Here is a 288,358-nt window from a genome sequence, read left to right as displayed (position 1 = left end):
GGCTGTGTGTATGAGGTTGCGATGTAAAATGTATTTCTTAATGCTGAGGACAGTCAAAATTACATGAGGAAACCCTGTGTCAAATGCGGCCTTCCTGAACAGCCTGGGTGTGCTACCCAACTCCGTGTTCAATGTCACGGGCCAGGGAAAGGCTGGGTCTCCTTTAGCGGCCTCACGAGCCTGTGTGGTGGACCAGGGAGACTGGGGCGCACTGACAGCCTCCTTCTTCCCTCCTTACCAGGGGTCTTCCCCTCATCAAGATGACGCTGGCACTTGGGGGACCAGAAACCTCACGCCCTGTATTAGATTCTCAGGGCTGCCATAACAAAGTACCAGAAACTGGAGGCCCTAACATAAGAGAAATTGATTCTCTCACTTGTAGGAAGCCAGAAGTTCAAGGTTGAAGTGTCCTCAGGACCGGTTCCTTCCAGAGGCTCTGAGGGAGAGTCTGTGCTATGCTTCTCTCCTAGTCACTGTGGCTGCTGGAAATCCTAGGCATCCTTGGGCTTGTGGGCGATGTCTGCCTCTGCTTCACATGACATTCATCTCTCTATGTCCCTAGGTGTCTCTGTTCCCAAATTTTCTTCTTATAAGGCTACCCTAGTCCAGTATGACCCTGTCTTAACTTGATTATAACTCCAAAGACCCTATTTTCTGTTTTCCTTCCTTCCTTCCTTCCTTCCTTCCTTCCCTCCCTCCTTTTGAGAGAGAGAGAGAGAGAGAGCATGAGCAGGGGGAAGAAGGGAATGGGGAGAAGCAGAGAGAGAGGGAGCATCTCGAGCAGGTTCCACACCCAGCACAGAGCATGACACGGCGGCGCTCACTCACTCTCACAACCCTGAGATCAGAACCTGAGCCAAAACCAAGAGTCAGGTGCTCAACCAACTGAGCCACCCAGGGGCGTCCCTCCAAAGACCCTATTTTCAAGTAAGTTTGCATTCACAGGTTTTGATGGGTATGAGTGGTTTTCATTTGTTTTTCTCTTTTGGAGGAGGCAAACCATAGCCAACCCAGTGTCTCCAGTTCCAGAGAGCGAGGGAGGAACCACATTGGTGCTTCAGTCGGAGGAATGACGATGGTGTTAATAGCGTGTTTCTTCTCTGGTCCCCGTGCTGTGAGCTTCAGCTCGAGACTCTAGAACTCAAGACCCTTGGACTGGAAGGGACAAGCTCCAGTCTGCTGAACCTGTGTCCACATTTCTGGAACAGCCAGAGTGGCTTACCCAGCTGGCAATAAGACCTGGGCCATTACTACAGACACTGAAGTGTTTTGCTTGAAAGACAGAAATGGAACCCACTATCTTCTCAGTTTATGATGAAAAAAAAACGAAGTCAAATTATTTTCCTTAAAGCCAACAGTTGGAATTGGCCGAGTCAGTCCCAGAGTCCAGCACTGGACTCTGTTCAATGTTCTTTGTGCATGGCCTTTGTCTTAAATACCCAATTCTAGTAGTACTGGTGGTGCCTATGGGCAGCTCCCAGGAGTGGGGGAGATTCCCATTCCTCTATAATCTTCATCAGCATCCCCTCAAAGGCACTTCAAATTTAACAAAAAATAATGTTATTATGGGGCGCCTGGGTGGCTCAGTGGGTTAAGCCTCTACCTTCGGCTCAGGTCATGGTCTCGGGGTCCTGGGATCGAGCCCCGCATCGGGCTCTCTGCTCAGCAAAGAGCTTGCTTCTCCCACCTCTCTCTGCCTGCCTCTCTGCCTACTTGTGATCTCTCTCTCTCTCTCTCTCTCTGTCAAATAAATAAATAAAATCTTTTAATAAAATAACAAAATAATGTTATTGTTTCATATGGACATTTCCTCAACCTTATGAAAGTGTGAACACGAGCATCTTTAGAAAACTGCAGATATCTCAATAAAGCTGAGGCAGTAGGCTCGTCAAGCAAATGTTACAGCTTTGGTACATGCCCCTTAGTCAGCCCCTCCCTTTCCAAGCAGATTGTCCCCCCCACACCACACCACCCTTTCCAGCCTGGAATTCTAGACTCTAATGGAATAGTGGCAATGCCCACTGCTTCCTCCTCAGCACCTGGGACACGCCAGGCCCCGTGCTAAGCGCAAACCACAAATGACTTCATTTTTCCTTCCAGCAGCCTTTTAACGGGGGAGCTTCTATCTCTTCTAGCAAATGGGGAAGCCGAGGTCAAGTCTGGCCCCCAGACATGTTTTGGGTTTCTGCAACCTGAATGTCTCTCTCAGGGCAAGGACTCGCCTGCCGTCAGAGGCACCACTGATTGTTATAAGCACACTTGCTCAAACCCAGAAGAGAGGTTTCCTATGCTCAGCAGCATTATCGAGATAGAAGTCACACACCATATAATTCACTTATTTAAGGCGTACAATTCAATGGTTTTCAGTATATTCGCAGTTACGGGCAACCATCACCACAGTCTGCTTTAGAACATTTTCAGCACCTCATAAAGAAACCCTGAACACTTAATTATCACATCTCTACCTTTCTATCCGCCACCACGCAGACCCTCGCCACTGACCAGCCGGAGGCACTCATGAGTCTACTTCCGATCTCTAAAGATTTGCCTCTTCTGGACATTTCCTATCAGAGGAACCATGCCATGCATGGCCTTTGTGTCCGACTTCTTTCACTCGGCATGACGTGTTCCAGGTCCATCCCCACAGTTGCACGTATCAATGCTACCTTTCTTTTTAGGAGTGAATACTATTCCATTGGATGCATGGATATACCACATATTATCCGTCCATTCACCGCTGTGACAGATACCATGCAGTCAGTCCCTGTCACAAGTGCTTCATCTTCCTTAATCCTCGCAACAACCTTATGAACTAAGTGCTATTATTACCTTTATTTTATGAAGAAAGGAACTAATGTGGAGAGAGATTACCCGGTTTGCCCAAAGTCACACATGTAGTGATCCCTGCTTGGCCACTGAGTTTGTTTGGAATTCCCAGTGGTACCTCATCCCTCTTTTTTTTTAGGGTCTTCAGAGGCAACTCATACATACCTCAGCCCGCTCACTTAGCCCTTCTTGGAATCCAAAATGGTGCACCAAGTGCCTCCCCTCCTCACTGCCCGCCTCCCTACTCTTCACCCCCACCTCTACTCTGACCCCCACCCAAACTTGGCTCCTTCTCCAGCCTGTTCAGTCATTCCCTCAGTCAAGAATGTTCCAGAAAACTACCTTGCAATACAGACAAACATCTTTATTCAACAAATGATGTTTGGTCAACAAACCCCTTCAAGGGCTGTCATTTGAGCCCTGTAAAATCCTCATTATTTGGGACTCTACTAATTCAATATTTGTGATCTTTTCAAGAGGCTCTGCTGGGCTAGAGTATGATTCAGTTAGCAAACTTTTCTTCAGTATGAATCACAAATTCATAGTGTAAACAAGATGGTAGGAGGCATGTTTAAACAAAGTGTTTTCAAACCTTTTCAAAAATTGCAGAAACACCCAAGAGCCATACAATAGGTGAGATGCAAGTCACATACAACTGTTACCCATTCTTTAAGCAGGTCCCCTACAGATCCAACAAGGAACCTTGCTGAATGGAATAGTGGTGAGACTCTCAGCGTTCAACACACCATGACTGCCTCCCTTTAAAATACATGGTGTATCAGACTCACTCTGATTCTCTGAACCCGTCCTTGTTCTCAGCCTCGCTCCTTCGATGGAAAATCAGACTCAGCAGAACAAGGTAGTGAGCCCCAAATTCCCTCTTGGGCCCCACTGGGCTGAGAAACATTTAAGATGGGTCTGGAATGGGGCGCCTGGGTGGCTCAGTGGGTTAAAGCTCTGCCTTCGGCTCAGGTCATGATCTCAGGGTCCTGGGATCGAGCCCCATGTCATGCTCTCTGCTCAGCAGGGAGCCTGCTTCCCCATCTCTCTCTGCCTGCTTGTGATCTCTGTCTGTCAAATAAATAAATAAAATCTTTAAAAAAAAAAAAAAAAAGATGGGTCTGGGAAAGGACCAGCAGGAAAGGGGTTTGGGAGAGAACTTCCAAACTTGGAGATGCCTCCTCCCCTTCACAGAATTGTTATTCTTCCCACAGAGAAATTCCACTTAGCTGAAAAGTCTGAAGAAGGTGTGACCATCACCTGGGACAAGCACCCTCTGCCTCCAGCCTACTGAGTGCTGGTTGCCTTTGATGTAGTCATTTTCTGTGGTCCAGCAAGCAGGGAGAAGTGGGAAAGGCCGGCAGTGGGGGGATGTCCTCTGACCCTAGCGTTTCCAGAATGAAACCTTGTACTTCTTTCTCGGGACTATAAAATATTTTGGGTTCAGGTTACCCCACTACCCCAGGTTAGGAATTAACTATTTTATTTATTTATACTTTTTAAATATTTTATTTATTTATTTGGCAGAGAGAGAGCAGAAGCAGGGGAGCAGTAGGCAGAGGGAGAGGAAGAAGCAGGCTTCCTGTTGAGCAGGGAGCCCGGGGGTGGGGGAGGCTTGATCCCAGGACCCTGGGATCAATACCTGAGCTGAAGGCAGATGCTTAACCAAATGAGCCACCCAGGCACCCCAGAGTAAACTATTTTAAAGTATCGGAGAGATTTCAATCTTCTGCCACCTTCTAGGGGACGCCTTTAAGCCTGTCTGCAGAGCAGTGTCAGTGACGTTCTTTGGGGGTGGCCGGGTAGGGGGGTGAAAGCTTCCCCAGCAAAACACAGGTTTATGACTCACTGTGCCTTGGCTTCCAGCAGCCCCACTGGTGTGGACTCAAGGACTAGTGGGCAGGGAAGTCAGGGAGCTCTCTCCCGAAATGGTTTTGTAGCTGATTTTTCTCTGGGCCCCTGTCCCTTCTGCTGCAAAGTGGAACATTTGGCTGGAAGGGACTGCAAAACAGCTTTCAACTCCTTTCCTAAGTCTGATCTTTCAGTAGAGACAGCCTAGAGAACTGTGCTCAGAAGGATTTTGAGGGTATGGGGGAGAGCAAGAACTGGGATTAATTAGCAAAGTCTGCTGCCACCATAGGAATGAGGGTAGTGGCACCATTTCCTTGCTATACATTTGCCACTCCTGACATTGACAGAATTAGTCTTCTTTGGTTACAAACTTGTAGGATTTTTATGATTCTTCTTGACTGTGCTATCTTCTTTGCCTTCTCCAAGGACCTGTGTCAAGGGCTGTGCCCACCCCGTGGGCAATGACAGTGGTCTTCCGACAGGCCATGCAAGGTGAGGACAACTAAGGCCAGCTTTCTGAGACTAGAAATAAGCCCCCCAAAGGGTCTTTCTCTGTCAACACTGAACTGGATCCCCCAGGGCATGGAGCACAGCCAAAGCGGATGACCACTTCTAAGATTATACACTTTGCAACGAATGTAGATTTGTAGCCTCTATCCGCACATTTAGGCATGGAGGACGAAGAAAGCCAAATACCATCTGAAAAAAAGAGAACGTCCTTTTGAACAAGGACTGCTAGGAAGGGGGTATCTCCCCGTCTGCAAAGCAGAGGGGTCCTTGCAACCGAGCAATGAGGTCATGCGTGCCAAGCGCTCAGCACGGAGCCTGATACCAGTAATCAATACCTGATAAAAGCGATCCAGGGTCACGGGATTATTCTCTAAGATCGCTCTTTGGTGACGCTGGGCCCAAGGATATGAAATCTGTTCTGAAACCAGCCCTCCCATCGGCAGGGCGGGAGCCTGCTATCTCTGCGCCGGGGCCCCGCGTTGGCCAGTTCCAATAACACGATTAGTCATTTTTCATTCCTGAGATGTCTGCCCATGGGTGGGTGCGTGTGAGCATGTGTGAGTGCGTATGCGCCTTTCAGAGCAGGGGAAAATCCATATTCTCTCTCTTCTGACCGAATTAATCAAATAAATCTTCTGTAAGGAGCTGCTAAATGAATCACAGATGGCTCTGCCCTTTACAGGTTGCAGAAAGCACCCGTTACAGTTCTTTTAATTTATCAGAGGAAAAAAGATGCCCTCGTGTGCCCCTTCCCACTTGCGATAATAATCAGAACCAGTCCATTTTCCGAGGGTCCGAGACTCATTTTCCAAAAATGTGTATCAATAGATGTAACAGCGGGAAGATTATTTTGCCAAGTTCCAGCCTCCAGCACAGCAAAGGTGCCCTGGCTGGGGAGAGCGTTTATAAAACCACATTTAATAAAAGAGAGTGTTATATTAAGTATGTTTGCTAGTGTATTTAAGCATATGGTTTCCATATCAGGCGTAAAGATGGCAAACACATGCTTTACCTTCTTTCTAACCTTTCCTGGAGACGTCTTTTCCAGGGGGTAGTGGGATGGGAGGATTTGGGATGGATGTGAGTGTGTGTTTTGTTTTGCTTTTGACAACACAGGCTCACATGGAAAAGCACCAAGGAATGTTCGAAAACATGTGAAGACTCTGCCTTTTCTATTTATGTAATTAGCCCAAGAAACTTGTTCTGCGTCCTTTCTTCAACTGCCTCAACATTCTCCCAGCGCTACGTTGCCTCTTCCAAGGCACCGGGGCTGGCTGACTTAGAAGCGCGAATCAGTTTCAGCTGCAAAGAACTTGAGCTCCTGGATTTTCAGCGTGAACTCCTTGGTACAGCAGGGGCCTCCAGGGATGGCTGCCCGGTTTTGTGTCCACACATACCAGTCCACCAGCCAGCCGTCCGACGCCAGGGTTTGTCTGCCCAGAGATCCCCTCTTGGTACTTGGGTTGGGTAGTGGGGATTTTATCTCTTTCCTTTCCATCAGAGGCAGTAGGCAGTGGCCTGGGGTCCCCGGAAAAGCAGCTGGGGAAGGCTTCCACGGCCCACCACCCTAAAACACTCTAAACAATCCCCTGATTCAGAGACAATCCCAGAAGCCCACATGCCACACTAGGGAGGGGATTTGGGTGGGGGGCATCTGCAGTGGGGCCGCCATGCCTCCCCCCGCTCCAGGCCCGAACAGATTTGCCTGAGCGAGTTATAAATCTACTAGTACCATTTCTTTTTCGTCACTTGCCTAATCCTGTGCCCTTCGTTTCATGTGCTGTAATTATTAACATCTGCTTTCTGAGCCCGGGCCGCGTGGAGTTTGCAAAGGCAGTTTTCAGTCTAGAACAATGGTGACAGCTGTTTCATTTAGCCTAGGGCTAGCACTTCCTGTTCAGTCTACATCTGCCCTCCTGTGTCCAATTTCTGTTTCGGGGTTTTGTGTTTTGTTTTCTGGGTTGTTTCTTTTTTTTTCCCCCTTCATCTGACCTTACTATACGTTTAAGAAGCATTTCTAACTTAGCACTCCAGCTAGTATTTCTAGCACATATGCTTATTAGATCAGCAAAAGCCAGAGAAAGATAGGGGAAAGCCAGGATCGTGTCCAGCAGCTCACACGGTAGAAGGCAGAGGCAGAGAGGAGGGCTGACCAGGGACCCAGGGAGCCAGACGCTAAGGAATTCCTGGGCCTTAAGGCTGTGAAAGGGGCTGACCCCACTGGAGCTTAGACACAGGAAAAATGGGCTCAGCTCCTCTGTCCCCTGGCCTGGTGTGATCTCTAGGTAAGGGGTTACCCAAATATCCTCCTGAAGGAACCATATTTCTGGTGGCCACCAAGGCTCAGAGGCCCTTGCCTTTGGGAACTGAGCACACTCATGGGATGAGGCACCATTCAGAGGCCCTGGATTCACTTTTTCCCACTGAGTCACCAGCTGTGCAATAAAAATCCTTTCTGATTTGCACGGGAGGTCCGTGGGGTGGGGAAAGGATGGGCCGTGGATAAGAGAATGAAGGAGCCCAGCTTCGGACGATCTGCCTGGGCCCTCTGAGCAGAGGTGGCTGCGTGTGACTAAAGGGAGTGGAGAATGAGCTCTGCTCCTGCCCTCCCATCCACCCCACCTCTCCTATCTCCCTCTGATGCAACGCTGGGGTCCCCAGCTCTGCTGGCATGCAGATGTCAAGTTATTATCTGAGACCCCACCGGAAGCGCTCAAGAGAGCTCAAGCTTGGCGACAGCCTTCCTTGGGCATTGCTGGATACTGATCGCCAAATCAGGCGGAAACCAGTCTCTGCGCGGGTAAGAACTTGGGAGGGATGAGTCACTGTCCTGGGGGGCCAGGCCACCGGTGTGACCCCTCTGATCAGGACTTGCTGAGTGGGCCCGGGCTCCCACCCCACTCAGGGCATCAGGCCTGGCAAAGCCCCTGGAGATCTGCCGCTCACACCCTCGTCTTTATTTCTTTCAACAGAGGAAGAAATTGAGCGTCAGAGAGAGACGAAGGGGCTCCTACGGGCGCAGCTTGGCCACGCCCACCTCTGGCAACAGAGAAGCAAAGGAAGGTAAATCCGTGTTGCTTCTGGAAGCTTGCGGCATTTTCACCATTTTACGTACGAAATGTCTCCTTAAATCCCAGACCGTCTGTGCCCTTCCAAGTGGCTCACGTGGAAATAACCAGAGGCCGACTCCCAGGCGGGAGCCGCGCCCCCACTCCGGCACCGGGCTTCTGGCTGCCTGGGGAGAGCTGACCCCGCGGTTCAGGAAGTTCGTGCAGACGGTGGGTCATGGAGGTTCCTGGCATGCAGTCGAGGGCCCCATGTCTTCGCAGGGCTAAGCGGACAGAAGGAAGAGCTCATGTGTGGAAGAGATGCTGCTGAGAGAGGGTCCACCCCCCCACCATCCCCACCAGGTGTTTGGGGTGCAGAGGGGAGGGGGCTCAGGCCGAGGACACCCACCACTCCCAACCCTTGACCTGAGCCTGGAGTGGCTAGGGTCACAGGGGACTTTTTCTCCAGCTCTGGAATCCAAAATGGTGGATGGTCCAGATGGGGCTGGGCCCGGGCCCCTTGGCCCGGCAGGAGAGCCTCCTTGCTGCACCCATTCTTTCTGCCCGCCAGCCTGGCCCCTTCCCTGCCCCCTTCCTTTCTCACTCACTCCTTTTCTTCTTAAAGTTAATTGCAACTTTTTTCTCAGCGCTCTGATCTGGATAAGCCACATCTCATTAGAAAAAGATTTAGCTGGAGCCAAAGCAGGCTGGAGAAGGAATCCCTAATCAACAGAGAAAAGATTTGGGTGTAATTGCTCTCTCCCGCCATTCTCTGGCCCCCCCGCTCCCCGATCTTTCTCTGCTCATTAATCTGAAAAGAAAGTCGCAGCCCAACGTCTTGGTGTTCAAGTATCCGCTGCTTCGGCAAACAAATCAAAGTGCTCTGGGGTTTTCTTTGGCAGGGGGAGGGGGGTGTCTGCGCCGAGAGCGTGGGTTGTTGGGGTATGTGAGCAGAGCCTTTTGCTTGTGGGGTGCAGTGTGTGATGCCCCTTGGTTGGGAGAGTAGAACTTCTTTGATAATGTGTGTGTGTGTGTGTGTGTGTGTGTGTGCGCACGCACACGTGCACAAAATGCTCTGGTTGTGGGGGAAGGTGTGAGTGGGTGTGTGAACCCTTTGGTTGTGGGGGTGTGTGTGGGTCTGAAGCCCTTCGGTTACTGGTGTGTGCATATGCTTTGATGTTGGGGGACCGTGTGTGTGTGTGTGTGTGTGTGTGTGTGTGTGTGTGGTTGTGAAGCACACTGGCTGCTGGGTTCGTGTGTTTGCGAGTGTGAAGTGCTTTGGGGGTTGGGACACGGTCGGCCAGCCTGAAGGGAGACCCTTCAGTTGTTTGCATGGGAGTGTGCGTGGTCTGGGCTGTTGAGCGGACGTGTGTAGCGGCCTTCGGTGTGTGTAGGTGTGTGTGCCGTGCACAGGAGTTGTCTCATTCAGTCCTCAGGAGACTCCAGGAGGGAGTGCTCACACCATGTGTAGAGGACAGCGCTCTTGCTGAAGTCACACTGTAGGAGGCAGAGGCAGTAGGGAGGCAGGGCTCTGGCCCTCAACCTTTGGCTTCCAGAAGAAAGTGAGGAGCTGTCTGGGAGCGGGAGGTAAAGGGAGAGTGGGAGAGTACCCCCAGGCCCTCTGGGAACCCAAGGCCCTCGTGTCTAAGCTCTCCCACCTACTTTTCTCACTTTGGCCCAGCCCAGGCCTCTGGCCCTCCTCCTGAACCCCAGAGACCACTGCTGTTGGGAGAACCCAGGCATCCTCCCATCTCAGCCCCCTGTGGGTGAACCCGGGCTGTTTCTCAGAGCACAGTCCCTTGCACACTTGTACCCCAGACCCCGAAGAATGATCAAATGTGGCTACCGGCCCCAGAGACGGAGCTCCCTTGTAAAGACCATGTCTCAGTCCAGGCCACAGAGTCGAGCCAGCTGCAGTGAAGGCATGTTCTACACTGGGAAGAAAGGACAGCGTCCAGGTGCCATAGTGACCAGAGAGCTCAAGGCCTCAGGTCACCCAGGGAAGGGAGGGCACTCTTCCTCCAGCTTTGCTGTCGTCTTGCCTCCTCTCCACTCTTGGTTCTGATTGGACTTTGGCTATTATGAATGAGGAACACTCCTAATCCACTCATAACATTGTGAGTTAGGAACACTCCTGCCACGACAAGGACAAAATGGTCACAGATACTTGCAGAGCAGGCTGAAGCTCTGTGTGTGACCCTAGAGGAAATGACTCTGGGGACGGAGAGTTTTCAAAGGCACCCAGTGACCGGTTTAGAGCAGGGAAGAACTGGGGATTTGTCACCTTCCCTGCTGAGCCCGAAGGCAGACCCTCCACGCCCATCGGGCCCGCAGCAGATTATCTTCCAGCTACACGAAGAGGGTCTTAAGTCCCCAGATCAGGTGTAAACACACAGACTTAAAACATAGAGCCATGTGCACAGAACGCTTAGCACGGCCTAGAACAGTGCCGTCCAATGCAACAGCCACTTGCCACATGTGGCCTTTGAGTGCTTGAAATGTGGCTAGTCCACACCAAGATATGCCTTAAGTGGTAAACCCCCCCCCAAGATTTTTGAAGACTTGAAGTGAAAATCAAACGTCCAAGTATCTTATTAACAGCTGTATATTGATTAGGTATTTAAATGATAATATTCCGAATATATTAGGTTAAATGAAACAAATTATAAAAATTAAAAATGGCGCACGCACGTCAAGTACTTGGGTTCACCTGATTCCTCTACCTTTTTAAAAAGTGGCTCCTAAGAAAATTTCAGATGACATAGGTGACTCGCATTTGCCGCCCCTCTTATATTTGTGTTAGCCCTAGCCTGTAATATAACCCTTTCATGAATATTGTTATTCCCATTTTACTGATGAACCAACGTGCTCAGCGTTTGAGGGACTGGGCCAAGAACACCAGCTAACGAGGCAATGAAGCCAGAATTCACATCAGGAGAGGCCAGTGGTCCTGGCGGGGGAGTCTCCTCTTTGATGAGACCCCTAAAATGAGATGTACTGTTGTTTTGACAAGATCTTCTGGAGACGTGTCTCGTGCCAGTGAGGACTGATGGAAATTTGGAATCTAGGAATCTGTGACTTGGCTGTGAGGGGGAGCATGGCACTAGCAGGGAAAGGTGAGGTGCAGGGTAATTTTTGGCACCTGGTGCCTGGGGGCGGGGGGGAGTGCCTCAGTTCTCCAAGGGAGCTTGGGCTGGTCCCTTCCCCTCTCTGGGCCTCAGCGCCTCCATCTGTGAATAGAAGCAGCTGGATGGAATGTTCTCTGAAGTTCTGGAGATTGTCAGGATCCGGGGTGCATCTCAGCAAATTCCTTCCTCTCCGGAGTTGAGAGGAAGCTTGAGTGCAACTTGCTGGTCCTTGGGCAAGCAACCCCTCTTGGGCCATCTGTGAGATGGGGACGGGAACGGTGTGACATCAGAGGGCTTCCCTGAGGACCAGTAAGTTCATGTAGGCGGTGCCCTCTGTGCATGCCTAGCGCACAGTTGGCTCCGGGTAAAGTCTGCTCTCTTTGCGGTTGTCGCTGTGGCCGTATCCAGGCTGACCGGCTGGCTTGGAGGGTTCTGGGTCGGAAGACTCAGATACACAAGCAGTATCTGCCTTGGAGCCTCCCCCTAACCTGACTCCCTCAAGTGCTGAATTCGATCAAAGAAGGCAGGCTCCCCCAGACTTGGCTTCTGAAGGCTTGGTTACGGCTGCAATTCAATTCCCTGACTCTGGGAGTAACAGAAACACCCAGAAAGAGGGCAGCTTGGCAGGGGCCCAGAGGACCGTGTTGCAGAGGGAGACTCAAGGTTCTTGTAATAGAGCATCTTCTGGCATGTTCTGGGGAAGATAGGAAACCTACACACACACACACACACACACACACACCTGCCCCCCAGGTGACGTATTAATTTGTAGTGTTACTTCTTTCTCTGAGTTGTAGTCTTCCCATGGGAAGACTCTGACCTTGGTTTTTCTCAGACAGCTGTTTTCATTTTTTTCCCCCTGAATTGTGTGGGTAAACAGCCTCCTTTATTAGATAAAAGCTTTATCAGCTCAGCCTCTCACCTTCTACATATAACTTCTTTCTCACAAATACAAGTCTGCGTTAAGAGTGAGGCGAACCCAATTTTGTCTCCTGGATCATTACCTTGGATTTAATCAGGCAGAACCTTGAGTTCTGGAGCGTTGGCTCACACCTGTCTCTGGCGTTCATCGGCTGCCACCTGCTGGGCAATGCTGGTATGACACCGTGTCCCTGGCTGGGTGGGCCATTTCACCAGGGGTGAAGAGGTTCATCCGTTCAATTGAAAAATATTTATTTATTTATTTTTAAAGATTTTATTTATTCATTTGACACAGAGAGAGATCACAAGTAGGCAAAGAGGTAGGCAGAGAGAGGGGGAAGCAGGCTCCCAGCTGAGCAGAAAGCTCGATGTGGGGCTCGATCCCAGGATCCTGGGATCATGACCTGAGCTGAAGGCAAAGGCTTTAACCCACTGAGTTACCCAAGCGTCCCTGAAAAATATTTATTGAGGGGAAACTGTGACAGGCATCGTTCTAGACGGTTGGGTTCATCGGTGAACAAAACTGACAAGTATCTCTGTTTTTCTAGAGCTTATCTTCTTGTAGGGGGTGACAAGCAGTGGACGACAAACCATAAAGAATTCCATAAAGTAGGAGGTGATCAGTGCATGGAAAAAAATTACAAAGTAGAAGATGTAAGGGGGATGGGAAGTGCTGGGTGGGGGAGGCGAGTGGCCATTTTAACCAGTTTCTCAGGTCAGCCTCATTGAGAAGGTGACTTGAATAAAGGATTGAAGCAAAGAAAGGCCTTTGCCATGGAAGACAAGCTCAGCAGGCAGAATGGCCAGGAGTACAAAGGCCCTGGGGTAGGACTGTGCTCCGTGCATTCAGGGAGTAGCCAGGAGGCCAGCATAGCTGAGTGGGGTGAGCCAGGGAAGAGGAGTCAAAGAGGTGATCAGAATGAGGGAGAAGGCCCAGATAGTGCAGGGTCCTGTGGGCCTGGCCATCTTGATTGGCAGCCGTAAGAGTGTATCATGGTGGTTTACACAACAGATATTTACTTCCTACAGTTCTAGAGGCTGGAGGGTCCAAGATCAAGGTGATAGCCAATTCAGTTTCTGGTGAGGGTCTCCTTCTGGGCTATGAAGGACACGACTTGCTCACTTTGCTCACGTGGCCTTTCCTCGGTTCCTTGCTGTCTTCTTCCTATAAGGCCACTGACCCCAGCAGGAGGGCCCCATCCTCATGACCCAGATTAACCCTAATGGCCGCCCAAAGGCTCCACAGGCCATCACAGTGGGGATGAGGGCTTCCACGTGTGAACTGTGGGTGGGGAAACATTCAATCCCTAATATTGGCTTTTACTTCAGAGATGCCATGGCTGGTGGCGGGCTGGGGGGTGTGGGGAGAAGCCCCATAATGCCAAGACGAGTGGAAAATGCTCTCAAAAACACAAGCCACTCTGCTAATTCTCTTTATTCATTCAGTACGTGAGATGGGGATACTAAAGTCCAACCGTGTGTGTGGAGGTGATGTGGGTGTCTGTGTAGCCTGTGAGTGTGTGCCTGGGAGTGCGTGTGTGAGGCTGTGTTTGGTGTGTGTGTGTGTGTGTGTGTATGTGTGTGCAATATGGAGCAGCTACTCACAGAGTCATTAAATGCTTCATTCTTTCATGGTGGTGTCCCCTCCAAAAGAACCAGTTTGTACCAAAAGCTTGCTTCCTTTTTTCAAATTATTTTAAAGATGATATTTATTTATTTATTTATTTATTTAGAGTGAGCACAGGCAAGGGAGGGGCAGAGAGAGAGACTGAATCTCCAGCAGACTCCAAGCTGAGCAGGAGGGGCTCGATCCCACAACCCCGAGATCGTGACCCAAGCCCGAATCAAGAGTTGGATACTTAGCCTTCTGAGCCACCCACGTGTCCCCAAGCATGCTTTCTAGGTACCTGTTTGCTGAGATCAATGAGGCTTTCATCAGGGGCCCCTCGCTTTCCTTCCCCACCAGCTCTGCCTCAGACCCTATAAGCCGGAAGGCTGATGTCCTCCTGACATACTTACATACAGCAGGCTGACTTTCTCGTCCCTCGCTCTGGCAAACAGACCTGGATATCTTTTGTTCCGCAACTTTTGCAGCTCGCCCCTCTTCTTGGGAGTGGAGTGCACCCTTTCCCTGGCTTCCTGTGGAGGGTGCAGAATGGGGTCACTACTCTGCCCAAAGGAGATGACCATTTCCTGGAACCCCAAAGTCATGACTGAACTCAATTTCCTAGTGTAGAGAGGTTACGAGTATCGGAGCTTCGGGGGCCGATTGTCCGTTCATCCCTTCCCAACTCGGGGATTGGAGGTGAATTCTTTAATGTCTCCCAGATGCTGCTCCAATGGAAAGATCAATACCCATCTCATGGAGTGGTTGAGGAGATTAAAGGGATCTGTCATCAGGTCCCTGGTGTTTACTGTGCACTTACTATGTGCCAGGTGCTGGTCTAAGTGCTAGGCACACAATAATGAACTCTCATGGGGTGTACATTCTAGCAGGATTTAATGTTAACTAGCATAAGATGTCAAACTTTCAAAAGCCGGTGTCAGTACCCTCCCAGGTGTTAACTGTGCGTGTGCGTGTGCACATAGGAAGGATACCAAGGGATAGACGCTGGAGATACTGTGTAACACCATTTATAATTATGTAAAAATACAAATCATGCTGTATAAATTTTTTTTCTTAAAGATTCTATTTACTTATTGGACAGAGAGAAATCACAAGTATGCAGAGAGGTAGGCAGAGAGGGGGAAGCAGGCTCCCTGCCGAGTGGAGAGCCCCATGTGGGGCTCAATCCCAGGACCCTGAGATTGTGACCTGAGCCGAAGGCAGGGGCTTAACCCACTGAGCCACCCAGGGGCCCCTGTATAAATATTTTTAACACATAACTGAATAGTAACGTTATTAAAACATTTAGCAGGAATATAAACACAAACAACTTCAGGATAACGTGCCCTGGTGAGGGAGGGAATGAGAGAGAGAGAATGAGAGAGACAGGAGAATGGGATTTGGAAGCACATGTTTAGCTACATCTGTAATATTTTATTTCTCTGTAAGAAAAACCCTGAAGCAAATATGGCAAAATAATATACTTCCATGGAATATTTTTAGATTTATCATTTCATCTCCTAAATCCAATTATGAACAAAGCTGCCATAAACAACTGTGTGCAAGTTTTTGTGTGGGTGTAAGTTTTCAGTTCATTTGGGAACCGAATACCAAGAAGCACAATGGCTAAGCTTGTGTGGGAAGGGTCTGTTTAGTTTTGGAAAGAACCAACTCTCTTCTCTTCCAAAGAGCCGGCGCCATTTTGCATTCCCACCAGTGGTGCATGAGAGTTCCTGTTGCTTCTCATCTTTGCCAGCATTTGGTGTTGGCCGTGTTCTGGATTTGGGTTGTTCCAGTAGGTACATCATGGTATCTTGTTTTAATTTGTTTTTGTGTGGTAATATATAATGTGGAGGATAGTTTCATAAGCTTTTTTTTTGCCATCTATGTACCTTCTTTGGGAAGGTCCATCCAGATCTTTTGCCAATGTTTAAAATCAGGTTGTTTGTTTTCTTATGGTTGAGTGTTAGAGTTCTTTGTATATGTTGGGTAGTAGTCCCTTATCAAATGTGTCTCATGCAGATATGTTCTCCCAGTCAGTAGTTTGTCTTCTTATCCTCTTGACATTGTCATTTGCAGAGCAGAAGTTTTTAATTTTAATGAAGTCTAGGTTACCAATTCCTTCTTTTCATGAATGGTGTCTTTAGTGTTGTATCTATAATGTCATTTCCATACCCAAGATCACCTAGGTGTTCTCTTATGTTAATTTGCTCTTCTCTTTCTAGTTTCCTAATATGGAGGCTTAAATTATTGATTTTAGATATGTCTTTTTTCCTAATATATGTATTTAATATTATAAATTTTCTTCTAAGCACTGTGCTTTCACTGCAGCCCATTGATTTGTGTAAGTCACATTTTCATTTTCATTTAGTTCAAAATATTTTAAAATTTCTCTGGAGATTTCCCACTTGACCCATGTGTTATTTACAAGTGTGTTGTTTAATCTCCCAGTGTTTGGGGATTTTCCAGCGATCTGGTCTGTTATTGATTTCTAGCTTAATTCCATTGTGGTCTGAAAGCAGACATTGTATGATTTCTTTTCTTTTAAATTTGTTAAAGTGTATTTTATGAATATGGTCTATCTTAGTGAATGTTCTTTGTGAGCTTAAGAAGAATGTATTTGGCTGTTGTTGGAAGAACATCTATTAAAGCCCTTAGTGTATTACTTATAGTTTTTTTTTTTTAATTCCTTGTCTGATAATTCGAACATTCCTTCTATATCTGACTCTGGTTCTGATGTTTGTTCAGTCTCTTCAAACTGTGTTTTGCCTTTTAGTATGCCTTATAATTAAAAATAAAATCCAAAGATGGTGTACGAGGTAAGAGGAACCGCTATAAATAGGCCTTTAAAGATATAGTAATAAGCTGGGGTTGCAGTGGGAGGTGTGGGGAAACATTCCTTTGTCCTACGATTAGGTCTCAGTCTTTATTTAAGATTTATTTATTTATTTGAGAGAGAGAAAGAGAGGAGAACGAGCACTGAGGCGGAGGGGCAGAAGGAGAGAGACATTGAGAAAGATAGTCTTAAGCAGACTCTGTGCTGAGCATGGGGTCCGACCTGGGCTCAATCTCATCATCCTGAGATCACTACCTGAGCCAAAACCAAGAGTCAGAAGCTTAACCGACAGTGCCACCCAGGTGCCCCTAGGTCTCAGTCCTTTGGTGAACCTGTGCCCCTGGACTGTGAACTTCAGGGGTACATCTGTCCCCACCCAGCCCTCAACTTAGGTGAGGAAGGACGGCTGAACGGGGCTGGAGTTGGTATTTCCCTTCCTTCCTGTGAAAGACTGAGGCAGCCTGGAGCCGAGTATCCCGCCTCACCCAGGTCGATCAGGCTCTGATAAAACCCTAATAGGTTAGTCTCGAGGAAATAGCTTCTCTTGAAGGCAAGCAGTGTCAAGAGGAGAATTATCTTTAGAATGTTCCTTTCTCCATCCCACCTGCTGGAAGCGCAAGGGGATTTTTCTTGGGTGTTCACTGTGAGAACCTAGTGGAGTTCCTGGAGATAAAACTTCCAAAAATGTGGGGGCCCCCCCATGACTGGGCCGCCGGGGGATTTCAGTCCCAGACCTGCGCCCCCCCCCCCCCCCCCCGCCAACTGATTTCCGCAGAGGTTTCTGTCAAAAGGTTTCTGTTCTGGCAAATTGGGATTCTTTGTATCCTCCTCTCTGTTTCTCCAACGTCACTTCTCGGATGAATCTAAGAGGAGTTGGGGATTTTTCAGTTTGTTCAGCTTTTTATTTGTTTGGAAGATTTGGCCCCTTCTAAATTCCTTAGTTATCAGATTGGAAACCAAAAATCTCTTTGTCTTCTTGTCTTCGCCTGGTTTGGGTACCCCAGGAGAGCAGTAACTTCACAGAGTGAGTTGAGAAGTGTCCCTTCCTCTTCTGCTTTCTGGAAATGATGACATAAAATTGATGTTACTTCTTTAAATGTTGGAAGAATTCTCCAACGAAATCATCTGAGACTGAAGATGTCTTTTTCCGAAGCTTTTTGAATTACAAACTCAATTTCCTTAATGGTTGTATGGCTACTCAAATGTCTATTTCTATCTTGGTTGAGTTTTCATAGTTTCGGGTATTGGAAGGAGTCCTCCATTTCTTTTAAGTGGCTGCATTTATGATTATCTGTGTTGTCTTTTTGTCTTTGTCAGTCTTGCTGGAAGTTTCTCAATTTTATTGATGTTTTTAAAGAACCAATTTTCATTTGATCTCTATTGTTTCTCTGTTTGCGATTTCAATGATTTCTGCTCCTACCTTTTTTATTTCCTTCCTTCCGCTTACTTTGGGCTTAGGTTTGGTCTTCTTTCTCTAGTTTCTTGGAGTAAGAACTTAGATTGTTAATTTAAGACATTTTCTCTTTTCTACCGTACGAATTTAGGGTTATAAATTCCCACCGTTCTGCATTAGCTGCACCCTACATATCTCAATGCTATATTTTAACTTTCTCTTAAGTTCTATGATTTTTACGTTTCCTTAGACATTTCTCTTTGACCCATGGGTTATTTAGAAGCATATCACTTGATTTCCAAGTATTTGAAGATTTTCTTATTGGCTTTCCACTCATTGAATTTTAACAATTGTCTCGGATATTATTTTATCTTCACAATAAAGATACGTTTTTATCTATTTGTTCAATTTTTTTATTTGTTCTATTGCTATATTACAAATGCTGAGAACAGGATGATATTATGTGCTCAAAAAATAAGGATGAAGGAAGGATGGAAATATTTAACTTAAAAATCAATAAAGAAAACACTAATTGGAAAAAACATATGCACCCCATGTCCATCACAGCATTAGTTACGGTAGCCAAGCTGTGGAAACAACCTAAGTGTCCACTGATCAGCAAGTAGATAAAGATATATAAATATATGTACACACACACACACACACACTGGAATATTACTCAACCACAAAAAAGAATGAAACCTTGCCATTTGTGACAACATGGAGGGACCTAGTGGGTATTATGCTAAGTGAAATAAATCGGACAGAGAAAGACAAGTATTACATGATTTTACATATACGTGGACTCTAAAAAAAAACAGAAAAATAAAAAAACAAATAGAAACAGTCTCTTAGATGAAGAGAACAAACTGACAGTAGCAAGAGGGGAAAGGGTTGGAGGGATGGACAAAATAGATGAAGGGGATTAAGAGGTACAGTCTTCCAGTTAGAAATAAGACACGGGGATATAACGTACAGTATAGGGAATAGTGTAGATAATATGGTAACAATTTTGTATGGTGACAGATGGTAACTAGACTTATTCTGGTGACTATTCCATAATAGTATTTATACAATATAACATGAAGAGATATATACAATATAAAATATTATATATTTATATTTATATAATATATTTATACAATATAAATATTTATACAATATAAGATATTTATATATACAATATAAAATACAATATTTATACAAATATTCCATTTGTATAAACAGCAAAACACTATGTTGGACACCTGAAAACTAATGCAATGTTGTATGTCAATTACTCTTCAATTAAAGAAAAAACAATAAAGAGAAAACTAAAAGCTAGAAAGAGAGAGAGAATGGTATCAGAATATTGATGGTGATTCTCACTGGCGGGGGAAATATGGTTTTCTTTATTTTCTTTTTCTATCTTTCATATTTTTCAAATTCTCTGCAGGGAACATGTACTACTTTTATAATCAGGTGGAAGAATTATCAAAGTGGGAGCTACTATTTCTGATCATTTTCACTCCCTCCCCAGCAGGCTATAGCAGAATTTGAATTGCTGAAAAAGCTGAAGATGAGAGGCAGGGCTAGAAAGATCCTCAGGAAGGTCCCAGAGCCGACCTGAGCCAGACTCCCTCGGGCACAGAGGTAAGGACCCTGCCAGCCGTTGCTCTCGCTGGCTGCTGAGATTCCTGCTACAATCCCTCCATCCTGTGCATGTCATGTGATGAGGGTCAATTTCACCCTTCTCACTGCTCAGAGGCCCCTAGAGAGCTCTGAATTAATGTTCATTCCAGGAGATCTGGTTTGCTCTTGGAAATAAAACATCCATCTGCCTAAATCCAGCCATAAAAACTCCTTTAACAATGTAACAATTGTTAAACAATTTACTTTGAGGAAGCACTGTTTGTGTTTGCTTTCAGAGCTCATAGTGTGCAAAAGAATTGGAGGGAGCTGAGAAGAGACGCTACAGCCGCTACAACATTAGTTTTTGGTTCTCGGTTGTTTTGTTGTTGTTGTTGTTTTTTAATGTAACCATCTTTTACACCTTTGGTCACAGTCTCTTCATGTGTTTTCAAGGCAGGCTCTTTGGACAGGTGACTAGATGAGACACTGATGGTAACCTCAGCCGCTGAGGGTCAGCACGCTCACTGTTCTTAGGTGTGGACAATTTCCTAAGATGATTAAATATGCTTCTCTACATTTGAAAATAATGCTGAGGACCTGGTTTAAAATTATAAAAACATGTTCATTCAACAGAGAGATTGCCCAGATCTGGAAATTTGTATTCATCCTTTCCTAGTTTTGAGGTGAAGTGGCTTGCTGGAAGGTTCAGGCATTTCCTGGGGGCCCACGATCGGGCAAGTACGGAACCTGAGTCCCAGGGACGGCACAGAGCACTCAGGGGACACGTCACCCGCATTGGGAAGGGAGTGTAGCAACAGATGCCTTCTCCTGGGAGTGGATCCAAAGAAACCATCAAGATCGATAAGCCTCGCCTTAGTGATTTGGGAGGGTCTTAAAGAATAGACAAGGATGTGAGAATCTGGAAAATAATGACATAACTGGTGGGGGGAAATGCAGAATCCACATCTCAGGAACAGTTCATATCAAACAAAACAGCTTCTGCCCAAACCGGCCAGAAACAGAACACTGTAATATAAGCCTTTCTGCCCATTTCAAAATCATTTGAATCCTATAATTCCTAGGCACCTGATTTGTTTATCCATTTAATTTTTATTGACATCTACTACTCAATTCAAGAAAAAAAACCCACCATGAATTGCTCCTCCATGGCTCCCCGGTGGGACCGCCCTTGCCCACCGTGGGGACTGCTCACCAGCTATCTCTGGCTCTCGCTTTCTGAAAATGTAAGGATTTTGCTTTCCCCGCCTGTAAATGTCAGGCATGGCCATGACACTTGGTCTGGCCAATGGAATTTGTGCAGAGTGACCCTTTGGGCAGAAACTTCAGCCAGTACATAATCCACTCCATCTTCTTCCCTCTTCTGTTGTGATTGTGGACCTGTGTGCCAAGAGAAAGTGAGCCTGGGTCCCACAGTATCCAGAACGTCCCTTGCGCACCTGCATGGCACAGGTGACATGAACAAGAGAGAGCATTTATTGTGCGAAGCTGCCAAGATCTAGACAGCCAAGGTCATTAAATCTAGACAGTCCTTGCCGGTGTGCCCGTGTGCACACACACATGCACACACACGTGAGTTCCTTTGTGTGCAAGAGAGGGACCCCGGCTGAGGTGGTAGGAATGGGAGGTAAGACATAATCTTTATCTCCAAAGTTTACAGGCTGGTTTGGGAGATAAGATATCTAGATAACGAATAATGATAAGGACACAAGAGTGGATGGGTCGAGAGCAAAATGACAAGGTGTTTGTGTCGCTGTAGCCCACCGACTGAAACCCATCCTGATTCCAGGATGAATGCCACGTATCTCTTCCTTTCCCTCCCCAGATACGCTCATTACCCTCTGTGCTCGCTCTCTGCCCGGTGACACGGCCTGCCTCCGTTAACAGGCTCCTTTCCCTCTGGCATCTGACCTGGTTGGGTGAGTGCGGGGGAAGACAGGGTGAAGGTACAGGAGAAGGGCCTGGGATGGAGGAGACCGAGGCTGGAATATTTATTCCTCTGGCTTCCTTCTTGTGGGGTCACTCAGGCTGGCTGCACGCCTAGCTGATGGGCCCAGCTCCTCTCAAAATGATTCTCTCCTCTTGATCGTCTCTTTCCAGATTCTCATAATGCCCTCTCCCCTCACCCATTCAGACCCAGGGGTGAAGACCCCCACAGTCAGATATTACCCCATAGCCTGTACTATCCCATTTGGTGTCCCTTATACCTTTTGTAAATAGTTCTCTCTCTCTCTATTTTTTTTGTAAGGACTTGTTAAATTATGCTACTTTGAGCATGCCATCTGTTTCCTGATAGACCCTGACTAATAGATCTTGCTTTGGAGAGCCAGCAGGAAATGATCATGCTTGGTCTAATTATAAGGTCAGCTGGTGAAAGTGGCAGAAAGCTTTAAAAAATGATTAACTCTTCATTAAGAAATGAATTATTAAATGGCTTTGCTTCTCCCACCCAAACTGGAAGATTCTGCTCTAAAGAATGAAAGGACTGGAGGCAAAGCACTGGCCTCTTTGCACCTCTGACGAGTACAAGGGGGGCACCGCAGAACCTTCATGGTACAAAGCCCTTTGCAAGTCCCTGGTCCACAGGAACTAACTAGGAACCGTGTCATCCCCAAAGCGCTTCCCCAGTACCCCCTTCTCTGGCAAATTAACACCAGAATTCCAACCACTGTTTTCAACTTGAATCGGAGGACAGAAACCTCATTTCTGGGTGTCCAGGGAAAATTCTAGATCTTTCTTTCAAGTTCCCACATATCGCGCAGAACTGTTTGGAATAGAGCTACCAGCTCTTTGCCACAACCCTACTGACTGGGAGTTCTTCTTTATCTGCCCTGGGATTCCAGTGGCAAATTCACTGGGCCTGTTTATTGGTTGTTTGGTTGGCTGGTTGGCTGGCTGGTTGGTTTTCCCTGTGGGAAGCCAAAGAAGTCTTGGAAAAGGTTGGCTTTGAGAGAGTCCTGGGCTCCTTCTCTGTTCTCCACCCCCAGGGACCCCGCTTCTTAGCTGCATCCCACTCTGAGAAAAGATCGGAAGAGGTGGGTCTCTGGTGTCCCAGCAATTCTCAAAGCATCTGGAAAGAGCAGACGATTGCAGCTGCTGGGGCTGGGCCCAGAGGGGCAGGCTTGCTTAGGCATGCAGGGGTATAAAGTTAGAGGAAGTATAGCCAGCAATTTGGAAAATTTAGGAGTTCTTGGGCTGTCACTGGGTTTTTCCGTTTGTCGTTGACTTGCATATGTATTCTTTCCAGAGCAGGTAGGAGACGGGGAGGATGAAGGGAGGGCATTTCTGGGCGCCAGGTCGGCACATCTGAGCAGCTGAAGACAGAGTGGAGGAGGAGGGCAGGGACTGTCTGGAAGTCCAAGGATCCTGTTTGCTCCTGAGTGCCAGAGGGTGCATGCCAGGGCCTGGAGCCCTACCCACCAGGAGCAGAGCACAGCCAGAGAGCCCGCATTAATAATTCCTTTGAAATAAAAACATGCTCTTCAGGGCAACAGAGACTGATTCAATCGGCAAATAGCAGAGGGCTCTCATTACAATCATAAAGAAAGGCGGGGCTGCTGATGGGTGTCAGTGTTCCAGAATAGAAGAGGGGAGATAAGAAAACAGGGAGGGCAGGCCTGGGACAACCTCATGCTATGGCTTGGACCCTAGGATGCACATATTGGAGGGGGCGAGAAGATGCTAGATTTTCTTCCAGAGATGATCAGAGAGATCGTAGGTTCTCCACGGAAGTTGGCCAGGAGCCTGGAGCAGCACACACACACACACACACACACGATCATGCACCATCACAAAAGCTCACATACACACATGTTCACTCACCCACTCACATACACGCACACAGAATCATGCACAGTCACACGAGCTCACACACACACATGCACACACACACACTCACTTCTGATGACCACATTCTCTCTTAGGTATGTCGATACTGTGAATCCAGTGAAACGAGGTCTTTGCTCCACTGCTCTGACCTATCTTGTTTGTTTTACAGTTTAATTCTCACAAGATTGCTTTATTTCTCAGCATCCAGCTTCCGTGGGGGCCCCTCCTATGGCCCAGAATCCTTTTCATTTCCAAAGCTCCCAAGTGGTTCTGCACGGTTCCTTCCCTTGACATCCAAAACAGAGAGGAGTCTTAGATGGCCCAGGGTGTTGATGGCTACTTTTTAAAAAAAAACCTGCACTCTCAGCGGGAGGTCAGACAACTTCACATCCAGTTTTCATTCATCTTGGGTGTAAGGGTTGCTGTTGCTTTTTACATGGCAGAATCTCTCTTAGCCAAATTCTGTTTCACCAATGCAGTGGCTAACCTCTGCCTTCTATTCCTCCGTAAAGCCGCTGCCCCCTGCACCCTGGGCCAGTGCTGCTAGCAAGCCTTCCGCTGGCGTTCCTTTTCGCTTTTCAATTTACCTCCTCACCCCCCATCGTAAAAACATCAGATAAGAGGGTTTCTGCTGTGCTGTGCTTGTTTTCAAAAACTGAAAATGTTATCAAGCGGGAGTCCAGTCCAGCCTTAGACAGAATATAAACACCCAGGAGGCCAGACATACCCAAGGCCACAGAGCTCCTCCCACACTATGTGCTGCAGGAGGTCCAGAGAAGGGGCCTTGCCTGACCCTGCGTGTGTGCAGAAGGCCTCCTGGAGGAGGTGAGATATCCCACGAGCCCTTGAGCCTTCGTGATGGACTAAATACTGTCCTCTCCCAAAATCATGTTGAAATCCTGGCCCCTGGTCCCTTAGAATGGGACCCTACTTAGAAGCTGAGTTATTACAGATGTCCCTGGTCATGCTGGAGTAGAGTGGGCCCCTCGTCAATAGAGCCGATGCCCTTACACAGATGGCAAATCTGAAGACAGAGGCTCACAGGAAAATGCCGTGTGACATGGGAACGAAGACCAGGGTGGTAAGTCTCTGAGCCAGGGAAAGCCGAAGACACCAACAAACTGGCCCAGAGCAGGAGACAGGCCTGCAGCAGAGTGTCCCTCACAGCAAGAAGGAAGGAGGGACGGACCCTGCGAACGGCTTCATCTCCGACTTCTAGCTTCCAGAGCTGCGAGACCACGCACTTCCAGCGGGGAAGCCCCGTAGTTCATGTTCTCTTCCCATGGCAGCTGGGCAAGCTAACACAGCCGGAGGGTCAGGTAGGAATCTGTGATGTGCAGAGGAAGTAACCCGGCCAGCAGTTATTTCAAATAATAAACCCGAGCAAGCCCCCACCCCACGCCCCGCCACCCGCCCTGTTCCCCCTATCCCTTGCTGGGCTGTTAAACATGATGTAGTGGTGTGGGGGGGGCGGGGAGGGAAAGCTCTCGGAGCCTGATGACACGTCCCTAGAAACCTCCAAAACTGAAAAGCAAAGGGAACAGATACTGTAAAAACCAGAACAGAACATGTCGGGATTGTAGGACAACCACGGAGCAGTAACGTATGTGTCATGGGAGCCCCAGAGCAGAAGGGAGAGCTTCTGGGCTTCAATTCCTGACCCTAGAATGGGACGAGGTGGCCTCGAGGTGTGCCGTGGGGTTTCACCCCTAACAGGGACCTTTCCAGCTAGCCCCAGGTTGTTCTGCAGGGGGCTGTGGAGGCTGAGGGCTGTGGGAACAGGAGTCCCCACCCCCCGCCGCTGGTCCTCAGCCCGACCACCTGTCCCTGGGACTCCAGGTGCAGTGTCCCCTGGGCTGGAGTGGCTAATGGGCTTTGTGTTCTTCCTACACACGTTGAGCTCTGCCAAGATACCCAGGCATTTTAGAACAGTCCAGCCCTCTCTTGTAACCCCGGTACCTCCCACCCCCATCTCACACATACACAAGACATATTTTTGAATGTTTTGATGGCAGTAAACTTGGCCCATTGCCCAAACCTCCAAGGGGGAGGTCATAGGTAAAGCTCCCACCCAGCCGCCAGCACCCAGGGGAGCCCCCTCCCATCCGAGGACACATGTGGGGGCAGCCACACTGATAACAGCATCTGGGGGGCAAACGGAGGTACCTGCTTCGCCAGCATTCAGCTTTGTCCTCACTGCTGGACAGGGTTCCTCTGGGGGGACTCCAAGGCCCAGGTGTTGTGACACCTGAAGAAGAATCAGGTCAGGATCAGACCCCTGGTCAAGGAGCCAAGCCCAGCCTTTGGACCTAGTGAGGATGGAGAGACCTAGAGTCAGGTGGCTGAGGTCCACCATGCAGTGGGAGTCACAGTCTGGATGGCCTCCAGCTTGCAATCTGATGAACCCTCAAGTGTCCTAAACCCCTTGGTCTGTGCATGAGGCTTGGTTCTCTGGGCTCAGCCTGCAGAGATGGGAGCAGGTGAGCACTCTCCAGGGGTAAGTGGCACTGGGGTAGGGGTTAGATTCCCAAAGACAAGCTTACCAGGGCCCGGGAAGTCATGCCTGGCCAGCAAGGGGAGACACTGTGGTTAGAGCCAGCTGGGATGCAGTGGACCAACCATGTCCAAGCCTCCAGTTCTCCAGCTTGAAACTGGAGAGAACCTCCCCAGGGCTACCACCAAGAGAGTGGGCTAACAGGAGAACGTGTTCACTACCAGCAGAGCACGTGCGCGTTGGTATAGCAACGCCGCCTCCTGCTCGGCACCGGGCATCTGTGTGCCCAAGTTCTGGGCTCAGAGGGACCTGTGCTCTGCTCTCGGCCCCGACAGTCACAAGCTTGGGCAAGTCTGTCCTTCTTTGAGCCTGTTTCCTCATCTGTACAATGGGCATAATGCCAGTGCCTACGCCACAGAACTGGCAGCCTTGCACCATTGTCTCTTTCCCCTTCCTGCCTCTCTTTGCCGGGCTGCTGTTTACTGAACAGACCTGGTAAGCCATGCATAGTGGGGGATGAGGACCAGTGTCCTTACAAAGATGCACTCCTAGCTGGACCCCATGTCCACACAGAGAGGGGCAGATAACACACCACAGAGCAGCCAGGCTTCTCTTCAACAGACGCAGCAGAACTCCCCAGCTGCTGTCAGCGTCAGGAGCCGGGGATACAGAAATGAGTAGGACACGGTACCCATCCTCAAAACGTCCAGTAGTGTCTGATAATGTAATTCCCATCACCTGTTAACTGAGTGCTTCCTGGGTCTTTGCATGCCGCACTTCATGAGTGGTCCTCCTCCCACCCCACCCAGGAAGTCCTCTTAGCCCCATTTTACAGGCTCTGAAAGATTCACGTGGCCAGGATCTGAGTGGCCGCCACCCAGGGTCCGGAGTGCTCTAACCAGAGCCTGCCCACACTGTCGCAGGAGTTTGGGAATGATTTTTCAGAGCTGTGCAGGTTGTGATGAAGGAAGAACAGTATCAGAGCTGCTTCTTGAAGGACACAGAGAATCTCCAGCAGGCAAAGCCAAGGGGAAAGAAGTTCCTGGACTCAAAACAGCATATACAAATAGCATCTAGGTATGAAAGAGTACAGTTACCGGGTGTGTGTGTCATGTGTTTATTCTGGAATCTAAGACTTTCAAGGCAGTAGCACCTTTAGCTGTAAAGGGAGGTGGGGTGAGATCATAAGGAACTTTGAATAGCAAACTAAAAAGTGGAATTTGGGGGAGCAATAGGGAGCCATTGAAGGTTGCTAAGCAGGGGGAGAGAGCATCTAAAAGATCACAGGCCAAGAGAAGTGAGTCATGCTGTCAGCATCCTGAGTGATCAGGGAGTAGAGCATGGGTGGGGTGCCCTGAGTAGGTTCGTGGAGGTAGGGCACTCTGTTGGTAAGGAGGATCCAACTAGGTCCAACACCCCAGGGAAGGCAGTAGGTTGAGGGAGAAAATTAAGCCATGAACAGAAAACATGAAACCTGAAGCATGTTAGATTCAGCCCAGATTTTCCCTGCACCCACTTCAGTACAGGGAGCTGAAAGAGAAACAGCTAAGCAGCATATGATTTATTGAGCTGAGTTCCTATCTCTCTCAGGCTCTCTAGCTCTGACTTTTGCTCTATATTTAGATGTTCCAGAATTCTCCTCTCCCCAGGCATTCTCCACGTACCCACCCTCACAAGAATGAGCCCGTTTCCTGCCCCACATCCACTGCCAACCCCCCTCAGCTGCCTGTCCCACCCCAAGGCTCAGGTTCCAACAGGAGTCTGAGGGACTCCAGGTGTCACCGCCCCCTCTTCTCCCTAGGTCTTGATTCCACAAAGAACCATCCAGAGCCCGGTGTTATTCTCCTATTGAAGAAAGGAAAAGCCTAAATTCTTTCTTTGGCTGGGTTTTTCACCATGACTGGTTTTCATTATCTTCTCAAGTGGAAAATGAATTCTACCCAGTGGAAAGTTGCCACTTATGTGCAGGGAGTCAATGTTCACTGAATATGTTTTATGGCAAATGACCCAAGCCCCCAGTCTGCCGGGGCTGGGCCAGGGCCCTGAGGGAGTATGCTTTGGAAACCTTCGTGGCAGTCCTTGTTGGAGGAGCCAGTGGCTGGTCACCTCTTGTTAAACCTTCTGGGTTGAGGAAGTCTGAGAAACTTGGGCATCTGCTGTGCACTGCCCGCCCAGTCTGCCCAGCTTGGACCCCCTCCTCAGCCTCTTGCTTTCAGCCCAAGTCGTAGATGACCTGGCGGAGAAGCTTCTCAAAGCCTCCTCTGCCTCCCAGCTTCTCCTCACCCCAGAGCTAAGAACTGGGGGAAAAGAGGAAACTAAACCAGGAAAGGAGCCCAGGCCATGCAACTCCAAACCATGCAGCTTTTTGGGCCTGAGGGGGCCCTCCTGGGCACAGTTCTCCATGTAAGGGCCAACGCCATAGGGGCTGAGACCAAGAGCCACCTGAGCTCTCAGGCCAGTCCCAGGGCATTGAGTGGCAGTCTCAGACACAGGTAAGAAGAATATAGGCAGGAAGTGGAGACTGAGAAAGGAAGTGGGGAGACCAGAAATGGTGAGAGAGCGGGGTAAAGAGAGACCAGAAGTGGAGGGACTTGGCCAGCGGAAGTGGCTGTGGCCAGCAGGGGCCAATGTTGTTCAACATTCCTTTGCTAGCTGGGTTCCCCATGCAAGGGGACAGAGAGGATTCAAGTCTGTACCAGGAAAAATTCAAGCCTGGAGATAATTTAAGCTTCCCTGGGACTCTGCCAGCCATCTCCAGGGTTTTGTCAAATTTTCCACCTACTCCCTTCGCATGTGGAAGCTTAGCCTCCATCTTAGAAATTCCGTCCTCAACGCGGTCCTTTTTCCACTGTCTTGGTTATTCAGGAGGGTTTTTGGATGAAGATGGGTGGGATAAAGGGTTTATAGGAACTGGCTAGAGCTAAGCCCTCTCCCCTCCCTGCCATCCACCCTCCACATACACACGCTTCTGTGCAGGAGGCACTTCTTGGGATGGAGGCAGAGAATCAGGGATTGGAATGTCCGGCTTTGACCCCCAGAAAAACACCAGGCATCCAGAGAGGACACAAACTCCACTGCTAGGATTTTTTTCCCTACTTTATTGGGTAAATACAGAACCAAATTACATAATATATAAAGTACTATAGGTAAAGATATACTTAAATTCTCTCATTCCAATCCCTCTCTTCTGAGGATTACTATTTAGATGTGTATCATTGATTTTTTTTAATGCCTTTATTGATCTACTAACTTTTTTCTCCCCAGGCAAAACTAGGACACATATTTCTAAACTTGCTTTTTAAAAAAATTTAGCTCTCCATCCGGGGTATTGTTCCAGCTCATGGGATAGGGCCCTGACTCGTTCGTTTTTAACAGCTGCGTTGCAGCCCATTGTGCGGGTGTACCATTGTCTTAATCCATTCAAGCTGCTATCACAAAAATAGCATAGACTGGTGGCTTTTAAACAATAGGAATTTATTTCTCACAGTTCTGGAGGCTGGGAAGTCCAAGATCAAGGTGCTGGCAGGTTCAGTATCTGGCAAACCCCTTCTTCCGTGTTCAGAGATGTCTGTCTTCTCGCTGTCACCTCACATGGTAAGGGGCAGTGCAGCTCTGTGTGGTCTTTTTATGAGCACTAACACCGTTAGTATGATACTAATACAGGGGGCCGCCATATTACTGTTAATTACGTCATGGTGTCATTGGTGGGACAGGCCCCACCGTCCTGATGTAGTCACCTCTCAAAACTCCCACTCCATCATATCACTACATTAGAGGTTTGTTTTCAACAGATGAGTTTTGGGGATACAACAGTTCGTCCCTTAAGGATGAATGATTAACCGTGATTTTATTAACCAGTCTCCTGGTGATGGACATTTAGATTGTAATTGTTGGTTTGGTTTGGTTTGGTTTGGTTTTGCTGTCATTAGGAATAACAGTGTGATGAGCAAGGTGCTCTCGCCTGGGGTCTGACTGCCCCCTGGGGTCCAGGGGTGGCTTGCTGAGCCAGAGGAAATGCGTATTTAAGTTAGAGGCGCCCTGCCAGAGAGCGTCTCAAAAAGATCTTGCAATTCACACTCCTTCAGAATCATCTTCAACCCCAAAACCAAAGGGTGATCATTTCTCAGGGAAAGCCTTTTTTTCGATTTTGTTTCACTTTTAGGTAAAACATCTGAAACTGCTTAGTAAGCTCTATGGTACTTACAGTCAGATACCAGCCAGGGATGACTTGCCCCCCATATTCTCGGTAATAGGGTTTCCCATCCCCATTCTGCAGATTTTCCCAAGTCAGGGCCCGGCCAGGCTTTCGGAGAGTTCTTGGAGGGAGGGGGAAGGGATGGCAGTTTTAGGGTCACCTCCAATTCCTCACTCTGAGCAACCCTGAAATCATTTTATTTGGGATTATTTTGTAATCTCATGCATGCTCTTCTGTTCCATGCCTCATTTAGTCACATTGGGACTGAGCCATTTCTGTAGCACGCATGCACACGCGCGTGGACACACATGCACACACACAGACACACCCCTCACACACACCCCTCACACATCCTTATTCGTATGTGTACAGACTACCGAAATCTTGGGAGAACCAGAAGCATTTACATCTTAGGATACACAGAAATGCCATTTCAAAGTTTAATATGCTTACTGTTGAAACTTAGCCCAAACATTTTTGAAATGAGGGCTCTGATCCTCTGAATTTTACTTGACTCATCCCTTTCTCCCCACATTTCTGCTTGCTCTCAGAAAAACAACTGCCCCCAAATAATAATAAAACCACCCTTTCTAATACACCAAAATTCAGTTCTTCCCAGTCTCTGCTCCCCTGTTTTGCAGCCGTAGGACAAGAGAGGGGCCTTTCAGACAATGGGATCCACCCTCCTTAGAAAGGGGACGTGGTGAGTAGTAACATGTTCAGCCTTTGCCACACTAAACAGTTTCACTCTTTTAATCTACCCTCTACCCTGGGCAGAGTGTTCCTTAAAAAACATAAATCAGATTATAGCACAGCCCTGCTCCATCCCTGCTAGCTTGCCAGTGCCATTAGAATGGAATCCAGGGGGGGTGGCGCCTGGGTGGCTCAGTGGGTTAAATCCTCTGCCTTCAGCTCAGGTCATGATCCCAGGGTCGTAGGATGGAGCCCCGCATCGGGGTCTCTGCTCAGCGGGGAGCATGCTCCCCCCTCTCTCTCTCTGCCTGCTCCTCTGCCTACTTGTGATCTCTGTCAAATAAATAAAATCTTTGAAAAAAAAAAAAAAGAATAGAATCCAGGGGCACCTGGGTGGCTCAGTTGGTGAAGTGAATACCTTTGGCTCAGGTCATGATCCCAGGGTCTTGGGATGGAACCCCACAGTGGGCTCCCTGCTCAGCAGGGAGCCTGCTTCTCCCTCTCTCTTGGCCTGCTTCTCCCCTTTCTTGTGTTCTCTCTCTGTAAAATAAATAAATAAAATCTTTTTTTTTTTTTTTTTTTTTTTTAAAAAAAAAAAAAAAACCCCTTTTTTTTTTTTTTTTTTTTTTTAAGAATAGAATCCAAACCCCTTTCCGGGAGCATACCTGCACCTTTTCCTGAGTCTTTCTCCTGCACACACAGCCAGTTCTGCTCTCAGCTCTCCAAGCTTATTTTAAGGTTCTGCGGTATCCCCTTCCCTCCCTCTCCCTGCTTATAACAGACATAGGATGTCAGTGTGGGTTAGGAGGAGCCCATGTAAGTAAGGCCACTTGGTCCCCTTCGGCCCCACTGCCCAGCCCTTGTCGGATATCCTCTCCTGGGGGAAGGGAACTGGCTTGGGTTGAGCCCAGTCTTCCAGATCTTTTGCTCCATACTCAAACCCTGGTTTTCAGACCCTGACCTCTTGTTCTGGGCATGGTGTTATGATGGTCCTTTCTCAGGGTGATGACGGTCCCATGGCCCAAAGTGGGGGAGGGGCACAGGACAACAGGAACCAGGAGACCAGAACATTGTAATGAAGATATCAGCTCATGTTCTCTTAGCAGAGATGCTCTCATAAGACAACGGCTTCTTTCCCGGGAATACTGTTCAGTTCTTGCATAGGGAGGGGTGGGGAGGAGGTGGGCACAAGGGGCATGCCTGAGGGGCGAGGGCAGTTTCTACCCAGCTCTACGCTCGGCTTACACTGAGAGGGATGTGGGTGTGGAGAGCAGATGTGGGACGGCTCAAGCTAAGGAAGATGTTCTTAGAGACTGTAGATTAGAGAAAAGAGGAAACATGAAGCAAGGAAGAGAAACTTCAAGGACAGGAGAAAGATGTTGCAAGGGGATTTCTATAGGATTTTGCTTTATCATGATATCTCAGCTTCTTTCTGGGCAACTGGGGCAGCGTCCTCTTGGCCTCCCACGGTGCCCCCACCCAAAGCATTCTCCACACACTGACAGTTACTGATCCAAAAGGCAACTTTGATTGTCCCCTTTCTGTCTAAAAGTTTCAGTGGCTCCCCATGGCCCTCAGAATATAGCCCAATCTTTCCAAGTAGCCATGAGACCCTTCATGGTGTGGCAACCTCTCTCCCTCTGCTCACCTTCCATTCTGCACTTGGAGAAGCAAGCAGTTACCCTTTCCACCTCCCCGGCCCTCCCTGTGCCAGGTGCTCTCTCACCACTGGGCCTTTGCACAACCACAGGCCCACTGAACTCCCTGCCTTTTCCTCCATGAGCTTTCCTAATCCTCACAGCCACCCCAGCAGGAGGGAATCTTTATCCTAGTTTCAGAGAGGAGACTGAGTCTTGGAGCACGGAAGTCCTGTACCAAGGTGACATGGTTTTAAAAGCAGCAGAGCCAGGTTTTGAAAGCAGGCCCATCTGCTGTCTGTGCTCTGTCCAACATATCACTGTTCGCAGAGCTGGCATTCTCAACATGCAGGATGTGAACAGATGATACGTCTTTATAGGACAGGTTCTTAGTTCAGTTCTTGAGCCACCGTACGGAAACCTGACACAGGTAGTTTTGCTGGTGGGAGGAATCAAGAAGGTTCTAGTGTGTGAATCCACTTATATGAGGTCCCTAGGGGAGTCAGATTCATAGAGACAGAAAGAATGGTTGTTCCTGGGGTCGGGGTTAGGGGGAGTAGGGGGGGTGCTAGTATCTCCTAGGTGAGAGCTTCAGTTTTGCAAAATGGAAGGAGTTCTGGAGACGTACAGTGGATTAAGGGCTGCCCAGCAGTGTGAATGCCACTGAACTGTACACTTAAAAATAATTAAGATGTTAAATTTTGTGATGTCCATTTATCACAATTTTAAAAACCTTTTTAAATCACATAATAAAAGTTACCAAGTTCATGGAAAAAGTGCTGGGAACTACCACTCAAAAGTTTGGTCAATTACACATTTAAAAGAGAAGAATCTATGAAAAATGGTAACATGGTCTCACATATCCATGGTTTAAAAATTCATAAATACTAAAGAAATAGAATACCTCACTTTGAAGGAGAAAAAGAAACATCCAGAATGGAGGTTCTCAAGCTTCTTGGTTTCCAGATCTCTTTACATTTTTAAAGCAGTCAGAACCCCCAAAGAACTTATACTTATGTTTTTTTTTTCTATCAATATTGTCCACATTCAAAATGAAAACTGAGAAACATTTAGCAAACTAGAACACACCAGCACACATTCCTCCAGCCATCAGTGATGATGTCATCACATGTCCTAGAGCTTCTGGAAAACTCCACGACACACTGGTGAGAGAATGAAAGGGGAAAAGACGAGTAATGTCATGATATTCTGGTATGAAAATGGTTTTGGCCTTGTGGATCTCCTGAAAGGGTCCGGTGGACTTGCAAACATTCCCAGAACACACTTGGAAGATTTATGATCTGTTCTAGTACTAAGGTAGGGTCTTTAGTGGGGCCAGTGGAGAGAATGGGAAAGGGGGAGGTGAGGTTATCCCTATGGGGAGTCAGGCACCGTGAGGAAGGACCCTTGAGGAGTTACAGGGAGGCTGACGGCTGCAGAGACCACCATGGGCTCCCCTCAGCCATGCCCACATGACCTGGGAACAGTGTTCCCCTGCCCTCAGCCGCTGGATGCCAGGCTGCCCACACTCAGCTGCTCCCTGGGAGTACACCTGGGACCTTCCCCCGGGATCCAGGCGGCCTCCAGCATCCCCGCCCCGCCCCCCCAGATATTCCCATATTTGCCGCAGGAAGGAGCCCTTGTCTGAAAGTAGCCTTGCCCCCCGCCAAGTCGCCAAGTCCGCAATGGCAAAGCCTTGCCCTCCGATGCTCCCGCAGATCCCACACCAGCGGCAGCCAGTTTAATAAGGCTTATTTAAAAACAAAAACAAATCAGCTTATTGTCCGTGTGAAATGAGTTGTGTTCGGGCTTAATCCCCTGTGGTCAGCCAGCACTCCGAGGCTACACCAGCTGTCCCGGTCCCCGCAGACCGCCTTAGGGAAGGTTACGTCCTCTTTTTAATGACGAGAAGCAGAAATCCAGTAATGCATTCAGTGCAGTGAAAACTTAATCCCAAATATCATTTTTACTCATATGAGGAAAGTTTACTCGCTGAAGATTCAATTGGACAAACACTGCCTCCGAATTGAGGTCATGCATTTACTTAATTGTCACATTGCTCCTTCTTGCGACGGCTTCTGACCAACACGCAGGTCAAGCTCTCCGCGGGGCTTTATTCCTATGATGTTCTGGTCCCCTCCTGGTAAGTGAAGCCTGGACAGGGAAGGGATTGGCAGTGTGCCCCCGCTGATGCCAAGTGGAGCGCCCTGCACATGCGGAAAGTTATGGGTCAGGAGGGGTCACAGGCACGGGGGCATCCAGTGGCATGCCCCTTCGGGAATGCTGGGATCCTGGAGGAGCCTCTTATGCAGGGGGCTCCTGGGGGAGCCTGGGAGAGGTGGTGACAGGGCTGTGGAGCATGACAGGAGGGGCCCTGCCCTGCATAGTGGGCACCGTATGAGGGTTCTCTAGAAACAGAACAAATAAGAAATACCTGAGGTTCATTATTATAAGAGAGGTTCATTATTATAAGAAGTTGGCTCACGGGATGATGGAGGCTGACAAGCCCCAAGATTTGCAGGTTGAGTGCGCAAGCTGGAGACCACAGAAGCCGAAGGTAGAGTTCCAGTCCAAGCTGGAAGGCCTGAGACCCAAGAGAACCCATGGTGTAAGTTTCAGTCTAGAGGCTGACGGGCTCAAGACCCAGGAAGAGTCAGTGTTTCAGTTTGAGTCTGAAGACAGGAAAATCAGCTATCCCAGTTTGATGGCAGTCATCCAGGAGGAATTCTCTCTTACTCAGGGGAGGGTCAACCTTTTTGTTCTATTCATGCCTTCAACTGATTGGGTAAGGCTCACCCACATGAAGGAGGACCATCCTTGCTTCACTTCAGCTACTGATTTAAATATATTAATCTCATCCAAATACATCCTCACAGAAACACCCAGAATGATGTTTGACCAAATATCTGGGCACCCTGTAGCCCAGTCTATTGGATACTTAAAATTAACTATCACAGGCACTCAAAGAAAAAGAGAAATAAAGGTTATCTCTGAATCAAGAGGGATATGGTGGTGCCCACTCTGAACTACAGGAGAGCTGAAAATCGGGTGCCCCATCTCAGACTGATGGTGTTTCTGAGGCTGGGGCTTTCCTGAGTCCTGCAGTCGTAGGGGTCATAGCATGAAGAGAAGCTAACTCTGTAGGGTCTCCAGGGCCTACACCATTAGAAGGCCAGACCTCTGGGCAGCCATCACTACACCCCGCCCTGGGATCAAGGAGGAGCTGCCCCAGCTGCCAGGCCTCTCAAAACCAGGCAACGTTTTAGAGCAAAGTGTCCCCACTCCTGGTTACATCTCTATGGCTTTATTGATTAGTGCTGAGTCTCCAGACAACCGTGAGAGCAAAGGACATTCACAAAGAAGAAAAGGAAGGAATGCGAATTCCGAGAACCTGCTTAGAACCAAGTACCAGGAAACACTTTGCAAGTCTCTCATTTAACAGCTGAAGAAGGTCGTGGAGTTCCCCACCCCCAGTAATTAACTATGATTAATGGTTAATCAGCATGACTGAGTACCTAGGGATAAGCCTGATCCTGTTCTCTGTAGTCTTAACACATTTAATCTGTTAATCACATTAATTAGAATAACCCCGAAGGTAGGAACCATTATCCTTCCCATTCTACAGATGAAGTAAGTGAGGCACACAGACATGAACTGACATGGGGTCATCCAGCTACTGAGGGGTAGAGCTGGGACTTGAATCCAGACAGTCCCTCCAGAATTATCCACTCCACTATACCCCCTCCTCCCATAAGTGGGGTCCCCACATGGGGTCCCTCAGGTTTGAATTATACACTGGGCTCCCAGGGAACGAATGGAGGAGCATGGCTGGGTGCTGGGCTGAGGGCACAGCTGAGTGGAGTGAAAAGGGGACTTCCAGAGGGATAAGGAGGAGCAGAGCAGCCCGCCAGCCTGGAGCCCTCTGGCTCCCACCTTCCTCCTGCTGTGGCCACAGGCAGCCTCTGGAAGAGGATCACTAGAAAATGAGGAGAAAACCAGACAGCCACTCAAGCTAGGCTAAGGGGGCGGTGGCAGCTCTGACTGAGGGCAGAGGCATGGGCACCCCTGCCTGCGGGGAGAGGAACAGGTGGTCAGGAAGATGTTTCCTGTCTGAGGGTCCACTAGCTTCCTGTGCTCCACTCCACTCTCCCCTGGTGCGTCTGTAAAGGCTGTGGTGCAGGGACTCTGTCTTCTTTCAACACACAGCAGACAGTCCCTCGGCCCAGCAGCCCCTCTGCTCCAGACGGCTACAATGACGCTTCTCAAGCCAGCTTTGTCCCTGAGGAAAACAGCTCAGTCCGCCCTTCAAGTCCAAAGCAAGTGCTGAATTTTAATTCTGGATTTAATTCCATATGGTTTGAGCCAGGAGCCATTCGGAGGCAGATTAGCACCCTGACGTGCAGCCTCTGGTCTTTGGGAAAAGTGACACAAGCCGCCCCCCACAAAGCCTGGCCCCTGTGGAGGTCTCCCTAGGACTCAGGTAGTGCTTTTAGGGAATGACCCCGCTGGGCCAGTTTAATGTATTTTGCAGATCACTCTGCCCACCCAGGAGCAGGACTCAGCAACATGAGGGGGAGGCAGCCAGAGAGGAAAGACACAGCAGAAATAAAAGGTAAAAGACCAATGGCCATGGCTTCCTAAAGAGAGAGGTTTTTCTCCTCAGGGCCCCTGCTGGGCACCAGCATGTGCCCAAAGTAGAAGAGCAGAAGGGGGTTGAGAAATTAAGTCTTGTGTTAGTCAGGGTTCTCTGGAAAAACAGAACCAACAGGAGATATAGATAGACAGATAGAATCCTGAAGATCTGAGAACCAGGAGAGTTGTTGGTGAAAGTTCCAGGCCACAAGCCAGTAGGCTCAAGACCCCAGAAGAGCCAATGTTTTGGTTTGGGTTAGGAAAATACAGGAGAAATTTTCTATTTCTTGCAGGAGGGTGAGCATTTTGTTCTCTTTGGACCTTCAACTGATTGGATGAGGCCCACCCACCTGAGGGAGGGAAATCTGCTTTACCCGATCCATAGATTCAGATGTTAATCTCATCCAAAACCATACTCACAGACACACCCAGAATAATGTTTGACCAAATACCTGAGCCAGTCAGGTAGACACATAAAATTAATATCAACATAGGGCTCAGGGTAAAAAAAGGAGAGGATACATGGCATGAAAACACCTAAGTGCTAAGCGAGAGAAGTCCCTTTGACCCAGGAAAAGGCCTAATTGTGTTATAGTTGCTCCAGCCTGAGGCCAGAGCAGGTGCAAAGCCAAATGGCACTGAGTGAAGAGGAGCCTGGGGAGGATCCTGAGGGAGGACAAAATATGTGCAACCTGCGCCATAATTAATCACCAAATTAATTAATATGTAAATTCAATTACCTTCTATTTTCTAAACAAAACTATGCTGGAACCTCTCTTTAGGGACAAACATGGTATGGCGAATCATTCATTCAACTCTTCTAAGAATTCCAACCCATTGGTGGGGTGATTTTTTTTTCCTTTTGTTTTGGTTGCCACCAGCTAGAAGGTGCCTGTCTGAGCCTCAGTTGCCTACAGGGTCTGCCTCACCTCTTCCAAGGCCAACCCCATTAGAATGATGCTCACTGGGTCCCTGGCCCCTGGGGTGCTGTCACAGTCTGGGCTGCATGGTGTCCTACCCACACATCATGGCCGGGAACACCCCACACTGACCACGTGGTCTGGACCAGATAGCCCTGCCCCTGGCTTCGTGGCGCTTACCAAAGCTGGCTGGTCTGGAGCGGTGGCAGGTGTGGCACTCACCCTTGCTGCCCCTATTTGCTCGATACCACCAAAGGCTTCCAGCACCTTCTGCGGCATCCCACTCTGTCATGGCAACCTCTTCTGGGCAGGCAGGGCCAGCGTCATTTGTTGGCATAGAGTCTCATCAGCTAACACATTTTGGCATCTTGTATGAGAGGATTTCAGTATTTTCATCGCAGTGAGACTTCCCCACTCTGTCCTCATCAAATCACAACCCTAAGTCAGAAAGACCTATGGGGCATAACGAAGAGGGTGTGATAGAAAGGGACCCCGTAGGAGGGGTTTCCCTACTGACTAGACAGGAGCCGCTGAGTGTGGGCAGTCCAGGAATCTAGAACAAAGGCCCCACCCCCAATGTCCACTGTCGAGATAAGGAATGAAATGGAAAGAGAAGCTAGAAGTACAGGTCTGCTTTGAAAATCTAGACTCCATGCACTTAACCACTGGGAAGAATTAAGGATAGAATGCTGGCCATACATACCATGTACCATGCACCATACCAGACTGGGCCCCATGGAAAGCATTCCTCTAATAGTTTCCTCTATAGTTCTCGAAACAAGCAAACAACTCTTTAAAGAACATATTATTAGCTCATATTTCACAAGAGGATGGTAAAGCTCAGAGAGTTTAAATTTATTTATTCATTTATCCCACAGATAAACATACCAAGTACTGTGCCAAGCACTAGGTAGTAACTGACCCCAACAGGCCCCAACAGCCTTCATGGAGTTTACAGTCTGATGGGCATTAAGGAAATGAGCCCACAAATAAATATATGATTACACCTGACCACAAAATATAATCAAGGAAGGGCCAAGAGGGCCATAAGAGAGAATGACATGGGAGACCCAATATAGACCGGCCATTCAGGGAAAGCTGCCTTCTGGGGGAGCCTACAACCGCCCAGCCAGTAGCAGAACCAGGATTCTAACCTAAAGCTTGTTCTCCCCAGCAGTTCCCATCACTCAGCAAATGGGACCAGAGGGACCCATCAAGTGCTCCTTCGACGGTCTACATGTCTTGGACGTATCTGGGGCCACGGGGCCTGAGGTTACCACTTCTGCATTCTTACATCTTATCTTCCCTCCCACCTTCAGTGCGCGGGATGGAGATAGGTCAAACACAGGAGGCCGTTGACAGGACCATCTAGAAAATACTGAGCAGTAGCAAGATGCCTTGAGGCCCAGATTCCATTCCTGGCTTTGCTGCCTGCCGAAGATGAGACTGATCTATTCTGTGTTAAGCCAACTATAAGGGGTCACGCAGTGACGATAGTTGTCATTTACCGAGCACCTACCACATGTCGGGAGCTGAATCGCTACTTTGAAGGAGCAGTGTCACCTGTGGTTGACTGAATGACCAGCCTGTTTCTCACTCCTCCCTGCTCCCACGCTCTTGCCACGGATTCACTGTGGGCAGACTGCTTCCCACCCCTGTCCCTGGGTTCAGCCTGGGACTTAATTTAGTCATGGGATGTTAGGAGGGAAGAGAGGCAAGCAAGGGCCTGAAACGTGCTCGAGCAGTCTTGTCTTGTGTCTCTACCATCATCACGAGAAGAGATGCCGCCCCCGCCCCGACCTGCCCCCAGGCAGCTGCTGTTATTTTGGCTGAGCCCACAGTGGCCTTCACGGAGTAGAGTCAGCCAGACCCAAAGCCAAGCTACCCAGTGCACCCAGTTACAACAACTGGCCTGGCTGGCCCTGGAAACATGAGAAATACATATGTTATTGTGCATGTCACTGAGATGTAGTGGTTGATTGTTACACAGCAGTAGCTAGCTGATACAAAATTTCTATGAAATAAGTATGATTCTCTACCATTTTACGAATGAAGACACTAACTTTGAGGCTTATACATTGGCCCGTGTCATAAAATCAACAAGTGGCAGAGTTGGGGTTTAAATCTTGGGCTTTCTGGGGCTAAATCCAAAATGTAGATATTGTTGCTGCTCCAGTAGAACCCTGCAGGGACGCACACCTGTGACAACACACAGATGAAATGTAACTGCCAATGGGCCCATGAAGCCTGGAATGGCCCAGTGCACAAGCTAATCCCGGTTGTTTTGTAAACTTATCCGTGATACTGCCCCGCATTTCATGTGTGTGAATTTTTTCTCCTTTAACAGCATTGCAGTGTTATAATTAGCTAGAGATCAAGAGCAATTTTGATTTTTTTAAATTTTACTTTTACTTTTAAAAAATTTTATTATTAGTTGTTTTTGGTTTTTTGTTGTTGTTGTTTTTTGCTTTTTTAAGAGAGAGAGAGCACATGAGCGGGAAGGTGAAAGAACAGAGGGAGATGGAGAGAGCATCTTAGTCAGGCTCCACACCCAGCGTAGAGCCCCACATGGGGCTCAAGCTCATGACCCTGAGATCACGTCCTGAGCCAAAACCAAGAGCCAGACACTTAACCGACTGAGCCACCCAAGCACCCAAGAGCAATTTTTAGACTAAAACTCCAGTGGATGTGTGGGAAAGAAAGAACAAGAAGTGGAGGACACAGATTATATTTAAGAAGATGAAAATCCCAGGGAGGAAAAGAAGAAAAATGAGAGTAATTGTTCATCACGGGAGCTGGAATGGAGCTGTCCCCCCAGGCGGGACGTCAGGCAGGAGGCTCTGCAGTTCTAATCAGACAGGTGGTGACAGTGGCTTGATCCAGAGGGACAAGAATTAAATGAGCACCCGGAGAACGAGAGCAGATGTTATGACCCAAGTGCCCTAAAGCCATGTGGTCAAAAGAGTGGACAAGTGAGCCAACTCAAGTTCAGTGCACTCCTCCAAATTCTTTCCTCCCATCCAGAGCTCTGAACCACAAACTCTGGGTCTGAGCCAGTTTCCAGTTAACTTGGCCCTTCTCGCCTCTTCTCCTGCCTGGGGAGGCGGCCCTCGCTGAGCCGGAGAGAGGGCCACCAGCAGAGGCCTGTGTCCTTACAGCAGGAAGGCTGGCTCCCAGGTGAGGGCTCCTCATGCCCCACCCCCTACCTCCCCGAGTTTGGCCATGCAAGCTGGGCCCCGGTGTGTTCCCCTCCAGCTGGGCCCGCACCCGTCGTAGGTGGGTGAAGGCCTGCAGACCTGAGTGGAGGCCAGAAAGTTTCTGGAGAGGCTTCTGGGTTTAATAGAAGCTGCACTGGGTTGGTGACAGGAGTGGAGAAACATCAGGAATAGGAATCCGGGGTTTGCTCTGGGTCCGGGTTGAGCTCCCATCTTCAGCGTGTAAGCTGGAAGCCAGGAAGGGGGTTGATCTGTCTGCCAGAGGTTGTACCAATCCTGCCCCCTTCACCCCTCCAGGCTCAGTTCTCAAAGAAGGCCTGGGGACAGGATCTGGTGCCCTTGACACGGGTCAGGCTGTCTCTGGGGGCAACCAGGCGTCTGCTTCCTACCCTCAGAAAACTCAGGCGTGGACACGAGGAAAATAAAAGACAACTCTATGGGTCACTGAAATGCACCATGCCTCCCACGTCCTTAGACTGGGCTCCAGAAGCCAGTTCCACCAGGGGTGGGGCATGCCTTTCGCTGCCGAACCATCTGGGTCACAGCTCTATGAAGTGTTTGTTTCTGAGCAGGCTGACTTAAGCAGTGACTAAGCTCGAAAGTCATAAAAGCTGGTCATAAACTTGTCAGAGAGGCTCTCGGCCAGGCCAGGATGCAGACCTTGGATGTCTTTGCAGCTGGGCAAGGCCCCTTGCTTCCCCCTCCTCTGAGCTCCCCGCACAGTCCCTGCCTGGGATGTGCCCAGACCCACAGAGCTCGCCAGGTCCTGTCTGCTGGGCCACAAGAAGTGGAGGACACAGATTATATTTAAGAAGATGAAAATCCCAGGGAGGAAAAGAAGAAAAATGAGAGTAATTGTTCATCACGGTGGTCCAAACACGGTCTACCTCGGACGGAGGGCAGGGCTGAGCCTGAGAAGGAAGAGGGGCCAAGATCAGTGTGACCAAACGACCTGGGCTCAGGCCTTCTCTGAAGCCCGATGGGCAGAAGGCCAGGGATCGGAGGAACAGGGTGTCTCCCTGGGGATTGCCAGCTCAGCTCATTGCAACACCTTCTGCTCCCTGTGGATGGTTTCCACCAACAGTGGCCACAAAACCCACAGCCTGAAGAGCCTGACCTCAACTAAGCTAGGCTCAGCTCCGCCGTGTGGCTGGGGCAGGAAGCGTCATCTCTGTGAGCCTCAATTTTGCGCGGCTAGAAAATGGGAATGACCGTCTTACCAGCCCTGCCTGTCCCCTGGGCATCCGGCAAAGCTCCCAGGGAAGAATATATTCAGAGGATTTGGAGAGGGGCAAAGTGCCACGGAACAGAGAAGAATAACAAGTCTCTGAATTCAGCCCTCAGACCTTTACCAAGGGCCAGCTTCATGCCAGACAGTGTCTGGGCCCTGGAGATGCAGAGATGGGGGAGAGCTACAGTTCCTGCCCTCTTCAGGCCTAGCCCTCAGCTGGATCTTGGAGGAGATGAAAATGTACGCTAGTAGCAGCACGGACAACAATAATACAGCTCATCCGCTGGGTGCTTAACTGAGTACTTCATATACCTTTAATCCTTGAATAGTGACGCAGGACGTGCATTGTTATTTTCATTTTGCTGATGAGGAAATTGAGGTCCAGTGGGGTGAAGTCATTTGCCCAAGGTCACTCAGCTAAGAAGGAGTAAGTTGTCTAATTTTAAAATTGTTCCCATCTAAGGGTCCACCTTTTCTAGAAGTTTCTAGCAAGCACATTTTACCTAGTGTTTTCCATTTACAGCTTTTTACAGCAGCCCAACTGGCTATGTATTTAAAAACAGACTGGCCTCCTTTTCCTGCCATGAAATCCTGAGCAAGTTCACACTTGATCACACTCTGGTGGCCTCTGGGAGCATAGTGACACTCACGCTGAGGCGTTTTCATGGGGAAGGAAGAGAAGATGCTGCATTACGAAGCACCTGGTTTCTGGAAAGTCCTCTCCACCTTCTCCCTGCCTTTCCTCCTGCCTGCCGTCCTGCCTTCTCTCCTCCACGCTGCTTTCCAGGCCCCCAAGGAAGAGCCTGCCCTCAGCCTTCCCAGCAGACCAAGCTCCTGTTCTGGAAGCTTCTCCAGCTTCTTAGAGGGCTTGGCCCAGCAGAGATTAGCTTCTTGTACTTGTTGGAGTCAAAGGATAGTGGTGATGGGGAAGACTCATTTCCCCGGGCCTTGGGCTGCCAGGGAGGTGAAGAGACTCTGCAATACAGGGTGTCATTCACTCCATCAACACGCGCCTGCTGGGCTCCCCCCTGCTTGGAAGGCTCAGGATTACAGAGCAAAGCCTTGCCTGAGGGGCTCTCCTGCACCAGAAGAGACTCATGCCCCTCCCCATGCAAGAAGGGGCTGCCAGCACTTCCCCGGGGAAGACTTCCTGGGCTGTCCCTGGGGCACGAACATAGGAGCGGGAGTTCTGTTGGCAGGAGGGAGGAAGGAGCTCAGGACTGGCTTCCTGAACCTGCTCCTTATTGTATGAATTAGAGAATGAGATCGAGCTTGCCAGGCCAAGTTGGGGGGGGGGGCGGCATGATGTGGAGGCATCCAGGGAACCCCAGGGGATTCAGGGCGGTGGAGCAGAGGGGAACCCCCCCAGCTATTTCGTGTGGGGAAGCCAAGAAGCAGGCCAAGGGGCCACTGGCTGAAGAGGTAGAAGGGGGCAGATAGGGAAGGATCTGCGGCAGTTCTGGGTGGCAGGGAGACCAGGACATGGCTTGATAAGACTCACCCGCGTGCAGTGGGGACCAGGGGGAGGCAGGAGGCCTGGAAGCTTGAGGGCCACAGCTGGGCCAGGCCGGCCCTGGAGAGCCATTGTGTTCAACCACCTGCTTCCCTTTGACTTGTTCGAGGATAAGGATCTACTCATCAAGGAGTAGGGCTCAATGAATAGGACTTTCAGCTTTTCATGGAACCTCGAAGGACCCACCCGCTACGCACACACATGCACAGAGCCAGGACAGACCTGCCAACAGCAGCCGTTGTAGCCTCCTCAGGGGCCACTCCGGGCTGCCTCTGTCCCCGCACACAGCGGCCTCCCCGGCGGGCAGGTGGGCCTGGCACCGAGGACGCCTCCGGGCGACTGGGCCACCAGCCCCACGTTCAGCTTTAGAGCTGATTCTTTTTGGTTCCACCAGCCAACTCTCAGGCAAGCATTTCCATCTTCCCAAATCACTGGGACCCACAAGAAAATAAGAAAACTACTCAAGCCGCTTCTTCCTGGAGAAAGGGAGCGCTTTGAGCCCTCGTACTTTGTTTCTGCTGCGCCTAATTCAATTGTTTTCAAGCATGAGCGCGTACAGATCGCTTGCGGTGTGTGTGGCCATGCCAGGCCCCAGGTCCCACCTTCAGAGATTCTAGTGCCACCAGTCTGGAGTGGATCCCAGGAACCTGCCAGGTGTCCTGGCAGCCACAGACCACACTTTGAGAAGCCCGTGGGTATCACTGAAAGCATCTGAAGGCCAGAAAGGAAGAAATCTAAGTGTGTCCTAAGGCTGCTGGAATCCCGGCCTCCAAGAAGGGCGCAGGCAGATGTTGGGCGCCTACCCAGGAGCCATCCCTGTCCCCGGCCCACCACTCCACCTTCTTTCTCGCTGACTAGAAGCCCAGCTCTATTCAGGCATCAGGCGACTGTGTGTCTCCTGGCAGGCCCCGCTCTAGACCCAGCCCCAGGGAGAAATCCTGACTGGTCTAAATGAAGGGGTTTCAACCCTGGCCACACGGTGGGGTGCAAGGGGAGATATTATCTAAAGATACCCCTGAATGGATCTGAGATCAGTTCAAACAGAGTCTCTAGAACTGGGACCCGGATGTAGGACTTTTTTTTTTAAACTCCTCAGGTGATTCTAATGTGCAGCCTTTGTTAAGCACCAAACCAATCCAGTAGTAATTCCATTCTCCCTGCTGGTGATTGAGTTAAGAATGCACACATGGCAGGGTTATGGCATAAAAGGAGACGTAGAAGGAAGTCTGCTCCATATTCTTCAAAAGTGATGTGAGGGTGTCTTTTCCTGAACTGGTGGCCTTTGGACATTGTTGTGTGAGATTGATGGCAGCCATCTTGTGACCATGAGGGACAAGCTTGCAAAGGTCAGTACTGTAGTCCCCCTTATCTGCACTCTTGCTTTCTATGGCTTCAGTTACACGCAGTTAACCGCAGTCTGGAGGCAGATGATTTTCCTTCTGATATATTGTCAGCAGGTCAATGGTAGCCTAACGCTGGCCCAGTGTCTACATCCCTCCACTTCATCTCATCACCTACGCGTTTTATGATCTCACGGCATCACAAGAAGGAGGTAAGTAGTATAGTAAGATACTTTGAGAGAGACAGACTACATTTACATAACTTTTATTATAGTATCTTGTTACAATTCTATTTTATTATTAGTTATGTTATTCTCTTACTGTGCCAAGTTTGTGAACTTTATCCTAAGTATGTGCTTATAGGGAAAAACATGGTATTTATAATGTTCAGTACCATCTGTGGTTTCAGGGACCCACTGGGGGTCTTGGAATTATTCCCCATGGACAAAGTGGGGCTACTGTATGCTGAGGATGGCAGAGCAAAAATATGGCGAGAACCTGGGTCCTGGATTTGCCATTGAAATGTCGCATTTGATATTAAACTGCTAAGTTAACCTTGGAGCTGCTCTATCTCTGGACTTCTGGGTATATGAGATAATGAAAGTTCCTTGTCAGCTAAATCACTGGTTAGATCACTTTATTGTTGGTTTTTTTTATTGTTTTGTTGTTTTATTAGCAAACCGCATGCTAGATGACACTAAAAGATGAGATTTTTCATTTGCTTTCTTAAAGATTTTATGTATTTGAGAGAGAGAGAGAGAGTGCATGCACATGTGAGTGAGGAGAGAGGCAGAGGTGGGGGGAAAGGGAAAGGGAGAGAATCTTAAGCAGACTCTGCACTGAGCACGGATCCCAATGTGGGGCTCAGTCCCACAACCCTGAAATCATGACTCAAGCTGAAACCAAGAGTAGATGCTCAACTAACTGACCCATCTAGGCGCCCTGACAAGTTATTCTTTAGAAGACACAAAAGGGGGCGCCTGGGTGGCTCAGTGGGTTAGAAGACACAAAAATGCAAAGATATTCTTGGTTCTGATTATTCTTGTAATGATGCCTTTCTGATTTTTCAATGATGAATGTCCACACGGCCCTTCCACCATACCTACACTGAATTTGGCTTTCTTAGGATTCTGGAGAGAACAGAATACCTTATTGATTAAGCCTATTGGGTCTGGCACTGGAGTCAGCCTGTCCGAGTTCAGATATGTTCTCCATCATTAATTAACTATGTGACTTCTGATGATTATGTAAGCCTCCTCAGCCTCAGTTTGCTCATCTGTAATTGGGGGATAATTTTACCTATTATCTTTTTTGGATTTGACATCTGGATTTAATGAGATACTGTATGCAAAAATCCATTTAACAACAATATTGGTGCCTATCAGTGTTACTACTCAGTATTGAGTCAAACATGGAGAGTGTGAATTACTAGAACATTCCCAACTTCTCATTAAAGATAACTCAGTAGTAAAACTAAATGCCTTTCTATATCATTGTGAAAGTCAAGAGGAAACCTTTGCCAGGCTCTCTCAATTCCTATCTCAAGCAGTGTGGTTGCCATTCCTCCCGCAGGGAATGGAATGAACATAACTTTCTAGATCCTCTAACAAAACAGAATTGAGGGATGATCTGTGGTACAGTTACTGGGCACAGCACAGATGTACATGTCACCACAAGCTGTTCTTGCCGCTGCAAATTTGAATACTCAAGAGGTCTAGGGTGCCTGTTTCCTGACACATGATTCATCAGGATCCAGATATCCCACAAGGATGCCTGGCTATCCCTGTGTTTCTGTGATGTCTATCACCATGGTCCTCAAGAATGCTTGAGCTGCTGCCATTTTTTTTTTTTTCTCAAAGAGAATCACAAATGTGGGAGAAAGTGGCTTCCTGGGCTCTGGTACCTGTCCTGGTGAGGTGTGGCTGATAGGCTGAGGACCAGTCAAGGCAAGTAGGATGTTCTTCTGGAACATCCTGATCCCAAGCATGCACAGAGTTACATGTTCAAGGAGTTCCTCAGCCTACCTTCTCAAGAGCAGAGCCCTTTCCCCAGCACCCACAGCCTATTATGTCTGTGAGCAGTACCCAGGCAGAGGCCCCCCCATGTGCTGGAGATACCTGCCCAGTCTCCCTGGGGTTCCAGTCTCTACTTTGGCCTTGCCAACAGCCATATGCCCACTATACTGTTCCACATGGCTAGCTCTGAGGGGTAAGCTACAATCTGAGTAGGCAAAGGTGTTCACGTTTTACTTTAATCACACCTGGTTGGATTTGTTACAATGAAAATGTGTTCTGTGGGGGTGCCTGGCTGGCTCAGTTGGCAGAGTTTGTGACTTTTGTTCTCGGGATTGTGAGTTTGAGCCCCATGTTGGGCATAAGAGCTTACTTGAAAAAAGAAAGAAAGAAAACGTGTTCTGTGAAATATTTCTTTTCTTTCCTTAAAATGAAGGTAGTTGGGAGCAAGAGACCCTTCCATACCTTGTCGGCAATGAGAGCTTCCTGTTGACCTAACTCAGATGGGATCTTGGCAACTTGGGGAGGAAGTGGTGCCCAGTGTTCTTCTTCTCATTCCCTTCTTGCTTCCAGACTCTGGATCTCCACAGGCTGAACTCACCTTTTCCCCTTCAAGTCTTGTTTATTCTGTCCATGAGACTTATTCAGAGGCTGTACACAGACCCCAACGCCAAAGCTAATCCAGACACAGCACCTGGATAAAGCCCAAAGTTGCCACCACTTGATTCTTTTTTCTACATGTCTCATGGTCTTACTTTGACACCATTTCTTCCAGTGACTTTAAAAATATTTCATTTGTAATACCCCGATAATCCCCCCTAAGTTATAAGATATCATAATTAACAGCCATGCCCACCACCCAGTTTAAGAAACAAAGGTTTAAACAATAATGTCAAAGCTCATCACATACTCTCTTCCCCTTCCTCAGAATAACCTGAATTTGGCACCCACCTTACATACCCATTGAGATTAAGTCTGGCTACAAATAACAGAAACCACAAGAGTTGCTTACATGAGGGAGAAGTACATTCAGCTTTGTAAAAAGAGATCTGGAGGAAAATAGCTCAGGGATGCTGGGGAGCTCCATGATGTTCAAGGAGTAGCCATCCAAAGCGCTACCGCTTGCAGCATGGGTTCTTCCTCCCGGACTAAGATAGCTGCCAAGCTCCAGCCATCTTGTCTACTTCTGAGCCAGCAGGAAGGAGAAGAGAAGGAAAGAAGGGCATGTCACCTGCCTTAAGCAACATCTTGAAAGTTGCATGCTATCATTTCTTTATGTCCCACCAGGCACGCTTAGTCACAGGGCCATACGCAGCGACAAAAGAAGCTGAAAGTTGTCATTGTTATTCCATCTGGCCCTGTGCTCAATTAAACATCAAAAGTCTCATTCTAAAAAGGAAACAGAGTGAAATTAAGAGATACCTTGTGGGCCCTGCCTCATTATAGTCTTAACCAGAATGCCAACTTAGGACCTTAAATTACTGAAGATGCCCCTCCTGATTTTTTTCAAAAGAACCTCTCTATATGTTTAACGTACTTCAATAAAAGTATGCAAATGAGAGGCACCTGGATGGCTCAGTGAGTTAGGGTTAAGCGTCCAGCTCTTAGTTCCAGCTCATGTTGTGATGTCAGGGTCTTGAGATGAAGCCCCAGGTTGGGCCCCACACAGAGCATGGAGTCTGCTTGAGATTTTTCTGCCTGTCCCTCCCTGCTCCGCCTCTCCCCTGCTCACATGCTTTCTATCTCTCTCAAATAAATAAATAAATAAAATTTAACAAGTATGCAAATAGGGGTGCCTAGCATGGTTCAGTCAGTTGAGCATGTGCATTCAATCCAAGTCATGATCCCAAGGTCTTGGGATCGAGCTGGGCATTTGGCTCCCTGCTCAGTAGGGAGCCTGCTTCTCCCTCTCCTGCCCCCTGCTTGTGCTCTCTCTCTCTCTCAAATAAATAAAACCTTTTTTTAAAAAGTATGCAAATAATAAAGCTCAGTGAATTTCACAAGTGGATCCAGATATAGAATGTTACCAACACCCCAGGAAGCCCCCCTCATAACAAGAAAGGAGTCCGTTATTAAGGAAAATCCCAGGTTAGTGGCTCTCTCATTCAGTGTTGGCTGGCTCGTGAGACATTAGCCTGCATTACTCCTTACTCTCAAAGGGCTACATTCCACTTTCTTTTCAGTAAGAATGTCTCCTGAGGAATGGACAAAAACGGAAGTTGAACTTCCCTGAAGAGAAATCCTGACAAGGGCACATGTCCACGGACTTGGTTCTAAGCTGTGTTAGATACGGAGAGAGGGCATTTACTGCGCACCCAGTATGTACCAGCAGCTGTCCGGAGTCAGGAAGCCCCTCCTGCCATCCTCCCCATTCCTGGATCTGCCCCTGATGGGACGTGTGTGACGTCACCTGCACTTGGCACTCGGACCACCTCTCCTTTAGGTTTCTTGTCTGCAAAGTGAGGATAGTATGGTTGCCATGATCAAAAGAGGAAAATGTTGCCAAGGTGGTCTGTAAATTCAAAGCTCCATGAAAAGACATTGCCCATTCCTCTTGGGAGACCGTTTCTGAGTTCTGCCTCTGCGATTATCCCGCAGCAAACGGCTTCATTTCTGTTGGTGCCTCTTGACTCCCAGGAAGCAAAAGACACCACCACCTCCTACCGCAGAGCTGAAGAAGCATCTGGTTGAGGGACCCAAGGGCTTGTCGTTTTTCTGTTTTCTACTGGATCTGAATCATGACCCTTTCGCCCCGTGTTGCCACAGCCCTCCCCTAGGTTTCTGGAACACTGGGGCTGACACCGTGTTTTCCTTTTGTGCTGCCTTCCTCCCTCCCCTTCTCACTTCTCATATTGTGCCAGCTCGTATATATTTAGCTCTTTTAACCCCGCTCCATAAATCATTCCTGCAGGTTAAGTCCCTGAAAATGTTTCCCCTGAACTCTCTCCAAACCGTATCTAAAATACTTACCTTCTGGTAAATGCATCATAACGAATTCAGTGTGTCACGGCTGCCTTCATTACCAGGAGGAAGACGACAGGGACTCTGCAAGGAGCAGAAAAGGCGGGGCCCTAGCACTCTGTGTAGAGTGTTCTGGGTCCCCCCCCAACACCCCCACCCCTGCCCCAGCTTCTTTTTTGAAGATGCTGAACCAGCATGAAGGGCCTAGGGTGTGATTTATTCTCCGTCTTCACCACAGCAGTATAATCAATCTGGTGATGAAGGATTTGGACTCGAGCATCTGAGTGCCTGGGTTAATATCCTGGCTTCATCATCTCTTGCTATGGGGTCTTGGCCAAGTCACTTAATTTTCTGAGCCTCCACATCCTCAGCTATAAAATGGGGATGATGAGCATTGACCTCCCTGGGCAGTTGTAAGAATTAAAAGAGATAAAGTGTACAAAGTTCTCAGCATGTGCCTGGTACTTGGTCAGTGCTCAGTAGATGTGAGCTGTGGTGGCTGTATTTCCTGTGGCCTACCCAGTATCCGTTCTCTCTGCCATCATTATTAGCAGAGCCCTGGCTTTATGCTGGGTGCCAATATACCTCGACATAAAAAATAATGATAACTTTTTCTGGCTTCGCCTGAAGCTGGAGGTAGACACGTGACACGGTTCTTGCCAAGGACATAGCCCCTGGAATCCCAGGAAGGGTTTTTAAAGGAAGCAGACAGAATTGGCATGTACCTATCTGCCCTTCACCCCTTCCTCCTTTTTCTTGTTTAGAGAACAAGTGTGATGCCTGGCGCTTCGGCAGCCATGTTTTGACTCGGAGCCAAATTTGAGACCCTGAATTCAGAATGGTAGAACAGAAAGGTAGTAGGACCCTGGGTCTCTTCTCCCAGATGATGCCGAGAGCTGCCAAAGTAGTCGTGCAGTGCCTCCCTGTGGACGTTGTTACCAAATAAGTGAATAAATAAACAGCCCCCTAGTCTTCTTAAGCCCTTATTTCTCAGGTTCCCACTACTAGCAGCCATTCACAGTTCTTAGGTAGTACAAACATCAAACTCATTCAGATGAGGGGTAATTCCAGTTAGAGTCAGACGGGAACCTGAAGTAGTTTTCACACTGTGTGCTGCAGAAGCTGGGGGTCCCACAGAGGCCCCCCTCTCAGACTGGAGATTGGTGTCGTGGGGTATGGGACCATGCTGCTTCTCCCTACTCCATCTTTTTTTCCCCAACTTTGTTTTAATATGTTGTGGGGGGAGAGGTAGCCCAGTTCATTTTTATTTAAAGAACCAACTCCAGAAAAAAAAAATAATAATAATAGAAGGTTTGGAAACTTCTGTTCTTGTCCAACATCTTCGTTTTACAGACGAGTGATCTGAGGCCTCGAAACTGAGGTCATTTGCCCAGTCAAGCTCAGCCAAGCAAAGAAGAAGAGAACCCAAGTTTTCTGCTCGTTCTGGGGACCCTGCCAAGGGCTGGAACTACCACAAAAACAAAACAAAACAAAATCAAAGGCAGATCCGAAGAGTTTACAACCACTTACAAAGCCCCAGCCGCCTGAGCCCTGATCGGCTGCCCACTCTGGGGGGAACGGACAGACCGTCCAGTTAAAACTGATGGGAATGTCCGTTCAGGGCCCTGGGTAGCCAGTCCGCCCTCCCACCGAGACAAAGTTGGACCCCATTCCTTTTCCCCCTCTCTCTCTCCACGGCAGTGCATTAATTGTTTGTTTATTTTTTTTAAAGATTTTATTTATTTATTTGACAGACAGAGATCACAAGTAGGCAGAGAGGCAAGCAGAGAGAGAGAGGAGGAAGCAGGCTCCCTGCAGAGCAGAGAGCCCGATGCGGGGCTCGATCCCAGGACCCTGGGATCATGACCTGAGCCGAAGGCAGAGGCTTCAACCCACTGAGCCACCCAGGTGCCCCGTTTGTTTATTTTTTTAAAAGCGCCCACACACTAGATGTGTGGAACAAAGGACGTGAATGGATGGTGTGAAATTCTCAGTATTTGGGGTTCTTTGTCCCATTCTTACAGTTTTCCTTTTCACAGTGCTGGCTTCATCAACTCCAGATCAGTAGTGGTGAAGCTACAGCTGAAAACACCACCTCGGGGCACCTGGGTGGCTCAGTGGGTTAAGGCCTCTGCCTTCGGCTCAGGTCATGATCCCAGGGTCCTGGGATCGAGCCCCACATCGGGCTCTCTGCTCGGCGGGGAGCCTGCTTCCTCCTCTCTCTCTCTCTGCCTGCCTCTCTGCCTACTTGTGATCTCTGTCAAATAAATAAATAAAATATTTTTAAAAAAAAAGAAAGAAAACACCACCTCATTCAAGGTCAACCCCGTTCTACAGCTGGGTTAGCTGTGGGAGGAGGGAAGGGAGAGTATTTATCACGGGGCCCATAAAGTGTTTAGAGGCCCCATTGTTGCTGCTTTGCCGTCTGGGCAAAGTGGAATAACCAGATGTAAAAACAGTTGGAAATACCTCATTCTAGCACTTGAGCTACAAACTCTTTTTCTCATCCCTCCATGGGATCCTGCCTCCCACCTATCCACCCACGACAAATACTGAGCACCCACTCATGGGCTCAGCCCTGGTTCAGAGGAAAACAGGCAAGGTTCTCACTTGGAGCTTATTTTAGAGGAGTGGGGAGAGCCTGAAAACAAGCCAAGGATGTGACCAAGTCGACAAAGAGCCTCTAGAACAGCCCAGAGGAAGGCGCCCTGCACGCCCTCCCGGGGCGACGCAGCCCAACCCCTGCCCCCAACTTATCAGATGTTTGCTGGTTATTAAGTTATTAAGTGTTCTTATTATTCTTTTCTTTAACTCTTTTTGGAAACAGGCTTTCTTCCCTCCCTCAACCCCCAGGACTCCAGTGGGAGAGCGGAGCCCCACAGGCTCTCAGGGAAGCCCCTATTTCAGAGTGAGCTCAGCAGCACTTCCCTTTGTGAGCGATGCGCGAGGGCCACGGCGGCTTAAAGGCTCTTATTAATAAACTGGGAAGGTTTCACAACAGCTGTTGAGCCAAAAGAAGTCCGCATGATTCCATCTTTCATAAGTTCATTTGGCAACTACTTGGAAAGACAGTGGAAGGGAACCAGAATTGACACTATCCTTAGAATTAGAGACCCAAGTTCAAGTCCTCCGTCAACCACCCCTGACTTCCCTCACAAGCCCTTCTTTTCCTGAGCCTCATTTTCCTAGTGATACCACAATTCCTCTCATGGAATTGTTATGAGGATTAACAAAAAAAAAACACTGATACTCAGCACATCTCAGACATAGAGTGGAGGCTCCACGGATGGTGACCGAGTCTGCCCTGAGGCAGAGAGAGCCATGGAGAGATTGGGAGGGTGGCTTAGGGTCTGACCTAGACCAAGGGCACTAGGGGTGGGAACAATGGCTGTCAAAGACAGTAAAGAGCTAAGATGGATGGGACTTGGCCAAATATCCAGATAGAGTAGAACAACCATTCATGAGGGCAAGGAACTAGGAAAAGCTTGGGAGACTTGCTGGGAGTGGTGCCATTGGTAAAGACTGGGACACCAGGGAGGCTTAGTTCAGGGGTGCCAGTGGGCCAACCAAGTAGACATTGATGGGCATCTGGCTGTTGGGGGCTGTAGGCATTATCCACATGGTGGAGTCATAGGAGCAGTGGATGAGGCTGATGTCTTGTAGGGGACATCTCCCAGCTCTCACTGTCCAGCATATACACACACACTGCTTTGAAGAACTGCTCCTCCTCCTCTCCCATCATGGGCATCTGGCAGGACCGCCCTCACTGCATTCAGTGCTCCACAACATACAAGAGTAGACAACAGGCCTGGGTCTCCTTGATCCTAGCACACGGCTCCATGATTGTGCCAATGGTGAGTGTACAACCCAGCACAGGCGCTCGGAGTCCTTCCTCAGGATTCTTAATTTGAAACTGGAGAAGAGCTTTGTCTCGGAGTCCCAAATGGGAAGAAATTGAAGGCTGCCAGGGGCCATCTTCTGTGATGTGTGAAGAAAGCTAATGCGCTGGAGAGACTAAGCCAAGAAGAAGCCAGCCGAACTGAGAAGTCAAGAGAGGGAAAATCCTAACAGCAACGTGTTCCTGAATCTGGTCCCTGAACCTCCAAAACTTCTGTGCTCCCTTCAGTCCTTCGAGCTGCTCCAGGCATGTGAGTTGTTCAAGTCCCTGTTTATTCAACTCTCCTTAAGTTGGGTTTCTGTCTCGTGCAACCCAAAGAGCCTTGGCTGACTCAGCTCTCGAAGACGAAAGATTATACAGCTGTGACTTCCAAGACTTTACTATTCAGAGACCCATTTGTGAGCGGACAAAGAGCTATGCTGTGTATGAAGTGTGGTCTACAGTCATAGGGAGAGCCTGCCCATGGGGGGCTACATCCCTTAGGAAACAGGAAACAGCAGAGAGCCTAGGACTGAATGCTGGGGCACAAGGAGAGGCTAGGGCCAGAGGAGAAGAAGCGAGAGCACAGAGGCAGAAGGAGAACTGGGAAGGGGCATTGTGATGGAAACCGAGGATGAACGGTCTTGAGGAGAAAGACCCTCCCCGTGACTCACTGAGGGTCGAGAAAGGCTGTGGAATTTGGGGGCTGCTTAGTGGAAGCCTGGGAGAGCTCAGTAAGTGAAGCTTGGGGCAGGTCCATGGGGGCCAAGCTGCGAGGTGTTTAAGCAGGAGTGAACCTTGAAAACATGATGCTGAGTGAAAGAAGCCAGACACGAAAGGCCACATATCCTGTGATTACATTTACACGAAATGTTCAGGATAGAATCAGTAAATCCGCATGGACAGAAAGTAGTTTCGTGATTGACAGAGGCTGAGGAAGTGGGGGACGGGGGATGGGAAATGCCTGCTGATTGGATGGCCTTCCTTTTTCGGGTGATTTCAGTGTTCAGCAATTATATAAAGTTGGTGGTCATATACCTGCTGAATACACTAAAAATGGCCAAACTGTACACTTTGTTTTTTAGAGAGAGAGCACAAGTGGTGAGGGGAGATGGGGAAAGAAAGGGAGAGAATCTTAAGCAGGCTCCACACCCAGCACAGAGCCCAACATGATCTCATAACCTCTGATCATGACCTGAAGCGAAATCAAGGGTCGGATGCTTAGCCAACGGAGCCACCCAGGGACCCTAAATTGTATACTTTAAAAGAGTGAATATTATGGTAAGTGAACGATATATCATTTTTCTTTTCTTTTTTTTTTTTTTTAAAAAGAGCCACTGATGGTGGACAGGAAGTGATGAGACTAGACCCTCCTTTGGGGAGTTTGGCATGGAGTCTAACAGGAGGGTTGGTGACACAAGAGGCAAGTTACCTGTTCAAAGAAATGATTTTCTAGGATGAGAAACCCTGACCTTAGAACAGGGGTGTGGAGGGTGAGATAATGACCCCCCAAAGATGTTTCTGTCCTCATCCCTGGAAACTATGAATATGCTCGCTTACATGGCAAAGGGGAATTAAGGTTAAAGACAGAATTAAGGTTGTTAGTCAGTCGACCTTAAAATAGGGAAATTATCCTAGATTATCTGGTGCGCCCAACGTATCCCAAGGGTCTTTAGATGTAGAAGGAAGCAGCACAGTGAGCGTCACAGTAATGTGAGGACTTGCAGGCTTTGATAATGAACAAAGGGAGCCATGAGCCAAGGCAGGGGAGCAGCCTCTAGAAGCCAGAGAAGACAAGGAAATTATCCTCCCTTCCAGAAGGGAAAGCAGCCTGCAGACACCTTGACTTTGGCCCAGTGAGACCTATGTTGGACTTCCGACCCATGAAATTCCAGGAAAAATTTGTGTTGTTGTAAGCTACTAAGTTCTTGGTAATTGGTTACACAGCCGTTAGGGTATTCCAGGGATGTGGTGACTAATCGAGAGGGAGCTGAGTGGATATGAGATGGTAGTGGGATGAGACGCATGTTGGCCAAGAACCAACGAATGTGTGAAACCGCAAACTGCCACTAAATTGACAGCAGAGCCATGGAGAGGTCATTCTTTTTCTTTCTGGGTCTCAGTTTTCCTGTCTGTGAAATGGGAGTATCGGAGTGGTTGGCCTCTGTGTGCCCTTCTAGCTCTGGTAATCTGACTCCAGAGCCTGGCCCCTGGGCTTTCTAGCTGCCATCAGCGGGACAAATCACACTGTGTCTCTGTGCTGGGTCTCATAAGGGATGCTGATCTTATTGTGGCTTTGCACTCTGGTTTGTCAGAAAGGTTATCCTGCTAAAGGATGGTAACAAAGGAGGTTCAGCTGCCTTCCACCAAGGCAGGAGAGTTGAGGGGACCTGGGACACTCAATATATATATTGCCACACCACCACAATATATATATCCCCCCAAGCCCCTGAAATGCCCCCTTTGAGTTTAGGAACGGAAAACATCCACTTGGTAGGCGCTGCCCCCTCATCCCTCTCCCCACTGGCAAACCCCACAGATGAGTCTGAGCCTCAGAATCCTCCTCAACACAGTGCCTCGTGTAGCCACTGCCGACTGAGCAGAGCTGGCAGGGCAGGTGATAGCTCGGGGGTAGCCTCGGGTTGAGGGATCGCCCATGCTAGCATCCTTTTTGAAACCTCAGAAACCTTTTGGGATTCAGTAAGACCTTAAAATGGTTTCAGATCCTAAAGAGAAAACCACACGGTAATGAGTTCGCCAAGGCTCTGATCGAAGATTCCTGGTGGCACACAATAGAAATCCACTCTGGCCAACTACGGAGAGACCACCAAATCGGAAGGTATTGGGGTGTTCGCCAAATCGAACAAGAGGCAGAGAAGAGACCATGGAAGTTAACGGTGAGAACACAGTCACATTCGTTCCGCAGAAGAGGCTTGATTGAGGCACTGACCTTGGCACCACTGGACATCCCCCGCCCGCCACCCCCATAGCCCCTGCTTTGGCAGCTCAGCCACTGCCCCCTCTACCAGAGCCCACGTCTTCAGATCACTCCCCAAGTTCCAAGCCCCAGGGGAGAAAGCCAGCTGCTTGAGCATAGATCCAGGGCTGGCCCCTGGTTGGTGAGAGCAGAGGGAAGGCCTCTGCCCTACTCCACCTTCTACAAGGATCTGGGGGCCCTGCCTCCCAGCTTAACCCATGCCCTGGAAGGATGCCCCAGTACCAAGCAGTCTCACATACTAAATCCCCCTCAAAGGGTCCAAAGTCCTCTGCATTGAGATAATTGACCATGAAATGTTCCCGCTAGGAAAGACTTCTGGTGTCAGGAGCTCAACACTCCTGTCTCAGAAGCTCACGTGACTGCTTGGCATCAGAGCGGGGACAAGCACAGTGGCCTCCCAGGCCTTTCTGCCCCACCGCACTGTCCTCCAGCCCGCAACGGGGCCACTCCAGGAGGTGGGCATTGCCATGGCAACAGAGAGTCACAGCTCTTCCAAGATTGGTTGATATCTTGAGGGGTCCTAACCTGAGACAGGACGAGTAGCAGCTCTACATAATTTAATCTTTAAACCTTTGTAAACACAGCTTGCAGATGAATACATTTATAATTCAGTGAAACAACCCTTTGCTAGGTTCTGTATGTTTTTTTCTGAGAATACGATTGCCCCAGGGACAGGTTCCTAAACATCACAGCAAGGACCTCTGGGCAGCAGGTCAACCGGGGTGGGGAGTGGGTGCTCTAGTGCCTGGGGTGAGAGGCGGAAGAGGAAGCAGGAGGCAACCCAGGCAGACAGGGGAGGAAGTTGGAACTTGCAGTGACTTCATTATTTTTCATCAAGTGGCAGACTGTGTCTTGGCTGGACAGAGCAATTAACAGCTCCCCAAGCTCCTAATGAGTTCTGTTCTTGAGATGTAAACTACCCGCAGAGTTTCCCAAGGGAATTTATTCCTGGAAGCTAACTTCTCAAAAATGGCCTCTCCTGGGTGCCCCTGGTCCGGGGCTACTGGATTTGGCCACTTGGTTAGAAAAGGGAATTCTGTGTCCAGAACCACCACTGGAAATTCGTGAGGGGAGAGCAATAGCATACCTCAGCCCTGACTCCAGTGCTCCTAACTGTGCCTGACAAGTACACTTCCCCTGACCCAGGGACAGCTGAGGGGTCCTTTTCAGAGACCATTTTTCCACAGGGACCTGCCATGCTTTGTACCCTAGTTCACCTGGGCATGGACACAGCCCCCCGAGGCAGGGTTTATGGCTGGCCAGGAGCCCAAGCTTTGTACTAGAGCAGAGCTCAACCAACCAGACTCTCTCCTAGGGAATTTGGAACTTGAGACTAACAGAGAATTTCTTACTACTAGCAAGGACAGTGGAACTTGAAGCTAAGAGTCTCTGAGTCTCTGAGGAAGAGAGGAAGGCTCTTGGAGCATGGCTACTTGAGAGAATGCAGAGAACAAATCATCTGAATTTGTTCCAGATCTCTGTGACCCAAAGGATCCCCACTCATGCACCAAACACATGCTCGCATTGCCAAGTGGACAATGAGACGTTTTGATCCAACTGACTCAAGCCTAAAGGAGTCCACTTTTGCCTCACACAGAGAAGACATGTGGGACTCAGCGAAGTTTTAAAAATTTTGACGTTTTAAAAAATTTTTTTAATTTTAGTTTGTTAGTGAAACACGGACAGGGTTAAAATCTAGGAGCAATTGGTTCCTCAACAAGAGAAATATTCTCAGTGTAACATAATCCTCTAAAGCCCCAAGATCTAGCCTTTAGGAGCCACTAAACAACCTTCCTTCTATCTAGAGATAATGGAAGACGGTGGGAGGCCTTTGGTTCAATGGAAAGCACTGACCATAGGTAAATTAGGGAGGTTCCCAGAGCCATAGTCTTCTGATCTGTAAGCTTAAGTGTGGCCTGCAAAGCATGGGTTGACCCCTGGACCTCTCAAGCCTCACCACCCATCTTCTTTGAACAGCTCTTGCCATACCCAGTGCTTCCATAGTGCTGTTTCATGCCTCCATACGAAGACGACCTTTATCTAAAATGCCTTCCCAAGACTTGTCTGTGTAGCAAACTCCATTCCAACCTTCAGTACTATAGGAGCTAAGATTCTTTGGGTTGTAGGATATGGAAAGAGACACTGAATGATTAGAAGGCTCTGAGATGCCTTGCAGATTGAAAAAAAAAAAGTTTAACTACCATATTTCAATATGGACAAGGATAAGAAAGCTCATGATTTGAGAACGGTCACTCTAAAGAAGTGGTCCTCAATTGAGAGTGATTTTGCCCCCCAGGGGACATTTGGCAATGTCTGGAGATGTTTTTGATTGTCAAGACTGGGATATGGGGTGTTAGAGGCATCCGCTGGGTGGAGCCAGGACTGCTGCGAACTCCCCTACAATGCAGAGGACAGCTCCTCTCACCCCACCAAAAAAAGGTAATCAACCCAAAATGTCAATGGTGTCAAGATTGAGAAACCCTGCCCTAGAGGACTTCTATCACCACGATTCAGTTCCAGTGATGTCCATCCTGTAATACTCTCCATTCTAGTGTTCAGTTTTCTGTGAGAGGGAACTTGATTGGCTTGAGAACTTGTCTATCCCTGGATCTATCAGCTATGGCCAGGAAAGCAGAGTCGCCTAATATAGACTTGGCCATTGTGGACCCTTCCTCTATATTGGGAATGTTCCCAGAAAAAAATGACCTCTTGTAAGCTGTGTATCCCAAGAGCAATGGAACCAGAGCCCAAAAAGACATCACCCTTCTGGAAGCATTCCCACCTCCTTCAAGATGGAGCTACCCATCTGTATTCTTGACTCTCATTTTATTTTGTACATGCTTAATTTCACTGAATTCTAATTAATTTGTCCATGTGTCCACCTCTCCTCAGAGACTTGGAATTCTCTATGGATTGAAATGGGCCTTCCTTATCTCTGGAAGCTCTGTGCTAATGTTCTGGTTACCTGTTACTATGTAACAAAATAACCCAAAATTTTGTCACTTAGGGACCATTTTACTTCATGATTTTGTGAGCCAGGAATTTAAGCAGGCCTCAGCTTGGTGATTCTTCTGTCGCACACAGCCTCAACTGGGGTGACTTAGGAATAGTCAGCCGGCAATTGGGCTGGTCTAGAGGGGTCCAAGATGGTTCCTTGTAGAAGTGGTGCCTTTGTAAGACAGCTAGAAGGAAAGCTGGGCTCAGCCAGAACCCTCTGTCTAGTGTCATGGCCTCTCTCTGTGGTCTTTCTAGAAAGGTAGCCACATTTCTTTCTTTCTTTCTTTCTTTTTTTTTTTAAGATTTTATTATTTATCTATTTTGGAGAGAGAGAACAAGGGGAGGACCAGAAGGGGAGGGAGAGGGAGAACATATCTCAAGCAGACTCCACACAGGGCTCAATCTCACGACCCAGAAATCATGACCTGAGCTGAATCCAAGAGTCAGCTGCTTAACCAACTGCTTAACCAACTGAGCCACCCAGGCACCCCAGGGTAGCCACATTTCTCCTGTGGCAGGCCAAGGCTGAAAAAAGCAACTGTCTCAAGAAGATACAGGCTGAAACTGAACAGCTCTTAAGACCTCTCATTAGAAGTCCCAGAACATCATTTCAGCCGCAACCTCTGAGCCAAGCAAGTCACTAAGAACTTCCCAGATTCAAGGGGAAGAGAAGTGGATTCTACTTCCGGATGAGGGGCAACATGCCAGAACGGAAAGGGGAGGAACTAGTGGTGGTCATTCTTACAGGTGACCTACCATAGGCTAGTACGGTAATGGCTCAATAAGTATTTAATGGGTAAATTAATCAGTATGAAGGCAGATTTGCCCTCCTGAGTTCACAGAGTTGATATAATGGTTAAATGAAAACAAAGCAAATGAAAAATGCTGTTGAAACTATCAAGTGCTATCAAGATGTAAGGGGTTCCTGTTCAGAGAAATCGTGCCAAGCTCACTCTACCTTTTAAGTGGGTGTTTGCAGGGTTCCCTCCGGGCTCTCTTCTCTTTCATTGCAGAGATCCGTGACAGACATCACTAGTCAATCACTGCTCTTTTCTGCTGGTGCTGATCGTGGTCTCGGAATCCTTCTCCACACGACACTCCTGACATCCAGTATGAACGGATCAAAATTAACGTAGGAGTTGAAACCTATGGGCTCTCTTTGTTCTTGCCTAAATTCCTACTGCTAAGCCATCCCCCAAAACCGAGGTCCTTAGTTTCTTAAACCATATACACAAAATGTTTCATTTTTTTTTAAAGAGAAAAATATAAAGTTTAAACCCTGAGGAAGATAAAATGAGACACCGTCACCCCTCAAAATTGGATTTATAATGGAAACACTAACTGATTATGGTACCGAGCTATGCCATTACAAATAACTTTGAAAAAAATAACTGTATGTGAGAATAGTCCTATGACATCTCATAAAGGAGAAAATCTGTTTACCTTGACATATTTTCCTCTGTGAAAACTCCATTTCAAGGAGAGGCAAGCCAAAACTTATCTACCTGGATGAGCACAAGCCGTTGGCTGGCCACCGTCGGCTTCCACGCTCCTCACCCACCCGCAGATTCCCCTCACACCCATCCTGCGGACGACTCAGCTTTTTAGGGAATTTGGAAAACACATTTTGCCTGTTCACCTAAAGTGCTTAAGGGAAGACAGAGAAAACACCACCACACAACCTCTAGTTCTAGAATGACTTTCTGCCCTCTGATTGTTGAAGACACAAGGTCATACCTTCGACGGGGTGCAGGGCGCTAAAAGCTGTTTCTCTTCCTTTCTCAGTCTCCAGGCTCCCGCCGCTGTCCTCAGGGAAGAAAACAGGCTGAAAATGACTAGGAGAAGTTGCGGGGGGCCCGATGTGGGTCAAGACTCTGAGCCCATTTACTCACCTATGTGATAGGAACAATAAGAGTGACCTTGAGGGAGCTGAACAGTCCAAAGGCAGCAGGCAGATGGGAAACTTGGGGCTCTCTTTTCATAGCTGTGCCGGGAACCACCAGCAAAATATGGAACAGAACAATCGCACAGTTAGCTTTCCAAGTGTCACCTTTGCAACTGCTTCAAATATTGAAAATTCCAGGATGTGTGGCGACCCCTTGCTACATGGCAGGAATCAGGCCCTCCTGACTGGGATATTGCTGTGTTCCATACTGTCTGTTTAGAAACAGCCCCATAGCTAACCCTATTAGCACTGTCCTGTCCACCAGCTCCCGCAGCCAGTGTTTACAAGCAAGGTTATAGAGTAGGTATTATTGTTCTCATGTGACAGATGAGCAAATCAGGGCACAGAGCGGTTAAGTAGCTCACACAGCACTTCCCACCTAGCAGATGGCAGAATCTGGCTCCAGGAGCTTTAAGCTGTAGGCTATGCTACCTTTCCAGAAGACACAGATGGGGCCAAGTGGGTCAGCTGGAAAGAGTTTCTCTCTCCACTGCTTCTTATGCTTTGCAAGTAGCATTTTCAACTTTATACCACAAGGAAAATAAACAAACCAGAACTGCCTGTACAAAGATGAGCAAATCTCATGTCTGATGTCAAGCATTGTGCTGAGTAGAAAAAGCAGAAGGATATGTCATCATATGCTATGATGTCATTTATATAAAGGTTTTAAAACATACAGAAGATGAGATGGGATGAGATGAGATTATCTGGAGAGGAGATAATTTCTGGAGATTTACACATATACAGCAGCAGCACCAAGACGTTCCTTGGGATGATAAACGTCGCTTTCAAGATTCACCTTGGGGACAGGTGCATACTGGGGAGGAGAATACAAAAGCCTTCACATATATCTGCGGTTTTGAAAATCCAGTTCAGGGGTGGGAACGTGAATGTTCAGTAAACCTCTGTGCCTTTCTGGATGTCTGAACTATTCCCTGATTTTAAAAAATAATTTTCTACCTTAGAATACTCACCTCTCAATGCAGACATCCTGCTCATTTGTTGCCCCTTGGTTTGTATCTGCCTCCACCTCTTTAAGTCAGTCGATTATCAGATGGCCTTGAGCATCTCCTGAATATACCCTTAAAATATCAACGCCTTACCTTTGGAAGAGCTTAGTATGAACCAACACTTAAATACTTTACAAACACCAACTCACTTGGACTCACAATAACTCTAAAGGTGAGGACTGTTATTATAACTGGAGGAAACTCCAGTTTAAAGGGAACCGGGGATTTTCTGGGGTTCCTCAGCTGGTAGGTGGCTGAGCTGGGATTTGAGTCCGTGTCTGTCTTGACCACAGGGCCTGACTCCGAGCCAAACTCAGGCACCAGGGGAGAGGCAAAGCAAGAAGGCAGGATGACATGGCCCACACTCAAGGGGCCTCTGCCCCATCATGGATGCCTTGTGCCCTCATTCTTCCAGCTGCCGGCTGCAGGGCTTGGCTCAGTCCCTCTACAAGACTTGCCTTTCGCTGAGGAAAGTCCAAGGTCACGACCTCTTCCTGGAGCAGCAGCTTCCAATGACTGTTGACTTAGGATTATAAAGGCCAGCCTTTGGCCCTCTCGGAGGGGCCTCCTGGTTTAGAGCTCCTGGGGTTGAGGACCTTGGATGTGACCCCATACAGCTCCCCTTCTCCCTCTGCCCCTCCTGCAGTCATCACTTCCGCATGAGGTCAACCCCAAGAGCATCCCCCAATAAACTTCTTGCTTGTAGATCTCCATCTCAGAGCCTGCTTCCTGGGGAACTGGCCTGCTGCTGTCCCACGGGGAGGGAAGGCTCTTAGAGGGGAAACTGGAACGATCCCATACAACACTGTGACTATCCCAGGGAGAGGTCAGTTACAGACAACTTCCCGCTGGAGTTAGGGACCCAGCTGAACCTTGAAAGACAGGGAGAATCAGATTATTATTTGACCATCAAAAGGAATGAAATACTGATACACACTAAGACATGGATGAACCTTGAAATAGGCTAAGGCTAAGCTGAAACCTTGAAATGAGGCTAAGTGAAAGAAGCCAGACACGAAGATGGCGTGAGGGACTCTGCTCATGTGAAGCATCCAGAGCAGGGAAACTGATGGAGAAAGAACGCACATTACTGATTTCCTAGGTCTGGTAGCAGGGGCTCAGGGAACTGGGAGGTGAGAACTAAAGGATACGGGGTTTCTTTTTGAGGTGAGGAAAATGTTCTAAAATTAACTGTGAGAAAGTAGCATGTATCTGTGAATATATTAAAACCATTGAATCTTACATTTTAAGTAGATGACTTGTGTGGTGTGCAAATTGTATCTCAATAAAGCTGTTTAAAAAAAAAAAGACAGGGGAGGGGTGCCTGGGTGGTTCAGTTGGTTAAGTGTCCAACTCTTGATTTCAGCTCAGGTCATTATCTCAGCGTCGAGAGATGGACCCAGCATTGGGCTCTGTGCTCAGCGGAGAGTCTGCTTGGGATTCTCTCTCCCTCCCCCATGCCCTTTGCCCCCCGCCCCAAAAGAAGACAATGTGGATAGGGTGACAGGAGGGTGAGAGGACTGTAGATGGGCAAAAACATGAGCAAAAGCCTGGCAGCATGAGCATGTGTGTGTGTGTGTAAGCACATGCACGTACGTGGGTGTGTACGGGTGAAACGGGAAGTAGAAAACCACAAAGATGGTCGGGAGGCTTTGGTCAAGTAGAGAAGGCCTGAGGCCCACACAGGAAGATCTGGGAGTAGTGGGGTGACAAGGGTGCTCTAGGCTGAGCAGTCTGTGCAGAAAGGCCAGTGGGTGCGCTGGGAGCCGACAGACCTGTCAGGGGACTCTTGAGGCAATCCAGTGTGGGCTGGGGGACAGTGTCTTTGCTCAGCAAGATATTACCCAATTTAACATGCACACATACATGCACACACTAGAGTTGCATGTCCTCTGTGTCTTTCTCAATTCACTGGGCTCATCCCTGGATCTCTTCTACCAGTCCACCCATGCCACACACTTGAACACTCCCCCACCACATCAATATCCACCATAATCGCCTTCCCATAAAATTCTCTCTGCCAGGTTCTAGCGCTTCCTCTGAGATGACGTGAGCTTATAACGGTGGGCAGCCTCCCTATAAATCTTGTCACTTACCTCAACGATGCTTTCTCACCGCCTAAAATCAAAGCTGTGATTTGGGCAGGGATTTTTGTTTGGTTAAAGATAAAAGCAATCTTGCCCTTCCCCCAGGACCTCTCCCATCGGCCACCTGGACTTGATTAAATCACTCTTCCCCGCTGCCAAAGTTAAGCTGAGTCTCTACCCACCTCACTCATCGTGAATGAGGTCAGCCAAATGCGACTAGTCAGGCCATGCCCTCAACTCAGCTTCCTTTAGAAACATAGGACATTAGAGGTGGATGGACTTGAAAGGTCATCCAGCTCCACTTGGCCATTTGACAGGTGAGGACCCTGGGGTCCTCCCCCATCACTAACTGGAGAAGACAGAGGTGCTTCCCATCCCTCTGAGTTTCACCATTGAACCAGTCCAACATGGCCTTCAACGCCTGACATGGAGAAAACAGAAGTCAGTGCGTCTTCTTCACTCCCCAGGACAGTGGGCAAGAATTCCTGAAGAGGCTTTTCTCCTGGGTGTTCCTTCTTTCTGAGAACACAGAACATCCCATATAGACACAGTGAGAGTCCCTGTGAAAAATCCCAGCAGCCACTGGGATTTGGGTAAAATGTCAGTTGAGGACCCCAGCAAATCATTCCCTAAAACCAAAGTCCAGGTCTCTGGTTTCTTATGATAGAACACCAACCTCACCAGCCTGGGGACACAAAAGTGGTGATAGGCATACACACCCAGTGTCACTGTTCAGGTACCTTTCTGCGTGGCTTAAGAAAGTCACATGCACTTGGGGCACCTGGGTAGCACAGCTGGTTAAGCTTCTGACTCTTGATTTCAGCTCAGGTCATGATCTCAGGGTCATGAAATGGAGCCCCGTATCAGCTTTGTGCTGGGCGTAGAGCCTGCTTAGTTTCTCTTTCTCTCTCTCTGCCCCTCCCCTGCTTACACACATGCTGTCTCTCCATCTTAAAAAAAAAAAAAAAAAAAAAAAGTCATGTGCATAGATATCAGCTCCAAAGGGCAGGGACCAACCCTGTTTTTTTTCTCTGATTTACTCCCAGAATGTAGATAGGAGTAGTAAAAAAAAAAAATTTATGACAAAGGAGCAAAGTGATATGGAGATGATGGAGAAAAGACAGTCTTTTCAACAAATGGTGCTGGAACAACTGGACATCCACATGCAAAAAAAGAATCTAGACACAGACCTTATACAAAATTAACCTTAACTGGATAGTAGGTCTATTTATAGCAAAACTATAAAACTCCCAGAAGATAACAGAGGAGAAAACATAGATGACCTCGGGTTGACATCATCTTTTTAGATAAAACACCAAAGGCACGATCCACCAAAAAAAAAAAAATTTTTTTTTGCAAGTTGAACACCATCAAAATTAAAACTTCTGCTCTGCAAAAGACAATGTCAAGAGAATGAGAAGACAAGCCTCAGACGAGGATAAAATTTTTGCAAAAGACACATTTGATAAAGGACAGTTAAGATATACAAAGAACTCAGAACTTAATAAGAAAACAAGCTGATTTTTAATTTGGCAAAAGATCCAAATAGAACACACCAAAGAAGATGGAAAGATAGTAAAAAGGATTATGAAACTATACTCCACATCATAGGTCATTAAGGAAATGCACGTTAAAACAATAGTGAGATACCCTTACACACCTATTGAAATGGACAAAATCCAAAACACCGACAACAGCAAATGCTGGCAAGTATGTGGAGCAACAGGAACAGTCATTCATTGCTGGTGGAATGCAAAATGGTACAGCCACTTTGGAAGATGGTTTGGAAGTTTCCTACAGAACTAAATTTATTCTTATTCAGCAATCACACTCCTTGGTGTTTATCCAAATGAGCTGAAAACTTATGTCTGCACAAAAACCTGCACATGTACACTTCTAGCAGCTTTATTCATAACTACCAAAACTTGGAAGCAATCAAGATGTTGGTTCTTCAGTAGGTGAATGAGTAAACTATATAGTACATCCAAACAATGGAATATTATTTAGCCCTAAAAAGAAATGAGCTATCAAGCCCTGAAAAGGCCTGGATGAAATTCAAGTGTGCTTTACTAAGTAAAGGAAGCCAATCTTTAAAAAAGCTACATGCTGTATGATTCCAACTATATCATGTTCCAGAAACAACAAAACCGTGGCTATTTACTGAAGACAGCAAAAAGATCAGTGGTTGTCGGGGGTAAGGAAAGAGGCAGGAATGAATAGCAGAGCCCAGAGGCTTTTTAGGGCAGTGAAACTACTCTGTAAGTTACTGTACTCATGGATACGCAGAATTACACATTTATGCAAACCCACAGAATACACAGAACCACGAGTGATCTCTAAAGTAAACTATGGACTCTGGGTGACAATGATGTGTCAATGTGGGCTCACGGAAGGTCACAAAGGTACTACTCTGGTGTGGGAGGTTTTAGTGGGGGAGGCTGTGTGTATCTGGGGACGGGAGGAAAAAGGGAACCCTCTGTACTTTGCACTCGATTTTCTGTGGACCTAAAACTGTTCTAAAAAAATAAATTCTATTAAAAATACATTTGGAATCAAAATTCCACTTTTCCTCATAATTCCAAGGTTTACAGAGGTGCCTAACTGTACCCATGAATGAGCCCTGGTCACTGCATGCCTCCGAGTCCAGGACTCTACGGCCCTGTGATGGGCCCATGACTTGGAGTGCCCCTCGGAGGCTCCAGCTGTCTCACCATATGCCTAATGAAATACGGGAGAAAAACATACTCCCTCTGGGTTATGCTTGTTCTACAGATGACCTACAGCAAAGGTTTCTGGGCCCCAGAACACCACAAGTCCACCCAAATTTTATTTTAAGTCATGTCACCCTGTGCCCTGGGGGGTCCGGTCAGAATGTGTTGACCACCAGCCACTGTGGTTCACCCTGTTGCTAGGTTTCCATCTATGACAAAAAGGCCCTGACGATATGTATACTAGACTGAGGGGACTGGAAGGCTGCCTTGAACTAAAAACAGCTCCTAGGGGCTGAGAAAGAGGGCTGGGGGAGGCCAGGACCATCTGCCAGAGTAGAGAGAGCAGAGTAAGTCAGGGGTATACGCTGCATGAGGAAAGGCAGGGAGGGTCCCAGCAAATGCGAGCTCTCTGCTCACCTGGTTCAGAGCTGTGCTCTGGCGGGCGCTCAAATCTGCCTTCCGCCTCCGAAAGGGTTGCCGTGGGCATCTGGGCTGGTCCCCACGATGCAAGGCCCCTGGGCCTCCCCTTCCCTAGGGTCTGACACAGACATTTGGACAAGCCCGAGAGGGACCGTGGAAAAACATTAGAGACAGTCAGGAAGCCCCAGTACTTAGGCGTGAAAAGCCCCCGTCCACTCTCCCTAGCCCCAAACATTGTGCAATCGTGGACAAATCAAGCAGAGCTACTGGCTGACTGTTACAGGAGGCCATGACAGAACAGTTAAGAGCATGAGTTCTGGAATCAGTCCGTCCTGCATTGGAAGCCCAGTTCCACCACTGGCTCCTTGGACACCTTACTTCACCTCTGTGAGCCCCCATTTCCTCATCTAGAGGACCTCATGGGGTTGCTATAGGGCCCACAGGGATGTGACTGAGTTCATGCAAGGAGAGTACCTAGTCCAGGGTCACCCCGACTCTAGCACCCAGCACCACTGAGGCCTGTCCCTAAGCTGGTCGTACCTTCCGTTCTTTCCCTGTCCTCCTCATTTACTGGCTGCTCTCTAACACTTGTTCTATTTTTATTCATGCTACACACTTGAATAGTTTAAAGCATCATAGTTCTTCAAGGCTCTCCCCCTCTCCGTTTTCCCTATTTCAAAGACAACCACTTCAACTCTTTGCTTTATAATACTTTTAATACACCGGGAGTTGTACTGTGCTTGGGGAGGGAACGAATCAGCCAACAGAGACGTTCTAGGGCCTGCTCAGAAGGCTGGTTGTTCTCTCACTCTCGTTAGCTTGGATCCAGAAGAGTTAGCTACAACAATGGAAAGGCAGACTCCAAGAAGAGCAGCCTGTGAGCTGACCATTCAATGAAGATACGTAGTCACTGGACCCTTGGCTTTTAATCAACATGCTTCCTCCTGTTCCATTTTAAATCCTGGTGCTGATGGCTGTGCCTGGTCTGGGAAGAGGTTCGGTTATCAGGCATAGATCAGTACTGACATCCAGTGGTCACAGAGAATCGTCTGCCTGAAGCTCTCCCATCTCTCTCTGCCCAGAATCCAGCGGATGTTTACCCAGAGGAAGGAGGAGTGATAGAGGCTGTTGGTGGATGGTGTTAACTTGGGGGAACCACGTGATTTGCAGCCAGAAGTTATGTAACCCGGGCCAAGGCCTTGCCATCTTGCAAGAGGCCCATGGGGTATGTGAATGCTAACCCCAGAGTCATAGGGAGAAATGCGGCTCGTCACTGGCAATGTGGTAAGTCCGGAAAAAATAAAACGTCTGTGGCTACACAGGGCTTTAAGTTAGAAACCCTGATTCAGTACCTGAGGCTGCTGTGTCACCTTGGGCAAGTGCCTTAAACTCTCTGTGCTTCAGCTGCCTCATCTTTGAAGGGAGGCCGATGCTACCCGCTGAACCAGCCTCACAGGGCTGTGGTCAACGTCCAGTGCGAATGCCTGCAAAGCGGTTTATAAATTGCAAGCAGTTGGGCCGCCAGGATGATGGTAGTGATGGAGAAGACCAAGGAGAGCTGGTAAGGAGGTACCAGAAAGAACTGGGACTCTGGGGGCATGGCCATGTGATAACACTTCCAATTTCCAATGTCACTGAAGCTCTGGAGACTCGGCCTTGGACTGCCAGCGCGGCTTCATGAGAAAAGCATTTCCTCTGCATGTTCCTCTGGACACGTCTCTTGAGATAAGCATTGGTGAGTAACTTCAAGAGACATCAAACGAAAAATTACATCTCAAAAAGATTTTGTAAAATAGAGATATAACTCAAACGAAAACTTGGAGGCGCTACTCATTCTTATGTCAGAGGGAGCTCTGGTTAATATCAGCCCGACTAGTAGACCACACCCTTGTTCATTTCCTTATTTTTTTGTTGTTGTAGTGTTTCCATTTGTTTTTGGCCTAGGGCTTTGCCCAGGGAGACTAATCTCACAAGTGGCTCTAAATGAAACCACGAGATGACCAGCGGCAGAGAAACTGTGTGTGCGTAAGAGAGAAAATGTAGAGGGGTGATTTTAGAGACTCAAAGACCACATTCCTCACTCAGTTTGTGCCATCAGATTTCATCACTTATTAGAATGTACCTTTAAGAGTTGAGTCTCCTTAGTGAGCTTTATTTAAAAGAAACAACCAATTCTCTTATGCTTCCTAAAGGTATCAGAGGGCTTTGAACCCAAAGAAATATTATGCTGCTTTTTCCGATTTCCGTATAAGTGTGTCTTATCCATTCTAGCCCCAGAAAGGGGTTTATCCCTTTTATAGGTTTATCCCAGTTTATAGAATCATAGGAAGGGCTGAAAAAAGTACAACTTCCAGTCCCACAGCAAAATCAGGCCACTGGGGAGCAGCCGACTCTTCTAGCACCAGGAAGCTACCCTCTGAACTGGAAGGCTTCCATTCTGCACTGCAGAGGCGTACCACAGTCGCTCTAACCCAGGCCCATAAGTGGTGCCCCACACCCTGTCCCCACAAAGTCAGCGAGCGATTAGACATTGAAATTTCCACTAATACTGCCCCAGTAGAGCCCCCTCCCTCCTCATCTGTGCTTGTCAGAGCCAGCAGCATCAGAGTGGCCTCGACTTCATGTCCACTTTCCAAATCTCTCTGGCTGGATAAGTAGAAGTCACATCCAGAATCCTAGCTGCAAGGGATCCTGGGAGATGTAGTTTTCCCATTTCTGGCTTCTGTAATTTGGAAGGGACACCAGGAGGACAGAATGAATGTGGAGCACCAATCCACCGTGCCCACCATGATGGCTTATTTTTATTTTCTTTTAGAGTTATTTTTCTTCTTTTGTATTAATCTTTTTTTTAATTACATGCTCACCATCAAAGATAACAATAGAGAAATGAAGTAAAAATGAAAGTACCCTGCCCCAATGCCATTTTTCAAAGGCGATCACTGTTCACAGTTTGGTTTCTGTGCATTTTGGTGGTGGTTCGAGGCAGGGGGCGTTGTACTACATACTGCTCTGAAATTTGTTTTGTCACTTGAACTTAGATCCTGGACATCTTGACCGGGAAAGGACATATGATTCTAACTCGTACTTTAAAGAGTTGCCAAGCATCCCATCAGAGAGGTACCCTAGTGAGGGACATTAAAGTTGTCTCTAATTGTTCCCTATTATGCATAATTCAAAAGGGTCAGCTGTTCAAGCATTTGGAAAGGTCCGTTTTCCAGAAGTGATAAGACTGAACCATATTTTGAAGCTGTGTCTTCCTAATCACCACACAGTCAGGGGATTGAGTTCAGCTGGCCAGAATTTAAGACTCAGGAAAATTGGCTTAAGCCCTGAAAATTTTGGATCAGCAGACACTGATGGAGCCTCAGTTGTAAACAAGAGGGGTTCACAAATACGCTTCCCTCCCCGTTCTTATCCCCAAGGGGCCTGCTCTCTGCCAGGACCACACAGGTCTATGCACACAGCTGGTTAGTACCTGGTCCAGGGGTATGAGACGCAGAGGGGTAGAAGAGCTGGGAAGAGGACATGGTATTGACCTCAATGGGCAGTCAAATTGAGAGTGCCAGAAAGCCAAGATTAAGAATCCTCCACCACATGAGTATCAGGGGGTCAGAAGGAAGCCTGGGTCACACATCATCTGCTGGGTCCCCAGATGGCCAACCAAGACATGTGACATCCCTTGGCAAAGTGGGCACAGCTGCTACAGATCACGTCTGTTTCCTCTGTAGTTGTTTTTAAATCCTTCACTTCAGCTCATCTCTACATGAGCTAGGCCTCCACCAGCATCTCAGCCAATCCCAGCCCAAGCCTATATACACAGAGACTTCAGCAATAAGGTCACAGTGGGTATGTGCTGCTCTGTCCATCACATCCATCACTGTTTCTCTCCCCAGCAGATGAGAGAATACGCCCTCCTCCATTCTCTGTTCCGAAATCTGGCCAGAATTGCTTTCTACCCTCCCCACAATATATCCCCCTTCCTAGACCAACTGTTGATTTTAAGGATGGACATCTGATGCAGCTGTGATCAAGGAAAAGTAAATCCCAGTACTTGTACAAAATCTGTAGTGAAAATTATCCTTTCTCTGAAGATCTGAAACTGAGGCATGCTGCTGCTCTAAGGGGAAGGCTGAAGCCTGAAGCTTCTGAGGGTCATTCTGTGAACCCAAGGAAGGCAGATTAGAGAGGTAAAGTAATGACTTCCGAGACATTATTAGAGCCTGGATCAAGCATCACCTGAAGGCAGACTTCTCTTTAGACTTCTAAATTACATTAGCTATTATATCTACTTTGTTGACTGAACCAGTTTAAACTGTAGTTTTTTGTCATTTGCATCAAACAGAGTTTGGACACTTTTTACATATCACCCAACAGGGGCATTTCCTTTCTTTCACCTCTAAAAACAACTGATATGCAATGTCTGCCCTGCATCCAGTTGCTGCCCCAGAAAAGCACTCCTGCTGGCCTCTCACTGAGAGCTATTTGAATGTGTGTCCTAGAAAGTTAACTCAAACTGACTTAGATGAAAAAGAATCATTTTGGCAGGGAGAGCGGAAAGAATCAAAACAAGGGCCTCCCAGCACTTCAAGATTCAATTTCTCTCCTTGGCCTCTGGGTTCATTCCTCAAATCTGTTTTCTCTAAGAGCCTGGAACAATGCTAACCTCAGCTCTGGGTTCAAACATATATAATTACTCCCCAAGAGGTAAAGGTTTACTCCTCCAGCTGTAAGTGTTAAAATCCTCGAGAGCTCTGGTTAGCCCCACATGGGTCACATGTACATCTTGGGTCAATCAGTGCAGCCAGCAGAATGAGGTATGATGACTGGCCCAGCTTGCTTTTTTGTTTGTTTAATTGTTTGGTTTTTTGTTTTGTTTTTGTTTTTATTTTTTTTTTTGGCTGGGGGGCGCAGGATCTACTGGCCTGACGCTAGACCCAGTTCATTGTACAGAAGAAAGTGTGGTTCCATGAAGAAAGGGAGCAAAGCTGAGAAAGAGGATGCTGACAAGTCGTGATAAAAATGTCCATGAAACCTCAGCATTTTGTGCAAACCCAATGATAATGGGTGCAAAAGAGATTTTGTAAACCCATTTATAAAATGGGTTTTGTTCAAAGCTTGTGGTCATTTGCCAACAGAGTCACTGATAGAGCTGAGAGGCCAGGCGGTGGGGTGACCGAGCAGGGACTTAAAGGGAGGCATGGCGGTTTGCAACTAGGATTGTGACCTAGGGCGAGTCACAACCCGCCAACCTCAGCCTTAGAAGGAATGAACGATGTCACGTGCCTCACACAATGACTAAGGCTTTAGTACCTTCTTCCCAGCATGTAGTATCATTGGGGAAGAAAAATTCAAAAGCCTAACTGTGAAAGTCTTTCCTAAAGATGTCCTTAGCAGGGAACTTCAAAATGAAGACTGAGCAGGAGCCCAAATATTCAAGGGGTTGGGGGAGGGAGGGAACTGAAGCTGAATCAGCCTTGACCTGAAAAAGTTCCAAGATATAATCCATAAGAAGGAAATGCCAAAGGAAGGAAGTGAAGGAAATGTGTGTTCGGGTGGGCACTTTTTCCCTGCTCAAGCCATTGTAATGCATCCAGTGGGCATCCACTATCATCTGGCGCCCAGTCGTGTGGATTGCCACTTTGCCTCTTCAGTTACTTTCATCACGCTAAGAGGCATATACTCTTCTTCTTTTTTTTTTTTTTTAAGATTTTTATTTATTTATTTGACAGAGAGAGATGACAAGTAGGCAGAGAGGCAGGCAGAGAGAGGAAGGGAAGCAAGCTCCCTGCTGAGCAGAGAGCCCAATTCGGGGCTTGATCCCAGGACGCCGGGATCATGACCTGAGCCAAAGGCAGAGGCTTTAACCCACTGAGCCACCCAGGCGCCCCATAGGCGTATACTCTTCTTGAATGAAACCAAAACCATCCAACTTTCAGTGTTATTAAATAGCAAGACAGAGATGGGCTGGTTGACTTTACAAGGCCCCACCAACAATCTAGCTGTGGCTTCCCGACGGCACTCTCTCTCCAGTCCCAACACCCTTTCCGACCTGAGCATCCCTCCACTGCCTCTTTCCACCGGTGAGCCCAGTGGGACTGGAAAATACCCTCCTGGACTTGGCTGCCAAGGAGGGACTCTGGGGCCAGGTGAGCCATAAGGGAAAAACCCGCCTGCAGATGCAGCTCTGGGAAGGGTCCGCCGTGCTTCTCAGCCCCAGCCCGCTGACTCCGGCCCCCTCACTCACCCGGCCCCATATGGCGGCCCGCTGCCTGGCAAGTGAGAGAGAAGACCACGATGTGCAGAACATCAACACAAGATCAGCCCAACCCGGGAGATGGCAGCTAGCAGCTCACAAGCTGGTCCTGGTCCATCAGCCCCAAGTTAGAGCTGCTGGTGCTAGGCCAAGATTACAAAGGACACGCCTCTTTTGGCCCAGAGAGGCCTCCAGGGCACGGCCCAGACCACAGAGGGTTTATCACACCTGGCCCAGAGGAAGTTCCCCCTTCACAGGCTAAGCACTTCCGGTCGGGGAGGAGCGGTCCTCATGTCAGAGCTGCAAGCACTCAGGAAGCATGGCGAGCACCTTGGCTGCTTCTTTAGCCCCCAGGAGCTGTGGGGGCCCAAGAGCAGTGGCACAAAATCAACAGGAGTGGGTTGTCAGGGCTGTGCCCCTGCTCTTGAACTCTCTCTCCGCCCCCTCCCTTTAATGAAAGGCAACTCTTCTGATTAATTTCTGGTTTCCTGTCATTGTTCCTGACTTGTCATCCATCTCAAGGTGTGCCAGGATGTTTTACATTTCCTTGGAATAGCTTGCCTAGGCCTGCTGACTCGGCAATCCTATTAGCAGGATTTTTTTTTCATTGTGTTTGTGAAATGAAATGAAATAAAAGGCCCTGTCTCCAGAGAATTCTTCCTGCCCCATTTCTCTGCATGCCGTCAAGTTCCGGGGAGATCATGAGGTCTTCGGGGGGAGGGGAGGCGACCGTGCTTCTCTACTTTGGTGTCCAGGAGGCCTGGGAGGAAGCATTGCTGGTCCAGCCAGATGCAGGCGGATCCAAGTCCTGCCTGCCTTTGCCGTGCCCAGAATCGTTGGGAGGGCCGTGGAAGTGATCCTTGAGGCCACACCACATCCAGAAGTCATGCCACTGAAATGGCCGAGAGGCTGGCGGGGGCTCCAAGGTAGGAAGGTGGGTTCCTAGTTCTCAAACAAAGATTTCAAGCTCTGTGTGAGGCTCCCTCTTCTCATTTGCCAAGTGGACAGAACAATTCCTGCCTCATAAGGCGGCCAGGGGGATTAAATGAAATCTCAAACGTATAATGCTTTGGCACAAAGCCCAGTGCAGGGATGGCATCAAACAACTATTCTGGTCGTTCCTTTTTTGGCATGACATTCCAGAGTGCTGTACATTAGAACATGGCTCCTGGTGGCTCCGGGAGAGCCAGGGGCCTTTTCTGGGGGGGGAGGGGGCAGGTGGATATTAAAGGTTTGGGAAAGGCTCCAAGAGCCTGAAGCACATAGGACTAATGAGAGGAGTGGGCAGTAAGCTGCTGAACCTGCTCCCAGGACGTGATCTATGGCAGAGAAGCAAGAGGGAGAGGTTTTCCAGGACCAATAGGTGGGGAGAATTTGAGAACACTTCTCTTGGTCACAGAACTCAGCCTTGCACTTGCCACACTCCGCGTGAATAGTCTTGTGCCAGAGTTTACAGTAAGTCCGTTCTTAGCTGGTATTCTTTGTGGCTGGCTTCTCCACCGTGGTGAGCATGGGCTGTGTGCAAAACAAAGGGCTCCTTGATTCCTGTCTGAGAGAGACAGAGAGAGAGAGAGAGAGAGGAGAGTGAGTTCTCTGGTGAAATGTTTGGAACAGCTTAAAGCAATTTTCACAGGAAAGAAAATGCTCCTACAAACTCCCACTTGGGTGGAAATCTCGGTCCAATCCTGCAATAGAATATTACACAGTCAGTAAAAAGGCTTTGCATTTGAAAAGGTCTGTAAAAAGAGCAGAGTACACAGTTGCACATACTGTGTGAGCTAAGCTATGTTAAAATCCATTTTTAAATTTGGAAAATGAAAATACACCTTACCTTTAGGCAATGGCTGATGAAAGCTTTTCTTGTCTTCTTCCTACTTTTCTGTGTTTTTCTAATTTTTCAAACAGCATGTATCTTTATAATAATGATGGCGGCCAGGGGAAGGAGGAGGAGGAGGAGGAGATACAGAACTTTTAAAGACCTCTCAAGCCTCCATGTATTGTGAGGTCCCATTTAATATCATACTTTCACTCCCCCGGGACACCAGGAAGTCACTGGGGAGATGGGAGAGAGAAAACAGCACCAGGTGACAGGTGTATGAGCATCAGACATGAATCTACAACTGCAGGACCCGAGGCCCCTTCCCAGTTCTGCAGGGCACCGACGATGTAGGTAATTACACATCCTCGTGGTGACTGCCTTAGCACGTCAAGTGCCAGAAATAGAGAAGATCCATGAGGCCAGTGGCTTTCCAAAGGCAACCTCATACAGAAGTTAGTTTGCAAAACAAGTTACAAAGGAGTCAGGCAACTTCTTGTGAGAGAGGGATGAGGCGGCTTCACCCATCCCCCTCCGTCCCCCACATCCCCACCCTCAGTCCTTGTTTTGATCTCTGTGCCTAGAAAAGAAGCACAGCTAGAAAACCTCGTGTTCAACTGGCCTGTAATGTGGAGAACAGAGGAGATGATGGTAGGGGAGTTGGAGGTTCTATTTCTAAATAATTAGTAAATACATTTTTTTAAAGATTTTTGTTCATTTATTTGACAGACAGAGATCACAAGTAGGCAGAGGCAGAGAGAGAGGAGGAAGCAGGCGCTCCGCTGAGCAGAGAGCCCGATGTGGGGCTCCATCCCAGGACCCTGAGATCATGACCTGAGCCGAAGGCAGAGGCTTAACCCACTGAGCCTCCTGGCACCCCAGTAAATACATTTTGCTGAAAATTCATATCCCTTTGAATAGCTCCATCCAGCTCTGTTTTAGAAACAAACAATAAGGCTGTTTTTACCAATATGTCCTCTGGGAAGGGTATAGAGTTCGATCTAGGAAAACATTTAAGTCTTTGATGTATCTAGTTGCTATGCAGACCCTGCAGTTTATGAGACCGAATAGCAGCGTGATTACTAGCAGCTGATTTGGGCTTACAGTAGGTTGTAAGCTGTCTGCTCCTGGGGAGTTCTGTGCTTGGTTTTGGGGCCAGTACGCAGAAATACTCTGATTTGTTTCTGCCTAGTTGTCTGCTGGAAGAACAGATTGTCACGAGTTCTACTTGTTGTTTTTTGACCCATGTGAGTCTGTGCGTTATGAGTACTTGTTTGCAAATATGATCTAAAATATTAAAGGCGTGGGTCTTTTCTGTGTTCTGATCATTTAACCTGACGCAGCACCTTGGTGACGTCTAGGTCCTGGTGAATGGGGAGCTCTCAGAGGCTTTCAAACACATCTGCCTCTCAGTCTGTGTAGCCACTGGAGGCCTGAGTGGTCCCTTTCCTCTGTCTCCAAAGAGGGGAAGCCAGAAGCTGCAGGCAGCATTTGTAAAACACGCCGGTGTGAGTGAGTGTGTATGCGGGAAGGTGTGCTCAAAGGGTGGCTGGGAATGCATTTCTGGACAGCCATGTGCTGGGGAAGGAGCCAAAGAAAGGGTCCGCAGAGGTGCCAAACTTTCCTGTTCCCCAGAGGCAGCAAGCACCTCCACCGGGACCGACAGCCCAGACGGTAAGGACGGGCTCTGGAGGAAGACTGTCCCCCCACCCGCCCCTACCCAGCTACTTTCTGGGTGATCTTGGGCTAGACCTCCCGCCTTCTCGAGGCTGAACACTCACCTGGAAAGTGGCGATAATCACAGCAGCTTATTAGGAAGACTTTTTACATAATCTCATTGGCTTTGTGATTATGTAAGAAAATGTTTTCAGAATTACTTACAAATTATGTAGAGATGAAATAACATGAGATCCGGGGTTTGCTTTAAAATAATTCAGCAAAAACAAAGTGGAGGGTGAGTCCATGTGCACTGGTTTCAAGAACAGGCGAAACTCGTCTAGGGTGATAAAAATAAGATTGAGAATTGAAATGAAAATGAAATGGATAAAAAGAAATGAAAAATGACAAGTGGAAAAGAGCACCAGAGAACTTTCTGGAGTACTGAAAATATGCTGTAACTTGATTTGAGTGATGATTACATGGGCATAATATTTGGCAAAACTCATCGACCAACAAATGGTTCAGAAAAATGTGTGTGTGTGTATGCGTGTGTGTGTTGTATAATAAAGCAAATGTGGTAATTTGTTGCCATTTGGGGATCTCTTTGAAGAGAATGTGGATATTCTTCCTATTTTTCTTTTGTAACTTTCTGTATGAAATTATTTTACAACATATTTAGAAACTCATCAAACTTCACACGTAAGATCTATGCATTTACTGTATATACATTATACACCAACTAAGAATTAAAAATCATATGTAAAAAAATCTTGATAAATGTCAAATCTGAGTGAGGTGTATGGAGGTTGGTTATATTATTCTTTGTACTTTTTGTGTATATTTGGCTATTTTTATAAAGCAAAAAGAAAAAAATTAAACATTAAAAATGACCAAAACAGCCGTCAAGTTCCTGGCCCTGGGTGCAGCACTGGTGGCGTCCCACTCTGAGAATGGCCCATGAGAGCCACCCTGCACCATCCCTCTTGGGTGACCTGGAAACATACAGATGTCATACGCTGACGCTGGCATTGTCTGTGACTGCGCTTGACGAGATACACACTCCAAACTGGTTTTCTCCATCCTTCCGCTAAATCAAGAGCCAGACAGTCCTGGAGATTCTTAGCTTCTCCCAGCTCCCGCTCACGGTGAACGCCTTTGCCCGGCTGTCTTCCTCCCTCAGAGGCATGTAAATACCTTGTTAGACAAGCAGGAAACACTCTGGTTCTCATTTCATTTTTTGCAAGGTAAACACTTGCGGTGGCCGAGACAGAGGGAAAAAGTGAGGGCCGCTGACCTTTGTGAACCAGACACATCTCTTAAGAAAGCCTCCGTTTTTATGAGGGTGGCAGTTGCCTGCTCCCAAGGGCTCCACGGGAGAACGGACCCAGAAGACGGGGGTACCGTTCCCAGCTGTATCATTGGTGATCTATGTGACCTTGGGTAAGTCACCTCCTCCTTCACTGGCTTCTTTCCTCCCTCTGCAAATGAGGGTTTGAAGCTAAGGAGCTCCTGGATACGTGCCAGCTTTGCGATTCTTTAAAACAAACTTCGAGCCTCCGGGTCAGGGAACAAGCCTTCCGTGCTTCCAGGGCCCGGGTAGGAGACAAGTAAGGACGCAGATAGGACAGAGACTACAGGAAAGATACTGGATGTGGCCAAATCTCCCCAAGTTTTCAGAAACGCTGAGAATCTAGAGTTTTCTGTCCTATCTCCTGATTTATAAATGATAGTAACGAATTCAAATTTTTTTTTATAAATTCCATGTGAGCCTAACAAAAATATTTGAGGTTTTTCATTTTTTTTTTAAAGATTTTATTTATTTATTTGACAGAGAGACAGCAAGAGAGGGAACACAACCAGGGGGAGTGGGAGAGGGAGAAGCAGGCTTCCCACGGAACAGAAAGCCCAATGAGGGGCTCGATCCCAGGACCCTGGGATCATGACCTGAGCCGAAGGCAGACACCCAATGACTGAGCCACCCAGGTGTCCCTAACAAAAATATTTGTGAACAGAATTAAGTCCCTGGGCTGGCAGAATGGGCCTTTGATGTGGTGTCATAGCCTCCTGGTGGGGGCAGGGGAATGGGGCTGGATCTCTATCTCCAATCTTTTCAACATTAGGGTCATGGCTGCCTAAGTCTCAGAGCTCATCTCCTCAAGACTGAAGGTAAATGTTAATGACACATATTTCCTGCACTTTTTACCAGTACTTTTTTACAGTAAAGTACTCATTTTACATCTACCAGTGGTCATACACATACACATCCACACACTAAACTGAAAGAAAACATTCACAAAATAAAACTTGCCCCTCCTACAAGCAATGCCCTTAGATATTTTCTATTCCATTTTTGAAAATTTTGATGACAACCCGTTAAACTGACTTCATGGGTCTTGTTGGGAAAACATTAAAGTCCACGTTTACTAAATCTCATTTAATTCTCCTCCTTACCTTATAAGATAGGAATTATTATTATGCCCATTTTACAGAACAGAAAAATGAATTTCGAATTTCACATACCAGATCTGATCTTCTTTCTTCTATTCTTTCAATCCAGAAAGGCAAGAATGAGATGAATTAGAGGACTCCAAAGGGCAAGTTCAGAAAGGAAAAGTTCAGAGGCAAAGCAATCCAGGAGCACCTTGGGGAGATAGAAAAGTAAAGCAGGAGTAAGGCTGTACGTGCTGGGGCATGCAATTTACAGGCTCTTTTCTGTCTACCCTATGGAATCCACAGGAAACTCTGTGTGGCTCCTTGCGCCACGGATAAGTGGTTTCTTCAAGGAGGGGCCAAGATCGTCACCTGGAGGCTCCTGCAGACTCAAAGGGGATGACAAGTTCACTAATGCCTAGGTCACTTTTATGAACTTGAACTTCCAGCTCCAGACTTGTAGGGGTGGGTGATTGGTGGTTGCAGTGGGAGAGAGAATGGGTAGCATTCAAACTTGGACCACGTGACCATCAAGGCTGGTCTGAGAAACCTCACTGTTCAACTCTACTACCTCCCAGTTCATTACAAATAAATTGACAGAAGTTCCATGTTTTCTCCGGAGGCATGGTCAGAGAGGACAAGAGACACATGGGATGTCAACGGGGAAGATTTGGGGTTTTTTCTTAATTTATTTACTAGAGATAGAGACAGCATGCGTGTGAGTGAGGGGGAGCAGCAGAGAGAGAGGGAGAAGCAGACTCCCCACTGAGCATGGAGCCCAACACAGGCCTCCCTCCCAGGACCCCGAGATCGTGACCTGAACTGCACTCAGACAGTGAACTAACTGAGTCACCCAGGAGCCCCAGAGATTTGGTTTCTTAAGACTGATGAGCTTGGCTCCCTGCTGGACCAGTCAGCTGAGCCTAATACTACTTTCTCTGCTCAACACAGCAATCTGGGTGGGAGCAGTCGACCCAGCAACACCCTGGCCGACCTGGCCCAGCCCAGCACACTCTGCACGGCCTGGCCAGCCTTCACTGGCAGCACATCTGGGCTACTGAGTCTAGGACGGCTGAGTCTATCCCCAGCAGCTGTTTGTCTCTTTCCTTCGTGTCTGGCACCTCCAAATGCCTCGAGAGAACCCCTGAGGTGAGTGTCTTGTAGATAAAGTCCAGACACAATGATTCCTGACATTGTGTTGGGTGGCTTTCCGCCTTCTCCAAGGTGTGGGGTACAAGCACCATTGCTGGGTCGTATTTAAAGCCGGAGAATCTCAGATTAGCATCTCCAAAGTCAATTAGGAAGACAATTTCTTCCCTTGGTTTGTATTTGTATATTATTAATGAACTACAAGGCCTCCTCGTGCAGTAAATTAACCTACGTAACTGGGGAGTGGAGTACAAATATTTTTCCCCTTAATGGCCCCAAACATTTATCTCACAAGGAGAAAACTATATACAAGCTCAGGGAGGGCTCCCCGTTCCGGCGGCTGAGGAAGCACACAGAAGCTGCTCTGATAAATATTGATGTTTGTTTATCCAAATGTCACAGACCATCCTGGCAAGCTGCCACCCTCTGCCACCCTTGTCTGCCATAACTGACAGCACTTATTATGCAAGGAGGAGATACAGGAACCCGACTGCCTTTGCCGAACAATGTACAACATTTGTTTCCGAACACATGCGCAAACGCACGCACACATGCACGCAGGCACGCACACACACATGTAGAGAAACCAGCTGTCCTGACCTGCAGGTGTTAAGAATGGGACCCGAAAACCTATGTCCTATCTTTCATTGAAAGGCAGACGTGTACACTCCTGTGTACAGAGAGAACGGTCACAGGAGATCTGGGCCTCCCTGCAGTAAATCATTCAAGGGTGTGTGAACACTACTCCCAAGGGCTGCTTTGTCACAAAATCAGTGCCAGTAAGAAAGGAACTGTGCTACCTGGGAGTCCCAGAGCATTAGCATGGAGATGTTTATAATCACCAAGCTGCTAAGTCACCATTGAGTTCCTGAGCACCTACCACGTCCAAGGCAGTGCGATCGATACTCCTCATCGAGTCCCACTCATCTATTTCATTTTTTTAAGGTATTTATTTATTTTCCTCCTGTGCACGAATGGTGGGGGATGGGAGGGGGAGAGCAGAGGGAGAGGAGCAGAGGCGGAGGGAGAGGGAAAGGGAGAGAATCTGGGGCGCGTGGGTGGCTCAGTTGTTCAAGCGTCTGCCTTCGGCTTAGGTCATGATCCCAGGGTCCTGAGATCGGGTCCCGCATGGGGTTCCTTCCTCGGCGAGGAGCCTGCTTCTCCCTCTGCCTGCCGCTCCCTCTGCTTGTGCTCTGTCTCTCTCTCTCTGTCTCAAATAAAAAATAAAATCTTAAAAAAGAAGAAGAAGAAGAAGAAGAAGAAGAAGAAGAAGAAGAAGAAAGGAAGAAAGAAAGGGAGAGAATCCCAAGCAGACTCTGTGCTGAGCAGGATCCCAAACACTGAGATCACGACCTGAGCCAAAACCAAGAGCTGGATCCTTAACCGACTGAGCCAACCAGGTACCCCCCCTCCCCCAATCTATTCCTAAGCAACATGGTTCAGCTTTAGAATGTTTGAGGACTAAAGTGTAGTCAAAAATTAATAAGGGCCATGTATTCATTCCTTTAATAAATATTGATCGAATGCTTAGCATGTGAATGCCGGGTGCTGGGCACGCAGCAAACATTGGGAGAGATACTGTCCCTCAAGAAACACAGCATCCAGGGGGTGGACAGACAGGGAGCGAGGGGGAGCGAGGCACTCTAAAGCCCCGTGAGAGAGAGAAGCACGCAGGCTCCCGGGACTTGCAGGAAGGAGTGGCCCATGGCGAGTGGTCAAGAGAGTATCCTGGGAAGCCACGGGCTCCCTACTCACGTCCCCTGCTTTTCCCAACATAATTCCTGCTCCAGGGGTGAGAAACTCACTCCACCAGGAGGCCCGTTCTGGATCCCAGGTAGGCGTCTCCCCGCGCTCCTGATTCCCTCTTCTCCCTCTAGAGACGAGATGAAAGAAAACGAATTGGTTCCTGCTTTCAGCATTTTCTTTCTTACAGAATCTCCTGTCTCTTGTCTGTCTGGGCTCCTTTACCCTGTGAGCTCCTTGATACACTCTAGATGATGCGGACACCGAGAACCCCGGGGGCCCTCAAGGGGGCCAGGGAGGCGGGAGTCTCTGACCACGCTCTGGGGAGACCTGCACGGGGTCGGAGACGTGGTGGGAAACCTCGTGCAGCCTCTGGCCCCCGCAAACGGCAAAGAACTAGAGCATCACTGCCTGATGTCGCCATCCACACGGGTCCGTGGGTCTGCATGTGTAGGCAGATCTCTCATTTACAGTTTACGGGTTTCTAGCTGGATGGCGTAATGAGAATCTGCACGCAGGGTTCTCTTCGCCTGGAAGATCGTCCCCTCCCCACCCCCATCAGCTTCCCCTGGTTAACCACCCACTCACCCTTTAGATCTCTGGAAATGTGCCTTCCCTGGAGAAGCCTTCCCTGACCCCTCGGGCTAACTACCTGAGTTATTCACTGTCACGGGCCAGGTCCTTCTCCTCCATGACCTTGGGATAGTCTGCAATGGTGCACTCACCTGCATCATTTCCTTTGATCCCTGTCTGCCTCTCCCGTGGCCATAGTCTCCATATGAAAAGCATGTCCAGGTCATTGCTCTCTGTCATCCTAGCTCTGGCTCGATGTCCAGCCCCTAGGATGCACTCAACTAATTCCCTCTGGGTCGTGAATGAAGTTCAAGGAATAGGAGTCTCCCCAGACCCCATTTGTCCAGACTCCACACTCCTGCCGGGCTTGGACTTCTGTTTGGTCTGAAGCTTTGCTGTGGGGATCAAAAGCGTTGTGAACAAAGTCCTTCAACCTCCAAATCTCTCCTGTGCCACTTGGCCCAAAGGAGCCTTTCCAAGGCAACATGAGAAAAATAATAAACAGGAATTTTAAAAAATTGAGATTTGAGTCCAAAGCAAGCCAAATATTTTACTAATAGTAGCACACATTTGTTGTTTCAGGAGAAGACTACAATAGATAAAAATCAATAATGCTTTTGTTCCAGAAGATTAACCTCATGTTTCAAGCAGGAAGAGAATCTAATGGACAGCTTTTCTCCCGCCCCCCCCACCCCTGCCCCAATAATATGATGTGGTTATGCCAGAGAGAGGGGTTTGAGGAAACAGAAGTTTAGAAGGCTCAGAACATTGTCTAAATGCAGAAAGGAAGATCTGGAAAGAAGGTCAGAATCTCTCTGACATATTAAGTTGGTGGATAGATGGAAGTGGTCTGCCCTTCACACTGTCTTTGGCATTCAAATAAAAACCTCCCAGGGTATCAGCCGTCAGCCCCCTTACCCTCAAATGAGGGCCCCTGAAACACGGGATCTCACCCCTGGACAAGAGTTGATTTGAACCTGGGCTGAGAGATTCTGTCCCCGGAATTTAGAATCAAGCCACGGAGACACCTGTTGGTCCATTAGATGCTTCAAATGTGCTCTGAGGACAGGTCAGGTGATGGTTTTGGCCACACGCACAGAGAACCAGAGAGAGCCAGCCTGCAGGCTGAGAGAGAAGATGACAGGAGTGGAGAGGTCAAGTACCACAAACAAGAGAGTCACTCTACTCACACCTTTCTGCATCCTGGTCCTCCATCCTCATGAGGCCAGCCTGAACTTCCTGTCCTCGGAACCCACGATAGCCCCCGTGTCCTCCTGACAGGTGCCCTCTCTCCACCTTTCCTGTTGCCAAAGTTAGCCCGAGTGTATTTCTGTCCTCTATGTGTCCATTTCCTGTAGTTGCCATCACACATTACCCCAAGCCTGGGAGCCAGAAGTCTAGACAGGTGTCAGCAGAGCCACACTCCCTCTAAGCCTCTAAGGGAGAATCTTTGCTTCCTTCAGCTTCTGGTGGCTCCTGACATTCTGTGCCTTGTGGCTGCATCCCTTCAACCTCTGCTTCTGCCTTACCATGGCCTTCTTCCCTTCTCCCTGCATCTTCTCCCCTAGGAACAATTGTCATTGGATTTGGGGCACACTTGTTTAATCTAGGATGACCTCATCCCAAGATCCTTAATTTAATTGCACCTGCAAAGGCCCTTTTTCTAAATGTGGTCACGTTTTTGGCACTGGGGATTACATACTTGGACATATCTTTGTGGGGGGGGTCACCACTCACCTCACCCTACCTTGTAGCGTGCTGAACTCTAGGCCAAGTTTACTAGGTATTCCTGACAAGCCGTGCAAAATGTGGGTGACCAGCGGATGCACAGCCCACAACACAGACTCTTTGTAGAGCCTCAAGGATACATACGCAAATGAAAAGCAAGTTCCCTTTTTAGTGTGTGAAAAGTGTTTCATGGCATTTTGGTTTTGAATATCTGGGGTTGGAGTTAAGCCTTAGTCCATCACGTCTGAAATGACTGTCTTCTTCAGCCTCTTTTATATTATTGATGATAATATAATTACACAGTTACTGTTGTGAATCAAGCTCATGTTATGTACCAGGCTCTGTACTTGGCTCTTCATGGGGAATCACACTGAATCCTCACGGTGGTGTTCTGAGAGCAGAATTGTTATCCCCAGAACTCATGCCCAAGTTGGTCTGGGACCATGTCGATGTTTTTCCCTATTAAGGTGACACTTTGGGCAGTCCAGCATATTTGAGGGCTGTGGAGATCAGAAGGATGAGGACAGACCTAGACTGTGCCAAGCAGTGTGTTTGCTGCTTCCCATTTGTCGTCTCATTTGATTTTTGTAGCTCCTCTGTGAGAGAGAGGGTACAGAAATGAGATGAAGGCTGCTCGTGCTTAGCCGGGGTTTCCGGCCAACATAACCTGCTGAGTCAGTGGGACAACATATTCCCAGATGTTCTTGCAGGTTAGGGCCAAGGGGCATGAGCCTCTACAGATCTGCTCAGAATAACTTCCAGAAATAAGACACAGGTAGACACCAGAGGGGCAGGTGTAAACATAAGGTCAGAAAGTACCTCCTGAATTAGAATCTCTTTTTTATCCCCCAAAGATTTTATTCATCCATTTAAGAGAGAGAGAGGGAGATAGAGACACTGAGCATGATCCGGGAGAGGGGAGGAGGGAGAGGGAGAAACACACTCCCCACTGAGTAGGGACCCCGACTGGGAGCTCAATCCCAGGACCCCAGGATCATGGCCTGAGCTGAAGGCAGACACTTAACCATGTGAGGCACCCAGGCGCCCCCTAGAAGCTCTTCTTGCTTGCAGAGTCGCTAATAGCACTTCCTCAGCTGTTGGTCCGGCTGGGAACTGCAAAGAGGAGGCTTCTCTTGGCACACGTTTTGTCCTCCCAATTTTCCACCCCAATCCCAGGAAAGGATTTCCTTTCCAAAGCGTCATCCTAGACTCAGAGTTTCTGTCCTCCTTATTCCTCCTCTCCCCTTCCAAGTTGAGGACATGCAGCTAAGCTAAAGCTCACAACCAACCTTCCCCCCATTATTCCTCTTCATTCAGCTCCAACCCCACGGTAGCTCAAGGAGGCCATCAGGATGTCATCCTCAGCTCCCCTCTGCCCAGGGCCACGAGCTGTCAAGTCCTGCCCTCCTTTCTATACCTTCCGTGGCTTCCTCTTTCTTCTAATCATCACTGCCCTGGATCAGGGCCCCAGCATGTCTTTCCTGGGCTCGGTCAGGTCTCCCTCACCTCAGTCAGCTCCTGATTTGGTCTTGCTTTTCTGTTGCTTTCTGCTCTGTGGCAGTCCCCCCATTAACCTACAGCAGTGTTTTTCAAAATGTGTCTGGAGGGACGCCAGTTTAATGAGTCTTGATGAGGTTTTAATGAACCCAATAAATGAAATTCTGCCCGAGTTTTGAACACATTGAGAGATACAGGGCTTCAACAGATGGAAATGAAAATATCACCTTTGGGGTGCCCTGGGTGGCTGTCTTTAAGCACCTGCCTTCAGATCATGACCTGACCCCAGGGTCCTGGGAGCAAGCCCCACATCAGGCTGTCTGCTCAGCGGGAGGCCTGCTTCTGCCTCTCCCACTCCCCTTGCCGGTGTTCCCTCTCTCACTCTGTCTCTCTCTGTCAAATAAATAAATAAAACCTTTAAAAAAAATAAAATATCACCTTTATTACTGTAAAGCTACATTGAAGGATGTGGCTTAGCTTTGGCCAAACAGCATGAATTGAACCACAGATGCTCTGAGCAGCACAAACATCCCTCCTTCTTGAAAAGTGATTGTTCTTTGAGAAGAGGGTTCCTGTGTAGGGATAAAGGAGCATGAATTCATGTGCAAACCCAGAATCAGACTCTTGTAAAGTTGGTCAGGCAGCGTTTCCCAAAGTGTGTTCCACAGAACACTAACCCGGAAAAGAGAGGGTCTGGAAAGAAAGCGTTCCATGATCCAATGGCGCGAGGGAAGTCCGCACCCCACGTTCTCCACTGAGAATCCCAGCGCACATGAGCGTATTAGAGGTTTCCAGATCTGCAGGAGGGAAATCAGACTGATTTCCTGAAGTTATTTGACGAAAAAACCCTTTGGAAGTGGTCGCTCTCTTTATATTTCCAGGTGAAGGAAACTCCATCAGAGCAAGGACGCTGGCCTCTCTCTGCCCCCTTGGGAGGAGGAGGAGGAGGACTGACTGGCTGCAGAGGGAAGTAAGAGGGGGTGTGACTCGGGCCCTTCCCGCCTCTCTTCAAGCAGCCTTCTCCTAAGTGAAACTTTTTGTTCATTTTTGTTGCTTCTAACAGATTGTGGCTCTAAAGTCTCTTCCGAAACTTTGTGGTTTTGACAGGAGAATGAGCAGTCAGGACTGAAGTGGAGGGCATGAGAATTCTCGATTTCACAACCGGAGCGCAGTTCGTTCAAGCTTTACTATGACCACTGAGCTCTGAAATAAAGGGGGGCTATGCACGGCCTTTCGGAGCCTTTCAGACCACTGGCCTTGTGGTTAAAAGAAATAGGAAATCCTTTGAAGGGTCCTTTGCGAAGTAGAGACCTGTGAAACAGTTTCAGAGTAGAAGATCCCTAACCTTCACATTACTTTGGAAATACGTGTTGGTTTTGTTCATTAGGATACATGAATAGAGAGTGAAGTGTGGGGGTGGGAAAGCGTTCTTGGTCACACTCAATTTGGCTTCTCTTCTTTAAGAAAGGGCTCCACCCCCGATCTCCAGCCCCATAAATATTTGAGGTCACTGAGGAATGTGGAAGAAGAAAGGGCTGCCTAGCTAAGCAATTCTGTGGGAAGAACCATATACTCATCCATCTAGAGTCTTAATTATTCTCACTCCGATGGGAACTATAGACCATAAAAGTGTACGTGGTCTAAACTGGCCAGGACTGATGTTCTCATCCAGCTCATGAATTGTCTCCAGGCCAGAGATATTTTGGTCTGAGACAGGAAGTGAGACAGTGAGGGTAAAAACATCTGAAAGACATGAGCGTCTTCCACTAATTGATCCAAAGGTATTAGAGGGTGTAATGAGCCCAAGTGCGGTTTGAGGAAAGGAGCGTCAGTACAAATGAGAACAGAATTTCCTTGGGGGTTGAATGGGCGTCTAGGTCAATTCCTACAGACTTCCAGGAAAAGAGTTTTGACCACCATTGGTTTATTTGATCAATGTGTTCAGGTCCTCAAATGGACTTCTTTTAAATATGTCTGTATAACCATGACAAGGCTCTTAATAAACCATTACTTGTCAATGAATCCAATAATGGTCAAAGCTCTTGTTTAGCTTGTACGAGAAAAGCATGCATGCAGGTCTGCCTTTCAGAGCCAATGGTTGTAAGCTGGAGTGTGCCCTTCTACCTACAGGAGTTCACATATATGAGATGTATGTAAACCATTCATTCAACACACTTTGAATTCCTGTGTCTGGAATAATAAAAACAGCTAAGATAGAGTCCCTGCCTTCTAGAAGCACAGTCTAGTTGGAGTGACAGGTGTACCAGCTAATTAAAGGACCTGTAGAGTGATAGTCAAGGACAGAAGTATGTACTGAATGCCTGGGGAGGGGATAGAGCGTCTTCAAGAATGAAGGGCGAGTCTGGCAGGAAGGCAAGTGCACTCCATTATGAGAGAACTGCTTATACAAAGGCCCTGAGGTATAAAGTCTTAGTATTCAGTGTACTACTCATGGTTAGACATGAGAAGTATAGGAACAGAGAGGGAAGACATGTAAGACGAAGGTGAAGAAATGTAGGGAGAGCCCAGATCTTTCACTCAGTGATTCAGATAATATTACTGAGAACCTATTATGTATCTGGTAGATATTGTTTGTTGCAGCAGTGAACAAGACAGAAGCAATTCCTGCCCTCACGGATGAAGTCTGCATTCTGCTGAAAGACAGAGAATAAATAAGTTGATAAACCATTTCAGAAAGTGATGAGGGCTATGAAGGAGACAATCAGGGAAATGAGACACAGTGAGGGGATCAAGCTTGGAAAGCAGGGTCTTGATGAGGGCTTTGGAGGACCTGAAGGATGGAAAGGCCAGAGATGAGTCCTGAGGCCCCAAATCTGGAGGTCCCTATTATGGAGAGGACACAGAGAGAGGAAGAGGAGGCAGCAAAGAAAACCAAAATAAAGATTTAAGATGTAAGCTGGGAGGCCAGAGCAACGAAATCCAAGGAGAAAAAGGTGTATGAAGAGAAGACAAGCCTCTACTACCCTTACCCACTTTTCATTTGGTATTTGGAAAAATAAATGGTTATCAGATTCCCAGGTTAAGATAATGGATTGACCCTAGGCATCTAATTTGCTTCCTCTTCAAACCTCATTGAAAACTGCTTTAAGGGATTTATTTTATATTTTTTATTTTTTTGTTTAGACCTAAACCCACAAGGACAGGTAGAGTAGGCTGGAAGACAACATAAAAACGCTGGAAAGCAGACAGATAACTTAAAAGGCAGAGAGAAGCCAAGTGCTAAGCTGGCAGTGGGGAAGGCTAAGAGCCAACACAACAGAGTAGAATATAGGAAGAAAATTCAAAAAACTCAGCAAGTGGTGGCATCAATAACACCAGAAATGAGGGTGAAGGTGGGGAGATTAGAATGAGAAGGACTGGGGCGCCTGGGTGGCTCAGTGAGTTAAATCTCTGCCTTTGGCTCAAGTCATGATCTCAGAGTCCTGGGATCGAGCCTCGCATCAAGCCCGCATCGAGCCCCGCATGGAGCTCTCTGCTCAGCAGGGACCCTGCACCCCTCCCCCATCCCCCGCCTGCCTCTCTGCCTACTTGTGATCTCTATCTGTCAAGTAAATAAATAAATAAAATTTTTTTTAAAAAATGAAGAGGACTGCTTGAAAGCTGTTTGAGAAATAGTTTCTTCTATCACTCACAATACCGCTAACTGCCGCCCACCCCACCCCCAGCCACCGGCAGAAGACTGGGGCTGTAACCCTTGAAGGAGTAAAACACAACGGAGGGCAGGAATGCTGTAGTAAAAACATGGATCACTAATAAATGTGTGCACACCAATTTACCAGATTCCTCCTGATTTCTGCATTCATTCAGTGCCCAGAACCCTGACATTCTGGTCTTTACCTTCAAGGGAGGAGAACCAAAGAGCATTCTCTGAAGAATCTGACTTGCCCCAGACAAAATGTCTAAAGAAGCAACATAAGCAGGGCACCTGGGTGGCTCGGTTGGTTGGATGTCTGATTCTTGGTTTCGGCTCAGGTCATGAACTCAAGGTCGTGAGACTGAGCCCCATGTCGGGCTCTGCACTGGGCATAGAACCTGCTTAGGATTCTCTCTCTCTCTCCCTCTCCCTCTGTTCCTGTCCCCCAGCCATGCTTATGTGTGTGGTCTCTCTCTCTCAAAAAAAGAGAAAGAAATGGAAAGAAAAAGAAAAAGACACAACATAAGCAATTACCCTGAGAATGGCTGATTCAGATCGGCCTATAGCAAATCTCAAAATCTACAGGGCTCCCAGCACACTCAACAATCCCATCAGCTTTTTTGCCCACCTCTCTTAAATGTGTGCAGACAGCCAAGGACTACCTGACTGCTGAAAAAAGGCTTTAATTTAAAAGTAGGGTCTACAATAAATAGTAAACAAACAAACAAAAAACTTGAGGGAACTATCAAGAGAGAAGACAACTTCAAAAATGACCCTAACTCAGAGAGTAAGAAGATATTGCAATCATGATATGAGAACTGGAGTCTATTAAAATGGGAGAGGAGAAGTATTCAAAGGACAGGAGGAAAAATCTCTGAGAAACTAAAAGCATTGAGTCAGAAATTAGAACCTCAGCAGAAAGTTTGGAAGATAAAATTGAGAAGCACTCTTAGAGGAGAAAAGTAAAAAGAATTTAAAAAGTTACAGGGAGGGGCGCCTGGGTGGCTCAGTGGGTTAAGCCGCTGCCTTCGGCTCAGGTCATGATCTCAGGGTCCTGGGATCGAGCCCCGCATTGGGCTCTCTGCTCAGCGGGGCGCCTGCTTCCTTCTCTCTCTCTGCCTGCCTCTCTGCCTGCTTGTGATCTCTCTCTGTCAAATAAATAAATAAAATCTTAAAAAAAAAAAAAAGTTACAGGGAGAGGGGGAGAAAATTAGTTGAGCACACAAGGAGCTCCAGTCTCTGAATAACAGGAGTTCCAGGAAGAGAAAACCAAGAAACTTAAGGGAAGGAAGCCGTCATCCGAAGGACATGCTTTTGGTTGAAAGCCTAGGATGAAAATAGACTCTTTCTGATCACATTAGTGTAACATTTCAGAATTCCAGGAGCAAAGAGAAGATCCTATAGGCTCCCAGGGGGAAAAAGCAGGTCACATGCAAATAAACAATAAAAATAACCTACGATTTCCTAAAAACAATACCATAAGGGAATGGAGCAATATCTTCCAAATTGTGAAGGAAAATTGTTTCTCTACCCCATTAAAACATTAATCAAGTATGGGGAGAAAATAGAGACATTTTCATATATGAAAGTTCTCAAAATTTTATCTCCCACACAGCTTCTTCGGAAGGTCCTAGAAATGTGCTTCATCAAAATGAGGGAGTAAAGAGAAAGACATGAAAGATGGGAAAAAGGAGATCCAGAGTAGGGGAGAGGTGAAGGCAATCCAAGAGACTGGTTGAAAGAGGACCCTGGGTGACACTATGAATGTAGAGTGTGACTAGTTCTGATCAGAGCCCACCAGAAGACCCTGGTAAGGATACTTTCAAGAAGTTGATGTGAACGAACGTACTGAGAGGCAGTGGAGATAACTGGCAGAGAGATAAGTGTTCAGTTAGTATTAAGTACTTAGGAAGCTAAGGAAACAATGAAACAGAAGAATTACTCCGAATGAATATAAAAAGTAACAAGGAAAAGGAAAAGTAAGAAAAACACTTATTTTACTGCATGACAGAAATTGACAAGCTGATCCTAAAATTCATATGAAAACGCAAGGGACCCAGAAGAGCCAAAATGATCTTGAAAGAGATCATTTGGAGGACTCACACTTCCTGATTTCAAAATCAGCAAAACTGTAGTAATCAAGACAGGGTGGGACTTGAATAAGGACAGAGATATAGATCAATAGAGTAGAATTTAATGTTCGGAAATAAAGTCCCACATTATGGTCAATTGATTTTTTAAAAAAAGAATACAAGACAGTTCCTTGGGGGAAAGAACGGTCTTTTCAAAAAATGGACAACTGGTATCAATATGCAAAGAATGAAGGTGAACACCTACCCCACACCTTACACAAAAATTAATTCAAGATGGATTATAGACCTACATGTAACAGCTAAAACTATAAAATTTCTGGAAGAAAACATAAGAGTAAATCTTCATGACATGGGGTTAGGTAATGATTTTTTAGATATGACACCAAAAGCATAAGCAACAGAGAAAAAAAATGGATAAATTCAACTTCTCCAGAACTAGAAACTTTTATGGTTCAAAAGGGCACCATCAAGAAAGTAAAAAGAAAACTTACAGCATGAGAGAAAATATTTTGCAAATCATATATCTGGGAAAAGACTGGCATCCAGAATTCCTACGACTTAATAAAGATAAGTAATCTGATTTAAAATAGGCAAAAAATTTGTGCTAACATTTCTCCAAAGAAGATCATTATTAGACATTAAGAAAATGCACATGAAAACCATAATGAGATACTATTTCACAGCCACTAAGATGACTGAAATCAGGACAATGAATAATGATGAACAGGTAGAGTGGAACACTCACACACTGCTGTTGGGAACGTAAAACGACACGACTGCTTTATAAAGAGCCTAGCAGTTCCTCAAAAGGTTAAACACAGAGCTACAGTATGACCCAGCTATTGGATTCATAAAGATATATCTAAGACAAATGGAAATATATGTTCATACAAAAACTTGTGCACAAACGTTCATAGCAGCACTATTCATCACACCAAAAAGTAGAAATGATTGAAACGTCTAACAGCTGACAAATACGTAACACCAACTGTATATCTGTGCAATGGGGTATTATTTGACCGTAAAAAAGAATTGAAGTGCTGAGCTATAACAAATGAATCTTGAAAGCATCAGGCTAAGTGCAAGAAGCCAGTAACAAAAAACAAACCACATATGATTTATTTCACGTGAAATACTCAGATTAAGCAAATATGTAAAGACTGAAAGGGAATAGTGGTTGCCTAGGGCAGGGTTGGGAGGAAATGGGGAATAATTGCAAATGGGTATGGGGTTTCACTTTAGGGTATTGCAATGTCTTAAATTATATTATTGTGATGGTAACACAACTCTAAATGCATTAAAAACCAATCAGCCATACACTTTCAACAGGTGAATTTTACGGTATGTGAAAAATATCTCAGTCAAGCCAAAATCTCATTAATCATAACGATATTGGCAAAATGCAAACATATTGTAAATATCTTCATAGCACTACAATGTGTTTCCTCATCTTACTGATCAGGGCCTTGTTGGCACTTTTTCAACTTGTAGTGACCTTGTAAATTTCGTTGGTTTTTCAAAAGTGAGATAAGACAAATCAACATTCTGGAGTTGGAGGGAAGAGGTAATCCAGAGTTCATGGTCAGGTGTTACCCAATAGGAAAGCTTAAGTCAGCAAGTGTTGCTTCACATCTTATAACCCAACACTTTAACACATGCTTAGCTGTTGCATAGTCATAATAAGACTTATCATTGGGGGAAACCTGAAGAATAAGACAAATAAATATGCTTAGTCAGGGGCCCTCCCAAATTTTTCTTTGCTGATGTTGATTATTTGGTTCTTCTGGATGTGAGGTGAAAAGGAGTAGATAGCCGATATGCCATGGTGGTCACCATGTCAGAATCTGGACACAGATGAACCTGGCTTGGATTACCGCCCCTGCCGCTTAATAGCTGTCACCTTGTGCAACGTGCTTGGTCTCTCTGTGCCTCATTTCCTCTCTGTAAAATGGGAATTCAGTACTTACCTTTGTTTTTATTTAAAGGCTTATCCTACAGTAGGGTGCCCATTAAGAGTACCTTTATTTTAAAATACTCTTAGTAGGCACTTATGAGCAATACATCTCGGCAATTTTTTCCTGACTTGAAAATAAAATAGTGTTGTCATTTTTTGTAGATCAGTATCTTATCCACTCATTAGTTCTGTTTTATTTTGATGTGTTTGTTATTAAGTTTTGTAGGCAAGGAAAAATTCTTACTCTACCTTTCATCCTCTCCCAGCTGAACTAAGAATTAAATTTACAGGAAACATTAACAGGAGAGGGAAAAAAAAAAAAAAAAGCAGTCTTATTGCAAATGCACAGAGGCCCAATAGTGAAATTGAGACCTAGAGAAATGACCAAGACAGGCAGTGTTTACACTTTTTAGACAAAGAGAGAGGAGGAATTGACAGGACAAAGAAAACAACCTCTGGAGCTTCGATTAGTAAGGAATTTTAAACGGAATTTGGGCTGGGGTAGTAAATTAGTAAAAAGTGACAAGGTTTGTTTAAATAGCCTTCTCAGCTCTAAATTCCCTATCTCTGGTGATTAGGATGGCTCTTTACCTCTTGGTACAGGGAGGGGAACTTTCACACAGGAAATTTATTTCCTGTTTTCAGTGGGACAGAGGTGGGTCTGAGTGTCCTTCTTACCCAGGCTGCCTCTTAAATAACTTTTATTTAAAATAATCAGGATATGGGGCACCTGGGTGGCTCAGTCATTAAGCGTCTGCCTTCGGTCATGTCCTGGGACTTAGACTCGCATGAGCAGGGAGCCTGTTTCTCCTTCTGCTTCTCCCTCCTCTCTCCCACCCCCCAGCTCATGTGTGGTCTCTCTCTCTCTCTCAAATAAATAAATTCTTTAAAAAAACAAAATAAAATAATTAGTTTGTCCAGGTGTCACATTCTGGGTCAGCCTGCCCTTGTTCCCTGCAGTTACTTGTTAAAGCACTTGCTGAAACTCAGTTATCAATTAGGAAATAAAGCATTAAAGTATTTGATTTCCTTTTTAAAAGATTTATTTATTTATATCGGGGGGAAGAGCAGAGGGAAAGAGAGAGAGTCCCAAGCAGACTCTCTGCTGAGCCCGGAGCCAGACACAGTGCTCCATTACACGACCCCGAGATCATGACCTGAGCTGAGACCAAGAGTCGGACGCTCAACCAACTGAGCCAACCAAGTGCCCCCAAACATTTGATTTCCAAGTATTTTATTCCTCAACAAGTGAGCGGTATGGCTGCTTAGCAAGAGCACATGGAGTGCAGAGTCAGATTGAGTTTGCCTAACTGAAGAACCCCATTCTTCTCAGGTGTGGTGGGAAGCAAGGGACAGAACAGGCCAGAGGTACCGTAACTGTTCTTGGCTCCAGATCACCTTCTGAGGCTCCATTCATCCCAGGGGTTCTTAGGGGATAAGTGGAAGTCTTCCTTACAATGCACGTATCCCAAATGACCTATCAGTCAACCATCCAGGGAATTCCTTTCCATACCATTCTTAGACCTGGGCAGGAGAAGAGAGGCCCATGCCCTAGAGGACCCCACGTTATTTCACACACACACACAGACACACAGACACACACACACATACACACACACATTAAAGAGCGTGTATGTGACTCTGTCACTTGGGATTTAGGGCTCAACACAAGCATATCACTACCCCTAATTCTAAATATCCACTCTTGGGTCCAATACTAGTCAGGTCCCAGGGAAAAATCTTTTTTACATTTATTGCCTTTGTCCTCAAAACAAAGGCTACTGGGTCCAAAGGCCATGAAGGTTTTAAGTTGCTGCAGCAAACATCAGAAATGGATACTGCTTCAGCATGAGCAGAGGACTGAAGTGGTAGGAGCCCTTAGTAACAGAAAAGGGAAATTAACTGACTTGTCGATTTCTTCCTCTCAGCCTGAATTGAGTAGATTTTTTGTAGAGCACAATGTCATTCCTTGTAATGGTGAGTATTTTTTTCTTTCTTTCTTTTTTTTTGAGATTTTATTTATTTATGTTAGAGAGGGGAGGGGAGAGAGAGGAATGCAGCAGAGGGGAGAGAAGGAGCCACAAGCGGACTTCACGCAAAATGCTACCTTGAGATCATGACCAGAGCAGAAATTAAGAGTCAGCCACTTAACTGACTGAGCCATCCTAGCACCCCTCTTTTTATTTTCCTTTTACTTGTGTTTTAACTGCAGTTCCTAAAGAACTCATGAATTAGCAAAATCACAACTAAAGTGCACATGGGCAGCTGAGAACTTACTATAATATTAAACAGTTTATCTGACTCTGAACTATATTTGTAAGTCTAGGCATAACATGAGAGACATGTGATACTGATTATTTATACCAGGAACAAAGTTAAGAGAATGGTTGTTAGAATTGGGAATAGTTTTATTTGTGTAAAAATTAAGATTTTATTCCATTTTTGGACAAATGTCAAAAACTGCAACTTGATTTAAACAACTTTATTTATAATTCTTTGCTCATGATTATAATTTCTGCTTTGCCTTTTAATGTTACTATTTTTGTGCTTTACAAAGTAAGTTTTCTTTTAAAATATTCAATTCTTACTGTTATATTTATCTTCATTTACATTTTTGATGGCAATATATTCAGTTTGATACTCTGAGAATAATTATATGTTCTTTTTAATCCTTTAGATCATTATTGTCAATGGCACATAAACTATGTGTTTATTTTTATATAATTACCTAACTAGCGATTTTTAGGGAATATCTGGTAATTCCTAAAATGGGTCTTTATTTTATCTTTCATCCAGTTATCATGGGCCATAAGTAGCACATGCACAATAATAATTAAATTCAGTTATCCTCATATTTTGCCCATTTTTAGTCATATAAAAACTATAGTTTTCCAATTTTAAAAAAATTGCCATTATGAGGCTAGATTTGTCCATGTAGACAACAGATAAAAGCTCGATTTCCAATTTTTATATTTTTTTGTTTTTTATTTTTTAAGAAGATTTTACTGGTTTGACAGAGAGAGAGAGAGCACAAGCAGGGGCAGAAGCAGACCCCCACCAAGCAAGGACCCGATGTGGGGCTCCATTCCAGGATGCTGGGATCATGACCTGAGCCAAAGGCAGACGCTCAACCAACTGTGTCCCATCAATTTCTAATTTTTAAACATTCAGGCCATTTGTACTCTAGCCCTGACCACCACAAACTTGAAGCTTCCTCAACACTTGAACTGGGATTCCTCACCTCAGGAACCAACTCTCTATTCACTTCTCATCTTTGCCTGATTACGCTTAGCTTCCTGCACAAACAAGTATTCTCTACTGGGCAACTCCAGATTCATGTTCTCCCAAGGTTAGCCACCCCAGCCAAAAAGAAGAGTCTCCTTCCTATAGTCTATACATTCTTCTTGAGTTTGGGTTCTAATGGGCCCTGCTTAAATCCATGTTCACCCTTTCTAGAACAGTCACTGTTGCAAAGGCCCAGAAATGGATCACGTGTCTATCCTTGCGATCAGGGGTCAGGAATTGAGAACTCCAGGAGAACCACCTAAAAGTGGGGTTCCCAAAAGAAAGGAGTGCTGGGCAGACAAAAACAGAGCCCCAAACAACAGAAGAGGCTGTTCTATCTGCTTGGGTCATACCCACAAACTTTATAGGAGAAGTTGCCTCTGCCCTTGTGGCCAGAGCTGACCAGACCAGAGATGAGTCCCACAACAGACTGCAGCATGTATTGGCTGGACACTAGGACACTGATGAGCTCTGAGGTGACTCAGCACAGCCGGCCAGCGGAGGCCCTTCACTAGGTGGCTACGAGCTAGCCCATCACACTTTCTCATTTGGAAATATAAATGCCAGGTTGGCAAAAGAGGAAGGCCTTTTTGCACTCAGATTGAAATTGCCAACAACCCTTAGCAATTTGTCCAGTTTTCCATGAAACTCACTCTCTGCATCCCTGGGGCATGAACAGGGCTCCACACAGTAAACCCAGTTGGCTGAAAAGGGCCAAGTTTGTCTTCTCCTCCTAAGAAATTGGCCTGTATTGATCAGTAGAATCTGATGTCCTGGACATTTCTTCCTCTGCCTTTTAAAGGGAAAATGTTTCTGTCGCTGAATTTCACACAGCAAAAAATGAGCCACTCTTCTGGCAAGGAACAATATGGCCAACATAAAGCTTCCCTTGTTGGGAGTTTAAACGCTTTGGTAGGTGGCCAGGGGAGATAAAACCACAAGACTTTCTGGGGAGGAAGCCGAAGTCAAAGTTAAACACAACAGAAATAGCTCCCAGCTGGTAGCTGGGCAGGCATGCTGGGTTCAAGTCCCTGCTGGGGCACCGTGGGCAAACTCCCTCTCCTCTCTTTCTTCTGGAAAATGAAGGATTTCAAAATCATTCATTCATGCCACAAAGCTGTGTGCCTGGAGCAAGAGGGAAGTGTGGCTGAGGAGTGAGTAAGGTACAAAGTGGGAGATGAGGCTTGAGAGGTTACAAGACTAGGTCATCTGCAGCCTTGGACTTTGGCTTTTCCCTTGCATGAGAGAGGGAACTGTATTAGTTTCTTATGGCTGCTGTAACAAATGACTATGAATTTATGGATTGAAACAACACTAATTTATTACCTTAGAGTTCTGGAGGTGAAAAGCCTGACTTCCAGCAGATCTCATTGGACTGAAATTAAGGTGTTAGCAGGGCTGTGTTTCTTTCTGGAAACTCTAGGGGAGAATTTTTTTTTTTTTTTTTGTCTTTTGCAGCTTTTGGCAGCTGTCCGCACTCCTTGCTCCTAGCCCCCTTCTACCACCTTCCAAGCCAGTAATGGTGGTTGAGTCTTTCTCACGTTACATCATGTCGATTTCCCTTCTGCCTCTATCTTCCATTTTGAAAAACTCTTGTGATTACACCAGGCACAACCAGATAATCCAGAATAATCTCCCTATTTTAAGGTCAGCTGATCAGCAATGTTAATTTCAGTTGCAACATTGATTCCTCTTTGCCATGTAACACAACATACTTATAAATTCTGGGGATTAGGACAGGGACATCTTTGGGGGGACCCTCATTCTTCCACCCCAGGAACCACTAGTGCTTTTGAGCAGGTGAGCGGCACAATTGGATTTGTGCTTTTCTACAGTTGCTTTGGTTTCAGTGTTTGCACAGACATTGGGGTGGTAAGGGCAGAAGCAGACATGCCAGTGAGGAGATCACTCCAATAATCCAGGCCCCACATGATGCTGGAACCAGGATGGCAAATGTGTTAACAAGTGGTAGAATTCCTGGGAACTTGGGTGGCTCAGTCGGTTCAGCATCAGCTCTTGATTTTGGCTCAGGTCATGATCTCAGGGTCATGAGATGGACCTCTGTATGGGGCTCTGCACTAAGTGGGGAGTCTGCTTCTCGCTCTCTCCCTCTGTCCTTTCCCCTGCTCTCTCTCCTAAAATAATAAATCTTTTTTTTTTTTTTAAGGCAGTGGTTAAATTCCAAATATATTTGGAGGTAGAACCAAAAGATTTTGTTAACAGAGCACACATGGCTACAAAGGAAAGGTGTCAAGGACAACATAAGGCTTTTGGCCTGAGCAACCGGAAGAACAGAGGTGCCATTAACTAAGATGGTGAGGCCTCCCCAAGGAACTAGTGTGGGGTGAACATCAGCTCCGTTTTACACACAGTGAGTCATTCCATGCCCACACCCAAGTGAAGATGTCTGCTAGGCTGTTGGATACATGGGTTCTCTAAAGGAGTTCAGTGGAGAGGTCCAGACTGAATCAATACATCTGGAAGCAGAGGCATACGGATAATATTTAAAGCCATGAGGCTGATTAAGTCACCTAAAGAATGAATGTAAACAGAGAAGAGGTGAGTGTGCCCTGGGGGCCCAGCAGTCACAATGATCTCCAGTGACTCTGGCTCTTCTGGCAGGAGCCCCTCAAATTCTTCTTTGGAATGAATGGAGGAATGAATGGATTTTGGAGAGGCAGCTAGCAGTTTCTGCCACAAGCATGGGAATAAGGCAAGAACAGGGTATTTTAGGAGCATACAGCTGGGGGCCAAGCCTAAGTAAGCTAGGGCCAGAGGAAGTTCTAGAACGGAATGTTTAAGTCTAGACTTGAAAGGTAGTGGTGGCCTGCAAAGAGAAGAGAGAGAGAGCTTCAGGTGGAAGAAGTAGCATGTGCAAAGGCCCGGAGATAAGAGAACGAGCAAGGCTCAAGGAAGAATCACAACAAATGCAGTTAGCTTGGTGCACAGCCATGAGCAGAGAGAGTGTTAGGGATGGCATGGAATCTTGAGGCAAGGGCTAGATGGAGACAGGCCTAAGGGATTGCACTCGGGAATTAACACTTCACCCAGAAGCCTATGGAGAGCTGTTGAAAGACTTTAAGCAGGGAGTAGCTCAATTTGGCTTGGCTGCAGAGTGGTGAATGAAGGAAAGGGAGGAAACCTGAAAGTAGGTAGACCAGTTAGGAGGCAGTGGCAGGAACTTAGGTGAGAGAGGACAGTGGCCCAGACCAGAGAAGCATCAGGTGATAAGTGGAAAGGAAAAGGAAAGTGGAAGTGGAAAGGCTGTAGAGAACAATTTAGGAGGGGTATAAATGCTGATTAAGTCTCATCTATCCAATAAGAATCTGCTAATAGGCAATCTCTCCATTCTCTGGGCCAATGCCTTCGAGTAGTGACAGGCTTCTGGTTTGTTCCTCCTGCATTACCCGTCCATTCCCAGAACCCACATCTTTCTACTCACCCAATGGTGAAACCTCAGTTGCTTTTGAGTACTTCCCCAGTCACTTAATTGCCAACCAAATTTCATTGACTCTTCGCCTAAAATGTCTCTTAAATCCAACCCACTATCATGGCCTCAGTCTAGTCCCTGATCAACTCTTGCCTTGATTCAGGCAAAAGTTCCTCATAAGTCTTGCTCTCCTTCAGTACAATCCACCTTGCAGCCTGTTACTGGTTATGTCTTTAAAAGGATTGCATTCACTCATCCATTCTTCTCTCCCTCCAGTCCTCCCTCTCTCCCTCCGTCCTCTGAGCATGATCCTCCTAGGTGCTCTGGGGGCTGGGGATACAGAGACAGAAAAAAAAAAAAAAGCCATGATGGTCTTTGCTCTCAAAAAGCTCGCAAGCAGACTTTGATTCTGAACAAGTACCTCAGAACATAGTAAGAAATGCTTTTTCCATGCTGCGCTCCAAGTGCACTGAAGGCAACAGAAAAGCTTCTAACCAGATTTAGAGGAGGTGAAGGGGGTGTAGACAGTTCAGGAAAGCTTCCTGGTGGTGGTGATACTCCAGTTCAGTCTAAAAAGAGCCCAAGAAAGAGTTATTCAGGCAATGGGCAGGCAGATGAAAGGGTGTTAAAGTCAGAAGGAAAAACATTCATTCACATTTTATTTATTTACTTATTTATTTAGAGAGAGAGAGAGAGAGAGAGAAAGAGAGCAAGCATGAGCAGGGAGGGGGAAGGGATAGAGGGAGAGCGAGAACCAGACTCTCTACTGAACAGGGAGCCCGATGCGGAACTCGATCCCAGGACCCTGGGATCATAACCTGAGCTGAAGGAAGACACTTAACCAACTGAGCCACCCAGGCATCCTTATTCACATACTCACAAATATTCATTGAGTACCTACAGTGTGCTAGGCAAGAATGACAAAACTAAGGAAAGTAAGGTCATTGTGTGTTCAGGAGCCTGCAAATGGGATTTCATATAGCCAATGAACACAGTCAGGATTAGGCATTCGCCTTGGGCACAAAACTTAAGGGGGTGCCAAAAACCCAATCTTCAAGATAAACAACATTTAGTATAACATCTAAAAAGTAAAAATTGATATGAAATCTATGATAAGCAAAATATTAAGATTTAAAATAAAGACTGCCTCTGACAGTGCCATGCCAAAATATAGTGGAGCCAAGGACAAAAGGAAAAATGTGAATCCCTACATATACATTTTTATGTTTTTTGTTTTTTTAAGTAGGTTCTACACCAGCATGGACCCCAATGCAGGGTTTGAACTCACAACCCTGAGATCAAGACCTGAGCTGAGATCAAGAGTCAACTGCTTAACTGACCAGTTGCCCCCATTTTTATGTATTTTTAATGGCTAATGTATTCCAGAACATTAAACTAGCTGAAAATACATCAAAAGTTTGAAAAGTAGGCACATTAAAGTTCACATCGTCTAAATATTTTGTACCCCTAACAAAGTTTATTATAATTTTACTTTCCTGGCTTTAAATGGAACCAAATTTGTCAATAATATCTTCGAATTCTATTTCTGGAGTGGTGAAAAAAGAAGCTGAAGTGTAAGCCAAGGCCAGATCACAAAAGCCATTTGTTGGCCTTGCTCATGAGTTTGGAGGGCATCCTGAAGGGATGCTGCCCTAAAATGAAAGGCTGGGGGTTAAACAGCTTGTCCAAATCTCTACTCCTCCACTTACTTAGTGATCCTTAGTACTTCATCTGCATTAAATGTCTGTTTTCTCACCCATAAACTGGATATGATACCACCTACCCCAAAAGGAAATTGAGAGAATGCCAATGCTTCTAAAGCGCTTAGCACAATGCTTCCCAGTTACAGCGTGCTTGATGTAGGAGGGACATTACTATTAATATGGCTGTGGAGAGCCATTGGAGAAATCTTAGCACAAAGGGACAGGATCAGATTTGTCCTGGAAAAGATCACTATAGCGACAGGTTATAGGAGGCACGATGGGCGGAATGACTGGGTAGGACATAACTGAAGAAGTAAAGTCATGGCAAGTGAGAGGAAGAGGGCAAGAAATGGGCTCTAGTGATAGGGAGACAGGGGGACACATCTGAGATATATTAAGGAGTATAAAGAACATGGGAGAGTAAGGAGGGCAAGTAAAGTTTGGACAGGTGGGTGAATGGTAGGGAACACAAAGGAAGAGCCAGCTTGAGAAGGCTGGTTGTAAGGTGAAGCCATTAGGATTCCATTTGACTGAATGCTACAGAAAATCCAAGGCTGCTCTGGTAGTTCCAAGAAGTCATCAAGGACCCAGGCAGCTGTCTGCTTTGCCATCTTTTAGCATATGGCTTCCATCATCAAACTTATCTCAAGGTCCAGAAGAACTGCTGGAGCTCCACAAATCTTGACTTTATTTCAGACTGCCAGAAGATGGAACAAGAGAGGAGAGCAAAATAGCATCGCTTACAGCTGAGTCAATTCCCTTTGAGAGACTTCCAGAAGGACCTCACCCCCATACTTCATACAGATCAGAAACCAGTCATGTGGACACATCCAAGCATAAGGGAATAGGGGAATAGGAGTCTTTTATCCAGGTGCATTGTCATTTGTGAAAAAATGGGAGTTCTCTTATCGAGAAAGAAGGGGAGAAAGACAACATGCAGGCAACCAGCAGTGTCTGCCAGAGGGGAGACCTTCAGTTTTGATCAAGTTGAGATGAAGACATCTTGAGAAGAGGCAGGAGAGAAGGGTGGTTGGAGAGGTGTGAGTTGAAGTCTCCAGAACTGGTCATCATTCAGGTAAAGGATGTGGAGTAAAAAAAGAAGAGGGCCAAGTAGAGAATTGTGGAGTCACTCCAAACTCCATGGGCTAGTGGAGGAGGAGGAGCCATAAACATCAAACCCAAACAAACAAAAACAGAAGGGAAGCACAAGGAGAATTAAGTTGAATCCTACTGAATCACTTGGGGTCCAAAATAATGAGGAGATTTTTAGAGATCAATAACACTTTTCTGCCTTACCTGAATTCTGAACCAACTAGAAATGAGCATTGTAGATGTAGCCAAGTAGATACTGGCTACAGTGATGGAGAAAAATGCTCAGTTGCTTTGAGGGCCCAAATGAGAATGAAGATCATGAATTTATAGATGCAGAGGGGAGGAAGTAGACAGTTGAATTGGCTGAGGTTCTGCAGGTAGAGATAATGGAAAGAAAAAGGATAATGCCATGGTCTTGGCATAAAAATCTTTGGAGACTTTACAAAGACTGAAAAACGGAATCTAAACTTGCTTTGACATTCAAACCCTCCCTAATTCAGCTCAAGCCTGCTTTACCATCTCACCCCCACCACCCCACCTCCCTGCACTAGAATTGTTTACACCACCCTCCAGCCATCCTGGTCCCACTTTCTCTAAACTGCTGGATTTCCAGCTTCTGAGCTTTGGCCTCCTTCTGATTAGATGCCCTCCTAGTCATCAAAGGCCAACAAAAATTCCTCAGCCAGAATGAACTGTTCACCCCCTATTGGACTAGAATTGTCATTCTCAATCCTCTCCCCTTTCTTGGCTAAGTCGCTCGACACACCACCAACCAGAAGAGGCAAGCTCCTTGGGCATAAATGATTGGATTGGTAGAGTCCTTTCTGGGTTTCTCTCCCAGTGCTTGATATTGAAACAGTAGGACACATTAGGCACCAGGAACATAGGATCCTCTAGATTTGGGTGCAGAGCTGGTGTCTTCCTAAGCTGTCTACATGCTGAGGCTATGGGGCAGTTGGGACCAAGAGCCTTGTGGAGGAAAATGGTGAAGACTTGCAGAGAGGTGTAGCAACAAGTACTGGGTAGGTGGGGCCAGAGAAAACGAGCTAGAGAAACAGCCCTCTCTGCCCTGGGTTTCTGAGAGAGTCCCGCAAGAGCTGAGCACCTTGCAGCTGAGTTCCTGGGGCTTCCCCAGTATTGTTAACATGAATCCAACTTCAGTCAAGTGAGCTTGGGGCAGTTTCTCTTCCTTGTGATTTACTCTCCCCATCCCAGAACTGGTAAGGCTCTATTCTGACAGTGCACTGGGTACCATCTCTTCACATCAGTTATGTAGGTGTGTGTCTGCTTCCACCGGGCCCTGGCAGCCCTGAGAGCTGGGACTCTGGGACTCCGGGACCCTGTCCGACTCATTCCAGACCCCAAACCGGGCACACACTGGATGCTGAAGCATAGTCACTGAATTCTGTGACAGTTCACAGAATGGTGTGATGTATCATTTGTTAGACAATCATTCTAAATTCTCTCTGCTTCCCCCCATTTTGTGATATTTGAGTCATTTTACATCATTTTTATCAAATTCATATTTTATGCTACTCACAAACTCTCCATATTCACCTGCTTTGGCTTTCTCATCCTGTTTGGTGGTCAATATAAAGGATTCAGACTTGAACAGCAAAAGTGGTCCATATCTCTCTAGTTGGTGAGGATGCTAGTCTTAGAAGCATCCCATCTTGCAGGATTCAGCCGCCTTTACCCATGAAATGGATACTTCCCATGAAGTCTATTGGGGCAGCTTAATTTCAATGATGTCATTTAAAACTCATTAAAAGGTCAGCAGGCAGGCTAAATGCAACTTCTTTCTTCAAAAACCTACTCAGAATCATAGATTTTCAGAGCAGGGGCCAAAGGTTCTTAGACTTTTGAGTTTCTATGAACTGGGATTGATTTTTTTTAAAAGGTTGCTGAATTTATGTTCTTCCAGGGAATTCCATTACAAAAAATAAGCTTCTATTAGCACAACATCACCTCCTGCGAGGCACAGGACAGCCCCCATAGTAGAGGATCTTCTCGCTCCAAACAGCGATATTGCAGAGGTTAAGAAACCCTGGGTTGGCTAAATGACCTAGCAAAATAAAAGGCAAAAGAAACAAAGGTCCCAAGCTGGTAAACCTTTGCAGGGCGCAACATAGAGTGGGCTGGCCAAGTAGGTTGTGATGGGGTCAGCCAGTCAGGGGCAAGACTCAATACCCCAGACCTGGATAAGGCCAACACTTATGGACATTTTGATGTTGTTGTTGTTGTTAGAGAGAGAGAGAGAACACAAGAGCACACACACACAGTGGGGGAGGGGCAGAGGGAGAAGGAGAGAGAGAATCTTAAGCAGGCTCCACATCCAGCGCAGAGTCCCATGATCTCCCAACGCAATCATGACCTGAGCAGAAATCAAGAGCAGGGACACTTAACCAACTGAACCACCCAGGCACCCCAAACATTTTGATTTTTAAAAGGAATAAGGCACATAAGATGTTTAACACTGCGCCTGGTACATAGACTGTTCTCTAAAAATATTTTTATTTATGATAACACCGTAATTAATAAAATCATTAGAGGTGTTTAGTAAGTGTTAGCCATTTTAACACCAGGGAAACATTTTTTTATCTTCCCAAAAGGTATGCTGAGCTCTTTCATGGATTTGGAGTGACAAGTTTTGCTGGGGAATGGAGGGACTCTTTATAATGGATTGAGAAGATTCACGATTTCCAGAGGCAATCTGAGGGGTGAGAAGGGGAAAGGAAGATGGGAGAGGAGGGAGGAGCCTGTGAGATAGAGTGCCACACCGTGGCACATGAGTTATGAATAAGGTTTTTGGGTCAAAACTGAGATAAAGTCTACAATTCCCATTTGGGTTGAAACCATGTAGAACTGAGACGGCAGTCCTGAAGCAGGAGCCAGGAGTCAAAGGCAATCACAAGTAAAGACATTGCCGGAGTTCCCAGAAAACATAACAGGGACTTGGACTTCCATAATATGTGGAATATGGGGTTTAAGTCCTGCTCCTCAGCCAGCACCTGTCTGACATTCTCCCAGTAAAGGAGCCATTCTGGTCTCACCTGGACAGGAGTAAGGCCTGGTTCCAAAGTTCTGTGCCTGCTCCAGCTGGGTTAAAATGGGATGCAACTCTGTCTTTGTTCTAGAATCACCCAGATTTGAGACGATCGCTAGCTTGAAGATCTTCCAGGGCCAGAGAGAGAGGCGGTGCCCTGGCCCTTAGGGCCACCGAAAGTCCTCCTGACTTTTAAGTAGGGAACATCTGTCTGACCTCTGTAGGACTAGAGGTAGAATTGTTGTGGTGTCCAAGCGGCAAGAGCCACATAAGCATTTATGATGTAACAACCAAGTAGCCAGACGACATGAGAGTCAACACTGTTCTGGGCAAACTGGATTCATTAACTCTGTGGCTTTGGTTCAGGTGCTACCCTGTACAAAATCCCAAGTTCTTCCTGACCCTCCTCCCCAACTCACACTTTCTGTGCACCAGGGAACCAGTAAACCCCCTTTCAACTCTAGCAATTTCGTTGTCACGGTACAGATTAGTGACGAAGGGCTTGGGAGTTAGTTTTAGACCAGCCTCCACTGTGTGACCCTAGGCAACTTCTTTGCCTCTCTGTGCCAGTGTGTGCATCTGTAAAATGGGTGGGGGCTAAGTCTTCTAAGATGGACTTAGCACACACTGCAAGAGCTGGACGGTGAGCCACCATTCATCTTCTCATCATCTAGCAAATTCATCTCACTCATCATCCCTGCTCCTCCCGGCTCTTTTACTACCTTCTCATTTAAATCTCGAGTATCCACCTTGCTGGTAAAGTTAGTTTGCATCTTACGCCGTTCTTCTCCGTCCCTCCTTCCCAGGCCCACCCTTCGCAGACGCAGAGCGTCTGCTGGCTGGACTGACGGTCGGCGACGGAGGTCTCTGAGGCAGCTCAGTCCTATCCTCGGCTTGGGGTGTCTCTGAACGGCCGGCTCAGCTCCTCTGCGGCGCTGCCCTGCAGGGAAAGCCGCTGGCAGCCCATCTCTCAGGGGTGCGAGTGGAAGAACCACACTGCAGCAGAGGTAACAGGCAGGGACCGCGGCCAAAGGGGGGTGGGGATAGGCGCGTCAGAAGGTAACGGGAGGACGGGGATCAAGAACGCGCCACACCACCTACGTCCCGCCTCCTTATCCTCCAAAAGCGGCCCCAGTTATCTCCCCGGATCCCGTCGGCGACTCCAGAAGTGACAGCCACGTGGACCGCGGGGGAATGGAATGTTGGCGTGGGGGGCGGGGCTGGAAGGGCGCCCGGGAGGTGAAGAGGGACCCGCGTACGCGCGCCCGGGCGCAGAGTGCCAGGCGACACCGCCGGGAGCGAGCACGCCCCTGACGTCACGCGCCGTTCGTCCAATGAGCACAGGCCGGAGGGAGTGCCGTTCCGCCCCCTCCGCCCCGCCGCCGCCGTCGCGGCAGCCGCGTCCCAGAGTGTCTGAGGAGTTGCGGGCCGCTGCGGGCTCGGGCGTCGCACCGCGTCTGCCGGAGCCGCCGAACGAGGCCCAGGGAGCCGCCTGCCCCAACCCCGCCGCCCGATGTCCTCAAGATGGAGGCAGCGGGGGCGGCGACGTGAAGAGAGCGGCGCTGTGGGCGCGGGAGCAGGGGCCCGGGCGGCCCGGGCGGAGGCGGTGCCGGGATGGGGCTGCTGCTCATGATTCTGGCGTCGGCCGTGCTGGGCTCCTTCCTCACGCTCCTCACCCAGTTCCTGCTGCTGTACCGCAAACAGCCCGAGCCGCCGCCGGACGAGGCGGCCCGCACGGGCGACGGCTTCCGCTACATCAAGCCGGTGCCGGGCCTGGCCCTGAGGGAGTACCTTTATGGCGGCGGCGGGGCTGAGGAGCCCTCCGGCGGGCCACCCGAGGGCGGCGCGACCCCGGCCCCGGCGCTCGAGACCCCCGCCCCGCCGACGCGGGAGACCTGCTACTTCCTCAACGCCACCATCCTGTTCCTGTTCAGGGAGCTGCGGGACACCGCACTGGCTCGTCGCTGGGTCACCAAGAAGATCAAGGTGGAGTTCGAGGAGCTGCTGCAGACCAAGACGGCCGGGCGCCTGCTGGAGGGGCTGAGCCTGCGGGACGTGTTCCTGGGCGAGACCGTGCCCTTCATCAAGACCATCCGCCTCCTGCGGCCGGTGGTGCCCTCGGCCAGCGGGGAGTCGGACGGCCCCGAGGGGGAGACCCTGCCCGCCACCTCCCCCGAGGAGCTGGCCTTCGAGGCGGAGGTGGAGTACAACGGGGGCTTCCACCTGGCCATCGACGTGGACCTGGTCTTCGGCAAGTCCGCCTACCTGTTCGTCAAGCTGTCCCGAGTCGTGGGGAGGCTGCGCTTCGTCCTCACGCGCGTGCCCTTCACCCACTGGTTCTTCTCCTTCGTGGAGGACCCGCTGATCGACTTTGAGGTGCGCTCCCAGTTTGAAGGGCGGCCTATGCCCCAGCTCACCTCCATCATCGTCAACCAGCTCAAGAAGATCATCAAGCGCAAGCACACTCTCCCGAGTTACAAGATCAGGTGAGAGGGAGGGAGGTGAGGGAATGACACCCCGCAGGCGCGGGGACCTAGCCGCCGGGGATCGGGCCTGGGCGGGGTGCTGCCGCCTGCGTGGAATGGGAAGGGCAGAGGCTCCTCCCCAGCCTTTGCTTTTCCAGGGATCTCCCCAACCCTGGCGGGACAGTACCCGGGGAGGGTTGCGAGTAGCGCACACATTCTTCGCTGCCAGAGGGCATCAGGATGAGCCAGAAGCCTTCTCGCGTGTTCGTGGGCACTCAGGGTGCTGTCCGCGTGGGTAGGAGCAGCATGATGAAAATGGCAGGGCGGCCGGCCCCCCTCGTCGGCTTTGGGACTGGTGAGAAACGGGCGCTGTGTGTGGTGGCGGCATTGAGGGCGGTGTTGCAGCATCACCTTGACCACGTTGAGAAATTGTTGCTGGACGCAAAGTACAGGCATGAGAAAGAAGTGTGGGTAGCCCGAGGCTGTTGTATTTCGCAACTGCAGGCCGCTCTTGCAGTTGGCGCTTTGGCAACTTTCAGGGCAGAGATGCAGTTTGCGTTGTAAAGGAATACTTCGCACAGCGAATTGAGAGCCAGCTGGGAGCCTGTACATGTGGTAGTTCTCTGTAGGTTTTGTGTTAATGTCATCTTCCCCCTCGGGGTAGGTTCTGTAGCACAGACCTAGATGCTGCCCTTCGTGTGTCAGCTCTGGCTGCGAGTTTCTCACGCGGTACCTGAGATCAGCCTGCAGGTGGAATGTTAACGATCCGTAGTGATTTCAACTTTTTAAAGCTCTCCGGTATGTGGTGGCTTCATTTTCACTTAGTATACTGTTTTGATTAATGGTCCAGGGTTTTTTGTTTTGGGGTGGCTTGTTTGTTTGTTTTTAATATCATAGAAGAAATGAAGGGGAAAGGAAGTTTTGTAGGGATGGGGCTTCATCTACTTTAGTCTGAATTGTTGGAGTGGAAAGGGTCATACATGGCTGTTTCTTCAAAATCAGCTGAATTTCTTAGGTCACTTTCTTCCTCTAATTTTCTGTTCATTAAAATGCTTGACTCTTGGATTTGTCCTTCCTTATAAAAGTGTGTCAGTCTTGTGTTTGCCTTACCTAGTGTCCTCTAGTTGCATATTTCTGGATCACTAATTTTCTACCAAAGTGTCAAACAACAGTGACCCAGATAATCCAGAGATATTTTATGTTTGGGGTCGTGATGGGTTATTGACTTGTGTATGTGGCAGATAGGCCTTCCTACTTATGTTTTGTTTAGGCTGATAGCATAGAGTGAAAGCTTAAAACTGTTGAGTGGCAGGAGAAATTTACTTTGTAATGGATATAGTTCCATAGATTTGCAGAGGGTGGTGAACTGGTTGTTCACTGTGTTTGATTTCCCATTCTGTGAAGAACAACATACTTTGCAAAACCTACGCTTCAAGCTTTGGAATGTAAGTGACTAAATTATAAATGAGTTCTGGTATCTAACCAGTAAGATGTTTATTTATAGTAACATGTTGCTAAGAAAGTAATGAGAAAAAATTACAGATTTTGGTATTCTGTTTTCTGGGTAACTTTCAGGTAATAAAATTTGAGTATGCTCTTATTTGGGGGGTTATTTGCAGAATTGATTATTCTGCAAAGAAGAATTAGGTGGCAATTAGGTTGGCTATCATTTTGAGGGTTCTTGGTTTGTTTGTTTTTTTAAATGTAGATTTGGAATTCAGTTAAATCTGAAGGAAATTATGAATAGCAGGTGTGGAGACATTAGTGGGTTTTATTGCTTTCATTTACTATGTCCGAAGAGATTTTTTAAAAACATAGCATGTGTCTGGTTATGTATGATAGTTCAAATTTTAAACCTTACACATTAAGCAGTCACCTCCAGAAATGTGCACGCTTGTGCTCTTTATATTAGAAGGCATTTCAGGTGGTAAATCAGTAAATACTAACAGAACTTACCACTTAATCTGCATATGTTTGTTGTACACCTGCTATGTGCTTATCATTGTTTAGGTGTTGGGGCTTCAGTACTGAACAGCCTCAACCATTGTGGAGCCTAAAGTTTAACGAGAACTGAATTAGCAGTACTTAATATGATTTAACTAGAATGTGATTGATTAATGGAAGGTTGAAGTAACTAGGCAGCTGATTTTAGGTAAGTAAAGGAAAATAATAGGAGTGTGAAGATGAAATGGGCTGCTCCAGGAAGTGTTGAGTTCTCTTGTCTATGTAGCTCTTTGCCAGAAATATTTTAAGCTACTGATGTTGTGGAGCGGATTCAGATTTCAGTTAAGAGAATGAATTAAAATACATTTAAGATGTATCACAATTCTCATAATGAGAATTAAAGTAGCTGTTGTTTACCCTTTTATATAGACGAGGGAGTAGTGCTCAGAGTAGTTAAATAACTTGCTTAAAGTCACACAGCTGTTATGTAGTGAATTCCAGCCCTGATAAAGCCAGAGCTACCTTTTTCCATTCAACTCTGTCACCTTGTTCTTAACGTTTTGTTTTTTGTTTTATAAAAGTACAGTATCAATATAACATAAATATATGGAGGTAACTTTACAAATCAACTGAGAACTCTGAGAAGAGTGTAACTAAAGATTTTTTTTCTTACATTGGAAATTTTGAGAGCGGATCCTTTAAAGGTTAAATCTTTGGGTGCTGCCCCACATTTCTTTTTTAATCCAGCAGATTTTGTTTCCAAATAGAAGGTCTGCTAGTTTATCGTCTTTAGCCATCTAATCTACTTAGAGCTAAAGCAGTAAAGAAATTTCTATTGAGTCCTAGGATCTTTTGGCACTTTAATTATTATATAACAGAAATACCTTGCCAGTTAACGTTGTTACTTCTCCCCACCCTTTATTTAATTTTCCATTTCATGTTGCTAAAGTGAAGGTGGCCTTGAGGAATGCCAGTTCCTGATGTCTCAGTCTAGAGATTCAAGGAGTTCAAGTGGTTGCTTTCTAAGGATTGTGATGATTAACTCTTCATTTTATCCAACTAACATAGTTTGTAAAACATTATAATATTTTTAAAAGAATTATAATGTTACACATTTCCCATATATTATAATTTAGTCTTACTAATATAATTCTAAGTTCATCTTCCTCAAATGTTGTTTTGAATTTTTTCCCTAAAATGTATACTTTAAAATAGTAAATTAAAGTACTAGTATTTGGGGGGGGTTACCAAGTTTTTTTTTTAATTAACCCAAAAATTAGTCTTAGGAAAGAAATATTACCACTAATATTTATGATTACATGAAATCTGAGTAATAGTCTGGGGAAGTTTAGAATTTGGGAGTCACCTACTTGAGATTCTTACTGATGCTTCTCTTCCTAGACTGTTATTGCTATGTTTTACCCCTGGTTGCATACTGAAAGGCCAAATTCTGTTTGCAGGTACTTTTTATTCGGCCTCATGGTATTTTTGTTTGTTTGTTTCGTAATTGCCAATACTTTAAAAGGGAATATTTTGCATGATTTTGGATTTCTGGCTTCTCTTAGAAGACATTGGATGATCTCGTTGCACCAGGCCTGCATTCCTTATAGCAATAACAGGTTGGAGAAATAGGTCTGGTAGCAGCTGCAGGAAGTTCTTATGCCTGGTTTATAGTCCCCACCTACTTGCTAATGGTACTTGTCTGGCCTGGCATCATATGAATTTGAGATCCTTCCTAAATAGGGAGTAATACTGTTGCTAATCAGTGAAAATGGGAAGTACTGGATAGTAAAGGGCGATAATTATTACCCTTCTTTAAACATTATTATCTTTCAAGGGACTTTCATTGAACAATTTTATTTTATAAAAGACTTTGATATAATGTTGAATTTTTTTTAAAAAATCATTCTACCTGAAGTTTTTAAAGAATCCTTCGAAACATTTTCCATTCTCTGCAGTATATTGGTAGTAAGTGCACAGTAGCTGTTTCTCAGTTGAGTGTGGTGGATTTTTGCTTTGATGTCAAGTGGGTCATTAACTATATACAAATACTTCTCTGATCTACAAATAAGGAGACATCTACTTGTTGATTTTTGAATTTGATGAATGCGTGTGGAACACATATTTGGGGGAAAACTTCACTCTTCAGGTTCATGGAATATCTTCTGAATATGGCTATTTTTGTCATAACTGTTCCTTTACTTGAAATTTTTTGAATATTCCTGCTGACTAGAGATCAAGGAGGACCACTGTCCCACCAAAGGCAAAGACTGGACTGTATTTAGTTAGGTAGAGCTTCTTAACATGTTTTTATTTACCTGTGTCTTCTCTAAGTATACCATTAATTTCAGAGAACTAAATTAGGCTTGGTCTGGAAAGCCTCATACTGTATAATGTGGTTTGTAATTGAATTATTTTTTCTTTGTCTTCTGAGATGAGGAAGAAAAACATTTACTCATACCATTAATTATAGCTTTCTCATTTTACTGATTATTTGAAGTAAAGTTTTTTTTTGGTGTTTTTTTTTTTTTGTTTTTTAAGATTTATTTGTTTTAGAGAGAGAGAGAGAGAGAGAGTGCAAGCACATATGTGGGAGGGGCAGAGGGAGAGGGAGAGAGAATCTCAACCAGACTCCGCTCTGAGTGTGAGCCCGACACAGGGCTTGATGGCAGGACCCTGAGATCATCATCTGAGCTGAAACCAAGAGTCAGATGCTTAACCGACTGCGCGGTTTGAGTAATCATGACTCAAAAACTTTCAAAGTGAATCTACTGACAGCTGACAAAATCATTTGTAAGTGTCCTGTAGTATATTTATTCACTTAACTCTTCCATACACTTTATGTGGACAACTCTTAAAGGGTGTCTTAGGTTGGAAAATATTTTAAAATAGCTTCCAAAATCCTTAGTGATTGTAGGAATTATAGTTTTACTTACTAACATCAGTAGGAAATATAACCTTTGATACTTTGGGAGAGTACAGACAGGGACATTATTATATCACTGTAGCTGTAATGGAGTAATGATGTGGTAGTAGCTAGTTTTTTAATCTGTTGTGCTTTGGTTTTCCTGCTTCTTAGATGAATATCTATATAAACAGAATTGAAAGATCATTGTCTTAGATAAATAAAATTGTTTTTAAAATACTTATTTTCAGTAACTGTTCCCTAAAGACTAGCATACCTAGCGTTATGGTAGGTGTGGTGAAGGATTAAAATGGTTATAATGTAGTTCATGCTCTTAAGCTGGTTAGTCTTTCTGGAGAAAACAGAGAACAGTTGAACCTCATTATAATGGCATCTTGAATATACTTGAGACCTTCCGTTTTGTGAGGAACAGAAAGAGGAGAGCTCAGTATCTCTTCTGATGAATGTGTCGTATAATATTTTGTGACCTTAGGTCCTTGGTACACCTAAATATACTCCCATTAATTCTGGTTTTACTTTTTTCAAGTGGGGTTTTCTTAAGCTTTTTTGTGATTTGGACATTTATAACACTTTAGATGGAAAATAACATTGATAAATTAAATCTCTGCCCTAGAAACGATTCACACATTGAAGGAAGAAGAGTTAATTATGAGGAGACTATAGTTTCTAATGAGTAACGTGCATGTCTGCTGGCTGTCCAGGAAAACCCCAGTTAGTTTCTGGAAATAACCAAAGCCAATCATTATAAAGTAGATTATATGGGAGGGGCATACCCACTGATCAAACACTTAATATTGAGTTATAAATATCACTGATGATCTATCATATGAGGCACAGGCCAGGATAATAAAATCAGTTTGCTAACTATATGCCAGGGACTGTGTGGGCAGTTCTGTACACTTGCTGCCACAATACTTGAAACTACTGTGTGGGAGAGTTTAGAATCTACAGATGTGGAAACTTGAGACTCAGAGGAGGTTAGTGACTTTCTCAAAAAAAGGGTCTGTGTTATTTCTGTAGAAGTGAACAACTGTTACTCTAAAACAAGCTGGTGTTAGTCCTTTTGAGTTAAGCATGGTTTTTACATTTTTAAACTTTACATTTAAAGTTAATCAAAGAAGAAGAAGAATGTGAGACACATCATATGCACCCACGGATTCTAAAATATTTATTGTCTGGCCTTTTGTTAAAAAAAAAAAGTTCTAAACCTTTAAACAAAAAACCCTAAAAAACAAGACAAAAACTATGCTTAAAATGCCTACAAAAAAGGAGCAGAGGTACGTATATGTTGAAAGGTACTTTTTTTGAACGTTTCATCTTTTTGGAGTTTGGAAAGCTAATGAGAAATGTGGCTCTCTGCAGAAAAATGCATAAACAAATTTTCATGTGATTTCATGAAATTTATAGAATACTTAGGGTGCTTAGACTCCAAGTTGAATAATAAGCACAGACAGAAGGATACAACTTTGTTGCCATAAGTATAACTAAAACTAACATGGTTAAATATTAAACACTTTAATAATTTTGTTGGCCTTCTTAGAAGGCATACGGGACTCATATGGCTCAGGCATTCCTAAAAAATCTCTATCCAACGAAGTGTAACCAGTCACTCTTTCTCTCTCTCTTTTTTTCTCCTCTTAGTAAGATTCCCTATAGCAGGCTGAGGCTTTTTGAATCAGTTGTTCAGTAAGAATACTCGACATTCAAAGATAGAGTTTCTACCACTCAATACCATGTTTAGAAGTTAAATATTGACCTGACATTTCTTCCTATCAGATTCTTTCTTTTCTCAGAACAGTGTCACCAGGAAACAAGTGCCATTAAATCCCTTTGTTCCATTTCTAGAGTCATAGGACCTACCAACACTTGGCATGGCATCAAAGAACATCATACCTCACTGGAAAGTCATAAAGCAACTACCTAGTTATTAGTACAAGTTTTACAGAAGTTTAGTTTGAAAATGTTTCTTGTCAGATTGCTAAGACTTGTCTAAAACCACATACTTATTGTACTTGTACCAGTGAAAATGGAGGAATATGTGTTAATTATTTATCTTCAGATGAGTGGAACTACAGGTGCTAAGTAGAGACTGTCACTATTATTTCAATTATCAAATAATTGAAATTATTTTATCCTTTTGGGTTGAGGCTATAGGGAAGTACTTAAATTGTATATTCCAGTTGATAGAGCTTTGGGGGTAAAATGTACCTGACTTTAGCACTCTCCCAAGCAAGAGCCCTTGAACAAGAGGCCTTATCTTCCCTAGTCTCAGTTTCCATATCTGTAAAATGGAAATGGAAATAATATCTATCTAATTGGTGATATTAAATGTCACATATATGATATCTGCTGAATAAAAGTATCTTCCCTTTGGTAACTAATTGAATGTACATATTTATTGATTATCCTACGTCTGTCAGACATATTACTCAAGATGTGTCAGACATTTGCTAGGTGACACTTGTTTCCCCTTTTAAAGGAATGATAAGCTTGTTGTAAAAATTCAGATAGAAAATATGAAATATCAAAGTGAGAAATCTACTTAATATCTTAAAATGGTTAAATTCAGGGACTATTCTCCCATACTTTTTCTTAAATATAGGATAATTTTTTATTAATTAATAAAAACAGGATCATCCCTTTCTTAGCATCTTGCCCTTTTTTTAAAACTTACTGTATCTCTGCTTTTCCAAATATACCGACTTCATTTGTTTTAACAGGTTCTTAGAAATACATTGATCAGAAGTGCTAGAAGTTAACCAGTTCCTTACTGATTTTTTTCATTTTTCTAACTAATATAAATAATGATACCATAAACATCTTCTACCTTTATCTTTGTAGATAATCAGTTTTTTCTTCTGATTATTTCTTCAGGTTGTTTTTTGTTTTTTGTTTGCCGTATTTTTTGCAAATGCTCAAATAGTGTTTAGGAACATAAAAAAATTGAAAATGTGCTCCTTTCTCTTTTAATTCCATCCCCCAATATATCCAGTGTTAAATTTGATGTATACACATAACTCTGCTCAGATACGTATTCAGGCCTCTTGCATGCTGAGGAGGTTCCTCTCTTTTCCTCTCCTTCTTCCTCTTTCCTTAACAATACCGTGAGGGAGTATTATAATAAATGTGACCCTGCAGATTGGTTTGTAAGAGTATAACATGGATATCCCTCCTGGCAGTTTGTATAGGCCCATCCCATTCGCCATTTTATTTCACTCCTGGTCATGTCTCCAGCTTTGACCTTATCTTCTATAACTCTTCCTTTTACTTAGTCTATTCTGGCCTCCTGGCTGTTCTCACCCTCCATGCATGCGCCCATCACAAGGGTTTTCCTGGTTTTTCTTTAGGAATGTTTTCCCCACAGATAGCCAGAGAGCTCACACCATCATTTTTCATGTCCCTGCTGAAATACCATCTTTTGATTATTCTATATGAGAAAGCACATTCCCCCTTTAAATGCCAGAACTTTTTTGTGTATAAACTTTTTATTGACATATATATGTGTGTGTTTGTGTGCATATGTGTGTCTGTGTGTGTCTGTCTGTGCAGATAGAAACTGTCCAAATCCTGAGTGTATGCTTGATAAATTTTCACAAAGTGAACTCAGCTATGTAACTGAAGTACTGGAATTTTGAATTCATTCTAAAGAGCTCTGTATTCTTTGAAGTTCATAAACAGATACATGTAACATATTTAACCTTTTTTTTTAAAGGGTAGAAGGTTGTTATTATAAACACAGTTAGGCTGCTGATATGTAACCTAATTCTGATTGTAAAATCAATATTGACGAGGAGTACCTCCTCCCTTTACACACACACACACACACACACACACACACACACACACAGATTATGCTGATTGTAAGTGTCCAGCAATTCACAGTGCTGAGTTAAGGTCTGTTGGGCACCTTAGGGGCACCAGCTCTCCTTTCATTTCCACAAAAACAAAACACGAATGTATTTGCAGTCTTCTCTGACACTCCAGAAGCTGTGGCTTTTAATTTCACACTCTTAGAAAAGGTCAATGTAAACTATAGATGATCCTTTCCTTGGACTGATATAGAGTAACAGTAAAACTAATTTTCACTAATCTGGTGCATAATTATCAATTTTCATGAAACCAGCAGAATGGTTAGTACAGGTATTTTTTTCTTCTCTAATCAAAACATTGGGTATTTATGCCCATGAATTCTTCATGTATTGTTGGGAGAATGGAGGTGATGATATGGTGGGTGGAGTACTGAGATGTCTGTGCTTTGGTTTGCATAGCTTTGAGAAAAGAGCTAGAAAATGTCCCTCTGCCCAGTGTAATTAGTCCTTATTGGTATGTACTTAAAAACAAGAAGACTAGGGGGTCGTCAGTTGGGTGGCTTAGCTGGTTAAGCAGCTTCTCTTGATCCCAGCTCTTGATCTCAGGGTCGTGAGTCCAAGCCCCTCACTGGGCTCTACACTCGGCCTGGAGCCTACTTAGCAAACAAAGAAACAAACAAGAATACTGTGGTTAGCCCAGTAAAAATGTTTTGTTTGGGCTTTTTCCTTTGTGTTAAGTATCTGTATGCATACAGATATTTAAATAGGTATTTGTGACCTCAGTATGTTTAGAAATGGTGTTTCCTGTAGGATCAACTCCCATATTGTACCTGTATAATCTGCAATTATAAGTAACTATTGTTTTTTGCTGTAAAATCTTAAATAATAATAATGAGGACATATTTCTATTTAGTAGCTGGCTACAGAAATCTGTATTTTAAAAAAATAACTGTGTTCTGTTCTTAAATACAGCCTATTTCATGCAGACATCAACATCTACTAAATAGTGCACCTGGTGTTTGTGTTGTGTGCTTACTGTCTTTTTCACACAATAGTCTTTCATATATACTCAGTTATACTCCTACTCATTACTAAGGATGATCGTGGTTGCTGACTACACAGTCTTGCTACGTTAGTTATTTGGTCAAGCAAGTAAATAATTCAAAGCTTTTAGTTCTGTGAAACTTGCTGTGGCTGAAGTAAGAGCCATCTGTCATAACTAATTTCAATGTATGATAATCATTTTTATAATGCACTGAAAACCTCATTTTGTTTTTATCATAAGTATAATATTCTGTAAGATTTAGGACAGGTGATGTTATTTTAATATTTGGAAAGGTCATTAGTTCTCAGTATTTAACTTTGGGTTTTAAACAGGACTAAAGTTTGACATGGAAAGAATTTAAATGTTTGTAGCAAACCACATGTCCTTATATTTACTAATTCTGAAGTGGTAGATAGTACAGATTTTATGTAGTTCAGGCATGTTGAAATTAATCAAATTTAAGGAGAAAATTCCTGACAGTCTTAGTCTGTAATAAAGCCCATGAATACAATTTATCTAAATTATAGGCCATTTTTTTTAGTAATTGTTTATTTGAAATATTTGGGTAAATTATTCAAAATGTTTGGATTTTTTTAGTGCTATAGACTTAGGATTTGGACTTGTTATTTCGAAAATCGTGCCAGTCAAAAAGCATTTATTAGGCCAGACTTTCTGGTAATAATTGTTGGAGCCTTGGGGATACTTTGTGCAGTTAAGGTTTCTTTCAAAAGTAACTCAGCCTCTTTGTCTTGCAACAACAGGATTAGATGGCTGGGAATTTCTCTTTTACTTCTGGAATTACTATTGATTTGTTGATTTAGTGTATTTTTAGGCAAGTCATGCAACTTGTTATTTTTAAGACTGAATGAAATAAAAAGTTTTAAAAATTCTTAGAAAAAGGAATTATGTAATTATGAGGTGGCATTATTCACTTATCTTATTTGTGTAGAGGTCTCATGCAGAGAGTCTCTCAAATGTGCAACTACAATAGTAAGTAAAAATTTAGTAATTTCCAACTTTAGGTAAGAGAACCAGAGATACAGATAATATTAAAACCATTTATGTTTCAGGATATGCTGTGCTACTTTTATTTGGATAGAGAAAAAATTAGGAGAAGCTGGACATTTATATAACCTTAAAGAATTAACTTTTCTCCTGATTTCTCTTGTTTAGATCTTTTGCTGTTCCTTCATGTCTCTAGTGGAGTTTTGTCTGTTTGATACATCTAACTGGCTTAAGATCAGACATCTGTATTATGTACGTCATTGGTTATGTCTTTACCATAGTAGGGAAGTGATAATTTTTGCTTTAAGATGTTTTCTCTTTACGCAGTAAACTAAGTCTTAAGAAGAGACTCAGTTTACTTCATAAGTAAACTTTGTCCAGGGCACTATATACTGTAAAGAGAATTAGTGCTAAGAGGGAATAAATAAAACAGCCCTTCCTTCGAGATTTTTTTTTTTTAATCTAGTACTGAGAAACAATGCACTTAAAGTAAGATAGAGGGTTAAAACTTAGAGTTTAAGAATTGCCATGATAGCTGTTAACCTTCTAACTTAAGTGGTTTTCAGAGTGTGGCTTGGGGACCACTTTGGATCTCCAAGACCCTTGCAGAAGGGGTCTACTATGTCAGATCCATTCTCATAATAATTCAAAAAAAAGTGCTATTTGCATTTTTAGCCTTATTCTTTCACAAGTGTACAGTGGGGTTTTCCAGGAGTTACATAATGTGTGATGATGTTATCACCCTGACAGCAAATGAAATGTGAGCTTGTGTATTCTTCTGTTTAAAATAATGTTATTTTGGGGGGCACCTTGGTGCCAGAGGGAGAGAGACAAGCAGACTCCCTGCTGAGCAGGAAGCTGTGGGTGGGATGTGGCTTGATCCCAGGAAGAGGATTATGACCTGAGCCTGGAAAGAAAGATGCTTAACCAACTGAGCCACCCAGGCGCCCCTAAAAGTGTTATTTTTAATTTCTACTGTGGCAGATGTATGTATAAACCATATAAACAGTCGGTCTTTATATTCCTTAATTTTTTTAAAATGTGTAGGGGTCCTGTGAGCAAAATACTTAAAAACTGCTGCTCTATTGTTATTTATTGTTACCATATGGGAAGGAGATATCCCTGTTGCATCACTCTCTGAGTCAGCTTTAATGAACATACATACATCCATTATTTTCAATTGATTTATAGTATTTACATCTTGGTGTTATAAGGAGCACAGGTTTGAGTGGATCTGTTGCAGTTATGATTATGAAAGCCACTTGAACTTCCTCATCCTTTGTTTCTTCATATGTAAATAAGACTTACAGTGTTACACATTGTTATGAGTCATGAGAATCAAGGATGTATATGAAAATATTATATCATTCACAGACATGCTAGAAATCAATAAAGTAGTAATTTTTATATTCTTTTATACAAAGGTGTGTGTTGGGGGAGCTGGTAGAGAGGAGTAGGAGTTTGGATTTGAGGATGGTTCTAGTGGTTCTTCCTTTTCTCCCCCTGCTTTGTGAAAGCTGAGAATTTCAATTTTATTTATCATAGGCTATGGTAAGGGACCCTCATGTGTGAGTTGTGATGAACATAAAAAGACAGGAGATTTATCAAACATATTCAAGAGGGTTACTTTGGTTGCTGAGTGGTTCATCTCATTTGATACTGTATCTCTCCCATGCATCAGATATCAGTTACCATTGAACTCAAAGGTGAGTTCTATTATGAGGGACCTGTGGCCTCTGTTACCACTCTTTTATTCATTGTATACAGTGTATATCTAAAACCACATCAGAAAATTGTGAAGCATTTTAGATCTTGATTATTCTGTGCAGAATTAGGAGTTTGGATAAAAGTGAATATTTCCTATTAAGTAGAGGATAGGTGGATCATGGGGAAGAAATTTTTATAACTGTGTTTGTTGTCCTTATTAGTTTCATAATTATTCATGGGTACTTTTTTCTCCTTACAAGTACAGGAATTAAAATCACTTTCCCAAGTATAGACTCTGTCAGCATGGTACACACCTAGGAATTCCATAAATAGAACAATTCTCCATAGTTTTCCATAAGTCAGTGTCTTTTACTATATTCAGCTTTAATATATGCTTCAGTTATAAAGCTTAATGATGGAGAGGCAGAAGAGTAACGCCTGAGGTAGGGAGGCATGCTGGCTGTTACTAGTTTCCTTGCACTTGCAAGTTGATATTCTCAAGAAAGAACACAATTTTTAAAAAATCAACTGGTGTGATGACTGAAATCATGGCCATTTGGAATCTAATCTCCAAGGAAGGCCAACAGCTATGACCTTGAACATCATACTTGGTGAATGCTGACTCCTAAAATGGTTGTTTTTGGAAGGGAAGGAGTTTGCTCTGTGGTATGTCTCTAGGAGACCAACCTTAAAATAGATAAATAGAAAGTTTGGTAGGAAATATTTCTGGAGCACCTCCCTGTGCCTAATGCTTTATGTGAATCTTCTCATCTAATCCTTACAGTAACCTTATAATATAGGTAATTATTATTATCTTACTTTTACAGATGAAGAAACTGAGGCTCTCAAAGTTGAAGTAGCTTTCCCAAGGTCTTAAGCTAGCAGATGTAGGAACCAAAATTCAAAACCCAGCACTGACTCTAAAACTTGTGTGCTCAACAGTGCTTTAAACTGCCTTGTCAAAAAGAAGCTGAGGAGTAAGGGATGCTGATTGCTTTTTATTCTTTAACGTAATTTTTATAACAGCTCTGTCAGCTGGTTGTAGTTTTTCCTATGAGGAAACTGAGGCTTATGCCCACGGTTATGTTGCTAAGACATGGCAGAACAGGATTCCAAGCCAAACTGTTCAAGCTCTAGAGTCTGCTCTTACCCGCTATTCTCCAATAGCTGTCATGTATGTTTCTTTTCTTCCGGCAGCTAACAATTTAGTTGGGAGGAAGGGTTGGTGTGAGGGAGAGCTAGAGAGAAATAGGTGAACAGGGTGATTAGCACATAGGGCTTTTAGAACACAGGTGAGGAAGCGATACCAGGTGGAGGGGACAGTTTACAGAGAGGAGGTGACTTTGAAATAGAATTTGAATGGTGGAAGAAGCTTACCATGGGGGGACTAGTTATGGGATCACAATGGTTAGCAGGCAAACAGTCTCTCAGGAGAAACAATATGGCAATACTAGCCTTGGTAAGCATGGAGGAATTTGGTGCATGAATTTGTAATGTATTATCAATCAAATTAAGTAAAATTGAAAATTTGCAATTTAGTTTCATGGTTTACTGATACAGAAAATTAAGAGTATTTTGAACCACTCATATTTTGTTTTCTCTCTAGCTTGTATGTAGTTTTGTGTTGGTGTGCCATACTTTGTATGATAATGTGTGCCGGAAAAGTTATAGTGAATTGAGGTTTTGTAATGATACTTATATGCAGCAGGGGAATTCATTATTTGAAGGAATACTATGAAGAATAATAAATGAAACATTTTGAAAATGATCACCCCTGCTTTATCTAGTTTAGGTATTTGGTTTAGGAGAATTTGGAGCACATTTAGATTATTTAGTTCCTAATTTGAGAGAGCCAAGATTGTTGGACTGAAAGGCAAAAACCACACAGAACTCCCAATTGCCTCTTGAGAGCTGCTTGCTCTGCTCTCTTCCTCAGGCAGGATGTAGTGTTGTTTGTATACCTGAGCATGAAATAAGACTCTAGTCTGAATGCCTGACTTTGGTCTCTCTATTCTCAAGTAAGTACATTTGTGGAAAGGGATGAGATGACATTGGAGCTAACCAGCTAAAGGATAGTTTGTTTATCTTTGGACACAGGAGGATGGGATAGAAGTATAGTGTTGGTGGGAGAAATAGCAAAGGAACTGGAATCAGGACATTGTATGGTTATCTTTAGGGATCCAGTGAGGCAAAGGGGAAGCCAGTTTGATAAGACGTGGAAGAAAACCAGAATTTGTGTGTCTGTTACACAACAGGAACTCCACTAGGTGTTTCACATGTGTGAATTCTCTAAGTCTTGTAATAGTCCTATGAGGTAGTTTTTTATTAAAAACAAAACAAAACAAAACAAAAAAACCAGCAGACTTTTGTTTGGGATTTTAAAAATACTCTTTTTAAGAAGAAGAAACCTAATTTGGGAAATCACAATCTTCTAAGTAACCAGTGAAAATCTGAGCCAGGTCAGGGGACAACACAAACTAACAGTGGAAGAGACATCTTAGCAATACCATAGAGGGGAATAGAGGTGGAACTGGTCAGTTGTGAGAAGGGAAAGAGTAGAGTGTAGCTGCAGGTTCCCCAGTGTCTGTGAAATCCACAGTGCCAGTAAGAAAATAGAATGGAGCAAGTTTGAGGAAAAGGTGTCTAATTTACTTTTAGGCATCAATAGTAGAACTTGGAGAAACAGTGAGAGCAAATGACGTTGCTAAAAAAATGTATAGAAGAGAAGGGAGACAGGAGGAGAGAACTGAAGTTGTTTTAATGTGCAGAAAAAAGCCCTTTTAATTCTTCCATTATGGAAAATTTCAAACTTACTCAGAAGTTAAGAGAATAGTTCAGTAAACCCCCGTAATCCATAGCAGTCATTAATTTATGGCCACTTTTGACCATCTCTGTGTCCCCACACTCCCCTCCCCTGATTATTTTGAAACAAATCTCTAAGAGTTGGGATTCTGTGATTCTGACTTTTGTGTTGTTTTCCCTCCTTGACAAGGTCTTGTCCAGCTTCTGTCTGAGTATTTCTAGAGATAGAAAATATGCAGTGCAGTGAAATAGCTGTGCCTTTTTTTTTTTTTACTTGCTCTAATTGTTAGTAAATTTTTCCTTTTATTGAGCTGAAAACGAGCAGATTTATTATTTTGGCAAAGACACACAAGCCCATGCTGAAGTCAAGAGTAGATTTAGACCTCAGACTATTTTTATATTGGGTTTGTAGTAAACCCTCTTTCTCTAAAGATCACAGTGTTTGCAAACAGTTTTACTGCTGCCATGTGATGGAGATGTCACCAGCTGGCGTTCAGGGTGCTTCTAGAGCATTCTTGAAAAAAACATCTTAGAGAAAAAAAGTATTTTAAACATTAAAAAAGATTCAGATCCGCAGAAGAAGGCTTGGCTTCTCTTGTAGGTGTAAAATTTAAATACTGCATATTTTTAAAATGTTACCAAAGTAATGTACATTTTTAAATTAAACATGGTATTTCTTTTAAACTTCTATAGAAATACAACTAACCCCTTAAAATGTGCACTAATTATAAAATTCAGTTCAGTGCATTTTTACAAAGTGAACAGAAGATACAAAGTGAACAGAAGAGCATTCAGAACAAGCAAATAGAATATTACCAGTTACTACCCTCCCTGTTGTGCCTAAAAGTAGCTACTATCTTTACATCTACTACCATTGCTTTAGGGTTGGTTTTATTTATCTGTTTTTGAACTTTATATAAATTGAACCATACTATATGCACTCATTGTTTTTCTGGATTCTTTACGTAGTGCAGCAGTATATTTGTGAAATTAATCCATGTCATTGTGTACGGTGGTAGTTCGTTGTATTTGCTGTGGAGTATTCCACTGTGTACCTTAGTTTATCCCTTAGTTTATCCCTTCTGTTTTTGAGGAACCATTGGATAGTGCTGTTATGATTATTGTTATACATTTGTGGGCATTTCTACTGGCTATATCTAGGAGTAGGTTTGCTGGGTCACAGGTTATGTATCTCTTCAGGTTTAGCAAATATTACCACAGAGTTTTCAGAGTAGTTCTGATAGTCTACACTATCAGTTTCACATCTTCTCCAGCACTTGGTTTTTTTTTTTTTTTTTCATTTTAGTTAATGTACATAATTTAAAAATTGAATTTAAAAAATTGAATAAAAAAGGACTTAAAATGAAAGTCAGCAGTCACTTCCCTAAACCCTCTACTTTCCCCACTTAAGTCATACTCTTCAGAAGCAACCATTTGTAACTGTTTCTGTTTGGTTTTTTTTTAAGATTTTATTTATTTATTTGACAGACAGAGATCACAAGTAGGCAGAGAGGCAGGCAGAGAGAAAGGAAGGGAAGCAGGCTCCCCGCTGAGCAGAGAGCCCAATGCGGGGGGGGGGGGGGGGGGGGGGGGCTCCAATCCCAGCACCTTGGGATCATGACCTGAGCCAAAGGCAGAGGCTTTAACCCACTGAACCACCCAGGCGCCCCACTGTTTCTGTTTTTAACAGCTTTTAAGAGGCACTGATTAAGAACACAGATTTGGGAGCCTGACTGCTTAGATTCTTACTTTGGCTACACTGCTTACTAACTGTATAACCTTGAGCAAGCTGCTTAACTTCTGCATCTCCATTTCCTCATCTACAAAATGGGAATTATGGTATTCATCTCATAGACTTGTAATAATTAATAAATATCATGCTCTTTATACAGTAAGGACTTGGTAAAGTTAGCTTTGCTAATTAATTATGGTGTATTGCTTGACAGTGTTGTATTGCGGTTCTTGATTTAACAATTTCAGACATTGTCTATTGATTAACTTCTTCCCGAGGTAGGTAAGGATTTAGCTAGGTGAAGCCCTCTCTTACCTTCCCTCTACCTTCTCCTAATCCAGGTTTTTTTTTTTTTTAAAATGAATTTTATTTATTTATTTATTTGACAAGAGAGAGCATAGGTAGGGGAAGCATCCGGGAGAGGGAGAAACAGGCTCCTTGTTGAGTGGGGAACCCGATGCGGGGCTCAATCCCAGGACCTAGTCATGACCAGAGCCGAAGGCAGACATTTAACTGACTGAGCCACCCAGGCACCCCTCCTAAGCTAGTTATATCATTGTTTTCAATACATAAACTGAACTACATGCTTATTTCTATATAACTGATGACATTTATGTTCTGTTCAGAGTTGTCTTCCTTGACTAGTCTGTGTGTTTACATTGTTACTCTGTCTGTTTAATTTTTCTTTATTGCAGAGCTACCTAATATGCAGGTTTATGTTTCCTTCTCTATATTCTAATGTAAAAGTCTTTGTGCCATTCAAAGCAGAATGTCCCTAAAACTAAGTTTGAATTCTTTATATTTTACCTAATTGCCTTAGCCAAATTTTCAAGATTTAAATGAAAAATTAACCTCTCCTCTCATTCCTTCTGCCTCTCTTGTCCATTCCCCTTATTTCCTAGAGATCTTCTTGGAGCCTTCTTCACCTGTTCCAGACCAGACTTCTCTCTTGGCTTGGCACATACCTGTCTTCAGAGTGTAGGATGTCCTTGCTTTCTAGACTCGGATCCACTGTTTTCTGGATCATTTTCTTCTTTCTTGCTTTATGCCCTCATTTTGCTGACATTTATTTTCATGCAACTTTGCAATAAAGGATGCAGTCTCCAGCAGTCTCTTTTCTTCTGAACTTGTTTCCTTATCTGTGTGAAATGAAGAAACAGTTTGCAACTGTGCTTCAGCATGTTGCTTTATGGATCAAGAACAATAATATACGTGAGACTGTGAGTGTCCTTGCTGGGTACCTTCAAGCCAGGTTTAGTGCATTATTCCTGCAGAAAACTGGGTGGCAATCAAACCAATCTCAGGAACTATAAACCAGGCTCAGGAGTTACATTTGAGTTCTGTTGTGGACTGAATTGTGTCCCCCAAAATTCCTGTGTTGAAGCCCTAACCCTCAGTGTAATGGTGTTTGAGGTAGGGCGTTTCATGAGGTAATTAAGGTTAAGTGAGGTCATAAGGTTGGAGCCTTAATTCAGTAGGACCAGTGTCCTTATAAGAAAAAACATTGGGAGTGTATGTACAGAGAGTAAAAGCCATGAGAGGACACAGCGAGAAGGTGCCTATATGCAAGTGGAGGAGACCTTACCAGAAACCAAACCTCCTGGTACCTTAACCTGGTACCTTGGACTTTCCACCTCCAGAACTATGAGAAAATAAATTTCTATTTTTTAAGCCACACAGTTTGTGATACTCTGTTTCAGCAGCCCTAGCAGACTAATACAAGTTCCAGTTTTGGCTTCAGTGTATAGTATTTGTGAGACCTCTAAGACCTAGTTAGACCTTAGAATGCCCAGTTTTGGGGTGGTTGTAAGGATTAAGTGAGCAAACAAGTGGCTTTTAGTGATCTGGTAACTGTTTAATAAATCTTTGTTTTTTGTAAGCCTTAAAAGGGGCTAGAAGTTATTTTATCCTTTTTTTCTTATTTAATCAGATAATTCTAACCAAACATTTATATACCAAAGCTACAAAAAGAAATTCTTTCTGTAAACTGGGTTGGGATTTTTCTTTACGGTTTTATTCAGGTATAATTCATATTCCATAAAATTCACCTGTTGAAAGCTTACAATTCAGTGATTTTTAGTATATTCACAGATATTCACCTCAAAAATAAAACCCCCTATCCTTCAGCTGTTCTCTTCCTAACCCTCATATCACTCCAACCCTGAGTACTAATGTACTTTCTGTCTCTATAGATTCTCTATTCTGGATTTTCATATGAATGGAATCATAGAATTTGTGGCTTTAGGGCTTACTGGCAGCCCCTGTTACTTCTTTTACTATTTGTTCTGCTCCCCTCCCTCCCCTCCCCTCTCCTTCTCTCCCTTTGGCATTCCCATTATGTGTGTGTTGGTGTACTTAATGATCTCCCACATTTCTCTAAGGGTTAGTTCATTTTTCTTTATACCTTTTTCTCTTTGTTCTTTGGCTTGCATAACCTCTGTTGCTCTATCGTCAAATTCACTAGTCTTTTCTTCTGCCAGCTCATGTTTATGGTTGAGAGCCCTTTTGGTAAATTTATGTCAGTTGTTAGTTTTCAGCTCTGGAATTCCCACTTTCTTTATTTTAATATACATAATTCCTATATTTTTATATATTCTCTATTTTATATATTTATATATAATATATATATATTTTATATATTCTCTATTTGATATGACATTGGCATAACACCTCCCTTTACCTCCTTAATCATGGTATTAAAATTTTTTGTGAACATATTTGTGATGGCTATTTTGAATCTTTTTCTGTTAAATCCAAAACCTGGTCATTTTCACTGGCAGTTTGTTTTGCCTGTTTTCTGCTTTATGGGTCAGAAAGAAATCTGCTTTCCTGATTCTTTTTATTTTTCACAATTTTTGTTGGAAATTAAATACTTTAGATAATATTATAGCAACTTTGAGCGCTGGTTCCCCCTCAAGCTTTATTATTTATTTGTTTTTTAGTGCTTGCCTGGGTTATTTTAGTGAAGTCTACCCTACACCCCCATTGTGCCTATTGTTTTCACCAGTACCCTAGGGCATATATTGTTCTGCCATCTAATCCAGTCAAATTATGGCTTCTTTGAAGGAATAATTTCTGAGGTCTGTATTTGATACTTGTTCTGACCCCTGGAGACATCTCCCGGCTGTCTTATTTCCTGTAAACTAGGCAGGGTTTATTATAGGCTCTATCTTCATTAAATCCATGAATCTCCTTCCAGTTGCCTGACATCACAACCTCCCTTGTTCTTAAGAGCACACTTAGGTTTGAGCTTCTTAGTTCCTTCGGGAAGAGATTAGGAGTTTTTTTATTTTTTACAGTGTGCCTTTCCGTTTACAGCCCCCTTAGCAAATATTTTGAGCCAGGGCTCTGGAGATGGGAGTGGGAACAGTGGCAAGCTTCTCTGTGACACCCCCACTCTAGAAACAGGTGTGAGGTGGGGGAGTTGGGGGCAGCAGCCTGAGGTAATTTAGGCTTGCCTCTCTTGACATAGACCCATTGCATCATGAGCCAGAGCAAAATGATCAGGGCGCTGGGCCCAAGGTGAAACCTCCCTTCCACAGATGGGGGCAGGGGCAAGGAAGGGAGCTCCCATCCCTGGAATTCAGCCTCAGTACTAGGCAGCCGAAGGCCGAATGAGAAACACTGCTGCTCTTGCTCTTGGGAAGTCTTAGGAAGGCACGGGACCCCCTTCGCCTGGGAGCTGGGGGTGCGCGGCCCGTCTTGGCTGCAGCAGTTTGCGGTGAGTCTCTTCCTTGCTGAGCTCGCTGGAGGGAGCCATCTTGGTGTAGGCACCGAATTCTTACCGAATCTTTGTAGAGTTTCTTGAATATAAGTTCCTTCCTTTGCTGTTTACCCTTAGGGACATGTCAGAAGTTTTATGTGTTTTCTTTCTGGTTTTGTTTCTATTTTAATAATTTCCACCAGTTTTATTGAAGAGAGGGTCCGTGGAGCTCTCTCATTTCAGAAGTTGATCTTTCTGGGTTGGATTTCGAAGGCTTCTGGAGGAGGAAGTACAAGTAGCTTGTTCAGGGAACTGAATGAGAAAACAGTGACATTTCTAAGTTGATAGGTTAACAGGAGAAAAGGTTCATGAATTCTGAGGAAGGATAATGTGGTAGGATAGGGAGGTAAAAGGAAGGGGTAGCCTGCCTTATTGTTTAGATTTCTCTATGGTTTGGGGATACTTAAAGCCTTGGACTTAAAAGTTTTGAAAAGCAAAGTATCCTTAGAGAATGTGAATATGTGGATTTTATTTAGTAGCTTGGTGAACAACTAGCTTTATCTTAGTGTGTTATTAGTAAATGGAATTCAGTTTTGTGATTTTAGTGTACTTTTGTGCATAAACACTTTTAGCAAACGCTGCTAGCGGCATTAATAAATCAAGTTAGACTTAATTCCAAAGAACTTTGAACTCACACACCTGTGGGAAATGTTTTTATTGAATTTTAAGTTTATATATAACAAGAAAAGTTGATTCATAGAGAAGCTATGATTTAGCTGGATTGTTATATTCAAAGTTGATTGTATATAGTAGAGTGATCTTTGTAATGTTTTATGAGTGACATTGATGTGTTCTGTAGGAGCCATAAGACGTGTGTGTTACAAGCACTCAATTACAATAATGTAGTAATAATGGATTTAGTTCCTAATTTTTTTCCTTTTAAAAATTTGATGCCAGTTTCAATCAAATTACTTCAAATGCAAATTCAGGAATTGAGAAGGACTTTCTGCCTTCCCCCTAATTCAGAGGCAGGATAAAAGCACTGAACATTTGTTTATATACCTACTTATCTTTCCCTAAAGTTTTTCCTTTGATCCTGTTAATTAGGAAACTGTAAAACAGTATTTCTCCCTGCTATCAATATCTTTCGGTATAAACTATAGTAAGCTATTAATATATTCTAAATGTTTATTTCATTTTTAGTGTTGGATTTTTATAAATCAGCTCAACACATACTTGAGTCCTGATTGTGTGCATGAGGGTTACAAACAGTGTAAGTCACATTTGAGATTTCAAGGCATAAATGCACAGCAATTTAAATGACTACAAAATAAAGAAGAGTGAAAGCAGTGTGTGCTCTGACCTAAAGCCGATTATAGAAAGTGTTTAGGATTTGGCTAGGCTTTAAGAAGTTGGGAAAACATTCAGTTAGTTCAAAAGGCCTGAAAGCAGGAATGTGCATAATATCTTCAGAGTACATGAAGTGACTACACTCTCTAGATAGGAAGGTTTCTTTTTTTTTCTTTTTAAGATTTTATTTATTTATTTGAGAGAGAGATCACAAGTAGGCAGAGAGTCAGGCAGGGAGAGGGGCAGAGGGGAAGCAGGCTCCCTGTTGAGAGAGAGACCCATGCGGGGCTTGATCCCAGAACCCTGAGACCGTGACCCGAGCCTAAGGCAGAGGCTTAACCTACTGAGCCACCCAGGCACCCCAGGAAGGTTTCATAAGGAAAAATGCCATTAGAAAGATTAATCGTGGTGGACCTTGGATGTGAAACCAAAAACTTTGACGGTCTCTTATTGTGTGTGGTTGGTGAGAAGCCATTGAAGCTGCTATGTCTGGTGACCGTGTGTAAGGTAAATTGAAAATTATAGGCTCCCCACCCCTGAGCCCAATATTCTCTTCATTTTCCTTGTCCTTTGCTTTAATGAAGGAGTATGGATTATATTTCAAATTTCAAATTAAAGTTTTTAAAGCCTGTAGTTCATAACACAAGCGTCTCCATGAAACCCAGAGTATTAAAGAAGCAGCACATATAGGCCTGAATTATTCATAGGTAACTGAAGTGTTTGGGCTTTGATGGAGTCAGACTAGCTTGAATTCTGGTTTTGCCACCCACTGTGTAACACTGAACAAATCCTTTAACTTAGAGAACTCACTATTCTCATCTGGAAAGGGAAGCTAATTCTGTCATCCTCCCAGGTTTGTGAGCATTACATGAGAGAAAGCTTGGAAAGCTCTTAGCACACTGCCTGGCACATAGTAGGCAATTCTGATGAATACCTTTGCCACCATTAGTTGTTGTTATTAATCATTATCATGTACAAATTACTGTGAATTATATTGTTTCCAGGAACACGGTATTCTGAATTTTGATCTTACACTGTAGAAACACTCTTGCCTTCTGGTCCAGAAAGAATCACTGTCCTGTCCCACCCACGTTTCAGGGCCTAATGGTGGTCTTTCGATTTTCTTTTTGTTTTTTATAAGTGTCCTGTCTTGTCAGTGAGGGGATGCCAAAAAAAAAAAAAAAAGAAAACAAAACAAAACAACAACAACAAAAAAACACAGGAGAAGCTGGGTGCCGTAGAGGAGATACCATCCACTGCCAGTTGTAGGGGAGTATGTACGATAGGCTTTGGATTTTTAAAGCTCATGCAGTATTAGATTTTTGTTTTATGTTTCAGGTAGGTTTTGTTAATACTGCTCTTTAAACTGTGGTGTTCATTGTCCAAAAATTTAGACTTATCTTTACTTTTCTCAGGTTTAAGCCGTTTTTTCCATTCCAAACTTCGCAAGGATTTGAAGAAGATGAAGAAGAGCAAATCCATATACAACAATGGGCACTTACTGAAGGCCGCCTTAAAGTTACATTGTTAGAATGTAGCAGGTATGTTCTTTGTTTCCTCATTGCTACATTATGGGGGAAAAGTGCAGTGAAAATATATTTAAGCATGTTTGTGTTTGTTCCCCCTTTGTGTTAATTTATTACATATGATCTGTAAATCTTTAATCACAAATTTCATAAAACTTGTCCTTTCCAGGACAAGTATAAAATATAAACCATATTTTAGAAAGCATTCTAATGGAGAGGATCATTTGTTCCTCAGTAATTTCCAAACTCGTTAGATGCTTTATGCTCTTTTGGCATATTTCTAATTTACTAACCATTGGAGAGCTGTTTATAGTATAATATTTTTGAGACTTGTATGTGATAATTGGAAATACCAATTAGAAATATTTAGAAACTTCTGTGATTCTTAAAATTTTAGAGCTAAAAGGGATCTCAGAAATAATCTTGCCCAGCCTCCTTATTTTACTTTGCCTGCCGTATAGCCTAAACTGTGTTCATTATCTTGCTTAAACTACTTACTGCACTAGCCTCCTTACTTTTCTATTACTGGTTAACAATATGATCACCAGAATTAACTTTTTAAAATGCAAACCTTCTTGTCACTTTCCTGTTTACTTTAATGGCTTCCCTGTTACTAGAATATAGACCCAAATCCTTGCTGTGGCCTGCATGCAACTCTCGCCTCTCTGGCTTCTTTGTCCTCTCAGCCCCTCACTCAGAGTGCCTCAGCGACATGAGCTTTCCGAAAAGAAGATGTTGGCAAACTTTCTCTCTCAAGGGCCAGAGATAGTAAATATTTTAGGCTTTATGATTCACACAGTCTCTGTTGCTCGGCCATATAGTATAAAAGCAGTCATAGACAGTACATGGTATGGCTGTGTACCCATAAAACTGTACATAGGAATTTCACAATTTTTGTGTGTCATAAAATATTCTTTTAATTTTTTTCAATCACTTAAAAATGTAAAAATCTTTGGTAGTTTATAGGCTATGCAAGAACAAGCAGGGGGCTGGATGTGGCCCATGGACCAGAGTTCACTATTCCCTGCCTTAGATATTTTACCATACTAAGCTTCTTGTCTTGACTCCCCACTGTTTTCCAGGCTGAAGACCCTACCCCATTTTCTGCTCCTTGAAACCAGACTTCCTTGATCCACTTCAGTAGCTGCCTCTTTAATGCATCTCCTGATTATTTCAAGTATACTGTCCTTGTGCTACATTTCTATGACTCTTGCTTGTACCATTTATTTGGTTCTTATCACTTCTATTTTTATTTCCAGCCCATAATAAAAACAAGTGCCTGGGTACACAGTTATATGTTGTACCTAATATATTTGTGTCCTTGCTAATAGGTTAATTTTAAGCATACTAATAGTGTGCTAAAGATTTTTTTGTTTTGTCTTATAGCGATTCGGTATTGTACATCATCATGTCAGAAAGACTGAAAAGGAATTCTTTTAGCAAAGAAAGATTAAATATGCTGTAGATTTTGTAAAAGGGACTGTAGTGTACAGTAAAATGACATATATAGTAAAAACACAACTCTACACAAGTCTGAATTTGAATTGGCTAAAGCTAATATGGTATGTAAGCATGAGTATTAAATATCTAATTATAATTAAGGTTTGTCATATTAACATTAGGAAGGACATTTTTCAAGTGATCTGTGTCTAAGGAATTTTGACCTCATGTTTCTTTTTTTCTTTCAGTTAATTTTCTTGTAGATTCACATTTCTTGTAGATTCACAATCATACCATTGGATTATCTTTTCCAAAATAGTCATAGCAACTTTTAAATATTAGAAGGGCAATTTTGGACAAAATTTCTTAACTCTCCTGTATCTACCTAGTCATCTACCCTTTCCCAAACCTTCAAAGATAGCCTTGAAGGAGATTTATTATTCATTTATTCAGCATACATTTGTTTACTATGATGTAGATGATGTGTAATAAAGAGGTAATGTGCTAGGAATTTTTATTTATTTCTATTTATTTAATTTTTAAAGATTTTATTCATTTGAGAGAGAGAGAGAGAGAGCACAAGCAGGGGGAGAAGCAGAGGGAGGAGAAGCAGACAACTTGCTAAGGTGGGAGCCTGACATGGGGCCCGATCCCAGGACCCGGAGATCATGACCTGAGCTGAAGGCAGACACTTAACCATCTGAACCACCCAGGTGCCCCCCTCTGCTTTTTTTTTTTTTTTTTTTTTTTAAGATTTTATTTATTCATTTGAGAGTGTGCTAGGGATTTTTAAAAACTAGTTCTTTTGCCTTAATGTTGCTGGTGAGGTTATAGATTGATTATATTTCTGTTGGTTGTGGCTATTTAATTATAGCTATTGTCGTCACCTTTGTTCACCATTCTTTTGCTTTTTCTGAGATACTGCTTGCTTAAAGCTTTGCTATCAGCCTTGAGCCAAAGAGCTCATGAAGGCACTGAGCAAGTGTAGTCAGGCATTATTTAGGTCGTGTTGGATTGAGATAGCTGGTACAAAGAAAAGCATTACGGTGTGTGTTTGTATCTTACTTTGTTTTAATGAAGAACTGTGTAATGAGTCTCTGAAAGAACACACGAGAAACCAGTAAAAATTCTTACAGGGTGTAGGAGAGGGAACTGGATTGATGATGGACTGGGGGTGAAGGTGAGAGTCAAACTTTTCACTATAAACTTCTATCTTGTTTGATTTTTGTTACTGTATCACTGGTCAAAGGATTAAAAAGTAAAGACCACTGTTTCTAGGGATTTGATACAGAAAGCATGGACAGTAGTTCTTAAGTCTCTCACATTTCTCAAAGTTGAAGGGGAAAAAAGGTACGATATTCTGTTTGTAAGTTCCTCTTGCAAACTTGGGTTATATTGCCATCACCTTCCCCCCAGGTGACAGCTTAATCTTGGGAGGAAGCAGACTATCTAAGTTTTCCAGTCACTATTCTTATAAACCCAGCCATGTAAAGTTACCTAGTATTGTGGTGCTTTGTTACTGTCACACAATTTAAGGATTACTTAAAATTGCTTATGAAGGAAAGAATAAATTACTGTTTTCTACTCATCTCTGCCCTTTTTGTCTTTGAATTGAATTCTAAACATTCTTTTCATATTCTTCTCATTAAAATCTTACTTACAGAAGCGCCTGGGTGGCTCAGTCAGTTGGGCATCTGCATTCAGCTCAGGTCATGATCCCAGGGTCCTGGAATCAAGCCCCACACTGGGCTCCCTGCTCTGTGGGGAGCCTGCTTCTCCCTCTCCCTCTGCCTGCCACTCCCCCTGTGCTCTCTTTCTCTGTCAAATAAATCAATAAAGTCTTTTAAAAAATAAACAAATAAAAGAACGGATTGACTTACCACACCTTAAAAAAAATGTTATTTACGTTGTTTTTCTTCTAAACTTTGTTCTTAATATAAAAAGTAGAACTCTCAGGTCAGATAGAGTCCAAATTTGTATTATTTAAACTAAAAAGGACATGTTATTATAATGTAAGCATTTATATCTAAGTAATTTTTCTTGCTCCTGAATGTACTCTGAGCTTGTGTGATATATTGTAAACTCTAAAGCAGAAGGAAAATGACACTGTAAGGAAAGTGGAAGAAAAAATAAGTGCCCTCTTTTCGGAGGGAGGACAAAAAGAAAGTGTTTATCATTTCAATTTTGGAAACTTAAAGGTTTAAGACTCTTGAGATATTTGTTACCATGACTACTTCATTTAGTGATACGAAAAGGTTTGAGGCAAATAGAATAAAATTATTGAATGATCAAATTTTTAAGAGAACATAAACATTTTTTTAAAGATTTATTTATGGGGCGCCTGGGTGGCTCAGTGGGTTAAGCCTCTGCCTTCGGCTCAGGTCATGATCTCAGGTCCTGAGATCAAGCCCCGCATCAGGCTCTGTTCAGCAGGGAGCCTGCTTCCCCCTCTCTCCACCGGCTGCTCTGCCTACTTGAGATCTCTCTCTCTCTCTGTCAAATAAATAAGTAAAATCTTTAAAATAAATAAATAAATAAAATAAAGATTTATTTATATTTTAGAGAAGGGAGAGCATGTGCTTAGGGGAGGGACAGAGGGAGAGAATCTTCAAGCGGACTCCCAGCAAAGTACAGAGCTCAGTCTTGGGGTTTGATTCCATGACCCATGAGATCGTGACCTGACGTTCAACCCACTGAGCCACCTAGGCGCCCCAAGAACATAAACATTTAAAGCTAAAAAATTTCTGTGGACCTTATGTATGTGGATAAATTTATTTGGAATTAGCATGCTGTCATGAGAAAAGTTTCCTGGGTTTTTAGCATTTAGACATAAATACTCACATTTCTCTAGGTGAAAAAAGACCTACATGTTCAAGTTATTATAACAGCATATGTATCACTTAGCATTGTTAATAGTTTTAGGTTAACTTCCTTAGAAATGCTTATTTCTTAGTCATGTAGAACTTGACCTTGAATTGGTAAAAATAATGGAAATTTAGTAATTTTTTTCCCAAATCCATAAAACAGAACATCAAACTCATTATCCCCAGACAACCATAGTTCTCTGTGAGGATTTCTTTTTCTTTCTTAAGCTTTTTAATTTGAAGTAATGACTGTGTTTGAGGACTTTTTTTTTTTTTTAACTTTATTTTAGTATAGTTTCATAGAGTCTGCCTGAAGATTTTTATCAAACTTTCCTGTTGTAAGGCTTTAAAATGCATTTTGCCAATGAGGAAACAAATCAGAAGTATCCAAGAAAATACTGAAGTTATGGAAATAATGAAGTGGAAATAATACTGGCATTTGAGTTAGAAAGTGCTGTGTTCATATCCTAGCCATGTGCTCTTAAACTTCTGTATGTCCTTAGACAAGTTGTGCATCTCTAGAATAGGCAAGGATGCTTGCTGCCTTGTTGGTAATTGTGATCAGAGATAGGTACATAACCCCTCAGTGCCTGCTGCATACCAAGCCTTCGATAGGGTCGCCTCTTTTTTTTTTAAGATTTTTATTTATTTATTACTTTGAGAACGATTGCACAAGCTACAGGGGGGATAGGAACAGAGGGAGAGGGACAGGCAGACTCTGCTGAGTGAGGAGCGCAATGCAGGGCTTGATCCCACAACCCTGAGGTCATGACCTGAGCCGAAATCAAGAATGACATGCTCATCTCACTGGGCCACCCAGGAGCCCCAGTAGTCTCTATTATTATGCCTTAATATAATCATAGTATTTATCAAGAAGAAAACAAATCTTTAAACAAAAGTATATTTGGTTATGAGAACTGGAATTTTTTTTTAAGATTTTATTTATTTGAGAGAAAGCACAAGTTGGCAGAGGGAGAGGGAGAAACAGACTCCCTGCTGAGCTGGGATCCGATGCAGGACTTGATCCCAGGACCCTGAGATCATGACCCACGCTGAAAGTAGACACTTAACTGACGGACCCACCCAGGTCCCCCCTGGTATTTGAATTTTATTACTTTAGAAGGGTCTCACAGTGTAAAGGGAAGTTATTTTCTGATTATCTGAAATATAGTTTTGAATTTCCCAGTTACAATCTTGGCAGCAATAACAGAAATTTCCTTGTAAAAATTGGTTTTAACAGTTTGTTAAATTTTTTTTAAAAAGTCATTCTGGATTTTTTTGCGTGAATTAAAACTGATTTTTTTAACTATAGATGAACTCAGTTGCTGTATTCATAGCACTGCTATTAGAAGACTAAATTATTTCACATTTGTGCTATAATCACATTTTAAGATTATTTTTAGATTTACAATTTATCTCATAAATTATATTCCATCTTAGAAGATTTGGGGTATTTTTCAGAGAAAATATATGCCCATTTACAGTTAAATAGAAGATAAATTACATAAAAAATAACCATATAGAGAAGAAAAGATCAATTTTCTGGCAGCAAAGGAAACTTGATGGGTTACTTAGCTCTTATTTTCTGGTATACTGTACATATTCTTCAGGGGAAAAGAAATTCTGGCACCAAATTCTAGATGGGATTTGTCTTATACATCTTTATGTTAAAAGACATTGATGTAATAGATACATTTTCTTTTCTTTGGTTTATTTTATCAACCAGTTACATATTAAACAAACTAAGATTGTAGTTGGTAAAGGCAAAGCCTATGAAATTTTATTGTTTGAGAATTCTACTCCAAAGCAGTATATTTAGGATAGCCTGTCCTAATTAGAGATAGGAGATTCTAATTAAGGTCAGTTCTTCACTGAGTCAAACTGTTCTAAAGTCTGTGTTTTGTCAGTAGTTTCTTTTAAGTATTTTGTTTTACTGGGTTCCAAAAATACATTATTTAAAAATTTTTCAGATGTTAACACAAAGACAGAAAACCACAGAAGCTGACGTTCTATTCTATTACCTGGAGTCTTCCCTTATTTCCCAATTATCTGTTACCAGCATGGATTCCTTTTTTTTTTTTTTTTTTTTCTTTACTCTCCTTAACTATTTTGATGCCTAAGTTTTCCTAAATTTGGCCTCTAAGAGCTTCTTCAAACTGGCTCCTTAATGCTGCATCTGACATAAACTTGTCTTTTTTCTTTTTGATTTTTTTTAAAGGTATTTATCACTTTGTGGTATAACAGCTGTTCTAGGATCATTTTGTATCTTATCTGTCACAGTCCTAGAATCAGCTTTTTTTTCCCAAAAAGCCTTAGTTCCTTTTAATAGAAAATAATACTAAAAATCAAGGTCTGGGTGTTGGGTGTATCTGTTTCTACTCATACATAATCATGGGCCCTGTTAGTGGACAGTTAGCAAGTACATACATGTGTAGACACTTACAGGTATATGATATATATATATAAAACATACATATTTTAGAAATCATGAATTGACCCAATATTTCCAATTATAGTTCATTCTCATAGGGTTGTTTCTTGCTCCTTTCATATTTTTGTCCCTTGAACCCTGACTCCCAGTAACATCACCAGTTTACTCATTTGCTTAATCCCATAATACCTCTCAGATAGTTCCAGAATTGCTTTGTCTATATAAGTAGAGAAAACATACTTGTGAAAAAAAATTCAGGATTTATTCTCAGTTCTCGCCTAATCTATCCAAGATTAAGGGTATATGGTCAAGTACTATAGTCATGAATTAGAGTAATTCTCCCCTTAAGTGTCTTATGTTATTCATTTGAAATATAGCTGGGTTTATTTTTTTCTGTTTGGTTTCAGTGTCCCACCCTCCCACCCCTGCCTTTCCATCCTTATTGATTCTTATTTTAATATGTGGGGCATTAACATACTTCCAAAACTATACAAAAACTTATATAGACAGTCCTTACTCCACATGGAACTATGTTAACCAAAACCCTGCATATCAGAACAATGCAAAGCAGGGACAGTTCTCAGGGACAGAGTTTGAGTTGTAACTCAAACCAAGGACTGCCTGTACAGTCATTCAGATCTCCTTCATCTTTACTGATTCTTTTAGTCTAGTTCTGTCTATTACTGAATGAAAGTGTGTTTGAATCTTCAAGCATGACTATGAATTTATCTCTTTTTTGTAGTTTTGTTATTAGGTGCATAATTGTTCTTGATATACTGACCCTTTTGCCTTTACAAAGGGTCCTTTTTTGTTTCATAATACTTTTTGTCTTAATATTTATTTTGTTTAAATTGGTAAAGCTGTTATAGTTTTCTTATGTTTATTGTTTATTTTTTGTTTATTGTTTGTATGGTTTCTATTTTTTTTTCTACAGGTTTTTACTTTCAGTCTTTTTGTGTTTTTATGTTTAGATATAAATGGTTCTTTTTTTTTTTTTAAGGATTTTATTTATTTGACAGAGATCACAAGTAGGCAGAGAGGCAGGCAGAGAGAGAGAGAGGAGGAAGCAGGTTTCCTGCTAAGCAGAGAGCCCAATGTGGGGCTCGATCCCAGGACCCTGGGATCACGACCTGAGCCAAAGGAAGAGGCTTTAACCCACTGAGCCACCCAGGCGCCCCATAAACGGTTCTTTTATGTGTAGTCTAACAATCTCTGCCTTTTCATCGGAGTATTTAGTTCATTTACATTTAATGTAATGATTAAGTTATATTTAGGTCTGTCATTTTGCCATTTATTTTTTGTCTTATTTGTTTGCTTCAATTTGGTTTTTTGCTCCTCTGTCCCTTCTCTCTTTTCTTCCTGTTTTGTAAATCAAATATTTTTAGAATTTAGACTTGACACAGACCTTCAATTTGTAAAAAGTATCTTCAATATCTCTGAAACACGATAAAGTGAAGCACAATAAAAGGAGATATGTCTGTATTCAGGGAGACAGCTTCAAGGTGACAGTTTGATAGAAGGAATTAATCCTTTAATAGCACTATGTCCATATTATATACCAAAATGTGGAAAAGCCTGTTAACATTATGGATTTTGAAATTCATTTATAGGACAAGCTGGTTTAGAAGTTACAATTTCTACCTTGCATTGGTTTGTGAATCCTTCATTTAGGTTATAGTAATGTTTGATTGCATTCACTTGGTAACTTTTTTCTCTAATGGTAACTTTAAAAAAAAAATTTTTTTTTCTGAAGCAAAGAAGGCTAAATCTTAACCTTTTTTTCTCCCGGAGTAGTTGATAAATGGATGTTGTTATATTATCTGTACTTACTTTAGTGTTTGATATTTTATCTTTTTTAAAAAGGGCAAACATCTAGCAAAATTTGAAGATATTTGGGAGCATGATTCTGCAAATACTTACATTGTTATTAATAGCATTTATTATCTGCAATATATAATAAGTAGTAGACACTTTACATTAATTATTTCCAGCTCTCAGAATATCTTTACAAAATTAGTATTATTATATCTATTTTATAGATGATTCTGAACTGATATCTATTACTTGCCCAACATGCCCTATCTAGAATTTGAACCTAGGTTTTTCTGACTCCAAAATCCCACATTCTGTTATCTTTATATCCTTTAAAAAAATATTAAAAAGGAAAAATCTAGTCCTAAAATATTTCATTTTATGTTAGAAATATATAAAATTTGGAAATTTTTTACCTATTTGAGGACAGGTCATTATTTTTTAAATGTTACTTGGGAAAGATCTTGTGAGCTAATAATGAAGTATCGTTTAGATGAAGGCCAAAATCTTTCCTTCATGGAAATTAGCTCAAATATGAGACATTTAAATTTGTATGAATGATGTTGAAAAATGGGAGGAATTACTTGGAATTGTTGTTGAATATTATCCTTTCAGGTTTTAAAGCTATATACATCTATAACAATAAAGGTCTATAACTCTGAATTTGATATAACCCTACCAGATGATCTGAATTCCTATAGAGATCTTGAGACTACACCTGTATTTATTAGCTGCTGCAGTTCCTCTCAGGGGAAAAAAAAAAGTTATTTTCTTAGTTTCTATACATTTCTCTAGGCTATAGTTAAATAACCCTCCCTATAATTAGGTTACTTTTGACTAGAAGCAGATTTTTCAGAAGATTGCAAATTTGGAATTCATCTGTCCTTGGTTTCTCTTTTCGTCCCCTATCTCCTCTTCCCTAAAGTTACTGTGTTGGAAAAGAGTATTGTTTATTTTGCAGTTGCATATATCCACTGCTATTTTATATAGCAAAACAACTGTTTAATTCCACTGATTTCTGAATTGTAAATGAATTTAAGAAAATTAAATAGTAATTAGCTGACAGAACCAAAGCTGTGTTTTAAAATGCCAAATTCCAAAATTCTTTAAATGTGATGTTAGTATGCTATTTACTTATATATGATACCTATAACAAAAGTAAAGTGAACTATGAAATGAATTGTGGCCAGCACATAGAATTCAGAAGAATGTTATATCTTTTAATTTTCCCTCTATACCATTATGCCAGACTGTCAATCAGTGCTTCTAGGGTTTCTTATTTGTAGGTAGGATTGATGATAGTAACCAAAAGATAAATGCCTTTTCCCCCCTCTTTTTCTGTCAAATGTTCTTGAATTCATTCATCTCAATTTATGTAACCTAGACCTTCATTCACTAGCCATGTGATCTTGGCTAAATTACCCAACCTCTCTGTGCCTCAATTTCTAAATCTGTAAAATAGGGTAATAATAATACCTATCACATACAGTAATTATAAAAATTAAGTGAGATAATAAATGTAGATGCTCTTAGAACTGTCCCCACGGTAATTGTTAGCTGCCACCACTGCTCCCAGTTCTTCTGTCACTACTACCATCACTTTGTGTAAATAGTGTGGTGAATACAGAAAAGTGGGAAGTCCAGTGCCTGTGCTCTAAAACTTAGAATGTAGTTGGGGCTAACAGACAAAAACAGATGTATATAAAAAAGCCAGCTATACAAGGCTGTCTGGTTTGAAATGAGACTGAGAGAATAAATATTATAGAAATTTAGGGCAAGGAAAAAATATTTTGGAGTTGAAGCTGCTGTGGAAAACCTCATGGATATGAGGTACATCTTCCAAGACAGGCAGAAGGAAGGCAGATTTTAGGAAAAAAAGCCAATAAGATAGTGTAGGTGATTCCATTATTATTATTTAACATAGCACCAGAAGTCTTTAGCATTAGTAATCAGACAACAACAACAAAAAAAGAAAAGGCATCCAAATCTGCAAGGAAGAGTCAGACTTTAACTATTCACAGATGACATGATACTCTATGTAGAGAACCCAAAAGATTACACACACACACACACACACACACACACACACAAATGCTAGAATTAATACATGAATTCATCAAAGTCACAGGATATAAAATCAATATATGCAAATCTGTTGCATTTCTATTCACCAGTAATGAAGCAGCAGAAAAAGAAATCAAAGAATCGATCCCGTTTACAATTGCAACCAAAAACAATGAGAAACCTAGGCATAAAGCTAACCAGAGAGGTAAAAGATGTGTACTCTGAAAACTATAAAACACTTATGAAAGAAATTGAAGAAGACACAAAAAAATGGGAAAACGTGCTGATGGATTGGAAGAACATCTACGCTACCCAAAGAGGTCTACACATTTAATGCCATCCCTATCAAAATACCACCAGCATTTTCACAGAGCTAGAACAAACAATCCTAAAATTTGTTTGGGACCACAAAAGACCCTGAATAGCCAAAGCAGTCCTGAAAAAGAAAAGCAGACTGGAGGCATCAACAATTCCAGACTTCAAGCTAGCTATGTAACAAGGCTATAGTCATCAGGCATTTTGTACTGGCAAAAACCAGATGCATAATCAGTGGAACAGAACAGAAAACCCAGAAATGAACCCACAACTATATGGTCAACTAATCTTCACAAAGCAGGAAAGAATAGCCAATGGGAAAAAAAAAGACAGTCTCTTCAACAAATGGTGTCGGGATAACTGGACAGCAACATGCAGAAGAACGAAACTAGACCATTTTCTTATACCATACCCAAAATTAAATTCAAAGTGGATAAAAGACCTAAATGTGAGACAGGAATCCATCAAAATCCTTGAGGAGAACACAGGCAAGAACCTTTCAACCTTGGCCGTAACATCTTACAAGACACATCTCTGGAGGCAAGGGAAACAAAAGCAAAAATGAACTATGGGACTTCACCAAGATAAAAAGCTTCTGCACATCAAAGGAAACAACTAAAAGGCATTCTGTGAAATGGGAGAAGATATTTACAAATGACCTGATAAGGGATAATATCCAAAATCTATATAAAGAATGTATCAAACTCAACACCCAAGAAACAAAAATAGTCCAATTAGGAAATGGGCAGAAGAATGTTTTTTAAAAGAAAACATCCAGATGGCTAACAGACACATGAAAAGGTGCTCAGCATCGCTCATCATCAGGGAAATACAAATCAAAACCACAATGAGCTACAACCTCACACCTGTCAGAATGGCTAAAATTAACAACACAGACAACAACAGTTGTTGACTATGGAGAGAGGCCAAATATCCATCACCTAATGAATGGAAAAGGAAAATATGAGATATATATATATATATATATCTATATATATATATGTATATATGTATATATATATATATCAGTATTACTCAGCCATCAAAAAGAATTGAAATCTTGCCATTTGCAATGACATGGATGGAGCTAGAGTATATTATGCTAAGCAAAATATGTCAGAGAAAGACAAATACCATGTGATTTCCCTCATGTGAAATTTAAGGGACAAAACAGATGAACATTTGGAAGGGGGGATAAAGAGGGAAGGAACCCATAAAAGATTCAGGATTCATAACTATAGAGAACAACTGAGGGTTGTTGGAGGGAGGAGGGTGAGGGATGTACATGGGTGATGGGCATTAAAGAGAGTACTTGTTAATGATGAGCACCGGGTGTTATCGATGAGCACTGGGTGAATCACTAAATTCTCCTGAAACCAGTATTATACTATACATTAAATAACTAGAATTTAAATAAAAGTTTAAAACAAAAACAAAATAAAATCATGTAGGTGACTGGGGGAAAAGCCAATAAGGCAAAAGTGAAAATTTGTATTTTCAGGGACATGTCTGAGTGAAATTTAGATGTTTATGTGAAAAATCAGGGCCGAATTTGCTAGCAGAAGACATCCAAGGTAGTTATCCTTTAATCAGAGGGAAGTTACCAAAGGTATCTTGAAGGTGACATTAAGAACCACTTGTTTTAAGAAGTTTGTTATTTATAAGGTAGATTGGACAGAGAGAAAGGTTAAAGCCCCAGAGCCTAATTAAGAGGTGGTACAGGGTAAAGGTGAAGAGGTAAGTGCTTAAAAGGTATGGATCAGGGGGTGACTGGGTGGCTCAGTCGTTAAGCATCTGCCTTTGGCTCAGGTCATGATCCCAGGGTCCTGGGATCAAGCCCTGCATCAGGCTCCCTGTTCAGAGGGGGGCCTGCTTCTCCCTTTCCCACTCCCCCTGCTTGTGTTCCCTCTCTCACTGTGTCTCTCTCTGTCACATAAATAAAATAAGATCTTAAAAAAACTGATATGGATCAGTAGGGACAGAAAGAAAGAACAAATAGAATAACTAGGACAGGGTTTCCTGAGTGGCTGAATATGTGGATGGGTATAGGTGGGGGAGGCAAATGACAAACTGTTAAAGATTTGAGTTGAATAAAATTATGGTAAAATTGACTTTGGTTTGATCATCAAGTATTGATTGTTTTCCTAGGTATTGGAAGTTACAAAGACCAAGACACAGCTACTGCCTTTCAGGACTAGTGGGAGAAATAGAGGTATTTTTTCAGAGGGTGATAAGTGTGATTTTATGTATCTTTAGTAGTAGGATATGGCTAGAGTTCCCTGTACAAGTGTCTGTAAACTTGGGATTTTAGAAGCAAAGCAGAAGAGAGGTGCAGGGTGGCTTAGTCAGTTGAGCTTCTGGCTCTTGTTTTCAGCTCAGGTCATGGTCTTGGGGTCATGAGATCAAGCCCCAAGTTGGGCTCTGCACTCAGCGTGGAGTCTGCTTCAGTTTCTCTCTCTCTCTCCCTCTGCCCATCCTCCCACTCACATGTGCGCTTTCTCTCTCTTTCTCTCTCTCTCTCTCTCTCAAAATAAATCTTTAAAAAAAGAAGAAGAAAAGAAGTAAAGCAGGAAGAAGACAAGGACTGGACATTAGGTTTGGTCTTTGTCATAGACAAGAGAGTTGAGTTCTGAGTTAGGATGGTTTCGGAGGGAAGGGAGAGGGTAGTATAGGCCCTAAGCATGTATAGGAGGAGGTCAATTACATTTGATTCTTCTCACAGCCAGTGAGTTGATATTTGACTCCCTACAGGTGCAAGACTCCCTTCAAATTAATCATTTAAAAAAAAAAGAAGAAGAATTTTTATTTTTCTTTTCTGGTGTAAATTGAGATTCTAATAGAAGGGCACATTGAGAATTACTTTCCTTTTCTCAATGGTTTGGTCTTGAGTCATATAAATTCTGTCTCTTTCTTGATAGGTGGTGTTTGTGTTTATGTTTAACATGAGGTTCCAATATACTTTTGCCTTTAAAAAAGTTAACCTTTTGAACTTGGAAAGAACTTTCATAGAATTAATAATATCTCTTTCAGGAGACAGGAATCTAAAGGCAATTTCCTTTGTCATTTTGTTCAGCAGTATGTACTCTTCCCCCTTTCAAAGTAGTATAGTAAAAAAATTCTGTACTGTTTCTTGCTTATTCAGCATATATTGAGTGTTCATTTGACTCAAAATATGTATTAGCCAGTGATTGTAACTGTGTATTTCTGGTGTTTATATAATCTGAATGTAAAGCCTTTGTTTAACTCAGGATTGAATTTTAAGTGGCATAGGGATGTAAGATGAAAATTGATTCTTCTTTTAAAGGTTCTGCCTAACCTAAAGCAAATGCTTTCTAAATGTACCTAACTAGCTGGTACTTGTGTTTCTGGTAGGAAATTCTTCCTGGCATTTCTTCAGAAATCTACAAGTTTTTCTAAATCTCAAGAGGTACCAGTCAAGAAGTCAAGAAAGTGGGGGGAAATGTTATATAATTCTTCTGTGAGAATTAAAGCTTAACATTCAACATAGTCATTATTGGGTGAAGGAATCCACTGATTACACATCAAGAGCAAGCACAGGAAACATTGACATAGGAAGTATGTCCTGAGGACCAGACATGAAGTTTATAGAGGGGAGCAGTCGTGGTCTGAGCAGTCAGTCTTGGGTATGGGTTTTTTGGGTTGTTTTTTTTTTAAAGATTTTATTTATTTATTTGACAGAGATCACAAGCAGGCTGAGAGGCAGACAGAGAGGGGGAAGCAGGCTCCCGGTTGAGCAAAGAGCCAGATGCAGGGCTCGATTCCAGGACCCTGAGATCATGACCTGAGCCGAAGGCAGAGGCTTAACCCACTGAGACACCCAGGCGCCCCTTGGGTATAGCTTTTGCCCTATCTGCTAATTGGGAGTCATTCTTGCAAACAAAATAAATATTAATAAATTTACATACATAGTACACTTTATACAAACCCTAGTAAATGATGCTTTTTTTTTTTCAAGAAATAAATTTTCTAAGCAAAGTAAATCATTAAATTGGCAGTATGACACATGCTTCTGTGTTTCGTTGTTAACTTTTCTGAGAGAAGCTAAAGTTAACTTTGTTGGAGTACTAATAATGTTTGCTAGCTTTTTCTAGTATTTGAATATTCACTATAGGCTACAATTCTTTATAATAAGTGCTTTAATGGAAGAAATGTAAAGAGAAGATTTGAATGTTGTGGGATACTCTGACATAGAGTCATAAATTGATCTAAAATCGGAATTAATAAAAGCAATATCTATTTCAATGGTAAAACCAAATTCTGGACAATCAGGCAAAATACCTTCATTATTAAAAAGAAGAAATAAAGTTATCTTAAGCAATATGAACCCTAACATCCAATCTGGAGGTGTTTTTGGAAATACTTTTAACAGTTGGATTAACCAGTTGTTAGCAATGCAAAATTAAAGCTTTCTCTGTCTGGGGTCAGGTTTATTAGGGCAACTTTAAAATTTCTCTGTTTAGAATAACTATTAAACGTTAAATATATATGTGGTGTTTCAATATTTTAAATGATTTTCATTTGGAATTTATTTTGTTTCAGGATACCCTTTTAACGTTTTCTGTTATCAAATGCCAGATAAAAATCACAGTTACGTTTTACTGAAATACGAATCTTGTCACAGTATATTGATTCATAGTTATGATAAACCAAGTATTATCATATCTTTTTGTAACAAACGTTAAAGTGTTTAAAAGTTTTAGTGTAACCCTAATAATCATTACTGTTGATTGTCATGATATCATGCATTATTCTTTTTTTTAATCAGCTTTATTGAGGTAAATTCACATACCATACAATTCATCTGTGTAAAGTGTACAATTCATTATGTTTTAGTACATTCACAGGGTTGTACAACCATCATCACAATCTAATTTTAGAACATTTTTGTCCCTGCTAAAGAAACCCCATACCCATTAGCAGTCAATCCCTATTCCCCCAGTTTTCTTCCCCAGCCATGAGAACCATTAATCTACTTTCTGTCTCTATAAATTTGCTTACTCCAAACCTTTTATATAAATGTGGATTCATACAGTATGTGGTCTTTTGTGACTGGCTTCTTTCATTTAGTGTGATTTTGAGGTTCATTCATATTGTAGCATATATCATTAATTCATTTCTTCTTATTGCTCAGTAATATCCCATCGTATGAATATGCCTCATTTTATTTCCCTCTTCATCAGATGATGGACTTATGGGTTTTTCACATTTTGGCTATTAAGAATAATGCTGCTGTGAACATGGATGTTAAGTTTTGCATGAATGTACACTTCCATTTCTCTTGGTTATATACCAGGAATGGATGTGCTGCATCATATATTAACTTTTTTAAGGAACTGCCAAACTATTTTTTCCAAGTGGCTGCACCATTTTACTTCCCTCTAGCAAGGTACAAGTATTTGTTTCTCTACATCCTCTCCAGTACTTGTCTCCTTGTTTGATTAGCCATCTAGTGAGTGTGAAGCGGCATCTCATTGTGGTTTTGATTTTCATTTCCCTGAGGGTTAATGACGTTGAGCCTGTTTTCATGTGCTTATTGGATATTTGCATATCTTCTATGGAGAAATGTCCAATTTTAAATTGAATTATAATAAATCCTTATGAGATACCTAACTCGCATATATTTTCTCCCATTCTGTGAATTGTCTTTTCACTTACTCGATGATGTCCTTTGAAGCACAAAATTTTAATTTTCTTGTAGTCCCATTTATTTGTTTTCCCCCCTTCGGTACTTGTACATTTGCTTTCCGTTTTTAAACCATTGCCTAAGTCAAGGTCACAAAGATTCTCTTACATTTAGGTCTGTGACTCATTTTGAGTTAATCAGTGTTAAGTTTTGTGTTATTCTTTAAAAAAAAAAAACATTAAAATGGTGTTATAAAAGTATGACAGAAGTGTTATTGTTTCAGGGAAGGATTCTGATAAATGTGCTTTCTCATTCCTAAATCCTGAAGATTAATATATTTTGGGAATTGAGGAGCATTAGCTAGTGCCTACCCTTCTGTGCATGATAGTAAAGGCTTGTAGGTAGTTTACTCTTTTGAACAGATGGTGGCAGCAGAGCTTTGATGAATGAAAATTCTCATTTTTCTAAACAGTATTTTATAATTATGAATCTTAACTTTTTGGCAGTAGGCTGTTAAGCACTAAGTTTAAATTTACTTTTAAGATTAAAAACTATCTAAATTTAGAGTTGTTTTTGTCTTCATTTTGCCATGAGTTTATTCAGGTTTTTAGTTGATGAAGCCAGTTTGTGAAGTATGGACATGATTTGCTAGCAGTCTCCAACCTTAGGACACGGTTTTCTCATATTACTCTAATATGTTTTATTTACCTTTTTTTTTTTTTAGATTTTATTTATTTATTTGACAGAGATCACAAGTAGGCAGAGAGAGGAGGAAGCAGGCTCCCTGCTGAGCAGAGAGCCCGATGCGGGGCTCGATCCCAGGACTCTGGGATCATGACCTGAGGCGAAGGCAGAGGCCTTAACGCACTGAGCCACCCAGGCGCCGCTCTTTTTTTTTTTTTTTTTTTTTAATCTCACTTTTACCCCCATGATCTTTGTGTGGACATCAGATAACAGAGAAGTAGTCAAAATGTTGATTAACGCTAAAGCTATTCTCAAACTTAGTCCTGAAATACATTGGTAGACTTATGTTCTGATTTAGAAGACAGGTAATAGGGAAGCTAGACATGAGGGTAATATTTTTTTCCTTCAATAATAAAACTGCTTACATCATCTCAAGATTGGGCCTGAGATTTCCTTTTTAGTTCTGAATATTAAACAGTAAAATTAGGTGATGCAGGTATTCCTTGACAGTTGTGTTCAGGATAATAGAAATAGCAAACACTTGTGGAGCACTTAGGGTCTGCCAGGTGCTGTACTAAATGCCGTGTATGCATTTGCCTTCTTTTGTTCTCGTAACAGCTCTAAGGGGTATTATTTTTGCCCTGAATTTTTCAGAGAAAGAGATGGGTTTTGAGAAGTTAATTTGCCTAACTTCCCACTATTAGATGGAGAAGTGTGTGGGTATGTTCATAAGTAACTATATTGTACTATCTTAAGTGTGTGTTTTTATAGGGGTGGTATGGTACTATGTGTATCACTCTGCAACTAATTTTTTAAATTCAACAGTCTCATTCAAAGATCTGTAACTTTTGCTACAATCTATAGATATCTGGTCAGTTTGTTTACCTCATGAATACATACTACTTTCTGCTTGATTTCGCTGGGAAGAAAGAGTTTGTCCTGGAATTTCACCTAAATTTGGCTTTACTTCACTTTTCCACTAGAGGGTGTACTAAGTGTTTGACGTAATTTTTTTTTCTGTTTCCAAAATTATAAATAGTAATGGAGTAGTTTGTTATTTCTTGGCATTGTAATCAGAATAATTTTATTGTGTATAACTGGTGTAATAGTCTCCCTGTTTTATTTTTATACTGCAGGTTACTCATTTTTGGATCCTATGACAGAGAGGCAAATATTCATTGTACACTCGAGTTGAGCAGTGGTGTTTGGGAAGAAAAACAAAGGAGTTCTATTAAGACGGTACAGTAGATTTGCATAGTTTTACATCTTTCTAAAGTTTTGCGTTCTATAAACATACCTTTAATAATGTTTCTATATTTATAGAGTTATTTTTGTTCATGTACAAACAATTGTGAACAGCTCTTATTTGTCTTAATGTAGCACAATAGCGAAAAAATGAATCTCATAAAACTGTGGTGTTCAGATCACTTGCTTGCATTAGAAACCTTTTCTAATTTTCCTTCTAGAGCTTTAAAGTTATTTCACAGGGATGGAATTAGGAAGAATTCTAAACACCTTAGAGAGCAAGAAAATTTAGAGCCTTCTTTCATTTGGTAGATGTTTTATGAGTGCTTACCTTATACTAGGTGCTGTGTTAGTTTCAGGAAACAGTCCAAAAAAAGAAAAGACCCTGATTTTATGGTGTTAGCATGGAGTAGAGGTTTAGCATGAGGGTTAAAAGAAGAGAGAACTGAAATACATGTTACAGAATGGAGATAGAAAATGACAATAAATGGGTAAACCAAAGAAGTGAAGGAGGTAATTTCCAGAGATTGACAGATACTATGAAAAAAATAGGATTATGATAGAACAGATTCTTCAGAGCTGGTGATAATAAGGAAAACCTCTAAAGAGATGACACTGGAGTGCAGGATACCCCAGTTAGAATTTCAGATGAATAGTGAATAATTTTGTTTGTTTCAAGTATTTACCTAATTTTTATATGCTAAGTCTGACGACCGTTCACTGAAGACAAGGCCTGAATTGTGAAGAGGAGCAAGCCACATGGACTCTGGGGAAATGAGGCGGTGGAAGGCATTTCCAGCAAAGGCAGCAGCGGATGTGTGAGGGCGTGTGAGTTTGAGGAACGAAAAAGAAGGCTAGTATGGCGAGAGCATGATATGAGAGCTAGAGAGTCACGCTTAATCTTGTAAGGGGTTTGAATTTCATTATTTGTGGTGGGAGAGTTTTAAGACATGATCTTGTGTACATTTTGCAGTAAATGTTCTACTTGTATAGACAAAGGATTATAGGAAGACAAGAGTAAACCTAGAGAGAGGTTGGTTAGGAGGCATTTAGGGGCGTTGTTGGTTACTGTAACTAGGTGGTAGCTGAGGAGGTAGAAAAAAGAATGGATTTGGGCTATGCTTTTGGTGTATGAAGGACTTAGAGTTCTGGTTTCTTTTTTTTTTTTTAGTGTATTTTTTTCTTTTTAATGTAATGGTTTCTTTTTTGATAAGAAGGAAGGAAACAAACAGTCACCTAAATTGCAAGACTGAAAAAACTGTAAAGACTTTTAAAATATTTTAAATGCTAGAATTAAACAAAAATAGTGCTTTGCTCTCAACATGTTTTAATTGGATTTGGTTGGATTGTTTTGAGCCCTTAAATGAATAAAAATTGTCACTAGTTATTGGTTAATTTGTTTCCAAAATGAGTTGGTAGTTTCTGAATATTCTGAATAAAAGTTTTAATCGTAATTATTATGTGCTTCTTGTGTTTTGCATAAATCTAGTAGTCCATTAAAGATTTAGAGCATTTATCAAAATTATCTACAGAGTATCTATACTAAGCCCACAATGTTTCAGAATTTTATGGCTGGAGCCAGGGGTGTTGGGGGCAGGCTATGTCCTAAAGGAACCAATCCCCTTTTTTTAGATAATTTATTTCATTTATTAAGTATATACTGAAATATTATGGGTTTGGTGGTAATAAAATTCCAAGAGTGCTTCTTGGAACCCCCAAACCTTGCTGGAGTTACTTTTTAGTCTTTTGAAAAATAAGATCCATTTAGCACATCAATAGTTTTTTTTGCAGGAATAAATTATAGTTGTATTCTTTAAAGATGTATTTAAGAACTTAGATATTTCGTTGTTTCTATTACGTTTAATTCTTGGTGGCAAAAATAATAATAATAATAATTCTTTGTGGCAATATAGCCAGTTCTGTGATTATTATTTGTAGCCAATACTATTTCTCTGTTATGTCTTCATTATGGTGAATATGTACTTCTGAACTATGCTACCTAGCTGTTTTATAGTAGTAATGATGTGCTTTTGGTATTTCTAAAATAACCTGTTATTCTTTGTAGCATCTTAAAAAGTAGCCATAGTTCTCAATTTTTAAAATAGGTCTGTAAGCATGTCTCCATGTTCTTGGAGAACATGACTTTTTTTTTTTTTTTTAATCGAACCACATGTTTTATTTTTCTGAGCTCCGTATTATCTGAAGGTAGAAACACATTTTTAGCATATATACAAATAGGATGTGTACTTCAGTGGGATTTCTTCAGTCCCCATATTTTAGAGAAGGTACTAGAGCTCTTTCTGGAATATCTAGATTTAGGTATATATGTCAGACTTAGTTATATTCTAAATATCTGAGGTTATCTGAATTCTGGTTGAGGATTTTTTTTTTTATTAACATATAATGTATTATTTCCTTCAGGAAACATGTCTGTGATTCATCTTTTTTTTTTTTTTTTTTTACCTTTTTAATGGTAATTTGGTATTTGGATGTTCTTTTGACCTTAAATTGTTTCTAAATTAACATAATTTCTTTGTGTAATAACTGTTGTGAATATCCTTACAAAAAATTGAGTAGTATGAAATTCTTTTGGAATAAATAGAGTAATTTTGACCAGGGTGGGATAATAGGGAGGAGTAAAGCTGGAAAGGGAGGACAGGCCACAGAGTTTGAATTTATGGAAGTAGTAAAGAGCTATTAAAGATTTTGAGCACAGTAATGACATGGTTAAAATGATGGTTTTTAGGAAAGTCTCCCATTTCTTTGGTGGTCATTCGTACCTCAGCTTTCTTTTAAGTTACATCTCAAACAATTTGAAGCAATTCCTCAGAGGAATAAAATAACCAGTTTGTTCTGAATTACATGAATACATGAAAAAGCATTTTTGTTTTATCCAGGTATGAAATGGTCATAACTTGCCATTGCTAATGGCATTTTCAGTTTCCCTTGTTATATTTGCAAAAATATGAGATTAGACAGCTTTAATATTTTACAGAAAAGGTTAGTAAGACTTTAATCTTGAGTCACAATTTTAGGTCTTCGCATATGTCATAGGTAGTTTTGGAGAAGAATTCTAGGTTACTAATTACATCTGGTGTCGAAAATGTCAGCAGCAGTTAAGTGTCTCCAGGCATTAAATTACATATGACTGGATTTAATGACTCTAGGGAGAAGAATTCATTGTGTTCTTTAGGACTACATAAAAGATTACAGACTAGGATTTGATAATTTGCAATATATTGCAAATTGGGATAGAAAAAAAGAACATCATTAAAAAATAAGTGTGTGAAGGTATTTGATGAGTTTAGAAGCTATCTTTGTATAAATACGATTTTCAGGCTTAAATTAATTTTTTAAATGTTGAAATTCATTCAGTGAAGAGAGCCACTAGTTTCAGTGAATATGTAGAATGAAAGAAACTTAAGTCTTTCCATATTTTAAATGTGTCTTTGGGTCTTTAAAGCATTATAATGTATCTTATGTTGCTGATAGTGGAAGATCATTAATAATAACAATAGATGAAAAAGCTTTAGGGGACACCTGGGTGGCTCAATGGGTTAAGCATCTGCCTTTGGCTCAGGTGACCTGGGATCCAGTCCCATGTTGGGCTGCCTGCTCAGCGGGAGTCTGCATTCCTTCTCCTCCTCCCTCTGCTGGTGCTCTGTCTCTCACTTTCTCTCTTCCTCAAATAAATAAATAAAATCTTAAAAAAAAAAAAAGAAAAGAAAAGCTTTAAGTTTGTAGTGTTTGCACAAGTGTTGGGAGGTGGAGATGGAACGGTCTTAATGCATTAGCTGCACGTATTAGCAAAACCAAGTGAATAGTGGTTTAAGCAAGAAAAAGACTTGTCTTGTATGAGAAGCTGTGAGTTAGGATGGCAGCTCAGTGATACTCTAAGCACAGAGCCTTGGCTCTTAACTGGCTTCCTCCTCCATCACCCCTAGTGTGGGATTTTTATCCTCATAACTACAAGATGTCTAGTGCACCCCTGGGTATCCACCTTTCAAGAAAAAAGTGAGGTCGGGGCACATGGGTGGCTGTGTCAGTTAAGAGTCTGCCTTCAGCTCAGGTCTGTCTGAGGACTTATTTTTAAGGGAATTTTTCTTATATATTGGGATGTAAGTGAGTAATTGAAAAGAATATGGATTTCTTCCTGTTTTGAAATGGACAAATAAATAGAAAGGAATCTTCTGGGTCCCTGAATATACAGTAGATGGGCAGAAGGGAGATACTGGGACAGTCATGTGTTCAGTAAAAATGAAAGCACTTCATGTCTTATGGAACCCACTGTGCAGGTTCCCAAGGGAACTGTGGTTAAAAACATTAGGAGATGTCATGATATTTCAGATCTTCCTGAAAGATAAGAAGTAATAAATCCCTGAAGAGTGTTGTTTAGCTGACATTTGGGGAGAATCCATAAATGATAATTTCGAACTCTTAATCAGAATGAGTATATTCAGAGGGTTATATGGTGTCCACTGGCAACACGCGGTTGGCAACTGCTATAAGAAAGGCTTTAAGAGGGTCAGCCTTACCACAGATTGTGAAGTCAGAAGAATTCACCTCCTAGATTCTAGATTTTATCTGTTTTGACCTGAGTGGTACTTTTTCTTCTCTTCATTGCTACTTCCCAATCAAAAACCTCAGTTTTTTTTTTAAAGGATCTGATTCTGAAAGATAATTTATATCAGGCTTCCTCAGTTTTCTTCTTAAACATACCCTTACAATTAAAGAGGCATCTGAGGATATGATCCCTATTTTCAAAGAACTGTAAGTATGAGAGAGGCATGGGAACCAAATATATAACGTGAGTCTGTGAAATACTTTGCCCAGATACAAAGAGCCAAAGCCTTTTGCCTAGAGGATCTGTCCTTGTTCCATTAAACCCCACTACTCTAACAAAGATTGGACTGAGTGGTGTTCTCATAATTAGAAGACATTTGAGAGTGGTAGTAGTGGAATCAGTGTAGAGCAGAGACAAGGAGACCTCTGAAACTCAGGAGATGGGATCTGAGTGGAAGGATGACCTTCATAATAAGATGAGCCATGCTCAGTTGCCCAAGATTGAGCCTGATTCAGAGGCAATCTGCCTTATTATAGATCACAGTGAGTCTCCCTATACTTTCAAAGTAAAAGTTGAGGCATCTGAATCCAGGAAACACTTGGTAGAGGGACCATAATCAGTTGAAAGAAAGTACAGTTAATATGGAACTCATTCCCTGTCTAATCTAATATTACAGTGCTAAACAGCCGTATAGAAGAAATGGACACAGTAAATGCATTTCAACTTTCAGAAAGTTTTTGATGAAGAGCCATACAAAAGGTTTCTAAATTATTTCTTTAGCAGATATCTGTATCTTTTGTTACAGGTAGAGCTGCCTTAAGGACAAAGATCACCAGGTGTAATATCTGCAGTGGTTGAGTCTAGGACTTTGACCCGTTTTCACAGATGAGCTGAAACCACACTATCCAATGGAAATAAAATGTACACCATTACGTGATTTTAAATTTTCTTGTGGCCGCATTTTAAAAAGTAAAAATAAATAAGTGAACTTAATTTTAATAATGTTTTACTTGATCAGTATACCCAAAACATTGTTATTGCAACATGTGATCTACATAAAAAGTGAGGAGTTTGGGATTTTTTTTTTCCTTTTAAAGTCTTTGAAATCTGGTGCGTATTTTATAATTATAACACATCACAATTCATCCTAATCACGTTTCAAGTGCTCAGTAGCCACATGTAGCTAGTAGCTACTCTGCTGGACAGTACAGAGCAAAAAGAAGGATGTACAATATAATATGCAGATTTACACATGGCACAGAACTTTTCTAAGATGCTCCCAAGTTAAGAAGAACAAAATGAAGAAAAAGCTCATAGGACAGTTGCATAAGAATTCAAAACTATGCTTAAAGTATATGAGATCTAGGATCCTTAAAGAAATAAATATGTCTTTGTGCCTCCAAACAAGAAATTTCAGCTTAACATGAGAGTGGTGTCACACAATGAATACACTTATTTAAAAACCGTGAAATTCTCACAGAATTAATTTTTTGTGCAATCCTGGTTTCTGTAATACAAGTAATTTATGAGAGCTAGATAATGTGGGGAGAAAAAGGTAAAGTTAATAGGGCAGTGAGATAGCCATATATCGATAAGTGAATGGGGAAAAGTTAGTGATCTTCAGCTAAAAGTACAAAGGTAGGTGAATGATTAATGGAAGCATAAAAACACAAAAAATAAACAGTAGGATGATCAACAAATATACTGAGCAAGGAACTAGATCTTTAGGGCAATGAAAATAAATCATGTCCCTGATGGTTGATGATCAGATGATATAAACGCTAAAAGAAATTTACTTAAAAGGTCTTTGATAATTCTGCACACTGACTACTTGCTGGTAGACTTTGTAGAGAGACAAATAATGCTATGTGTACCGCACCTAGTAGACACCCTGAAGTGTCCCAGTTGTTCAGTCAGTGTCCCAGGAGGGTAAGTGGAGGATAAGTGATCATTTTGAAATATAAATCTGATCTTTTGGTTGCATTCTTAAATTTCTCAATGGTTTCATGTAGCTCCTAGAATGAGACAAATTCTTTGATGTCCCCCACAAAGCACCCCCTGGCCTGGCCTCTGTTTCTCCAGTCTTCTCTTCTACCCTCCCGTTCGGCTTTAGCTATCCTGACCATCTTTCACTCTTGCAGACTCGCCGTACTCTGTGTACCACACAGCTTGGAACATGCGCTCCCGTCCCCCAGCCCCTTTCCTGCATGCGCATTACCGGTACCTTTCCCCATTCTTCAGGTCTCTGTGGCAGCCCTTAGCTTGTTCACCCCTACACACATTACTGGGCCCGAGCCCTGCACCATGTGCGATGGGGCTGACCTCCGCTGGCAGTTTTTCCAGGGCTTTAGTATCCGTTGACTCTCAGCTGCGTCGAACCCATGTGAAGTTCTGATGGGAAGTGGAAGTGGACCCGGGGGAGCCGGGGCATGCTTCCTGTTCCCCTTGGCCTTGGACAGCAAACATGCTTGGTAGCTGTTGTCTCTGCTCCAGGCTCTGGGCGTCTCCGAGGACAGACCCACCGTGCTTCCTGCTTACGCTGGGTGCTCTAGCATCTGGCTGGTCTAAGACCAATCCCCTCTTGTCCTTCCAGCCTAAGGTTCGTAGTGACTTTTGCTAGTATCCGAGTCATTCCACTGTCTCCCGTTTGGTTTTCAGTTTTATCATTGGGTAACCATTCCTCTGTTTTGACGCACCCCTGTTTCAAATACTAAGGTGTTTTCTGATCAAACCTTATCAAGCCCTGGATGATACTTCAACCAGTCATCATTCTTCTAGAAAACTTTGCCTAGTGAGCATAAGATACATTGGGAATATCTTTTTAAAAGATTTTTTATTTATTTATTAAAGAGAGTGAGAGAGAGAGAGAGTGGTGTGAGCACACGAGCAGGGGGAGGGGCAGAGGGAAAGGGAGAAGCAGGCTCCCCGCCAAGCAGGGAGCCTGATGTGGACTTGATCCCGGTACTCTGGGATCACGACCTGAGCCGAAGGCAGACATTTAACCAACTGAGCCACCTAGGCATCCCAGGAATATTTCTCATAGTTGGCAATTCATACTTACATTTCTATGATAATTTGATTGGTGTTATCTTCACCAGTGTCTGTCTTTATCACAAACACTATGATTGTTTTTGCTTATAGCAGTCGGCATTTAGTGGGAATTCAGTGAATGTTTTTGGGAATACTGAAAATGACTGACTAGCTATGAGCCTCCATTTACCCTTGGCCTTTTTTCTTCTAGACTTCTAGGTTTCAACATGACTTATTCACAAAATGAGATTTACTACTCAGTATTCCTTCTGTTAAAAGCCTAGTTTTAATATATTTTTTTAAGATTCTATTTATTTATTTGTCAGAGAGAGAGAGAACACAATTAGGGGGGAGCAGCAGATGGAGGGAGGAGCAGGCTTCCCACCAAACATGGAGCCCGATCCAGGACTCAGTCCCAGGACTCCAGGATCATGACCCGAGCTGAACGCAGGTGCTTAACCGACTGAGCCACCAGGGAGTCCCAAAAGCCTGGTGTTTACACTGAGGGTTTTAGTTTACAAATGTGGTACATAATGGTATAATGGCATTATTAAAAACATTAAAAGAACTTCTCACTCTATGTATATAGTTCAGTGTAGCCTAAATAAAATGACTGTGATCCAAAATTTTACTTGTCTTACTTCCCTTTTGGTTTTGGAGAGTTTTAGAAGTCTTGCTGAATGATAGCTATCCAGATCTGTCTACAGTTTGTTGACTATACGTACAAAGAGTCAAAAAAGAGTTCCCTAAAGAACTGTGATTACAAGTAAGAACATCTGAGACAGGCAAATTTATAAATACATTAGATGCTTCTGAGCTGGCATTTTGGTGTGTTTGCTTAAGGCCAGATGTCTTGCAGATAGCATTTTGGTGTTCCTATTTAACCATTTGCCATTTACAGTCTTAATCTTATCAAAAGGAAGAAAAAGATTAGGTCAAATAAAGCTTTTTTGAAAATGCCAGTTTTTATGAAAACTCTGGTTTAATTCAATTTGATAATATTTGTGAATACAGTAGGGACTCAGTGGAATTTTAATCATATATAATGTTCTGTAATTTGGCCTCTTAAGTAAACTAAATGCCTTTTAAGCTTTAGTTGTAAATCCTATACAGCATTTCCACTCTTAAAGTTCATCTAGCTTAAAAATGAGGGCTGCAGTTCTTTGTTTCATAGTTTCTTAGTGTGTTTAATATGATTGTGAAATACTGTTGAAAGAGTAGGAACCTAAGTTAAAATATAGAAACATCAACTCCAATTCACGTAAGGCACTCTGTGAGTATGAAAAAGAAGCCCAAGGGGTGCCTGGGTGGCTCAGGCAGTTAATTGTCTGCCTTCAGCTCAGGTTGTGATCTTAGGGTCCTGGGATCGAGCCCTGCGTGGAGCCCCGCATCAGGCTCCTTGCTCAGTGGGAAACCTGCTTCTCCCTCTCCCTTCTGTCACTCCCCCTGTTTGTCCCCCACCCCATCAAATAAATAAAAGAGAAAAAAAAAGAAGCTGAATATGAGGTATAAGGAGTGAAGCAATGAAAAAGTAAGACCAACAGTAGGATCAACAGTACGGGAGCATAAGTATTATAGTTAGCATTTGAATGTTCTAAGAGAGTTTGAGAACCAAATACTATGGAGGGGAGATAGCATTCTTCTAGGAAAACCAAGAAAGAATAGGAGGTGACATTTGAGCCAAGCTTCCCAGGTGTATATGTAGTGTTTTGAGATGGTAGGGAGGGCATTTCAAGGTGAAGGACATGAGTTAAAACCAAATAAAGAATGAGAATGGTTGAGTATGTTTAGGTTACGTGTTATCCAGATTGACTAAAGAATATGGTAGTGTAGGAAGATTATACAAAACAGCAATAAAAAGGTTGGGCTGTATTACAGAAGTGCTTTAAATACCAGACTAAGAAATTTAGCTGTTACTCTGCAAGACAGTAGGAGTTATGGAAGCTTTTAGAATGAAAGTGATCTCATCAGAATCTTGGTTTAAGGCAACTTGGTTCTGAGTTTGAGTCGTAGCTAGCTCACGCTAGGTCACTTACTGGCAGCATGATCTCAGTCAGCATCCTCAAATCCATCTCCACAAGCACTTTAGTCCTCTATAAAATGGGACTGGTAGTGCTTCACGTGGATGTAGGAGGGATAAATGAAATCTCTATATTAAAATGTCTCATTCAAGGGACACCTGGGTGGCTCATTTGGTTAAGTGTCTGCCTTTAGCTCAGGTCATGATCCCAGGGTGCTGGGATGAGTCCCACATCTGGCTCCTTGCTCAGCGGGGAACCTGCTTCTCCCTCTGCCTGCCACTCCCCCTGTTCTTGCGCTCTTGCTTTCTCTCTAACAAATAAAAAAAATCTTTAAAAATAAATAAATAAAATGTCTAGTTCAGTATCTGGCATACAGTATTTAGTAATTAATAACTTCACTAAACCTGGCAGCAAATGGATAAAGTCAAGCATGATTTATGAGGGAAGGAAGTGAAACAGTAGAGATGAGGGGCAATGAAGAGTCTGAACCAGAATGGTGGCAATGAAAGTGGAAAATAGAATCAATGTGGCTTGGATACCACTAGAAATGCGGCATTTGGGGAGAGTGAGATGGGAAGCCAGAAGGACTGAAGCCATGAGGTGCCAGGAAGAGGAGAAAGAAGATCTCATTCTGGACATGTTGGGTTTGAGGTACAGTGGTTATCAAAGGTCAGTCTAGACATGGAATTTTGTTCATGTGCTGCTTTGATCTGCTGTTTTTTGTTTTTATCCTTCTGATGCTGTCATTTAAGTCTTGACATCTAGTAAGTTGAACACTTTAGTTGGGGTTATATGCTCTGTTTTAGATCTCTTTTTCAAGTAAAGAGAATCAGAATGGTTTCACAAAAAAGTAGTAAGAATCTAAAAATTTTTAGAAGAGCTTTTGAAAACAAGTTAAGAAAATAATATTAGTAAAACTTAAACACTGTTTTTGAATTTTGTTCCTCATGACCCTCCAGTTTACTGTGGTCCGAGTAATACTCATTCACTCAGTCCATACTTTGTCATGAACTAAAGCATCCTATTTATGAGGCAGAGTACACCTCCCACAGAAACCCACGTAGCCAGATAGCTCATTTCCCAAGTCATACTCTCAGAAGCAGGTTGCAGAAGTAGGGAATAAACAATTAGAAAAGTGTTGGGTGTTACCAGAGATCCTGCAGTAGCATACACCTCCCTGCCCACAGATGTTCATTCCCCTAGTCATTAGGAGCAGTAACAAGATCTGAGCACTCTCTTGTGCCAGTCATGATTGTAAGACTCTGTATGCAACAGCCATTTAATTCTCTTAGCAGCCTCATGAAAATAGGCACGCTTGTCGTCACCGTTTTATATGGGCGGAAATGGAGGCACACAGAAAGTAACTTACCCGAGTCCCCCAGTCTCACATCCAGGCAGTGTGACTCCAGAGCTGGTGGTCTTAATTCCTGTACCATCCCACCAGTGGTGGGTTCAGATGTGGCCCCTTTGACTCTAGTTCTGTGCCTGCAGAACAAGTTATTTCCTAGTCTCTCAAATGGACATAATAGTAACAGTACAAGGGTTAAATATCTGTGAAACACTTGGCACAGTATCCGGCCCATAATAACTATAATAGATAACTATTATCATCAACCTTGACCTGAATCCCACCTCCTTTGCTCCTTTGTTTTTAGTGCTGACATTTTATATATCCTTTTAATCCCTTCCTATGACAAGGTGAGAAGGACAGGGGAATAGCTTCCTCAGTCATGGGATAGTATCATTTGTTTTGTAAGACTTATGAGCCAAATAGTGACTTTTAAGAACATCAGCAAGTTTAAAAAAAAAAAAAAAATGAAGTTTAATAAGGGTTCTTTTAAGAAGGTGGAGATCAGCCAGCTACTGGCCATCTCAAGTGAGGATAAAACATGGACAAGCATTTAAATTTCAGGAAGGTTTAAGATAAGTTAAGAATTTCGTAGAGGGGGCACCTGGGTGGCTCATTGGGTTAAAGCCTCTGCCTTAAGTTCAGGTCATGGTCCCAGGTTCCTGGGATTGAGCCCCACATTGGGCTCTCTACTCGGCAGGAAGCCTGCTTCCTCCTCTCTCTCTGCCTGCCTCTCTGCCTATTTGTGATATCTGTTTGTCAAATAAATAAATAAAAATCTTAAAAAAAATTTCGTAGAAATAAACAGTGTTCATGTCATAGCATAGAAAAAAGCCTAGCTATATGTCATTAATAGTGTAGTTTTAGAACATTTAGAAAGTAGTAGTATATGGGACTAACCTGAGATCTCAAACACTTTTTCATTTTGCTATAAATGTGAAGTTCTGTCATTTACTAATTGAAATTACTTTCAGATAAATAGATTAAAAGTAAAACTAGGTTGAAGTTTTTTTTCGTATCTTCAAATGGGCAAGGGCAAAAGGCAGCAACAACCACGCTTAACTCCTGTGTCCTGTTAAACAGTCAGTCTTACTTAGTATTTCCATAAGGTGCTGTGTATTTCTCCACATAAATATTGAACATGACCTGTTCAAAGTGGGTTTAGGACAGCTGTGTTTCTCATTTGTAAGCTTGTTAATTTACATTGATATTGAATCGTACTATACAAATAAGTGGTTATATTGAAGCTGCTTATATATAAACAGTGTGCTCTATACTAGAAAAGATAAGAATGTTTTATTAATCATTGTAAATAAGACTACTTCTGGGTAACTCATTATATTTCTTTAAACGTTATCAAGAGACTCGTAGAGTATGGACCAATGGCTCACTTTCTAAATGATGTGTGAATTATCTTTCGTAAATTGGTCAACATTGAGAATTTTGTTAGAAGTCTAAGCGGGAAGCCATTGAGCATAAAGAAGCAACATAGGTATCATGAAGCAGAATTTTAATTTCCTTGTGTTATACTCATGAATAAACACATTAAACAATAAAATCAGCAGTTTCTATAAGATAAAAGTGATATGTTTGGAAATTGGTATAAGCTGTATTTTTTGCCCATATTAAAAAAATTCAGAAAGCTGTAAAGAAAACTGTGAAAGCCAACCATAATTCTACTACCCAGGGAGACCACTGTTAACTTTTTAGAAGAACTTTATAAACACAAGCATATACATACTATTCACAGGTTATATTTATGGTTCCTTAAAAAAGAGATCATGTCTTTTATAACCTGCCTTTTTTCCTACTTAATGATATACTGGGGGCCTATTTTTCTTTCCATATACATGTATTATTTTTATTTCTGCTTGATACTCCACTATGTGCCATAATTTATTTAACCAATTACTTATTAATGAACCTGTAGACTTTCCCTTTAAAAAAAAAAAAGATTTTATTTCTTTATTTGAGAGAGCATGAGAGGAGACAGGTCAGGGAGAAGCAGACTCTCCACGGAGCAGGGAGCACCGATGCCTGGACTACAGGATCTGACCTGAGTCAAAGGCAGTTGCTTAACTAACTGTTTCACCGAGGTGCCCTTTCCTATTTTTTGATGTTGTGAAGAAATCTGTAATGTCAGTGTGAATATATTCATGCACATCCATTGTTGAAGTCATGGTTTGGCATACTTTTTCTATAAAAAGCCAAACAGCAAATACTTCAGGCTTTGTTAAGTCAGATAGTCGTATTCACAACTACTCAACTCTGCTGTTTTAACTCTAAAGCAACTAGAGACAGTACGTTAACAAATGAGCGTGACTGTTTTCCAGTAAAACTTCTTTAAATAACAGTCCACAGGTTACAGTTTGTTGATCCTTGATCCAAATGATTCTTTGGTCTGAGACTGTGCAAAAGTAAAAGGCTATTGGTACATATTTCACAGTTGCATTCCAGCTAGGAAAAGGTCTGTAGATTGTATCAGTGTTAATTTTCTGACTTTGATACTTGTATTGTGGTTATAAGAAAATGGCCTTGTTGAAAATGGCCAGATATTTAGAGGTAAAGGAGGCATTATGTCTGCAACTTATTTTCAGATGGTTCAGAAAAAATATGCAGAGAGAGACCCAAATGTGGCAAAATGTTAACAATTGGGAAGGCTGGATTCAGGATAAAATGGAAATCCTTTGTACTATTTTTGCATCTTTTCCATAAGTTCGAAATGATTTCAAGATTAAAAATAATAATCTGTCTTTAAGACTCTTTAATGAGTCTTTAAGACTCATTATTTGGCATACATTTTCTATAAAAAGCCAAACATTAAATACATTCTTTAAAGAGTCTTAGTTGAAATGTAAATCCGCCTACCAAAGTACAGTGATAAGAAGCCAAGGCTAGACTTGGTGATTGAGAATCAGAGCTATTTGACAAAGAAATTTAGAAGGGCAACAATGTTCCATTCTGTTGTTTCCATAATAACCTCAGGCTTTGCATACTTCTCAGAGCTTTTTGTTTCACTGGAGTAGTTGTTTAAAATTTAAATTAGTTTCATATCAGAGCATTAATGGAGACTTCAATCAGATTTAAAAAGAGAGAAGAAACTTAAGTGGATTGCAAGGTAGTTATTTTGGTATGATTACTTTGCTAACAGCCTTTGAACCTAGGCAGAGGATCATTTTTAATTTTTATTCTTTAGATCTCTTAGTTCAGTTTTGTATAATGGACTTTACGTTTTGAGCATATTTCTGTATCTTTGTTGTCTCTTAGATGACCGAAGGATGAAGTTCTAATTTACCATCTAATTGCTTTAGAGACCAGGTCATCAGAGAAGCGTCCAAGCTGGCTTTCTCTTTTGAAGATTGAGGGGCCTCACTGTATTTTCACTCCCAAAAGGAGTCTTCCTGTCCCTGCTGAGGAGAGGCAGTGGAAGTGCCTGGATTGTGCCAGTCACTTATTCTTGTAGTTTCTTTAATTTTGACAACCAGTGTGGTAGACATGAGTATCCCCTTTATACACATAAGACCTACGGTGGTTAAATCAGTTGTCTGAGATCACAAAACTAGTAGACATTAGAGCCCAGATTCAAACCCAGTGCTGAATACAAGCCATTCCAGACATTGCAGTTTTTCTTCAAAAAGGAATTTTGAATCTGCCCCACTGCTGAGGAGGGCCTGATTCCAATGTTGGTTTGTTTTGTTAACTCTCAATTAAGAGCTTACTGAAAATGGAGGCATTCTGCTGACAAAGAAATTGTTTACATGTAAAAATCCAAGTGAGAGAATTTAGGAGTTATTCACTGTACCATTCAAACATACCTCTTTAAGAACTAATTTAAAAAATAATTTTTGTCATCATTTGGGGCAGGGGGTATGAGAACTTCTGCAGTAGCGCTTCTGTACCCAGCAGATTCTTTTTCACTTATCTGGCTTATGAGTTTAAGAAGTGTTCTAATTTAAACGTTTATGAAGTAAACTTAGTGATCCGTCTTTGGAAAGTTCTGTGGGAGTTGATAGTAATTTTTATGTCAAGAAATAAAAATATTTGCCATATTTATTTCCAGAGTTATACCTTCTGTGAAAAAGACAGTGTGATTAGGTATAAATTGTGAATCTTCCTTACTCATACAAGACAGTTTCAGAAAAGACTGCTAATGAATACGGTACCTCCTCTTTCCTGTTGGATGGCAGTGGACCTGACAGAAAGTGGACCTGAGAACATAGCTGGTTGCTTGGCAGTGCACACAGTCACTCAGTAGTTGTATTTCAGTTTGCATCGTCTATGTTGTCAGACCTGTGCTTAAAAGTAGGTTGGATTGATACAGAGTGACCCTGCAGAGACTTAATATTTTCTTCCTTTTCACATGTGCCCGTCTTCATTCTAGAACCTAGAAATTGTTTTATTAATTTCTCAGGATTATAATTTATCAAAATGTGCTTTATGAGCCGCTGTTGAGTAATAGTGCTCTAGCTCTGTGACTTCAGAATTGTGTTACTTTACACTCAAGTGTGTTTCCATGTTGAGCGGGGAGAAGAGGAGAAGGAAGAGTGGGGGAGGAGGAGAGAGAATGGCTGTGACCCCATTAGCAGCCGCTTCTCCTTGTGGTGGGATTGTCACTTATGTTTGTGATTTTTCAAAGTGGTGGATGGTAAAATATGAAATGTGGCATAAGATCTTCAACGGCATGTTGCTGCTGCTTCTAATTGAGATGGACGGTAAGCTGTTGGTTCCTAGCCTGGCATTAATTTGTGCCCTGTAACCATAAGCAAATTGGTCTGACATCTGGTATTCAAGAAAATGACCAGAATGTTACACCTCTGCCACATTTTGTGCTGAGTGTGTTGTTTCCCTTGCCCATGGCTCAGTAACTTAATATAAAAGTTGTTCTAGTTTTAGAGATCCTGAACTCTCAATCAGAATTCAGAGTTCAGGGGCAAATCTTCAATACTGTAATCATAATTGCCTAGATCCCTGATATTCAGAATTCAATTGCCAAGCCCCAAAACAAGCCAAGTAGAGGAAGTCTATATAATGCCCCCCCAAAATGGAGATTTTTAGTGACCTTCTGAAATTTTTTGCATTAGAGTTTGAGCTACTTTGACCAAAGGATCTGTATTATATTCTCATGAACATAGTGTCCAAATTTTGTAAATACTGGTGGCTTTCTGACTGAAATGTTTGCTGCATTAATAGAATAGTTTCTGAAAGACAACTTTTAAAATTTGCATGAGCCCAGAAGATCCAGGGTATTCATTGGGCATAAACTAATAGTTCTACTTTCAGGCATGTAACTTCAATAAGCTAATTGTTTTTAGAATCTCTGTCCTTGTTATTCTAGTTCTATCCCTGCTTAGGATGTGTACCCAACCAGAGGGCCCTTCAAGAATATTGCAGTTTTCTGGGGTAATAGGATTTAAGAAGCCAGGCCAAATCCTAGGTGGTGGCAGATTTTTTAAAGGAGGGGAAAGCAGGTCAAATCTCTGTCATGTGTGAGGAAGTAGATGAAGCTAGAGACTTCGTGCGGTACAAAGAAGAATCCTGGAGGAGGACAAGAGGGTATACACATGGACAGAGACATGGAAGGTGCCATGTCAGTTGCTATCCAGGTTCTTAGCCAGTCTGCAGAAATTCATCATACGGTTGAAAGAATAGATGCTTTCAGTTTTAAAAAATGAAGGCAACAAAACCACTGCAGATCGATACAGTAATAGTTGAATACTGCGGTGAGTAGAATATGCCCTTCCAAAAAGTGTTTAATCCTGGGGACAGAACTATGTAGATGGCTCCTCCTTCAAAGGCCACCTCTTGTAGAGCCAGAGTCTGTCACTTAGCTGTCTCCTACCAACATGCTTCTCAAAAAAGAAAGCTCCTATAGGAAGCCCTTACATTGTTCCAGACCATCACTACCCTGATGTAATCCGCCCTCTGCCCACCTGGAAAGAGCCAAATTAACTGTAGTTTGTCTTCCCTGTGTAGTCTTGTTGTCCTGGGTCTTTGGTGGCTGGCTCAGGACCCTGACCCACTGCACAGGGATGGGAAGGAAGGGAGAAAGGAGAATCAAGTTTCAATCTGCCCAGACAGGAGGGAAAGAAGTACTGTGCAGGATTCGCCTTGGATCCTGGCCCTGCAGCCAGGCAGGCAACACTGCTAGGCAGAGCTCACCCAGAACCTTCGATCTAACACTTGTGTCACCCAAGTCAGACCTGTTTCTGCACTTCTCACCATTTTGACCATTACATGTAGGCATTCTCTTTCTTAACTACTCACTAGGGAGTCTGTCCAAGTAATCACTGTAAGTCACAAGTTGCTCATCTCAACAGCATATTGCTCTGAGGAAAGCAACAACTCTATGATTTTATTTTTAGAGCCTCTGTCTTCATTTAGCAATTTATGAACTGGCTCTTTCTCAGCATTCACATTTTGGTTAAGTAAATAAAATGTGTCCATGGGAGAATTCTATATTCAAATTCCTTCGGTTTGTGTTTTATGGCCTTGGGTTTTAGGTTTAGGGTACTTGAGCTTTGGAAATTTGGATAATCTACATCAGTGACCTATAAAAGGGGAAGCACTTAATGGTTTACAAACATAATGTATCTTTATGAAACATTTTTGTGAATGGTAGGTTTTACAGCAAATAATCAAGCTTTGAAGTAATTTGAAACATTTTGAAACATTTGACTTTTGGGATTTTTTTTTAAGGGAAAAAACCCTTCTCTTTTGTGCTAGTATTTGTGAAATTGGGCATTTTTTAAGGGGCTTGAATGGACAGTGTGGATTAAATATTATTCACATTCAAGTTTGCAGTCACATTATAGTATTAATTAACACATCCAAATCCAAAATATTTTATACCATAGTTACTGTTTATTAACTTTTGAGTATCTTAGGCAGAAAACTGGTGGTGAAATTAATATTATTCTTCTTTCTTTTGGAAAGGTCTTTTAGTTGGCTGAACCAGGATTCCCTCCCTCTTCACATAGACTGAACTTGTCAAAGAGCTGTAATACTAAACTTGCTTTATTTCTTCAAATATGCCTAGCTTTCATCTCGTTTCAAAGCTACTGCTCTCATTGTTGGACACATTGCCTCCACTCCTGACCTGGCCTGATAAACTACTACTCTTTCAAGTTTCAAATTAAATTTGTTTTTTAGGAATGCCTTCCTTGATTTCTAAAATGTTAGTTAGGTGACGCCCATTAAATCGCATATGTAGTATTGTAATTATTTGTTCTACCTACCTGTTCTGTCAGCTCCCATGAGGCCAGGGAAGCTCATCTGTGTTGTTCACAGCTATGCCTCAAGGCCAAGTGCCTAAGCATTTGAGTGAGTGAATGAATCAACTGGTGCATTTCTTCCCATTACTTTTCTTCCTTGGTAGCTTTGCTGTAGGTTTTGGTAAATGTGTGTTTCTTAAATCAACACTGATTTTCTAAAAATGTTACCACCACTTCATTTTGAGAAGAGGAGTTACAGAATACACTGATATGTCTGAAGATCATGAGTGTCTTTTGAAATTGTAATGTAGCGAGAATTCTGGTAGAAAGGTATTGGTTTATTACCTCATGGACCGGGAAGACTGGGAATAGTTACTTGCATTGAAAAGCCTGCTGATAGAAGTTCCGGCATATACTGGTGTTGTGTCCATATGTGCGCACATTGTGTGCCTTTTCTCCCATCCCTGTCCAGCTACTCTACTAAAAAAGCTGGGAAATAGTTATCAGGATGTCTTTTTCAGAAATGTACTTGATGAAGGAATACTCAAAAGTATACCTGCTCGTAGTAATTGAGGGTCTTTCACTTACTGATTCTTTTTCTTGGACTTCTGGGTTGTTTGGGGTTTTTTTTTATCTCCCTCCATGTTAAAAGCTTGTATAGGAAAGAACAGTTTGTAAAAGAGCTATATTGATGTGTTATTAAAATATATCCTTTTCTTACCCATTGTATAAAATTATGTGCGTGTTAGGAAGGGATTAAAAAATCAATATGTTGTTTTCCCCCCAGGTGAAAATACAGCATCCCAGCTGGATCCAAGAAAGGCTAAAAGGATGTGAGAGTATGAGAGCTCTTAAAGGCTATCTTGGTGTTTTTACTAAATTGCTCTCCACAAAATAGCTAGAATTTTTTAACCTGTGTCTGACATTATTGGTGAAGTTAAATGCCGGCTGTCTGCAATCTTGTGTGTATTGACTTGTGATTCAGAGCATATAATTGCTGTTTAGTCAGTATGTGTCAGCAATTCTTGACAATTGATAAACTTTTTTGGTATGTAATTCAGAAAATACTAGAAATAATATTTCTACTCCATTAAAATCTACTTTTTGGTTTTAACAAAACTCTGGCCAGTTAACACAGACTAAGCCACACAGAAAACACTACATCCTACTTTTATGCTGTATTTGTAACTTTACAGTTGCACTTTGAGTTTAATGAGATATTTTCTGTGACTGTCTCGAACACTGTATTTGTTAAGTTAGAGCTTATTTGAAACGGGTATCTACCAAAACAAAAGCTTTTGCTGGAGAGAGCAAAAAAGAGGTACTTGTTTGGTGTTGCACAGATGCCACAGGCAGATGTGAGGGACACTGTTCATGGTTTTGTGGGTTAGACTCTGCTTAACCTTTAGCAGGAGTGTAGCTAGGCCTTAGAAACAAACTGGAACCAGAAACGAAACCATTGTCAGGCCTCTCTTTCTTCTCTGCTCCTGGCTATTTATATGCCTCATTCTTCACTCTGCAGACTGGCTTTGTTTCCCAATTCATAGGAAGATACACCGATGCCTACAGCTAGCTACACTTATATATATCCCATTCAAGGAATCTCTGAATCTGATGAATTCCCACCATCCAGGAAGGAACTCTGATTGGTCCATCTTGGGTCAGGTGTGTGCCCTGGACCAGGTAAGGAGGCAGCGTAGTGGAACCGTGTTCTAGAAGTCTGGCTGTTCCCACCATAACCATACTGCAGAGACAGACCCAGAGCAGGGGAGAACATGGCACATTTTAATATGTACTAACCTACAACTTTCTTCTTTCTCTTATAAAATATCAGGCATGCCACAAAATTTAGGTTTAAGGAACATATTTGTAGCAAATAGATTTTAGTAGATGTTTGTAAATCTCTATACATTTATTGCAAGATGATATATTGTAGGACTTTTTCTCTATTAGTATTAGAATACATAGGATTCTGTGATATGTTCTGTGAAATGCTGCTACTTTTTCCTAGTAAAATGTGTTGTTAAAATCAGGGTAAGAATTTTTTCTCCCATTAAATCTCAACTGATACCATCATGATGGTTTTAATTTTCTGATGTGCTCTGAACTCTTGTCTCCATCTCTTTGCTCTAACAGTGTTACTATGACCTAGAACGATAGCCTTTCCAGCATTTCCCACACTCCCTGGCCCAACTCCCTACACTGGCTGTCAAATTCTTCTCTTCCGGGGCTCCTGAGTGTCTCAGTGGGTTAAAGCCTCTGCCTTCGGCTCAGGTCATGATCCCAGGGTCCTGGGATCGAGCCCCGAATCGGGCTCTCTGCTCGGCAGGGAGCCTGCTTCTCCCTCCCTCTCTCTCTGCCTGCCTCTCTGCCTACTTGTGATCTCTGTCTATCAAATAAATAAATAAAATCTTAAAAAAAAAAATCACCTTTAAAGAAAAAATTCTTCTCATCCTTTCAGATAGAACTTAAATGCCATTTTTTACATGAAGCCTGCCCCAGACCCCTCCTCCAGAGGCAGTTTTCACTTCCCCCTGAATTCCCATAACGCCATATCCATAGATGTCTTGTGTCCCATTGTGCTTTTCTTTTGGAATATCATTTAGATAATCTCTAAAACAATGATAACGAGCATTTAGATACTGACCACGAACCGTCTAACGAAGGTAGGATCCTTGTGGTCTGAACAGTCTCAGGTTCCTGGAGTTTGTATAGTTTGTATCAGCACAGATTTAGATTTGGAGGATTTGGCTTGAGACTTCCAGACAGATTCCATGAAGTGAGCCAGATGACTGCTCCAAAGGGAAGAGGTTTTGTGACACCATTTATTACTGCCCCATTTATTATTTACTATCATTTCTTTCCTTGGGACAAGAAGGTTTTCCTTGAAATCTAGAAAGCAAACTTGCATGTCTACAGAGATTTTGATTGAAAATTTTATTAGAGGTTAACTTTTCCTTAATTGTAACTTATCTTTTACAGTAGGGGCTCACCAAGAGTTTGACAGAATCTAAAAATACCCAGTTGGCTGCTTATAAGAAAGGAAAAATTACTGCATGATGATTATTGAGATAAACCCCAGGCCTTCTACCTTATTGTATACCTGTATTTGTTACCACAGACATTTTGCCTTCACTTTCACCACCCCCCTTCTCTTTATTTAATAAAGATTTCATGACCAGGGGCACGTGGGTGACTCAGTCAGTTAAGTGTCCAACTCTTGGTTTTGACTCAGGTATGATCTCAGGGTTGTGAGATCAAGCCCCACATCAGGCTCCATGGTGGGTGTGGGGCCTGCTTAAGATTCTCTCTCTCCCTCTGCCCCTCCCCGCCCCCAAAAAAGATTTCATGTTCAGCACCCAAAGGACAACATAATATTGGTCCATGTTCATTTTTTCTTCACAGTACTTTATTTGTCCATAAGTACAGTTTATCTTGCCCTACTGTTATTTTTGGCCTCCTCCTTTTACTTTCAGCTGATAGATCTTTAGTCTCCTGCATAGAGGAAACTTTATGAGATGAAAACTTAGAATTTTGTGAAAAGATAGTTATTTACCACCATTAGTTTAATTTCTGCCTCTTCGGAAATAAAGACCCTGCTTGAGCCCATTGAACTTCTAATTGATTTGAACTGGCTGTTCTTTTACCAACTGTTGACACCAGTCACCAAAGAGTCTTTTTCAGTAAGACAGTTTTTTTAAATCAATCATAAACTTAGCCCCTCAGTCTTGATCCTACAAAACTAAATTAATATTTGCCTGATATAATTTAAATATTTTAATGTCCTGAATTGATGTTTGTGTCATAATAGTTTGCCTTGTTTCCTTAGCTGTGTATTGAGTTCATTCCCAGCAGACTGGTTTTTGAATTTTCCTTTTGTGTTACCATTTTTGATTAGTAGTACTAAGTTTTGCTAGTAACAGTAATAACAACTGAACCTTTTCAGAGCTCCACATTTGAGATAGCTATCTCATTTTACCAGTGACATTCAAAGAAGTTAACATTCTGCTCAAGTCATAGTCAAGGGTTATTATAGACATCAACATGTAGATACTTCACCCCTAAATATTTCAGTATGAATCTTCTAAGAACAGGGCATTTTACATAACCATAATAAACAGTCACACATAAGAAAATTAATAGTTCCCTAATTTTACCTAATAGTCCAAATTAAAATGTCCTCAATGTCCCATAAATACTTTGTAGCCTTTTTTTTCTTTCTAAACTGGTATCAGATCAAGATTCATACATAACATTGGGTTGTGACATATCCTTAGTTTCTGTGTCCTGTTTTATTTGTTCTTTAATCTAAAACAGTCTCTCCACCTTTGTGGGGAGTGGTATTCCCAGAAGGTGATTTCTGTAATCTTATAATTTCTTACGCATTTATTAACTGGCTTCTTTGCGGCAGGAGGCACAGGGTGGGTAAAGAAAACCCTTCAACTGGGTGCTAAATAGTATGTAAACAAATGGATAAAGGAATTTAAGAGCTAACTACAGAAGCCATACTTACATAAATTCTACATTTAAAGTGAAAGCTATGTTGTTTGAGGGGAAAAGAAAAAAACTCCCAAGAAGAGCTAAAGGTTCTATAAGACAGAAACTTCAATAATGCTCAGCTTTACAATAAATAATATTTATATAGTTGAGATAGTTGTAAACACTGCTCATCTTTAGCTTTTTAGAATCAAACTTGATAATTAGAGTTACAAAGCTAATAGTTATCAACTTTGACAGTAGAACTTAGAAGGTAAAGAGGTGAGGTGAAGGGAAAGAGAGAAGTCCTAATATCAAGAAAGATGAAAAAGAAATAGAACTATAAGTTTATTAATTAAAATTATAAAGAGTTTATGTAGGGGAACTAAAAATAGTGATGAGTTCTACTGTATTTGAGGAAAGGAAGATGGGGCTACATCTTTGTCTGTTACAGTAGGAAGTCTGCAGATTGTCTAAAATTTGATACATTAAGAGATAATAATGTTTTCCTTACAGGAAGAAAGGTAATCCCTAAGCAGCTAGGTAGTTGCTGTGGTGTAGGAGTGGGGAGCTTGGAAAAAGAAGACTGTTGCTTTTTAGTATAAGCTATTTTATGTATTTGATTTTTTTAACCACATGCAAGTATTTGATAAAAATTAAAAGTTTATTCATATTCTTTTAATACATTTTCAAGTGGCTTTGTTTCTTTTTCAGACACAGTTCTTCTTATAATTATGTCTGGTTTAATCCAGTATCTACAATGTAGTATTTCTAGTTATCTGTACATAAGAGTGAGGATGCATTTGATTGACATAAGTTAAATGGAAAAACTATTTAAATGTTGCTCTCCTTCCTGATTGACTTAAGGACCATCTAAATTCATCCCAGATTGTTTTTATTAAATTAAGTAAATTGGAGAACTAAGAGCTATCTGAATAAATTATCAGTAATATATATATTTAACTATCTTAAGACAAAAATGGTATATTGGCAGTTTTGTTTTTGCTTTATTTTTGATAGCTTTATTAAGGCGTCATTTAAATGCAATAAATTCACTAAGTATATAGTTGGTGAATTTTGGTAATTGTATGCAATCATGTAACCTTTATGCCAGTCAAGATATAGAATATTTCCATCACCTTGAGAATTTTATTTGTGATACTCTATGCCCTCAGTCTACAGTCTCCAACCCCCAGTCCTTGACAAGTACTAATCTGTTTTCTGTCACTATAATTTTGCCTTTCCTAGAACTTCATACAAATTGAATCATAGAGCATATGGTCTTTTGTGTTTAACTCCTTTCACTCCACATGTCTTTAAGATTTATCTATGTTGTGTGTGCTATATATAGTAAGCCTTGAAATCAGAGAGTATATCCTTGTCCTATTTAAGGATGGGTTTGGGTATTCCAGGTCCTTCACCTTTCTTTGACTTTGCCTCTTCAAAGGCCTGCAGAGATTTCTGTTAGAATCTGTAGATATATTGGGAAGAACTGGCATCTTAACAGTAATGAGTTTTTCAGTCTGTGAACATGGTATTATTTTCCATATATTTCGGTCTAATTTAATTTTCCTTTGCAGTGCTTTATAGTTTTCAGCATACAGATCCTGCACATCTTTCATTAAATTTAACCCAAAATTTTTTTATGTTACTGTAAATGAATTTGTAGTCTGTGACCTGATTTCACTTATTAATAGTTTTATAGCCTTCGTAGGATTACTCATTTCTGGTTATAAGTTCATGTTATTAGTACATAAAGACCACTTTTCTCCTCTCTTTCCAATCTTTATGCCTTCCCTTTTTCTTGTGTTATTACTGTGATTGTACCCTTCAGTATAATACTGAATTGAAATGGTAAAAGCAGAAATCTTGTTTCTGATCTTAGGTAGAAAACATTGACTATTATGTTACCTATAGATTTTTGTAGACGCCCATAATCAGGTTTAAGAGTCCCCTTGTATTTTTAGGTGGTTTGGGACTTTTATCATGAATGGATTTTGGGGTGTTTTTTTTCTTTTTTTGTTTTGTTTGTATTTTCTTAATATGGTGAATTATGTTGATTGATTCTCAGCTGCTTAAATCAAACTTAAATTCCTGGATATCAGCTCCACTTGTTTTTGATTATTGTCCTTTTTATACATTGTTAGGTTAAATTCCCTAACAAATTTTTTAGGAAATTTTGCTTCTATGTTTGAACATTAGAAATATTAGTCTTTAGTTCTGCTTTCTTGTTTTTTGTGTTTGTCTGGATTTGGGAATTAGGGGATAGCATTGGCCCTAACACATAATTTGGGAAGATTCCGATAAGGTTGCTACTGTTTCTTCCTTGAGAATTCATCAAAGAAGCAGTCTAGACCTAGAGTCCGGGGGTTAGGGGAAAGAGGATTGGGGGAATTATAAATTTGATATAAATAGTAGATATGGCAGTATCCAAAATTTCTGTCTTCTGGTGTATCTTTTGAGGGAATTTTTCCAGTGCATCTAAATTGTCAAGTGGTTTGGCATAAAATAGTCCAAAAATGGCCTTATTCTCTTACTGTCTGTAGATTTTGTAGTGATAGTCCCTATTATTTGATTTTGGTAATGTGTCTTTTGTTTCTTCATGAGTCTGGCCTAGAGGCTTATCACTTTTATTACTTCATTAATCAGCTCTCATGATTGATTTCTCTGTTTTTATATTTCATTAATTTCTGCTCTTTATTCTTTCCTTCTATTTTGAGATTTCTGATTTGATGTAGGACTTAAGATCACCAATTTTGGATTTTTTGCCACTAGCATAAGCACTGAAAGTAGTAAACACAGCTTTAGTTACATCCTACAGATTTTAATAATTTGTGTTTTCATGATTCCATTCAGAATGTTTTTTAATTTTTCTTGATTCCTTCTTTGGCCATGAATTATATAGAAACATATTGTTTTACTTTCTAAATATTTGGGATTTTCCTAGTTATTGTTAGTTGATTTCTAATTCAATTCCATTTAGAAAACGTATCTTGAATTTCAGTCTTTTAAATTTATTGACACTTATTTCATGACCTAGCACATCCTGGTGAACTTACTGTGTGCACTTGAATGTGTATTTGTCATTACTAGGCATCATGTTCTTTTTTTTTTTTTTTAATATTTTATTTATTTGACAGACAGAGATCACAAGTAGGCAGAGAGGCAGGCAGAGAGAGAGAGGAGGAAGCAGGCTTCCTGCCGAGCAGAGAGCCCGATGTGGGGCTCGATCTCAGTACCCTGGAACATAACCTGAGCCGAAGGCAAAGGCTTTAACCCACTGAGCCACCCAAGCGCCCCTCACGTTCTTTTAAATGTCACATATATCAGGAATGATAATGTTCAGAACATCTTGTCTTTCCTTATTTTTTTCTGGTTATATGGGTTGCTGAGAAAAGGGTGGAGAAACAAGCTTAACCCTCTAATGGCAGGTTGCGTAAAGGAATCATTGCAGAGGGCCATGCATACGATGAGTATAGTAATTTGTGACCATATTTTATAACCTACCACAGGATTCATTTTACCTCTTCTCTGTTTTTGTATATATTTTAAATTTTCCATAGTAAAAATTTCAAAACCAAAACCTCTCAGGTAATGAGGTGTCCCTTATTTCGGCGGGGTGGGGGTACATGCCACATGCAGATATATAAAAAATATTTAGGATTTTTATTTTCACCTCATCATTTAAAGAATTGTATTTTGGCATATGTTTTAGAGTTGCATGGTATATCCAGTTGCATGGTATACATGGTATATCCAGTATAGTCATATATATAATTTTAAAATACAGATACCTGTGTATGGAGGGGAATTTTTTATTTTTGGCTATTCTTGTTTAAAAATAGTTCATCCCAATGGAGGTACCAGTTTTGTTCCAGAAGTCATGGTATCATTTGGATAGTCTTGTAAACTTTATCATAAATTTGACATTAAAAGTTTTTGTGTGATACTCATTTTTTTTTAAAGATTTATTTATTTGAGAGAAAGAGATAGTGACAGAGGTAGCAAGAGAGAGCACAAGCAGGGAGGAGAGGGAGAAGCAGGCTCCCGCTTAGCAAGGAGCCTGACATGGGGCTCTATCCCAGGACCCTGGGATCATGACCTGAGCTGAAGACAGTCACTTAACCAACGAAGCCACCCAGCCGCCCTGTGTGATACTCATTTTTAAGTGTTTTCTCAGGTTTTTAATTATGAAGTGTTTTTATACTCTTAAAACTTTTGCTGTCAGAACTTAAATTTTTAAGTTTCTGTTTCAGAGAAGGCTGTACCTATAATCCCAAAATTAGATAGGTCAGCACTGTGAGTTTAGAAGGAAACAAAACAATTTTAACAAGAGGCAAAAGAAATGGTGTCTTAAGTTTGGTTCCCTGTGTAAGTTATGAAATCAATAGCATTTAGTATTAATCAGTAGTAAAAAAGGGGGCAGGCAGTAATGTATTATCTACCCTTACTGTTCCTCCTGAAAACCTTAACCTTTTCCATCTGGAATGTTTACTTCAAGAATCATTTGAAATAAGAAAAGCAAAGGGAATACTATGATTGGTATATAGAAAATAAAGTAAGTCATTTACATAAAACCTGTACAAGCCTCAATTCCCTTCTCAGCCCTATCCACCCAACTTCTATTCCATGTTAAGAACAAGGAGTAAATCACAAAAAATACATTCCAAGTGTTAGTTTTTAACATTTACAGTTCTCAGATTCAATTTCCTTTTTTGCCCATCTGGTACTGTTAACTTTCTCATATTAGAAAATGTTATGTTGTAAGTTTTAGCTTTGGCATTCTGTATGTTAAGAATATATTTATGTTTGTGGATTTGAAAGAATATATTCTTAAGGGCTTTTTTTAAAGTGAAAACCACTATTAACATTATATGGTGATTATTTACTATATCATAAGGCAAGACTGGACAGAGGTTTTTTAGAGGTTTAAATACATATGTTTTTTAGAAGGGTTTTTTGTTTGTAAACCTTTAGATAATCAAAAACTTGACTACATTTCCCATTTCTTGAGTATAATGTGATTAAGATTTTCCTTAATCTAAAAGCAACTTTACAAAATCTAGTAACATTCATATTAAAAAATAATTTCTAGTTAGTTCTCTTCTACTGGCCAACACCATTAGGTAGGAGAATAAAAATTTCTGGCTTTTAAAAGTAGGGTTTATTTATTAAAGCAATACAGACAGTGATATATTAGGATATTAGCAAGTTATTTGAAGGAGTCCCTCATGAGATCTCTTAAAGACCAGAACTAAGAAACATGGGCTGAATGATAATACAATTAGACTGATTTGTAATTTGTTTAACTCAATAAACACAGATTGAATTCTTGTCATCAAGAAGGATTTAGCATTCAATCGTTTTTTTTAATCAGTAATTTAAATGAGGACATAACATGTTGTGTTGTCTTTTTAGTTCACAGACGATGTGAATCTGGGACACATATTTTGATAAATTAGGTGATATTTCTTTAGAAAACAAAATGATCTTGATGAGTTAGAGAAGGATATCTCAATAAGATACCTGTTAATAAAACAAATGTAAAGGGCGCCTGGGTGGCTCAGTGGGTTAAGCCGCTGCCTTCGGCTCGGGTCATGATCTCAGGGTCCTGGGATCGAGTCCCGCGTCGGGCTCTCTGCTCAGCGGGGAGCCTGCTTCCCTTCCTCTCTCTCTGCCTGCCTCTCTGCCTACTTGTGATCTGTCTGTCAAATAAATAAATAAAATCTTTAAAAAAAAAAAAAAAAAAAAAAAAAACAAATGTAAAGTCTTTTACTTTGCCCCCAAAAGATAATTTAACAATACATCATAAAAAAGAAGATATTTCCCATTATATTTCAAAAAAGCAAGACTCAGAATTATATTCACAATGAGATCTTAATTTTGTGTTAAAATACATATATTAGGAGGTATAATATACAGCAGTTCCGGATGATATGATTAGGAGTGTTTTCTTTTCATTTTGCCTCTCTATTTCCAAATATTCTACAGTGAGAATGGATCTTAAATAAGACACACTGAAGATAAGAAAGTATTTAATGTTTTTGAACCCCAATTTGTAGTCTGAGCATATGTTAACTTATACTGTCACAGTGAAAATCTCCCCCTCTTTTATTTGTCTGTAAAAACAGTCACCATGGCACAAAAGTCAGCATCAGCTACAGTGTTCTCAGTGAGCTCTTTTCTCACTCCCCTACCATGAACCCATTGACTCTTTTCATTTTTTTTCTCTTTATCAAAGGTTGAATTAATAAAGGGGAATTTACAGAGTGTCGGACTTACACTTCGTCTTGTCCAGTCAACTGACGGCTACGCTGGGCATGTCATAATTGAGACGGTGGCCCCAAACTCGCCTGCTGCACTTGCAGATCTTCAGCGGGGAGACCGACTGATTGCTATTGGAGGTAATTGTGCAACACACTTCACACTTACAGAGAAATCAGTGAGCAAATGTGGGAAGTTTCCCTGTCTTCATTCTTTCTATGAGCACATGTTACTTTTATAATGGAAAGAGAATAACTTTATTAAAAATAAAAATCTGAAGGAAGCCTTAATTTAAAACACATATGCCGGGGTGCCTGGGTGGCTCAGTGGGTTAAAGCCTCTGCCTTCTGCTCAGGGTCCTGGGATTGAGCCCCGCATCCGGCTCTCTGCTCAGCAGGGAGCCTTCTTCCCCCTCTCTCTCTGCCTGCCTCTCTGCCTACTTGTGATCTCTGTCAAATAAATAAATAAAATCTTTAAAAAACAAAACAAAACAAAAAAACCACATATGCCATTTTTAGTCCTTAGGTATAAATCTGTAAAATACTTCATCTTTATACCACTCTTCTGTAAACTTCTCTAATTTTCCTTTCCATCCCACCTTCTACTCCTCTAGTGTTTAGTGAATATGAATATGGTCAACAGTTCCTTCTGTATAACCACCTAACTACTCTGGGCCTAAAATTGACTGTATTAATACTGTGACCCCCATCACTTAGAACTAGATAATGAACAGGAGGGAGACTAATATTCCTTGTCCAAGAGGGCACACTTGAACTGTCTGTGGCCCCGTATTGATGGCTCTGTATTGTCCCTGATTGACCAGCCATTTGGTAACATGCAGTCATTAGAGTACAGCCTGTATCACTATTGCTCTGGAAGAATGTGTCACCTGCATGCCTTCCTATCAGTTGGATAGATTACATAAATTCTGTTGATAGGCAGGTTATTTGCTTGGATGTTTATGAATAAGCAGTAGGACTCCCTGTACACGCCAATGGGGAAAAAGTCCAAACCTTTCAGACCTTTGTAGTACCTGCCCCGCCCTCCCACCCCCCATTCTAGGCTTGTCAAGAGATTTCTTAAACATATGGTTGGTCACAGCCGAGCTTCCAAAAACAATATGGTATATTCTTTCACAGCTAAGATAATAAAGAAGGTAGATCAGTTCCTAAAGCAGGGAGTTTTCCTTTGTTACATGTTAAACCCTTGATTCAAAACCATCATGACAGTAAAATAATGACAGTCATTTAGTTGCACACCTGGAAACTCAACTAAGTCCATATTTCACATGGAAATCCCTTTGGTAGGTCATAAATAGTGATTCTCAAACCTTTTGACTGTATTCCAGTCATCCAGGCTTGGTGTTAAAATAGGGATTCTGCTTCAGCAGACCTGTACAGGGGCCCAAGATTTTGCATTTCTCAGAAGCCCCCGGATGCTGCTGCTCTTCATAGGCACTGAGGATGGCAGAGCCATAAAACAGACCCCCGCTGTTACATAGTTGTTTAAAATAAACACAACAGTTACTCCCTCTCAGCTAAAAACTAGAATTTGGTATAAATTCTTTATATCCACTTAACCCTTTGTTCTGGTTTTACCTACAAGATATATTTTCTTTTTTATGACCTTTTATGAAAGGTTTTTTTGTTTGTTTTTAGTTACACATGTAGTAAATATTCTCCAAAATAAATATCTGTTCTCAAAAAGAAAGCAATATAAATGTGTACAGAGTGGAAAAACTAAAGGTCACCCCTTTATAGCTAAACTTTATAAAAACAAAATATTTATGGAGATAAGGAGCAGGTATAATATTTTCTATACCTATAATTTGTTCGTACCGGTATATAATTTTTTGAATATTTAGTAATGGGATTGGTGGTAGTCGAAATAAGATCGGCATAGTGCTTATTATATTTGAAGCCCAATGATGGAGTTCACCTTTCTTCTGTTTCCTCTGTTTTTGTATATATTTGTAAAATTGCAAAAGAAAAGGAACCCAGATTTGGCCAGCTAGCCCTGAGAGGAGCAGTGGTTGTCTCCACAAAGCTCCTGGTGGTTGGGGAAGAGATGAGGCCAGGGTTTAAGTCACAAAGAACGAGTTTAGATTAAGTTGAAGTTTTCCTACAGCTCAGTAGAGGGACTTACTTTTCATTGTACATATGTCAGACTACAATTTTGTGGAACTAGAGAGAAAGAGCAGGCTGGATGAATCATGGAGAGAGCCACATTAGAAACTCTGGATTCCAGTGTGATGAGTTTGTACACTAAAGGTTTCTGAGCCAAAGCTTTGGGGAAATTGGGGAGCAGTATGAAAACAGGGACAGTCTGAGGGGTCACAGCAAGGAGCTGTGGATTCTTGTAACCGAAGCCAGTGATCAGGTGGATCTGAACAGGGGAGGAAAAGGACTAGAACGCTGACAGAACTAAGAGCTCCTGGGATCTGGGGGCTCAGCTGTCTCTGGGGTCCGGATTGGGTTAATTGGGAGGGTGGCAAGTTGATTCACATCCTGAGGACAGGAGAATGAGAAGATCAGAGAAGAGATTTTAACTAAGCTGAATTTGTTATGTCGAGGAAGCATCTAGGTGCTGATCTCCGAAAGTAATCAGGGATGTAGGTAAAGGATGAAGAAGAGGGGAGACCAACCAAAGAAAAAGTTGACAGTTGCAACCACTGAGATGGTTGTGATCTAGAGAACTAGGACATATAAAACCATGGGGACGTTTGGTACAAGGGGCAGATATGGATGGAGAAAAAGAAAGCAGAGGTGGTCAGAACCAAATTAGCACAGTGAAGTGGAAACTAAGAAAAAGGTTTTAAAGGAGAAGAAGGAAGGGAATAAAGATAGGAGTCAGGATAGCTGATGGAGCAAAGCCCTGAGGGAGGTGGGGAATAGGATCCAAAGTACAAGTAAAGGGCTACTCCGTCCTCAGAGATAGATTCATACTAAAAATGACTGGCTAGGAGAAAAGGCGGCTGCTTGTTGATCTCCAGTAAATAAGGAGAGATCCCCTGCAGAATAAAAGACGGTAGAGAGGGTGGGATTCAGGGTGTGAAGGTGGTGGGCCCAAGGAAGGTGGGGCTGGCAAGCTGGGGTCAGAAAGCCAGGTAGGCAGAAGAGGAAAGGACCAGGGCAAAAGAATCCCAAATCTTGATGAGGACATCAGTGAAATCTTGAGACTAAGGTTGGGGAGAAAAGCAAGTGGTGTCAGGAGACCAGTTGGGCAGGACAGCAAAGGAGGAATGATTGGGCCTGGACATCACCTCAGAACAGATTCAGTAACAGACAGCATTGTAACGAGGAGGTGCAAAATAGGAGGTTGTGAGCAGAGATTAATTGCAAGTGAAAGACCTTTGATGTGGAAAATTCCAAGTGATAATTGGGTCTAAAGCATGATCTTGCCTGGGCAACTGAGGTAGGAGGGGATATAGGTTGAGGAACTCTGAAGTCAGGTTGTTAGATGGGGCTGACGTTACTCTGATTTATTTAGGGTGGCCCTAAGACCTTTGGAAAACATAGACCCCTTCTCACCTTTTTCTAAGTCCTACAGAAAGGTCTAGCTTGGGTAAGTACCACTGGGGGAAGGGCGGGGGGAGGGCAGGAAACAAACATCTAAACATCTTTAGAGCCTTTAAAGATAACACCTAGAGTATCTCTAGAAGACTCCACCATGAAGCTGCTAGCTTTGATTGCCTCAGGGAAGGGACAGAGTGGGAAATACAGGTGGAACGGAGATTTTTCACTCTACATTTTTCTCTACCTTTTGAATTTCAAACTGTGTTAATGTAGCTACCTATTAGAACATAATAAAATGAAAATTTAAGCTGATATTATCAATGCGGATAATAACCAACTTGTTTAAAGCAATTTATGCTTTCCTTGTTCTTTCTGGTCCTGATAAAAAGATTAGTTTGATGGGTAGGGCTAATAAAAAGAATATGTAAAAGAGTCTGCTATTCATAATAACAATATTTTGCTAAGTTTACTTCAAGCATCGGGTCTCTGAACTTGATCATTCACCCCATTTCTGTTTTGCTTTTCCAGAATCATGAACTAATGGCAGTTACATCCAGCAAACTTAAGTGATTTTCACTGCAGCAATTTACATGTTTTCTCTTTTAAAATCTCACACCAGGCGTGAAAATCACATCTACCCTGCAAGTGCTGAAGCTGATCAAGCAGGCGGGGGACCGGGTGCTGGTGCACTATGAGAGGCCCGTCGGCCAGAGCAGTCAAGGCGCAGCACTGCAGGATAATTTGGGGCAGTTGGAAGACAACTTGCTGTCAAGCTCGTGCCAACCAAACTATGAAGAGGAAACCACTGGGCTGGCAGTAGATGCTGAAAATAGAGATTTGGATTCTGAATTTGAAGACCTGGCAAGTGACGTCAGAGCACAAAATGAGCTCAGAGATGAGGCTCCATCAGTAAGTCACAGCCCCAAACGTACTCCGACAACACTTTCCGTTAAACCTCTTGGAACCATATCACCAGTCTTAAACCGTAAATTAATTGTAGGAAGTCACCCACCACCACCAAAACCTCCATGTAAAGAGGGAAATAAACCCTTGGCCCTAAAAGCTTCTGAGATAACAGACCCAACACAAGTGTCAAAACCCACCCAAGGATCCACTTTCAAACCACCTGTGCCACCACGACCACAAGTGAAAGTTCCTTTGCCTTCTGCTGACACCCCAAGTCAGACAGAATCAGAGGTCCTCCCTGAAAAGCCAGAAAAGGTGCTGCCTCCTCCTCCTGCAGATAAACCTGCTGAAAAGCAAGCGAAAAATGTGGATCACCCAGAAGATGTAGCTCCATCTAAGCCATTTTTAGCAAAGCAAGAAGTGACGAGAGATTTTACTTCAGAAAGCTCCTGCCCTCCTAAAGACAGTTCAGATGACCTTCAGACGTGGGAATCATCAGAAATTCCTTACCGTAACAAGCTAGGAAAATGGACAAGAACCAGAGCAACCTGTTTCTTTGACATAGAAGCCTGCCACAGATACTTAAACATTGCACTATGGTGCAGAGATCCTTTCAAGTTAGGGGGTCTTATCTGTTTGGGGCATGTCAGCTTAAAACTTGAAGAGGTGGCTTTGGGGTGCCTGGCTACATCAAACATGGAATACTTCTCCAAGTTCAGACTGGAAGCCCCCTCACCTAAGGCAATGGTCTCGAGAACCGCGCTGCGCAATCTGAGTATGCAGAAGGGCTTCAATGACAAATTTTGCTTTGGTGACATTACCATTCACTTCAAATACCTGAAAGAAGGAGAACCAGACCACCCGATAGTTACTAACTCAGAGAAAGAAAAAGAACTCCATTTGGTCGAAGAGGTTTCTGCCCTACCTAAAGAGGAGCAGCTGGTTGGACAGATGGGTTTAACAGAAAATAAGCATAGTTTCCAGGATACTCAGTTCCAGAACCCAACTTGGTGTGATTACTGTAAGAAAAAAGTGTGGACTAAAGCTGCTTCCCAGTGTATGTTCTGTGCTTACGTTTGCCATAAAAAATGTCAGGAAAAGTGTCTAGCGGAGACGCCTCTTTGTGGAGCAACTGATAGGCGGATAGACCGGACTCTGAAAAACCTCAGGCTGGAAGGACAAGAAACCTTCTTAGGCCTGCCTCCTCGTGTTGATGCTGAAGCTAGCAAGTCAGTCAACAAAACAACAGGTTTGACAAGACACATTATCAATACGAGCTCTCGTTTGTTAAATTTGCGCCAAGTCTCTAAAACTCGCCTCTCTGAACCAGGAACTGATCTAGTGGAACCTTCACCAAAACACACACCCAACACATCAGACAATGAAGGCAGTGACACAGAGGTCTGTGGTCCGAACAGTCCTTCTAAACGAGGAAACAACACAGGAATAAAGTTGGTGAGGAAGGAGGGTGGTCTGGACGACAGCGTTTTCATTGCAGTTAAAGAAATAGGCCGTGATCTTTACAGGGGCTTGCCTACAGAAGAGAGGATCCAGAAATTAGAGTTCATGCTGGATAAACTGCAGAACGAAATTGACCAGGAGCTGGAACACAATAATTCCCTTGTTAGAGAAGAAAAAGAAGCAACTGAATCAAGGAAAAAATCCCTTCTTTCTGCTGCTTTGTCTAAATCAGGTGAAAGACTACAAGCTCTAACACTTCTCATGATCCACTACAGAGCGGGCATTGAAGATCTTGAATCTTTAGAAAGTCTGTCTTTAGACCAGCACTCCAAAAAAATAAGCAAGTACACAGATGATACGGAAGAAGACCTTGATAATGAAATCACCCAACTAATAGACTCCCAGCCATTCAGCAGCATATCAGAGGACTTATTTGGCCCATCTGAGTCTGTTTAACAGACAGCCCGTTTGAACTTTTCGAGTGATTTGGAAAAAGTTACATCTCGAGGAACACAGATAACCCGTGTGTAAGCCCTCTTCTGATGCACTTCGGCCTGCTTCTCCACAGCCATTTGCTTATGTAAAAACAAGAGTGAAAAAAGGTTGTTTTCCAGCAAAAACATGACCAGCTCACTAAATTGGTTGTTTTCAGATTGCATTTATAGCTGTGCTTTTTTGGGTTTATACTGGGAATTTATTTTTACTAATTTATTTTTAACTTTTTCTAATTATGTAATTATGTAAGCTAACTTTCCATGTTTATGTACATGTGATATCTCATTGTGTTATTTTCCTTCATCTTAGTTTTTGAAGGAGTGTTAAATAGAATACTGTCCAGATCCTTGAAATATTTTCATTTCCATCACGGTTACAACAAGTTTGCTGCATGCCCAAACTGACAACAGCAATCATTGAGGGAACAGGTTTTTGAATCTTTGTGTTAGGAAATTTGTCATCTCTATTTGCTTGAAGTTTTTGTTAATTTGGGGTTTCTGGGATGGTTTTTTGTTTTTGCCAAATGTAACGTAAAGCAGATGCTGCGCCTTTAGTCAGTTACACTGATTTAGTAAAAAAAATAATAATTTAAGCATATTGCTTGCTTTCTATCCTGTGAATTTTTTTCTAGTTTTTGTGCAGTTTTAGTGAGAATATAGTTATTAATTTGAAGAGGTTGCATTGAAAAACAAAATGTAATAGGGAATAGAGAATGCATTTGGTCAAGAATTTTGTAGAGAAGATTACTAAAAAACCAGTAACCAGTAGGATTTTGAAATATAATCTTTTGAAATGTTGATGCTTTCTCCTTTCAAATGGAAGTTCTGAACATTTGATTTTTTTTTTTTTTTTTTTTTTTTTTTTGTCTTCAGTTCTCCCATAGGCAATAAAGCATGTCAAGGATAAAGTTTCAAGGGGCCAGTTCTTAAAATGACCCAGTGTTGATAACTGGGTTTGGCTGTTTTGTTTTAGGAACATTTTCATGCAGGAGGATGCTGTAGAGGAAAGGAATCATGCAAGATAGACTTATTGCTTTTCCTCCATGCTGCAGGTTGAAGGAAGGGTGGTCATTCTGAACCCATTTATAGTTCAGTCTTTTGTTTAAGAAAAAAGAAAAATTAACAGTATAGATACATAGGAATTGGGATCAGTTCTCTGATAATAAAGGTCTATTCTGATACTTGGTCCTTTGTGTGGACCCCAGTGATATGTGACTGAAGGAAACCATGTGAGCGTGACCTCTGTTGGTGTATCATCAAAGTTTTGGCCTTTTATATGTCTATTTTCCTCTTGTAGGTATCTCCTGTGATAATGGACATATAGTAAAGATTAACTTGAATTTAAAGCTAGGTGGGACAGTTCCGCTAGCTTTTGGGAAGAGGCAGAGTTAGTGTAAGGTGTGATAGGGTTCTGGCTCAGGGAGACTCCAGACAAAAGTTTAAAGCCAAGCTCTTCCACTGGCCAGTAGTGAACTTTATAACCACAGGAGGTCCTATGCCTCAGTCTCCCCAGCTCCAAAGTAGGAATAAACAGTAACTACCTCACAGGATTGTTGTGAGGAAACAGAGCTGCAGAAGCTCTCTGAAGAGTAAAATGCGATTCAAACAAAAGGTATGACTCAAATGGGGGACAAAAACATTTTTGAAGGTAGAAAAGTTATTCTACTGTTACTAAGTGAAATATTAGAAAGTACCTTTATGGCCAAGTTGAAAACAAAAATAGATCTGTGTATCCCCTTTTTTGTTAAGCATGCTTGCATTTTGAAAGAACACTGCTACAGAGGTCTATACACCAACGGCTCTGAAAGCTAAAAAAAGTTTTGTAACGTGCTTGAAACAATCTGCCCAATGTAATCACCAACTTTTACCTTAACAAAAAATAACTTACCGGTGATGACCTGGAAGGCCAGGCGTGTGGATGGATGACACCACAGAAGTTATAGTGACATCCAAGCCTGCTGCTGAAACCGATGCATTTGAAAGAGCTGCAGAAATAACGCAAAATTTTGGTTTCATAAAAATCTCCTGTTTTAAAAGTATTTAACTCTGTAGAACCACAATTATGAAAAGCTCAGTAATGCTGCTAATGATATTTGTAAGATCTACCTTTAATGTAGTGCAATATTTTTATATCTACTGGGACAGGCGGTAGAGGCCTCACAGTCGTGCTTTAGTGCAGGGGAGGGGGGATCACTCCAAATAGCCTAGGGGATAGTGAGGTTAAGGCCTCCGTGGAAACAGTTGTATTCTATTACATTCCTGATGTAATCTTGCTGCCATGCTATGTTATCAATAGCTAAAAAATAATAAAAAGAACTACCACAGAAAACAAGAATATCTTCATTTGCTACCATCTGAAAGAGATGATTGCTGCCTTTTCTGGAGTGACCGCCTGGTAGAGCTGGGCCGTGCATACAAGCTCTTCACCAAGTCCACTTTCGCTAAACAAAGTTGCTATTTTGAAATTTGCCGAAAAGCATTAAATTCTGGTTTCGCTATTGTTTTTCTAAACTGAAATCTCAGATGTATTGATCAGCCCTGCTACTTATTAAGAATTAGACTATTTTCTGTATTTCTGGTATTTAGGTGAAGAACTAGGTTAAACAATCAAGCTGAACAATATTTTAGCACTGAGTCAGAATTAATATGCTACATTTCCTAATACCGAGCCCTATACTTGAGGATCAGAATAGTTGAAACACTATTGGCCATTTTATGATTTTGAGAGGAGGAAACAAGCTGAAGATTGGAGGGTTCTGTCAAGCTCTAAGTTTATCTGGATTTTTTGAAAGGCAGGTTGAAAATACTTGGCTCCTGATTATAAGGATGAGATCTCTAATTTCCCTAAAAGTGAATAAATTTAAAATCACTTTAAAAATGTATTGTCTTTCTTTCTAAATTGAAATAATAGCTTTTCTTTAAGAGAAGGGTTTAGAACCCCTCTAAAATCTGAGTAAAACTGCAGTTCTCACACCTGTGAGTCTCACGCCTCAAAGAGACCCACGCACATACCCTGAGTTGTCTGGATTTCAGGGCCCTGTGCCCTGTGGGCTCACGTGCAGAAGAGTTTAGTTACTCCCATCAGATACGGTTATTTGTTCACGGCAATCAGGAAAACATCGTGACTCTAGAAATGCAGGGGCAACTTACTGGGCGTCTCCACATTGACACCATGGGACTAGTTACAGATTTCAGTTCCAGGCCAGTTTTGCAAAGCCAAAAAGTACGGTTCAGACTAACCTGAACTTTACCTGATGCCTGCAAGCGGAGAAGAATAGTCTTTAATTAGATTTTCAGTCAATACCTGGTGCTTTTTATTCCAGCGATCATGTCTGGTTTATAAAGGAATACAAACAGGCACGGTAGTGTTCAGAAGATTTATTAAGGAAACGAGCTAAAACATGTATGCACATACACTCAGCAGTCAAAAGAAAAAACTGAATATTCTTTGCTACTTCAGTGTTTCCGTATCTACTTTGCCAGGTACAAACAGAAAAACCCATCTTTGCTCAAACATTCAGGGAGCTGTATATTCACGGTTAAGATGATACACACGTTAAAAGGGGAAAAAAAGCCTCACTTCACAGTCCTGCTAACCCCAGAATTTTAGTCCTACCTATAAAAGACCTTGTCATTTTCCCCCTCAGATAAAATTGATACTTTTGCTCCCCAAAACAGTTCTGAAAAACCTCACATATCTTTTTATGCTCGTTCTAGAGAGCAACAGTGGCCATGCCTCTGCCAATCATTCTCAAAGAACTGAAGTCTCAAAGGCAAGAATGAAATTGGAGTAAATCGTACAGTACTGTGGTCAGGGAGAGCCACAAACCCTCTAAGAGAAGTCTCCCCTGTGGGAGTAGAAAACAATCCTGCTGGTTACGTTAGCCATATGAGAGTGCTTCTAGAGCCATCTTTCAAAGTCACAGACTCGTGCAAGTTGCCCAGTGCAAATGTGTGAGTAGGAAACTTGTCTGCTTCCACCACACTGCCCCTGAACACCAGATTTCCAGTCACCCCAAGAAGCTTCATAAAGCAAATGGGAAATAGCAGCTACTCTCTTAGAGAATGACGAGGTCGAGTCCTTGTTCTAAAATTCCTTGCTCCTTGTCCAAGTTAACAGAAACACAACTTTAGCTTAACGAAATACAGACATTAGGTAATTTTTGTTGATTGCAGAGCTACAGAATTAACAAGTATTATCTGAGACATTCTACACTCCGCACACTCCAGTCACATCTCGCATAAAACATGACGACAACTGACAGTGCTAACACAGTATTTGCTGAGGAACTGAAAAGGCACGTCAATGTTGTCATGCTTAGGAAAACCACATTATACACAGCACTAGATGATAGAAGGATACACAGACATTTCTAGATGTTTCTAGGGTTTTTCTGTCTCTGAAGGGAATGTGTCCTGACCTATTATTTTTACCTGTTTTCCTAACGTGATTCAAGATAATTTCATTCTTCCTCCATCTTCATTTAAAATTTGTTTTCACATTGATGTGAACAACCTTCAGAAGTCTAAAAATAATAGTTGCAATTCAAAACTTAATAGATTGCTAGAAGACACTTGGATAACCTCTTAACAGGTTAAAGATCTAGTCAGATTTTTTCACATCACAGCAGCTATTAGGCTTTTAAATGTCTAAAAGTTGAACTAGATGTTGATGTATCTTACCACGCTTAAATAACCTTGACAGTATAAGGTGTGTCTACCCTCAATTTTCTTTCCTCCTAAGACAACCAAGTATATATTGGAAAGGGAAAGCTAGTTGTTCACAACTGTACTTCTGGGTGCTTTTCTCTGCTTTCACAACATTTACTATTTTTCCCTATTGCCTTTAGTGTCTGCTGCCGGCCACATGACATGTGAATTTATAATTTACAACCATCTGTTTCCAGGTAGATGATTGCATAGAAAACTAATGCCAGCTACAATTTATGGGTAAGTCCAAAAGAGACGGACTCAAGTTCCTGTCCTCTGCATTTGAGAAAACTAGCTTTTAGCTCATAAATCTACGCATCGTAATTACAAGGTAACCACACTCAGTGTCACGACATCATATGCTGTCTCATTTGACTGTTTTTCAGACTTCCTTCTAGCTTCTCAGTGTTGGAAGTGTCTCGGAGATAATGTGTGCTTTAATTTTAAACACTCATTACCAATATTCAGAAAAAATATAAGATTTTTTTTGCCCAAGTGTTCATGAATGTAAGTTTTTTTAAAAATTATATTTGATTTGGATTCAAATATTTATAGATTTACACTATATCTATTTCGTCAAAATATATTGTATAATATTTAATAAAATCAAATACATAAAATAAAGTTTTCAACACTATTTATACAAACCCCTAGAAAAGCTGCTTTTTCTTTATAAGGCTGCTGGCAATCACAACCACGGAGAAGAATGAACAACCTGTGGTGGTTTCGCTTTCACCAGGGATGAATGGTATGACTAAGACAGTTCCGGAGGAGTCATTTCACTGGAAACACGGTTTTGTACAATTAAATTTGATGACTTTTGAGGATCTCAGTCACTTTCAGATTCTTCATCATCACCTATCGGATACGACTGGGTATTATTCTGGGTGTACATTTTTGTTTTAATGGGGCAGTTGTGATCCATGAGAATAGCCTGAAAGAGAGCAAAGTGCAGGTACATTAACCTTATCTCACAAAGATAAGATGGTTTTAACCTACCATCTTTAAGGATTACTAGCTGGGAAGCTGTGTCCAGCACCACGCACCGTCAGCCAGTCCTTCAGTGCCACTGCCAGGCGCCCGGCCCAGAAGCCTTGGGGTTCCACACTCCAGGAGGGTCCCAGGCAAGAGAGACTGCGGACGTGGTCTCCACCAGGGCCGTGAGGTCCAGTCAGGACAACCTGTGAGCCGTGAGGCAAGGGCTATGGCGGGTCACGCTCAGGAAGAGTTCTATTGAGAATCTTGGAATTGGGACTCGGGGGGATCTTGGAGGTCACCCAGTCCAACTGCTGTGTACGGATTTCACTGTGGCAACACAGGAAGGGCACATGCTATCCTTAATGAGGTGAACTCCTGTTGGACATGTGCCTGAGGCTAACCTGCGTCCCTTGTTTCTTGACATGGATCCTGTTCTGATTCCAGCCATCTTCACAGACTCCCCTTATGGTATTTTAAGACCACCGCCATGGCCCCTTAGGTTTCCCTACACTGAACATCATGGGGCCCATATGTTTTCATAAACAGCATTTCCAGAGCACCTCTCCCCAAATCCTGGGTGTCTTCCTCTTGCTCAAATGTAGGATTTAAAACACACACAAAAAACACTCTCACAAACAGAAAAATCTTGTGCCTTCTCATTGTTACTGAAAAATAAACAGTCCATTGATCCTCAATTGAAAAACATCCTCAGTAAGTCCTGGTAATCATTTTTCCTCTTGAACATGTGCAGACCAAGCCTGCTGTCAGAAAACGGCTCCCCCTTATCCTGCCAGGCCCGTGCCAAGCCATCCCACGGCAAGACCTCCGCTCCACGCGCACTCTCTGTGGTGGGCCGACAGCCCTGTGTGTACGCGCAGTGATTAAGGAACATGACCTTTACTGCATGTAAAGGGACGTACTGCAACGGGGCAGTTGCGCGCCAGACAGCCTTGTGCCAAGGTCTGTTCCTGCTGGAGGGAGGGCGACAGCACTGCATGCAGGACACTGGGTACAACTAACGGGGTCTCCCACCAGCTGTGCCTTTCAGAGTCTTACTCCACATAAACTATTCCAATACCTTTGTGTACAGCGTGAAAATCTACATGGAAGCATTTATCTGTTAAAATTTTTATCTCATGTTGGCCTATTGCAACCTATCTTGGTGTTTGTCAGCTACGCCCCCCAGGTCTTGCCCCATACATTTGATAAGTTCTGTGACTCCACTCAGTGCCAACCCATTTATCATTTGCTGAAAAATTCTAAAATTATCTGCCTGGGTGACATGTTAAGGAAACGACTTCCTTGACCCTCTACGGCTGTCAGCTCCAAGTGTCTGCTGCAAATTTTTTTTTTTTAACGCTTCGTGCCAAGTGACTTAATACATGTATTTAATAAAGAGCTCTATTTCTAAACCTCAGTCACTGAGGCAGCAGACATTGTCCATCAGGACCATTCTCCCCGTATGGACGTATCCTTGTTACACGAAAGGTTTAACCCCCAAAGAGCTCAACGTCTTATGTCCTCAGGGTAGCGATCCTCAAAGAAACATGTACGGGGGGCACCTGGCTGCTCAGTGGGTTAAGCCTCTGCCTTCGGCTCAGGTCATGATCTCGGGGTCCTGGGATCGAGCCCCACATCAGGCTCTCTGCTCAGCGGGGAGCCTGCTTCCCCCTCTCTCTCTGCCTGCCTCTCTGCCTACTTGTATCTCTGTCAAATAAAATCTTTAAAAATATATATATATATACAGGAATCACTTGGGGGGAGGGAGAGTTAAACCTGAAATTCAGGTCCCTAACCCTTCATGGCAGTGCTGTCAACATGCTATGAGAATCCCCACCCCAGTGACACGGTCTCATCCAGAACTGCAGCAGGGCATACGGCCGGCACCTGCTGCCCTGCCCCCCAGGTCCATCCTCTCCCTCGCAGCAGCTCCGTGACTTCCCTCGAGGGGAGGACCAGTCCCACCACACTCAGGTGGAACGCTGGCCGTGGGTGACATGCTCCAGGACAGCTGTACAGAGGAGATGGGACGTGAGCTGCACCTTGAAGGGTAGGGAGGATGGGCACAGCAGAGGAGCTGTAGGCACAGCATGAATTATCTACTTGACAAGCCACTATGTAAAAGAGGGACGCGGGCGCCTGGGTGGCACAGTCGGTTAAGCAGCGGACTCTTGATTTTGGCTCAGGTCATGATCTCCATATTGGGCTCCACACTCAGCATGGAATCTGCTTGGGATTCTCTCTCTCCCTCTCCCTCTAACCTCCCCCTCCCACAGCAACCACTGCCCCAACTAGCACACTTGCTCACTCTTGTGCTCTCAAAAAACAATAAGTATAAAAATAAAATAAAAACAGAAGACACTAAGTAAGCCAGCCTGGCTGCCACAGAGTTCTGATGATGAGGTACATGGACATTAATTAGCCCAACCACAGTGAGACCGCAGGGCCCTGAATGCCAGGCAAGGGACCTCAATCCCTGACCCACAGGCCCGAGAGCCTTGGGAAGGATGCCATCGCTCTACCCTGCTCATAACTGCCTTCTCTCTCTTGGTTCAACCCCCCGCTCCATTAGACCTGACTCTGCATATATGTAGACTTCTTAAGGACCCCAGAAACCTAACTGGGCACCTAGTATGGACTCAAACAGCAGTGTTGCAAGGGAACAAGTTCAGTCATACTGATGACGGGGGCACGGAACAGACTTCAGTGGTCAGAAGTTATCAATGCAGAAAAAATCATATTTGCACACAAAGCCTATTCCAGATAAATAAGGTTTTTTTTCTCGAAATACTGTTTCATTTCTTTTAGAACCTAGCTTACTGGCTTCTGAACCTCTTTTGAAAGACAGTGTGACAGTTCTGATTTTATAACAAGTTATATGTGATCAAAGAAGCCTGATGGCATAATGTAATATTCCCAAAGTTCCAGGGACAGAGAGAAGCGAACAGGATCCAGTGGGAAAGTCAAGTATGTAGGGTCCACAAAGAGTCAGGCTCAGGGAGCCACCACGTAATTTAAGCCAGTGGTCTGCTGGGAAACAAGGCGTGTCTGACTCTCCACTGAAGACAAGAGGGAGGAGGAGGGTGTATGAATTCAGAGCACAGACCAGTTACTGAGATTTGAACCTCTGCCAAATGCCTGTTTTCCTATCAAGACACAGAGCAGAATGAGGCTCTCCGAAGTGGTAAAAGCTTTGTTGGACCAAATGAAGTATATAAATTAAATACCCAGCTGGGGTACTGAGACAGGAAGAGCACTAGAGGGTACGCCCTCCAGGCTGGGCGATTTTGAGAGGTATCAGGCCTGAATGCTAGGAAGTTTTATTTACCATATCTAGGGGGAAAAAAAATTAGTGATGGCTTTGCATATCCACTATGTAAATGTCCTGTAAAGGGATATATATCTATAAATAGATTAATACAAGCAGGTCTTTGCCTGGCCCCTGCATTCAGGAAACAGAGTCCCCTGGAAGGACCCTAGAACAACCATGAGAGAGCCGAGAGTCACCCAGGAAAAGCCAGGTATGATCTCAAACACCTACTTTCCAATCTGGGCCACAACCAGAAACTTCAAGAGTAAGACGCAAGTAACGTGCCCTATCTTCAAAAATAATTTTTCAATCTGAAAAGGTATCAGCACACAGCTATTCTCAACCGGATATTCTGAGAGCCATGGGCCACATGTCATCGTCATGTACCTAACACACAGGTGTCGGGGCGCCTGGTGGCTCAGTGGGTTGGGCCGCTGCCTTCGGCTCAGGTCATGATCCCAGAGTCCTGGGATCGAGCCCCACATCGGGCTCTCTGCTCTGCGGGGAGCCTGCTTCCCCCCTCTCTCTGCCTGCCTCTCTGCCTAGTTGTGATCTCTGTCAAATAAATAAATAAAATCTTTAAAAAAAAAAAAAAAACAAACCACAGTTGTCCTCACATGGCAGAGCGGGTATTTCTTACACTTGCAGAGGGACCTGAGCTGCAAACAGGTTTTTTTTTCCTCCACCGTACTGACAGGAAAGAAAGAGGGAGGAGGGGAGGGGAAGGGAGGGGAGGGGGAAACAAAGAAAGAAGGAAATCGCGCACACACTCAAGTGTCAGAAACTAATTCATGATTCTGTGACTGGGGACCCACGACAACGGCATTCAATCTTCCAATATAAAACGGCTTAAGTCCAAACGTCTCATTATCAGAACACCGCCTCATGGAAGAATTATTTGCTCCCGTTTCTAGGCCATTTTCCGGCTCTCCCGTCCCCTGCATTTGTTAACTGCTCATCCTGAAGGCCAGCACTCGTCGGGAATGGATTTTCTCAAGTGGACAGTAATCAGCTCCGCCCCCTCGGTGGCACACTGCTGTCCCAGCCTCACTCCCCCGATCAGGAGGTTTCTTCCTGCTCCGCTGGCTCCGTGAGCAGGCAGCCGCATCAGCCACCCTCAAAGGCTACCATTCCACTAGGCACATGCAAGCCAGTGTGATACCTTCAACGAAGGGCAGCCGTTACAGGCGGCGAGATGCACGTTCCTCCCAAGTTTTTAATGATTCCTCTTGCTAGGCATGTATCGAGGACTTTGACATTTTACAGTGAAAGTGGCTTTCTGGAAGCGGGCAATGCTTGCTGCTTTGCCTCTCAAGGTTGTCTCTTCCTCTTCCCTCGGCATTTTTTTTTTATTTTTTAAAGATTTTATTTATTTATTTGACAGAGAGAGATCACCAGTAGACAGAGAGGCAGGCAGAGAGAGAGAGAGAGAGAGAGGGAAGCAGGCTCCCTGCCGAGCAGAGAGCCCGATGCAGGACTCGATCCCAGGACCCTGAGATCATGACCTGAGCCGAAGGCAGCGGCTTAACCCACTGAGCCACCCAGGCGCCCCTCCCTCGGCATTTTTAAGTGAACTAAAGCACAGAATTACATGAGGGAAGAGAAGAGGCACCAGGCATCTACCGGCTTCCTGCAGGGCCTCACGGGGGACCCCACAGCAGTATGTGGGGGGCGGGCTGATCCCCCCATTCATCCTCAGCCCTCGCCCATTTCCTCCGACGCCCCAGATAAGCCATCAGGCTGCCGCCAGCACACAGATAACCCAACAGCCACTAACGTCCGCTGCTTGGCTAAGGAAACCCATTCAGCAGTCCTGGGGTCTCAGTAGCAAAAGGAAGTGCTCACCTCACAGAGGGGACAAAGGGAGGACAGCAGGGGACCTCTGAGCGGACAGTAAATCAGAGCACTTGGTAAAAGCAAGAAGTAGGGGGTGGCCCTGGACATAATAACACATTTATTGAGCATTTACCGTGTGCTAAGCACAGGGCTAAGCACCCTGTGGCATTCTTCTCCGAATCCTCACGGCACGGCAATGAAGCAGATGCTTTCATGTCCCCCAAGGGACAGTTTGGCTCCAAGGCCATGCCAGCCCTTCACCATCTCCCAAGAATCTTAAACGGTCTCTTGGGTGACAGGAGCGTTTGGAGGTGATTTGTCTGGTTTTGGTCAAAAAGGGTTAGGAATAACCTTCCTTCAGCCTTACTCAAATTGATACAATGGCAACAGAATGACAGTTTTTAGTTGTTGCACTGAGAATTTTCTGACCCTGGTTGGGGTAAGGCATGGTGCGTGGGTCAGGCCAGAAGACGGGTAGGAAGATCAACAAAGCACTATGGGTTGTTCAGAACTGGGGGGCGGGGGGTCTGAGCAAGAGGAAGGAAACAAAGGGGGGGTCTCCATCGGGATATTTCCACACCTTCCATTCCTTTTCTGTCAAACGGGTTATAAGCGATTCAAAATTACCTCAACAAAGAGCCTAAGACCAGTGCCCAATGCTGAATATATTTCTTAAATACACTGAAGGAATTAAAGAATATAAAGAATGCTACAAACAAATACAGGCACACATAGCCTAACTTTAGAATCTGTGTCTGTTTTTAAACCCACTCTTTGGGGAAATTCATAAAAGGGCAGTTTGAGAAATGCCAAAGCATCAAGACCCACTTCAGTTCAACCATCAGAAAGAACTTCTGATGTACCCCCAAGAGAGCATCACAAGCGACCGTCATAATCACAAATACCGTCTCTCTCCGCCTCGGTTATCTCATTCATTCTTAACCTAAACGACTCTTCTTCCAGCTGGATGAGAATCTGTCACCATGTGAGGTTTTAAAAACTCCACCACCAGGTCTGAGGGCTGTCAGGTGAACACGACTATTGCATTTCAAAATTCAAGTTTAGAACCAATAAGTGAATCTGTTCAGAAGAGGAACACCTTACACTCAATTCTGTATCTTGCATCTGGATATGACTGTAGTTGTGAAATTGTAAATTTAAAGGTTACCCACGCTTCTGTGTGCCCAGAGGTACATATATGATAGTTTTCCAAAATGCTCTGTTATTTACACCAAAGCCATCTCCAGAATCTTTTGCAGTAAGGACTGAAACACTATTACCAAAAGCTGTAAGGCTTAGGAGAAAAGCAGACAGCACCAAAAATGGCTAATCTTGGGACTTGGCACAGGAGGCAAAAAAAAAAAAAAAGAAAGAAAGAATGTTCAAGATTTTCAAGAACTGAAGAAAATTACACTGAACTACCCTACCCCATGTCTGGTCGGCAAAAGAGCTGCACAGACTGCTAACATATGTATAAAAATCATTTCATTCTTCACATTTATAAACAAAACTTTTGATACAGTAAAAGAAATATGGTCCATGTGGTATACACGCAAAAAGAACTCTGACCATTTATGTTTGAGTGTTCTGCCCAAAAGGAGCAGGAATGTATTTCACAACTAAGCCACGAAGAAACTGCCCAGAAGACCAGGCTAAAATGATCAAAAACACTTGATTGCATCCTAAAATTTTCTTACCATTTTTTCTTCCTTGGCAGGTGGACTTCGAAGAAAAAAGCAGAGAGGAGCAAAAAGAATATCAATTATTCCAATAATGGTCATGAGCCATGGAAATCCGATTGCCTTTGCGACAGCCCCACCAGCAGAAGGACCTTTCAGGAAAGAGAGAATTAGATCAACCTCTCTCCAGATGTCTCACAGATAGAAAGACACAAAAGTTTAAATAATTTTCAATCATGATCATGCATTAAGCTAAAACGTTGTTTTGAAAAGCCAGAGTCCTTACCTATGGCATAGCCCATGCAGAATGCCACATCGGCAATGGCGTACACGCTCCCGTAGACGGACACATGCCGCAGGTCAACCAGGTAGCCCATGATGGGCATCATTGATGAATCCACCATTCCTGTGGACAGTCAGGGAACATGGTCTATGGAAAATGGACATAACCCGAAAATGCAGGGAATATCAGAGACTGTGTCCTAACCTCACAACCTCACCAGTTCTTCCCCAGTGGTCACTACCACCCGTGAGTCTCAAGGCAAGCTGCCCAAGGCATACCCTTCACTGAAGACAGACAGCCAGTCGCGGAGGCTGGGACTGGAACCCAGGCCACCTTTGCCTGTTCTCCACCTTACCTCACCTGTCCTCCATGGTCTGAAGGGCCCATTTTCCAAGGGAGAGCTCCAGTCCTCTGGTGACTCCCAGACCAGGCTTCACATCCAGGGGGGGTGCTGGCTGCCGGCTACTGGCCGTGTGGACCCCCTCACTTGCTCCCAGCTGGTACTTTCCAGATTAACTCTCTTCTGGTCCACAGACCCCTTGCCCTCACCCAGGGGTCACACCTACAGGCCTCACACACTCCCTTCCCCTTCCACACCTTAGCCTCACACACGGACCAAAGGAAGAACTTGGAAAGTATCGGGAAAGATGGGAAGGAATCAGGACATGAAAGCTGTCTGAGGGATTACCCTGCCCTACTCTTGGAAGAGACTGAAAGAGAGACTGCTAATTTGGGGCTCAAACACCAACACCAAGGCCAGTATTAGAATCCCTTATTCCTTCAACAGTCAGGGACAGGCAGCCTAAAGAAAGAGCATGTGTGCTGAGGCCTGGGCTCATGACCCTGGCAGGGTGAGCAGGGCCTTATCTCTCCAAACACTGGCTTTTTCCACCTGTAAAATGGTGCAGATAACAATCAGCTACAATGAGACTGTCTGTGGACACCTCCAGTGGTGTGCTCCAACGCTCGCTCCCTCCCCTCCACCAAGTACTAGCGGCAAGAAGGGGAGGGAAATTTCTTTCATTCAGTGAGTGTTTATTAATGCCCTAACATGTGGAGGGTGCTGAGGCCATGGGGTGAATGAAATGGACAGCTGGACCAGCCGCAGAGAGTTGAAACATGCATTACGGTTGTCACTGACGCCATGAGGTGCCGCGCGAGGACAAACCTGACCCAGCCTGGGGAGTGTGCAGAGCCCCCCTTCTCTCGTCCCACTGCACCGAAGGTTCGCTTCTTGACAGATTTAGCATTTACTCTTATTAGGCCCCATGTGTATATTACAAAGGAGAAACAAATGTACTATTTATCAAAAGTGTGCCGGGTGCATGGGTGGCTCAGTGGGTTAGGCCTCTGCCTTCGGCTCAGGTCATGGTCTCAGGGTCCTGGGATCCAGCCCCGCATCGGGCTCTCTGCTCAGCGGGGAGCCTGCCTCCCTCTCTCTCTCTCTGCCTGCCTCTCTGTCTACTTGTGATCTCTGTCAAGTAAATAAAGAAAATCTTTAAAAAAAAAAATGTTCAGGAGGTTTTTCCTAACAGGTGACTGTCCCTCACATTACAAAGACGTGTCCCTTTGAAGGCGAGAAGTCCCGCAGCTCGGTGGTGATCAGCGCCTCTGTTCCTCTTTTCTGTACTAAACCTTATAAAAAGTACAGGTGAGGTCTCTGCCCGCACCGGGTTCATGGGAGCAGTTCCGTGCACAGATCTGAGTCCTAACAAACGGGCTCTGAGTGAGGGATTTTCTTGTTTGCCCGAGGCCAGCCACGGAGCAGCCGTTTGCCTCTGTAAATATCAGGCTTTTCAACGTACTGGTTTTCTGGAAATAAATGACCAGCGGGCAGAAGCAGGTCTATCTGTAGATAATCGACAGGCTGCCCACAGCCTCCTCTCAGGCTTCCGGAAATTTTAGGTTGAGGAAATAGACTCTGCCCAAATCAGACAAAACCTTTCTTAGTCATGGAGAAAACAAAGTTTCAAATTTAGGCATAAGGTTATGTGACTTACCAATTGCAAAGCCAACTCCAAAGTTAGGAGCTATGAGTCCATAAATGTTTTTTGCAAAAGGAATCTGTAAGAGGAAATAACATTACACTAGAATCACGATATCCAACTGTAAATCTTCCGGGAAAATCTTCAGGACATGCTTTCTCAGGCCTAGTGTGCTTGTTTCCTTCTGAGGGAAGTGGGAAGAAGGAAGAGGGCGGGGTTTGGGTAGAACTGGGACCTCCAAGCCTTTAGAAGCTGAAGCTGAAATGGGTTTTGCGACCACCAAGGAAAAGTCGCTGACTGCCGGAGTTGAGATCAGCCTGGACCACACTCTACTTCTGACAAGGACCAGGAGGCCTCACTTGTGGTGGATACTGGCCATTGGTAGAAGGTGTTTTATTCTAGGAAACAATCTTGCTATTGTTTCGGCTAGTAGTCTGAAAGTGTTTTATATACAACATTTATATATGTATAAATGTATACAGATATATATTATACATACACACATATATAAATTTATACGTATATAAATAAATTTATATTATAAACTTTATAAATTTATAATTTTATGTGATCATATACGATTATATATAATTTTATATTTTGTATATAAAAATATAGAATTGTATATAAAAATATATAATTATATAATTATAAAAATTTGTAAGTGAATTTATAAATAAATTTATAAATTTAAGTGAATTAATTTATAAATAAATTTATAAATGTAAGTGAATTTATAAATAAATTTATAAGTATAAATGTATAAATATATTTTTTGAAAATTTTATAAATATATTTATAATATATATTATAAACATCACAATGTTTAAGATGTTGGGGGGGAGTTGGGCACTGACACACACAGTACGCAAAAAACATGCTACATGACCTCCAACTGACTGACCTCAAATTAAAAATCTATTCCTTGAAGAATCTTGTCCAAAATGTTTAAGAAGATTAAAAAAAAATTAGAGGAAAATGGAAGAGGTCATAAAACCAAATATCAACAAACTTTAAATGGCTATAAAAGGTTTCCTGGGGAGTCTAGTCCAAAGCAATAGTTTTATTTACAGAGCATTACCCCTTGTCAAATATCATCTTTTACTCACACATAAAATGCTGATGCCAACAATTATCATTCCTAGAAGAGCGCAAAGCCACCTGCCAAAAAACAAAACATAAAAAAGCACCTTTAATAAATGACCACTTCGAATTTTTCCTCAGGTAAAATGTATAAAAAATAAAATGCATAAAAATGTATTAAAATGTATAAAAAAATCTTCAGTAGAAATCAAAGCAGTTGCCTGTGATAAGTAAGGCAGAAACATGCAGAATTTGCCTCAAAGAGCTACATTTTTCTAAGAGAGTGGGCGCTGTTCGCACATCATCTTACCTCCCCATTTTGTGCGCGAGCATCCCAAAAATATTGGTTCCGATGAGATAAGAGATGCTAGCTGGCAAGAAAGCGATGCCTGTAAATTTATGAAAAGGACACCTTATCAGCATTGATCATCAGTCAAGTGTTAGAAAAAGTAATCATCGTCAGACGCCACAATGGTGATGAGAACCGGGGAGAGAAGCCCCAGGACCTGCACGCACGCAGCTAATATCCGGTGGCGGACGGATCCAAGCTGGACCCCACGGGCCCGATCCGTCCTCACAAAGCGGCTGAGACGCTCCAGTAATGAAATCCGCTCCTCTATCAACAGCTCCATCTTCCCTCCATCCGGGCCTGCTGGTGGCTGCGTGCGGCCTGACACGGGTGGCTCCCGCGGCGGGAGCGGGGCCACTGCGACCCCACGCGCGCCCCCGGCCTCACCCCTTTGTTACTTTACCACGGAAGGAAGGCGCAGGCATTGCAAAAAAGAAAACGCGGGAACATTAAGGACCAAGAAAAAAGTTAAAATCATCCCAAACCCCATCACTCGGAGAATGCGCACGGGGATCTCCTCCCGTCAGTTTGTACGCACAAGTTCGCACACACTCATAAATGCGTGTGCACGGGACTGTAAGGAAAACAAAACAAAACAAAACACGGGTTTATGTTCTTGTTCTACGCCCCACTTCTTTCGACTAGCATTATGTAGATCTTTCCATGTCTGAAAAAATAAATGTCCACGTGGTCCTTTTTTGTGACCGAGGCACGTGACAAACATTGACATGTCCAAGGTTCCACGCTCTCCCAGAGATCTGGCATCCCTGGGGCCAACCCTGTGCCAATTTCCAGCTGCGGGTGGCAGTGGTCGCCTTGAACGTCGTGTGTGCGTTGAACAGAAAGCCTCCTCGAGTCCCACCTGCCTGGCTGCGGGGATTGGTCCACATCAGCTCTGTGTGGTCCCCATCTGTCATCACGACAACAGACCATCTCTTCTCGAAAGATGGCTTGTCAAACTAGTCACACTTTGGTGTTCTTCTTGGACTCAGTTATACCAGCTTTGATTCTAAGCCTTGCCCACAAATGGTGAGCGTGCTCTGTCCCCGATCCCACGACTGTAACAAGCTAGACACACACAGCAGACGCTAGACAGTCAGCAGGTGGGCACTGCTCTTGAAACGCACGTGGCCCGCGGCCTTTCTTGTCTCGGCAGCTCAGCAACGCGCATACAGACAGGTGGGATCTGGCCCCCTTCGAGCATACAGCAGCCTCTCCCTGCAGCTCTGCGAGCACGAAGGCCGTCAAACCCTCCCAGGCCGTCAAACCCTGCCAGCACAGGCGGGATTTCAAAATGATTAGGTTCAGGAGCAAAATCCAAAACCAAATCATCCTGGCCTTGGTGATCTGGGAGATGAGAATAAAGAGCGATCTCACTGCCGTCTTCCAGGAAACCATTTCCGTCACGCTTGTCATACAGGTGGCCAAATGATGGCTGGGCGTAATCAGATTCAGCAAACACGACCGAGAGCACTCGCCCGGCTCAGGGCTACAGTGAAGCCAGTGGCCACAACATGGCTCTGGTCGCCATGAGCACATCTCCAAAGGAAGGAATCAGACGACGACTGAACTGGGACAGGGCAACGTCAGGGACCGACACAGGTACGGACACAGTACAGGTACGGAACCCAGAGGCTCCCCAAAGCAGCTCATAACTAAGCCCAACCTTGAACCCAACGTCATAGAGTTAGTCTGGAGAAAGAAACCATGAAGTCCTTGGTCTCAGGACAAGTGTCTGTGGGGTCTGGGGAGGGCGTAAATTACGGGAGAAACAAAGTACACGTAACAGCACAGGTGCCGTGAGAAACAGCCATGGCACTGGGCCTCGGTGTCCGAGAAACAAAACACGGGGGAAGGGCCTGGAGCCCCTCGGAGAAGACAGCTGCTCTTCCTCCCAGACAGGAGGACCAAGGTCCCAGATTGGAATATCTGATTTTTCTAGAAAAGCCTCAACTCAAGGTTCTGACATGAAACCTCTTGGGGTGCGTAAATGTTGGTGACTAAATGTTAAAAACATAAAGCCCTTGAAGACTGACACTGAAGCAGCCAACCCCCCCCTCCCCCCGCCCAGGGCTGAACACCTGTGGGCGGAACTTGGTCCACAGACACGGCCGTGAACTGGAGCCAGTGGAAGCGGACTGCAGAGAACCCGGCCAGGAGCCCTGCTTCCTGGTGAATCCCGACTCTAGGAGCCAAGCCTCAAGGCAGGGTCGCCGGCGAGCTCCAGAAGCCCCAGATCAGCTACAGCTTCCTGACTTGCCAGTGGGGTGCTAAGCTCACCGTGGGACCCACACGTGGGCGCCCCTTATTTTCCACCGACAGCAGAACCGCTCGGGCAGCAAACTGCAGCGCGCTGGCTCTCCAGGAAAAAGCTCCGGAAGTCAGGCAAGAAACAAGATGTCCCTTTCACAGACTAGTGGAGGCTCCAGCGGGTCACGGTAACCTCTCAGAGCCCGGGGAAGAGCGACCGTCCCTACAGCACGCAGCTCACGGGAAGGCTTTGAGGTTCAGAGGGCAGCCCACCCTCCCCGTCTGAGCCCCCTGCCCTGTCCCTCCCTGCGGGCGCCTTACTGGCCTTTCACCCTGGTGGCCTGGCTGGCCCCAGACAGCAGCGAGGTCCTAGCGAGCAGGGGGACCACGTCACCTGTTCCGGGAGGCAACCAGGCGGCGCTCGGAACACGGCTGAGCACTTAGAGGAAAAAGCCCGTGTGAGGACACGGACTTCACAGAACCAAAGGTGTTGAGGGAGGACACTGTCCCTCGCAGGCAGAGCCCCCTTTGTGCAGCACCCTGGGGGCGAGAGCGGCAGTGTGGTCTGGAGCTAGAACCCTCTTTCCCTGACTTCCAGCTTCGGACGTCAGGCTCCAAGCCCCGAGAGCTGGTCTTCCGCGGCTTCGGCCTCCTCGGCATTGCCAGGGCCCCAGCACAGCACACAACCGACAACCCATTCTAGGAACAAAGAAACCTAGAAACCTCAGTGTACCTTCCGCAGCAGCCTGCCGGGTGTCCCAAGAGACCACCTGGCTTTGCTCAGAGAGCCCACTGCTCTTCCAGACAGCTCTGTGTGGACGGCTCCCGCCAGGGGCTGGTGTCCTAACCCCAAGCCCGGAGCTTCCCATCACTTCCGCCCGCTGATCCTGCTGTGCATTCCAGAACCTTCCACCTCCTCCCCCAGCCCAGCCACCGGCACGGTTTGGTTTCCCTGACGAACCACCACCAGGGCTCTGGGTCGTGGCCAGTGACTGAGCACCAGCTGCCTCCCTCGTGTACAAGTTCAAGTGACTCCTCTACCTTGAAACATGGTGCCCAGGACTGACCCCGCCCAGCTCCTTGCTGGGTGCACAACAGTGACCACTACCATCTGAGGAAGGCCTGGACGATTCACAGGGCTGGCTCCACCGTCTGGCCCCTGGGTCACTCTGGGCTCCACAGGCAGTCATGCCTGCTCTGGCCCCGGGGAGCCACCACTCACGCAGCCCTCGTGGGACTCATGCACACTGACCCGCACCCCCACCACACCTCTGCCGCCCTCCAGGCGGTGTTTTCCACCCCAGGGCAGGACTCTACCCTCTCACCAGAGAGAGTCCTCCTTGGCCCTTTCAGACCTTCATTCCGCCCAGGGAGATCTTTTTGGATCTGTCACGAACGGGCCAACATGTCCCTCCCCAAACCCGTATGCCATGCAAATGCGGCAAGAAGTCTTTGCATCTTCCCAACACAAGGAGAGACGTGTGGACCGGCCGGCCTGCACACAGTGTGGGGGCCACACGTGGGAGCCTCTCCTTCTGCTGGGCCCCTGCTCTCCTCACAGGGGTGCCTGTACCTGCCTGTACCTCCAAAGAGTGTACCCACAGGGACCGTCCGCCCACCCCTGGGCTTTTGTGGAAAGTCTGGCTTTGACCACAGGTTCACCGGGCACGAGAGGGTGAGGCTCTACCTGCCACAAAGCCCCCAAGGAGCCAATGCTGGACACGCAGCCCCAGAAGGGATGGTGGGGATGCATCCGCAGGCTTCTTCCGAGCTCTGGATCACCGATTCCTGAGGTCCACAAGGGCCTGGTCCAGAACCAGAACAGGGCAATGGTCCGGGTTTGGCCTCCCTAGGGAGGCTCAGAAGGCTGCAGTCCTCACATCCCGGAGTGACAGCATACGGGCAACCCTCTTGTCTTAGGTACCCAGCCAGGCTGGCCCTGGACATGCCTGAAGGTCATGGCCGGCTGGGAGTGGAGGGGCTCCCCTGCCCAGCAGCCCGGTATCCTAGCCTCCATCCTGCACTGCACCAGGACACCTCCTTAAAGAACCAGAAGAAAGAGTCTGGCTCCGCTCTTCTCTGGGCCGCATTGCCCAGAGCTTACGTTCCCTTTCGGGGTTTGGAGGCCTCACCAGCAACGGGGTCCCTAAGCCTCCCGGCATCAGGGAGAGGTCATCTGACCCCAGACCTGAGGGAAAGAGAGATGCCATGAAAGCATTCTCTCCCTTCCAATCCAAACTCAGGGCCGCCCCTAAGCGGCAGTGGTGTCTGGGGGACAGGCTCTCAAGGGAACCTTCTAGAATATCGGTGGCCGCCATCTACCGTCTCTAAAAATTATGGCCAAAACCACAGCGTTCAACAAAACAATCATGGATCACCCGGGTAGCTGGTAAGGCTGATTTGCTTTGACTTCAAACCTTACAGTCTTTTTCCAGAAATGCTGAGGGAAGCAGAGGGACAGAAGGGCTTCCCTTTTCACACTGGACTGGGGAGAGCTCACACATGGCCTCGCACAGGGAGGGGAGGCTGCCCGGGGCCCCCGCAAATGGCCATGCCCCCTCCCACTGGCCAGTTCTCACCACCACCCTCAGTCCTCATCCAGCAGCCCCCATGGGGCCCTCCTCACCCCAAGGCTCCCAGGGCCTGAGGGGCTCTGGGAGAGCTGGGCCACAAGCTGCAGGCGGTGCGCTCCGCTCCCACCGGGGAGGACTTGGCAGAGCTACGGGATTCTCTTGAAGAAACACAAGATTCTCTTGAAGAAACACAAATCTCTGTCTGAGGCAGGAGGGGAGCGATGGCACAGTGGAAAGGTGCGGTGACCACCAACATCTGGCCTAGGAGATATGCCCTAGGAGAGGATCTCCTGATAAAATCGGGGAGGCCTCCAGCCTGTTATCTGACCTGGAAGGCCCAGGCCCTCTGACGGGCTTTAAGGACTTCATAAAGAAGGCTGTGTCCAGAGAGAAAGCAGCTGAGGAGCCCTGCTCATGGCCAAGATGCACTCGGTCAGGAAAAGAAGTCAGCGAGGTGGGGACATCAGAAACACCAGCAAAGGGCCTCAGCCCAAGAGCGCTGGCAGAGCGAACACAGGAGCTCCGTGGACCCCTCAGTGCGCACGCCACGTGCCCCCAGGACCAGGGGCGCCTCCTGGAAACACCTGGAAGCCCAAACCACCACAGGGAGAAAAGACGCCCACGGTGTTGACAGCCAGCACTGGCAACAAGACAGGAAGAGAGTCTCCTCGTCTTTCAGAAAATTACTTTCCATTAACCCCCAGTTAGAAAAAGCCCTTCCCTCTGCTAAGTGCTGCGCCATCCCTGGGAGCTTCGAGTCTCTGGGTTTCCTCTGGTGACTCCCATGCCGGGAGGTTCGGAGCTAAATTTCGGTCTACAAACTAGCGTTAGTTTTGCTCCAATAATCCTTCCTCTGTCGCTGAATATCTCCTGCTGTTTGGGGCTGGGTTTTGATTTTGTTTTGTGACATCATTTATGTGCCTGAAACTCCCCCTTTGCAAGCGCAGGGTCCAGTGGTTTTTAGAAGAGTCAGAGGGTTGTGCAACCATCAGCCCTATTTATTTCCAAACTACTTTTATCACCCCAAAGACGAACCCCACACCTATCAGCAGCCTACCCCATCCTGCCCCGCCCAAACAGTTTGGGACTTTTTAAGGAAGGAGTATTTGATGAAAGAACACAGTGATTCAGTGGCGCATCCAGAAGGACTGGGTAGCAACAAGCTCGAGACGCCACCGGAGGGACTAGAAAGTTGCCTGCGGGAAGGTTGGGGGCACTAAAAATGGCAGCTTCACTTGGAACTGAGAGTCTCCACCCAAAGATGGCCATTTAGAAGCTGAGAGAACAATGAATAGAAAATAAATCCCCAGGAAGGATAATCAATAAATTCTTAAAGAAAAAGGTGTGTGGGCACCTGGGTGGCTCAGTGGGTTAAGCCACTGCCTTCGGCTCAGGTCATGATCTCAAGGTCCTGGGATCGAGCCCCACATCGGGCTCTCTGCTCAGCAGGGAGCCTGCTTCTCCCTCTCTCTCTGCCTGCCTCTCTGCCTACTTGTGATCTCTGTCTGTCAAATGAATAAATAAAATCTTTAAAAAAAAAAAAAGGTGTGTGAGCAGGGACTAGCTGCCCAGATATCCAACAATGTCCTAAAGCTCCAGGAATCAAACAGGAAAGCACAGACACGGGAATTCCTACCGAAGGAACAGAAGAGAGAACTCAGAGACAGGCCCAAGGACACACAGTTGTTTCAAGGACGATAAAGGTGGGAAAAATTGGGTGTGCTCTTAGGGTAACTGGCTGGTCCCACAGCAAACAGTAACCCCAGGTCCTTCTCACACACCATGCGCCTAGATTTAGTCCATGTAAATCCAAGATTTTAATGTAAAAAACAAATCATAAAATTAGGGGAAAATATGGATGACAAAAATAATCTTCACATGGGGAAGGTCTCCCCGGAGCTTCCCTTGAAATGACAAGGACATGAAGGGGCAGACCGCTAACTCTGACCAGCGGCATCTTAGAGGTTCTGAGTGGGCGGTAAAACACATTTCTAAACTCAAAAGACATACAACAAAACAAAGGCAATATTTGTGAAACATCTGATAACAGATTAATAAACATACAAAGAATATTTAAAATCAGTGAGGACCCAACTCCACAGAAAAAATGGGCAACCTATCTTAATAAGAAATCCACAATAAAGGAAATAGGCATGCCTAATAAACACATGAAAAAATGCTCAATTGCACTCAAAGAATTTGTAAAAAATAAATCAAAATGAGACACGCACCCCCAACCTTCTCACATATGCAACTAGGAAAGACTGACAGTTCTCGTGTTAACGCAGTGTTACTAATTACCGAAAGCCCATTGCACTTTCAGGAATTTGCACACAGTTCCACTTCCAATCATGAACAGGAATGCATGTAAGAATATTTTGCTACAGTATGGTTTCTAAATGGCAAAAACCAAAACTAACCCAAATGGCCAATGATAGCAACTGGAGGAAAATTTATGGTATAACCTTAAAATAGAACAATATCCAATCGTTAAGATGAATGACAGGCTTCTGGCTAAACAGGGCAGATTATATCTATAGGTTTTTCCTCCATTCCCATCTCAAATTCTGTTTAAATTTTAATAAAGGAACAAAAGAAAACTCCACACCCTCCCCCTCGATGCCCAAAAACAGACAAAAAGGAAAAGGAGAAAATGTAGTGAGAAGGAGAAAGAAGCAGAGAGAGACCAGTGAGGGACACAGCAGAAAACACTGGAACCTTCCACTTGCACATGGGGGAGCCAACAAGAAGCAACAGCTTTTGTGCCTCAGAACCCAGAACATTCAGAAAAATGAAGGCTCCAGGTACTGTGAATGTAAGGCTGAGGCTGTCAACAGGAAAGATGCTTGAAAGGCTAGTTTAAGAGACCTGGATTCCCCAGCTCTCAACTGCTCACCCTGGCAGGAGATCGCTTCTTTAGGGAAACCAAACTCAACTAGCCCAGAGGCCCCAGGCAGCATGGAGACCAGGGATAGCCTGAGACGCTGCGGCGGGAAGTGAGTGGAAGTCTTCCTACTAAATGGTAAGACATTGTTATTTCAATGTCCCTTCCACACATACAAAACCACTCAGAATAAATATGAAAGGGCTCTTCAAATTAAAGATATGAAGACATCAATTATAAAAATTCAATAGACAGTTTAGAAAATGAAAATTAAGAAATGAGCATGGGGCACCTGGGTGCCTCAGTGGTTAAGCCTCTGCCTTCGACTGGGTCATGATCTCCAAGTTCTGGGACTGAGCCCCACACATTGGGCTCGCTGCTCAGCGGGAGGTCTGCTTCTCCCTCTGCCTCTTCCCCTCACTTGTGTGCGAGCTCTCTCTCTCCAATGAATAAATAAAATCTTAAAAAAAAAAAAGAAAGAAAGAAATCACTGGAAATAAGAAAAGGTAAGATAAATTAAAAGGATAAAACACAGAGGGTTCAACATTGAATCAAAAAAACTAATAGTAAAAGAGAGAAAATAGAGTAGGGGAGAGGATTAATTAAAGAAATAATATAAAATGGTTTCCCAGAACATAAAGGAGCCGCATCTCTGGTGAACAGGCTAAACAAGCAAGCGCCCAGTACAGAGGAAAAAGATCCCACTGCAAAAACCATCATGGATACTCAAAACCTAGAGAGGAAGAGATCCTCCCAGCACTTACAGAGGATAGGGAATGAGACTGACACTAGCCTCCTCAACAGCAACCCTGGACACCAGAGCACAATATGACCTCAAAACTGAAGAAAAGAAATTTCCAACCAAGGATCATACACTCAAGTAGACTAAGTCAACCAAATATGAGAATAAAGATGTTTATTGATATGCAGGATCTCTGAAAACTTTACCTGCTATTCACCATCTCTCAGAAAGCAGCTAGAGGATGTGTTCCATCATAATGATAGAGTAAACTGAGAGAAAGGAATATAGAGGAGAAGGATATAGGAAATAGAAGAGAGGTAAAGATACTCAAATACTGGATGACCTAGTAAATAAGTCCAGACTGGAGCAAGACAGAGTAATGTGCAACAAATGTCCACAAACAAGCAAAAACACAAATGGGTTGGGCTTGCTGATGTACTTGGCCATATTTAAAGGGCCCTTCACCTCTGCCAGAGAGTCTGGGAATATGTTCATAAAGGCTACATTGAAAACTAAGAAAATGGAAAGACATGGCGATAACTAACTCCAGGAAAAACAAAAGTCTTTCCATTTTCTTACTTTTCAATGTAGTCTTTATGAACATAAAGTTTGTAAAAAGAAATAACCATAAAACTCTATATAGCTCTTCTTTGAATATTTACATAGTCACAATAATGGCAATACTGAATGTCAATCTTAACAACAAACGTAATATAACTTTTAAAAAAACAGAAGTTGAGAAAAACAGGTGAGTTGGTTGTTTGATATTTTCAGGTGGACTAATAATGGCATTAAATCTCCATCTACCACGTTAGGGAGCTGGTAGACAATGTCAGATATTGGACAACTTAAAAAAAAAACAGTAGTTACACATATTATTTAGAGACATAAATTAGCAGAAAAAAATCTAAAAGCACTGAAGGTGATCAAATCTGAGAACGTGGGTTGGAGATGGGGAGGCATGGAGCAAAGACTGCTAGCTTTCTCACTATAATTCTAATAATGTTATTTTACTTAAACATGTATTTAAGTAAATATGTGTAACTGATAAAAATTTAAATGTAATTAATTTTGAAAATCAAATCTACCCATTCTGACATGAAAACATGAACAAACAAGAGGTCACACAGTGATACAATTGGCAAGATCCCACTTGGGTTGGGCTTTTGAGCATCCCACAGATGGCGATAAATGTAGAATCATTTGGGAAAAGACACAAAACTATTAACTATGAATATCACAGAGGATTGGGCTGGGAGGAAAGATGAACATGAGATTTTAAGACTGACTCCCTTGATCTATATACTTTGTTTTTTTAACAATAAAGTATGTACTACTTTCTAAATTAGAAGCATTAAAACTAGGGGCACCTGGGTGGCTCAGTTCGTTAAAACCTCTGCCTTCGGCTCGGGTCATGATCTCAGGGTCCTGGGATCGAGCCCCGTTTCGGGCTCTCTGCTCAGCAGAAGCTTGCTTCCCCCCTCTCTCTGCCTGCCTCTCTGCCTGGTTGTGATCTCTGTCCATCAAATAAATAAATAAAATCTTAAAAAAAAAAAAAAAAAAAGAAGTGTTAAAACTAATCCTCTTAAATCCTGCTTGTTAGCCTCTTTCACATAAATTGTATTGCTGTTCACATACATTTAACATAACTAGTCTAATTTAGAAACATGGGGAGATGCTGAATGTATTTTTGTGCTCTCATTTCTGCCCAGGTCTGATGCCTCTCTGCTAATTCTGTATCCATCAGGGATGATTAAAAAACAAAACAAAACGACAAACAAACAAACAAACTGGAGTTGAAACAGACCCCAAAGGGCATTGCTATCCTAAGCACAGACCCCATTAAGTGTCAAACAGAAACCACCATTTTATCATCCTGGTACCTGCAGCTTGACAGGGCTACAAAGATAGGACTCGCCCTGGGGACAAAAGTTCTAGAATCAGAAGCTCCCACTTCAGTCCTTACCCAGCTGCCACTTGCGGGAACACATGGTCTCCATCATCCAGATGGGCAAGGCTGGCTCCAGCATGGCGATCCCCATGTTTGCAAAGCAGATGGACCCTGCAAGGGAGGAAAAGGGTTAGTGTGCTTCTGTTTTGGGTCTTGAGCATCTCTGATGCCAAACACAGTTAAACCCTACATGCTGGGGCGCCTGGGTGGCTCAGCGGATTAGAGCCGCTGCCTTCGGCTCAGGTCATGATCCCAGGGTCCTGGGATTGAGCCCTGCATTAGGCTCTCTGCTCTACAGGGAACCTGCCTCCCCCCTCCCCTCTCTCTGCCTACTTCTCTGACTACTTGTGATCTGTCAAATAAATAAATAAATAAATCTTTAAAAAAAATGAATAAATAAACCCCATATGCCCACAAACGAACAATCCACTGGGAGGCCCAGAACTTCTACTTTTGTGAGGAAAAGATAAATAACGGGTCAAGGAGAGAGTGAGGAGGTTGGGTTTATTATTACTATCATCACCGTTACTAAATAATAATCAAATATTAAGTTAAATCTATTAAAATGAAATACAAATAACTAAATTTAAATATTAAATTTAAACAAAGATTAAGAAACGTTGTTTTCCAACTAGAATCCCAGAGTCATAAAGGAACTGGAGGGAGTCTCAGAGGTCATCTGACTACCGATCCTAACCTACTGATGAAGGAGTTCCAATTCTTTAGCCAAGTAACTTGCCTGAGGACGCCCACCAGTGTGGGCCACCCCCAGACCACACCAGACCCCAGCAGCTGGAGGCTCCTGAGCCTGTTTTACTGGGCAATGAACACAGACATCTCTAAAGATGCTTGGGATGTCCCCAAACCCAGTGCATTCAGTACAGATGGGCTGTTGAGGGATTTTTTTTTTTTTTAATCAACTAACCCTATAGGGTATTTCTGCAACTATCCATCACCACCCTGTTAACCAGAACCCTTGGTAAAGGTAGAGCCATCAGGGAAGAAACCTCCCCCGCGGTGCTGGGAGCTTCCTGGGCCGTGTCCCCGGGAACCTCTAATTTGCCAGAATCCTGAGTCAAAGAACATTGTGCAACGGTGATTAAGGAGCTCACATAATGAAGAAAGGGGTTTTCTTAATGCATCTTGACATTAGAGATGGAACACAGAAAGGATGCGGACATGACTGGCTCCCGTCACCCGCCTGCTGTCTTCCCAGATTCGCAGTTGGTCTATTTGCTGTCTGTTAAGTAGGGTCAAACTGATAGGGTCATTATGTCTCCCCTGTGACCCAGGGCCCATACTCTGAACCCCCTCCTTGTCCACCTCTGACACAGCAAACTGATACCCCGGCCCCAAACCTCCCCAGGGCCAGGCGCCAGGTACCCGGGAACGGCCCCCAGCCCCAAAGCCTGCCCATCCCCAGCTGTTCTCCCAGCCCCGCCTTGGCCTTCCCATGCCAACCTCTGGCCTAGGCAAACTGCTGCTTCCCCAGGGGGCCCTGAGTGCCATGGTAATAAAATGTTCCTTTCACTAGCACTGATCTCTCAGGTCATTGCTCAGTCACCTTCATAAGTTAACATCCCACCAGAATAAGTAAGATAGGCCTGGCCCCCAGCTCCCTCTGCCCAGGCTGCCCGGAGATGCCGTCACCCGACGGTGCGGGATGGATCTTTCCTCCCTGAGCCAGGGTGAGGCGATGAGGGTCAAAGAAAGCCCCAGGCAGTGGGCGCTGGGCTGCAGGGAATTTGCTCTCACCACACACCTCCTCACTCCGCCCGAGACAGCCCAGGCTCCATGGGTGTCTGGGCACTGGAACGGTACCCACATCGTGGTAGGGACACAGAGAGGTCCCCTGCATAAGGAAGTCACACCAGGTTCACAGCACTGGTGCCAACTGGCCTGATGGAGAGGGTCTAGACCAGGGTGACACAGGTGCCCCCCAACCAAATCTAGCAGCAGAAGACCTCAATGAAGCCGGCCTGGGGCATGACGAGGCTGAACCGGAACGCTCGCAGGTAGGGCACCGTCCAGCTCAGCCAGACTCCCACAGCGCCAGCCGCACCCGTGACCGCTGCTTAGACCAATCTCACGCTAACCGCATCTGATGCTACGCTTCGGGGCTGATCTCCTGGCCGACCCCAACGGTCGCTGCTGACCAGGGTGCAGGCCCAGGCAGCAGAAGGCCAGCCCCCTGCCAGGCAGTCCCAGGCCCCCCTCGCGGAGAGGGCCTTGGCAGGACTGCCTCTTGGATGAATGAGGCCCATTATCCTCCCACAAACCATAGAACCAGGCTTCCTCTGAGCCCATCTAGGCCAAGACCCCGAAGCTGGGACCTTCTGTAGACAAAGGGGGTTTCCCAGCAGCCTCCCCAGTGCTGCACAGTGTGACGGCTCCACGGGAAGGGAGCTGTCCTCTGGGGCTCTGCCGTCAGCCCTTCCTCACGCACGGCCAGGTCAGTCAGACCACCCACCCACGAAGCCTGCAGTGAGGCCATGAACTCCTTCCTGAAGTTCAAGGCCCAACAGTGACCACCGACACAAACAAAGCTCTGGGTCAGGGCATGTCCGTGACCCAGACCTCTTTGCCACAAATGAACACCAGAAGAGGAACTTGGCTGAGGGTCAGAGATTAATGGTGGAAGAAAGTCATTCCTTGTGACGCATGTAGAGCCCCTGGGCTGCTCACGACTCTCTACGGCCCAGCGTTCCCAGCAGCAAAGTGGACACTCGTTCTCACCATCCACCCCCCACGCCTGGGTGGAGAAGAATCGGGGAGACTGAGGGGAGTTTCACCTGCAGCGATGAGGATATACGGGTCCTTCAGCAGAGTGGTTAGCGGCGTCCCCTTCTGGCTCTGTCAGCAGAAAACAGGGGTTAGAAAAGTGGATGTGGCCACCGCCGCACCCTCCTTCCCCAGGGGCTTACCTCTGGCTGGACCCGGGACGGCTGGAGCACAAAGAGCTGAATAGCTAGGAGAGGGAGGGGAGGGGTGTGGAAATAAAGAAAAGAAAAGAGAAAAAGAAAAGAAAGAGGTGTGGGCACAAGCACCTGCTGAAATGGGTCACCTGCTGACACAGGTCACAGCTGCCAAGGTCATGGTCAAGGTGCCCACATGGACTCACCTCCATCCAAGAGCACCAGGGCAGCCAGCACCAGGAATGGAGCGGTCTTCCCCACAAACTCGTAGAGCACACTCCCAAAGGGGGGGCCCACTACAAGGAAGAGAAAGAGAGGCTCGCGCCAGTCCCTGGGACTGATCCCCGCCCCCCCCAACTCCACCAGAAGCATCCATTTGTTTCTTGAGTTTGAGTCTGTACTTTGTTCCAAAACTATTTGGGCTGGCCACCCTACATTCTATTCAGGTCAAGTTGCCCTGGCAACTTCCTCCAAGCGGTTCTATGTCCAAGACATGGGCAAGAGTATATCAGGGTCACCCCAAAAGTGAAGACCAGAGAGAAACCAGACCCAGGCCACACAACTGTGCTGCTTAAGGAGCACAGGAAAATGGGTCAGCGAGAACCTTGGTCCTTATCAACTGGCATGGGCAGAACTTTGGGCTCCCAAGTGAAGCCTGGGAATGCGACAGAGAAGGCAGAGGACCCAAGTCTCCTCTTGGCCAGGCAGGACAGGGGGAGAGACAGACCTGGAAGTAGCAAGGTGGGAAGGTCCTCGGGTAGGGTGGTAACTCAGAGAATGCCCAAGAGAAAGGAGTTTTGCAGACTGTCCTGTTTCAGCCTTCATTTTACATCTGGACTGGTGAAGGTCTGGGATTTGTTTTTTGCCCAAGGTCACCCAGCAGGCTGGGAGGTGGAGGCAGGGGAGCCCACATCCTCCCAGGTCAGGAAGGTCCCACCAGTTTGCACAGGCTCCGTGAAAGTAGGGAATAACAAGCAAACGAACTCTGAGTGGACTCGGGGAGCACTGGGGCCCTCCTCCAACAGCAGACAGGGCCTCCGGGAGCCCTTGCCCACCTAACACCCCCATGGCCAGGCCTCCCAGGGCGATGCCCATGGCGTTGCCTCGCTCTTCGTCATCCGTGTACACACTGGCCAGCATGCCCATCCCTAAACAGGAGAAGAACCGGTCAGCAGCCAAGCTCTCCAGGGAGCACCAAAATAAATCATCTGTGACTCACCACCCTCCTCTCTGACCCAGACCTGTGATCTCCCAAATCGGCCAGATTCACAGAAATGGAAGACCAAGCAGAAGCCAAGGAAAAACCAGGACCCTCCCTAAGCACCCCTCCCCAGGCACCATCACTAATCTCATGATTCCCTACATTATTCCAGCTAATTCTGCAAGGGGCTGGCCAGCCGGGGCAAGGCTGATGCCCCCGCCCCCGCCCCGGGGCCCTGACTTACTGGGGCTTTTGCACACCTACCGGCTACAGACGAGCAGGAGGAGCCGATGCCCTGTAGCGACCTGGCGATGAGCAGGAAGGCGTAGCTGCTGGAGAAGGCGAACACTGCCGAGGGAGCGGCCCGGCCGCGTGTCAGTGCCAAGCTGACACCGGGACCTCCCACCCCCAGCTCGCATGGGCATGTGAAGCCAGCCCTTAACCTGATGGCGCTTTTGTGCCATGAACAGCTCGACTGACCCCCTTCTGCAACTGTGGCCAATACACAACACCCTAACCCCAGGGTTACAGCCTCGATTCCCAGTGTGGGGTCCTCGGAGCCCATCCCATGACCCGCGCGCAGAAGGCAAACAGCAGACACTTACTAATTGTTGACACAAACATGATGCAGAATCCCGCAAACATTGGAATCGGGTAGCCAATTCTGCAAAAGAGAAGCATGGGGAACGTTTGGTAACCTTCTGTATTTTTCTAAGGCTTTATACGGAGTCTCTCCTGCCTACCCTTCGGGATCAGGCGGATAAGTGTTTGGTCAACTTTTCTGAAAATTCATATAGTTGGTGCTTCCTATGTGACCTTTCCGTGTTTGACTACCTCGAACGTGAATACATTTCACGATTGCCAGTCTGAACAGAAATTTCTCTGCAATAAATGTTAACACAATATTGGCAAGCAACACAGAGCATGTCTAAAATATACAACCCTGGCTCCCATCTTTTTTTTTTAATTCTTTAATTAATTACTGTCTTTGCTAGAGATTCTCTAAGGGGACAGTGGCAACCGAATGAGTCCAGTAAAAGCTCATCAAGTGATTCAACTGGCAGCGGAGACAATGGGACTACATCTCAGAGGCGCTGGGATGCAAGAAAATATTCGAGTCTATCTCCACACTGACCTCAATGGGACCAGCCTAGAAAAATAGGCCTCATTTTCTGTGCAAAAATTCAACATCCTGATTCCTCACAAAGACCACAGTCCATACAGGGCTCTGCCCCTGGGGTGGACAGGGGCAGTGGGAAGACCCTGCCCGGTCTTTGGGTATCACACCGGCCCACCCATGGGAGCTGAGCTGGCCACCGCCCACCTGCCAACGCAGGAGGGAGGACAGAATGAGATATGGATGAGCAACTGCTACCAGGGGACACCGAAGAGGCTTCAGAGAGTGTTTCCTCCCTCACTCTCTTCCTTCTTTCCTCTCTGTGCCTATAGTCAAGCAGACTGCTTGGTTCCTGCTATATGGATGGGACAGTAGGGTGAAGGCAGCTTCCTGGTCCCTGCTGCCCTGGGAGGGGGTTCAACGCTGGCTGAGCAGCCGTCCTCGAGGCAGAACAGCCCAGAACATCTCCAGGCTCTGTGTCCTCCCACCCCCAGACCTTCCCACCCCCAGACGCTCCTGGACAGGAACCAAGTGAGAACCAAGGAGTCTTGAGTCTGCAGCCACTCAGCCTAGAAGGGCTCTTCTCTTCCAGGCTTGACTAAAAAAATCAAGGTAACAATACCTTCATTTAAAGTTACACTCAATTCTCCAAGCGCTTATGCCCACCAGCTCAATGATTTGATAAGGGCAGATCACCCCCTCACCATCTCACAGGTGAGGAAAGAGAGGCATGAAAAAGGGACTCGTCGAATGTTCTGGGGCTCATTTCACTCGGGACCATCCTGCTCAGTCCAGGGCTTTTCCCTGCAAACTTCACCACCTCCCCAGGAAGCCAAAGGACCTATGTGGCTTTAAATAGAATCTTTCCAAAAGTTCCTGGTCATACCCCCCACACACACACCTTTTTTTTTTTTTTAACTGTTTCATGTGCTCCAGAAACTAGCAAAAATACAAATAGCATCTCAAAATCATGCCAGATTCCCAGACAGCCCTCCTCCTACTGTCCCATGCAAAACTTCCCTTACTAGGACCCGAGATGAGCTTGTAATTCACCAGGTGGGGCTCAGAGCCAACCAGGCAAACAGCAAGGATGCCAGCTCGAAACAGCAGCTCAGATGGGTATCAAATGGAAGGGTCTCTATCCTCAGCTAGCCTAGAGCTGGCTGCTCTGTGCTCTTTACACACTTAGGCAAAAAAAAACCCATTTACAATCCCAAGCCCTACACAGCTCTGCTGGATACTGAATAAAGAAACTTCCAGGAGGCTCAGAGAAGAGAACTCACTCACTCAGTTCATTTTTCCCAGCAGCTCTTCTACATCTTGGGGGAAGAATGGAATATAGCAACGCTCGTAGCTGCCCTAGAATAAACACAGGCTTCTCTCCCCCTTTTAACACACTCCTTGGAAAACAATGTATTTGTCAAAGCTGGTGGAAATACCAGGGCCACGATGCTCAGTCTGCAACCCTGATAACCGGCCAGGGCCACCTGGCAGGACACATCTCGAGTAGCTTCTTACCAGGAGGCTCTGGCATTCCCAAGGCCATATGTAGGAAACTAGCGAGGGGGTCCCTTGTGATTCTCACTGCAGCTCCGTGAGGTAGCTGGCAGGACCCTCATTTTTCAGATGACTACCTTGAGGGCCAGGGAATCTAAGTAACTTGCCCCAAACTCAGGATAACAGGCCTATGTTGGGTGCCTGGGGTGCGTCCGGTCCTGCTGGCATACACTTACGTGGGGATGTCCGTTACAGGAGTGTGGGATCACACCGCATGGGTGGAACGGTTGGTCTATAGTTTAACAGCAGGGAGCTCCGTGCCCACAGGGATATGTGCTTATATAGGATTCTTGATCCCAAACCCAGGTGCTGCGTTTGCCTTAAAACCACTGCAGCTATGGTTTTTTTGTTCTTGTTTTTTTTTTTTTTAATCCCTTTGGCATTTTAATAAGCACATAGGGAATAACCACATGGCCAAACTGGAAAGAAACTCAAAGGCTGGCCAGTCCAAACCCTCATGCTGGATGAGAGAGTGGAGGTTCAAAGACAGAGTGGCTCACCATGGTGACAGATTGAGCCAACCATTCCGGATACCCCAGGCTCACGCGTTTCCTTCCCATTACCAGACACTCATGCCCCCTATACCTTCAGTGCCCACCAGACCTCTAATTGTGCTTCCCAGTGGAAAGTACTAGGCAGCATCTCTGCCCCAGGGCTCAGCCCCAAGTCAGCAGGGCACAATGGGCACATCCTGGAGCCCTCCACCTTCCGATTCTTCTGCCCCCGCCCCCCCCCCCAACCAACGTCCACCTCCGAAGGAAAGTTGTCCAGGGCCCCAGGGTCACTGAGTGATGGGCAGATCACCAATGCCCTTTCTCCTTCCCCACAATGTCTCCTAAACAGAGACTCAAGTGACATTAGTCATGAAGATCTGAGTCAGTCTCTCATCTCAGCGCTCAGCAGAGCTACATCTGATAGAGCAAACCTTTGGCGAAATAGCCCATTACTCTCCCCTTATGCGTCATCCCAGCCCACGGCCATCCTCTATAGGGCATCACGGGAGCAGTTAATCCAATCGAAATAAGACTAAGAGCCATATATTGAATCCCCAGGAAAAAGTGCAAAGCAATAAAAGTTATGTTCATTATATATACCTACGCACCAGTGGAGAAACTCCACAGTCCCTAAAACATCATGGAAAATCAATACCTTCTTCTTTAATACAACTAGCTTATCTTCGCCATAGAGACCAACGCAAGCCCAATTCCCAGGGCTGTTAAAACTCGGGCTCCCTCTCCCCGACACAGAGTAGGGGACCCAGAAGAGTACAAACGATGTCAGATGAGACAAGAGGTGGCATCTCCCTTTTCAATGATGTTCTGAAAGGTGGCACAGTAAACTTCAGGAAAGAGAGGGACGCCTTACATTTGCTGAAACGCACTAGGCGGCTGACGTCCATCATTTCATAGGCAAAAAAAATTCTTAGGTTTAGTCCTTAGGTCTGTCTTGCTCAGCTATGAGATGCACACAGGGAGGGACGCAAGCGGGGGCTTCTGACTTTTGTGGGGGTCACCCCTGTTCCCTGCCACACAGCTCAAGTGGGGGCTCGACTCCCGTGAGAAGCCCCCGATTTCACAGCCAGCTTCTCTCCATTTCAGAAGCGAAGGCTCGGTCACCCCATCCTAACAACATCTAGGACGGGAGATCCCTTTCCCAAAGAGCTGGTTTCCCTGTCCGCAGAGGAACTGAAAAGGTCACTGCTTATTCCCACAAAGCCGACTGCAGACCAGCGGCTGAAGCAAAAGAGAAAAGAATCACCCGCCTTCTGTGGCCGCTCCGTGCCCTGCGGCTCCCTTCTTGTCATTCAGATGTGGGCTAAGATTCGTGAGGACAAATAACCGGCTCTCAAAGACACGAGGTAACTATGGAAATAAATTAAGCCACTGATGTTGGCTTGATAAAAAGCAGACCAGGGAGCGGAGGAGGACCGAGGGAGAAAGCCAGGACGCTGCGCCCCAGCACCCCAAGTTAATGCTTTCCCCAGCCATCCGGTGCATCTGGAATAGCTCTTGGTTCTCGAGAGGCAGCTACTACGGAAGCGAGGGGAGACCATGGTGCCCTGTTCTTAACCCGATTTGTAGGGAGAGACATAAAGGTGCCGTTACCGTGTGTGTCTACCTGGAACTTTCCTGTTAGGTCTGCATATGCCTCAGTTTCACTCACGGGGCTAGAGGACAACAGATGCTAGCTGAATTCCTTCTACCCCTCCCTTGACGCACAGCTGCTGTCGCGAGATGAATAAACGGAATCAGAAGTCACACGAGCCTCAAAGATAAAAATCAAGTCAACCAAGGCGCATGGAACCCGCGGGCTTTGGAAAGTGTGCTGGTGGATATGCAAGCACCACCCTTGCCAAAAATCAAAGGTCCTCCGTTCCCTCTCTGGGTACCTGTTTTCCAGTAAAAATATAACACCTGAAGATGAAATCAAACAGGAATAAAACTTGCATATTAGCAACCCAATGGGCAATTAAACATTTCTCAGGAAGTGTCATTTGTTACTTTCAGGGTTTGGAAGGAGGGCTCTTAGCCAATACCTACAACAGCAGACAGGCAGCCCGCCTCCCGAGTCACCGGCCCCTAGAGCCACTCAGACAGCGGCATCTTGACCGTGAATAGGAGAGTCCAGCCGTGACACGTGTGAGGGGTGGGTCCCAGCTGCAGCAAAGGGCTCCAGAAAGGAGAGGTTCCAACCAGCCTCTCGGGAGCTTCCCTAATCTTTGGGGATGTAGGAGGCCTTTCGTTTCCCCACTTGTCAGAAGCACAGCAGACACGCTGGCAAGCAGTGCCAGATCCCACCAGGGGCTAGAAAAAGATTTCTTCCAGGACTGGGGAGACGAGGGAGGGTCCATGTCCAAAAAAAAAACCACACTGGTTTTTTCTAAACTCCCCACTCGATGATTAAAAACAGCCATCACAGGGCACCTGGGTGGCTCTGTTGGTTAAGTGTCTGGACTCTTGCCTTCAGCTCAGGCCATGATCTCAGGGTCCTGACATCGAGTCCCAGGTCCGGCTCTGTGCTTGGCCGGGAATCTGCTTGACATTCTCTCTCCCTCTATCCCTCCCCCAGCTCATGTGCACATGTTCTATAATAAATAAACCTCTAAAAAAATGTATCAATCAACAACTCACTGTTTGGGCTTTCACTTTCACTGGCTCAGCCCGGTACAATCAGAGAGAGCCCAAACAGATGCAGGGAGGACAGATTTTGACGGGCACTGTTGATTCTGAGAAGTGAACTGTAAAAACTGTAACTCACCAAGCAGGTGGAAAGAACAGGAAGGGAAGAAGACACCCAGACAGAGAGTCTGGTCACTCGCTCTACCCTGTGCTGCCTGGGGCGGATGCCTTCTCTTCCTGAGCCGTAAACTCCTTTCCCTACAAAATGGTAGGACGGGCCCCAAAGCCCTTGATCGAGTCCCCTCCAGCTCTGAGGCTCCGGGCTTTTAACCACTCTTTCCTTAATCAGAAACATAATAACCAACCGTAAAATGCTGTATTAAACACACTTGTTCACAACCCTGAAAGTAGGAGTCACACAACTTGTTCATAATTGAGAGGGCAATTAGCAAATCACATCAAAAGACTATATCCTCGGGCGCCTGGGTGGCTCAGTGGGTTGGGCCGCTGCCTTCGGCTCGGGTCGTGGTCTCAGGGTCCCGGGATCGAGTCCCGCATCGGGTTCTCTGCTCGGCAGGGAGCCTGCTTCCCTCTCTCTCTCTCTCTCTCTGCCTGCCTCTCCGTCTACTTGTGATCTCTCTCTGTCAAATAAATAAATAAATAAAATCTTTAAAAAAAAAAAAAAGAAAAAAAGACTATATCCTCCGCAGGCGCTCACCAGGGCAAGTCCTCTAAAGCAAGTGGAATGGATCCATCTCTGAGCAGAGCTGTGGGGCACCCAGAAATGCCGCAAGTCCCCAAAATTCATATCTACCGGGCTTGGAAAATATTGAAAAATGCACAAAAACTAGGTTCATTTTGGAGGGACAATCGCTACATCAATATTACAACTCATTTGCGTTTCCATATCATAGGGCAGCACTAGAGAAGCTTTTCAATTTGCTGGGTAGCTGGGGGAACCTGTTAGGGATTACAGGTTTGCTCTAAACTGCAAAGTGGATTACCCATCATAAGAATAGACCGAATTTCACAGGTCACAAAACAAAATTAGGTTTCCCTTGGAAGGCTTTTTTTTTTTTTTTTTTTTTTTTTTTTTTTTTTTTTGAGCCCCAAACAGGAGCCTTGGGCAGCTGCAGTCTCAAAGCCTTTGGAGTATTAATAGGGGAAAAGGTCTCACCAGCTTTAAACAAGCTTCTTCCCCAGGGTGTAAGCAAAGCATTAAAAACAAGAATGGGATTTTTCAAAAAGCTTTTCATTTGCCATTTGCATGTGGATGACTGAACGCTCATGCCAGTTTCTGAACGCCGTGTTATACTCCTCAGCTGGGATGACTGGTGCCCAAGTGACTGGCAAGGCATTATTATAGTAATGTCTTCAATTTTGTTCATATAGCCTTTGAGCTGTTTGCTTTCTCGGAACACAAAACCCGGAGACGTGTTCTGTAATTACACCAGACGCATTTTAAGAAGCACTCTTGGAGGTGGAGAAAAACAACCCTGCGATGGCTATTTGGCTTTCCTCCTGAAGGAGAAGGACACCTCCAAATGGCGCCTTGATAACCCTGCTTCGAGGCGGGCTCCCAATCAGCCCGTCCTTGCGAGGCTCCTGTGCCCAGCCTGTGTTAACCCAGCAGCTCCATAACGCTGCTTGACACAGACTTGGGGGGGGGGGGGGTGGGTGGGGCCTGGGATTGTTAAAATTTATTCAGGGGCACCACTACCCCGTCCAGAAAGTCAGGCTGCAAAAGCTTAAAATGGGCTTCCAGCCAAGTGGCCACCGGTAGGTGACCGTAACCTGTGTGTGAGTCTCAGGGCTGCCTGTGGGGGGTGGGGGGAGCCAGATCCACCTCTCTGAGCCTCTGCCACCACCCTGGGGCCCCCCCACTCAACAGACCTCCTCTTCTCTATCCCAGAGCCGGCCCCACTCTCACAAGGGCCCTGTGCTTGTTTTAATGCTGTCGTTATAGTCTCGAGATGCTCAATATTTGAACAAAGGGTCCTGCGAGTAACATGGCCAGGCCTGTTTCCCCTACTGCAGACCAGAGCCTAGGTCAAGGTAAAGATGTCCCTGCTCCCAGCCTCCACAGGGTGCCAGGCTGACCTACTGCAAACTGTGCTTGGCTCCCAGACTCTTCAACTTGGCTTTGGAACCTCTAGTGGCTCCCAAGTGTGCCCTAACCCTGAACAAAGCCCCCCTCCTCTCTCGGCCTGGCCCTTGGAGTCTCTTCCAGCCTTGCCCTGGCCCACCCCGCTTGCCTTGCCTTCCTTATTCAGAGCCCACCCCCACCCCCCAGGACTCCAGGCACTCCCCTCTCTACCATTTTCCTGCCTTGAGGGCCACGGTGAGCATATGGCAACCCACCTGCCCCCACTCGCACCATGCCAGCTCCCCTCCTTTGCTGCCGACGTCCGCAGGGGCTGCCTCTCCCTTTTCTCAGCAGGCCCCCCGTCCTCAGCATTGAGCCCCCAATGCACCAGGCAGAGCTGGGCCACCTTGGCTGTAGAATACCAGCCAGGTGGCCACTGATAGTGGAAATGGGAACAATTATTCAAAATTAGGAGATGGTTCAAAAAAAAAAAAAAAATCCAGAGCATCCAGATTAACCTAAAGCTAGCTTGGGGCATTATTTGGGGCATTACTGGCTGGTTTGACTTATCCAGAAAACAGCCTCGCTTTTCTCTTTGTGCATGTGGACCCAGCTCAGTAACGGGCCGGGGAGCTGTTTACACTTCCCATGGCCTCAGCATTCTAGAAGATTCCATCTACTTAGCAGGAATACTGGTCTTTCTTCACATTCCCCACATCCTACAGCCCATCTTGAGGCTTCACCACGTCAGCTGGAAAGCAAACCACCCTGGCTCCCTACAGGGAAGTGGATGACCGGAGGGAGAAGACCAGACAAAGCCGAGTGACACACAGAACCCAATAACGATGCCACGGCGTCTGCAGAGTTCCTGCTGCCCCAGGGCGAGTCTGGCAACCGCACTAATGAAATTCGGCATTTAGACAGAATCCGACTTCTCCCACTTGGGGAGGGTCCCTTTATTCTCCTTCAACGGTTTCTTACTTTCTGACCAACAGAGGGGGCAACAAATGTGAAATCGTGATGAAGGAAAGAAACAAAAGGAAGAGGAGATGGGGTCTCTCCCCAGCTCACTCACCACCACTGGTTTTCTACCTTCTGATGAGTGAACAAGGAACAGAACCCCAGGGAGAAATAACCTGGGAACAATAGAACTATAAACCCCTTGGCCAGGGATGCCTGGGTGGCCCAGTCGGTTAAGCCTCCCGCTCTTGCTTCGTGCTCAGGGTCATGAGATCAAGCCCCGTGTGGGGCTCTGCACTCAGTGCCGAGTCGGCTTCGGATTCTTTCTCCCGGGTTCCCCTCTGCTCCTCCCCACATGGGCACACATGCGCTCTCAAATAAATAAAATCTTTTTAAAAAAATTCAAAGCAAAAAAACCGTCCTTGGCCCAAATAACGGAGCCTACCTGTTGGTCAACATTCCTATGAAGGGATTGGTGAGGAGTTGGACGGTGGCTTTAGAAGCAAAGAGCAGGCCCACTTGCACATTTTCGTTCAGGAGGTCCTTGTCCTCACTGGGACAGTCCGAAGGCGCAGTGGAGGTGTTCGTCACCGTGTGCTGCGTGGCGGCCGGCCGTAGCAGCCCCCCGTGAAGCTCTTGGGTGCTGTTCCCCGTGACCATGGTGGCGTTGTCGTAGTAAGAGAAGATGCTCTCGAAGCTGCCTGAGGTGGAGGCCGTGAGCACGGGCTTGGCGGTCTGGACCTCGGAGCTATTTTTCTCATGATTAATGCTGTACAGGTAGCTCGGGATGATTGGGACTGTGGACAAAAACACAACGGGGAGGCTGCGGCTGCGAGGAAGCCCCCCTCCCCGGGTCAAAGGGCTGCAAAGCTACGGGCGCATCAAATGCCACACGAGGCCCAGACAGGTCTGCCCCTGGGAGGGGACCCCCATGCCAGCCCTGGAAGGACAGCACGTTGCTGAGCTCCGGGGAGAAAACAAAGCCCCAGGAGGCTGTGAGAGCTCCGTCTGCTCTTGGGACCAGCTCCGGTGCAGAAGGGACCTGCCCGGGATTCTGCGCCAATGTGGGGCTGTTCCTTGACGGGGTTCCCTCCCAGGAATAGGTTAGGAAAGCAAAACGGGGTCTGAAGTCTGTTCAGGGCTGACCTGGGGGTCAACGAGAGCTCTTCAGAGAGAGGCTCAAAAAGACCTTTCAGTCAATGAATCCAGGAAATAGAAATCAAAATTTCATTATGTGACTTAGGGGAAGATAAACCCACAGGAAGTAATAATTTGGAAATTCTGCAACAGGCCTGCTTCATCTACGACTTGAGTGGGAGTCCACAATTTCTCATACAACCTGGAAAATGTAAAAATTCCTGAGACTTCTATAAAGGCAAAGGAAAATTGATGTAAAAGCAGCCGTGGGCATGTGTAGGACAACAGATCATTCAACACAAAGGAGAGGCAAGGTCCTTGTTACTGAACTCCGAGGAGCCCCACTACTCTGGTAATCCTGGAGGTGAGAACCGGCAATGGAGAGGAGGGGAATAACCCATGCCTGAGAATCTGAATTAAAAAATATATATATTCATTAAAAATTTGGACATTAAGGAAAAACGCACCAAACACTCTGCTATTAATGGGGCTAATTAAGAGACCTGGGTTTTAATTGTTTTTCAAAAATCCACTATAGGGAAAAGACTGAAACCAACACTGTTCAAATTGCTTTTGAAAAGATCCTGAAACGTTCCCATCTCCAGCCACCCTTGGATAAGATATATTTACATGTCACTTCCTTCTTTGCAGGGAGGGATGTTGACTTGTTCCTTTAAATGTGAGGTCGAATTGTTAACCCACCTTGCTGGCCGGCACAATAATTATTGTAACATTATTTTGAACACCGGGGACTGGCGGGTTCTTGGTAGGAAACTTTCTCATCGTGGTCTAAGTAGGCAGGGGGAAGCAGGAAATTATCAGGAGGAAACACAAGTTCTGAGTCTTAACAGATGCCACATTCTTTGACCTGACCACCAGAAAAACGAAGCCACAAAAAAAAAAAAAAAAAAAAAAAAAAAAAACCACCCAGAAAAACGAAGCCAAGAAAGGCGGCTGCAACTAGCCCAGGGCGGCAGACTTGGGAAGGGGAGGAAGGTGAGGTTTTTGCAAAATGTGTTCTCCGACTTTCCCGGAGCGCGCTCAGATGGGGGTGGGGGTGGGGGACACCCAAGGAAGGGGTCTCCGGGGCGGGGGGCCGCCCAGTCCGTACGTACCCACGACGGTGAGCAGCATGTTGTCCAGCAGCAGCGCCAGGAACACGATGAACAGGATGAGCTTCCGCGAGTGACGGCTCTCCAGCAGCCAGCGGAGCAGCGCCAGCTCGCTCAGGGCCATGGCTCGGTGGCTGGGCTGCGGGCGCGGCGCGCGGTGAGGGGCCGCGGCCGGCCGGGGGGCTCCCCGCACCCGCAGCTCTCAGACCTCCTCCGGGCAGGAGGAGCGGCCCCCGAGCCGCGCGCCCCGGCGGCGCGGGCGGGTCCCCGACGTCCCACTCTCGGCTCACCTGCCGCGGCGGCGTCCTCCGGGCACCTGCCCTCCCGCTCAGGGACGCCCGCGGACGCCGTCGGGGCCCGAACCTGGGGCCCGCGGGCTGCCGTCCCGCTGTCCGCCGCCCCCGAGGTCCCCCTCCTCCCATCGAGCGCTCGGGAGGCGCCGCGGGACCCCGCGCCCAGTGCGTCCGGCGCCCCGGCTCGCCCCGGAGACCCACGCGCGGCGCTGGCTTTCGTCCCCACTCGCCGCCGGACCCCGCTGTCCCCGCGCCGCCCCGCCTCCCCCGTTACCTCGGGGTCGCCTGCAGCTGCCAGCCCTGTGCCGTGGGCTCCGTCCGTCCGCGCGGCTCCGGGCTGCGTCTCCGCCCCAGCGCCCCGCCGCCGCCGCTCACTTTACCCGGTCCGGCTCTGACGTCACGGCCGCTGGGGGCGGGAGGGCGCCACCTTCCAGAACGGGCCTCGGGCCCCCGCTCAGACCTGCGCCGGCCTCCGGGGATCTGCATCCGGACCATCACAGGTGGCCTGGGTGACGCGGCTGGGGGCCAAGGGAAGAAGTCCGGGGCCCCACAGCGAGAGGTCAAGGGTCCTGAGGGTAAGGTCAGAGCCAAGATTACAGCTTTCACCCCCAGGAAGGGGCTGCAGCTGCTCTTGGAGCCTCACTGCCCCTGAGATTGGTCTTGAGGACATGAAGGCTGTTGGATGAGAGTGCCAGGGAAAGGGGTCACAGGGTGTTGGGAGACAGGGACACATCTCTTTCTAGGGAAGCCACTCAGTACCCCACCATTCCTCTCCTCTCCCCCCGGGAGCATGAAGCAGAGTGCCACTTGGAGCCTTTGACCGGCAGGTCCTTGGGTCCCCTCAGGTTGGGGTGGGGAAACAGGAGGAAAGGGGACACCTCCCACAGTCACCCCCCAGTGGGAGAGGGGACAGAAGACTCCAGCCCCAGAGCCTAGGACTCAGAACTTAGGAGCAGGGTCCTGGGCCTCTGGGGCCAGCCAGAGCATGTCACCCTGGACAGGGGACACTAGAGACCAGGTAGGTACCTGGCATTTTAGTAAAAGGACTGCTGAGGCAGCTGGCCCCACCCTGTATGCTCTAGTTCTCTACACTTTGTGCTAGACCGAGGGGGAGAGGAGGGTTGGGGGGGGATGGGTTCTGGTTAAGACAGGCACCAGTGCCTGTGGGATCACAGGAGCTGTAATCCTCACTCCCAAGGGGTAAGGACCCACCTTTGATTTCCAAGTACCTCCATTTTATAAGCAGAACAGAAACAGATGTCCTGACACCGCTGCAGCTTTGGAGACCCTTCTAGAGTGTGGAAGGAACCAGCGCTATTTTCTTGGAAAGCCACTTAAAATAAATGTTACCCTCCTGTGGTCTCCTAACCGTGGAGCCCAGCCTTGTTTTATTAATGTTGGCCTATTGTCAGCTGGAGGCTGCTTACAGCAGTGGGGGGGTGGGGTGTGTGATGCTCCCCTCTCTCTCCTCCTTCCTCCCATACACCCCCATGCTGCCCCTGATGTATGAGGAAGATGGCTGGATAAGTAAGTAGGTCAGTAACATGGGGACTCCGGGAGGTCCCAAGATGTGTCGACTGAAATATTAAACAGGGAGAGAAGGAAAGCCACTTAGGAGGAGAGAGCAGATGGCAGGGAGCCGTGAAGATGGCTGTGGACCATATCACACTTGTGCAAGGCCCCCAAGTGCCTGGAGTTTCAGAACCCAAAGACACAGACTCTGCCCCATGCGCCCTTGGGCAGAGACGTGTCATGGTAAAGGGTTCTGGTCAGGATGCCTGGGTCCCGTTCTGCTACTTCCTTGGTAGGTGATCTTTGGCAAATTATGTAGCCCCTCTGTGCCTTGGTTTCCCCATCCCTGACACAGGGATACTAATTGTGATGACTGCAGGGTTGTAGCGAAGATGAAGTTGGAATCCCTTAACAGAGTGCCCTGCACAAAGGGAGAACTGGGTGTGTCCGCCATTCATTCATCCAGTAAGGATTTATTAAGTGCTTACTAGTGCCAGGCATGATGGTTGATGCTGCGGGGACAGTAATGGTCTAAGCTGGCAAGATCACCTTTTTAGGGGTGCCTACACATGCTGGTAGCAGCGCCATGCAGGTGAACACAGGAAGCCACTCCAACTCCAGCCCCGCCAGCTAGCAGAATCAGGCACCAGGGAAAATGCCACTCTCGTGCTCCCTCCCTCTGATCTCGGCCACCACCCCTGGAACACCATGCCTGACAACAGTGTCTTCAAACTCTTTTGTTGATACCCACCAAAGAATCCTTTAAAAATATATATGCCCCACACATATTTGAGTTGGCACCTAAAATGTTTTTTTAAATAAATTTAAATGGTTTGGGGTGTATTGTATATGTTGACCTTAATATATAAACCATCATAGCACTTATTTAAATGTACCCAATGGAATATAAATAGTACAAGAATACAAAACCACCATATTATACTAAAAAACACAATGCAGTTCCTCTTTAAGTCAAAAAATTTACATTATGTTCTTTACGCCTGCAAAGTATATTTTCATTCCACTTCCAACAGAATTTGATCCAAATGTAATGTTTTTATCACTTAACTTCTTAATTCACCATCTTTTTTTTTTAATTTTTATTTATTTATTTGACAGAGATCACAAGTAGGCAGAGAGGTAGACAGAGAGAGAGAGAGAGAGAGGAGGAAGCAGGCTACCTGCCGGGCAGAGAGCCCGATGTGGGACTTGATTCCAGGACCCTGAGACCATGACCTGAGCCAAAGGCAGAGGCTTAACCCACTGAGCCACTCAGGTACCCCTTAATTCACCATCTTATCTATTATATGATATATGTAACAAATGATAAATAGACATTAGTTTTTAAAAGTTTTTTTATGGTTGTAAGTTTTAAAATTCTCTTTACGATCATGTTATTCTAACAATCATTAGTAACATATAAATGATAAAAGCATCATACATACATGAATTTTGATAAATAATTATTATACATATATTAGAAAAATTGTATTAGAAGGACATGACTGAATGAGATGGGGGGGGATTTTTTGGAGCCTTGACTAAACAGACCCTAACATTTCCTCTGGGTGTTTTTAAGCCTCAGGACGATAGAACACAGTAATGTGGTAAGAATCAGGTTGGATGAGAGGTGGGCCTCTTCTTTGGCTGGTGGGGGACCAGAGATTATTGAAAGGGGAAGTGATAAAGGGGCAACCTCATGTCTCTATCTGGGTCCATCTCAGCCAGATCAATTTTAAAATAGAGGACATGTGTAAATCGAGGGTCTCCCATGGCTTGGGAAGCCTTCATGTATGTGTGTGTGTGTGTGTGTGTGTGTGTGTACACACACACACCTAGTGTCCTGGCATTACACGTTGAAGATCCAGCCTGGGAAGCCCACTCTGGTCTGGGTCTTTTGGTCTCTACAAACTTCTCTTAGCCCACTTAGCTCTTGCCTTCCCCTTCAGCCACCCTGGTTCCTCTCAATGTTTCTCAGCCTCAGGGCCTTTGCACTGTTCCCTCTGCCAGAGAAGTTCTTCCCCTCCTTCTCCTAATTATCTCCTTCTCATTCTTTGTCATCCCTAATGTCACTTCTTAGGAGAAGCCATCCTTTTGTGGACCTCACCTCCAGTATCAGGGCTTTCTCTTTCAAACCCTCATGGAACTATTACTTCCTCCAAAACTTGTCTGTCCATGAAGAATAATATAAGTGTGATCAATTACATTTGTGTCTCCAGATATCAGGACAAGGGACACTCTTTTTGCTCATCACCAAGGTCGCCGAACACAGGCAGTGCTCATTAAATAGCTGTAAAAAGTACATGCACTGGGCAGGGAGAGTTCCCTTCCGATGCAGAGCCATGGGAACTAGAGAGAAATCCCCTTTGCTTGAAGGGGAAGTTTCCATTCTTCTCTCTCTCCCCCACTGAAGTCCATTCCTTGAGGACCAGGCTCTGAGAAAGCCTCCTGGGAACACATTTGTTCTCCCTGGGAACTCGGACGGGTGAGCTCAGCCACTGAGCCCCCTTTACCTCCACCTGCTCCCACCCTTTCCAAACACTAGGGACTGGGAAGGTACAAAGGTAACACCAGAGTTGACTTTTTTCAGTAAATTTCAATATTTAGGAATGATAAGGCATGAATGATAGGGAGCTGCTTAGAACGAAGCAACCATTTGAAATAGGCATTGTCTGAAGTAAACCAGAATGCATCTCAGCTATGGATAGCCGGGTCCTGACTGGGTCACTCTTACAAATTATATGACTGGGCATTTACTAAACTCCTTTGCGCCTTGTTTCACATCTGTCACTCAAGCACGATAAGAGGTCCCCTCCCAGAGTTGTCGTGGGGATTCAGGGAGATGATGATTGCTTATTGCCAGGTGCACAACAGATGTTCACGCTCATAAAATATTGTCTGGCACTGGAAACAGACATACGAAAAGATGCTCAACATCGCTCATCATCAGGGAAACGCGAATCAAAACTACAACGAGATATCACCTCATGCCTGTCAGAACGGCTAAAATCAACAACACAAGAAAGATAATATTGGCGACAGTGCGGAGAGAAAGGACCCTCTTGCCCTGTTGGTGGGAATGTACACCGGTGCAGCCCCTGTCCAAAACAACAGGAAACTTCCTCAAAAAGCTAAAAATAGAACTACCCTACGATCCAGGAATCACTCTACTGGGTATTTACCCCCTAAGTAAAAAAAAAAAAAAAAAAAAAAAAAAAAAAAAATTAATTTAAAGAGATACATGCACCCCTATGTTTGTAGCAGTGTTCTTTACCATGGCTAAACTGTGGAACCAGCCTAAGTGTCCGTAGATAGATGAAGGGATAAGGAAGATGTGGTGTGTGTCTATAACGGAATATCATTCAGCTGTAAAAAAGAGTGAGATCTCGTCATTTTGCACTGACACAAATGGAGCTAGAGAGTGTAAGGCGGAGCAAAATGTCAGTCAGAGAAAGACAGATACCATATGATTTCACTCAAATGTGGAATTTAAGAAACGAAACCAAAGAGAAAAGGAGGGGGGGAGGCAAACCGAGAAACAGACTCTTCACTCTAGAGAACATGCTGCTGGCGACCAGGGGGGATGGGTGGAGGGGGAAGGGGGACACAGGTGCTGGGGATGAAGGAGGGCACCTGTGAGACACACCAGGTGATGAATGGAAGTGTCGAGTCACTATAGTGTTCATCTGAAACTAAGTATAACACTGTTCACTATATTGGAATTACAATGAAATCAAAATTTTAAAAAGTGTTCTCTGGCATTGGAAAAGTGAGTGTGCTGCGTAACCTGGAAGGCGCAGGCGGTCCGTGGGGAAAATTCTCAGGTCCTCGCCCATGAGAGAACTTGGAATTCGGGAAAACAGACCGAGTGGCTGGGCATTGAACTGTGAAATGCAAACAGTGCCCGGAGCACAAATGAACAAAGGCATCCTGAAGAGACAATGGTTCAGACGGTAGCAAAACCTGATGTACTAGTCAACACAGGGGAGAGAAATGGGCCTGCATGCCCCCTTAGAGAGCCAGGCACAGGTGGAGCAGGCGGGTCCCATGAAGGGAAGCCTGGATGGGCACCAAGCTCTTGAGGAGCCACTGGGGCACACCAGTGATGAGAGACATGCCAATCGAAGACCGCGAGAAACAGAGCGAGACCCATCGGCCTGGTGACAGTTAGGGAGTGGGTTAATGCCACTTGTTGAAGATGTAGGGAAATGGGGTTCCTTACCTTGAGGATGAAGTGGGGGGATTGGAACAGCCTTTCTGGAGAGCGATCAGGACAGCTTGGGGGAATGAGGCAGCAGTCTTTCCCCCTGCCTGGGTCTCGGGGAAACCCCGAAGGGGGCCAGAGCAAGCAGAGACATTGCAGTGTCCTCCCCAGCGGTGAGCAGCTGGAGGCCAGCCTGGTTTCCATCCCCTGGGAATAAAGAAGGGAAATGAGGAGGAGCCCCCTGGAGCCGTCAGTAGCCGCATGTTGGATTACCCTCATGTCTGCACACAGATTTCAGAGTAGAGTAGGAAAGGAGGTCGGGGCGGGGCGGAGAAGAGCAAGTTCTAGGGCATGATTGCACGTTGGTTCATTAAAAGCGCACAGAGCACCCCTGCCTATGTTGGGGCTTCCTGTCCAAGGCTATGTATTGAGCACGCAGAAGTGGGTGCCTTTTAGGGGGAGGGGCCCAGGCGTGGGGATCCGGGATGAGGTGGGAAACTGGAAAGACGTAGACGTAAACCAAGAAATGGGCCTTGCAAGGACCCACGACCATAGTGTGCACAGAACAGAGACAGACGGATCAGCTCTCTGCCCACGAGGTTCAAGGGGCTGTCAGCCATGGATGCCTGGAAGAGACAAAGGCTTTCCGTGCAGAGGTGGCCGTATTGAGCACGTGGGCCACACATGGACCGTGTCTCCCAGGGACGGGCAGGGCTGTGCTGTGTCTCTAGCCCGACTGAGGGGAAGTGACAGCCGATGGAAACCCAGATCCTCAGGAAAGAATGAAGAGCTTCGGAAAAGGTAATAAAATATCTGGCTAGCTGCGAAAGACTCCGATGTTTTCTGTTTTTTCTCTCTCTCTTTTTTTAACCATTTCCCTTTACAGACCTTTAACTCTTTAAAAATATAACACTGTCCGGGTGCCTGGGTGGCTCAGTCGTTAAGCAGCTGCCTTCGGCTTGGGTCATGATCCCAGGGTCCTAGGATCGAGCGCTGCATTGGGCTCCCTGCTCAGCGGGAAGCCTGCTTCTCCCTCTCTCACTCCCCCCGCTTGTGTTCCATCTCTCGCTGTGTCTCTCTCTGTCAAATAAATAAATAAAATCTTTTTTTTTAAAATAAAAAATAAAAATATAACATTGTCAAACAGAAGTTAAACACTCTTTTGATGGATACATGACATGTGCATGTATTATAACAACGATAACAAAAAGGCGGAGGGTGGTTATGATGCTATGAGTTGAGCAGACGTCTCTGTTTTACATGCAGTGGTAGATTAGTACCTGTAAATGGACTGTAAAAAAATCAAGGATGTATATTGCAACCTGTAGGGCCACCACTGTAAAAAAAAAAAAAAAAAGAATAAATAATGCAAAGGAGACTAGCTAAACAGGAAAATTAAAATTAAATGGAATTCTATGAAGTATTCAAATAATTTTAAAAGGTGGGAAGGAAGAACAGATGAGCCAAACAAAGAGGAATCAATAAAATGATAGAGGAAATCCAGCTATACCCCAAATCACATTCAGTGGTAATGGACACTACAATTAAAAGACAGAAATTGTCACAATGGATTTAAAAAAAAAATAGTCTGAACTCTACACTGCCCGTAAGAGACACTCTTTAAATATAAAGACACAGACGGGTTGCAAGTCAATGGGTGGGGAAAATATACCATGGAAACCGTAGGCACGTAAGCCGGGAGTAACCATGTTAATGTCAGATCACGAGGATTCCCAAACCAAATGTTAACCGGTGATACAAAGAAGGCGCTCTCGTCGTGATAAAAGTGATCAGTGCGGCAGGAAGACATCGTCATCATAAGGCAAATGTACGCTGTAACAGAGCTTCAAAACAGATGGAGCAAAGCCAGCCAGGAAGAAAAAAGACAATTTCACCATCCTGAGGGATTTAATGGAGCCCCTAGACCAAAAAAACCAGCAGACATGTAAGATCACAACAATACCAACAACCACGTTGGCTTGATATTTATTTATCCTGAACCACAGCCGATTTCATTCTTTTCCAGTGCTCAAGGAAGGTCTCAGCCAGGATCTGTCCTGTTAAAGGACAGATTCAGTTAAAGCGTTGTTTGTTTGGTTGGTTGGTTTGAGGTTTTTTTTCTTTAAAGCCAGTTCTATCAGTCGTTGAGCTTACATATAAATAATGAGGCTATGATTGGGAACAAATGCATCTCATTTCCATTCGTTTCTGAGTTCTTCTGCATAGTGCAAAAGAACATTTTCTGTTTAAAATTGAACCAAATCTGTTGTGGTTTAGGAGGGAAGGGCAAAGCCAATGTCAATTTACTTGAAGGATGCCTTGCTGACTGCCGATAAAATTAAGTCATAGATGCTCTAACTTAATAATTCAATCACTGGATTAGAAGGCTTCGTGCAGCATTATCTGTAAAACGCAGGTCTCCAGGTTTGGCCACTTTGATAGAATCGCCAACCTGTCTGAGGACATTCGCTGTAATTGAAGGCTGCAAGGAGCCAGCCAGCTGTGAAGAGAGTGTCTCATCAGCCTCATGCCGTCATATCCCCCTCACTCGGACCATTGCAGTCATCCCAGTGGCTACCCCAACGGCCACCCAGACCTCCCACAGCCCACCCTCCTCACCACCAGCGGGAGAGAGCTCGGAAACACCAGTGTGGTCATGCCACTCACTGATCTGAAACCCTTCAGGGGCCTTGCACTTGGGATAATGTCAGATGTCTTCAGTGAGGCTCAGTGGGACCCTGTCCAGAGTCAACCACTCCCTCCATTTTCATTTGCCATGTCGCCCTTGTCTCCGATGGAAAATCGGATTTCCTGATGATTACTTGGGCTCTCATATGGCTTCAGATTGTCCTGAGGGTCCCAGCATTGCAGCCTGAAAGGTCCTCGCCAGCCTGGGCCATGCTGCCTTCCCCCTCTAGGCACAAAGGGCTTCTCTCAAGGAGGGTTCTCTGCCTCAGGGCCTTTGCACTGTCTGCTCCTTCTGCCTGAGAGGTTCTTCCTCTTCCTCTTTGATTATCTTTCTCATTCTTAGTCTCCCATCTATCTGTAAACCCTGTGTTCCTTCTCACCCCAGAGCCTTTCCTCAGACCATTTCGGCTGCCTAGAAGGTTCTCCCCTCTTCCCATTTATCTACTTAATTCCCCCTTAGCCTTTAGGTTTCAGGTCAAGACATTTAACAGTGAATGGATGGACTTTTAACGTAAGCCCACCTTTCATTTTAAAGGTTTCCATAGAAATGTAGTTATTTTATCTTTCAGCCATATGCTAATTTTTCTTCAGCTTCCCAACAGCAAGCATAAAAAGGGAAGCCAATTTCAAGTGGGAAGCGTGGTATTCTCTTGTAGCTCAAGTCTGGAAATGTTCTATAGTGTTAAGCAAAGTCTCCTTTTGCTTGATACTAAACCTCTGAAAGAAAAAAAAAGTAAGTAGATGGAAAAGTATTTCCTCTCAGGAAAGTCCTCACCGACCCTTATGCATAGGTCCCTGGGCTATTTCCATAGGGCCCTAAGCCTGTTATTCCTGGCACTAATTATAATCACAATTTTATGGCAACTGTGATTACTGTCTGACTTTGGCATCCTTCTCCATACCAAGCTGAAGCCAGGGCCCCTGGTGTCTTGCCCACCACGTCTCCCCCCCCCAACCCCCCAGTGGCACGGAAAACAGCATCCAGCAAATGCTGTGGTTGGCTCACTGTGCCTCATCACCTAAGCAGGGAGCATCAGCTGCGGGGAACTAACTGAACCCACCCGAGCCCTAACAGGTGTCTCCCCTCCCACCCAGTGATGTGCTGACCCGTCCAGCCCCTGCCTTTGCAAAGGTGACTCCCTCCACCGGTAGTGTGCACCCCCTTCTACCTATCCAGGCCTCCTCTCCTCCTACCTGGTTTGGCGTGAAAAACTTTTTTTCCCACCATGTCGCAACTCACCAAAAAGCCCATTCCATTTCTGATGCCGTGAGGGATGGCTGTCTCTGCTTGTTAAAGTCTCAGGTAATTGAATCATTCATGCCCCCTCCCCTGCAGCCATCCCGGCCCCTTGATCCCCCAACCTGTGTTCCTTCTTGACATGGAATCTTTGCTTAGAAGATCCCACCACCTCGAAGGACCTTCCTACCCTTGGGCAAGGGAGACCAGCAAGAAGCAAAATGCCCAGATGTCCTCACCGGGGAGCATTTTCGCCATCGAAGCGTGACCGCGGTAGAGGCTTCCTCCAATTCCATGGAATGGCCCCTCTTTCCTCTTAACCCCCAACCCCCATCACCAACTCCTGCTCCAGCAGCTTCCTGACCCGCCTCCGTGGCAGCAGGTGCTGCCTCCAATCAGTCAGGAACTCCGTGGATCTCCATGACCCACAGCTTCCAGGGACCCCTGCCCCAGCTCAAGAGCCTTACCTGACTCCCTATTACTCACATCTAAACCCTTCTGCTTAGCTTTTAGGGTCATCTACAATTCCCCCACCCTACCCACCCCCAGCTCCCACCCTCTGCTCTAATCAGACAGGCCCTCTATGCCCCCGTCACAAACGTTATTCCCATTTTCCTCAGCCCCCCAGAGCCCAGCTGGAGTCCTCTCTGCACATCAAGCCTGGAAAACTGCTGCCACCCTCGCTGGGTTTCTGTCCCCCCAACCCCCACTTTATAAAGCATTGCCAGAGTGCAGTGTGTTCCCCGCCCCACAGGATCATCTGGGCTCATTCTCTTTTTTTTTTTTTTTTTTTTCCAGCTGGACCTTTAACTCCTTGACAGCAAAGGAAGTGTTCTCTTCCTCTTTTGTCTCGCCAAGGAAGCTTGCATGGAGCTACTCGCAGAGTAGGACCACAGGACACACGGTGAGAAGCCCTGGGGCCAGAGCCAATTCTGCCCCAGTCAGCTGGGCCTCAGTTTCCCCGTCTGTGATGCACCAAGTAGACCTGCACCGTCCAATCCAGGAGCCACTTACCCCATGTGGCCTTGAAATGCAGCCAGACTCGAGATGCACATTTATGTTCTATTTAAATACACACTGAATTGCATGCGACGACTTAGTACAAAAAATGTATTTTGCTAATGACTTTGGTATTGTTTACATGCCCAAACAATACTATTTCAGATACGCTGGGTTAAATAAAATATATTATTCAAACTAATTTCACCTGTTGCTTCTTCTTTTAACGTGGTTGCTAGAAAGTTTAAAATTACTTGCATGGCCCAAGTTCGTGGCTCGCTTTCTATTTCTCCTGGCCGTGCTGGGACATCAGGGCTGGAAGGGGCCTTGGAGGCTGTGGAGTCTAAAGGCTGCCCTTTCCACACAAGGAAGTACCCAGAGATGGACACAGCCTGGCCCGACGTCACACGGGTGCGAGGCCAGGCAGTGGGGACTGGAACTCTGCTTCCTGGACCTTTATGTTTGGGGGCAGGAGGGCTCTGACGCTGGGGGTACCAACAGGTGGGGGCCCACAGGTGGTTCTCGGTAGGAGAGGACTCTGGGAGAAAGCAGAGATGGGACAAAGCTCTGGGAAGACTCACCACTACCTACCACCCCCACTTCCCCCCACCCCGCTGCTCAGAGCTGTCTTTGTCCACTTGCTATGCCGACCGCACGCCCAGACATCCGCAGCACAGGAGATTCTCGCGGCTAATCAATAGTCCAATCGGGCAGGCTGCAAAGACCCAAACCTAATTATTTTGTTCAGAAACTTGTCTGTAACTAAAAGGCATCTGAGAAATCACTGTCACCATCTCCGTGGAGGGGAGAAAAGACCTAGTCATTACGTCCAATTGAGTTTATATTGACTGTGGTCTTGTTGTAGAAGATGCTGTCTCCCCACAAAACCAGTGCTGGGTGCCGCAGGGAAACACACACGTAAACACACACACACGCACGCACACACGCACGCACGCAGAGAGCTTTCCCTTTTCCAGGAGCCTTTGGGGAAGGTTCTGGTTCACCCTTTCTGCACAGGTGGCCTGACCCACGGCTACCAGAGAGACTTTCTGGGTCTTGGTCTTGTTTTGTTCCGGATTTTGCAACCTTAAATTCCTCTGAGGGGAGCAGAAAATGAATCCCTTTAAATTCATTTTTAAATGAATTTAAGTGGCAGTATGGAAAGAATGTCTCCTACCAGCCCCAACATTCACCAAACCCCCCAAATGGGAGAAAAGACTCAAGGATAAGAAAGCTTTTGGAGGGCGCCTGGGTGATTCCGTCCATTGAGCGTCTGCCTTCGGCTCAGGTCATGACCGCAGAGACCTGGGATCAAGCCCTACTTCGGGCTCCCTGCTCAGCGGGGAGTCTGCTTCTCCCTCCGATCCTCCTCCAACTCATGCTCTCTCTCTCGCTCAAATAAATAAATAAAATCTTTAAAAAAAAAAAAAGCTTTTGGAAAATTAGTTAAGACATTTGCATGTCAAGTCTCTCGCGTGACTTCAGAACCGTTGGTCAGTAGGAAGAATCTGAAACCCTCCTGAGCGTGGGCACATTGGGGTCTATGAAATAAGGGGTGGTCCCTCTTACAACGAAATACCAAGTGACCACTTACGAAAATTAGGTAGCGCAGTGTTTACCATAGAAAAACATCCAAGAGATGTTATTCCCCAGTGCAATCAGAGCTCACAGGGCAGCATGCCTGTTACAATCCAATTTAGGGAAGCAAGCACATTTATTACAGAGGCTCTACGTGCCTGTGCTGGCGTAAAGTGCACTCAGCTGGGTTCTGGGTGGGTGTTGGTCACCCCCTGAGGGCGCCCATGGTAATCAGTTCCAGGGAGTGAGATTGGGAGGGGGGCAGTGTGTAGGAGGTTAAAGATCTTTATTTTCCACCTGTAATTGTATGCCCTTCTATATTTTTAAGTGTTATTTATCACAAGCTTCTGTGGCTTCTTTCTCATATTTTTTATCATGAGGTGTATGCACAGAGTAAGGCACAGCACACGTATTTGTTGTCCAAAGAGGAGTCGTTCGGTGAGCCCCGTGTGACCCCTATCCAGGTCAAGATGTAGAAGCCCCAGAGCCCCCGGGTGGCTCCCCTCCAACACAATCACCTCTCCTCCCCTAAAAATAAGCACTCTCCAGACTTGATTGATTACCTTCCTTGTTCTCCTTCTGGTTCCTTTTGTGCAATGTTGCTGGTGAGATTCAGCCGTACCTTGTATAACTGCTGTTCATTCATGTTCATTGCTATCTAGTAGTCCCTGATACGACCGTGTCGAATTTTTCATGTTCATTCTGTGAGCGGACGCTGGGCCCTCCCCGATCGGGGGCTCTCATCAGCCAGGCTGTGGTGGAGATGCGTGTGCCTCCCCCTGGTGCACGTAGGCATGTGTGTCCCCAGGGTCTGCAGTGGAAGAAACTGCTGGATTGTGGGATAGCCACAGCTTCACCCTTCCCAGGCAATGCCAAATGCTTTTGAAAATAGCTGCATGAACACATATCGCTAATTTTAAAGGTTTTTTAAAGGTCTTCATGCAAATGAAAAGAAAGGAAGGAGGGAGGAGAAATAAGAAGTAGCCTCACCGCTGCACCGCTGCCTACACCCCTGCATTCCAGGACCTAGGATGCCATGTGCCCTTTGTTGGCACCTGGCCCTCCCACCACCTGAGAACTTGAACCCAAGCCTTCCCCAGCAGGCTTCGCTGCCTCTCCTCGACTGCTTGATGGCCGGACACAAGCAGCCATCTGTCAGAGCCTTCCGCATCTCCCTCTGCGAACCCCCAGAGGGCAAGGCTGGCTGTCACTAAAGGTCAGGTCTCCCCACAGAGCCTTGCACAAGGCTTTGCACACTGAACTGTGCACCATTATTGCCCAGTGACTCTAATTTGGGGAATGATGTCCTTTTGTGACAAACCATTCCGATAATTTTTTGAAAGATTTTTATGGTGCTTTCGCCTTCCTACAAAAGTAGGAAGAGCAGCAAAAAGCTGATTGCAAAAAGTTTCACTTTTAGTGGTTTGAGGGAGTCTAGTGTATAAATGCATGAGGATTCACCTAATTGCTCCCTTTTGATGGACATTTGCACTGTCGGTCAGTGATAAGTGATGCCCCAGGGAACAGTCCCTAGGATCACGGCTTTCCATATCCGCGCAATGATCGCCTTCAGGAAAACCCCTAGGAGTGTGCATATGAGGTAGCATATGGAGTCCAAGAGCGGGAAATTTCACAACATGAATAAAGTCCATTTCAACCTTCCATAGCTATTCTTTGCAGAGCGCAGATGTTGGGAGGGTTTACAGAGACACTGGCTGGCATCCTCTCTTTCATTCATCCCCTCTAAGACTCTGGTCACCTCGCCTCATCCCCTGAGCCTCTAAGTCTCCTCCCCTAAAAGCAAGTGAACGTCCCTCACCCTGCCTCAAGTGGCACAATGTCCAGAAGGTGCTGGAAGCCTCACAGCGGTAAGGGTGGTTCCCACCTGGGGTGTGTCCCAGCCAGCTGTCCACGTCACAGAGCCTTGGTCGGTCAGCATAGCAGGAAAGTTCTGGAAGAACGCTGGGTAAATAGCAACTGTAGATGTGTCTTCCCCCATGGTTCTCCTCTAGAGCGTACCACACCCCTCCAGCCTCCAGTCCCACACTGGGCCAGCCCTTGGCCTCACAGACTCAGCTCCTGGCCCCAAACACCTCCTCCTCCCTAGAAAATCACTTTTGTTCCTTCTAAAAATCCAAAGTCTTCTTGTTTTCTCAAGGAGACATCTGTGTTTTTATTTTCTGCCGTCCTTTGAGCTCTGCTCCAATGAGGCAGTTGCCAGTGTTGTGCTGGAAGATTCTTTATGAGGGACCCAAGGAAGAAAACCTTTGAAGAAACGGAAGATGTGAGGGTGAGGTTGTCAAAAATGGCGGCCCTCAGAGCGGCCCATCCATTCCAATGTCTGGGGCAAGGCTCTCCCCGACCAAACCTTAGACGTGCTCCTGGGAGCCTTCTTTCCAACCAGGCCTTGCTCTCGGGCCTGTCTTCAGCCGGCCTCGTTCAGCCGTAGCAAGAATCTTCTAAATCGATTTAGCAAGAACCACCCCCACCCTTGATATCGATATCTGATCACCCTCCACATCTGACCGCATTCCACACCCCTCACCCTGGATGGCTGATCGCCCTGGTCTGCCTTCATCGAAAATCGTTTTACGTAGGTTCACCAAGAATCCCTCTACCCTTGCTCACTGCTCCTGGAGATTTTCATTCCCTGACTCTCTCGCCCCTCTCCTTGGCTATCTGTCCCCAGGTGACTTTGCAGGATTTGAACTGAGCCACCCGAAGGCCGGCGAGAAGGATGCCCAGCCCTCAGGAGGGCGGCAGCCCTCCCCCTCGCCCAGAGCCCTGCCCGGAGCCCATCTGTGGGTGGTCCTCATCATCCACAGGGCCCCCAGGTTCTCATGGAGAAAGATAGTCCCTCCTACTCCGCCCCTGCAGTCAGGGAGTTACAGAAAGGAAGGGCTCACGGAAAGGACATTGACAAAGGGTAAAACTCTCTGTGTTGAGATGCACATGTGAAGGTGCCATTTCCTCCAAATGTGTGGCCGGCGGTTCCCACTTCCGGACTCATCACACAGCCACAAGAGAAGGGGAAGCAGACTGCCCACTGCTTCAGGCATCTTCCCCTTGCTCCCCGCAGCTCCCATCTCCCCAGAGGATGAGGGAGGGGTGGGGTGGCAGGCCTGGAGTGTTGGTGACCCTAAACCCCACATATTCCCAGAAAAAGGGGTCCCCCGAGGTGTTGAAGCCAAGAGGTCACTAATCCTTCGTGGCTGGTGGCCGAGGGGCTGACTCTGCTGCAGGCCCACCGTGCACCTGGGGCTGCGCAGTGCAAAGCAGGGCGTGGCCTCCGCTCCCTGGGATCCTCTGATCTCTGGTGGACCCCAGGATAATAAGGCAAGGGACAAAATTTCAACAGTCCCCATGTAGTGGGGTAACTTCACCAAGTTCAGGATATTTTGAATAGGAGCTGTTCTCTAATCCAGAATCTCTCTGTTTCTTGCATGCATTTAGGATAACATACAGGCTAAAGAAATAAATACAAGGGGACTCAGGCTTGGGGCAAAAATATCCGCTTGAATTTCCAGTGGGCCCAGGTGGCGCATGGCCCTAAATGAGCCTGTTTGGTTTTGCTGCATTAATAAAGCTTTCTTGAAGCTCCTCCAGACAAGAGACGGTCAGTAAAACACCCTGTCCTCAACCTATTTCCCGCTTCCCTGTCCAGAGAGTATAAATGGCTTTTAGGAAAAACTCGGGTCGCCTTTGTAATGAGGGCCTGGTGTCCTTCAGCCGCCTGTTGGGGAGGGAGAGGGGGCGGCAGAGGGCCTGCTCCGCTCGCTGCCCACTGGACTCTCCCACATTTCAGGAGAAAACCAGGAAGGGCACAGGGTGAGAGGCAGGGCCCAAAGCAGCAGCAGCACCAGCGGGATCCCGGCATCTCATCTAGCAAGTTCTTCAACACACATCATGTTCTGAAGCTGCGCTGTCCACCTGAGCAGAGACGGCAGATCCCAAAGTACCACGGGGCAGGGGCATTGAGGCCAGGGTGGGCAGGGGGAGCTCCGAGGAGGGCGTGTTCCTCAAGGCTGCTGGCCCGGGTGAAGTCGCATGAGGAAGGGGTGAGGACAGGGCCTTGAGGCTGGGCTGGGATCCCAAGTCTGACAAGGACAGGTGTCCAAAGCCCCAGGTCTGCTCTCTTTCCAGCACTCAATGAGGTTCCCGACTGTATGTAAAAGGAAGGCAGGATGTCAGTCATCCAGGTAGAGGAACATCCTGAATGCAACCTCGCTTCTCTGTCCGTCTCTGTGTGTCCGACGAGCCCGGGGAAGCCACCGTCTCCTCAGCAGTCAGCAACACAGAACATTCCATCTGGAAAAAGCCTTAGGGAATCCTTGGTTAGCGGTTTTCATTCCTGGCCCACCATCCCCCACCCCCACTTTTTTTTTTTTTTTTTTTAAGTTATGAACTTCTTTCTTCCAACAAAATGCTATCGGGAAGTAGAGCGCATAAAACAGAGCACAGCAGAGCTACTCAGTCACAAGCGGTGACTGGGATCTCCTTTCCGCACGAAAACCCCTGGACCCAGGCAGCCCCTTGTTTTACATTGGGGAAACTGAGGCACAGAGCAGCGATCCGGTCGGTCTCGTACCACACGGACTCTTCAGCGCCGACCTGGGTCCTGGCCCATAGTAGGCGCTCAGTCAGTACTGGCTGGATAGTGACTCCGGAAGGTGCTGACCGCCTCCGCTTGGTCATCTATGTGTCACTCACACGGATCGCTTTTTAAAGAGACTAGAGGGGAGGGGGGCTGCCACGGCAGAGAGGCCCCCTAATTGCCCATGTTTTGAATTTGTAGCCTTTGAAAGGGTTTGATTCTTTGATCTAAATGACAAGAACAAAAGCAGAGCATAAAAGGGCCAAAGAGATGAAAAGAAGCCATAATTTGTGTCCACAATGGCCGTGCCCTTTGTGGTCCGGCTTCTGAGCCGCTCCGAAGTTCTCTGCCCAACAGACATGCGTCTGTCACCATGGCAACAGCAAGTGCACACCTGGGCCTCCAGACCCCGAGGAGCCCACTGCCAGCCCCGCCCTGTGCCTGGCTCTTCCTGGGAGCTGGGTGAGGAGCCCGAGGACGTCCCTCTCCGTTCAGCTCAGCCCAGCCCCTCTCTCACCCAGCTCTCTTATGGGTTCTCTGTCAGGAGGAGGGGAATGGCCTGGGCCCATCAGACTATCTTCACCCACTGTGCACCTGTCGGTCGGAGAGTCTACGCCTCTAGCACCCGGCAGAGCACTAGCACAGTCCCGGGCAGGTGAATGAACAGACACCCAGAGTCACAAATTCGTGAAGGGCCTTGCCTGCGACCAGCTGCATCGGGGAGGTGCGCGCAAAATGGGGGCTGCACACATGCCTCTCGAGTCACCGTGGAAGAGAGGAAGACCAAGTCAAGACAGCCTTCCCGGCTTCCGTCTTGAGCACCCGGAAGGCCGGGGCTGCCCATCCCTGGATGGGGAAGAGTGGGGCCCGAGGGCAGGCTTGGGCTCCATCCCTGACACGTCAAGTGAAGCTGCAGGGGAAGCAGATGTGAACCCAGAGCTCCAGGGTGAAGGACCGGAGATGGTTATTTACAGCCGCTAGAGACCACAAGGGAGGCAGTGGAGCCCAGAAGAAATGAAAGGTCTCAGGTGTGAGCTCTGGAGCCAAGGCCATGAGAGAGTGTCAGAGGGCGGTGTGCAATGGAAGCTCAGAGAAAGTGACAAGTACTGGCTGGGGAAGAAGGACACAGCTGAGCACGGGGACCACAGCGTGTGAAGAGGGGAGCTGGGAAAGGATGTCTCCCACCCCTTGCATGCTGGGGTGTTAGCTACGAAATGCACCCCGCCTGGATGGGGGTGCACAACCTGCCTGAGCCTCCAAGGTCATCCATACTTCCCATGGATGACCTTGTTTAGCCTCACAACCCTTTGATGTAGGTACTATTTCTAGGTCAATTCGATGGGTAAAGAAACCTAGATTCAAGGCTGGCCAAGTAGCCTGTCACCGCAGGCAAAGGTCTAACCACTGAGCACACTGTTCCTTCCTGGTCAATGTGATACCGAGGGGTGCTCTGGAGGAAGATTCTGGACTGGCTATCTGATTGCCTTCCTCTTCACCCTTTCCATTAGTCACCTTCTTTCTGGGCGTCTCTGGATAGCAAGCAGTCCTACCACCTGGCAGAAACCAGAGCACGGATCTTGGTAGGTTATTTTAAGGTCAATTTACTGTGTGCCCAGGCTGAGGCAGCAGGAAGAGATGTGATGTCCCTCAGAAATGTGGCTGGACCTCTGTCTGGAGAGGACATTGGAAAAGCCAGCGGGAGCCTGGCTTAAGAGACTGTTCCTTTAGACATCGTTTCCTTCTCGGCTGGGGTGAGAGGGAATCAGGTGTTATGGATGTTTATTCAACTTAAGGGTCCTCCTGGAAAGAACCCAAAATCAGGGGCGCCTGGGTGGCTCAAATCATCTGCCTTTGGCTCAGGTCAATGATCCCAGGGTCCTGGGATCGAGCCCCACATCGGGCTCTCTGCTCAGCAGAGAGCCTCCTTCCCCCCCACCCCTGCCTGCCTCTCTGCCTACTTGTGATCTGTCTGTCAAATAAATAAATCTTAAAAGAAAAAAAAGAATCCAAAATCACCCAACCCAAACCAGGTGAGAACGTGGATATTTGCTTAGAACGAGAACAAATAACAAATTACAATGCTGACAAATACAAGAACAAGCCCCTGTGCGACACATTGTCAGAGCAGCTCCGGGCCATGGAAGGTCCGTGAGCTCCTGTTTCCTAGCTTCTAGGCAGGTCACCTCTGTCCTTCACACACTGACCTTGATCGGAGTCAGTGGAAGTCTCTGACCTTAGTTTCAAGCACTGCCTTCTGGGGCTTGGGGCTGCCCGCCCTAACTGGGGAGGGGGCAGTAGCAGAAAAGTTTCCAGTAGTTCTGAACTGGGACCACCCCAGTGGTTCGGCACAAGCATTCAGGGGCAAAGAGCTGTGATCCAAACTCCAACTTATATCTTCTCTGTAGACGACCCACAGGGATTTATTCACACAACATATGATTGCCACAAACCTACTCCGAGCCAGCCTCGCACTACGGCCTGGGTCATACCACCATGATGAACCACACAGAGCTGAAAAGGTTTAGCTTTGTAACATGGTTGGAGAGCCTGGCACATAGTAGCTGCTCATTAAATGTTGGGTTCCTTCCTTCCCATCAGGCAGCACCCTCAGAAGCTGAGGCCCAGGCCAGAGCAATGCACCCAGCAGCCCCCAGCCAGGGCCCTAGGACACCGGGTCCCTCCTGCTTCCACCCATCAAAGCGGGGGACACCTGCTTTTTTGGTCACCTGGCCCAACACACACCCTGGAAGCAGGACCACAGGGACCCTCCTGCCCAATCGCCCCCGCCAAGTGGCCCAGAAGCAGGTGTCCAGTTGTTGGGGTCACTCAGCAGAGCAGAGTGGCAGCAGAACGAGCACTCGGTCAGGTCTCCTGACTCCCAGACCCTCTGTCCCCAGTGGCCCATCCAGAGGCCCTCCCAAGCCTCTTGCTGTTAGGCAGGCTTGGCCCTGGCCCCCTTCCCTTAGGGCAGTACTTCCCAACCCCACACTGGGGAGAATAACCTCAGTGTGGTTAGAAACAGAAAACACACCCAAATCAACAGCACAGCTATCCCTGGGCACCACTCACAGAGCTCCAACCCAGTGGACTTCGGGTGGGACAGGGCGGCTGGACATTGCAGAAGCTTCCAAGCGTCTTTCCGGCAGGCTTCCGCTGTCTGCTGGGAGACCCCGCTCTCAGGAGAGGGTCTGGTGGATCCGGGAAGAAGGATGCAGGGTGAAGGGGGTATTATTGACAGGACTATGGCTAGGACTCCAGGGCTAACATTTCCGGCCCTGACATGAGTTTGGCAGGACATGTGGTTTGAGGAGCAGGGTACAGGGACCGTGGTACTTGGCACCCCCTCTCTGGGGGTCATGCCAGGACAGGAGTCCGAAGCGCCCCGTCTAGACCGCTGCTCCGAGGACAAGAGCTCACAAACGTGCTGCTTCCCCCATGTCCGCGGCGGGGAAAGGCGAGGAGCCTCCTCTTTGGGAACCGCTGCGAGGACAGAAATCTGAAGCGGCCACTTGCAGGGAGGCCATGGCGGACGCGCCACCTGCTGGCCTCGGAGCGCGGGACCCGAGCGGTCTGGTGGCGCCACCTGCTGGCCGCTCTGGGAAGCGCGGTCCAGCCGCCCGACACGTCCTAGTGCGCTGGCGGGAGCTGTTCCTCCGGTTTCCCCACCCTATGAAGCTCGGAGTCCTCATCTCACCTGGCAGCACCGGCCAGGACCTGTGACCCTTCCCTGGGCAGCGCTCGCTTTCGCAGTCCCCAGGCTCTGCGGGGACTGGGTCTCCCAGGGCTGCTCCTTCGTCCTTCATCCCATGTCTTAAATGTCATCTTGAGAGAACTGCTTAACATCCTAGAGCAGAACTTCAGTTTCTTGGGGCGCCTGGGTGGCCCAGTGGGTTAAAAGCCTCTGCCTTCCGCTCAGGTCATGATCCCAGGGTCCTGGGATGGAGCCCCACATCAGGAGTCTCTGCTCAGCAGGGAACCAGCTTCCCCCTCTCTCTCTGCCTGCTGCTCTGCCTGCTTGTGATCTCTGTCAAATAGATAAATAAAATCTTTTTTTTTTTTTAAAGAAGAAGTTGTTTCTTCTTCTGTTAAAAAAAAAAAAAAGGAGGGGGGAGTAGAATCTAACAATACCATGTGCTGGTATATGGGCTTCTGCACAGCTGGACAGGCCAACCTCCACAGCCGTAGGGCTGCGCCTCCCAAAGGCTTTGGTCCAGGTGCTGGGAGGTCAGAGACAAGCTGTGCGTGGGCACCTGGAGTTTCTGCCCCAAGTGAGAGATGCAGTAGGTGATCACCGAAATGCTCCCTTCTGTCCCGGTCCAGGAGCCTCTGGGCCACTTCCCAGTCCCCTAAGTCCCCAGGCTGACTCTAGCTGAGCTGAGACGCTACAGCCCTTCCTAGAGAGCCCAGTGCTGCTGGGGATTTGATCACGGGCTCCCCTGATCACCAAGAGTTTGGAGAGGACAGAGTGTTAGCTCTTCTGGGGACAGGGTCCATTCCAGTCTGCAGGAGGCCCTCCCCGCCGGAGGGTCTACCTCTGCAGGGTCCTTTCCCCATCCAGGAGACCTCATGCCTTCTCCCAGGTGACCGTTCCACCCCACCCCACCCGCCACCACCCCGACCGCCAACTGGTGAGTCTCAGGGAGGCTATGAATACAGCAGTTAGAGCAGTGGTTTTCAAGCTTGAGAATCCAACATTCTAAATCAAATATCAGAATCCTCTGGAGGGCTTCTTAAAACAACACTGAGCTCACTGTCCAGCATTTTGATCTAGTAGGTCTTGGATGGAGCCTGAGAATCTGCATTTCCAACAAGTTCCCCGGGGATGCAGCTATCTGATGCACTTAGAGTCAGCTTTGCTACGTCCCTGAGCTAGCTACTTGGCCTCGACTTCCTCCCCTGTAAAATGGGCACCATTCTCTCAGCGCTACAGGGACTGTTAGATAAGATATAAGATAAGGCATGAGGACTCAGCTCAAAGACCCGGATATGGCAAGTGTGCAGTAAGTGGTGGCTGACTCCATGGCGTTTGTGTACCTGGTCCTGCCCTCCGTTCCCCTCTGTGTATGCGGCAGACACTGCTGACCAGGGGGAAGAGGATTACAGGGGAGCGAGGACGGTGATGATAGGGGCATGTGGAGGGCTCAGTCAGTTAAGTGTCTGACTCGATCTCAGCTCAAGTCTTGATCTCAGAGTCAGGAGATGGAGCCCCTCATAGAGCTCCAGGCTAGGTGTAGAGCCGAGTAAAGAGATAAGATAAAATAAGATAAATAAAATAAAATAAAATAAAATAAAACCTAAAGAACAATGATGATGGAAAAAGACACAATCGTTAAGCGGGGCCGACCCGAGTTTGGAGAAGGCCCAGCTACAGTACTGGAACTAAGGAGTGAGTGCAGTGGGGGACACGGGGGAGGCCACAATGACCACTCCCAGAAGTCAGGGGTCACTACCCTGACGAGCTGCTACCTGCGCGAAACCTAGAAGATGAGTCTTCATCTATCCTGGATGAGATAAAAGCATTCAGGCCAAGAGAGCAGCTAGTGCCATGGTTCTCAACTCCGACCACACACTCGGATCACCCCCATACCCCAATGCCCAGCGGGCGCCCCAGACCAATGACAGACTCTCTTGGAGAGGGGAAGGAGACCTGTGAGTTCTTTGAAGCCCCTTGGGTGTCAGTGTCCAGGCAAGGTTGAGAAGCACCCAGCAAACCCTCAGAGGAATGAATTCACAGTCCCGCACAGGGATGCAGAAACAACCAGTCCAGGGTGGCTGGAATATGGGGTACGTGTGGGCAAGAAATGAGGAGCAGGAAGGCACGCGGGGCCTTCCCAGAACCGCCGAAGACCACCCACTAGCAAGTCCACTAAGCAAACGATCGCGATGCTTAATCTACGTAAAAATGTGTCCCTGACAGACCGCACATTCGCATTGGAACAGGATGTGCCTTTGCCTCCAGAAGGGAGGAGCCGAGATTCGAAACCACCTGTAATTACCCCCATGCTGCTGAGGGTGTACCCGCGTCATCTTTGGAATCCTCCTTGCGAGTGGAAAGCAGCAATCACTCCATAAATGTTTATAGAACTCAGTGAACCTTGAAGAGCCCTCCGGTCCCATCGTGTGCTCCCATCTGAGAGGCCCATCCAGATTGACTCTTGAGTTCAAGGGGGCTTTGCTGCCCCCGGGCCTCTGTGGTTTCAGGGAGGTTAAGAAACCCCATAAAAATCCTAATCCTGGTGAGCTGCTGCCTGAAATCCCATTTTCGGGGCTTTCTGTCTCTCAGTGGTTCTTGTTTACCCCTTGTCAATTCCCTTTCCTGGGGCAGGTCTTAAAGAGTTGAAGGGGCAGGAACCTCGTAGTTGTGGGGAGGAGGAGGAAAGATCCAGAAAGGAAGACCCGAGGATGGTCTGAGAGCTGGCCCTTGGCAGTGAACTGAAGGCACACCAGAAAAGGTTCAAAAGGTAGGTGCTTCCTTTCCTTTCTAATTGGAACCTCCCAGCACTTCTTATTGGTTTTTGTGATTTTCGTGCTATACCTCGGAGCAAGGTTCACCACTTACCTACGGACTCATTTTGCCAATCACCGGATTTCCAAGACTCTCTCAAAGAAGTTTTCCAGAAACACTGATTCTCCCAAATAAGACATTTCTCGTAACCAGTCAAGGAACTAGGAAGACTTGTCCTGCCCCAAGCCTGTCTGCCCCCTGACTTGTTACAGCCTTCCCCCCGCTGGGCTTCCCAGGAGTGACTCTGGGTCAAGGATGCATGTGCAGGTGGGTCATTGGCAGTGACCTCAAGAGGAATGGAAAAATGAAATCAAGATGAAGGAGGCCAAGGCAGGGGGTACAGATGAGCAACGGAGGCTCCATTCCACTGGGGAACTTGGGGAGACGGTGTTGGGTCCGACCCAGAGTCAGCCCATGGGAGGGGCAGGCTGTCGGGCACCATCCATCCACCTGCTCCTGTCAGCTATTGGCGGCGGCGTGCACCCAGGAGGGCTCACCCCTGACACTTCTAGCCTGCCCCGCATATGCCCATGCTTTAGGGACTAGGAACACTCCTCGGGCAAAGGAAGCTGGAGTCCCAGGGCATAAGAGTGGGGCACCCACAGCATCTGCTAAACAGCCCAGCTCATTCACGTGCCAACTCAATCAGGAACAGCTCAGGCGCGTATCCCCCCGCTGAGAGCCGGCCCCTCCTGTACCAATCATCCCCCCAAGGCATCAACATTTGCACGTGCCTCCTCACTCAGGAAGCACCAGCTTTCCACCTGAGTGAGAACACTGGTCTATACAGAATCTGGCAGTCGGAGTATCCCAGGCCCATGGGGACACAGGTGACAATCCCACCCTGGCCTCAGTGTATCTTGCGTGGGCTGGGATTGGGCTGACCTTGCACACATCCAGGAAGCCGTTCAAGAGAAGAGGACAGTCAGACCCGCTGTTTCATCGAGGGTGAACAGGGAGGAGCTCGGGCAGATTTTAACTGAGCTGAAAGTACAAATTGTAAGAGCAAAGGTAGTTTTTTTTCTGGTGACTCAAGAGAAGCTATGACATTCATAAGGTATTTTCATCTACATCAGGTGGGACATTTGAAAAATGAAGACGGGGCTCCCATTAACTGGGCTTTGGAGGATGGTGATAGTTTTTGTCTAACGTTTTGATATGAAGGGCATTGGCCAAGCTTCCGCTGGGCGTCAGGACCAAAATCAGCCCTCATGCAGGATTTGTCTTTAAGCCCCAAGGTCTCGGGGGACAGGCTGCAGGGACACCAGTTCTAACTACCCTGGACCCCAAAAGACAACATGAAGAGACCAGCGCTGCTGGCGTCTGTCACACAAGAGATGGCAGAGATCTCACTTTTTAACAGGCTGGTAAAATACCCCTTTTGCAAAGAACATCATGAAATTTTTGTAGATGTGAACCAGCCTGTTTTGCACCAACTTGAAAGCAATGCACACGATCTCCATCCCAATGATGATATAAATGGAGAAGAACAAGAAGAAATGGGGGTGTTCTAAAACGGTGTCCCCGAACCCAATGGTGGTCAATGTGATGAAGCAGAAATAGAAGGCGTTCTCGAAGTCCAGCTGCTTCTCCCAGATGGGGAGGATGGCGGCTGCACAGGAAATGTAGGCGAACACAAGGAGGGCAATGACCGGGAGGGGCACGTCCAGCTTCTCCACCTGCCGTCCCACCTGATCCAGGTTGCTGATGACCGAGTAGGAGAGTCGTCCTGACACCAGCTCGGGACATGAGTTACTCCTCTCCACGGCCCGCGGGGGCGGGGGCAGCGTGTTCTGTGTCTCTCGTGCAAGAAGTCTCTCGAACAGATCCGTGTTGCTGCTTGGGGCGGAGGGACACGGGCCGGGTTTGGGACCCGGAAGCTCTTGGGCGTCTATGATGATCCTGGGGACAGCTTCAGCCGCGGGCTTGGTGGCCAGCCTTCTGCAGAGGAGGCGGGAGCACCACTGGCGAAGGGGAGGCGGGAAGAATGGGAGTTTTTGGAACCGATTGTAAGATGTAGACAGGAGGGTGGCCAAGATGTCACCTATGTCCGTGAGGACTAGGAACATCAGGGGGATGCCAAAGAGTGCGTAGAGCATGCACAGATATTTACCGATCCTGGTGACGGGGTAGATGTGGCCGTAACCTGAAAGAGAGCACAGAGCCCAGGAATGGTTGTCTGCTCTTCCCCCTCCCCCGAAAAAGCTTTCAAGAGACCTTCTGCCATTTCTCTTCCTTGGTACGATGGTTTACACAATGTATTTGAAAATACTCATCTTAATACATTCACCAGCCATCTGGCCTTGGGCTTGCTTTGCTGGGGGCAGTGACAGGGGAGACTCAGCTTCTCTTTAGGAGAAGGAGCATGGCATGTCCAGATCTTGGACCCAAGACGTTCTTGGCAGGGAACAAGCGTGTCTGGGAGTGAGCTGATTGCTTTTCACTCTGCCGCGGCCATTTCTGAACATCGGCACGGCGGGACACATGCAGGGGGGAGGCGGGGGTCGGCTCTGCCCTCAGACCCACCTCCTCCTTCATCCTCCACAAAAGCACCTGTTTTTAAGAAGCCACCCTTGTCCTCCCCGGGATGTCTGGACCCCTCCTTTATTTGTTCCTCCATAATGGGCCTTTAGTATATGCCAACAGTGTACAGCAGTGTACATAGCATGAGGGACAGTGGAAGGATGGAAGGTATGAGATACAAGTTGCTGCCCTCGGAGCCACTGAGGTTTAGTAGATTAGACCAACACGTTCACAAACGCTAGTGAAGTGGTAAGGATCCCAGCATCGAGACTCTTACCAACCTGAGCTCGAATCCCAGCTCTGCCATTTCCTAGAACCTTACTTGACTTGTGCTCACGTGGTCAAGTTTCTTGCCCATAATACAGGGAGGCAATCCCCGCTTTGTATATTGACCCCCTGGAAGGATGACGTGAGACCAGGGCCTGACCCATCGGGCAAAGCTGAGAAATGCTGGTGTCCCCACGCTCAGGCTGATCATTACTGCCGGTCGCGCTTACTGGGGGCTGGCAGTGCCCCACCTGCAGAGGCGGATGTTATCACCATTCACAGGTGGGGAAACTGAGGCTTGGAGAAATGGAGCAACCCAGCCAAGAGCGTTCAGGGACGAAGAGTGGAGTTGGCAGTCAAGCTTTAGACTTGTCACACTGGCATTGGAGCACCCAAGGTGGTGGAACATTGCCATTCTCACAAACCAGTCAGCCAAGCAAAGGGAGGGGTGGGCTGAGGCTTCCGTGCTCTTCAGGCGCCGCCCCCCTCCCATCACCCCAGCCCCGACCCTCCCATCTACAGCGGGGCCAGAACAGAGAGGCCTTAAACCCCACAGCCCAGGCATCCGGAGCTTCTGGAGGGAGCGAGCTCAGTGACTTCAACAGAGTGAGGGAAATGCTTTTGTATTAAATGCCTGTGTTTAATTTTTGATGTCATAAAGGATGATTAATACAGAAAAACCTAGGCCAATTATGCAAATTGACTCAACAGCACTTGCTCCGCTGGCTGGCTAAACCCCAGCCCCAGCTCCCGGCTCCCGGTGGCCAGCTCTGGCCTCAGGCTCTGCCTTCCAGCGTCAGGCACGCATCCGGGTTCCCCCAAACACCAGGGTCCCGGGAGAGTGCTGCGGACCTCAAACGGTCTCATCGGTTGGCATCCATCCCAGAGCACTCCACACCTCCCTTGGCTGATTCCACGAGGCAAATTGGTGGCATTTGGTGGCAGGGGCAGTTCAATCTGAATGTGCCTTCATAACGTATGTGCACATTGAGCGCTTACTGCATGCGCTGGGGACACCGTGGTGAGCAGAACAGATACAGAATCCCACCTTGCTGAGTTTCTGGTGTAGGGAGAGAGGCAGATGTGAATCATGTAGCCACACTGGTGAGCTTGCTGCGGCAGGTGGAGATCAACCACAGGACATAAAAGAGCGCACTGTCCCATGAGCGATTAGAACAAGGCGCCCCTCCTGGACTCGCCTTTATTGAGCACCTAATTCATGCCTGGCACTTGTGGGTGGGCTTGGGGGTACAGTGGGAAACAGGCAGAGGTCCTGCCCTTTAGAGCTCCTAGCTGAGAAGGAAGCAAGGCCTTGAGCTTAGCTCTCCACCATCTGTAGGATGTGGTGAGGACCCAACAGGTGTATACACCAGGGGACGGGAATGGGGGCCACGTCGGCTAACCCTCCCATCAGAAACCCAGGTTTGTTTCAGGGGGCAGGACTTGCTGAGACAATACCAAGGGTTCCAAATGCCTCTGTTTCCCTTCCCTTTTCCCTGAGGGTCTCCAGCAGCTCCGGCTGTCGCCTCTAGGAGAAGAGGTTGCACAAGAGGCCTCAGAGCCCTGTCCGGGCTTCAGTAAAAGCCAAGAAGCACTGAGGTGATGAAGGTGGGGGTGTGGTCTTAAAGGAGAAGGTGGAGAAGAGGAACAGAGGTGGGCCACCGGTGGGATGACCATCTGCCTAGTTTGCCTAGGACTGAGGGGTTTCTGTGCTAAAACTGTGGCAGTCCCAGGCAAACTGGGCAGTTGGTCACTCCAGCCATGAAGGAAGGCATGGAAAGATTCTCTGGAGCAGGGAAGATGAGGGACGAGGGCACCTGGAGCCTCTTGTGGAGGGGAAGGAGCTCAGACCTGGCCATGGAGCCCCAGGTGTCAACGAAGATTCTTGGGCCAAAGCTTTTCATAAGCCCCATGCAGCCACCAGTGCTTAGCAGGTCCCCAGCAGCCATGAGGGCCCAGAGAGGGGGACCACCCTGTTTTCTAGATGGTGGAAAAGCCCCTTGGGTTCTTGTGCACTCCCAGGCAAGTCAGGAGACACTCCACAGTAGAAACCTCTCGGCTTCTAGGATAGGGTCCCAGCATCAGATCTATTTTAAAGAAAAGAACATCCCATTGCTAGAATAAAGTGCCTTTTAGAGTGAAAATTCCCTGCATTGCAAAATCCCTAATGCCAACAACCATCGTTATTACCATTATTTAGTGGACAAGGAACAGGGAAGTCAGGGGCCCTGTCTGGGGTGGCACAGCTCAAAGCCGACAAGGGCATGCACCCCTCAGCTGAAGGCTTCCCTGTCCACCTGCCCCCCCCCAGTGTTCTCCTTGGCAAGGGCGAATTTAGCGGGTTTAAACTAGAGGTGGCCTCGAGGTAGAACACGTTGAGTCTAGGAGATATGCCATTTTTCAGAAAATGCTTCAAGGAAGCAAACCTGAGAGAGTATGTGGCCCCTGTGAAGGAAATTGTATTAACTGTACCCATTATTGAATGCTGAGATGCATAACGGAAAATCCCATCATTTCTTATAATGTATTCCTATATTCCAGTACGGTCAGCCCACTTCACTTAGGCTGTGAGTATTTAATAACCCATGCACTTTACTTACTTTCTTTCTTTTTAAGTAGGCTCCACGCCCAGCATGGAGTTCAATGTGGGGCTTGAACTCCTGACCCTGAGATCAAGCGTCCGAAGCTTAACGGACTGAGCCCCCGAAGAGCCCCCACACACTTTACTTTCTAATCCAAGGAGACTGACCCAGTCGGAAATGACTGGGGACTGACCAACCTCACACCTGCCAGGTGTCCCTTTTTCCCCATCAAGGCCAGGTGCATTAAGGGTGGCCCAGAGATGGAGGGCAGGAAGCACTTCAAACACTGTTCTTGATCACAGGCAGCGGAGAACCTCCCCGACATCCTCTTCCAGTTGTAATTACCGGACGGCATGATGTCCTAATTGATTTGATGGTAGCCTCGCTTTCTTGGGACTTAAACCAAGATAATGCATTTCCATTAGATCAGTGGTTCACAGCCTGGGCTCCCATTAGAATCACCTGGAGGGCTCTGAAAAATACTGAGGCCTGGGTTTGTCCCTAGAGACTCTGAGTTGATTGCTTAGGGTCCAGGCTTGGGAGCTCATAAAAGATAGCCAGGCAATGTGCAGCCAGGGCCGAGAACCGTCAAATCGCATCAGAGCTTTGCAAGCATTGGCGTGCATCAGCGTTGCCTGGAGAACTTATTAAATACAGATTCCTGGGCCCCACACCTATAGTTTCCAGCTCAGCAGGTCTAGGATGGGGCCTGAGAATTCATTCTCATTTCTAATAGGTTCCCAGGTGATGCTCATGCATGCTAACGGGTCCAGAGACCACCGCATTCGATCAGTTCTCATTGGGGAAAATTTTGCCTCCCAGGGGACATTTGACAATGTGGAGGCAGCAGGAGAAGTAGGGCCCTCAGGTGGGTAGGGACCAGGGATGCGGCTAATCTTCCTACAATGCCCAGGACAGCCCCCACCGTGAAGAATCATCTAGCTCGAGATGTCCATGGTGCCTGCCCAGAAAGCCTGCATTAGGTTAATCCCCTGAAGTTCTCCAGGAAAAGGAAAACGGACTGAACCCCTTTGCTCATCTCCACTACCTTCCTTGAGGCTGCTGCTTCCCTGCCACTGCTGCTCCACTGAGCTGTGGGTCTCTCTGGAAAGGCCAGCTGCTCTCCGACCTTGCCTTGGGGGCTGTGAGCTCCCTCTCCAGAGCCTCAGCTCGCCGCTAAATGGCACAGCCCCTGCCCCATAGGCCGGTCGTGTCATGAGGCTTAGATAAGATCGTGCATATAAAGGCTGGACAGACCATGCTCGGCGCTGGGAATTGCCCAGTAGGGCGGTAGTTAGCGGTGTTCTTTCTGCCGGTCCCTCCCTGCCTGTAGCCGCAAGGAGGGGAAGAGCCCGGCTCTGAAAGGAGCCACCTGGGGGCGCGCTTGAGCGCAAACTCGCGTCCATCCGTGAAGCTGTCGCCGCAAACGCGGGGTGTTCACTCCAGCAACTATTCCTTCATCTTTCTTGGGGTACCGCTGCTCCCCCACCCCCCGATTTAGAGATAGATCCAATTGGTCTAAGTCCTTCTGGTCATCTGCCAGGACTGACTCAGGTGTGGGGGGTTTCTAGGAAGAGTTTCTTTGCTGGTGGTGACGGCCAGCCCCTTCTCAGTCGGACATGCAGTGCCGCGCGACCGGATTGGACCCTGGTGACCTGCTGAGCCGCTAAGCAGGATGGGAGAGGACCTGAGGCTCAAGGCCACGGCCGAGCCGCACGTGAACCGGCCCCGGAGCTGCCTCCACGGACTTCTTACTCCGGAGGGAGCATGTTCTCCTTGCGGTTGAAGCCCGTTGGGTTGGATTTTCCGTGAGCGGCAGCTGAGCGGGTCCTGGTGTCACCTACATTTATCCTCACGGTGACCTGCAAGGCAGGCCTGGGAGGCGTTACCGACGAGGGAGTCAGAAGGGCCACATTGCTCCCTGATGGTCACACCGCCGACCCCAGATGGCCAGTCTCCAGGGTCCACGGCTGTCCAGGGTGCTCCACTCCCCACGTGGGAAGGAGCTGCAGCCCCAGCACGCAGCCACGGCCTGGGCTCTGCAACCCTTGTAGGCCCATCCCTCTCAGGGACTGGTACTCTCTTGAATTGGCCGAGAGCGGCCAGGGTGGAGCCATGGGCCACACTCCCAGTGAGGATGCTGACCCAGGAGCTCCTGAGCCTTGGCTGAGGGCAGCCTCACCACCTGCCCTCCTGTGACCCCATTCCCAGCTGGGGAGACTCCTGCCAGCCCTGGAGCGGCCCCTCCCACCTGTCCCAGCCTGCTGCAGCGCGCGGAGAGAAGCCAGGGGCCCTTAGTCCCTCAAGCATCCTCAGAGGGGGGCCCAGGGACACAGCAGCTAAGTGTAAGAGCAGCCCCAGGTCCCTAGCTCAGGAGGCCACTGCTCCTGCCATGCCCCCCCCACTCCTGTCTGTTCTCTGCTCTGTCCCCCAGGAGACCACACTTTGTGTGGCCCCCGAGAAGAGGATCTGGGCTCCCCCTCTTTTTAAAGATTTTGTTTATTTATTTATTTATTTATTTATTTATTTATTTATTTGACAGAGAGAGAGAGACACAGCAAGAGAGAGACACAAGCAGGGGGAGTGGGAGAGGGAGAAGCAGGTTCCCGCTGAGCAGGGAGCCCAATGCAGGGCTCGATCCCAAGACCCTGGAATCATGACCTGAGCCAAAGGCAGATCCTTAATGACTGAGCCACCCAGGCACCCCTGGGGCCCCCTTTAAATGAGCACGTGGGCACTGTAGGGGTCAGCTCTGCCCCACACCCTCCCCTCTACCCTGGGCTCTGGAACGACTGCCCTGGGTCAATGACTTGCACATAAGGAATCCTTGCTTTGGGGCTGAAGACGCACGTAAAGGAAGTGCAGGGAATGGGGTGAGGCAGGCTCCTTCTCTCCAAGCGCCTTTTCTTCCAGGCCCTGGCATCAACTCCAGCCAGACACAAGGTCTCTCTGGGAATCTGAGCTGCCCCTGTGCCCCAGGCACAGGAAGACTCTCCCTGGGGCTCCCTGGGCAGGACTGGGCAGCATCACTGCAGCACCCCCACGGACCTGCAAGACTGGCAGGCTAGTCTGGGGAAAGAGCACTGGACTTGGAGTCTCGAGGCCTATTCGTGGGCACCAGCTCTACTCACTGTGTGTTCTTGGCCCCTAACAACACCTCTCTGGGCTCAGGCTCCCCCACCTGATTCATAAGACCTCTCTGAGCTTTAAAAGAGGCAGCTTAGTACCCCGAGGGTAACTGTTGGTCCCCATTACTACCGCAGCCCTTCTTCCTCTCTCACCTCACTGTCAGCGCTCCCAGTCCTGCTCTGGGCACCAGCTCCCTTCCCCACACCACGCCTCCCCGCTTCGTTGCTCCCCTCTGTTCCCTGGGAGTCAGTTGTCATCTATATGCTAGTGACTCTGAAACCCAGCTCCCCAACCTTGCCCAGACCCCTGAGCCTCAGACCCACATTTCCAGCAGGGCTGCATGTCTCCCCTTGGAAGCTCCCCTGGAGACTTGACCTTGACTGGCCCCGAATCATTGCCTCCATCCCCGGACCCAGGGTCTTCACCACCCTCCCCGCAGCCTGTCGGTCCCACCCAGCAGAGCTAGAGACTAATGTTTTCCTCATCCCCCAGGTATCCGAACACTGCAGACTTTCCCGCAAAGACTTCCTCTAATCCTCTTCTCTGTCCTCAAGACCACTGTCCTGGATGAGGATGCCATCCTCGCTCTCACAGGCTGCCGCAGAAGCCCCCCTACTGCTCCCCCTGCTGCCAGTCTTACCCTCTCTTGTCCCCCACCCCCACCCCGCGCTACAGCTGGGGTGATCTTTCCGGAACGCTGCGCTACCCTGTTCTTCCCTTGTTTAAAGGACATTCCCCACTGCCCTCAGGATCAACCCAAACTCCTTAGCCCAGCTTGCAGGGCCTTCCTGTGCACTGGGCCCTCCTCTCCCTCCCCCTCTCGTCACCCCTAATTAACCTCCTTACAATGCCCTCGATTCCTTCTGTTACTGGGCCTTTGTCCACACCGGGCCTGGAGTGGCCTCTTCACGCCCACGTTCCCCCACACTGGCGCCTCCTGCTCTCCCTGACTCAGCCTGGCCGTCACCCCCTCCTGGGAGCCTTTAAAATGTTCTTACCATTAAAGTGTCGCCTCTCAGACGGACCACCCCAAGCCTGGGGCAGCTGCCCTTACTCTGCGTCCCCACGATACCCCGAATACATCGCAGGCTGACCCCATCCGGTCACCCGGGAGCCTGGGCCGGCGGGTACCACTGGCAGGAGGTGTTTCATACAAGAATATTCAGCCAAGGGGCAGAAGGGGGCTGAAAGGCAAGCCATACCTTGCTCCCTGGGGCCTCCACCAGGGGCAAGGGGCTGCACCCACCAGAAGGGAGGGTAGTCTTTCCAAATTCCTCCAAGTAGGAGTCCCCACCTTAGGAGGGAGCACAGTCCTGCAGATTTACGTGGCCCCTCGGCCCAGTGGACCCAGCACAGGGCCGGCCCTCCTGCACCATTACTTGACCGAGTGAACTGAATATTCTACCTCCCCACCAAGGCGCCCCAGCCTCCCCCTGCTCCCTCTTGCTCCCCCGACATCTCCCCCCCAAGGCCTGCCCTTGCCCTGGGACTTACCCACGGTGCTGATCACTGTGCAGCAGAAAAAGAGCGAGCTCAGGAAGGACCAGTCTGCAAACCCGTTAAGCCAGTGGGGCTTCACCTTCTGCAGCAGCACCCCGAGGTCCCGTTTCCTGCCTTCCTCCACTGGGGAAAGAGAGGACCAGAGTGAGGGAGGGGGTTTTGCTCAAGAGAGGTCCCACCACATGCAGGGGTCTTCCCCAGGGAACAGGACCCCACTGCCTTGTGGCCCCTTAATGCCAAAACCTGGTTCTGCTTTTGCTGTCTCTGCACTTAGTTCCTGCGGAGATGACAAGGCCTTGTCCCCTGTGAGAAGAGCCCTCAGGGAGAGTCCCCCAGGGGTCTGGCACAACCTCAGCCACAGGATTGCTGTGTGGCCTAAGGGGGCTTCCAGAAATTTCTGAGCCGCCGCGTCTTTCGCTTTGCAAAGGGGCATTCTACTTCTGCTCAGTCTCTTTCACAAGGTTTTGAGAATTGAAAACAAAATGGGTCTTATGAAATGCAAGCTCTTATATGGATACAAACCATCCCTACTCCCGGAGGTCATTAAGACTGATGGCATTTGGTACTCATACTGGGATCTGTGGGCACCAAGGCGCCTGAGGATTTCTGGGAAGCCGTGGCTTTCACATCTGACCCTGGGCCAGCCGAGCTGACTGGGGCCCTGGTTCCTCAGGGAGGTTCCCAAATAGCTCTGTTGGCCTGGGTGGCCAGTGGGCTTTGGGACCTCAGAGCCATCCTGAGACCCTGGCATGTGGCGGGAGCTCACTACTCATGTGAAAGGACGCCGAGCTGGGAGTCTGGACATTCTAGAGCCGGCTCTGACCCTGGGTAGCTCCCACAGCCGTGGACGGGATGCTTCTTTCTGAGGCTGCTTCCCTATCAGGGAGGGAGCATGATGTGGTGACAAGTGGGCTCTGGAGTCCAATGCCCGGGGTGGAATCCTTGGCTCCACTTTGTAGTTTGTGACCTTGGCCAGCTGCTTAACTCCCAGATCCTCCGTTTCCGAATCTGTGAAAGGGGTCAGTTCATACAGGCCCCTGGGGGTGGCATGAGGACTCAGTGCGATAACGCAGGAATGTGTTCCGCACTGGGTCTACACTTACCGGGCATTTAAATCTCCAACAAAAATTAGTAAAAAACGGGGTGGGAGGGGCGTCTGGCTGGCTCAGTCAGAAGAGCACGCAACTCTCTTGATCTCAGGGCCATGAGTTCGAGCCCCACATTGGGCGCAGAGATTACTTAAAAAACAAAAACAAAATGGGTTTGGCCCAGTGCCTGTGTTCCCATTGTATTCTGTCCATCAGAATCACCGGGGAAACTTTGTAAGATTCCCAGCCCAGCTCTGGAAATCCTGATTAAGTGGGTTTGGAGAAGAGCCTGGAAATGTGTATTTCAGACAAGCTCCCTGGATGATTCTGATGCCTGATCAGGTTTGGGAAGCTCTGAACTTGTTGCCCTCAGAGCTGGGGATGGCTCAGTGTCCTGGCGATGGCGGGAGCGGTGGCAGAGGATATGTCCTGGGTCAACTGAGCAGCGTGTGTCTGTCTGGTAGAGATGCAGAGAGAAGGAGCAGGACCCTCCATGGAGGAGAGACTCTGCCTCCTGAAAACCTGCTGGAGAAGCAAGGTCAGGTCCATGGGGGGAGCCATGAGAAGCCCAGCTGATGACTTACCCGTCACACCAGGGACATCCTTCCCCTCACTTGTAGAGGCTGTTTTTCCTTTGTCTTTTACTTGTGGACTCTATATTTTTATTTTGGTCTGTGAAATACATATTTGCAAACTTTGGGGAACAAGGCAGAGCAGGACTAAGTGACTAAAGACAAACGAAATGCAGTAAGGACAGAAAAGTGCCTTGTGCCTTTCAAGAGGCTTCATGTTCTTAATCTGCTTCCCACAGGGTCCCTATGATTTGCAGGCCTGAGACTGTGGGCCCCCACCGTCCAGCATACTGAGACCCAGAGACGGCAACAGCTCTGCTTCAGGTCACACAGCAAGTTGGGGGAGCAACCGGGATTGAAACCGGGCACCCAAGTTACCAGTTCCCTCCCCTGAGTCCAACGGTAGAAAAGGCCACTGGGAACAGAAAGTGGGAGAGAAGAGGGCCAGGCGGCTCCCCCTGGGGGGCCAAGCCCAGTTTGATTGTCCCTTGAATCCTAGTTCCTGTAGACTGAGTCCTGGGGCTGGGCAGGCATAATTCGGAGGAGCAGCCTAGGAACCCCCAGCCCCAAGTCTGGTCACCCATGGCCCCCAACCAACCTCATCAAATCTCCAGCAATCCATCCTCCTCAGAACCTGTCCATCTGGGTGGGGCTTGGAACTGAGGCAAAGGGAACTGAGCAAAGGGAAGTGTCCTTCCCGAGCACGTACTGGGTGCTCAGTGCTTTCCCTACATTCTTCATAGCAACCCTAACAGGCTCTTGTTTTCCCTGTTTTATGGAGGAGAAAACTGAGGCTCAGAGAGGAGTCATTTGCCTAAGGTCCCACACAGAGGTAGAGAGGATACAAGCTGAGGGCTCCTACAGCCTCCCCACCGCCCAGCCCTCTGCTCTCTGGGGGCTGCCTCCCCACATGGAGAAAGGGCCCACCCCACCCAGAGGAGCCACCTACCTGTTCTGTTGCATTTCAGGATGTCACAGAGCTCCACCAAGAACTCCTCAAAGTCTGGGTCATTTGGCCCCAGCTTCTGGCCACCCTCAATGGCCGAGAAGAGGGCAGCACCCAGCAGTGCGTAGGTCACCAGGGAGCAGAGGAAGCAGAATCGAGGGAAAAGCTTCTCCAGGGCCTCCAGCAAACACTTCCTGGCCGGGGGTGGCCCCACAGCCTCCATCCTCCCAGGAGCACTCAGAACAGGAGGAGCTGGTGGGAGAGGCAGGAGCAGCCCCGGCTGGAGGAGGAGAAGGGACAGGAGAGGAATGGGAGTGCCCAGAGAATGGCCAGGCTCCAGCACTAAGTGGATGGTGCGTGTGCTTCCCCAAGGACCGGGAGCAGCCGATTCTCATCACGTTCAGTCACTTAGATGGCGCCCCCAGCACCCCAAATTGCTATTGATCTACTGGCCTGGAGCTGCCCTGCAGGGGCTTTGGGTGACGCTGTGGGAGCGGCTCTGTGCTCTGGCCTTTCCCATCTGGAAGCTGCAATTTTGACTACCAGGTACCAAACCTGACTTTTGGTTTTCAGTCAAGTGTTGCCCTTCCTGAGGGTTATCTGTGGTATCTGGTTTCCTGGACTGGTAGTAGTAATAGTCATGGGCATGGCCAGAGCTCTATGGTCTCCAGGCTTGATCCCATATGGATCTAATTATTGGTCCTAATTCTTCACTCCCCTGTAGCATAGCCCCCCTGTATAGCCCACCTTAAGGTGGGCAGAGCTAGACCATGTGATTTGCTCTAGCCAATCAGCTGTTAGCAGACATGGCAGAAGCAGGGGCTTGAAATGTGCCTTGTGCTCTATCTCTGCCATGGGAAAAACATGGCCAGTGACAGGCACGGGGTTGTTGCCCATTCGGATCCCCCTTCACAAAAGGATTCTCTGCGCAGCTTCAAGGAACACAGTTCACGACAGCCTCCAGCTGTTCATCCTTCGGGCTGTACCTCAACTTTCAAGCCCTCTTCTCTGGGAAGCCCTGCGCAACGACTGAGCAAGGTGGGGGTAGGAGAGATTCCCTCCGTCTGTGCCCCTCCCCCCAGGGACTCCTCCAACCTGCAACCTTTGTTCTAGAACTTCCCCGTTGGTCCGCCAGAGGTTTTGTCAGCTCTGCATCATGATCGGAAGGCTTTCTCTGTCGCATCCTGCATTCCAGAGAAGGTTTTGCAATTCTTACCCCATTTCTCCATGTCCACTTTGTAGAGGATCCACAACCTGGGGTAGTTGGCAGCAAAAGTGTACTGTGAGAGCAAACTCTAAGATGGAGGTTTGGGACGGGGTTGACCAATAGCCAGCTGGTGGGGAGATGGTGTACAGAGAGCTCTTGGCTCCAGGTGGCCTTCCAGCTGATAAACTCCCCCTGGTGGTGACAGCAATGGTATGCAGGTGGAAGGTGTTGACCAGTGCAACAATTCGGGCACTGAAAACATTGGAGGAATGATCATGCAAGCACAACGAGTTTAGGTGGCCACCATGAAATCACATCGATCATCCGAAGGCAAACATAGAAGAGGGAGGTTAGTCGGACAGATGACAGCCTCTGCAGCAGTTGGTCTCAGGGCTGCAACTGATACTCATAGTCCCCTTCCTTCACTACCCATTCTAAATCCCCTTGTCCTCTTCCAACTCTTCTATTGTCTCAATGACTGACCCAATGTCATGACCCAAATCCTCATTCCTGGGGATGTCCGAGTCCATGGAAACCATATCTTTTTCAGGTTGGAGTTGCTTATTTTGTCCATCCAAAAACACAGTTGGGTAAGAAGTACCAAGAGGTACCTAAGTGGGTCACCTGAGTCACACTCATGTTCCTTCCAGGCTCCATCGTGTGAAAGAAGCCCTACCTCCTCCTGTTGACAAGGCAATTGCCCTTGACAAGCTGATCACCCTTCTCTTGCTTTCTGGCTACTAAAGTGCCCAGACAGCATCCATAGGGTTCAATGGGCTCCTTACTAGCTCTCCTGGTGAATGTGTCCCCCTTGGGGATCAGGACCTCTACAGAGCCCAGAGTTGTGGAGATGGAAGACAGTAAAGGAATATGATTATGATCATGCAATTCTCAGTGTGAAATAGAAAGCAACCAATGCTTCACTGCTTCTTTACTGCCCTGAAGAACAAGAAAATCTCCAAACATAGAACAAGCCAACTGTTCTGCCTCTCCACCCCCACACTTACATCTGTATCTAGCCTCCTAGACGGGGTCAAGTTTAAGAACTCTTTGCCTAGCCCTAGGTCCCCAAGATTTTCTTCTGTTTTCTTCTAGTAGTTTTATGGTTTTTCTGCTTATATTTAAGTCCATGATCCATATGAGTTAATTTTTGCAAAACATGTCACACTTAGTTCAAGGTTGATTTTTTTTTTTTGCTTATGGACACTAAATTACTCCAGTGCCACTTATTGAAAAGTCTATTGTAACTCCGTTGGATTGTTTTTTCACCTTCATGAAAAATCTGTTGAGTGAATTTATGTAAATACACTTCTGGTTTCTTAATTCTGGTCCATTGATCTGATGTCTATCCTTCTACTAATACAGCACTATCTGATTACTATAGCTAGCCCTTAATATCAGGTACAGTGATTTCTCCCACCTTATTCTTCTTTCTCAAGATTTTTTGAGCTATTTAAAGGAACTTCTGTGTAAGTTTTAAAATAATCTCATCTATATCTACATAAAACCTAGCTGGGATTATGACAGGAACTGCATGAAACCCACAGAACAATGGGAAGACACTTGACATCTTCCCTGTGTTAAGCCTTCCAGTCCATGAACATGGGATGTCTCTCCTGGATGTTACTTTGGAACAACACCGTAGTGTGCTCCAACACCGTAGAGTGCTCCAACACCATAGTGAGCTCCACCATAGTGTGCTCAACATTTTAAGATAAGAACGCATAAGTTATTTGTTATTAAATGCTATTAATGTGCTTGGGGGGCAGTGTTACTAAGTGAAAGCATAAGGTGGTTAGGGTAATGAAGTGTATTTGCATTATCTTTTTAAGGCTTTTTTTTTATACATAATTCAAGCATCCAGAATACTATAAAAAAATAACATGGGGCACCTGGGTTGGCTCAGTGGGTTAAGCCTCTGCCTTTGGCTCAGGTCATGATCTCAGGGTCCTGGGATTGAGCCCCACATCAGGCTCTCTGCTAAGGGTGGCTCAGTCAGTTAAGCAGTTGCCTTTGGCTCAGGGCCCTGAGATGGAGCCCCACATCGTGCTCTCTGCTCAATGGGAAGCCTGCTTCTCTTTCCCTTTGTCTGCCACGCCCCCTGTGTTCTTTGTCTCTCTCTGTCAAATAAATAAAATCTTAAAAAAGAAAAGAAAAGAAAAGAACAAATGCCTTATACCCATTACCCCTGAGGCCATGCACCACCATCTGGAGGGAGACAGGGAGCTGGATAGAAGAAGACCCTGTGATAGAACATGAACTGAAGACAGGTGAGCAGCAGCCCATTAGCCACATGATCTAGTTGTATGTGATTCAGTTATGATTTTTGTCAGTCTACAGGAGTTATTCACCCATATTTGGGCCAATGGGATAGTGGTGGCAGAAATAGGTGAGAACCCACAAGAGGAGGAAACTCTTGTGGATAAGTCAGGGCCAAGAGATCCAGTCATGTCTGCCCACTCAGAGATGACCCAAGTTTCCTCCATTTTTAGGAGATGGGAATTTTTCTGCTTCCTATACATTATCTAGTCCCTTTACCTAGGGAGGAGATACTTCCCCTTGCTGAAGTTTAAATCCCTCTCCTAATGAGGCATCAGATAAATGTCAGTCAACCAGCCAAAAAAGCACTTCCTGGGGGGCCCAGTAGAGGCCAGATGACATGAGGCCAATAAAGGTTCCCACCATCCACAGGAAGCGAGAATGCAGATACCTGGGTTCATACACTTCAGTATAATAAGGGACGAATTAGGAAGTGAGCTGCAAACACTCTGTGGCTTATGGAGGCAGAAGAGAGAGGGATGTCATGAGCCCAAGCAGCCTAGGGCAGCCTTGTGGAAGAGAAGAGCTCAAAAGATGCCAAGGAGAAGGAAATTAATGCCCAGCTGAGAGCAGATCCGGTAATAGGTCTGACTGAGGTAAAATTTTCTAGTTCTGGAAGTGGGGGTGGGTGGAAACAACAGCAAGGGATTTTGTTCCTTTAGATGAGCAGTGTTTTTCTGAGAACACAGGAACACAAGGTGCAGATAAAACAAAATTGAGCTTTAAGGCCGCTTCCCGGTCTCCTGAGACCCAGTACCTGAGACCCCCCCTCAGGTAGGTACATGTACACAGACAGTGGAGAAGAGGGATGGTGCTATCCAACAGCCAAGGATGAGGAAGGACATCACCCAGCCTGGCTTCCCCTGGAGCAGCAGGAGCAGCCGTGGCCCTTGTGAACTCTCCCGCCACAGCCCTGCAAGGAGACACGGAATCATGCTCTCACCCTATGGGTGTGTGTGTGTACGTGTGTGCGTTTCTGTTTCTCTCTCTTGAGGACAAGCACTGGGCAGGGGGGCTTCTCAGTCACAATAAACCCATCAATTTTTTTAAAAATAATGGGAGCCAATTACACTCCTACATTAAATATGACCTTGGTTCCTAGAATCAAATTGCTGTGTTACAATCGAGTCGTATAGCCCGCTTTATACTTATGACCTACAGGCTTACCACTCAGGGCAGAATGTGGGAACTGAAGAAAGAAAGTCTTAATACAATCAGGTTGGTGGAGAGAAGGCAGGGAGGTCGGGGTGGGGTGTACAAACCAGGCCTCCAAAGCTCGTTTGCTTGATCCAACCCACACATGCAGCCTAGGTGGGCCCCTCTCAGGTTAGGTCTCCACCTCTGGTCCAGTCGGCTTTGCCCTGGGCTTAGGGCCCTGTGGCCTCCCATCTGCACAGTCAGGCCTATGGGGAAGGGGTGGTTCCTTCAGAGAGAGCTGGACCTGCAGATCGAAGAGGAAGATTGAACATTAGGGCTGTCATTGATCAAAAACTTGCCTAGAGATCACCATTCCCTACCTGGCAGTCCCCTGTGTCCTTGATGGGGTAAAGGCAGATTTGCTTGAACTGTATACAGTGGTTTTTTAAAAAAAAAAAAAAAAAAAGGAGGTTTATTGATCTCTTACATAATAGTCCAAAAGCAAGATGTGCTCGTTGCTGGGGCAGCCCTGCTTCATCCAGACACTAAGTACCCGGGTTCTTTCCATCTTGTTGCTCTGCTTTATCCCAGGGTAGCAGTTTTCAGAGTGTGGTCCCTGTAGACCAACAGCATGACCACAGTCTGGGAACTTGTTCGAAATGGAAGCTCTTGGGCCCAGATTTCAAAATTCTGGGGGTGGGACCCAGCAGTCTGACCAAGCCCCCGGGCAATTCCGAAGCTCACTGGAGTGTGAGAAGCACTACCCTTGGGCACTGTCCTCACTGACACGCTCTGGGCTCTGAAGCCCACCTCTGTTTTAGTCAAGGGAAGGGAAAGAGGAAGTCAGGACAATTAACCCTCTTTTAAGGTGGTGGGGTGGAAATTACATGCATCATTTCTTTTTTTTTTTTTTTAAGATTTTATTTATTTATTTAGGAGTGAGATGAAGAGAGGGATGGAGAAAGAGAGAACACACGTGCAAGTAGGGGAAAGGAGAAGGACAAGCAGATTCTGTGCTGAGCACAGAGTCAGATCCCACGACCCTGAGACTATGACCGAAGCTAAAACTAAGACCCGGATGCCCAACAGACTGAGCCACCCAAGTACCCCCACTTCTATTCATATTCAGTTGATGAGGACTTTGTCACAACTACACACAGCCATAAGGTTAGCTAGAAAAGAAACCTCTAGCAGGTGGCCACGGTCCAGGAAGAAGGGGGTGACTGTGAAGACATAACTGACCACACCTACACCAAGGGGCAGAGGGTGTCCTGAGAATGTAGCTGGAGACACCACTCTCACAGACGTTGGAGAGAGACTCATGTCTCCAAGTCTCTGGCCAGGGCCTTCATAAAATCTCTTGGCAGAGATAACGACTTCTTACAGCCTGCAATTAGTTATCCTGGTTGGTGGCTGGTAGAATGAGGAAAGTCAAAAGATACATGGGAAAGTGCTTTGAAAACTTTGAAGTATAGTTATTTTTATTATTCTAGAATGCTGGGGTCTGGAGTTTCCCACACTTTCCCTCCTGCAGACTCAGCACACAATAAAGAACCAACAGACACACTGAAGGAAAATGTGATCATAATCAAAATCAAGTAGGGAAAGAAACAAAAAGTAGACTCACAGATGATCCAGGTGAGAGAGTTAGCAGACAATTAGCTTAACATAGCTTAATTTGTTAAACAGAAGAAAAGGTTGACAAATGGATGAATGAAAATTTTTAACAATATCTACAAGTTATAAGAGACAACCAAGAGGCATCTGGGTGGCTCAGTGGGTTAAGCATCTGCCTTCAGCTCATGTAATGATCTCAGGGTCCTGGGATTGAGCCCCGAATCGGGCTCCCTGCTCAGTGGGGAGTCTGCTTCTCCCTCTCCCTCTGCCCTTCTCCCCTGTTCATGCTTGCTCACTCTCTCCAATAAATTTTTTTAAAAAAATCTTTTAAAAGAGACAAAAGGATATTCTAAACTTAAAATTAAAAAATGTATGACATTTAAAAATTACTGGATGTCCAGAGAATGTGGACAAGCCACAGACTAGGAGAAAATATTTTCAAAAGACTTATCTGATGAAGGATTGTTATCCGCAATCTACAAAGAAGTTATAAAACTCAGTAAGAGCAACCTCATTTTGCAATGCATAACATTATCAAATCATACATTGTATACTTTAAACTTACACAATGTTATATATCAATTACATCTCAGTAAAGTTGTTACCAAGCCCTAGAATCAAATTAATGTGTCTAATGCACAGTAAGCCAATATCTGAGTCATCAGGTTGGAAACAGAGAAAGCTTTACTGTCAGAAGAGTAGCCCAGAGGCGCCTGGGTGGCTCAGTTGGTTGAGCATCTGACTCCTGGTTTTGGCTCAGGTTGTGTCTGCCTCCCTGCTCAGTGGAGAGTCTGCTTCTCTTCCTCTTCCTCTGCCCCTCCCCCTGCTTGTGTGCTTTCTCTCTAAAATAAATAAATCTTAGGTGGGGGGGAAAAAGAGTAACCCAGTGAGAACTAGGGATCGATGCTCATTTTAATCTGCCTTGTCTTTGTTGAACCTAAGGACAGTTTATAGGAGCTGGGAAGGTATGTGGGGGTTAGGGCAGAAACTGGTTGGCCCTTGAAAGCTTTCAAGGGGAGACTGGAATCCTTTGAGACTGTGCACAGTTTTGGACACTGGGTTTCATCCAGGGATCCTGGTATGTTACGTGTTGACCTTGTATCTACAAAACACACATTATCAAGTGGCCTCCCTCCTTGGTTCCTGCAGCTAGTATTAGGGGGAAAAAACTCAAATTATAAGTTTAATAATTCTTGCAAGGCTGTGAAGGAATGTGCCTATGAGCAGTATGTGAGGTTCTAATGGGGGGAAATCCTGCCTAGTGACAGTTTACATGGATGAAGAAGCACATGTCCAGGTTCAAATTCCCACTCCCATTTATAATTTGATCACAGGGAAGAGGGTGACAACCGATCTCAGCTACTTCCTGCCGAAGAGGGGATTTGAGGAAGGAAACAGCTTTGTCCCTTGTGGGAAATATTCTCTGACATTTGGCTTAATTTGTACATTTTGCATGACCCAAACATTCAGAAACCACATTATTACATATATCCAAATATTAGTAGTTCCTGCAACATTGACTTAATCCCTTAGGAAATCCAGAAAAAGAGTCCAGCATTTAATATGATTAACTTGTTTTCAGCATATGGAGCCCTGTGGCTTAATTTATCATAATTGGGAGGCATGTATAAGAATTCTTTTTTTTTTTTAAGCTTTTATTTATTTGTCAGAGAAGGGGGGGCAGCAGGCAGAGGGAGAAGCAGACTCCCCACTGAGCAGGGAGCCTGATGTGGAACCCGATCCCTGGAACCTGGGATCATGACCTTACCCAAAGTCAGACATCCAACTGACTGAGCCACCCAGGCATCCATGAAATAAATTTTTATCAAAAGTCCGTGTGGTGTGGTCAAAAATTAACATTCACCCCTTTGACACAATTTTTTTTTCCTAGAAAGACATCATAGATCACCATTATTTCCTCTTAGCTGGAGTTTAACTGGTCTATTCTGAACCTTAGCTAAAAATCCTGCTCTAACCCTCATGAACCAGTCTTAGTCTTAAGAATAGGACAGTTCAGTTAAATAGTTGTGTCATTTCAAGAAACGATCTTGCAACTGGGCTTTCAAAGTCTACATTGTACAAGCAATGAGGTAATTAATAAGAAGCATTTCTATGGAAACAAAAGTAAAACACAGGTTAATGGTTGCAGCAAATTATAAATCTAGTGTCTGAGTCCCAAGTGTTGCAAATGAGAAGATTTCTAGGTATCAGGTTCAAAGCATCCCCAGATGGAGGGGAGCAGGCATCAGCAATCTAATGGATTGTTTCCTGGATAGTAGTTCAAATGTCCCTGGGGATCTTTACAAGTAGTCCACAAAGCAACAGAGATGAAGATGGACTATCCATGAGCTACTGTAGCAATTTCTCTGAAGTCTACTTCAAGTCATCCAGCTTCAGTTTGCAGGGGTTCAAGGAGAAGGGCAGTTTTAGTTCTCAATGATTCCAAGTCGAGAGAATGGGAGAAAATGGGAAACCTAGTTTGGAGAGTCATAGCCAGATATTTGAGGAAACCAGAAGGCTTCAGGACCAGCCCAGGTTTAAAGGCAAAGGAACATTCAAAGACAATTAATAAAAATAGAATCTAACATCCATAAAGGTATGTTCCTGAAATAAGTTTTTCTCTCTAAAATCACCCTTATTTCTGCCAAAGAGGGCCAAATTAGGACAAATTCGTTTGCGAAATAGGTCCAGTGTTTTACAAACTTGGCCTGGTTATTTACAGGCGTGCACCAAGAATAGTGGTTGACCATATAAGTTTTTAAAAACTTGCTTTGCTGGAAACTTTCATAAGGAATTTCGGATTCAACTTTTAATAGCCTCTTGAGGCCAGAAGCTGAGCCAAATACTTACCATCAGATTTACCTGTAATACCTGTCATTTTGGGTGAATTCCTCTCTTCCCAAGATTCTCAAAATATTCTGAGGTTCCTACACCTGCCTGGAATTCTTTGCTCATCTGATAAAGCTGCTCGGAACTCTGTCAGCAAGATACCAGGCCGACATTTCCAAGGGGCTCTACTGACTCCATAAAGTCAACCTTAGTTCCTTAAAGCTGTCTGGTCATATCTGAGTCTATGCGTGTGTCTCTCAAACATGACCTTCCAGCCTTGATAATATGACCAATATGTTTCGATGGTGTCCTGTGACAAGGGGGAACAGACTCTTATGAATTTGTGTAAACAACTATAATTGTCATGAAAGACAGAATACTCACTGAGAGTTTCTGAATTCTGGAGGGTTCAGGTAAGGAGAAAAGATCAATGTTTGCGTTTGTTTACAAAGAAAGATTTTACTAAATTTCTGTAAGTCATAGATATCTTGAGAAAGACAGTTTCCTTAAATCTGGAAGACCAAATTTTGGAGAATCGGTGATGTTTTAAACAAGAGTCACAAAAACAATGATCATCTTCCTCATTTACCTAGTTCCATGTTTCTAATTCTTGTTCTGTTTGAATGCAGCTTTCCTATTAGTTCCAGAAATTCTTGGTTTCGTTCTATGATCTTATAGATGTAGGGAACCTGTATTTGTCAAAAGTCCTTTCCACCTCTGAAACTAATTAATACACTATATGTTAATTAATTGAATTTAAATAAAACAAAAATTTTTTAAAAAGTCCTTTCCATGAATCTCCTTGAAGCTGAAACACATTTGCAAGGGCATCAGAATAAGACAATGACTATAAATGACAAAGGACTCAAAAACGCCATGATTAAAGATTTGATGAGAGTTCATTATAAAGCAGGTGACACGGGAATTCAGTTATTTCTGTGACACGCAACATGTTAATAATTAGGATTACAAGTGATGACATTCTTCTAGGACATACCAAAAGCTTAGGAACTGTATATAATTTCTGGAACAATTATAGCATTCACTCATAATCTAAGAAGGTTTATCATCACTTGTCTGATAATGCTTCCCACGTAATTTGACATTCCACCTAAAGAAGCCTAATTAGGGGCTCCTGGGTGGCTCAGTCAGTTAAGCAGCTGCTTTCAGCTCAAGTCAGGATCCCAGAGTCCTGGATCAAGCCCTGTGTCAGGCTCCCTGCTCAGTGGGGACCCTCCTTCTCCCTCTTCTCTGTCTGGCTCTCCCCCAGCTTGTACTCTCAAACTCTCGGTCAAATAAATAAAATCTTTTTTTTTTTTTAAATTACAAAGCCCACACTTAAATAGGATCACAGGTCCTTATACAACTTAATACTTAATTGTCTATTTAGTCAAGGTGGTAACCAGAAATTCTGAAGGCAAATAGAGAGGGTTATATAGTTGTCAGCAAAACTAGCTCCTTTAATATTGAGAGGATTGAACTTTCTTAAGTTATCAAAGACCTGACAAAGACAAAACGTAGAAACTTTGTTTTCCTAGGCAGAAACCTTTAAAGGTAAAGAGAAAGCTTTGTTTACAATTTCTTGTTGTGAGAAGGTGGAGGAGGGTCAGTAATGTATCCTCCAGATGAGAAGGTGACTTAAGACCAAAAAATGAAGCAAGTCACTCCATACCACCGACACAGTCTTACACAAGCTCGCTTACTGACAGGAGCCAGCGGTCCAGGCTTTACGCCTCCACTCTCCACCCCATTCTCTGCCCCAGCCTGACTTTAATCCGCAGCTTTTATAGAGCAAGGGGCATGGTGGTGAGGTCACAGGGTAGTTCTCGAACGTGCTGCCTTCTGTGTGCCAGGGCATCTCGACTAGTCACCTGACATGGAGCCTTTGGTGCTACACTTTAGGGAAGGTCAGAACAAGCTTTCTGGCATTGCAGTCAGGCATGCCTTCACCTCCATGGGGCCTGGAACACATAACCCTGGGGGCAGCCATGGCGGGCGCACGAACAAGATGGAGGGCCAAAGATGGAGTCAGTGTTGTCAGCACTCAGACGCTTATGAAGAGTAGACCAGTAATCTGAGAAAACTGTCATTTTACAGAAAGACCAAATTTCAATTTTATATCAGTGTGTTTTGATATTAAAACTCATAAATTCTAATAATTCTAATTTAACTCATCAATTCTAATTTGATATTAAAACTCATAAATTCTAATAAGTGCATCCTGCCCATGCATAAAATTCTTTTCCAAAGATTTCCTTCTCATAAGCCTTCCACAACCTTCTTTTTAGATATTGTCCTAAGCTTACCTTCTTTAAATAACCAGCCTCATTTTAGGACAAAATTATTTTCTTCTTCCTAAATGAAAATACCTCTCAATTCCTCCAATCTTTCTTACCAAAAATACGTATCCTACTTTCCCTACACACATAGCTGATTCCCTTATCATTTCCAGCAGTCTTACCTACATTTATTAGAATTTATAACTCTTAGAAACCTCAATCTCCAATGAAAACTAAGTAGTTACCAACTACGAAGTGTCTGTTATACCATAATTCTCTAGACTGACAAGTTTATGAATATATTTCATAATTTCTAGAAACGTGTTCTTTTTAGTACAACTTTTTAAAAGCATGAAACGTGTTTACTAAGAGACCCAAGTGTCTTTCGTTTCTCTGCAATAGGAAGTCAAAAGCAGATAAACATATACTTAGTAATTATGTTTCAGGACTTATCTATTTGGAAATGATCTAGATGTTTAATGGAAATAACTTTTTTTTAAAAGATTTTATTTATTTGAGAGAGAGAGAGCATACAGAGGGAGAAAGAAAGCATGAGCAGGGAGAAGGGCAAAGGGAGAAGCAAACTCCCCATGGAGTGGGGAAACTGACATGATCCCAGGACATTGGTGTCTTGGCCTGAGCCAAAGGCAGACGCTTAACCGACTGAGCCACCCAGATATCCCGTTAATGGATTTAACTTCACTCACCACTTAACTTAGCAAAACTTTAAAGTTCATCCATTTATCCTTAACAGTTATGTTGAGATCAGTTATGAAAATTTTATGATGCTGAATAGCTAACATTACTTTTAAGTTATCTTTTTTGTTGACAAATTCTGTAACAATAGCATGAGCTCATTTGACCTTTGGTAAGCCTTGGTAGAATAAAAGTTTTATGTGTGCTGCTGATAACTCTATATATATATGTCTGTTTAATTAAACCAACAACCCTGAATGTGCTTTAATATCAAATATTTTTTCAGACCATGTGAAATTAAAAAGCATTTGGGTTAGTTATTATCAGAGTTTTAGAATGCCTAATTTTTACAAGTGCTTGCCTTTAAACCAATTAAATAGAGCTCCTTTACCAATTAATTTTAGCAGTACCATCCAAGGTAGAGAAAATATCTCATACTTGTAACACATATGGACATAAATACACAAACAAGATACAAACAAAATCTAGCCTTTGTGTTATTAGTATTTGTGGAGAAGATAGTAAAGGTCCAATTTCCAAATATCTCCCTTTTACAAAATAAATGTAATTGCAAGATAGTATTATAATTTGTGGATCCACTAATTTGTCATTTTTCTCCAGAGTCTAATAAACACTATGGCCAAGCAGTGTTGAAAAAGAAGGTAATCTTTTTCTGTTTCATAACTTCATAACCAAAACCGGTTTTGGAATCTGCAGCCCAAAGTGTCCAGAACCAAATCAGCATTTCACGTGTTACAAGCAGGACAAATGTACAACACCCAAAGACAACAATCAAGGCATTGTAGGAGGAAACATAATTGAACACAGGTAATTGGACGACTTTTTCTTCTCACAAACTGTGAGGACCCCTCTTACAGATGCCTTAGCAGGAAAATTCCCCAAAAGGAACAAAAGCGAATAAGAGGAACAGTAACTAGTTATGCACCCCAGAAACTTACCCTTCAGTTGTAGAATGCTAAATGCAGCTGATGTTGCTAGGGGAGCTGGCCAGGAGAACCCCCGGAGACTCAATATGATGTCAAGCAGCTTCAGGGAATCCCCCAAGTCACCTCATGGCCGGCCCCTAGCACAAAGCCTCTTGGCTGGCTCACCAAATTGTTACCAAACCCTGAAATCAAATGAGTGTGTTTGATTGGCTGTAAGCCAATCTCTGAGTCACCGGGTTTGAAGCAGAGAAAGCTTTATTATCAGAAAGGTAGCCCACTAAGAAGGCAGGGATCAGCCCCAAATCTGCCTTGTCTTTGTTGAACCTGGGGACAGTTTATAGGGGCTTGCAGCAAGGTATGTGAGAGTTAGGGCAGAAACTGGATGGGTCCTGAAACCTTCAAGGGGTGGCTGGAAACCTTTTTAAATTTTTTTTTAATTTTTCAGTGTTCCAAGATTCATTGTTTATACACCACACCCAGTGTTCCATGCAATATGTGCCCTCCTTAATACCCACCACCAGGCTCACCTAATCCCCCACCCCACTCCCCTCGAAAACCCTTGGTTTGTTTCTCAGAGTCCACAGTCTCTCACGCTTTGTCTCCCCCTCCGATTTCCCACAATTCACTTTTCCTTTCCTTCTCCTAATGTCCTCCATGTTATTCCTTATGCTCCACAAGTAAGTGAAACCATATGATAACTGACTCTCTCTGCTTGACTTATTTCACTCAGCATAATCTCCTCCAGTCCCATCCATGCTGACACAAAAATTGGGTATTCATCCTTTCTGGTGGCTGGTAATATTCCATTGTATACATGGACCGTATCTTCTTTATCCATTTGTCTGCTGAAGGGCATTTTGGCTTTTCCCAAAGTTTGGCGATTGTGGCCGTTGCTGCTATGAACATTGGGGTACATATGGCCCTTCTTTTCACTACATCTGTATCTTTGTGGTAAATACCCAATAGTGCAATTGCAGGGCAGCTCTATCTGTAGCTCTATTTTGAATTTCTTAAGGAATCTCCACACTGTTTTCCAAAGTGGTTGTACCAACTTGCATTCCCATCAACAGTATAAGAGGGTTCCCCTTTCTCTACATCCTCTCCAACACTTGTTGTTTCCTGTCTTGTTAATTTTGGCCATTGAAAGCTGGGGTAGTGATTCTCCTATCAGATAAATTAGATTTTAAGATTTTATTTATTTATTTGACAAAGAGAGAGATCACAAGTAGGCAGAGAGGCAGGCAGAGAGGGGGGGGAAGCAGGCTCCCCACCAAGCAGAGAGCCTGATGTGGGGCTTGATCCCAGGACCCTAAGATCATGACCTGAGCCAAAGGCAGAGGCTTAACCCAGTGAGCCACCCCGGTGCCCCAGTTAAATTATATTTTAAGCTAAAGACTATGGTCAGAGTTACAGAAGGACACTACATCATTCTTAAAGGGTCTATCCACCAAGAAGATCTAACAGTTGTAAATATTTATGCCCCCAATATGGGAGCAGCCAACTACATAAGCCAACTGTTAATCAAAATAAAGAGTCACACTGATATGAATACATTAATTGTAGTGGATCTTAACACACCTCTCTCAGTAATAGACAGATAATCAAAGCAGAAAATCAATAAAGAAACAAGAGCATTGAATGACACATTGGACCAGATGGACCTCATAGATATATACAGAACATTCCACCCTAAAACAACAGAATACTCATTTTCTCAAGCACACAGAAAACTTTCTCCAGGATAGACCACACACTGGGTCACAAATCAGGGCTCAACCAATACCAAAAGTCTGAGATTATTCCCTGCATATTCTCAGGCCACAATGCTTTGAAACTGGGAACTGAACCACAAGAAAAAATTTGTAAGGAATTCAAACACTTGGAAACTAAAGACAATCCTGCTCAAGAATGTTTGGATCAATCAAAGAGGAACTTAAACAATTCATGGAAACCAATGAGAATGAAGACACATTGGTCCAAAACCTATGGGATATGGCAAAGGTGGTCCTAAGGGGGAAATACATAGCCATCCAAGCCTCACTCAAAAAAATTGAAAAATCCTGAATACACCAGCTCTCTTTATACCTTAAAGAACTGGAAAATCAACAACAAATTAAGCCAACCCCACACACAAGAAGGGAAACAATCAAGATTAGAGCAGAGATCAATGAGTTAGAAACAAGAAATACAGTAGAACACATCAAAGAAACTAGAAGCTGGCTTTTTGAAAGAATCAATAAGATCAATAAACCACTGGCCAAACTAATCCAAAAGAAAAGAGAGAGGACCCTAATTAATAAAATTATGAATGAAAGGGGAGAGATCATGACTAACACCAAGGAAATAGAAACAATCATCAGAAATTATTATCAACAGTTATATGCCAATACTTTAAGCAACCTAGAAGAAATGGGTGCATTCCTGGAAACCTATAAACTTCCAAGACTTAAACAGGAAGAAATTGACAACCTGAATAGACCAATATCTAGTAATGAGATTGAAGCAGTGATCAAAAAAACCTCCCAAAAAACAAGAGCCCAGGAGGCTGGACACTTTTGAGATTGTGCACTGTTTTGGACATCTGGGCTCCATTCACTGTGTCACGTGGCGTCCATATGTCTGTAAAACAAACCTATAGAGTGGCCTCCATATTTGCTTCTCTCTTTGGTTCCCATATCTCATACTGGGGAAAAAAGAACAAAGAACAAGGTTAATAATTATTGTAAGGCTGGGGAGAAATGTGTGCATGTTCAGCATAGGAGGTTAAAAGGGGGAAAAAGCCTAGCAAAGGTTCATATGAATAAAGTAGCATACATGGGTTCAAAGCTAGGGAATGAAAAAAATAAATTTTTAAAAGATTGCTTGCTGCTCGTGGGAATGCAAGATGGTAGAGCTACTTTGGAAGATAGCTTAGGGGTTTCTTATAGAACTAAACATGCTCTTAACACACAAGTCAGCAACCGTACTCCTTGGTATTTACCCAAAGAGGCTGAAAACAGATGTCCACAAAAAACCTGCATATAGATGTTTATAACAGCTTTTTTCATAACTTTCAAAACATGGAAGCAGCCAAGATGTTTTTCTGGAGGTGAAGGGATAAATAAACTGTGGTTCATCCAGACAATGAAATATTACTTGGTGCTAAAAATGAAATGAGGTGTCAAGCCATGGAAACACACGGAAGAGCTTTAAAAGCACAGTACTAAGTGAAAGAAGCCAATTTGAAAAGCCCACACACTGCACGATGCCAATCGTATGGCATTCTGGAAAGGCAGAACAATGGGGACAGTAAAAAGATCAGTGGTTGCCAGAGATTAGGAGGCAGGGAGGGTTCAATAGGCAGAGCACAGTCAATTTTTAGGGCGATGAAATGGTTCTGCATGATACTATATTGGTGGATACATGTCATTATACATTTATCAAAATCCATAGAATGTACAACATTAAGAGTGAACCCCAATGTAAACTATGGACTTGAGATGACATCGACGCGTCAGCGTAGGTTCATTGATTGTAACAAATGTACCCATCAGGTGTACGATGTTGAGAGCAGGGAAGGTCGTGTATGTGTCTGGGCAGAGGGTATATGGGAACTCTGCGTACCTTCTGCTCCATTTTGCTATGAATCTAAAACTGCCCTAAAGAATAAATTCTGGTTTTTTAGAAATGTTTAGGTTTACCTAAATAGGTTTAAATAAAGACTTGGATACAGCAGAAGCTAGAATTAGTGAACTCAAAGACAATCAGTAGGTCCAATCAAAATGGAACAACAGGGATAAGATTTACCCTCCTATCAGAAAAAAAAAAAAAGACAAATTACATAAAACAAGGTTTAAAAAAAACTGGATATCGGGGTGCCTGGGTGGCTCAGTGGGTTAAAGCCTCTGCCTTCAGCTCAGGTCATGATCCCAGAGTCCTGGGATGGAGCCTACATCGGGCTCTCTGCTCAGCGGGGAGCCTATTTCCCCCTCTCTCTGTCTCTGCCTGCCTCTCTGCCCACTTGTGATCTCTATCAAATAAATAAATACAATCTTAAAAAAAAATAAAAAACTGGATATCAGACAACAAAGGATAGTGATCCACGGAGAAAAGAACAAATGAGACAAATGAAAAATAAATAGGAAGATGACAGACTGGAACCTAATGATAACAATATAACCATTAAATGTATATGGTTTAAACATCCCGATTAATGGAATAGATTGTCAGACTGGATATAAAAGCAAAGCCTAACCAGTTGCCATCTAGAAGAAACACAATTTAAATACAAGGACACAGGGTGCCTGGGTGGCTCAGTGGGTTAAGCCGCTGCCTTTGGCTCAGGTCATGATCTCAGGGTCCTGGGATCGAGTCCCGCATCGGGCTCTCTGCTCAGCAGGAAGCCTGCTTCCTCCTCTCTCTCTCTCTCTGCCTCTCTGTCTACCTGTGATCTTTCTCTGTCAAATAAATAAATAAAATCTTTTAAAAATAAATAAATAAATAAATAAATAAATACAAGGACACAAGTAGGTTAGAAGAATGGAGAAAGATATACCATGTTAAACCAGTCAGAAGAAAAGGCTGTGTGGAACTTGGGTGGTAGAGTCGGTTAAGCGTCTGACTTGGTTTCATCTCAGGTCCTGATCTCAGGGTCCTGGGTTCAAGCCCCTCATGAGACTCCATGCTCAGCGGGGAGCTGGCTTGGAATTCTCTCTGTCTCTCAAGGCTCCTCTCACTTGTGCTCTCTCTCTCTCTCTCTAGAATAAATATACAAATCTTTTTAAAAAGAAGAAGAAAAGGCTGTGATGGCTATATTAATATCAGATAAAATGGATTTCAGAACATAGAATACTACAAGAGCTAATGTAGATTATTTTCTAAAGATAAATGAGTCAATTAATCAAAAAGACATAACAATCTTAAATGGTTTGCTCCTAATAATAGAGCTTCAAGATACATGAAATAAAAACTGAAAAAATTCAGGGTGAAATGAACAAATCCACAAATACAGTTGGAAATTTCAATTCCCTTCTCTAAAGTATTGACATAAGTAGGCAAAAATTCAGCAAGAACAGACTTGAATGACACTATTGGCCAAAATTCTGACTGCAGAATATACATTCTTCTCAGATGCACATGGGACATTTATGGAAACCAATCATATTTGAGGTCATAAAACGAGTCACAATAGATCACTTTAGATCCATGTCATACAGAGAATGTTCTTTGGCACTGTGGAATTGAATTAAAAATCACTAACAGAATAATATCTGGAAGTCCCCAAATATTTGGAAACTAAAATAACACACTTCTAACCAGCACTTCTTTCAAAGAAGAAATCATGAGGAAAATTAGAAAGCATTTTGAACTGAATGAAAACGAAAATACAATAGATCAGAGACAGCAGGATGTTGCTAATGGAGTCATGGTCAGGATCTTCATTTTTAAAAGATCAGTCTAGCAGTCAAGTTCAGGAACAAGCAGGGAGTAGGGAACCAAGTAATTCGCCAATATTTACTGACTGCCTATTCTGTGCTAAGCCCGAAAGTGCTGAAGTGGGAGCAGTGGGAACATTGTCCCCGCTCTCAAGAAGCTTACATTTTAGTGAGGGGACAAAGAGAAATAAATGCCTAAATCACAATGTTTGGTTAAGTGACAGTGACTCGTTGTTGGGGAGGGTGCGGACATAGGGGTGGAAAGGCAGCTTTGGTAGGCTGGTCTGGGAAAGGCCCCTCCTCTGAAGTGACATTTGAGCTGACCCCTTGCTGATGGGAAGGAAGTAACTGTGCAAAGGTCCAGGACAAGATTTTTTGAAGCAAACAGAAGGGCAAACGCAAAAGCCCTGAGATGGAATGAGTTCGGCATGTCTGGGGCAGGACCTGCGACCCAGGGAGCGAGCTGACAAATGAGCAACAAACAGGGAGCCACAGACAGGAAATGATGAGGTAGCCTGGCCATTAAATGTATTTTCCAGGTCTAACCAGAAACCTCTGAAGAGTTTTGACATGAAGGGCGATGAGGTGGGCTTCCTCTTTAGAAAGATCCCTCTGGCTTGCTGGAGGAAGCAAGGAGACCAGTTGTCTAGGCAAGAGATGGTGGGGCCACAATGAGGGTCACAGAAGAGAAGTATGGAGACATCACTGGAATCCAGATGTATTTTGGAGGTAAAGAGGAGTTGCCAGTGGATAAACGAGAGAAGACTTGAGGAGGAGTAAATGTGAGGTCTGAGAAAGCACTCAGGAAGTCCAAATGGAAGACGACTTATACTAGAACAGGAGTGACCGAGATGGAGACAGAAGGACTCAAGGTCCTATATTTCGTTGACTCAAAAATCCGCATTTTTTTAAAGATTTTATTTATTTATTTGACAGACAGAGATCACAAGTAGACAGAGAGGCAGGCAGAGAGAGAGGAGGAAGCAGGCTCCCTGCTGAGCAGAGAGCCCGATGCGGGACTCGATCCCAGGACCCTGGGATCATGACCTGAGCCGAAGGCAGAGGCTTTAACCTACTGAGCCACCCAGGCGCCCCTAAAGATCTGCATTCTTTTTCACATTTATGCATCTCTGAAATCAAAAGGTATCCACCCAATGATAGTATTTTTCAGTTGTTATTAACCATGAAACAATTATGAGGTAATTATATGGTGAAAACATTTCACTGACACTTTTTGCTAAGATTTAGAAAGTACTGGGGCACCTGGGTGGCTCAGTCAGTTGAGCACGTGACTCTTGATTTGGGCTCAGGTCATGATCTCAGGGTTGGGAGATGGAGCCCGGAGTCAAGCTCTGCTCTCAGCGTGGAATCTACTTGAGATTCTCTCTCTCTGCCCCTCTCCCCACTTGTACTCTCTTTCTCTCTCTCTCTCTTAAAAAAATAAAAATTAAATTAAACAAGTACCAGCAGCAACACATCTTGAATTTGATAAAATATGCCTATCATAGTATGTGGAGATATTTGCAGGCAAAGTTGACAGACTTAATGATGGATTGAATGAGGGAATCGAGGAAGAGGAAGAAAACTAGTCACAATTAGGAAGCCCTAATTCTGAGATGGGAGTAGTGGCTTTTGAAAGAGAAAGATCCACATCTCGGTTTTGTTCAGTCAGCTTGGGGGTCCCGCAAGTCATTCGAGTGAGGCTGTCAAGAGGCTGTTGGGGATTCAGTTTGGAACTCAGAGGAGAGAAGAAGGCTGAAGGTCCACAGCTGGGTGGAAGGTACATGAGGCTGGTCAAGGACTGAACAAGACTGGGGCGCCTGGGTGGCTCCGTGGGTTAAGCCTCTGCCTTCGGCTCAGGTCATGATCTCAGGGTCCTGGGATCGAGCCCCGCATCGGGCTCTCTGCTCAGCAGGGAGCCTGCTTCCCCCTCTCTCTCTGCCTGCCTCTCTGCCCACTTGTGATCTCTGTCTGTCAAATAAATAAATAAATAAAGTCTTTTAAAAAAAATAAAAAGACCGAACAAGACTTCCTGATATGAAGAGAGCGAGCAGAGAAGATGGTCCAGAGACCCGCAGAAGCCACTGGGGCTGGGTAGCCAGAGGAGAAGGTGGAAAGTCAAGCAGAAGCCGTCTCAGAAGCCAGGAGGACAACCCAGAGTCGCCCACCCAATCAAATGCTGCTTATACGTCAAGAAAGACGCTAATGTGTGTGTTGGTGTAGAGAAAAATCTGCAGGATTAGACACCACAGAGAGGATCTACCAGAGATGATCTTTGATGGGTACCAGGCAAGGTACTCTTCTTTGTTTTAACTTTTACTTTCTGATGTTATCTATTTCTGTGATGTATTGGTTATTTAAGGGGAAAAAACAAGAAAGCACGATTGTAAAACATTATCTATCTCGCGGCAATGATGCCTCTGCGTAACAGGTGTTTGACACACGTTAGTTTATCTCCCCTCCCGAATTTCTGCTTTCGAAGCAAGTCTTCCCTTCCAAAGAGACAAAGCCCTCAGAATGGATTTTAGAGATGGGATGGATTTCTGGCATCTCAGCCGACAGGTAGAAAAGATCTTTTTGAACAGAGACTGGGCCCTCTCGACAGCCCTGAGGTCACCGCACTCATCGGATCCTCAGAAACTCGGAGTTGCGTGGAAATCTTTGTACGACTTAGATTCATTCTTCCCTGAGATCTGAATTTTTAATAGTTAGAAATGCCCAGCCATTCAGAAGGTGAGGAAAGGTCCAAACACTGAAAAGGATGAAAACCCTGTTGTTCATTTCTGAGAATGTTCCTTGAGGTGAATAATTTATGCCACTTATCGATTCCCATTTCTTAAGGGGCCTGGGTTAAAGGACCCTGAAGATTTCCACCCAGCACAAGCCCCGCTTCCGCAGAGGCCCGTCCGACAGCAGGACGCTCACAGCCCAGTGCTGCGACCTGAGGGTTCTCTACCGGCAAACACCCCAAAGTGCAAATACATTTGCATCAAGATCGTGAATGTCTTGGAGATAGTTGTAAAGGTGACACAGAAAAAGTAAATTAAGTATTTCACAGGACCCCAGCCCCTTACCAAGAGGGAACAAGTCCCCACGGGGATGGTGGGGAACATAACTGCTCTTTGCCTGTGACAGTCTGTTGCCCCCACACCCTCAACCCTGTGATGTCGCAGTGCCTTCTGACAGACTCGCCTAGCATTATATTCCCCTCTCCATTAAAGCTGGGCTTGGCCCTGTGATCTTTGGCCAGTGAAACCGTGGCTAATGGGAGCCCGGAAGAGGCTTTTTAATGCGTTTGCACAGATTGGTTTGGTCTCCTGCTTTACATCGTAAGAAGAACATTCTCTGAACGCTGTTCATCCCAGACGTGGGGAGCAGACCAGGCCCCCCATCCCCCACCCACAGGAAACCACATCAACCAGCCTGCAAACCTGAGACAGATCCTGGATCCTAAACAAGGAGATGCCCATCCTGGAGTGTGTCATCTTCCCTTCTAAGGATACATCATTCTAAAGATTTAGTTCATCATAAAGTTAAACACGGGGGCACCTGGGTGGTCAGTGGGTTAAGCCGCTGCCTTCGGCTCAGGTCATGATCCCAGGGTCCTGGGATTGAGCCCCGCATCGGGCTCTCTGCTCACCGGGAGGCCTGCTTCCCCCTCTCTCTGCCTGCCTCTCTGCCTACTTGTGATCTCTGTCTGTCAAATAAATAAATACAGTTTAAAAAAAAAGTTAAACGCAAATTACTATATGCCCCAAAAATTCCACTCCTAGATAATATGCTCAAAAGAATTGAAGACAGGGTCTCAAACAAATACCACTTGCCCAGAGCAGCATTGTTCACAATCTCCCAAAGATGGAAACAACCCCAATGCCCGTCAGTAGATGAATAAAATATGGTATCTGTGTAATGAAATATTATTGAGCCGTAAAAAGGAAGTAAGTACTGGTCCAGGCTACAACGTATATGAGCCTGAAGCCTTTATGGTAAGTGAAAGAAGCCAGAATGACAGATACTGTACATGATTCTATTCCAATGAAATACCTAGAAAAAGTAATTTCGTACAGACAGTAAGAAACAGCTTGGTGGTTTCCAGGGGCTGGGGGGTGGGGGATTTCAGGTGCTGGGGAAATGAGGATTGGAGACTACCTATGTGGGTACAGGAGGTTTCTTTTAGGATTATCAAAGTGTTTTGGAGGTAGATGTTTTCATAAATTCCTCCAGGAAGCACTCCAAACAGCAGAGCCCCCTCTTAGATGCTGGAGGAAAGGGGGCATCCTGAAAGGATGGTTATGACGCCATCATGAATGTACTAAATGCCATTTTTAAAAAATGCTTCTGAATTGCTCACCTTAAAAATGGTTGATTTGGGGCACCTGGGTGGCTCAGTGGGTTAAGCCTCTTCCTTCAGCTCTGGTCATGATCTCAGGGTTCTGGCATCAAGCCCCACATCGGGCTCTCTGCTCCGCAGGGAGCCTGCTTCACCCCACCCCACCCCACCTGCTGC

The 288,358-nt window shown here is 45.2% G+C and overlaps 3 protein-coding genes across 3 annotated transcripts; 1 reads left to right on the top strand and 2 right to left on the bottom strand.

Moving 5' to 3' along the window:
- Window positions 1–109,159: 109,159 nt before the first annotated feature.
- Window positions 109,160–187,954, top strand: LOC111144889 (PDZ domain containing 8). Its single transcript, XM_022499472.1, has 5 exons — window positions 109,160–110,055; window positions 133,473–133,598; window positions 151,974–152,076; window positions 180,974–181,136; window positions 185,131–187,954. The coding sequence occupies exons 1-5, from the start codon at window positions 109,184–109,186 to the stop codon at window positions 187,332–187,334; spliced, it is 3,468 nt and encodes a 1,155-aa protein (XP_022355180.1). The 5' UTR covers window positions 109,160–109,183; the 3' UTR covers window positions 187,335–187,954.
- Window positions 187,955–190,735: 2,781 nt separating this feature from the next.
- On the bottom strand, window positions 190,736–229,313 carry LOC111145222 (solute carrier family 18 member A2). Its single transcript, XM_022499983.1, has 15 exons — window positions 229,193–229,313; window positions 227,386–227,737; window positions 218,707–218,765; window positions 218,366–218,449; window positions 217,956–218,048; window positions 217,107–217,196; window positions 216,910–216,953; window positions 216,778–216,838; window positions 214,001–214,096; window positions 203,547–203,625; window positions 203,263–203,314; window positions 202,169–202,232; window positions 200,172–200,291; window positions 199,904–200,037; window positions 190,736–193,016 (listed from the first exon to the last, which is right to left on the bottom strand). The coding sequence occupies exons 1-15, from the start codon at window positions 229,311–229,313 to the stop codon at window positions 192,912–192,914; spliced, it is 1,554 nt and encodes a 517-aa protein (XP_022355691.1). The 3' UTR covers window positions 190,736–192,911.
- A 24,835-nt stretch (window positions 229,314–254,148) lies between these two features.
- On the bottom strand, window positions 254,149–265,629 carry LOC111144704 (potassium two pore domain channel subfamily K member 18). Its single transcript, XM_022499139.1, has 3 exons — window positions 265,410–265,629; window positions 262,795–262,923; window positions 254,149–254,945 (listed from the first exon to the last, which is right to left on the bottom strand). Exons 1-3 carry the CDS (start codon window positions 265,627–265,629, stop codon window positions 254,149–254,151), a joined length of 1,146 nt encoding a protein of 381 aa, XP_022354847.1.
- Window positions 265,630–288,358: the final 22,729 nt, after the last annotated feature.

The sequence above is a fragment of the Enhydra lutris genome, unplaced genomic scaffold, assembly GCF_002288905.1.
Source record: "Enhydra lutris kenyoni isolate GAN:26980312 unplaced genomic scaffold, ASM228890v2 scaffoldscaffold12, whole genome shotgun sequence".
NCBI lineage: Eukaryota > Metazoa > Chordata > Mammalia > Carnivora > Mustelidae > Enhydra > Enhydra lutris.
This window is presented reverse-complemented; position numbering and strand designations above follow the sequence as displayed.

Bases quoted from the DNA above. Each gene is read 5' to 3' on its own strand.
- LOC111144889 (XM_022499472.1), top strand. From the start codon at position 109,184: ATGGGGCTGCTGCTCATGATTCTGGCGTCGGCCGTGCTGGGCTCCTTC. The intron at 152,077-180,973 runs GTACAGTAGATT...TCTTTATCAAAG, and splicing joins AAAGGAGTTCTATTAAGACG to GTTGAATTAATAAAGGGGAA. The intron at 181,137-185,130 runs GTAATTGTGCAA...ATCTCACACCAG, and splicing joins CCGACTGATTGCTATTGGAG to GCGTGAAAATCACATCTACC.
- LOC111145222 (XM_022499983.1), bottom strand. From the start codon at position 229,313: ATGGCCCTGAGCGAGCTGGCGCTGCTCCGCTGGCTGCTGGAGAGCCGT. The intron at 214,097-216,777 runs GTGAAACTCCCC...CCTCCCTTGCAG, and splicing joins GTATATCCTCATCGCTGCAG to GGTCCATCTGCTTTGCAAAC. The intron at 203,315-203,546 runs GTAAGATGATGT...GTTTTTTGGCAG, and splicing joins CTCGCGCACAAAATGGGGAG to GTGGCTTTGCGCTCTTCTAG.
- LOC111144704 (XM_022499139.1), bottom strand. From the start codon at position 265,629: ATGGAGGCTGTGGGGCCACCCCCGGCCAGGAAGTGTTTGCTGGAGGCC. The intron at 262,924-265,409 runs GTAGGTGGCTCC...CTCTTTCCCCAG, and splicing joins CCTGAAATGCAACAGAACAG to TGGAGGAAGGCAGGAAACGG. The intron at 254,946-262,794 runs GTAAGTCCCAGG...GCTCTCTTTCAG, and splicing joins CACAGTGATCAGCACCGTGG to GTTACGGCCACATCTACCCC.